This window comes from Vanacampus margaritifer, chromosome 7, assembly GCF_051991255.1.
Source record: "Vanacampus margaritifer isolate UIUO_Vmar chromosome 7, RoL_Vmar_1.0, whole genome shotgun sequence".
NCBI classification, from domain to species: Eukaryota; Metazoa; Chordata; class Actinopteri; order Syngnathiformes; family Syngnathidae; genus Vanacampus; species Vanacampus margaritifer.
The window spans coordinates 8096223-8383015 of record NC_135438.1 but is presented as its reverse complement, the minus strand read 5'-3'; the positions used below and the strand labels follow the sequence as shown (position 1 = coordinate 8383015).

Sequence of the window (286793 nt, the reverse complement as noted above, 5' to 3'; positions counted from 1 at the left end):
TACTGAGGGTATTAAAGTTGTGAAATGTAAAAATAAAAAAGCCAAAATTAGGATCAAATATTAAGTATATTATTCTAGTTATTAAAGGGAAGTTTGCATTGTTAAAACGGCTTGTAAGATTTACTGTAGGCCTCCAAATAAAGCCACGCCCCTAACTAACTTGCACAAGCGCGATTCTCAAACATGGCATGCGATTATGGAAGTACATAGTGGTTATAAATACTCCAAAACACATACAACAAAATAGCAGCACTACCAATGCTAAAATAACATTAGCGCTGTAAAGAAGCTGACGTTAGCCGTGGTTGCTAGCTTTGTAGCATGATTCATACGTAATGGAGTGTTAACTTAACTATAGGCTACTGGTTTTAAATTTTATTACAATTTTTTAACATACAATTAATTAAACGGTTAAAAAGAGAGGCTGCAAGGGCATGCCCGCTAAGAGGGTGCTCTGGATGCCTCGTCTCACTGATGGGTTGTTTTTCCTCCAATGCTGTGTTTTTTGGGGGGGAAATCAAATTGGGGGGCTGAGAGTAAAATTTGTAAAATTAGTAACACCGCATATTTTTCAACAAAATTCAAAGTACAACCACAATAATAAACATATTGTGAGAGGAATTGAACCTCCTTGGAAACGAAATGCTTCATCTAAAGCGGCTCAGCTAAATAAAATTCAATTGAATAACATTTGTGCAGGTGTACCAAATGTTTTATCCTGTGGAGTGTTTATTCATTTCTTCAAGTACTTTTTTTTAATACAACTTCATCCCTACCTTATCTCACGCCATAATAATACATCGTGTGTATTTATTAGGATTATTTGATGGTGTAAATTTATTTTTTATATACGTCACACCTTCTGTACGTGCCCCCCCCAAAAAAAAAAAGAGAGTGTGCGATATGATTCAAGGATGCCTTCAAGCGAGTTGATTGTGCTGTTACTAATGGATTGATTGTTCCTTTGTGCTGTTTTAGTGGATGATTAGAGACATCGTTAGACACACCGGTGACAATGTAGCACCTTTGTGACGTGTTTTCGTTTCCTTTGGAAATCCGTTCACTCTCTGTACAGAATTCGATTATATTTTCTTGTATTTTACACTCGGCGTGTCTTCCGTTACATCACGAGTGCCTTGACATTTTTACGAGTGACACATGTTTGTTGGTGGGGAGGCGCGAGACGCGAAGATGTGATTGATGTCAGAACTTCTTTTTATTCCCCCCCGATATGCAGCGACCAATGTGACGGCAAAAATTATCATCCATCCATACATTTTCTAGAGTGCTTGTCCTCGTTAGTATGAGGCGGAGCTGATCCCAGCTGACTTGCCAGCTTATCATAGGCAAAAATATCATCTGAGATCTTTTAAGAAATAGTCATTGCGTTTCACAGCATCCAAAAGTTGGGCTGTTTTGTCACGTCACATGACATGTTATTACCGTATTTCCTCAACTAGTGGGCTCTTTTTTGGGGGGAGAGCGAGGAGGCCTAAAGGTTGAGCTAGACATGCTGCTGTGCATTGATTGGTCGACGGAGAATTGTAAGTGATGGATTGTGTAGTTTATTTTTTGTATATGGGATTCCACCAGGGTCTGTTTGATTTGGATTATGTTCTATTTTGTATACTAGGAACAGTACTCGACATAATTAAATAGAATTAAATAGTTTTGTTATACTTTCTCTTGCAAAGCACATTATGCACCTTGGCCACCTGGGGGCAGTATAAGACACAAACGGATATACTGTATTGGAGATACAGCCTCTTTCTGTTTCTCAGTATGGCAGTATAGGCTCTGTGCACAAAACCACTACTTCCTAAACTCCGTACAACTCCTTGAAGGAGTGGTATTGAGTTCAGGAAGTAGTGGATTTGTGCAAAAAGCTTATTGGTCATTCTTCGCAGGGGATAAAGACTTTATGTCTGTAAGTTCTGTTATATTATCTGTGCATGCGTTGCTACACCACTGCATAGATGCTATTAGCATCTAATAGTTAGCGCCTGTGCCTATTGTGTTTCCCATTGTATAATAGTTGAAGTTATCTGGTTGTTGTGGCAGTAAACATCCTTCTTTATGATCAAGAAAGTAAATTACAGTTCATATGCTTTTTACTTGGTGAGCCTAAAAAAAACAACCAAATATTTTGGTCGCAAGCCAATGTTTAAGTGAGCCATAGCCTAACCCAGCTGACTTTGAGCGAGCAGGGTGAATCTTTGATTGGTGACCAATTGCTAAATGTGAGCAAAGGCCACTATTTGAGGACATACGGTACATCGATCTTTATTGAAAATGTTTAGAGAAGATGTAATCACGCTCATTTTTCATCCCCACACATGGACCTTGTGTACGTGCGGTCGTGGTTCTTTGTGGTAGCGGCCGATGCTGCCTTGTACTGTATGTACATGTGGATCACATCTCTGTGCGAGTAGCATCACCATTTCGGGAAACAACGTCCAGAATCTGTCTGCACTTTATATTTTTGTAGATAATATATATTTATTTTTTATTTATTACTGTTGAATAAATTATTGTATCACTCTGAAAAGGTGTCACGTTTTCTCTGTGTTCCTTTTTGAGCTCAAGACCCAAATCAGGGATTTTTACGCTCAGTACTCGATGCCAGTTAGCGAACTGTTTATCTGAGAGTGTTGCGCACAATCATGTTGTTTACGTCTCATTATCGGGTTTTTGTATCTCATACTGCTGTCATGCTCAGTGGCGAGTCAAGCTTCAGTGACGTCCTCTTCAAGACCCCCTCTGGTTCCCCTCCACCATACTCAAACACGTATTGTATGTATGTATGTATGATTTATTTACCCGTTGTGGTTTTTGTTTAATTGTGCTGTTTTGCCGTGGGTGTGGGTGGTCTTTTATGTAGTGATGTCACATCCTTTTCTTCAGCTAGCTAAAAGTGCCCCTAACTAATTGTCTATGTATGACTGAATGTTGTTGCGGCGGCCATGACAGTCCCGGTCTCTTTTTACCAACAACAAACTGTCATAACGGAATTATTTAATTATTTTTTTAATGACGGCGATGAGCTAAATATGTCTCTGATGACTTAAACATGACAGGACAAATTCTAAGGTAAGTTGCAAGTCATCTTATCATATACATAATTGTCACTCAATAACAGGCTTGTGATAAATTTCAAAGTCCACTTAAAAGGGTAGGGTTAAAATGGGCTACTAGCTAGCGTCAGGCTAAAGTTAGCTTTGTTGTGCTAATGTCAATTCCTTAGCTTGTGTGTTAGCTTATGTGTAGAACATGCAGGAATTTTTGCGTGTAGTGTAGTGTTGTCATATTGAACCATGTTTGAGTGACTGTCTTTAATATGGAGGGAAATGTAGTAGGGCCCATTTTAAATATGTTGCTGTTCCCTCCTTTCTAAATGAACAGTATACTTGGCTATAATGTTAGCATCATGGCCGCTAAGCTATCAAAATGTATTTTTCTTTTTGCTCATTTGATAGTTAAGGCTATTCTATTTTCTTAACTTGGTACGGGTAGTATTTTGTCAAAAACAAATATATGGATCTTACAACATTTTATGACAGAACAAAAAAATAGTCTGCCACACATTTTTGGGCGTGTTTGTTTTATGTAAAGTTAATACCAACAAGAAGAGTGTGCTATCGTATATGTATTATTTATTATGGTCAAGTCAAAATCCAGTGCAAATATTTGGGAGGGAGGGGGTACATACCCGAGGCATGACACACAGTGCACTTAATACAGGTTATCAGGCATACAGTAAATCACACTATACAGTCTGTAACCCCCTCACAAGGTTGCATAAACCTAAGCCCGCTTGAAAATCCTTTTAGCATCCACGCCTTCGTAGTTGTAGCTCTGTGGGCAGAAGACAAAAATGCCACCTCAATAGATTCAGACTGTGAAGGGTGTGTGTTTGTGTGTGTGTTTAAGTTGCCCCACCTGTATGAGCTCATCTCCTTGCACAATTCTTGTGGTCGTAAGCTGCTTGCCGTTGTCTTTCCTGGTGAAGGTGCCCTTCATCATCTCACCCTCCAGCCCCCATGAGCCCTGAAATCAGGTTTGACTTTCATTATTTTCAGACTGGAAAACCGACATGAAAGCGGGTTTGTAATTGCTTTTATATGTACTTTTATTTCCAGTTAAATGAAGCATATTGAGTTACATTGAGTATGAAATCTGTGATTATATTATTATTATTGTCATTTCATAAGCCCTCTGTATGATAAAAATACAAATATTTAATTATTATATAATTTTTAAATTAAAATAAATTTGATGTTAAATCTACAATTTTATTTTTATTTTTTTATTTAATTAATTACAATAAACCATTTAACCAATTAGTATGCACTGATTCTTCAAAATGCCTATAGAAGAGGTCCACCGGAAATAAAAATGACATCTTAAATGCCCTTCCTAGAAATCCTTTGGAGCATTTCTGGCAATGTCGAGCAAATTTTCCTGCTTTTTGCAACTATTGAGGATGATTAACTCATTCACTGCCATTGACGACTATAGGCGTCCAAAATTCATTTGAGCTATTTCTATTAGTTTAACATATTTTCCACTTTTGTTAACAAGAGTATGAAAACCTTTTTTATTGTACATTTAGAACAGATATTACATTTGTGATTAATCGTGAGTCTATTGAAGTCATGCGATTAATTACAATAAAAAAAATTAATTGCCTGATGCAATTTTTTCAAGAAAAGATTATTCAAAATTAGGGGCGTCAGGTGATTAAAAATTTTTATCGTAATCAATCGCATGACTTCACTGGTTAACTCACAGTTAATCACAAATTTGATATCTGTTCTAAATGTTTTCTAGGTTTTCATACTCTTGTTAACAAAAGTGGGAAAAAAATGTTAAACTACAAGAAATAGTTCAAATGAATTTTTGACGTCTATAGCCGTCAATGGCAGTGAATGAGTTAAAAGCAGCTATGCCCAAAGGATGATTAAAGTACAGGCCATTACTTTGTGTTGCCGTTTACGTTCTTCTGCAAACAAGTCAAATCTTGGAGCCTCCAAGGCTCAAAGTCTGGAGTGATTGATTTGGAGCACAATCAGCAACATAAAGGTCCTTTGTAGCATTTGGCGTCTGTTTACTCACAGTTACTTCCGTGCCGTCGGCCAGGCTGTAATCGAAGTTGACCCCCAGGGTAAGGTCGAGTTCCAGGGTGCGGAAATTGCTGCTCTCCTTCACGTGGAACTTGTCTCCGTTCTGCTCGATGGTGATTTTTAGATTGTCGTGGACGGCCAGCTTCCTCTTCACCATGTTGACACCTGTCAACACACAAATCACGTGCTAGTGGTGTGGCACCGGACTGACGCTGCAGGTCCATGCAGGTGTGTTCACTTTACATCATTGCTCTAATATTTACTCTAGCTAGCATTCATATTCATGTGGCTTCTTTAAACGTGATGTGAGATTACTTGGCGCACCTGGTGGTTGTCAAAGTTATTGCAATAAGTACCACCTCAAAAAAAATATATTATTAAGCAATTATACACAAGGGTGTAGAGCCGGGAAGAAAAATAAAACAGTAAAAAAAATCTAATGTAACATTAAAAAATGCACACATTTGAATAAACAATTATTAATTAAAATATTACAATATTAGTCATTATTTTTAGTCAAATGGAGCACTCACTGAAAGAGTCGTGTTATGTATGTATGTATTGTTTTGAATAGTTCTGATTTTGTTTTCCAAATAATTCATGATAATTGTAATAAATTATAACAGCATATTATATAAATAATGTCACGTTTTATAAATGTTAATTGTATGTACAGTATATGTATGTTATGCCTGATTCTTTCACCAAAATACAGCATTCCTCGATCAAATCCAATTCATTGCAAGAATCCCGGCAGTATCCTTCAGTTTGCTCACATACCCATTTGCTCCATAAACTTGTCGTAGTTGTCATTGCGGTCCACTTTCCAGTTGCCGTTGAACGTCATGGTGGTGCTGGTGGTGATGTGGTGAGCCGGGCAGGCGGGGGGGTGAGGGTTCTGACTCTGCAGCAAAGCAAAAGAGTGCCGTAAGCGTGCCTCCTTTTTAAAGCACTCTTATCTGCTCATCTATTTGAGTGCTGATGTGGCTGTGTAAAGCTCACACTTTCTCAGGTGAGTACCACCCTGCGGCCGCTTCCCATTGGACACCTTTTCCTAGCAGAAAAAAAAAAGTGAGCGAAGCAGTTCAAACATAAAGGGGGCTTTTCCCATCACAATGGCATTTCCATTCATTTCAATGAGTAATGATGATTTGAGATACAAGTGTTTGGAGTTACGAGTTGTATCTTTTTTTCCCCCTTCTTTTTCCTTTTTTGCAACAAAAAAAGTAACTGTATTCCATTACAGACAGAGATAGAGAGGGGAGAGAGAGGGGGGGGGGGAGGGAGAGAGAGAGAGAGAACGAACGAACGGACTAGTCGTGTGCTCCTCACGCGGGCAGTTTGAAAAAGCTTCACGGACGGGAGGAGGAAATGACGCGATGTAGCTTCTTGCTAGCTAGCCCGCTAGCCTACACCCATAATGTGAGTTACACCTTCCAAACAAATCTTCCTCCCACCAATTCACTATTTAAACATCATACACAACATATACACGGCTAAACTTGTGACTAGGGTAAAAGTTAATTTTGCAGTTGATGTCACACATTGAAAACAGCATATGGCCTTCAATCAATAGCCTACATGCTTTTTAATTACACAAGGATTTTTACTATTTGTCGGCTGCCCAGGTCCCTATCACCCGCAAATAGCAGGGGCACATTGTATAGAATATATATTGTGGTGATATTTATTTTCATTTTGTCTTCATGAGCATACTCAATATTGGAGTAATCCAAATTTAATCCAGTTACATTACTTGAGTATTATGGTACTCAAGCGGCCGAAATGAGTTTCCTCCGCAGGGTAGCCGGGCTCTCCCTTAGAGATAGGGTGAGAAGCTCGGTCATCCGAGGGGGGCTCAGCGTCGAGTCGCTGCTCCTCCACGTTGAGAGGAACCAGTTGAGGTGGCTCGGGCATCTGGTTCGGATGCCTCCTGGACGCCTCCCTGGGGAGGTGTTCCGGGCATGTCCTACCGGCAGGAGGCCCCGGGGACGACCCAGGACACGCTGGAGAGACTATGTCTCTCGGCTGTCCTGGGAACGCCTTGGGGTCCCGTCGGATGAGCTGGCTGAAGTGGCTGGGGACAGGGAAGTCTGGGCTTCCCTGCTAAAGCTGCTGCCCCCGCGACCCGACCCCGGATAAGCGGAAGAAGACGGACGGACGGACGGAGATTACGTTACTAACTAAAAAAAAAAAAAGCAGGTAACTTGTAACTGGAATGGATTACATTTTAAAAGTAACCCTCCCAACCCTGCCTTCTGAGCCTTCAATCTCTGAATTTTCAGAAATTTTTAGTGGGAGGAGAAGCCTGTTGTCAGTCATGGGTGCGGCCATCTTGCAAAGGTGAGTTGGGACCGTGTTGCGTTGATGAATCAGGCAGGGTGCTGAACTAAACCGTGATTTATACCAGACAGTCGTCATCTGAAACATTTCTTTTCATTCATTTCTACGCTTCACTTGTAAATGACAAACTGGAGTTTGCCTACTCAAATTCTTAGTGGTTATAAGAGTGTCCTCACGTGAACCACTTTTGCTGCGATTAACATGTAGGGGAGGGGGGTCAATGGTGGGACAGTACCGCTTATCACTCCGTAAAGATATGATGACACGATGGCCTGTGATTGCAGTCACGGTGATAACGACACTCCACTGATACTGGCTTCGACCTTCATCTTCTCGTATAGGAGACCTTTGTATAGGACACAGTCCAGCCATTGTGTGCCAATAAGAACTGAGGAAGGTGTCCAAGATAAACACCGCATTGCAGTTTGCATGACTGGGTAAAAATAACCCAGCACTGGCTTTTGGACCCAGTGCTGGGTTATCTGTTCCACCCTTAGGTTACTTTTGAGCCAGCAGTTTGAAAAGAGCACAGTACGACAATATTCATGTTGACCTATTGGCACCTCAATGTTTTTCTCTGTTATCGCTCTCGTCAGACCTTTCTACTGTCACCTCATTGACAAATCAAGCGAGATAATCTTTAACACAATAACACACCCGTACAATCTAAAGAGATGCTCGTTGTTATCTTTGGAAAGTAGGAGATGGCGCTTTCATATTGGCTCTACATATTGAACAGGTGTTCTTAATGTAGTGGCCTGTTAGTGTGTATGTAAATCCCAATATACTACTTTTTTTCCCTTTATTATAATTTGTGGGTTAGCATAAAAAAGATTCAGAGAATATGGAGAAATCTTTTCATGTAAGCTGCAAAGCCGAAAACCAACATTGAATGCCCATTTTTTTGGATCCCCGTTGCAAACATAGTAAAGTTTATCAGTTTGAACGTTACATATCTTTTCTTTGTAGCATATTCGACTGGTTGAAATTGATTTTCTAATCACTGTGTTCTGTTTTTATATATTTTATGCACACAATTTTTATTATATAATTTCTGCAAACTTCCACCTCCCCTATTTTTCTTAAATCACAGCACACTTGGCTCTCTACCTTTTTGTTTTACGTACGTATCATTTCGGTACTTTTGCATTCTTCACCTCATTCACTTTGCCATCTTTTTCAGTCAATAAAGTGTATTTTATTACCATGTAGTGTGTGTCTCTAGTACACAATCAGAATATGTCATCGTGACTGCGATAACAAACATTTAAAGTACTTGGTAATTATGATAAACTAGGCAGCTAAAAATGGAAATAATGCTGACATGTTCCTTCCTATTGATGTTACCTTTGACCAGAGATACCTTCAAATCAATACATGGTTTGCTTGGGGAAACTAATTCCATATTATTATTATTATTGTTGTTGTTATAGATTTTAAGTGTTAAGATCATTGAGCAATTTCCCGGGTTGTATTCTTTTTTACAGACACTAGAGGGAGCCCGTGACACATTATATAACCACAATTACTGTTTCAACTAAAGCTACACATACACACAGCTCGACATACGACGTTGACTTACGAACAGCGTGCAAAGGACTAGTTTGCCAGGAATGCATCGAATTATACAAATATTTAATGTTTCTATGGCGTTTTACAACGGTAATTTAAAGTTTCTCATAGACTAACGGGGTTTAATCATAACTTGTTAATAACACAATTTGCACTTGAGATGAGTTGAAAATATTTTTATTTGGAGCGTTTTCCAAACGTTACAATAGTACAGCAGAGAAGTAGGGTACAACCTAGATTGTTCACCAGCCAATTACAGGCACATGTATATCATCATATTCACACTTATGGCTAATTTAGAGTCTTCAACGAACTTACATGCATGTTTTTGGAATGTGTGAGGAATACATGATGACAACTCAAAACAAAGCACTGGGAGAACAAGCAAACTCCACACAGCCGAGATTCGAACCACGCGCTGCCCACTTCCCCACCGTGCTGCCACATTATGATTTCAAAAGCCTTCATTAGAGACTTGATTATTGTAACCAATTGGATTTCATGTGCTTAAAATTTTGGTGAGCATATAAACAAATCCAACCCAAATACTGTACATAGTGGAAGTGCTTAAAAAGTGCTAACTGACACGTGCATCATATTTTGCACATAAAAAAAACCATCAATTATAAAATGTCCACTTAGAATGAGTCAAGTCATCTTTGACCAAAGTATATATATTAAGACTTGAATACTTCACACTAACCTATGAAAAAAACACTTCAGCCTACTTAGACTGAATTTTTATAATATAGAGCTTTTTTACTTAGCATTAAAAAAAAAAAAAAGTTAAATCTAAATTTCATTCTGATTCCACCGTGGGTGCGTTTGGCCTGTGAAAAGTACTTGACAAATACAATACAGCTGTTATCACTCGCGCTAATCTACATTTGTATACTAAAATAGATGCAGTAAATACTGGACTGTATATTATTAGTGTGGCGAAGCACAATGGCACAATTTTATCTAAACAACCTTTGCATTATATCAAAACCTTGCTATTTCATCCTACTCAATCCATGTGATGTATTAGTGTTGAATATCAAGGAGGGCGTGTCAGTGGACTTCCTGTCTGGACAGGAACCACACCTTCATGGGCTCCTTCTTCCCCTTCATGGTAACGGGGCCTCGATAGGCCAAGTGGAACTGAGGGTCCGCGTTCTCTGCGGACTGCAAGCACCTGGGACAACAGCAGAGGTTTGTTTTTGGCTTGTTCAATTCTTTGCCATCAACAATGAGCATATATATATTTTTTTTTTAAACTATTTTCACAGAGCACTGGCTAGGTAAATAATTAGCCATCCACTAGCCACTACGAGCCATCCATCATCAATCAAGGGAATTTCAGAACAAACAGGACTGGGCCTTTTCTCACCTGTAAGTATACTCTGAAACATTGATTTTGCCCTTTTCACCGGTGGTTTCCGTGCGGCTGGTGAGGTTGACCGTATTGCCAAAGAGGCAGTATCGAGGCATCCTCTGGCCAATCACCCCGGTCACCACCTCTCCCGTGTGGATCCCGATTGTAATCTGAAAAAAAACAAAAAAACAACAACATTGTTTCCATAACAGCTCCAGAAGAGGCAATCTACAGACTATTTCCCTGTCAAGCAGTTGGCACTGTGGCGGTCTTCTGAGCGTGAAAGCGCTCTTGTGTGCGAGTTGAATGAGAATCTATTTTTAGCTCGGGGAGAGTGAGATGATTTGAGTGTGTTTTTGCTCTGAAACTCCTCTCCTCCTGTGTGGCCAAAATAAACAAGCCTTTCTTAAAGCAGGTATGTTCTGCAGTCCGTAGAATAACGACACAGAAAGTCTGCAAATGTTCAATGAATCCCTTTTCTATGATTATTAACTAAAGCACTCTGCTTGCTAGCAAATCATTGTGTATCTTAGCCTTTTCGCATACAGCACTGTTTATGTTCACCAACCAAAATGGCCACCACGTCCCATACTGCAATGGGGTGTGGCGGCCATTTTGGGCTACGGGTATCCAACGTAAACAATGCTGTGAAGTCGGATGAGTGAAAGACAACGTGTTAAAATGCAAGAAATGAAGTCGAGCTACAGGGAAATATTAGAATACTGTTGTTGAAGGTGGAACATGGCAACCTTTCACCTCTCTGAGTATGGTTAACTTTTGCTAGCTGGGACCAGCTTCAAGATGCTAGCTAGATTTTGCGGAGGGATTGTTTCGCCGCCCCCCCACTACAACAAGGTTTGTTTTTGTTACCTGACCTGTCTTTTTGTGTGCACCTATGTTAATAACGTTCACTGTTAATTGCCAAAGACATTTGATTTGTTGGTGTTTTTATCACTATAGTAGTACAGTTGATATTGACACATCAAACATTGACAAAATTCTCATGTTGAGCTATTTCTTCTTCTTTACAATAATTTTAAACAGTAATACATTTAGGGTTCTTAATTACATTATCGCTAGCAGCCATACCAAGGGCTAATCATGATTTTAAAAAAAAATATATATATATATATATATAAAAGACTGTCATTATTTATTTATTTTTTACTTCACAAATTGCTCATAAATCAGGTCATTCGTAAACTGAAGATCCACTGTATTATATAGTTTCACTACATACAAAGTGAAATTAGACATGTAAAAAAATAAAAAATATAATTTTGATGGTTATTATAGCTTACAAAAAATGTGAATACTACACAAGAAGCAACCACAACATAATAATATTCAAATTAGATAAGAATTGGTCATTTAAAGGTATTTTACTGTGTTTCAAGTGGAGATCAAGTCAAAATTTTTACTTTGCATTAAGCCTAACCCTTGATGTCAAAATACCCTTGTGCTCACAGTGCGAAGGTCACGTGATGCCCCCCCCCCCCCCCAAAAAAAAACTACACAAAGCTAAAGCTAACCCAAGGGCACTCTAACGTCAATTTCAATTGACAGCAGGGGGCGGTGCAGCATAAAATGTCAGCCTCCTTGGATTGCAGAAAACGGGTGGATTTATATGATTAATTTTTATTCCACCAACTCCAATATTAATCAAAATATCGTGTTTAGACTAGTGGGGGCACATAGAACATATTACATGTTTTTTTGTTTTTTTTTTAAGTTGACTTCCACTTTAGAACCAATAAATGAAATCAAACTTTTCTACAATATTGAAATGTATTGCAATAAAAGTGTTGAAATCCCACCTGTACGGGCTCGTCGTCCACTTTGACTTGTCCGGCGATCTCCAGCATGTCGAGCGCCAGGTGGCAGATGGACTTGGCGTGGTGCGTGCACGGCTCAGGCAGGCCGCTCACCGTCATGTATTTGTCGCCCACCGTCTCCACCTGCGTTGAAAAGATTGCATAGCTTCCAGTGAGACCATTTTCTTTAAGTGCACTGTGTGAACCCACTGAAGGAGTTTAATGTCTTTAAATACACAGAGCAGCCAAAAATAAACCCGCTGATAAACACTTACATCAGCTTTGAGACATTGCGGTGGGGGCCAGCTCAAGCGGTGGGACCACCAAGCCATTCAGATGGTAGAGTAAATATTACTTCTTTTGGTGACCCAGTGCCTGAAGCCAACGGAGGCTTAGCTGGTAGTGGCTGGGGTCTGCTTGACTCCTTCAAGTGCATTCTTGTCTGAAAGCCTGCAATGTAAATCTGTCACGAGAGGCCCATAAAGCGCTGCGCTCACTCTCGAAAAAGCTGCTCTGTGTTGTTTAGAAATCCGTACTACTGGTCCACTGGTGAAAAATTCTAGTCGACACCTATAAATAGTCGTTTGCCAGGACGCAATCAGGGTCGTTACGTCACGTTTTTGCACCAGAGGGTCGCTGCTGCTTTCAAATATATTTTAAAAAAAGAAGCAATAGGGCCACACTGAAGAAGAAAAAAAACATAACATTGAGAAAAGTCGTAATCTTATGATAATAAATTTGAATTTTCTTTAGAAAAAGATGCAATTACATTAAAGTGGGATTTTTTTTCCCCCAAACAAAAGTCAATTTTCTCTTTTTCTATATATATATATACACCATTTTACGTGATTTATTTTTATTTTTTAATAAAAAAGGGATGTAATATTTCAAAAATAAAGTTGCATGTTTTGGTACAAAATAACTTCTAATCAAATGACAATAATTTTTTTTGTTTCCAAGAATAAAGTAAAAAAAAAAATAATAATAATTCAATAAAAGTAATTAAAAAAAGTCAATCATGAGAATAAAGTGCACCAAAAAAAGTTAGAATAGCCCAAGAATAAAAATGAATGAAAAAAAATATTTATATAATTTGGCAAAGAAAAGAAATCATAATATTACAATAATACGTCAATTTTACTGGGAAACGGTCTAAATCTTGCTCATTAAGATTTTTGTACAAGAATAAAGTTATTTCCGTTTTAAAAAGTCGTAATCTCTCAAAAATATTTTTAAAAAAAAGTTGGAATTTTATAACACTCCAGGTTTTTCACAAATAAAAAACAATTTACAAGAAACAAGTCATAGGGTTTTTTTCACATAAAGTAATTTTATGTAAATTTTTTACAAGTGTAAGCCCCCCCCTCCCCGCGATTTTAAGAGAATAAAGTCGGATTATTTTGAGAAAAAAAATTCAAACCCTTAAAGAATAAAATCTAGAGAATAAAGTATTTTTCCTGACCTGAGACATTCATATTTTTTCAAGAAACACAAAATCCTATTTCAACGAGTGAATTTCCAACCTTGTAGACGTAAGGGTTCTTTCGCGAGTCGGTCAAGATGTCGAATCGGGTGTAAACGTCGTTGAGCAGGTTGACGATCTTGATGGCGCCCTCGGCGGAGGCGTGCTTGCTACAGAAGGCGTTGAAGCCTACGATGCCGCTGAAAAGAATGGTGACGTTGTCGTAGCGCTTGGCCGGGACGGGCCGCTTGTGTCTCAGTTCGTTGGCAACAGACGGCGGCAGGACGGAGTACAGCAATCTGAAAAAAAAAAAAAGTAGAGTGCGGAGGGCAAGTGAATATGATTGAAGATTGGACGCCGTCTGTCTTTTTGGATGGGCGCTTTAATCCGCTCACCCACCATCTTTTGGTCAGTTCCACATGCTGGTTGCATTTGGATGAAAGGGTGCTGTTTCTATGGCAACCACTTAGATCATGGAGGCTTGTTCAAAGCTTTCGGGCATGCGAAAAAATCTTTACGGTGGAGCCTTCAAAGTCTAATTTGTCATTGTTTGTTTTGAGTGGATCCATTCTAATTGAATTCATCTCTTTAATCTGTTGCCATCATAAAATATTTAGCTATACAGGCAATGATTTAAGCAACATTTGAAGTGTAAAATAAAAACTATTGGGACAAAACAAAACTGGAACATTTCATTTGTTTCTCAATATCACATAATACACGTTTTGTGAATACATCCAGCACCTACAAGTATTTAGTTCTCTTAAAGTCAATAAGTGCTGCTCACCACCTGCCAAATGAATAACGCCGAGCCGTGAGCGGAAGGTCAGACTCGCTGAGAAATCAATAGATTCTCACCTTGCTGGCACTTCAGCATGACTGAGTGTCATGGATTTGTGTTTAAAAGATGTTCTTTGGACAAAATAACAGTTAAAAAGGCTGAACAAACACAAAAATGTTATATTAAAAGCATGTAATACCTCCACTAAGGAGTTTTTTTGTTTCCTCATAAAATATGTTTTTATTTGTAACTAAGGCTAACAAACATACACAAGCATACCTTGTTCCTATTTTCCTAGTGATTAAAGCATTACTATCAAAATTCATATTTTTGTGACAATGTAGCTGATTTTAGGATAGTTGGGCCTTTACTCATGTGCTCTAGTGTTTGTGAGTGTCTAGTGAGATCCAGTGAATCATTTTAAGGACAAATAATAACATTTCCCTTTTGTGTCATGCTAAAGGCAGTTCTTATTTTTCTAGCGTCACAGCTATCAAATATTTATAGCTTAGGATTATTATTATACCAATTATCAAATCAATGAATTGACCTAAACTTGATGTGAATGTGAGGTGCAGGTGTTATTTGTGTTTAATTAAGGCCACTATTCTCTTGTTCTACTGTAGTATCTGTGATCTGGTCTGGTGAGTGATATGGGTGTCAAAGAATGACCGTGTAGAGTTTGGCTGGCTGTTAATACTCTTCATGTGTTGAGTGACTTTACATTAGTTCTGGCCATTGATAGCTTCTTTATGAATGTGCAAAAAACGTATTATTTACACATTTAATAAAAAAAAACTAGTCCAACCTGTCCGTTTTCTTCTTCTCGTCCTCCAGGGCTCGGAGTGTGTGCTGCAGGCGGTCGGTGAGGATCTCCAGCTCCTGGGTCAGCTTGTACTCCTCGCGAAACTGCTCGCCCAGCAGCACCAGGTCACGCGTGGCGTCGTGCAGCGGGATGTCGCTCAGGTACAAGCCCCTTCGCGTCAGGTCGTCCAGGTTCATTACACTTTTGAGAAAAGGACACACAATGCGGGGATGGTTGTGTTCAATTGTTGTTGTTTAGGGGGGGGGGGGGGCACATAATTCTTGGGGTATTTTATAAGGGCCCCCCCCAAAAAAAGACCCTGTTAGGGGTAAGGTACTTTAGAGTACTGGATCTTCTGTTAGGCTCTGATGCTATTTTTTTGCAGGACCTGAGCGAGTGTGAGTGTTTTAGTCTCATATTATCGTTATTTGATGCTGCTTGTTCTCTGCTTTAAAAACGTCTTCGATCTGCGAGGACGAGCTCTCTTGATCCCTGCTCTCCTCTTTCCAATATTTCCAATAAATTGCTTACAAAAAAGGCCGGCAAGAGGTGACGAGAATTTGCAGGTTTCATTATGTGGACGTGTGCTTGCACACATTTTGAATGTTTGGGGGGGGGGAATCAATGACAAATATAGGAAAGCAAGAATGAGCTGTGGACGGCGATATACAGTGTAAACTTACCTGGGCGAGCAAAGAAAGAGGATGTTCTCAGCTTCGGGCAAATAAATCATTTGTCCTTTTAATCGCAGACAGCTGATCTCCACCCCAGTCAGCTCGTCCTCGTTCTCCACCGTCTCCACATTTAGCAGACCCTCCTGCCAGGGTTACACCACCTTTATGAATATTTTATTGAATGTTCCTCCACAAAACGGGGCGCAACTTCACCTCGTGTTTTATTTCTGAATTTAAAAGCGTCTTTTTTTTTGGAATGCACTGCCAGCCTTCTTAAGCTAGGCTTTAAATTTAGATTTTTCATTTCTGATAATTTGGGTGAAGATTGGATCTCAAATTTGGAGCGTCTGTGGAATGTTGTCAATCATCCCAAATTGGGTCTATAACAAACCTTTTGTTGTTAAATTGTAGAAGGTGAATTTAATTCTGTCTACTTTCATCTCTGAACAGGCTGACAAAAATGTTTAGTGCATCAACAAATTGAGTTGGCTGTTGTGAGCTCAGGGTTGAGGCTGGCTGTTAACTGGTCAACAGTTTTTGTTTTGTTTGTTTTTGGGGGTGCTGTTTGCCAGTATAGGCGTCAGTTGTGATCATGTGTGAATGTTTATCGTGTTTGTTTATTTTTTTTACCGTTTGTTCATTAAACCATTTGAAAGTACACCAGTGGCTATGCTCGAGCCTTGACTGCTTGTGGGGGAATTAAAATGCACGTAAAAAAGAAAAAGAAAAAAGTAGTAGTTACTTGAAAAAACTTACTGGTAGTAAAAAAAATAATAATAAAGTAACATTTACAAGGAGAGTTTTGAGTGCATTTTACAAGTTATATATATATATATAAAGCTATGTAAGCGTTGAGGAACGAACTCATGACCTTCAACTTGGGTGACAGCCACTCTACCACCTGAGCCATGCCACTCTTTCTGTATGTTAGTATATTGCTGGAGTAGAACCCTCGTACCTCCAAGAGACCGGTTTTGGTCCCATTTTGGGCTCACCAGCAATGCAGTATCGTGGCAAACAGCAAGAGTGGCATGGCTCATGTGGTAGCATGTCTGTCTCCCAAGATGAAGGTCATGAGTTTGTTCCTCAAGGCTTTCACAGTTGTTGTTTTTTTTAACTTAACTATTTAAATGTACTCAAAACCACCCTTGTAAAATTTACTCCAAATTTTTGAGTGAAAAAAACTTTACTAGTGTTATTCAAGTAAATATGACCCTTTTTTTTTTTACAGTGTATGATACAAGTTGTTGGCGATATTAAGTTAGCTTATGCGCTGGTTTACGCCAGTTCTGCTTAGCAGTAGACATGTTGCACTTTATCTCCCTTTTAAGTGTTCAAGTTATTTGATTAATCTGATGAAAAACTGTTGCAACAATGACAGTTGTTACACATGACCGTACCTTGCTTCGAAGGACGAAAACCGTGTTGATGTGGGAAAGAATGCCATGGTAGCTGAAGTCGATGTGTGGGCGGACCAGGGAGAAAACCGATGGGAGGATGCAGGCGCCAGGTTGGAGCTAAGAGGCAGGGGGAAATTAAAACATGCATAATTCAGACGCTTCAGATTAAAAATGATTATGTACAGAATCCGTCTGTCCAAAAAGGTCAGCTCTATACCAGCTGATCGCCTCAAGATGAATGATTACGTATTAATGGCAAGCAGACCTGAGGCAGCACTCGGTAAATGGCGTTGCCGCACTGCGTGAGCATCAGGTCTTTGTCGAACATCAGGTGAAAGGGGAAGGCCTTGCAAAAAGTGTACGGGCTGATGCGCGTCTCCTGCGTGCCGTTCTCCTCGAAGCCGTCCAGGTCCTCGTAGAAGGCCTCTTCCTCCGAGTCCTTTTCCTCAATCAGGAACTTGATGTGGTCGCACTCCTCGCTTTTGGGCTGGATCATCTGAAGTGAAAGTTGAAGATAAAACTTCTTCGTATTGATACAAAATTGAGTGAGCCTCATATGCGCCAATTTAGTTCCGTACAAATGTTATTGCGTTTCCACTGTAAAAGATAGCAAAATATCCAATATCTCGAACCGACCCACTTTTCTGTATCCCTTTGTGTGGATCGCAGTGGTACGCTTCAGTACTCAGGAGGAGCTACTCCATTGGCGGGTTCCATTTTTTAATATGGCCCACTGAGCGTTTACATAATTAAGAATCCTGCAATATTTGCTACATTAATTTAGCCGTGTTAATTAAAATGTTTGTTTTTTTCATTTTCATCCAATTTCACTTATACAAAACATTTTTAACAATATTATATTTAAAAAAAAATTAAATCGATTTTATTACATAATTGGATGATTCATCCATTCATCCATTATCTGAACTGCTTGTATTATAACAAAATTAGGATAAGCGGTTCAGATAATGGATGGATAATTATAAATAATGAAATAAAAAAAAAATATTTTTTTAATTATTAAATTAAGTAGTTAATTTTTTTACTTAGACATTTGAGCTTTTTCTCCTCTACAAATGAGGGTCACCAACAGGCACTAGGTATCTCCCTAGTCACCCGCAGAACTGCTCTAAAAATAGCTCACCAGTGCCATGCGTCTATTTTGTGTGTGTGTGTGTGTGTGTGTGTGTGTGTGCGTGCGTGTGTGTGTGTGTGTGTGTGTGTGTGTGTGTGTGTGTGCTCCTAAAAAAAATAATAGTGTCACTTACTGTGGCATGTAACTTTTGTTGTTGTTGTTTAAATCATACTTGCAGTGGTGTAAATTTGGAAATGGCAGTATTTTAAGAAAACTTAAAGTTCAAAGGTCAGAACTAAGACCACACCACATCACTCATGATGCAAAGCTGGCGGTCGCAACCTTTACCTCCAGTTTTATATAATTAGCTACAGGCGGGCCGAAACCTCGTATGTCACAATTTGGTGGATTTAATATTTTTTCACAAATCTATACTATTGGGTCTATTTATTTATTTTTTAACAAATGATTGAACATTTTAAAGCATTGAAAATGGCTGCTCACGTTGATGATGTAATGATGCAAAGGTGAAGTAAGTTTTTCTCCTGAAACTTATCATCTTTTAGTCTTACCAAGTTCATGAATATCAGGCGTCTGATTAGCAGCCAATTTCATAATATCATTAGTGCAACAGAAGTGACTTTTGTTGAAAAATTGCAGCTAATATGTTCCCTAAGTTTGACACTTTTCAGTAATCGTCCCCACGGGCTGGTTATGGCCGGTTCGGGCCCACGTGCCATGCATTTGACACCAGTGGTAAAAAGTGATGACTGATCTAAACTATAATGTGGTTCTAAGTACATTATCAAAAAACGTGGCTTTGTTGTCCTTGCCATCCTTAAATAAATAAATAATATTAGCGCAATATGCATTGATCTCAAGTCTATGATCGTAGAATTAGGAGCGCCGACGATGACATTAATCAGTGTTGGCATAAGCTACACTGACGTCACGCTGCCGTCTCTGCGCCCTGTTTCCACGGCAACCGTGGCTAATATTTCCCCAGATTGGGTCTCGCATTAGGAGCTTCTGCCTTTTTTTTTTCTTTTCTCCCTGTGCTTTCATTACACTCACACACACACACAATGCTGAAAAATATATGATCTCGTCTGTATAAAATGATTAGGGGGCAGCAGTTAGAGAGCATGGTGGCGATGAATGTTCCCATCATGTTATGATTGTTGACTTATTAGCATATATATGGGTAAAATGATGGATGAAAATAGTTGAAATAAAAGGAGATATAATGTATGGATGGATCTTGAAAACACTCCGAGCGAGAGAGACTATTTCTTAGATCTAAAAATATCTCCCTTGTTGCAGACATTTTTTCCAAAAACCAGATCCACTCTCTCCTCTGCACTTGTCAATTAGACAAGATCCAGGAAAAAACACACACAAAAAAATTACATGCGGACCTTCATCTCGATCTCCGTGCCATGGATTTGCTGTGCAACAGTTTTAATGATGCCAATCACGATGTCCTGCAGGCCTTCTCGCTCTGAGTAGTAGTGGAGGATGAGATTGTTGCCCTTCTCCGCATCCGTGCAACGGAACGAGGGAGCCCTCATACCGGGATAGATGGTGCCCAGGTGGTCGTGGAGGGCGTCCAAATTCTGAGAGGGAAAAAAACAAACAAACAAAAAAATCAGTGGTCATCAAATATTCTGGAACGGCAAAGTTATTCAGCGATTATATTCATGGATTAACTGGACAGCACTGTGTGATTGACAGGTGACAAAGTCAGTGAGGATAGGTTAAAAAACATTATTTTGTTACTGTCGCAAAAAAAAAAAATAGATCTTTTTTTTTACCGCCTCAGACAGCCGCCACTAGCTTTTGGCAGGCTTTCTAACACATTTTTACCTGAAGGAATTCGCGAACGTTTGATCCCAGCACCCGCAAGATGGTGTCGTATCCCGACTCTTGGCAAAATTCAAAGAACATCTTTCCGAACATCTGCAGGATGTCTCCTGCATCAATCTCTGAAATGCAAAAAAAAAAAAAGGATTGAGACCTCAGGAGAGCGGTCGCTTGTGATATACAACAGTCTAATTCTGACTCGGTTCATGTGATGAATTTACACAAAAGTGTAAAGGTTGGCGGGAATAATATTTCACAGATATCATACAGAAAATACAGTTGATGCACTCTAAATGATAACATTATTATTATGTCCTCATAGGACACACTTTCAGGCACACAGTGTAATGAGACCCACTTCGAGGGCTGTATTTACTTTACAAACCTAATTAAAAATGTCTAATAACAAACAATCAGATCATGTCCCACTAGGCATCGTCCAATTGATTGTCACTGTAAAAATACGCATCATAAAGCATATACTTTAATGTAATGTAATCAACCCGGCTCTCTCATCTCTCTCAACTGCTAACAGGGGTTAGGGTTCGGGGTTGGCTGACGGGGGCTATGGTGTTATTGGTTATTTATAATTGTATTATTATTTTATTTTTTTGTTTTGTGCATGTGTTTTGTTTCAAGTCCAGTTTGTGTGCACCACATTGTACAGTTTGCTGTAGTGGTGTGCATCACTCACCAAGAAAGATAATTTTATATTATATGAATCTTGTTACATGAGATGTGATCCAATTCGACTTTCAAGGACGGTTCATTTTAATGGAATGATTTGATTTGGTGGGATTTGGATTCAGTTTGAGAAAGTATGATCCAATGAGTTTCTTGTTGTCAGCGTAAATGGGGCATTTCTTTTAAATACCGTATACAGCCACGGAAGAAATTAAGAAAATGCCCTTGTTTTGTCAGCCTAATGTTCATTTTAAATGCCTATAGTACAACCAAGGGTACATTTGTTTTGCCTGATATATCAACAAAAACGGTTACATTTAAGAGCTGATCGAGACATTTCCATATCCAAAGGTTTACTTGATAATGAGCAAAATCACTTTATAAGTTCTTACATAAATAGCTATGGCGTTGTACTGCCCAAAATTGTTTTAAACTTATCTTACGACTTTACTTTTAAAAATCAATCAAAGATGCTTTGATTTTAAAAAATGCACCAGAAGTAAACTAACCATCGAGGCTAAACTTTATTCCTCCCAGACATAAAAATATTTTCGTCCCTCAGTCGAAATCTATCACATCAACTCCATCCTTGACACAAACTATCGCATTCCTATTAGGCAGGACTTTGGCACCATCTTGTGGCAGCTTTGGGTCTTACAGAAAGCGCGCAGAAAGCACGAATCAGTGAGTTTTCAGCAAATTGCTCAGAGGATAAGTAAATGTAAAAGTCAATCAAACTATGGAAAACATCATTATCTTTGTAAAGGCAGAGTTTTTAACACATACCTCAATAGATTGTAAATCACGAGTCCATTTAATAATCCACAAATGATTCATCTAATTTGCTTGCATATTGAACCAGAACTGTCATTGTGACATTTGCATAGTTGACTGTGCCACAACAAATGCGAAAAACAAACTTACTGAGAACTTTGCTGGCAGCGGCAACAAGATCGTAGGTTTTGGTGTCATCGTAAATGATTCGAACCAGGAACTGACCCTCGATGTCGAGTTGTGCTTCCCTCCTGGGGAGGAAATTCATGTCATACCAGACGTCCGCATGTCTTCATTTATTTTACTCATAAAAATGTGATTGCACTTGCTCGCTAAACTGTAAATCAGTTTTAAATTAGAAGTCACTCATGCGTATCGCTGTGCACTACAGCATCATTATCGAACAGAAAACGTAATGAATGAGGTTGTAATTAGTTTTGCTTGGACTGAGGAAACAAACCTGATTTATGAGCACTATTGGCAAGTTCATTAGAACCCGTAGCAGGTGAAAAAAACATACCATAAAAGGTTTTCCATGGAAAATACGGATTATTTTGTCAATTATTCAACTGATCCAAGTTAAAAACAGGAGAAGAAGCAAGGTGATAAATTGGATATGAGATATGCTGTACCGAGGAGAATAACAACTTTGGAAACATTTACACAAGGCAGCTGCTACTCTTAACTTTTTTTTTTTTCTCTCTTAGGGTTGCAGCGGGTTCAGACAGCAATGTAGAGAGCGTGCTAAAAAATGTCATGTTGACATTATACTGCGATAGAAAAGGAGGCGCTCAAGAGCAACACATTTAAATGCCACTTGTAGCACATTCTTTGTAGCAACCCTCAGGGTTTTCCCACAGCCTTTTTTTTTTTAACATTTACAATAACTTAACCCAAAATAAGACACATTGTTTTTTTCTGAGGCAAGGACCTGCAAATTTCACAAATTAAAATAATTTAGTTTATTAGTTTAAATGCAAAAGCATCTGCATTTTATATAATAAGCAATAGAGGCTTTGGGGGGGGGGAGGGGCAATTTCATTGTCAAATCAGGCAAAATATTAATCGTTTAGTTCAAAAACAGACAAGTCCAAAATGCCTAAAACTATAATTTTACACTGAAATTATGCGTATCAAGCTTGGTCAATCAAAATTAATAACATGTAAGTAAATCTACTACAAATACAATCTCTTGATCAAACCTTAACTTTTTCAACTTTTTAAATCTAAAGTTAGTAATGGGAATTTTGTCTCTTTTTCGAGAGCTTGGCTCTCTATAAAGAGGCGGCTCCCAAGTGGCACCTCAATTTTTTGTTGCTTCAAATTATTTATGACCAAATGATGTTCAAATGAATTGAATATCCATTATTTATATTGACTTTAATAATTTATCTACTCGGAATGCTAAAAAGAAATAGTAAAATACAACTCTATTTATAGAGCTATTTAAAAATATAACTGCAGCTTTAACAAAGTGCTGTGCATAAGATCAAACATAAAGCACATTATATATATAAAATAAAAGCTAAATACGTATATGAAATAAACCACCCTCCATCAAAGGTTCCGTGTGCAAGATCCTACTATTTCACTGTTTTTTATTTATTTTATTTTATTAATAATTAAATTAATAATAACACCACAATATTTTGTCTGTCGTAAAAAGTTGGCGTAATTCCACTTTCGACCACTAGTTGAGCAGACGGCACTGTATTTTAGCACAGCCTAGTTTTTACGAACATTATTGAATGTCATCTCTCGTTTTTCTATTTCACAGATTTCACGTATAGGGATTACTGTATTGATATTAGTATCCAAAATTAAATACAATCATGAAATTCAAAAACAAATATACAAGAGCTCCCTTCACAATGCCTTACAGGAAGTCCAGAGTTTTATTCCCTCTCGTTGTGACGCTATTTGTTAAATGAGAGGAAGAACACAAAAAAAGTCACAAATGCAGTTATTTGAAGTTGTCTGCCATGGAGACGGATGGGTGAGCACTGGCTCATTTGCATGAGCACTGCCCCTTCAAAACAGCTTGATTTCAACAGGGCTGTTTGGAAAGGAGGATGTTGGGATTTTAAAATCAACCCTTGGGAAATTTTAGGTGAATCCAATGAGACCATTTCTTAAGACACCTGGAAACTTCTCATTTGTGAACCCTCGTGAGGATAAGCGGTTCCAATATTGGATGGATGGATGCTTTCAATGTAGTTTAGATTTACGGCGGGTGTTTCATCACATCAAAAATCATTTAACCAAACTAAAAGGCGTGTGATTTAATACCTTTCATTGTTCATTTTTAACAAATATATGACATTATTAGGAGTCACCTATGAATTTGTTAGACACGTTTTTGTGTTTCGTTATTGGTATTTTTCCTGGTGTGAGCCTGCGGTTTGATCTTGTTTGTTAATCATTAAAAGCAAGCGTCCAGAGGGCCTGTATCACGTCTGAGCACACTGCCTGCTTCCACTCAAACATTTTTATATGCCAACCCGAGCGAATAATAAGCATAACAATCATAAAAAAAAGCATGACAATAAACACTCACTTGATGTCTTCCCACACTTCCGGTCCGTAATTCCTCAAAACGAGCAGCTCCAAGGCGTGATTCACAAAGCCGTACTGTAAATACATGACAAACAATAACAGCACGCTTGACCGCTTTCCTGACGCATTCCTTTCAGCTTCACATGCTTGTTTGGACACATTAGTCCCGCAAAGTGGATGTTTTAAAGGGTGCCATGTCGGATTGTATTCACCTGTTAATATGCCCAGTAATAATGTATCAACCCGAGTAAGAAACGTTAAGCGAATACATCGCCGCTTTGCCAGACTTAAAACACAAAATATACGTACCATAGTGCCGGCTGCTCTTTCTGGCAGCTCCTTTATTTTTTTTTAAGCAGAAAGCGTCGCTCCGGACAGAAACGTCATCGTTAGGTTCCAGATGCTGATAGTTGTGGCTGCGTACATATCTCCTCGCACCATCAGTTTGTGATTGGCAAGACACTCGTCCAATCAAGCGTCAGAACGGTCGTTACGTAACAGCACAGTGGGCCAATAAAAAGGCAGATTCGTTTGTTTAGAATGATGATGATGCTAAACGCCAGCCCCTGCACAGTTTGAGCTCCGCTGTTTCACAGGATACAACACTGTTATATAAAGTCTACACACCCTTGTTCAAATGTCTGGTTTTTGATTTAAATATTCCTACTTAAATCACCAAATCGAATTACCATAATGATGCCAATTTATATTAGCTTATTCCATCTTATATTGGTGTTTGTGGTGCAAAATATACGCTTCGGACTCATGGGTTCATTTTATGTTATATTTATTGCACTCTTGTTTGCACTACAGTAACAATTAAAGCACATCCTTATGAGTGATTGAAGGACATTCATTGTATTCTTGTTTTATATGCTCTTTGTGCTATGAAAACAACGTAATAAATAGAGTAAAAATGTGTACAGTGAAAACAGTAAAAATACTTTACTAGGAAACTGCAGTACTGGAATGTATAATGAATGTATTTCAAATATATACTTTGATGGAAGATTTTGTGGCTTGCATTCATATTGGAAAAAAACAAAAGTGATCAACTTTTATTTACACAAAAATGTGCGCTCCTGCTTCCATAAGGCACCTGAGTCTGCTCTGTCAATCTTGATTCTAGATACAGTGTAAACTTTTAAAATCTTTAGAAAGCTATCGCCATGTTTTTGTCTCTTAACCAAAATATAGACACAGCCAATTCAGTGTTTTTGTTAACGTTTCCCGGTCATATCAAGGTGCAGGCAGGAAGACAGAAAATTACAAAAGGGGGTAAATGTTGCTTAAATATTTACCGGAAAAATATTTATAGAATTTATTTCTCATTCTAGCAAAACATCAGATCATTCAAACAAAGCACTGGATCAAACCAAATTTCACATTTTTATATTATCCAATGATGTCACTAATACGTTTTGACAGCATTTCTTTCCGTATTGCAATCTTTACAATGAAATGAACAAAAAACAAAACAGTCTTGAGAAAGAAAAAATCAGTGCCTTAAATTAGGGTTTGAAATGATCGAATTGACTCAACCTGCAGTGCTCGTACAGATGGACAATAGCACAAGACTCATGTGTGATCATAAACTCATATCCTAATATTTCAATACAAATAAAATTGCACTGTTGTGTCCCATCTAGTAAGATGCCATTTTTTCCTTTCAAATTTAGTTTACTATACTCAAGAATTTTTTTTTTCGACTGCCCCCTATTGGTCTGGAAAATTAATTCAGGGCTAGCTTGCAGAAATTGGTATAAATGCTGCATTCAACACTGCTGGGAAGGTGGAGATATCTTACATGGACCCTTAAAAGGTCTGATTGCAAAGCAGTAATAAAAATGACAACCGCGATAAGCTACTTATTGCATTGTTGGGGTTGTGTTAAATTGCTACTATAACCTATACCGAACATTGCCTCTATTGTGGAACCTCTTAATTAAGTTGAATGCTCCAAAATGGGTACCATTTAGAGCTGAATATGCAAACCTGGAAAAATACTGTCTTTTTTGAAAGTTAACCAAAACTTTGAATTGAAATCATGTGTGATGTCACACTTAAGTGAGTACTGTATGTGTCAATAGTGTTGTTCATTAAAACATTGCCTGTGCAGTACAGTTAATAAAAGTTTTATGGTGGCATAACTATGACCATGGAATGAATTGATTGCCATGGGAAATGTTGTTTTTGAATGACAACAACTTGGAATTGAACTAATGTCACAGGGCAGATTGTGTAGAACTTTGATAATTCCCCTGTGTATTCTATTTTAAATTGTCTCTGTGAATTTTGGGTTGAATTGATGGTTGGGGTGGATTTATAACCGTGAACTCTCAGATGGGAACTCAGATGTTGAGGGTCAAGTCATGTTTCCAAGTGGGAATTTTGTCATGTCTGGCTTCCCAGTTTTCTTCAATGCCTCATAATTTTCTACATATTGGAAGTTTGCTTTTGATAACTTCACCTATTTGTTTTTAACCTTTCTTCTATTATTTGCTGGAAAAGTCACCTATTTGTTTCTTAGCAAAATACTGTATGAAAGATATTCTTATTGTATTGTCAGACATAAATGCGCCCAAAAACATCAAAGTAGTTGTCTGCTTAAACAAACTTCCAACTCAGCGAAACAGCTGAAGGCAGAAGGTTGTTTTTGTTTTTCGGTGGAAGTTTCGCCCCCACACGCTCACTCACTCTGCTCCCAGGCCCCGACTCGCCCATCAACCAATCACAAATCTAACAGCAGCTGCCTTAGCGGAAGATGATGGCTAGGATAGCAGCACTCATATCTGCTTTGATTCTTGATTGTTTTTCACCAAACTAGGACTAAAGCATCAAAATCAGTGGAATCACCGCCATTTTTTTTTGTGGTCAATGTGTAGATCTAGAAGTTTTGGTCAGTAAATAACAAAGAACTAATTTAATGTCGGCCAGCACAGGCCATCCCAGCTTTACTGTACTGTAGTTTTGGGGGTACTTTTAGGTCAATTATACCCGGAAATTAGCCATCGGAGGTCGTGCTCTGTCCATATCCCTCACAAATAACGGGGGGGGGCCCCCAGTATTTTGAAATGACCGCAAGCGAAACAAACACTTAGCGACATCAATATCTGAACAACTGTAATATAGAAGCACTGATGAGCGTTCGTAAGGAAGAGTCAGGAGCTTCTCTGCAGCAGCTGGACTTCATTTCCACGTCAGTTGTGAAGTTTTGAAGGAAGCCTCTAAAAAGTAACAAACACCAGGAATGTCCTCTGGGAAGTTGGCCGGAAGCTCCTGCCTGCTCCTGGGAATGAAAACAAACTCTGGAAGATCCTTCAGCAATCTAGGATGAAAAGTACACAAATAAAACATGAATCAATGTGGCAACTGACTGGACACCCGAGGAAACACAGCGCTCATCTTCACTTTTTCCGCTTCCTGTCTAGTACGTGCGTTCGTTCCCTTTGGTAACCTTGGAAATGGATGATGGTGTACAGAATGAAATGTGACATAAATACGAGCGGGGATGTCACCTGTGCGTTGTCGGGCTGATGTTGATTTTTCGAGGTTGGCTGCACGACTCAAACTTGTTGGCCAGGGTGACGTTATTTCCGAAAAGGCAATAACGTGGCATCCTTACTCCGACTACACCGGCCAGCACTGAGCCGGTGTGCAGGCCGATGCGCATCTGCAAAAAATTTTACATACAGTATCTGACATGACTCTACCTGCTTTTTAATTTCACTTTTCAACAATGTCCTCAATAAAAAATTAAATAGGAAGAAAAACGGCACACATATAAATCGAGATTTAAAAATTATGAATAAAGAAGCCTTATCATAGCGTGACCTCTGAATGCATTCAACCACACCCCGCGGGAATATTGCTACTACTTCGTCTAGCTAGCATCTTTTTTTATCTGGTTTATTTTGTTTGATTGCAGCGTTATCCAAAAGCTACTTTAACAGATTTCTTTGTATTTCTGATTTTGGCGTCTGTGCCAACAGAGAAACGGAGAGCATGTTACAGTCCACATGCATTGGGTCCAATAGAACAGTGATCAAATTTAATTTTGGATTTGGGGTTTTGCACTCTACTACCATTGTAGTTTTCATGTTTCCAAATGGAAGTGGATCTTTCCTGGTAACCATATATGGAAACTTTAACAGATTTCTTTGTATTTCTGATTTTGGCGTCTGGGCCAACAGAGAAACGGAGAGCATGTTACAGTCCACATGCATTGGGTCCAATAGAACAATGATCAAATTTAATTTTGGATTTTGGGGTTTTGTACTCTACTACCATTGTAGTTTTCATGTTTCCAAATGGAAGTGGATCTTTCCTGGTAACCATATATGGAAACTGGTTCCTCACCTGTATTGGTTCTCCGGTTGGAGTCTTGACTTCGTCAGAAAGCTCCATCATCTTTAAGGCCATGAGTGCAATCTGGACTGCATGAGTGTCACTCTCTTTATGTAGGCCACCAGCTACACAATACGCATCCCCAATGGTCTCCACCTGGAGACAGCATAGTACAAAAGCATGTCTTCTTACACGGCAACGATGACTACAGTTGCTTGTATAACTAAAATTCTTGGAATTTGGCAACACGTATACCTACAGTAGTTAGTCTTTTGCTCGCCTGCGTCAACGTCAACAGGCGGATTGAAAATATATAGTGTCATTAATTTAAAAAAGAAAATAAATTATCAACAGAATGAGGAGTGCAGAAGTGGAAGGCAGTCTGTCTGTCCGTCTTCCATCCTTCAGTGCAAGACAAGAGCATACTGAAAGCCAACAGCCATAAAATTGCAATTCTACTTCATCCTTTGCCGTTTTAAAGTAGTCGTCTTCTTTCATGTAACGTGAGAGCGCTCGACAACTATGTGACACAGACAAAGTGGAACTATTTTTAGACATACACGTGGAGTGGAACAGGGTCTTGAGGGATCTTCCTCGCATCTTTACGATGTATTTGTCAAACGTGGCTATATCTCTGTTAAGGCTTCGCTGACATGTTTATAACATCCAGCTTTTGGCAGGCGTTGCTGTTGCCTGATACACACACTCAGCGTCAGTCTGCAGATATTTGATGCAAATCACTTCAGCATGCAAATCTGACACTACTATCTGCTATATTCAATTATGAATCTGCAGTCAAAACAAAGAGGGAATGGTGCTTTTTAATTTGGAGCGTGTTAAATATAGATGAGTGTTTGACCTGCCAAGACAGAGAAACTTGGTTCTTGAGACTATACAGTCCAAAAACAAGCAAAGATGATGATGTAAAAGTAAATTAGCACATAAGCCCAATTAAATAATTATTTTATGATTATTAATAATAATAAAAAATAACCACCAAGCATTTCAGTTCAATTTTTGTGTTTCCATTTTTTTTTTAAAAAGTCCTTTTACAGCTTACGTCACAAAAGTGTACACCGCAACAAAAGGTGTTAGCCACCAGCTAGCTCATGAGCTAGCAGGCTGGGTTTTCTCTTGTCTGGCAGACGAGCCCTGGGTCAATCTGCACCGTCAACTCCTCGTTAATTCAAATACCGACATAGAGTTCTTTATTTATGGCACCCAGGGAAGATGAATTTTCGGGGTGTAGGCTTAGCTAGCTAGCTAGCTAGCTAGCTGCACACTGAAATGACTGGTTGACGAGTCAACTAGTCGACATCTACTTTACCACTCCGCAATGATGGGTATAGTTTGATGTCGATTCATAACAACACGTAACACAGACGTCTTGCCGAAATCAACAGGTGGCGCGCACACATCTGAAAAGGCACCCGGTAGTGCGTGGACGAACGATTCGATGAACGAATCTATTGAACGGTTCTTTTTAATGAACTGATTGTAAAAATTCAGTTCACTTAAAAGAACGGTCACGCCTATCACTAAGTGGAGTAGTAGTAGTGGAGGCAGGCATTATTTAGTCATTGATTTGATTCGTTTTTCATCAACATGTCTGTTTTGATGTAAAGTATCTCAAATTGAACATCTTCAACAGTATGAATAAAATAGACGTTCCCCATTGAGGTGAACTGAAATGCAATTAATCTATTCCCGTCCCTCAGATTTGTCTCTGTGTGTAAAAAAAGAAAAGAAAAAGAAAACAAGCACAGTTCAAGTTGTGCTTTTTTTTTATAAAGTGTAATTGTAATTTGGTTTGTTTGTTGTGTACCTTTAAGGAGTGATGTCAGAAGCAAGTCTTATTTTGTATTGGAAGCTGACTCGTGACTCAAATTTGGGGCAGATGTGCCACTAGGTAGAAACATGACGGCATACAAACCTACCTTGTAAACATCGAGCTCCCCACAATGGTGGTCGAACCTGGTGTACAGCTCGTTGAGCATGGTGATCACTTGCATCGGCGTGCAGAGCGAGCAAACAGCGGTGAAGCCCACCAGGTCCGAAAACAGCAAGGTGACCCGCTCAAAATTCTTGGCTTGGACCGTCTGGCCCTGCCACAGTTGCTGAGCGACAGTGCCGGGGAAGATGGAGAAGAGGAGGTCCACGGTCTTCTTCTTCTCTTCCTCAAGCGCCTGGTGGGCCTGCTCCAATGCCGCTTTGGCCTTGCCGAGACGTTTCTTCAGGCCGTCCTGCGCTTTGGCCTGCTCGCCGACCAGGACGACGTCACGTAGTGCGTTATGAATGGGGATGTCGGACAGGTAAAGGCCGCGGCCCGTTAGCTCCTCCAGCTTATCCACACACGGCGAGCCGAGGAACAAGATCACGTTGGACTCGGCAACGTAGATCATTTGGCCCTTGAGGTCCATGAGCTGAAAAGACAAATCAGTCCGATTTTTTGTCGTCTACAGTTTTTCCCGTGTCCTTTAAGACAACAGAACGCACAAATCAATAAACTTTCTCAGGACATACTGTATGACTAAGAACACAAAGTATTGGCAGCTCTGTGCAACTGCGTCAGCCATGCCAGAGTAGAATATTTATTTATATTGCGGCGGAATGCTATTTCTAAACATGACAAATGCCATCCAACATAAGTCCACTTTGTCTTTTAACCGCACGATTCTGACTTCCAGTTGCAGTTAGCACATTCAGATAATCACAGTACATTCATGCCAGTGTCTGAGACAGTGACAGTTGCCTTCAGAATAAGGGACTGCCAATGAAAATTAGCTTTACTTAGCTAACTTGGGCACATTTAGATTGTAAAATGTTGATTAATGTGCATTGTCCCTTTCAAATAAATAAATTCAATTCAAGCCGGCAAATTAGCAAGATGACTTGAACTCATTTTATATCAGTGTCATACACACAGGATAGAAAGCTTGAAAAAAGCTAAATTGAGCAGCATGAAAGGGGCTTTTGATTGCTTTTCATTCAATTCACTATTCAGCATTGTTCTTGTTCTTACAAAACAAAAACGTTTAAGATGAAAAATGTAAACTGGTGTGAAGGTGTCTATCTGCTTCCACTACATTGACCTTAGCTACTTTCTGAAAGTATTCATATCTGAACTCAGTTATCCTGATCATCTCGGTTGGAATACGATTTAAAAATCACTCGTCCTTTCTGTAACCAAGGCATCAAACTTAAAAGTTGGAACTGAGACTTCTTTCCAGTCTGTTCTTAGTTTTGCTGTTATTGCCAAGTATGGCAGCACTTGGGCGACAGAAAAAAAGCTCTCTTTGTCAAGGTGGCTTGCAAACTCATCTGTGCCCCACAGACTCCTCTGACAGCTATTTTTCAAAAGCAAGTCTTCAAAAAGGTCAAAGTCATTCTGTACATTGAAGGACATTCTCTTCTTGCTTTGATGTCTTTCCCTCAGGCCAGAGATTAGAACCCCCATATGTGCGACAAATTGGACCAGAGACTCCTTGTCCCCAGAACAATCAAATTTGCTAAATTTGCACAATGCTACAAATAGCTGAACTGTAATCGATGCTTGTGTCTTTGATTATGCAGTATGTGTCAGCTCTCTTATCTCTACAGTGTGTCTTTCCTTAAAAAGTCACGACTAAATTGTAATAACTGATTCTAAATTGTCTTAACTTAATTTTAATCCTGTCCCTTTGGGACAAAAAAAGTACATTGTAATACGCTGACAAGAATCTGAAGATGGATTAAGGCCAAACTGCGTGTAGTCCCTTCACTTTACACACACTGTGGAGCAGATGCACCTTAATATATAATAAAACATGAAGAACCTCCCGTTGCAACTCAGTCATGGGTTACCCTGAGAATTATGGCCGTTGTCTGGAGAAAAATACACCTTCTGGGCTTGACTGCTTACTTATGTTGGATGGATGACATCCGCTTTCCAAAATTTTCTAGCGCTAGCAGATTCGTTGTGAAGGCCCTGTCTCGTAGATCATCTCCAGCATGATTTGTATGCTTTTGCAGTCAATGTGAATACATGGGAAAATGTTGTTGCTAAAAGAGCATCCTGGCGCTCTGCCGCGGCTGTTGCAAAGAACTCATACCGTAATTCTCTGGTGGAGAGATGCTGGTCATTACCCGTGACGTAAAAGACCTTTTGTATTACGGGTCAATGGATGCATGGAAGTATAAGAGCAGTGACGTTTACATCGTGTTAGCTTTGACATGCGCAGTTAAACCTATTTGGAATGACAGCTTTATTTACAGTAGAGTAAAGGGCCCTCGCGAATAGTGGAGAAAAAAATGCATCCCCAAAGGATTATCGTTGGTTGTAGATGTCACAAGATGGCGCCAAATATTACAAAATTACAAATTCTTCTCCTTGATTCAACATTCACTGCTAACTTGACTTCCAAGTCGACAAACAACACAAGTTTTCTGACTTGCAAGGCATCAACTATTTTTGCAAGACCAAATTTGGTGTATGAAAATGCTACAAATACACCGCTGCTAGATGGCGCCAAAGCACTACTTTTTTTTATTGTTCTTTGTGATTTTTTTGTGGAGCCTATCCTCCGTCGCGTGCTGCAAAACTTTCCTATTCACAGTTTTGAACTTTTTGACATTGTAAGATGCCACCTGATAATATAGGAATTGGTCTCAAGGAAGTACTGTATGTCAAATTGATAGTTATTTACTGAGATGTATGTATGTACTGTATATTGTATGTCAGGCTAAATTAAGCCTGTTAGTGGAAATTACAGAGAGTCTTCATCGTGTATGTAAATATGCACTTCCAACATATTTAAAAAAAAAAATCGAATAATATGTCAGCCATTTATGGGTACTGTTCTAAAATGAGTTTGAAATGATACTGATTGGGATACTACTAATATAGATAGTCATAAATATTTCTGGAGCGTCCGTTGCTTTTTATGGTAGGCTAGCACTTTTGAATAGTGGGGGATGTATTTTACTATTGCCTGACTGAATGCCTCTCCTGCTACTGTGAGAATATTCAAACAAATACAGTAGGTATCAGTGTTTACTCAGAGACTTCTCAGTTCTTGTCATGGCGACCAGTTGCACCCGTCCATAAATAGCGCGAGGCCGACTGAGCCTTTGATGGAGAAAAGGGCCTCTGACATTTGCCTGTGATGTCGGTTGGTGGCAGAATGTTGATCTCCACCTCGGGCCCAGTGGTGCCGCTAATAAGCTCGACTGAAACCAACAAAGGGACACCTCATTGGTGCGGTTCTGGTCCTGGACGTACCTTTCCTGTGTTGTCAGCTCCGGAGACCCCGTGCTTGATCCGAAGGACAAACTGGGTGTTGAGCATGGTCAGGATGCCTTGAAAGGTGCATTTGATCTGAGGGCACACGATGGAAAAGTGTTCTTGGAAAGTTGACGCTCGTCTGATGCCCTCCTTCCTGCTCAGTCTCTTCCTGAGCCCGTGTCCAATTTGCACCAGAGCCAGGTCGTGGTCCAGGATAAGATGGAAGGGGAAGATAGTGGAAAAGAGAGAGGTAGGAAGGGTCCCAGCTGAGGTCGCCCGCAGAGGACTGGGGCTCAGGTTTTTGTCCCCCTTAACAACCACAGTGTATAAAAGACTGTGCTGAGGATTGGATTGGAGGATGCTGTCTTTGGCACAGGGGGGGTCCATCAGCACATCCACGGTGGTGTGGTAAAGCAGACGGGCGGCTGCCTTGATGACCCCAGGGAAGAAGAGCTCGGTAGTGGGGTGAGGGTTGAAGAAGTAGACAGTAAGCAGACCCGGATCTTTGTCTAAGCACAGCACGGATGCTTCGTTTAAACAACCCCCTCCGTCTGCTCGGGGCGCGCTGCTCTGCTTCAGCAGCACGTTGAAGCTGTTGAGGAAGTCGTGAAGCGCGCCTCCAACCACCCGCAAAATGTGGCCGTCCTCCTCGTAGCACGTGTGGAAGAGCTCCTCGCCGAGAGACACTCTCAAGGCTTCGATTGGGATGGCTGTGGGATGGAAGTAGAAACTATGAGAAGATGGAATACAATAAATTAACAGCCCTTACATTATTGTGAATATTTGATCATATCGTTTCCTGTTGGCAACAAAAGTGAGTACACCCCTACGTGAAAATGTCCAAATTGGGCCCATTCCCCAGTATCACGTGACTTGGTCTCAGATGTGAGTAGGGAGCAAATGTGTTACATTTTTTTGTTCAATATTGTATCTCATGACAAAGAACTCTTTGAGAATCGGTTAAAGATTTCTAAAGATGGCTTAAACTAAAAGAAGACTGACCTTGTGGTACAAACTCAAACATCCACCAGTTCCGTGATGTCACGTTAAGCTCTGGTGAACTCCATGCCCAAGAAAGTTTTAAGGGCAGTGCAGAAAAATAATGGTGGCCACACAAAATTTTGACACTTCAAGAAAAAATTTCACTAAGGGGTGTACACACATTTGTTGCCAACGGTTCAAATGTAGTATCTGTGTGTGGAGTTATTTTGACAGTAATTTTAGACTGTTACACATTCAATATACTTATGTTTACATTCCATTAAAGGGTCATTTATTCAGGGTTGTCTCATGGTAATAGAAAATATTTATAATAACATGAGGAGTGTACTCACTTTTGTGACATACTCTGCATTACTGTGCAAACATCTAGCTTTGTTATTTTAACAACTTTTTTCAAGAATCATTTTGACATCCATCCATTTATTTTCTATAGTCCTTGTCCTCATTAGGACCCCCGGAGCTGGAGCCAGCTGGATACTCCTTTTACATTGCGCCCCTAGTGTTCAAACTGAGACATTACAGTCAAATAAGCAAGTGCCTGAAGTCAGAACGAGCTGACAAACTTGCGTTCCATAACCATAGGCAAACTTGAAGCGCATTGTTATTATATTTACTGTCATTATTTGCACTTAATTGCATTCCTTGAAAACTGGAGGTGCTACCAGATACTTGGAATGATATTTACTTGACCTCTCGGTATTTGTGTTTTATTTCATGAAATCTTGTTGTTTTTTGTTGTTGTTGTTTTTTTACTGGAGAAAAGATAGGCGTGAAATTATATATTTAATGTAATTTTAAGAAATCATACTTTACTGGGAATTATCATTTTTTTGAGATATAAAAATGACCTATATCAATATAAGAATCACTACAATATACAGAAAAATAAGAATTCACACCTATGGACAATTTAGAGTCTTCAAATCAACTTTTGGGGAGAACCTTCCCACTATTCCACTACACTTTATTTCCTTTTTTTTTTTTTTTTTTTTACATTGTAGACAGTAGATAGCATGACAGGTATAATTAGCAGCACTAAAATGTAATTTCCACAGAATGAATAGAACAAAAAAAACTGTTCGAACTAGTAAGCAGTTTCACAACTAACTAGCAGATGGACAAAAAACACAACTTTAATCCTACTGTAATTGGCATTCTGGTTATGGTGATCATTAGTATTACTAAAACAACAAGACCTACCTTAAGCTGTACAGCATCATGCCAAAGTGTAGATTCATGTTCTCATGATAGTTCTGTCCAAACATTGACTGGTAGTGTACTTTATTGGTATCCAATTGAAGCATACCTGTTGTGGTTGAGTGAGTGTTCATCATCTCCATTAAATGCTCTGGTTCTTCTCTACAGTCTGTGCAACAGACTACAACACTGCAAACATAAAGATAAAGTTCCATCAATCAGCAATGGATTTCACAGAAAAACCTGATAAGAATTGCTTATAAGAATGCTACAGACAAATACAGAATAACGAGCTGTTTAACAATTGATTCATACAAACACTTGACTCTGTTTTGTCTGCGTGATAGATCAAAATGCAAAAAATGTGCGAAAAGCGACACTTCTGCATTTATTCGGCCGATCCGACCAAAACAAACACACAGACATAACAAATTACTGTTGTGATTGTTCGGATATAAACAGTGGATATGAAAACGTTTTTTTTTGTGGTATATAAATCCTCTCTTAACTTTCACACCCTCTTATAGTTGGAATGTGGCTGACGGAACTAAAGCTTTAACTCAAATGCGAGTCAGAGTGTACCTAATGTTGTGCCCAGTAACCCCTCCCTCCATCAGGGGGGTTACGTTCCAGACCACCCCAGCAATATGTGAAATCTCACAATATGGAAATGCGCACTATAGGCATGTTGTTATAGCATTTATGGCGCTTACTTTTTTTAAAGGTTAAACACAGTTATAAAATATTACAAACACATTTCCACACTTATATTGAGGCAGAGCAAGAGGAGTGCATGATAACACAATAATATTGTACAGTATGATCCCAGTGTGTTTACAATGAACAAATCCATTTTTTTCTAAATTCACAAACTTATCATCACACAACGTACATCAATCATGACCGAAGATTCGCTTTATAAAATGAACATATAGGATACGATAGTTGCCATTTTGAAGTATTCAAAAATGTAAATTGGTTGTGTATAAAATGTGGTAAACTAAAGAGGGGGGGGGGGGTGAAACACCAGTTTAATCATGCACAACCGTGAATTAAGTAAATTAAACCTGAAGGACTTTTTTTCAGAAGGCTATTGCTGACAGTGGAATTACACCCAAAATTGAAACTGTAAACTCTTAAAAATAAATAACTAAATACAAATAAAACAAATCTGTGAAATAGCAGGACCACGAACCCAGAGCCTGTAATGGAGACGGATTTAGTCATAGTTTTTTATTTTTTTAGCATCCAACATCAACCTTCTTTCAGCTCTTGTCCATCAGCATTACTAATCTGCTTGTTTGGATGGAGCATTTATGCTATACTTGTGATTGTTTGTCGATTTGTGCTATGCTTTTCTGTCCTGTCAAAGCACTTAGTAGGCTAAACATGTTTTTAAGGCGCTAATGACAATAAAAAATTGTTGTTGTTGTTAATGTTATTACCGTACTGTAAGGTCCTTGTTGGATTTTATTTCAATGTGAACCTGCTCCTGTTGTTCTCCACCCTTGTCTTGAGTGGGCTTTCATTGAAATGAGATACCTTGATGGAAGTTCTACCAAATGTAAAATATTATACCTTTCCGATTCCTTGCTTTGTCTCATCATTCTTTGGAGGGCAGCGTGCAGCCTCTCAAACTGTAAAGTTAAAGAGAGAGGCGTCTTTAATTAGGAGGGGGTTGGGGTGATAAAATAGAACAATCCTAAAATGGCAGCCAATTTTTATTTTTTTAAAAAAAAAGGCTCCTTCTATTTAGCGCGCGCTCGCACCCACCTGGGGACACGCCAGTTTGCGAATGCTGTCTCCGAGGGTATGTAGGTTGACTTTGGCTCTGCTGCTCCTCTGCGCGGGTTCGTGCGCACTTCTCCCGCTGCGCGCCGCCGAGCTCTCCCCGGGATCTCCACGCCGCTCATCCTCTTCCTTCTTCTCATCCTCCTTCTGCTGCTGCTGCTGCTGCTGCTGGTTGCTTTTGGAGAAAGGACACTCTCCGGATATCTTCAGCTCCTTGAGCCTGGCGCAGAACATCTTCACCGGTGCTGCGATGTCCTCACCTCACCATGCAGGCGCTGAGCTCATTGTGCATGCAGACAGACGCGCCAGAATGCCATCTGATTCTGGTGCGCGCGTGTTATTGTTTTCTTTGCATCCCCTTCCTCGCTAAATCCTCAACCGCCTCCTCCAAGGCGTGATGCGATGTTCTCCTGTACTCTGCTTGTGTGGACTGATGGTGTAAGAGCGATCAGCGCCAAAAGGGGGAGAAAAAAAAGCCAATGAGCAGCAGCAGAAGGAAGGGGGGGGGGGGGGGGTTGAAGAGCTGCAGGCCAATCCATGTTCAAGCACGGCTGGTGGAGCTGAGCGACCTATCAGCAAGGAGACGTTATTTCCAGACGACTTCTCACATGCAGTACACTTTTTTTCTTTCTCTTTAAATGCATTTGGCTGCAGAATGGTGGACGAGTGGTTATGCCTGCTTCACAGTTCTAATGTCCCGGTTCGAAATCCCAGCTCCGGCCTACATAAGTGGAGTTTGCATGTTCTCTTCGGGTTTCCTCCCACATCCTAACCCACTTGCTGGGTAAATGTCCATTTTCAGCAGATTGGTTTACTTACTTTTACCCAAAGTTGGTTTGAAAATTGGATTTGGCCGGGTTGAGGTCGCCATTTTGGACATGTACTAAAATTGGAGTACATTTAATGGAACATTAGACTTTGAACACAGGGGTTGTAGTTTAAATCCCAGTTAGGGCGAACAATCCACAAACAGAAAATTGGTTGCATCATGGGCATCTGGTGTAAAAACAGCTGTGTCGGAATGTCTAACCTACTACCTCTATGGCAGGGGTGGCCAAGTTCGGTCCTCGAGAGCTACTATCCAGCCTGTTTTCCATGTCTTCCTCCTTCAGCGCAGCTGATTCTAATGATCAGCTCATCAGCAAGCTTTGCAGAAGCCTGACAACGATCCTGATCATGAATCAGGTGTGTTAGTGGAGAGAAACATGGAAAACAGACTGGATAGTGGCTCTCGAGGACCGAACTTGGCCACCCCTGCTCTATGGGGTGTATGCCACAGGGAAACTTCCAACTTCCTGGTTTTCACACATCAGCTCTGTTTCCATTTCCTGTTTACGAGGTGTGGGCCGCGTCCCAGTTCTTACGCCTCCGCCTTTGTGCCCCTCGGTTGCACGTTCCCGTCAACGGGTGCGAGTGTGTAGTGTGTCTGTTTAAGTTGTCCGAAGCATTTCAGAGCGTTGAGACGGCCGGCGTGCTCCCGCCCGTGGTTGGCGGGCGCAGGGGTAGGGGTGCGATTGTTGGAACGCGGCCATCAGTGGCCGGAAACGATGCTGATGTGTGAAACCCGGAAGTTGAAAATCCCGTTGTGCCCTATTGAGGGGTCACGCCATTTAGGGCTGTCCGAATGTCCAGGGAGCGAAAATGTAGGGCACTCAAAATTACTCACAATGAAAAGTAGTGAACGATGCTCACTCAATGCACAATGCATTGCGAGTATGAAAAAACATGGCGTGAACGACAGTGCAAGCGTGAGGATCAAAGTGATGCATTAAATATATACTAGGGAAATAATGAATTTGTTTTAGTTGAAAATATTTACAACAAAGAAAATAAAGTACAGTTTAAACGCATTTTCATTCACAATAAATAGTCGGAGATTTATGCGCCGACGCGTCATGACGGGTACGGTGGCTACGTGACATGCGACGAAGAGAAAGTAGTGAGCTGCCTATAGGTTCATTTTATAAAGTGTCTCCAAACTTTTTTCTTTTTTTTTCTGGAGAGCTCAGTATTGTTCATTCGGTAATTTTACCAATTTGACATGTCATCATCATTGCGCTCTCTTTTTTTTTTTTTTTTTTTTCTGTATGTGGGTGAGTATGTGTATGTGCATGTGCGTGTGAATATGTATTCATTAGTTCACCTAAAACCTATTAAAAAAATACCGTTCACCTAAACCGAACACTTCAGAACTTCAGCCAGAGCCGTGAGGCCGTCAGGAGACCCGAGGAAGGACCAAAGAAAAGAAAGGAAAGTGAAATCCAGCACCGACCAGACTCCAAACTTCTGATGAGTGCTGTATGGGACTTCTAATCTGGTGATATTTATTCTTTTTTTCTCTGAAACTTTATTAATAAAAATATACATTACATAGTGTCTCAGAAATTCTCAATCTGAGAAATAACACATGTTCACAATGTTTACATCTTTCCAGCTAAGTGTCATCACACACAAGCATAAGATGTATGCGATGCTTATGTCTAAGACTCCTTCTGGATGTATTGTGTATGTGCGCCATGTCGTTCCTCTTCACAGTATGATTCTTATTCTGTATATTCAAGGCAGGGCACAGATCCTGTTTACAAAAACGCAGAGAAGATAGCAACGGCCCCGTTGCAAATCATGGTCTACTTGGTGAGATTTCACCAGAGATAAACAAAAGATAGCAATAGATTCCAGCGAGGTCGATGTCAAGCAAAACTGGTTCCTCGTATAATGCGGCATTTATACGGTGGTCCTCAAGATATATTTTCAATAAATGCTCCACTGTATGGTTGTTTTTCAGTTGAGCAACATTATGTTGAAGAACAAAACGTAAATCCTCAAATAGTGGCCTTCGCTGCAATGAATTATGTCCACTTGAAGAAATGAATACGTTTCAAATAGAAGCATCATTTTTAGAATTTGAATTTGAATTACCAACACCATCATGTGTCATAATATCACAACACACACTGCCTACAAAGTAGCATTACAATAGTTTTTTTTAATGATATTTTATTTTTGACTAATGTGTTTTTAAATTCAGTTTGTTTTAATTAGTTTATAGAGTGGGTTTGTTTGTTTTTATTAGTTTTTAGTATTTACTAATATTAGTTTAGTTTTTTTTTTCATTATTTCATTACTGTAGTTTGCGTCCGTGTGCATGCAAAATGGTGTCAATTAACTAGCATGTGTCAGTTGACGCACGCCTACGGGGGCTCAGTTGCATGGGGTAGGGTTGGTTACTCCCTAAATCAGGGGTCACCAACTCCAGTCCTCAAGGGCACCTTGACAGCATGTTTCCCTCCTCCAATGCACCAGATTCAAACAATCAGGATCATTATCAGGCTTCTGCAGAGCTTGCTAATCATATTAAACGTTTATCATATGAATCAGGTGTGTTGGAAAATGGAAACATCCAAAATGTGCTGGATAGGTGCCCTCGAGGACTGGAGTTGGTTGGCCTAAATTACTAAAAGCTACATCTTAGGAACTTGTAAATTTCCTGGGCTGCCTCTTCACTTAAACTCCGCCTCTACAGGTGTTTAGAATTTAAATAGCTACTCCCACCACTTCTACCCCAATGTAGTGTCTATAACGCTTTGGGGGGTTTGTTTTTTGCTTTGTTTTCCTCACAGCCAATCTTAACTTGTTTTTGTCTCTGTCTGCTTTTTGGCAAATAATGACCAGTTCTTCTAAAAAAGTGGCTTCAAGCTGTTGCTACTCCCAGTGGAAATTTACTGTCAAACTGAAAATAAAACTGGGGGACATTGTTTATTTAGATTACAACATAGTTTAGGCTTAGTCCACTAGCTTAATGCTAACGCTAACATATAATGGCAAACCGTACACCACATATACCCACCCATCTTCTATACTGCATACATACATACATACAGTACATAAGCAACTCATATTCCGACAAAAGAGGTGTAGGAACGCATAACAGAATTCAGTCATAAATTCTTATCCTCTGCGAGGAGCTGAGAAGCGCTACAGGTCTGTCTTATAGTGCCCCCTTGTGGTCAAGGTGGGCACACCAGAAAGAGCAGCAAAATGGCCATTCAGTTGTGAAAATAAAAGAATGGCCTGCCCCTGATCAATTTCTGGTCATCCTGCAGTTTATTAGATAAATAATTCTGGCCACTTTGTGACCAAATGTCTATAAGGCAAATAATTGGCAAAACACATTCCTCAAATTCACTCTTATCCAGTAGAAATGGGAAATAATTGTAATTGTAGTGAAATTGTGTTGATGGATTTAGAGCTCCTACTTTTACATGCAGTGCTGCTATCCAGTTTCTCCAATGCTGTGTCCACTCAATCTGCCTGGTCTTGCATGCATGGCTGCAGTGTCGTCGCCCGAGGCAAACAGGCGAAGCACTAAGAAAGACTTCCACTCTTCTCTGTTATAGTGACGAGCGTGCTACTACTAATGTTGGTTTTGCGCTACTAATAGACAGTAAAGGAAATATTGTAAATGTCAGTGAAAAAAAAAGAAAAGCAAATGCCAATGCATGTTTCCCCATGTTGCATAAGAAGGGTGACATGGGCATTGATGCTGGAATGATTAGATATTGTATGCCTCACTCCATCCTAGATGCTGACCCACCAGTAGAGACACGCATGTATACAATAGATGTATAGCCTCCCCGCTGTTGAATTGGAATATATACACAATATGGCAGCCTATTGCAACCCCCTAGGTTCTGTGGTCAGAACACATTATTGTTGTTGATACTATCGATACATTATTCGTGTTTATGCGACTTGACAAGACAAGAACTCTAGTCGGCCTACCACTGAATTGTTTCTACTTTCATAACACTCTGAACTCTTCAGCCGATCGATCATAGGGCACATTCAGTCATGCCCATAAATATTGGGACATGGACACAACTCTCATCTTTTTGGCTGTGAACACCACCAGAATTGATTTGAAATGTAACGAACAAGATGTGCGTTTACAGACTGCAGACATCCAAAACAGGTGAACGGTGTAGGAAGTGACAGTTGGAATATACAGAATGCCTCCCATTTTTTTTATGGAATTAAAAGTAATGGAACAAATCAACAACAACAAAATCAAGCTTCCACGTTTTGACACTTGTTTGTAAATATTTAGCAGTCAATTACAACCTGAATAATTAATCACCAGACGCTGGATTTCATCCCAGGTGATGCTCTGCCAGGCCTCTACTTATTGTTGAAATGTATGACTTTCTGTTTTAGTTAGGAGCTATATTTTTTGGTCAAATGTGAAAAGAGCTTCAAATATCGACAATGTTTACATTTGAAGCTATTCTATTGTTATGGGAAATTTTAGATGAACGAAATGAAAGTTTGCGTTTTTCCCAAAATTACGAGTTACCATGAATGCAACACCGGTGGGCGGGGATAATGAGGCCCAATCAAATGTCACGGAAAGGGACACGTTGAAAACTGTCAAACAGACATGGCAGCTTCCTGTGAATAAACAACTCGGCTTTGCTTTTCTACTTTTCCCCAACAAAACCTGACTATGGTGGGCATGGCAATGATTTAAGAGCTCTCATGTTACTGTGATCATGTTAACCCAGCTTTTTATTGTCTCGTAGACAGTCGTCAACGGGCAGTACGTTGTCGCTTGCTGTCCACATTGTGAATGTAAAACTTCCACCCTCGGCTGCTGATTTGTTTTGTTCTATTTCAGATTGGTGATTCAAATAGCTTCGAGCCAGGAGACTTCCTCCGTGTGAGAGGACCTCTTGAGCTCAAATGTCTCCTGGACAGCACTGATGGTATGATGGAACGTAATTTTGAGTTAATTAAAGGTTCAATTTATCTCAAATAGTGTTATCCACTGAATTACGGAAGCCTGTGAGGATAAACTAATATTACGTATGTCTCTGGCCTTCTCCCACTTTTATGGTCGAGCCGTGACCCTAATGAGGACATGCGCTACAGAAAATAGATGAAAACAGTTCAAGTAGTTGAAGAAATTGTCATTTTCATCATCCAGTTATGTCTCAAATACAGTAAAGTATGTAACAGAAAGTCACGTTTTTTCCCCTTCTTTTTTTCAGTGACGCTCATGCACAAGTCAATTTCAAGAACGTTTGAAAATCTACGCTCTCACGTCAACTCAGAATCCATCGTCCTTAGAGTCCAGGACAGCCCAGTTTTTATTTGGCCAAACAAACATGTTTGTGTGACTCCAAAAGAAATAAATGCATGCACACTGTGTGAAGAGCTACATAAATGGATACAGTAAGTTGTTTCTGTTGTTATCTTAAATGCATTCCATTTGTTCCTAATTCTATATTATATTCTATACATTTCAGGACAGATGAACAGGAGTTGGCTGGCAAAAGGTCTGCGAAGAAGAAGGGCAAAAAGAACTCTGTAGCTGTATGTGAACATTTTGTCATTGTCTTTGCTTCTCTATTAGAAGAATAACAGTTTGAAAAAATAGATTTGATTCAAATTTGTCATTATATGTCATATGGACCACTAACAAATACAGCGTGTAAGGCATGAGATGATGTATAAATATGTCAACTTGAGTGTCTATTGAAGAATTTACAGACTATTACTTTGATTTGAGTACTGGTAATAATGTATGATAGCTAATTATACAGTATGACAATCGCAGCATTAATTTGCTTTCCGTTCAGAGAGTGATCAGCTTAAACCTCATGATGGAGATAACAAAGCCAGGTCCCCTCCCTGCACCCATCTTCTGCAGAACCATCCAGAAGTCCCACTTCCTATCCACAACCCTTCCCATGGATTGTGTTGTCCACATTTGCTCCACTGACACCATCAAAGAGTAATCATCACAATTAAAACTTTTACTTTGTTTTTGTTTCAGAAAACAGGTCAGAACTTACATTTTAAAGTTATCTCATTATGCAGTGCCTGTGAGCGCCTGTTGGAGGCGCTAACACATCAGCTACATGAGATGGAGCGAGAGACGCTGCGCCACATGAAAGGAACTACGCTATTGGTCCCGGAGCCTTTTCACTTTCTGTTTCCGGAGCCCAAGGGACTAGTGACGGTGGTCTATCCAGCTGGGGTGCCCGACAGCCAACTAGAGAACCAGCGTAAGGTACATCAATGAGAGTGACCCAGTGCCACACGTAAGCCAGTTGATTACATTTTGGACCTAACTTGCCTTTACACTACAGTCATGTACTGTTGTATTTATGTGTACAATCTAATCTGTTGCGGATGGAAGAACATTTCTAAACAATCAGAAACACCCCAAAGTACGTCATCTTTTTAATATGGAGTCTTCCTTTCATTTTTGCACTCAATCCCTGCTTGGCTAGGAGCTGCACGAGCGCTTTGAACTACCAGAAGACAGGCCCTATTTTAGAAGAGCCAACGCTTATCACTTCCCCAATGAACCCTACAAAGACGGTTACCTCCGAAACCCTCACCTGGCCCTCGCACATCCTACCTTGGACGACGGAAAGGTGAAGCTATTTAAGTATTGACTCCGATACTCTGGAATGGCAGTCCTGATTATGTTGTGTGTGTTTCAGGTGTACTTGGTGCAGGGGCTGTACAGTTACCACCACTACATGCAGGACCGCATGGACGACAACGGCTGGGGCTGTGCTTATCGCTCCCTGCAGACCATCTGCTCCTGGTTCCAGCAGCAAGGCTACGTGGAGCGGTCCGTGCCTGCTCACAAGGAGATCCAGCAGGTAACTTGAATGGGACGAAATTTTTTTAATGGCTTCACAATAGGAAAATTAATTTTGCATTAATTTTTATTTTATTTTTTTATAAAACCACAATTACTGGACAACAATCTAGTAATATATATATATATATGATATTGATATGTAACACAAAATTATGCTGTTGAATTCATTAATTTTCTAGTTTTGTGAAAAAAAATATTTTGAAAATGTCTTGACTGTTGCTGTTGATCAGGGGCAGATATTACAAGTTTTATTTCTTTTTGCCCCCCTTTCATTTTTATTTTATTTGAATAAGAGTGGGTGAAAAAACATGCTTTTGACAAACTTTTGACTGATAGTGTGATTTGTATGGTTATTAAATAATGAAGGATTCAGATTTGATGCTAGGCCTTCACGGCAGTCATTGTAGTGCCATTGTAGTTACTTTCACCAAGTGTGAGGCAAGGTTGTTATAGTTAACGAAAACTAACGGGAAAAAAATGGTTCTGAACTTTTTATGTGGAGTCTCTTATCAATGATGTCAAGTGTATGCTGACTCGTTTAACATGAGTTTGATTGTGATGGCGTAGTTCTGAACACAGCCACATCACCCGTTCTTAGAGGGTGTGCACACTTGTGCAACCACATTAGCGCAGCTATTTATTTTCACTTAAAAACTGACAGCTTTCCAAAAGAAATCCCCAGTTCTCTTGTACAGGTTTTAGATCACAAACTGATTCATTTTGTTATATTATATAACCCTAATATTTCAGTAGGGGTGTGTAGACTTTTTATATCCAGTGTAGCATATGTTTTTTGTGATAGTCTACAGGGTTCAGTAGATGATAACAAAGTGACTAGCATCAAAAACACTAAAATGTGTTTGCCATTATGTGGCTAGATGCCATTTCATGTCATTTGCGGCCATCTTGTGAGACATTCCTGTATTCCTGAATATTAATTTTTTAGGCTTTAGTGGATGTTGGTGACAAGCAGGGGTCTTTTGTGGGGTCACGTCAGTGGATTGGATCCTTCGAGGTTCACGCTGTCCTCAACCAACTCCTTGGGGTCACGTCCAAGATCTTGTTTGTGAGGTTTGTCTGCCTTGCACTCTGTCTGATGGATTTATATTATAGATTCATAATAATGAGTACTCGTCATTTCAGTCAGGGCTCTGATATGCCTTCAAAAGGAAGAGAACTGGCCAACCACTTCCTCTCTGAGGGCACTCCCGTGATGATTGGTGAGCTCTTCCCTGAGGTTTTACCATGTTTTAAAGAAATTTTCTTGACATAGTAAATTGAGGGTTTTCATTAGCTATAAGTGTTACCAATCCAAATTATAATTGAAATATTTTTTTTCTCTTTTTGAATTGACTATTGAAATGAATAAATTGTTCACATTATACAAAAATAATGGGATGCACCTGTATGATGAGAATATCTTGACGTTTGTCATGTAAATGTTCTTTGTCCTTTGCAGGTGGTGGGGTTTTAGCTCACACCATCCTGGGCGTTGCTTGGAGTGAGACCACCGGGCAGATCCGCTTCCTCATCTTGGACCCTCATTACACGGGCGCAGAGGACTTGCAGGTCATCACAGAGAAGGTGGGCCTCCAAAGTCTTTAGTGCTTCTCCACATGTCTCGGTTACAGACATTTGTGATTTATGTCTCTCGTGTTTTCCTCAGGGTTGGTGTGGCTGGAAAGGACCGGAGTTTTGGGATCAAACTGCATATTATAATATGTGTCTCCCTCAGAGGCCAAAAGTAATCTGATGGACAGCCATGATGATATAAAATGAAACATAACAAAAAAAAGTTGTTTTTATTTTGTGGCAAAATATTTCTACAATATATTTATTATTGTCAGCGCTCATGTTTGCTATAGCCGCTTTGGCTCATGATAGTTTTGCCAAACTAGGACTAAACAAGGCATCAAAAACAGTTCTTACAATTCTCATTCATCATCAGAATTGTACATAATATCTGTAAAGACAGCAAATTTTGAAGATATTTGAAATGCAATTATGTTTTTTTGGGGGGGTGGGGGGGGGTCATAGTTTGTGCTATATTTATCGTTTAAAACATTAATTACCAACCATTGTACCATGATGCAAGTGTGCAAAATGATCATTTTTCACTTAACTATTTAGAACAAAAATTTAAAAACATATATTTTAACAAATATAAAAAAAATATTATTATTTTTTATCTATGCCTGGAACTCCTAGTGACAAACAGAAAATAAAATCTTAGTATCTTAGAGCTACGGGGCAATTTATGATTGTAATTTGCTTGGCTCAAATACAACAGTGCAACTTCTACAGAATATTTTCGAGAAACACTATTTTATTAATCCTGCCTCGGTTCAGACTGGACCTCTCACAATTTATGTTACTCAATGCACAAAAAAACGTTTTTTTGTGGTGTGTTTGTTTCACGTGGTGTACTCTAATGTAACGCACAAGCTTAATTTGGTGGGCGGGCACGCCCCGCTTGCCAGCCAATTGGAATGGGTCTGTAGCACAACTATATTTGCATTTAACGTTTTAGAACAGTTTTAAAACGTTTGAGTGCAATTATTATAATTAATTATTTAATGCTGGTGGTGACTCGTGAGCAATTGTTACAGACCATGTCGCGACTCCAACGTTGACATCCATGTTCAATAAATGTAAAAAATAACAATAATAATAATAATACATCCTGTGTTTTGACTACGAGTGACATCTAGTGAACAAATAGTGCAATTACACAGACACGTCATCCGCGTCAGGGGCTGACATTAGCCTTTAAATCGGCTGACAACACTTAAGGCCTTTGATCGGTGTAATGACACGCTGATGTAATTGTAGGCCGTCATCAGTGTGCAGCTTTGAATAAAACTGTTGTGTCACTTTTTACAACATGCGTGAGAGTGATGATGCGATTTTTAAATCAGAGGTCGAGCTCCCTTCGAGGTTTGTTCGGCCTAGCTCGTAGTGTGAAATGTGTCTCGAGGAGGCCCCCATCTGGCAACCACGATCCACGGCAACCGTTGCCAGGAAGTGACGTCACCCAGCTACTCTCGTCCCTCGTCTTCCTGGATTTAAACCCCGCGCTCGAGCGTCGCCGGGACTGCCATGTTCAACCCAAGTGATTTGGAGGGTGACGTCGACCACTCCTTTTTTGACAGCGACCGCGACGAGGACAGAGACCGGGGAGGAGGAGGCAGGAGCGAGGAAAATGAAGTGGAAGAGGAAATTCCCAGCGGCTCGTTCGAGGCGTTAGAAGACGACGAGGGCAGCGACTGCAGCACGGACGACACCCGGGCTCAACCCGTGGCTTCGCACTCTGCGTCGGAGGTAGTCAGCGAGCGGTCCTCCCGAGCTAAACGGCCGCCTTCTTGCTCCACCGTCTCCAGCCGCTACAGTTCGCCGGGAGGCTCGAGGAGCAGAGGCCGACAACCGTCCGCCAGCAGGGCATCCAACAGGCTGTCCCTGGCCGAAAGGACGGGAAGTCCAGCCTCCTCACATTTCCAGCACCTACAGTTTGTGGAGCCCGGTATGGGCAGCGTCAAGGGGAAGCGTCGGGATAGCGCGCACCCGACACGAGCCAGCAGCGTCCTCCGTCAACAGGGAGGTGCAGGTGCAGTACGACTGTCAATGATGCTCCTTGTTGGATCGACTACAGACTAGTACAGTCAAATAGTACAGTGAACCTCAATAAATAAGCGTTTTCTGTTATTTGGATTAATTGACGATTCCGAACATCCGGGTATTTCTGTTATCTCCACAATGCAATGCAAAGCTTGATTTCCATGGCGTAATGTATTGATTTTGCCAGTGACTAGCATACTAACTATTATAGTAGTCAAACAACATTTTATCACATTTTCAAATAAAAATGATCCTCACAAATCAAATTACAACAGTCCAAAGCCCAATGCTTTTCAATGAGCGGAGAGCGTCCTTTCACCGAGGATAAATGCTGCATTTGAGGAAGGTGGGAAATCGGATTTATGCACTCTGTGTTAGTTCCAACCTCAAAAGTGTTCGAGGCAAATGTAAATAGTAACATGTTCACGTTAGACAACGTGATTTGGAATGTCTGCGTTAACCAGAACAACGAAGAATTTATCGGAATCAGCCATCTTTGTTGTTTACATTTGCCTCAAATGCAAGACCGCCATTTTGACTTTTAATATCTCGCAATTGTCCATTGACATGACATATTCAGTTAACGTCTTTAAAGAGATACTTGACTCAACAGTAAGAAGATAATATTTTGTCTCTAATGTAATAACAAATGTTGCCACTTGCTGAAGATGACATCACCTGTGCTGAGGAAACGGACAACCAATCATGGCTCAGTTTGTTCACCAAACGCAGAAAACAAGTGAGCCATGATTGGTCGTTACCTTTTTCATCAGAACAGGTGATGTCATCTTCAGTCAACAACGAGTGGCAAAATTTGTTTTTAAAGGTAAATTGTACATGAAAAATAATGAAGTTAACAAATGAATCCTAGATAAAATATTACCTTTTTCCTGCTGAAAAAGGCTCAACGAGTTGAGTATCCCTTTATTGCATGTAAAATAAAATGAAGTGAATTTCCATTTAGGATTAATAATTCTTTCAATGTTCCAGACATGGATTCCTTAACCAGCGGAAGCCTCATACAGGACAACCTCATCCTTCACTGCAGAGGACGGCCGAGCAGGAAAAACTTCACCTTCAACAACAACGAGGTCCGACGCATCGACCACGAGAATCAGCGACTCCTCCGAGTGCTCTCCCGCATCTCCTTAGCGCCCGGCGCCATCGTAAACCAGTTCACTCGCAAGAGCACCGCCCCGCACGTCCCTCACAGTTCTGTCAATCGCCTGCGGGAGCAGAAACGCATCGATATGGACAACCAGGTGAGTTAGCTTCTTTGTTCTCAATTGTCATAGTTTCTTGTAGCATTGCAAATATTGATATCATAGGCGGATGCACGTGCGACAAAGTTGATATTGCAACGTATCATACTATGATCAAATATGGATACGGAAGTATCAATTATTCATCCAATAGCTTTTTGACATTCAAATATGCACACTTAAGGACAGATTTTGACCTATTGATATTCCTGTTAAATAAAAAATATATATATTATAAAGTGTTAAAAATGGCTTGCTGTCTTTGATGTTGGGACGTTAATGGCTCAACAAACGTTGCCTTTTTTTCTTTTTTTTTGAAAGCGTTCTGCCGACGCCAGCAAATTATCTTATACTAAATCAGGGCCTGACTCACTGCCACTGAATGGTATATTTCTGTAAACAATGCCGGAATAAGTCCACTGATGACTTTGAGTGTTAAGTGTTTGCTCAGCTGAGTTCTTGTGAGTGTGGGCACATTGAAAGAAGACACTGGACAGACATGGACATTGGACAGATGGCAACAGGTGGAGCGGGTGGCGGCGATGTGACATCACAGGAAAGTCCAACCTTTGCAGTTCTTCTGACTCTTCCCATATAAACTGCACATATGCTACTAAAGTAGTGTCAATCGGACGCACTAGCACACGTCAACAAAATGCTTGGATCCTTATTTGTGGTCATGTCACACTTGCGAGGTCGCTTGTTGCCGGGCAGAGTTTGTTGTGCTTGATCGTAACTGCCACATAGGACAATGATTTTGTTACCTTATACTGGCCACGCCCACAAAGTAAGAAGCTTTTAAGGATAGTCATTGTGAAGTTATTTCATACATGTTGATATTGCATGAACTTCTGTAAAAAATAAAAATAAAAAAAAAGTGTATGTATGTAGCATTATAATTATAACTAATGGTGAGAATTGTTTCAAGATGTACTTTAGTTTTTCGTATGATTGATTGAAATGATGATATGATTAGTAAAAGTCATTTATGCGGTGCATGGTGTCCACTCTTTCACCTCATTGTCACACTGTCTATTCCTGGAGTGCAGTAATTGAATATGTATATCACATGTTAATTTCTCAAGTCACTCACATCTTAACAAGTAACATTAGTTCAGTCATCCAGACACTTTTCACTCTTGTTGTTTTCACCAACTGACACAGGAAGATAAGTCATGTCGACGTGTTGATTGTGAGAAGGTTCCGTGAGGGTTTCAACTTAATGCGTAACTGTCGTTGCTTTCTTCTCAGGCCCTCCTGAAGCGGTTGGAGTTCGTCAAGTCCACGCCGGCACTCAAGCGTTCCAACCAGCTGTCCGACTACCAGCGCCAAGCCAGGTTTCAGGCCACGCCGTGTGAAGTGTGCGACAACGCCACCAACATACTTCCATCCAGCGGTATGACCTCAGAGCACACGCGCACACACTCAACAAATTTGTCAGTCAAAATTTCTTGAATCTTTTATATGGCAGCAGCAACAAGCAGGATGAAATAATGCGTGAATTTGAGGTGTAGATTGTTCACATGCAAGATTTGCCGTGTTTATTTCCTCCGCAGTGGCCGCCGGCATGAGCTCCATACGGGGAAGCACCTCCCAGTTGGCAACACGAGTCACCTCGGCAAGTTCCAACGCAACCAGGGCCAAAGCGCTCCTTGCGGCCCGCCCACCTTTTTGTTGTTAGTCTTATGTAGTGTACAGCATGCATGTGTCTTTAAGTTCCTGAATGTCTATTTTTGTCTTCAAGTTCCTGAATAAATGTCTATTTTGACTTAATGGTGAAGTGATTTCAAACAAGAGAAAAATTGGCCACAAAGATAGTTTTGACGGTAAATAATAGATGGTCATTAAAAAAAAAAAAAGCATTTACATTTTTAACTATGAAAATTTAAATAAATTTTGATGAAATTTTAAATATATTTTTATACCAATTTGTATTCATTTGAAAGTAAGTCAAGTAAAAAAGTAATGTAGTAATGCATGCAGTCATTTAATATACAGTATGTGTGTATATATGTGTGTGTGTATGCATAATCTACAATTAGAATTAAATGTTAGTTGAATTTATAAGTTAGATTTAAAAAATGGCAGTTTTACTTTTTTAATGACAATTTAAACTTGCTATCAAATGCATTCAGTGGTATGTTTTTTAAATACATAATTAAATTGTTTTATATATTTAAAAAAAATGTAAATACCACCCACCATATTTGATAACAAGTTAAAAGTAATTGTCATATTTGATAAGTATTGCTGCCATATTTAAATATTTAAAAAAAAAATCATTAAATTACATGTAATATCTGTAGATTCAGTACATTAAATCATAAATAACATTTGAATTGAATTTTGAAAAAGGTCTACCAATTTTTAAAGTAGCGAAAGTAATATTGTCTGAAAACTAAAATGAATTCAATTATTTATAATAAAAAATGTTAATACAACTTTATATTCATTTGACAGCAGGTTGTCATGGCAACGAATGGTGAGAAACTGTCAATCTTTATTCTTAGACAGTTGCTGGTTACAGTTGGCCTTAACTTGGCACTCTTTATTAGGTGCACTGTGCAGGTGTACCTAACGTGGCTGCTGAGTGTATGTACAGAATCTTTTTGGTGGCTGCCACGTGTGTAAAAAGCATAATTAAGACTAGCGAGCATCCCAGAGGGTTTCCATGGTGACGCGGGGTGGCCTATGTGTACTTCTTGATCTCGTCGTACAGCACCAGCACGAAAGCTCCGCCCATCCCTCTGATCACATTGGACCAAGCGCCCTTGAAGAAGGCTTTGGAGCCTTCGTCCTTGAGGATCTTCCTCCAGCATTCGATTGTGCCCTTGTACATGATGTCAGCTGCACGACATAAAATAACAGGAGTCATGTGCATTATAATCGAAAGCAGGGCTGGGTGATAAGGTCTTGAAACAGTGGCGACTGGCTGCTCATGGATGGATGGATGGATGGATGGATGGATAGATAGGGAAGGAAGGAAGGATTCTATCTAGACACCGATCTATCCTATCGGATAGCTAAAATAGATTGGATAGATAGATTAGCTAGCTAAAATAGATTAGCTTGCTAAAATAGATAGTGTTGACATTGTTAACATTTTTTTGTTTTATTTTACATTTTACCTGTTTTCGATTTCTTTATAGATGTGTTGATGAAGGTGTAATTATGTTGACCTAATATAACCTGATGAGTAATAATTTTAACATTCTTGCTATATTTTCTACTGTTTTCCCAGACATGAGAAAGTTAATATGTTTCTATGTTTATCTAAGAAGTCTGGTTGCTGTTCGTTAGAAATCCGGTTTTTAAAAGTTCAAGGACGATCTAGTTTACTGGGAAAATGCAAACTCATTCTGTACCTCACGGGATGACAGAGGCATTTCCTCATGGTTTGAATAAAGAGGCTGTGTGGGCAAAAGAGGACACACACATTGGATGACACTGCTTAGGTGATATGCAATTGTGTGACCAGAGATCTCTGTAATAAATCAACCTTGCAAGGACCCTCTTCACCAGAATCTCATCTTGGAATTATTTGAACACGCAAAAGATTACAATTAATGTTAATTCCTTCAATAGGTAGATATCTTAGCTAGCTACGATAGCTTGATAGCTTAGCTAGCTTAGCTAGCTACGATAGCTGGATGGATGGATGGATATAGATAGATAGATAGATAGATAGATAGACAGATAGATAGCGGAAGAAAATGTGAAAATTCAGACCTGATCAGCCTACGTAGCTTCTGCGCATTTGCAATCCTATGCTATGACGCATCATGACTTGAATGAGAACATTCTGATTCGGTGTTTGTTTTCAACGGCCAATTTGCAACTCAATTCAAATGGCTACTGATTTGTGCACAGGATATATACATACAATGGTCGCCATGTCTTTGACAATGTTGTTCCACCGGACTAGCGACTAGCTCACCTTCTTTGCGACCAGACTGCATCATCATACGACGTCTGACTGTGTCAAAGGGGTACGAAATCAGGCCGGCCACGGCCGTCACCGTCTGGGCGATCATCCAGCTGACCACGATGTGTGTGTTCTTGGGATCGGGAAGCATTCCTGTCAGGGGGGTTATATTTGCTTAGTCATATGTCTTACTACCCTCAAAATCAAAACATTAGGCAGGCCTAAACAATCTAATGCAATCCAACATGAGATATGAATGCTGATTTTTGATTGTATCAGAGAGATATATTTTAATGGCTGTGGTTGCAGTTTGCAGTAATGTAGAAGTGAACTATTTTGAATAGCTAGCTATAGTTAGCTATTCTGACCTACGCAACTCAAGTCTCTTAAACTCACCATAACAGCACTGCCTTGTATTTTTCTGTGTTTTTAAACTGTTGTTGATGTACGTACAGTATAAGGTGTCCATAAGGGTCTCAAAAGGCCCTTACAAGTATAATGTACATCACAGTACATTATTATTATTTTATTATTTTGGCTCACATACTTAGCTAAAGGAAGGTAAAGTATGATCAAAATAACACTGAGCATCTGCTTGATAACCACAGTCGAGTTTCCAAATATGATGAGACAATGCTACACACATTTGTAATTTAACACTCCACTGCTAGATAGCACAATCATTAAGTTGTAATTCACCCTTTAGCAAACAAATAACTAGTTGCGCGACTCCGCAGTTGACTGGTACGTTAACAAATAATTAACCTACTGTGATACCTAGCATAGCAGTGAAGTGGTAAATTACAAATGTGTAGTTGCGCTACCTAGCGGAGAAGCGGTACATTAAAATTGAGTGTAGTTATGCTAGTACCTTCCATTGAAGTGGTACATTAGCATTCAGTGTAGCTGCTCTACCTGGATAGCATACCTACACAAATTGTAATTTACCTTTTGACTGCTTGGCAGCATAACTACACTATGAGTTCACCAAGTGGATTACTTAAAGTACCCCAAAGGTGTCCTGGGATAGGCTATATTGTGTGTGGGTGTTGTTTTCTAAAAGGGCTGCAGCTAGCTAATATTTCAAAAAGCAGATATTCTATCCCATCGATAAATCACTAATCGGTTAAGAATCGATTTTAGGGGGAAGACTCTTCAAGATAGAGATTTAGTCATCTATGTGAAGCACCACAAGACTGTTCGTAGTTGTCCTTGCCTTTAGCTGTGTCAAAGCAGCCGAAGTAGGCGGCCCTGTAGATGATGATTCCCTGCACGGACACGTTGAAGCCCAGGTAGAGCCCCTTGAGGCCGTCCGTCTTGAAGATCTTAGAGATACAGTTCCCCAGGCCGGTGAACTCCCTCTCGGCAGACCCCTTGCCAATGTCGGCGGCCAGTCGCGTCCTGGCGAAGTCCAGTGGGTAGACGAAGCACAGCGAGGTGGCGCCGGCTGCGCCGCCTGATGCCAGGTTGCCGGCAAAGTAGCGCCAGAACTGTGTCTTCTGGTCTACGTTGCCCAGGAAGATCTTTTTGTACTTGTCTTTGAAGGCAAAGTTGAGGGCCTGGGTGGGGAAGTATCGGATGACGTTGGCCAAGTTGCCCCTCCAGAAGGACACGAAGCCTTGTTCCTTTGGGATCCGCACCACACAGTCGATGATGCCCTTGTACTGCATCTCAGCTGTGATCTGCTTACTGGCATGTTGGACCTGCACAAACAAACGAATGATAAAGTCTCTACTAGGGCTGAACAATTAATCAAATTCAAATCGACATTGCAATTTGGGGCTGGGGAGACTCCTTAATATTGGTCAGTAAGTAGGTGCTAAAAGTCTCTTAGTTCCAAAATTGGCCGCAGTACACCACAATGCCAATAAACGGCGCTGTGGCGCCATCAACAGAACGAGACTGGACACGCCGCTGATCTCATTAGAGATAAACAGACTTACAGTCACTGATGTGAATATATGACTGAATAGCCCAGACACGCCCGTGCAAGCCATTGAAGTCACAGGGCGGCCATCTTGCTCCTCCCATCTCGCGAGCAGACTAATGTATAAACTCTACGGTATACGTACAGATGAGACATAAACAGCTCGTAGGCAGTTGGTATAAAGCCGGTGAGGGGTTGGGGGTGGGGTGGGGTTGTTTTACTAAATTAACAAATGGACGGTATGTGCTGCTTTGAAGACCCCCTTTTTCTTTTATCGTTCAGTTCCTTAGACCCCAATATTAGATTTGGCAGAGGCATCTTTTGTTGAATTACGGTTATAATTATTAAATAAAAAATATACAACTTTCCTCCTGTAGACATCATTAAGCATATAATTTATACTTGTATTTAAGGCAAGTTGTAAAATATCTCCCCCATTCCTCTGAAAAAAAGAGCATCACTGACCTCTATTTGTCACTTCCTGTAAGTTCACCGGCCGGGCGTCCCAATATTTTTGTCCGCGGAGGTAGCGTCTTCACCACTGAGCGAGGTGTCACTCGAGAAACGTACCGAGTATGAAGTTACAGCTCCCGAGTTAAATTTAGCGCTTCGCTTTCACTGCTTATATGCTTAATGTCGGGTTCTGAATTCAAGTATTAAACTTTGGCTCGCAGACACAGACGTGTAAGACGGAGCCTTCAATGGGGACGCTTGATTAATGTAACTCGACAACGTGAGCGCCAACAATGCTGTGCGTAAAAAACAGAAGTCTCAGCTTTATTTACACGTTTTACGCACAAATGACTAACTTTTCTGCATATGTTACGCGCGCAAGCGTTGGTTGATTCGTTTCATAATCTGTCCTCACTCAATTTTCGCATTTTTACGCACACACGCAGCTGCTTATTGACACGCATGACGCACGATTGGCTTGCGCAACCAACTTTTACGCACGAGATAAGATGAATTCATCAGCACACTTTATTCTGTAACTTTTACGCGTAACATTACGCACCCAAATTTGGTTGGTTCATTTCAGCACCTGCTTTTTCCCAGCTCCATACTGACAAGCATGACGCGCATTTACGTCACCGAGTTTGACGCGTTTTCACGCTTGCTCTTTTGCGCACCGCATCTTTTGATTACCTGCAGTAAGAGTTTGACTCTCTCGATGGGCGCTACGGCTGTCTTGGAGATGGCGGCGGCCACGCCACCGGCCAAGAAGTCCTTCAGGAAACTGACCACCGCGTCCGACATGGCTGCACGTTTCACGCAAACACACGCAGCAGGAAAGCCGACGTCGCAGCTCCAAGTGGACGATGCGACCCCCGCGCGTGTCCTAATATATGAGGGGAGGTCGTTTATCGCGAGAATTAGGAGTTGATGGATCTGCTGCCTGTCGAACCCGCACACGAGGCCGAATAAATATCCGAGGTTGAAGTTTACGAGGAAGCGTGCCCACACTAAGGGGACGTTTGAAGGACAGACGAGGGTATAAAAGACACGTTCGCCTAAATAGTGCAAAAAAATCTTCCGACATGCAAAATCTGCTCGAAGAGAGGCAACAATGCATTTTGGATTGTCTTTACGTTTGTACAGTTGTGAATGTATAGGTGTTTTTTAATATTTACGAAAATATTTTGTGTCGTAGCCTACTGACATTTTGATGAAGATAAATAGAAAAATAGAACATAGTCGCAAACAGTATCTGTATCCATGCCTTTTACTGAATATCAAAATATTCAGCTTTTTCTTTGCCTTTTAGTGGTACTTTTGACAATGCTAAATAGACCACAAAGTCAAAGCATGCAATTATGTTTATATATGTCGAGTTGCTTATATAGGCTACATCATCAAATGTTATAGTATAGTGTTGTTGTTTTGTTTGTTGTATAACATTGTGCAGTGCTTAGCTTAATTTTACACTTGTGTGGCAGTACAAAGTTTTCTTTGTACTTAAAAAATACTTAAAACATTGCAAGTGCACAGTAAATTAAGTTAAATCATGACAACAGAATGCTCCAGGAACAGATGATGTCATGACAATTTTGGATATGACAGTTATAATAATATATTTTTTTAAATGCACATCATACAATTATATAGAAATACAAAAAAGACAAGTTTCCCACGACCTGATCTAAAGTGACGAAAGCGGGGGCTCCACTTGAATGATGATGCAACACTCGTCACCACCACACGGTGGTGCCAGTCGACCGCACTCACAGGTCACTTTATTAGATACAGTATAACAAAAAGCTGGTGATGTTCACTTTTGATTGACACGTTCCCAACTCATATCAAGCCTTTTGGTTTATTCACATTGGAATAATAAAGTATAAGCTCTTTTAAAATGATTTTTTTTTAAATGTGAAAGTAAAACTGTACAACTAAAATGTAAATATAAAAAGATAAATTTAATATATAATTCGCCCCAAATGCTTTTCACTGGACAGCCACAAGATGACGCTGTTTACCAGCCATAGAACTTCACACACCAGCCAGTTGGTGGCGCCGAAGAGCTGAGAGGTACCTCTCAAACAAACAGCCGCTTTTACTGGGCGACACATTAATAGAAATAACATCGCACTTTATTTGGCCTCGGTATGGAGAATAAGCCCACTGCCTGAGTGCCCCCCCAACCCCACACACACAACCCAGCCCCTCCTCGAGGTCAGAGTTGAAGCTCAGCCGGCAGACACAGAAGGTTTGCTGGGGATTGAGCGTCCCTCTCACGTGAGCTCCTCACGCAGCCGGCGGGGCAGCAGGCTTGCTTGCACCTGCTTCTTGCCCCTCTTCTTGAGCCTTCACACTAAACGCGCTCCACTTGTTGTACATCCGACAATTTCAACAACTTATCCCATTAAAACGTTCTGTGTGGCTGCGTAAGTATCATCACTGGTGAGCATTCACACGTGCAGTGCAGATAAAAGTCTACACACCCCTGGACAAATTGGTGCTAGAGTTATTTTAAATGGTGACTCCCTTTTATAACCGGTTTAAATGTGCTGTATCTGAGGGGGTGCACACTTGTGCAACCACGTTATCTCAGCTTTTTCCTCACTTTAACACAGTAAGGTCACACCAAGGGTGTATAAACTTTTTATATCGATGCTAGGTCTTTATTGTATTAGGCTATTTATTACACATTATCATGTATTCTTTTAATTCTAATTAATTAACAAATTATCGAATGAAAATATTTTATATAGATTATATTACATTACTTTTGTGTTTTAAAACGTCCACAACACATTTAAACCATTCCAATGGCAAAATATTTAGGTTATTCAGGACACCAGGAAAAACATTTTTTGACATCCTCCCAAATTCCTACTTTATCTACAATTCAATATTTTTCAGGAAAACAGACCCATTTAAAAGAATGGAGATTTTTTTTCTAAATGGTACTACTCTACGTATCGATTTAATTTACATATCGCTGGTGTCGGGCTGAAACCTCGTACCTTCAAAATAGTCACTTTCAATCAATCATCAAGAGAGGAAACCATTTTCAACAGTGTGGTAAATAATTTGTAAAAAAATAACACCCACGTGTGTGGACTAACCAATATCATAGATTTTTAGAAAAAACAAATGTGAAATTTACCAAATTGTGACTTACTAGGTTTCGGCCCGACGCCAGCGATATGCCATTATTGTTCACAAAATTATTATTTTAATTATTTAATTATTATTATTATATAGTATATATATTTAATATTTTCACATTCCCAAAGTTCTCACAATTTTCAGTATTCCACATTTTCCAAATTACCGCAGAATTATTATTATGATTATTATTTTTATTTATTTTTTTAAATTATATAACCCTTCTACATTTCTACACCAATTCAAACCATCCCAATTTTAAACTGTTACGCTAATTCAGGAGATCTTTGGAGCTTTGGAGTTACATTCCGACTTCAAATTGTTTGGCTAATTCGGGACATTTGCGTTCAATTCTCAAGTTACTAATTTCCCATAGTTTGTTAGCGTACCTACTCCTAAGTGAAATACTTTTAGCAATTCTCTTCTTTTTTTTAACACTTACAATGCAGTATTTGTTAAATGTCCAATTCTTACATTCTACATTTCCTACCTTTCACTCCCTTCTACAGCATTTCAGTTTTGCATCAATCATTTAATCAGCAGTCACACGCAATTTCTATGGAAATTGCATTCACTGGTATGTACATGCACAATAACGGTCACACGGTGTGCATGTGATGAAGATTTTGGGTTTGGGGGGGGGGGTCGTTGCTTGATAAGATCTGTCAGTTTGAGGGTGGGGGATCATGGAGGGGATTTGCATTTTGAGTATGAAGAGCTGCAGGTGTCAGACAGTTAGAAAACACCCCACCACCCTCATCAACATTCGCTCAAAGCGCCGCACGTACACACACTCACTACTGTCACACACGATGTAGAAGAGAAAGTGTGTGTGTGTGTTTACTCAGCAGGATTACTGCTCACTTTTAGCTGTTAATGTGCATTTCATGACTGGAAAAACACAAATTAAAATGCGCTTTAGCGTTAAACACATCTAGAATAGCATCTAGCACAGGAGGGTGCTCAAGTTGGGTCCTCGAGAGCTCCCATCCAGCCTGTTTCTTTCCACTAACACACCTGATTCGTGATCAGGATCGTTATCAGGCTTCTGCAAAGCTTGCTGATTAGCTGATCGTTAGATTCAGCTGTGCTGCAGGAGGGAAACGCGGAAAACAGACTGGATAGAGGCTCTCGAGGACCCAACTTGATCACCTCTGATCTAGCAGATTCTGAATTTGTAAGTATTTCTAGTTTTTATACTGATGTGACTGACATTTAATTGTGGCGAGGGCTGTTATTTGTATTCCACTGCTTCTGTATTTTTTGTTCATATGTCATAAATTAATATGTATGACGACTGACGTATTTTCTCACGCACTTGTTCGCAAAGAAAACAACCTCACGCCATCTTTGCTTGCGGATGGCCGAGCAGTTCGTTATACCCAATCATGGCGCACTTGTTTCTAATTAGCGCGGTTCACCTGTGGGATGTTCCAAACAGGTGTTTGATGAGCATTCCTCAACTCGTCCCAGCTTTTTTGGAACGTCTTGCAGACATAGAATTCTAAATTAAGGATTATATGCTTGAAAACAATCAAGTTTGAACATCAAACATCTTGTCTTTGTAGTGTATTCAATTAATTGCCATTGACGACTATAGACGTCAAAAAATCATTTGAACTATTTCTATTAGTTTAACATTTTTCCCACTTTTGTTAACAAGAGTATGAAAACCTAGAAAAAAATGTATTGTGTACATTTAGAACAGATATAAAATTTGTGATTACTCTTGAGTTAACTAGTTAAGTCATGTGATTAATTACAATTAAAACATTTCATCGCCCGATGCCCCTAATTAACAGACGGGCAACAGACGATTAATTTTTTAAAATTGTAATTAATCGCATGACTTCAATAGTTAACTCACGATTCATCACACATTTTATACCTGTTCTAAATGTACGTAAAAATATTTTTTTCTAGGTTTTCATACTCTTGTTAACAAAAGTGGGAAAAAATGTGAAACTAATAGCAATAGTTCAAATGAATTTTTGACGTCTGTAGCCGTCAATGGCAGTGAATGAGTTAAATACCGGTTGAACATGATTTGCAAATCCTTGTGTTTGCTATCTTCAGCCTCACTTTGATTCCCATGTAGAATCCCTCTCCCATATTTTGACCACTCTTGTCTTGTTTCTTCCTCAACAATGCGCAATCCCTCGGCTCTTTGAAGACGCGCCTGTGGCCTCGAATTCAAGGTGCATGCGGGGAGGCCGACTGGCGCTGCAGCTCAGGGGAAAGGAGATTATTTGATTATTTTTCTTCTCTTGGCCTCTTTCCATGTAACTCCAAGCGTGTGTACCTTTGACACAAGTTGAAAACCACCGCCGTATGAGGTGCGGTGCCACGGGCAGAGCAGCTAAGGTGCCTACACTCGCACAGAAATCCCCATGACCAATCAGGAAGAGCTGGAGACTCGCAGTCAGTGGGGGGACGGATTGATGGACATGGCGCGAGAGAGGGGGAGAGTGAAAGATGGAGTTTGTGAGATGAGATAAAAAGGGAATTCGTTAGGATTTTTGGTTTTTGGCAATGATAACTATGAGCTAGATCTTGAGTTGTGGCGTTTGAGGGTGTGGGTTTGGTTTTGGTTTAATGTTGGGGTGGCAGTTTGGTTTGGGTTGGAGATTGTAATCCCAAAACTAAATTTACCTTAACCAGGTTAAGGGTTAGGGTTAGGTTTATCTTAACCCTATAATCAAAAAACATCCCTATATTGCTATTTTTGGACTACATATTACATCATCCCTACATTTATATTACATATATATAAATATTGACATGATTACCATTAGGATGGAAGAATACACTAACACTGTCACTTTATTGCCACTAGAGGCCGCACTCGAGCACCCACAAATCAATTCAATTTTATTGACTGTACTGTATTTAAAGTTTACACATGAAGCCGGTCAAGAGCCACCGCTCCTCATACATTATATACAGTGGTTTTAAAAAGTCTACACACCCCTGTTCAAATGAATGTAAACTGTGATTTAAAAAAAAAAGACCAAAATAAATCACTTTGAAACTTTTCCACCATCACATTCACTCCCAGCCATTTTCTTTGAAGCAACCCCCTTCGCTCCTGGCTGTTTTACTGGATTTTGACTGATATTGCAAGGCCCACAGAATATTGTGTTCTATTGCTATAAAAACATGGAACATACCAAAAGAAAGATTAGACTCTCTTCTTTCATCAAGAAAAAATATATATTTCTATCTGTTTTTGTTTTGTAGCAATTAGCATTAGAATATAGCTAAATTTCATAATTATTCACAAATGTATTTAAAACTGGGGAAAACAGCTTTATTGCAACATGGCCCTGGTTTATCTCTTATACTCTGCTGCCAACTGGTGGCCGTTTTTGTAATAACTACCATTGCTTCAACCGTTCTCTTCAGTTCAGAGACTGCATCAAAGCATTCTGTATGCTCTAGCATTAAAAAAAAACATAAAAACGTATAAATACCTTTTTGGGACACTGGTAATATTTAAAATAGAACGTATTTATACGTTTTTGGGAGCAAATTGGTTAATGTGACGTTTAACCTGTACAACACCATTAGGAAACAAAAATAATAAGAGGGGATTAAAAAAACAAAAACTAGATAATGTGGTTGCACAAGTGTGCACACCCTCTTATAACTGGGATGAGAGAATAATGGGCACAACGGCAGCCATATCAACAACTGTAATATTCCCAAGATGACAGCAATCACTTACCTTCAACACTCTTGTACACCCCTTCTCTTTTTATAACTTGGTGTTCTTATTAAGCATTCTTGTCATGTGATCAGTTGACTAGTCAATGTGTAATCCATAAGAACCGCTTGTCAATCAAGCCAAGGTGCAAGACGCAACTACTATATTTCAAAAGATGAACTTTTCCAAAGATGCTATCACCTAGGGAAAAAAAGAAAAGAAAGAAAACGTCTTCCAGTCCCTTTTGTGGTACAATTTGTCCGTTTGTCAGGGTTCAAATGTCTCTTTGCACAGCAGCTCTGTGTAAATGGTAAATGGACTGAGCGCTTTCTACACCAAATGGTGCTCAAAGCGCTTTACAAGCAGAAGTAGGCACGTCAACGCCACCAAATTGGATAAATGAGACAAAGTCAACGCTGCTCACAGTCCATCGTCAGGATAACAAGATCAGTCCCAACAGGAGAGAAAGTTGTGCAACAAAATGAGATGCAATAAATGAGCTCAGTGAAAAGGTCTGCCTTTTAAAAGTTACAAAATGAAATAAAATACTCACCTTTGATTGACACTCTCAAGGCCATAAAAAAAAAGTTTACTTTGCAACGATAAACAAAACAGAGCAGTACTTTAAAGAACGCTTTTAGGGTTTCTTGACTGTCACAAAAACAGTAAAGTAACTATTTCAATGGTTGTTTTTAGATTTTAAAAATGACACTCAGCATGTAATAAAAATAACAGTTGAACTCAACATAAACGTAAATACATGTTTAAGTAAGTTACTACTAAGAAACCACATTTAAATGTATTGCTTCGTGAAAAGTAACTAAAGTTACTATTCAAATGTTTTTTATGTTGCTAAAGCAACATAATACAGAAATATATATAAAACAGAATACAGCATAGTAAGCAAAACTAAATCCTTATACACATTTTTGTTAAAATGCTAAAGAAAAGAAAATATAATACTGTAAATGTATCTTTTTAAAGTTATTAAAGTAACTCAAGGTATAACCTAAATGTGTGTTTTTTAAGGTTTGCTGAAGTAACTTGACATAATAAATAATAAACAAAAAAATACTGTACATATATTGTTTTTGAAAAATTTGTAACAACAAATAAATAAAAAAGCATTGATAAAAGCATAAATGAATATATTGTTTATGAAAGAAATGCCAAATAGAAAAGATGGAAGAAAAACGTTATTCACATTATAAATGCATTTTAATAAAACACATTAAGAAAGTAAATCAAGTAATCAACATATGAATGAATAGTAACATTTTTGTTTAATTTATTAAAATAGCACAGCAAAATATTTTTTTGTTTTCTGAAAAAAGGCTACTAAAATAACTCAACTAATAATAAATGCATTAACATGTAAAAAAAAAACCAGTTAACAACTAATCCATTGGTAATGAAACATTACTCAAGTAATAAATAATGTAAAAAATATGCAGTTAAACATTTGACATTTAAAAAAGGAGTAAATAAACAAAAAAAGACAATACATAAATACATAATTTGTTACTGAAGCCATTCAACAGAATAAATGAATGTAATACTTTTTCACAAGTCAATAAAAGAAAATCAATAAATTATTTATATATATATATATATATATATATATATATATATATATATATATATATATATATATATATATATATATATATATATATATATATATATATATGTGTATATATATATATATATATATATGTGTATATATATATATATATATGTGTATATAAAATATCTAATCAATAAATAGAAAAATAAATATGCTACTTTTCATCATGTGCATGAATAAAGAGAAGCCGAACAATAAAATCAAGTGAGTGCTATTATTTATTTATGTAAAAAATACACCGACTGTACATGTCTTGAGTTTATGCAGGCGTACCTGATGTCTGCTTCACTCGTTCGAAAAAATCAAATCAAATCATTGTAATGTGCATTCTAGGTTTAAAAATGATCAATTATGCTGAAAGACTTGTGCCAAGCGACCATTTGCATGTGATTAGCAACAATTAGCGTCAAACATTAGCGGCTATGAAAGTATTAGCCCCCCTCCCCCCCACCCCGAACAAAACCTCACTTGTTCCCTGCTGACGTTTCCGTCCTCTTCACCTTGCGCACCCACGTCTATTTTCTTTTCACACAAGTATCAAGAAGAATCCTGCCGAGTAATCCGGGTGGAGTGCTCGCATATTTGCAGCCTCCTCAAGGTGATGGGCGTGATTGCGGCTTGAGTGTGTTCGGACATTCTTCAGCGGGCCTCTCCAAGGGCTCGGACCACTCAAGATGTGTGATGGACCCTCAGGACGAGGTGAAGTAATCTCGTGTGGATGGAGTTCGTAACGGGGCCACACTTGTTGAGCGTAAAAGCGACGCTGGCTTCTTTTGTGCTCGGCAGCTGCTTTGTAAATGGCCTATTTTTTTGCTTTTACTCACAAGTGACATCAAACAAGCATTTAGGATCCCATTCCCGGTTGAACTTTAAAACTCCAAATAAACAAAAATAGAAAAAAAAAGATGAAAAATAATGTGGGACAGTAGGTGCTGAATTGCTAAGCTAAGCTTGATAATGCCTTTTTCTTTGCTGTTTGTTTGCATTTTGACACTTCCTGTTTCTGATTTGCTTGCTTTACTCATTCACTGCCATTGACGGCTATAGACGTCAAAAATTCATTCAAACTATTTCGATATAAAATTTGTGATTAATTGTTAGTTAACTAGTGAAGTCATGTGATAATTACAATTCAAAATTTTGATCGCCTGACGGGCCTAATTAAAAAAGAAAAAGAAAAAAGGGGGCGTTTAATCGTAATTAATCGCATGATAATTTCATATCTGTTTTAAATGTACAATAAAAAAATTCTAGGTTTTCATAAAAAAATGTTAAACTAATAGAAATAGCTCACATGAATTTTTGACGTCTATAGTCGTCAATGGCAGTGAATGAGTTAACATGCAGCCAATCACAGTGGTCAGTTGTCATTAACAACTGACGCCATTTTGCGTGTTGAATCAGGCAAAAATTTCTCGACGATCGACGGCCCATTCGTTCAAGTCAAATCTAAGAAGCATGTTTTTCACATACACTATAATAGAACTGATAAACTTTCTCAAATAGCAGATGCTAAAGAGTTTGTAAACAGAAATGATAAACAATACAGAGCTCCTTTGTGTTCAAACATTAGTTGCTTGTAACATCTCCACATAATTGCTATTCGTTAGCCTGTCTATAACATTTTGGATTGTTTGTTAGCTTTAAGCTAAGTAGACTGTATCTGCCAAACTGCTGCTTGTATCGCAAATGTTCACTCTCAAGTCAAATAAAAAACAATAGTCTGAATAATTGCTTGTATCTCAAAAAAGTTCTCATAGCAATATAACATCATCAACATATAACATCTCCACATAATTGCTGTTCGTTAGCCTGCCTATAGCATTTTGTTTGTTTGTTTGTTAGCTTTAAGCTAAGTAGACTGTATCTGCCAAACTGCTGCTTGTATCGCAAATGTTCACTCTCAAGTCAAATAAAAAAAAATTGTCTGAATAATTGCTTGTATCTCAAAAAAGTTCTCATAGCAATATAACATCATCAACATATAACATCTCCACATAATTGCTATTCGTTAGCCTGCCTATAGCATTTTGGATTGTTTGTTAGCTTTAAGCTAAGTAGAATGTATCTGCCAAACTGCTTGTATCGCAAATGTTCACTCAAGTCAAATGTTCACTCTCAAGTCAAACAAAATTTTAAAAAAATAGTCTGAATAATTGCTTGTATCTCGGAAAAGTTCTCATAGCAACACTGCATACTATGTCTTTGAAAATATATTGTTGATTAAAATGATATTAATAATTCTGCCACTAAAATATGATTACAGAATATGAGTATGTTCAACTTTCTTCTGATTCTGCAACATCCTAATATTTTCACTGAATCTGTCACAAGATTGTGTTGCCATTCTGTGCCATGACTAATGTGACACTGCTCAATAAATGTCACGTGTGTCAAAGCACAAGGAGATGTCTTCATACACGTCCCATATGTTTATTAAAATATGCCGTGAAAACCTTAAAAGTCCATTAGCACCAATAGCCCATATAAATCAATTTGTGTCCCAGGACAATGCATCGGTGACCTTTTGATTGAGGGATCAGCCGCCGTTTGTGCGTCCAACTTGTCTTGATGGCCGGAGAGAAGGCCCGATTGACCCCGTGACCCCCTATGTGTGTTTATGTCCAGCGCTCCCGTCGGCGGCATAATGAGCACCGGCTGCTGGGGGCACGCTGGGCCTGGACTAAGCGACACGGTCTTCGCGCTAACCCTGCGGCCTCGCTAAGGACGTTGCCGTGTCCGTCCTCATTTGGACAGATGTTGCACATGCTTTGACCAAAATGTCCTTCACATAGAATCCCACGAAAAGTGTACACACCCCTCCTTCAAATGCCAGTCTTTTGGGATGTTAACAAATAATACCAAGATAAATCATTTCAAAACATTTTCCACTACTACTGAGATCTAAATAATGTGGTTGCATAAGTGTAAACACCCCCTAGTAACCGAGATGTGACTATGCTCAGAATTAACCCATCACATCTTCTTCTGATTAATCCCAAATAAAATTTAGATGTTCTACTACTACTGCTTTCTTGCCAAAGCTTGAAGATTTTGTGCTAATTCCAATTTATTTTTTTCTTCTTTTTTTTCATTTTTTTTTAGAACAGTTCATAATTCCCTCCTCCTTGAGTAAGGCCCCAATTCCAGGTGAAGATACTGCCATACTACTGACCCCTGAAGGTATGGTGTAATGGTATAATTTAATATATTAATCACAAATACGAGCAATCGCAATGCCATAGGTAAGTGATTTATGTGCACACATTTGTGTGTAATATGTCTTCATATAACTATATTCCTGTGTTATAGCACATTTATTAACAGGCAATAAAATTATTACTTGTAAATACTACATTTTTCAGTGAAGTGCTACTAGTTACTAATGGTTTATAAAGGGTGAGAGATTTTTCATTTTATGTTGAAGGGAACATCAAAGATGATTACAATTTACAAATGTAAATAATAATGGATTAATAAAAGGATAAAGATGTTTTTTAATTACCTTCAAATTATTATTATTTTTTAATATATTCTCATTTTATTATTATTGCTGTTGTTAACAATCTTATTGACAATAATAATGAGATCGTTTTGATTTATTGCATACAGAGCCCCTAAAGTGATATGGGAGAAAAAATAAATAAATATGTTTCTCGTCCGGACAAGAAACTTTCTCGACCGAACGAGAAACTTTCTCGTCCGGATATTTCTCCCATGTCACTTTAGGCGGGCTCCGTAATTACACATCATTTTACAAAGTAAATAAAACTGTAAAAGTAAACTACTGCATATTAAATAAAATATATGAATAGGCTTTTAAGTGACTAATTTATTTTTATTCAAATAAATTTGACTTAAAAGAATGCATAGTATAATGTAATTTTTTTAATTATTTTTTTTTATTTGCTTAACTCAATGTGACATTTCCCCAAGGTAACATTTTGCCTTTTCTCGGATAGCTATTCAGCAGTAACAGAAACAGCTCTCACTACGATGCAGTAGACTTCTAAAAGTCAACCTTATTATCATATCACATATGTCACTATGATAAACACTATTGATCGCTAGTAACACGTCAACTCTAAGAGCCCTTCGGTGCATCATAACGGTTTTAATACATACACGTCTTACGTTTGCATTAATTGCAATACGGCCAAGTCAGGTCAACGCGCAGCAGATACCGCGCATTCCCTTCGTCCCTCCCTCCTGTGCCAGCGTGGACGTTGGTGAACGTAAAGAGGGGTAATGAATTTTAAACTGCAAGAGTAACAGCTCTCAGACATGCGGTTTCAGTGTGCGAGCACGGGGGCGAGTGGGTGGGCGTGTGTGCGTTTGGGATTTGTGTCTATGTATCCGCGAATGTGAGTGTGTGCATGTGTGTGTGTGCACGGAGGATAAAGACCTTGCAAACGGGCCGGGCTTAGCTGACAGGTGACAAGGGTGCTAGTGAAAGGGGATTTTGTAATACCAACAGTGGGCAAGCGAGGAAGGGACGTGTGAAAGGGGAGAAAAAGAAGACTTTTCTTGAGCCGCTGAAGGAGCGGAGAAAGGAGGCCCGCAGGCTTTTGCATGGCCCTAATCAAACCGCTCCACCGTCTAGCGCGCTCATTTTTATTCAAAACGTCCAAATGCTAAAATGACGCCAATGGGATTGATCCCTGTGTCAGCGCCTGTGTGGTATTTCCTTTCTCCGCTTTTTCCGCCCTGTCCTCAACTTTGACATATCAGTCAAGCCGCGCTACAATACGCCATACAAGCCGCCATACAAGCCGCACACCGACTAATGGTTAGAAAGTGGCGCTTTAATGTGGTTTGCCGCCGTGTTTGCCATTAAGGGGACGTGCTGAAACACAACACGACCTCATGATCAATCACTCATCCAACGTACGTGAAAGCTGCTCCGTGTTTGGTAACATAAGATGGAGTTCAAAATACTCACTATGACAAAGTAGAACTGCCACAATGATGTTAATGATAAAAGGTTTAGAAAACACTCTTGAAATTGCTGTGTCTAAGTAACCCAAATTGGGCGAGGAAAAAGGGATCCATCCAGTGCTGGGTTAGTTATGCTGTCCCTGCTGGGTCAAGATTTGATCCAATAAGGGATAGAAACTACCCATGCTAATGGGTTAAAGCTACCAAGAAACAGGTGACCAAGTTATCGGTAGTCCTAAAACTTTGGTTAAAAATGATACACATTTTATGACTGACATTTGTGAGGAGGAGGATGAAGAAGAGGAGGAGGAGAAGAAGAAGAAGTACAAAAAAGAAAAGAAGACAAAAAAGTACAAAGAGGTACAAGTGGAAAAACAAGAAGAAGAATTACAAAGTAGAAGTGCAAAAAAATAAGTAGTAGTAGTAGAAGAAGAAGAGTACAAAAAAGAAAAGAAGACAAAAAGTACAAAGAAGTACAAGTAGTAGAAGAAGAAGAATTACAAAGTAGAAGTACAAAAAAGAAGAAGATTTGATTGATTTTGAAAAATGACATTTATTTGCCGCACTTATTTACATTCTTTTCAGAACACACAGCTCGGCAAGAGCAATTAAATAAATAGATTTTTTTTTTTAAATAATTGCTTTCACATCAGAACATCAAGGAGAAGAAGAAGGAGGAGAAGATTTTTGATTTTGATTTGATTTTGAAAAAATACATTTATTTGCCGCACTTATTTACATTCTTTTCAGAACACACAGCTCGGCAAGAGCAATTAAATAAATAGATTTTTTTTTTTTAAATAATTGCTTTCACATCGGAACATCGAGAAGAAGAAGAAGGAGGAGGAGGAGAAGATTTTTGATTTTGATTTGATTTTGAAAAAATACATTTATTTGCCGCTCTTATTTACATTCTTTTCATAACACACAGCTCGGCAAGAGCAATTCAATAAGAAGAAGAAGAAGAAACTTTCCCTGTCAAGGGTCACTACAGCAAGTTTTGACACTGGATGCCCTGGCTGAGGCACCAAACCTGACCAGGATTTCTCATTGGGCAACACCGCTGACTTTGGACACAGGTACACTCTAAAACAGTTAGATACAAAAATAATAATTTAAATCTTAATTTGGCTCAAAAAGGGAATGATCCAATTTTTGGGGTTATTTGACCCAATTTTTGGGATTAAATAAATAACGCCGAAGTTGTCTTAGTCTTTTTGACTCAAATTGGGTCATTTTTACCCAACTTTGTGCATATTTGTTTTCATTTATTTTTAACCACAGCTATACTGATAACCTGATAACCCCTTTCTTGATTGGTTTATCTCATGAGTATAGGTAGTTTTTAGCGCTTTTTGGATCAAAATCTTGACCCAATGTGCTAGGTCAAATCCCCAACACAGTGTGCTGGGTATAAATAACCCATCATTGGCTCAGTCCACTCTAAAAGCAGTTGGGTAAAAAAAACATCCAAATTGGGTCAAAAAGTGACCAACCAACCTTTTGGTGTATTCATTTAACCCAATGAGTAGGGTCAAATTAATAACCCACAAAGCAACCCCAAAAAATTGCTTTGTACAAAACAACCCAGAAAAATGGATTGTATTCTACAACCACCCCCAAAATTGGGTTGTTTTATGGGTTATTCATTTGACCCAAATTTTTGGGTTATTTATCCAACTTTTTGGATTAAATGAAATTTAGATAAATAGTTAAATGAATAACCCAACTTTTTGGGTTATTCATCTGACCCAACTTTTAACCCAAAAAGTTGGGTTATTGATTTAACTATTTATTTAAATTTTTGGGTCATTTAACCCACAAAAAAATCCCCAAAAAGTTTTTGTACAAAACAACCTCCAAAATTCTGCTGTATTGTGGGTTTTTCCATTTGAAAAGCTGGGTCCGTCCCTTTTCGACCCAATTTGGGTTACTTTGGACCCAGCAGTTTTAAGAGTGTATTTTTGTTTAATACAGACTAGAGCAATGAAAGAACTCAGTAACTGAGTTAACCTGGGTTAAATGGTCCAGATGTGCCCTAGTTGGTCCAACAGAGAACATTTACTCAGTCAAACTGTGATCCTCCCCTTGAACCCACCCACCACCCCCTCGGTGTAGCGTTGTCGCCCAGTGCCGGTGAAAAGGCGAGTAGCGAGTGCAGATTAATGATGGAATGACCGATGACTGTTTGTGTGGTCCTGCTATATGGAAAGATGGGGACCGACCGGGACAGGAGGGATCCGTCTCAGCGTGTCAGTGTGTGGGAACCACATAGGAAGAAATCCCCGGCTGATCCGACCAAGACACTTTGTTTTTCCTCCCTTGCAATCCCACCCCTTCTCTCCTTCTCTTTGCTATGTATCCATTTTTGGGGGTGGGAGGTGTTTTCATTTTTATTCATAGGGTAGAGGCAAAAAGCAGAGGGCAGCATATATGGGTGGATGTAGTAGGTGCGAACCCGCCCGCCAACAATAGCCGCAGTGTTGTTTGGCGACTTGCAATCCCGGACTTTCGGACATTCTTCCCATGTCAGTATAATCACTACTGGGAGGTAGCTCCATTAGGGATTACCATATCATTAATAGCAGCCATGACTTTTGTTCAAAGGCCACTTGTGTAATGTTGCCTTGCGGACGACGCCTAATCCGCTGAGCCGCAGCTGTAGGCAAGCGCACGGCCCCGTCGCCGGGGTCCTCCCGCCGTCACACGGAGAGACGCGGCGTCATCTCCATGTCCATGCCAGCCGCTCAAAGACACACACAAACAAGCGTCAAATACAAAGTTCCTCCCATAGAGGAAAGAGAAACATCCATTCGACACTTCCCAACTGATCCCTTATTCTCCTTAAAGCCAACCACCACCCCCACTGCCCATCTCCTTGCCCCCCCCCACCCTCCCCTCCCCTCCCATGAATCCCCAGCTCTCTTCTCAGATGGTGGGCCAGATTAGGACGGTGAACAATAACAGTTTTCAGTGTAAAAATGTGCATCTTGTTAGTGCTTTTTTACTTGTCGCTGCGATGTAAAGATGGCGAGAGAAAAGAGAGAGTTAGCGGCCATTCACAAAGTTATCTATGGGTGTCTTCTCCGCACCAAAGGGGGGGTGGGGGCTTGTTGTGCAGCTATAATCCTACGCAGGCTTCCCCCCCTTGCCGCAGCTGGATTGTAAAATACGGAATCTCCGGTTTACAACATCGCCGGAAAAGGTGGTTTGGGAATTGGGACCTGTGTCAGTGTTGTTGTTTGTTTGAATAGCAACAACAACAACCTTTGTTCAAACTTTTGCATTCAAGGGCCTCATTTGATTTTTACAAAGGGCAGATGGACAAGGTCACCAATGAATAAAACCGAGTTGAATCTTTCCTCTTGAAAATGTGTCGGTTTTTAATCGGATTGTACCTACTTCATGTATCGAGATACTAAGAAATGCACAATTGATAATAATAATAATAACAATAATAATAATATAACACTTAAATATATAATATTCAATCACATATTTAATTGTATTTATTAGCCTTGAGCAATTACATTTCATTTAATTGAGTTATTATGTAATCAATTTAAATGCATACTTTTTTTTTCTTGCTATATTTATTGTACTTTATATACACTAAATTTATTCACCGTTTATTTAAGACAATTGAAACAATAAAAACGAATTAATGCATTTCAGTCACAATTTTTCTTTCCTTTTTTTTTTTTAAATAAAATGAAATGCGTGCAATTAATATTGCTGGACTATTGATTATGTAAGTGAAAAAACAAAGTAGGTCATATTTGGCCCACAAGCCATACTTTGGCTGGCTTTTTAGAACATATTTCATTTCAATGTGAGTCTCCAAAATACATCTATACAGTTAATAGTGAAAACAACAAAACTCAGCGCCTAAACGTTCAACCACATCTTCAACATAGCCACAAAAGTTAAAAAACAAAACAAAACTTATCCTCCTCTCTCTGCTCTAATGCTGACTGAACTGACATTATTAATGATGATAACATACACATGTAAATAGAATTTACAGATTTTTTGTATTGCGCCCACATATTTAAGGTAAGTAGTATTAGCATAGACAATGGGCTGTGTGCTCTTTGAAATGATTCAACAGTGTTTGGCACGGTAAGAAGAAGGCGTTGCCAGGTAAAGCGTGCAGCATGTGCGCGCCTCACTACAAGCTCTTGTTCGTTTTGCTAATAGCTACCAGTGCTAGTGTAGCAAAAACAACAACACTTCTTTTGTGTAGGTGCTGGTTGTGTGCGGATGGGAGCAGCTGATCTCCTATGAGAAGGTACTAAACAAAGCTTAATACACCCCCGCCCCACCGCCACCAAAAAAAATGCAATGTCATTAGTACGAAATATGTTATTTTTGACTACACTTTAGATTTGAAGTGAGAAATAAATCATTCTGTTTTAGTTTAAGTGTAAAAAAAAAAAGGCCTAAGTTTGATATTTTCACATAGAGGTGTACTCACTTTTGTTGCCTGCCATTTAGAAATTAATGACTGGGTGTTAAGTCAGTTTAGGGGACAGTACATTTAACACTGTTATACGAGCTGTACCATGACAACTTTATATTGTAGTAAAGCAAAATGGCTAAGTGGGCCCAAGTTGGGCATTTTCACTTAGGGGTGTACTCACTTTTGTTGCACGAGGTTTAGACACAATGGCTGTGTGTTGCATTTTTATGAGAAGATATTTACACTGATGTCGAAGCTGCATATTTGTTATTTTACATTGCAGAAAAGAAAATGGCTAATGGGCATTTTTTACTTAGGGGTGTACTCACATTTGTTGCGTTTAGTTTAAAGTTATTTTGAGGTGACTGAATTTTACACTATATATGAGCTGTACAATGACTACTTTGTTGTGGCAAACAAAATGGCTAATTTTGGGCCCAATTTAGACAGTTTCACAAAGGGGCGGACTCACTTTTGTTGCCAGTGGTTTACATCAATATCTGTGTGCAATTATTTGGGGCAATAGATTTACAGTTTTACAAGTTGTGGGTCTACAGCGGCTACTTTATTTTATAGTGAAGGCTAAAAGGGCCCAAGTTGGGCATTTTCACTTAGGGGTGTACTCACTTTTGTTGCACGAGGTTTAGACACAATGGCTGTGTGTTGCATTTTTATGAGAAGATATTTACACTGATGTCGAAGCTGCATATTTGTTATTTTACATTGCAGAAAAGAAAATGGCTAATTTGTACATTTTCATTTAGGGGTGTACTCACATTTGTTGCATTTAGTTTAAAGTTATTTTGAGGTGACTGAATTTTACACTATATATGAGCTGTACAATGACTACTTTGTTGTGGCAAACAAAATGGCTAATTTTGGGCCCAATTTAGACAGTTTCACAAAGGGGCGGACTCATTTTTGTTGCCAGTGGTTTACATCAATATCTGTGTGCAATTATTTGGGGCAATAGATTTACAGTTTTACAAGTTGTGGGTCTACAGCGGCTACTTTATTTTATAGTGAAGGCTAAAAGGGCCCAAGTTGGGCATTTTCACTTAGGGGTGTACTCACTTTTGTTGCACGAGGTTTAGACACAATGGCTGTGTGTTGTATTTTTATGAGAAGATATTTACACTGATGTTGAAGCTGCACATATGTTATTTTACATTGCAGAAAAGAAAATGGCTAATTTGTACATTTTCATTTAGGGGTGTACTCACATTTGTTGCATTTAGTTTAAAGTTATTTTGAGGTGACTGAATTTTACACTATATATGAGCTGTACAATGACTACTTTGTTGTGGCAAAGAAAATGGCTAATTTGGGCCCAATTTAGACAGTTTCACAAAGGGGCGGACTCACTTTTGTTGCCAGTGGTTTACATCAATATCTGTGTGCAATTATTTGGGGCAATAGATTTACAGTTTTACAAGTTGTGGGCCTACAGTGGCTACTTTACTTAATAGTAAAGCGTCCTTTCTTCAGTTTGGTCCCATCAAGCGATAGAATCAAATATTTGAACTCATTTTTGTAAGATCCTGTTATCACAATCATGACGGGAAACCATAACGCTGATAATGAGTTTGGCACCCCTGCCGTAGACTGTTTATTGCTTGAGTGATGTGTGCGACGTTCACAGGGTCGCCCTGCATGTGTTTTGCAACATGTTGTCCGACACGGGCTCCCTGCTGAGAGGGCCGCATTAGAGGTCAGTGGGGGGCCATCCACCACTACCACCAAAATACACTATTCTGTATTTTTAATGTTACAAATGGTGTTTATCTGCTGCTCAGTAGGAACCATCTTTTTTTTGCGTCCATCCATTGCTGGGGCAAAATCCTCCCCCTCAATAAAAGCAGTCACACAGAAACATTTATAAGCTGCATCTTTCACTGGGGTTCATTCAGTCACTTGACTGCCAATCTTACTTGTCTCCCCTCCGGACCGGTTACTCACAGGGTGACCTCGTGGGGGCGACCCGCCAAGCCCCCGGGGGCACCCCCTGGACGCGGATAAATACGCGGGAGCAGCCGTCAACGGGCCGCACAAAAGAGGTGGCCGTGGCACTTTTGGCCCCTCGCGACTCCAGCCAAGCGCACGGGGAGCCCATTAGGACCCCGGGGGTTTATTTTCCCTTTGGCCAGCTCGGCCGTTGCGTTAAATATGTCAGGTGCCTGACCACATCGCACCCGCACACAAATAGGACACACGGCCATTCAGTGCAGCAAAGACTTTCAAGTTGCTTTTTCCTGATTGACGTTGTCACACTTCATATGTTCTTCTCGCCACTGAAGCGTGATGTTTTTTTTAAAGGGCGTCGACGTGAACTGGGCTTCCTAAACCTTACATCATAATCAATTAAACCACACACACACACACACACACATATATATATATATATATATATATATATATATATATATATATATATATATATATATATATATATATATATATATATATATATATATTAGGGGTGTTAAAAAAAATCTAACCCGAATAAATTTTTTTAACAGAAATTTTTTATGGGACTATTCAACAAAACGCCTTACTTAGGGTTAGGATTTAAACATTAAGCTTGGAAGAATGTTATATTAATGGAACATTAAGCCTTAATATTTTATTTAAGTGCTGTTCAAACATGAAACAGACTGCAACCTGAATTTTCAGATAAATTCATTTTCATACAAATCTTACAGTGTACATGTACAAGTTTACTGATTGGTATTTTCTAAATTTGAGTTTAAAAAAATTGCAATAATCAATTTATACATTCGTATCGGGATTAATCGGTATCGAATCGTGACCTATGAATCGTGATACGGATCGAATCGCTAGGTACTAGGCAATTCACACCCCTAATATACATACACCCCTATATATATATATATATATATATATATATATATATATATATATATATATATATATATATATATATATATATATATATATATATATATATATATATATATATATATATATATATATATATATATATATATTAGTGCTGTCAAAGTTAAAGCTCTAACTTTGACAGCACTAATATATATGTATATATATGTTTGACTCAACAAAAAGTCACCCTGTGAAAGTAGTCACAAGGCGTTGTCTTGTACTCCCCTTCTTCATCTTGTTAGATATTATTAACATTTAAATTCTTTATTTTCATATATTAACCATTGTTATACATTATTAACATCTTAATTCTTTATATTAACCATGTTGAAAGGTTTTATAGACGTGTAAAGCAAGTAGTGTTGAACTCAGTATAATTTGACCTTAAGCTGGGACATATTATTTGGTCTAGAAGTTCCTTCTCTGTGGGAAAACACATTTGGTCCTTGAGAACAGAATCTGTTTCGAACACGCACCCCTGACTCTGTTTTCGCCATCGCTCATGGAAAAGTACCCAGAGAGTATGTTTTGTCTACAAATGAAAGAGAGGCGGTCGGTTTTAACTATAAGAAGCCATTTTACACGCGGAAGAGACACATTTCGGCGCTCTGAATTCCACCTGTTAAGTGATGAATTGGAGTCTGTTACGATGTCCAGAGATCTCTGTTAGATTAAAATCATTTTTGCAAAGGTGTTTTTTCTTACATTAAATCTGTCTTCAAGTTTTGGAACACGCAAAGAGGACAAATATTTTATTCCTCTTTCAATCTCAAACGTATGTCTCTTTGTTTAAGCAGCATGCCAAATCACCTGATTTTCTTCATTATGTCACACTGTGCGTGCAGCTGACACATGTCTTATTGCACAGCATAGACATAAGCAGACATAAGCAGACGCACCCATGCAAAATTCACTTTTTCAACCTTTTGTCCCCCTAAAAACAAAAGAACGTGCTTTTGCTTGGCAAATGATGCCTTAACTGTGCATGTTAACAAGCTGGCTCTGTTTTTGCTCATGAATAACATTTTTTTTTTTTTAAATTTTTTGGGCATCTTTGTGTTGCTTTCAAAGTGGGGATTCTTCGAATGTGGCGCACCCACTGTTGGGGGGTGCGCGAACACTCAACAAGGGGTGCGTCATTACACAATTACATTGTTTGTTTGTTTTCTTTGAATAAATAATTAAATTGTTACTCATGAACAGTGTCCTATATAAAAAACGTAATTTGTAGCAAAAAAATTTTAAATAAAATTTAAAACATGTAAGGAATGTAAAAAAAAAAGTATAAAAAATGTAATTGAAATTGTAATTGATTGCTTTTAAAATCCACATTAAATTTTTTTTTTACAAAATTAAATGCAAGAAATGCCCAAAAATATAAATAAATAAATAAAATTAAGAGATTTTTTTAAATAAAACAAATGTAAAAATAACACACAAACCAAATAAATAATTAAAAATATTTTTAAAAACATGACACAAATACGTTTTGAAATGAGAAAAATACATTCAAAAATGAAAAACATAAAATAAAAACAAAACAAATGTAAGACATGTCAAAATAAGTATAGAAAAATTAATTATAACACATAAAATACAAAATCCACAAAAATGACCAAATTAAACATAAAAATATCACTCAAAATATAAATAAATAAATGTACAAAATGTATAACTATAAAATTAAGACATAAAAACACAAAAATAACACAAGAGTAAAAATAACAACCCAAAAAAACTGACTGAAAAATATTTTTAAAACATGACACAAATAAATTTTAAAATAAGAAAAATAAATAAGAAAATGAAAAACATGAAGTAATAAAAATCAACACAAAACATGATAAATAAATAAAAATGAATCTAAAAACATAAAATATGTGTAAATAAAGAAATAAATAAATGACTGCTGTTCCAAAATGTCTAAATATTATATAGATCTTAACTTTGATGTGGTGTTTCAAATAAATTAACATTTTTGGTCAGACGTTTAACATTTAAACAAAACACTTTGCTTTGACTTTTTTTTGGGGGGGGGGGTGAGAGGTGTGCCAGCTCTTGCGGGGATGTCACGGGGGTGCGCGCCTTAAAACATTTGGCAAAGACTGCTTGAAATGACGGCTCCTTGTTCCCATACAAACAAGAAAAAGGAATAAATGTGAGGGCGTGACAAAGATGTGAGTCCACAGTGGGACATTTCGTACAGTATTCAACATGTTTTCATTGACAGGAGAAGATGCCTTTGACCCCCCCCCCCCCCCCCCTTCCTGTAACACAGCACCACTTGTATGGCTCCATTCACTTCTGCCTCCGATATGTTGCTCCTAAATAGAGGTAGTGTTGAATCGGGGGCAACTCTGTGGATTTGCATAATCTGATGGCATGGCGGTGGGATTGCCAAACGCTTGCCAAGTACAAATATAGGTGACGAAGACAAACGAAGACAAAAGTCATTTCAATAGTCCGCTTGGTTCAGCTGTAGCAATACAAATGTGTTTTATGCACATAAAGCTGCATGTCAGCAAATATACAGTGAGGTGACGCGGGTTGTTGTTGTTGTTGTTGTTGTTGCCAACAGGGCCTCATTCATCCATTCATTCCTTCATTCAGTCACATCTGCACTGCTCTTACAGTGAACACGGTGCCAAGCCAAGCAAAGCTTCTCCTCTGATGGGAAAACTGTTGCTCGTGCGCCTGCCAAGTTTTGGCATTATTAGCCCAGTAAGGGGAAGGGGGGAGGGGAAGTTGGCACGAGGAGGTGTTAGGCGGGGGGAGGTGTGATAGATAGGGCTATCTAGTGTGGGAATGATCTCTATGCTCTATCCAACCCCCCCACACCCCCACTTTTTTTTTTTGCTCCCCCGTGTTAAGCCTCGGATCGGATTTTGAGGTGCGTTAAGGCGGCGATGCTGATGCGGCGATTCTATTAAATGTTGGACTTCTCACAGCTTGCTTATACGACCAAACAAAAACATCATTGTGCTCATGGCAGTCATGGCACACTGTTACTTATTGTACTTCTTTTTTTTTTTTTTTTTTCTCGAGACTACTTCTGCTTATTGTACTTCAACTAGTTTCACCTGCTGACATTTTCATTTTTTCACCAAAGAAAAAGTTGAAGTACTATAATAGCAAAGACAAACAGTGTCCGGCCGGCCGGCAATAAATGCAATTTCTTTTTTTTTTTTATCCGTGCTCACTTTATTATTATTCATGTGATGCGTGTGAAGCTTTTTCGTGTGGATGAACATGGCGAGTTCCCCGCTTCACTTTGTGTTTGCGGTCACCATTCATCCGCACGGCCACTGTCTTCTTTTCGGGTTTAAGGCGGGGCTCTGCTTAATGCCGCTTAATGTGTTTTATTCAAGCATCCAGGCGAATGATGCAGGTCGATTCATATGCGTCCGTCACTCAGCCAGCCACCCTGAAATCATTCTTGTGTACACATATCAGCATGTGTACACAATAAGCTCCTTTTATGTCTTTTATTAATATTGAATGCGTCTTGAGGTGCCACATGGGGAGACGCGGATTGTTTCATGTCAGCACAAGAAAACGTGTTTTCTTGTCGTTTTCCTTGAGAGAGAAACTTTGATTTCATGGCGGTGATGACGTTTCTTCGCAGTCACTCAAGGATGAAGCATGATTGTTCGCCTTTCAGTTTTCACTTACAATGGGGCGGCTCTCCTTTAGCTGGTTAAGCTCTGCCTTCGGAACGTCTAAACGCCACACATACAACTTTGTTAAAAGAGCTGAGAAGAAATGTGTTATTTCTCCTTTTAGGGCCTCTCGCGTATACCGACTGATGCATCAACGTTGCAAGAAATAATGTGATACAAATCATCCCTTTACAAATGTGATCGTGGTCACTTTTGAGTGTTACTGGCATGTGAATTTCAACAATAGTTGTATTTTATTGCATTGTTTTATGATTGTGTGTGTTTTAGTGTACAACTGCACTGCATCACACCTTGAGCTGTTTCTACACTGTTAACACTGCTGGGTTAAAAAACGCCCAATTTTTTTAAATAGTGCGATGTGGGTCATTATATAGTCCAATTTGGGTTCTGTCTTTTTAACCCTGGAGAACCCAAGAATCCTTTTCTTCTTTGGAAAATTATGAATTATACATTAAAGGACTGCTATAAGTTCACTGAACACCAAAATACAGTGGTACCTTGGCTCACGAACTTAATTGGTTCCCACAGAGAGTATGTGAGCCGAAAAGTTCGTCTTCCAAACAAGTATTTCCCATAGGAAACCATTGAAATGAGAATAATCCGTTCCCAGGTCCCCATAAAACACAATTTTCTACTAAAAAAGCCTTAAAACTGCACAAAATATACCTTATTTTATGTATAATAAATGTGCTATTGTATTGTAATTAAAGAAATACACTGTACTGTATAATAAAGTGTTTTTATTTGCAAAACTTGCAACTTGCCTTTGTGATGGTACAGTAGTTGAAGGCTTGATGGAATGGAGTGGGAGGAGGAGGGAGGGAGGGAGTTACTGTTTGGAAGGAGAGTCCTCCGGTGTGGCTTCTCTTCTTTGCTTCTTAGGAGACTCTTTATCCTTGTTGCTGACTAAAAACCTCTTAATTGACACCTGTTGCTTTCTGAGTTGTAAGGTCTTACGAAACTGAGGCATCACATTATCATTCATCATGTTGATGATTCTCATAGCCACAGTCTTTTCTGAATGGTACTGTTCGACAAAATCCTGCACATCACTCCACTTTGCTAACATGGTCTTGATGCTCTCACTTGATGCTGACAAACGCGCACCTTGTTCGTGTTTTTCGATGATCTCCTTCTTCTGCTCGACCGTAATTTTCTTCAATGTCTTCTTAGGCTTAACACTAGCCTTTTGTGGGGTCTTTTTGGGCCCCATGGTAGCAAAAGTACACTCCAAAATGATCCAAAATGTCTACCGAACACAAACCACGTCCGCACTCAAACAAAAGGGGGCGACGAACTGGGACGCCGTGAGCGTGCGTCAGCTTCTCGTGATTTCTCGTGTCGCGAGATTTGGTTCGTCCGCCGAAAACTAGTTCGTCAGCCGAGACAAAATGCTTGCGAATTTAATGTTCGTGAGCTGAAGCGTTCGTGAGCCGAGGTACCACTCTAAATGTTTTTTCAATGTTTTTTTTCAATTTATTCCCTAATTTAGGATTAGGGCGATATTTGACCCTATGGGATTTAGGGGTATCATTTTGAAAAATCTGAATAACAAAAACTGTCAGTAAAAAAATAAATAAATAAAATAATCAATCAAATACACAGCTACATTGAACAATATAATTTTTTTGTTTTATTTGTTGCATTTTAGCCATCTTGTCACCACCACTCTGGCTCATGTAAGTGCAATATTCATCCACTAGATGGCCCCATGCAGGGGTCAGAAGTGGCACTCTGGACTTTTGAAGTTAAATTAGTAAAAAAAAAAAAAAGGTCTTTGTTATTTGAGTAGCAGAATTTATAGGGGCCAAATTTGACCCCGTGGGTTCTCCAGGGTTAAAATAGCCCAATATGTTGTTGTTGTTGTTTTAAACTCATATCGGGTTATTTCTTAAACATTATCGCTTTATTAAAACTATTACCCATATTGAGGTTTGTTTTTCAAAATTGCTCAATATGTTTTTTGTTTTTTTACCCATATTAGGTTGTTTTTTTTAAACAGCCCAATATGTTTTGGGGGTCAACTCATATAGGTTATTTCTTAAACATAACCCCTTTATTAAAAAATACAACCCATATTGAGTTATTTTTTAAATAGCTCAATATGAGTTAATTTTGAACCCATATTATTTCTGTAATCTCCAGATAGCCAACTTTTGCTACATGTCAAAGACGATCAGCCCGCCTCGTGTGCATTTCATTTTAAAAGGGAATTAGAGGCACAATTTCAATTAGTGACAAAAAAAAGTGTTCACACCCACAACGGTGCAAAACACCCTTTTGAAAACGCAGCATGTGCTTGCATGAGTCTGTGAAAATACCAAAGCGTGGTCTAGCCTACCCCTGCGCAGATTTACACCACGCCTCGCACCAAACATCGGTCTCAATTATGCCCAAATAGAAATATGCTGGATTTCGTCCTTTCTTTCTTTCTTTCTATCTATCTATCTATCTATCTATCTATCTATCTATCTATCTATCTATCTATCTATCTATCTATCTATCTATCTATCTCTATAGCCAGATGGTCTTAATGTGTATAAAAATGCCAAAGTAACTATAACTTTTCTAAGAAAACATTTATTCACATCATGTACAGTTTACAAGCATCTTCATCCTCTGCATTCATATAAATATAAAACTATAACAAAGTAAGACGTTTGTGTATGTTACATGGCGTGCTGCGCACTGTGCAAAGCAAACGTGCTATGGTGCGCGTGGCCCAGCAAGTTGAAGTAGTGATGATGTTCGAGTCCCTGCACCGGCGACAAGTAGCCACCGTGCTGCTGCGCGTGCGCCGCACTCAACGCCACGGCGGGCGGGTACGAGATGGCCGGGCCGCGGGCCGAGCCGTGCCAGGCCAAGTGTCCCGGCGGACTCTGCTGCTGCTGGTGCTGCTGGTACACCGTGGCCTCCGTGGGGCTGTGCAGACTCTGGTGCTCCGGGGACGAGTGCAGCTGGTGACCGAGGTAGTCCGACGCCTCCGGGCCGGCGGAGCCGAACACGGGATCGGTGACCGCGCGCGATTTGGACTGCAGGAAGGCGAGGATGCGCGCGTATTTGATGTCTTTGGTTTCGGCTCGGTCCTCCGTAGTCAGATAGTGGACCAGGTTCTTCATGCACTCGTGGTAGCCGTAGTGGAAGTAGTTGGCGAACTCGCTCAGCAACTCGCCTGCAATGACGCACAAATAACTTTATTAAAACCATCACCTTTGGTATACTAATGCGTGGAACCGCCGAAGTTAAAAGACGAATCTCCCTCTAACATTTCATTTACACTTTTTAGTTCATATTACCATTTTCTTAATTATTTCTTAATTGTTTGTCTTGTGGTCTGATATTTGGTGCGTAAAAGTCGGATACCAGTAGTCCATCCTAAAAATAGTAGGTCGTTAAAATAATGGGGGGATATATCTTAAATTTTTACCCCAAACTTTAAAGAGACGACCACCCCTCTAACATATCCTTTTGTTATATATTTCCACTTTTTTCCTATAGTTTGGGTTGCGCTGCAAAATCTCTCCTCCAACAACACTAAACACTAAAGCTATGCAACTCCATGCATATACATAAAAAATAGATATTTAAAAAAATAAAAAACTTTTCGTTTGTCAGTTTTGTTACTATATATATATATATATATATATATATATATATATATATATATATATATAGTTTATTTTATTTTATTTTTATTTTTAAGTTTTGACATGCTACTGCAGCATCCTCACCCGGCCACATTATTAGGTACACCTGCCATGTTAATGTTATCCAAGATAGGCTATTAGAAAAATAGACTCGAAACGTAGAATTTTAGGCAGTTGTTTGTTTAAGATAGTTTTTTGTTGTTGTTGTTGCAGTTGCAATTTGTTCTCATTCCCAACACTAAACATATTGATCAATGAAATATCTTTCTGACAAAAATGAGCATGAACATCTGCGTAAATGTAGCCTATATATATATATATTTATTATTATTGTTCAATATTGGTTGTGTTGGTTCCGACATACAATAAAAGCAAGTCACGACAATTTGTATGCTGACTCATTTCGTCATTTTCAATCTAAAACGCCCCCACCAAGTTTCCAACTCACCCTTTTCTCTCCCTCTTGGAAAATCTGCAGAGTGGAGAGCCCTCAAATACTGAACTGTCATTTCCAATATTTCAGCCTTCTCCAGCTTCCCAGAGTTCTATTTACGGGGAAAGAAATAACATTATAACATGAGTACTATTGTAACCAGAATAATAATCAACATCATGATGATCAAATTGAAAAGCCACCAATCGATACCTGTTTGGCCAACGCCATCGGTACAGTTTTGCCCAGCTCGTTTAGGCAGCGATTGATACGATCTCGTCTTCGCTTCTCGATCACTTTGTGGGAGATGGGAGTTCTCTGCAAAGATGGAGATGAAGATGTAGTGAAAGGTGGACTTATTTTTGAAAACGGAACATCATTTCGGGAGTGGAACTCCAACCGATGCGCGCCATGGCTGAGTTACGCACAAATTGCGGCATCTTTACTACTCCATTACGTCATTACAGCATGAGTAGACTCTCGTGGGGATTTTTATAAAGTATAATCAGCACATTTCAAGGGGTTGTCCCTGAATATAGTGATTAAATTTGTAAACATGTGCGCGTGTTGTCCTAAAGACGCGATGGAGTTGCGCACAAAAGGAGCAGATGAAGCTCACCATATACGTGAAAGAAGTTCCGATATTTTTTTTAATACAAATTGTGATATTTCTTACAATTATTACAACTTTACATTACAAAGGAGAAAAGTGACATGTGCATGCTTACCTTCCGTTCCTTCATTTTGGACGCCATAGAGAAGAAAATCTTTTTAACAAGTCTTCCAAAGGTGTTAACAGAGACGCTGCCGTGGTAAGGAAACGAAATGTGAGGAGTAGAAAACCAGACAAGCACTTATAAAGGGGCTCATCCAGGGGGGATTCACGCTAAAATGTAAATTATTCCACGCAGGGATTAGATGGGGGACCATGCGTGCATGCGGGGCTAAATGCGCGTTTAGCATCAGTTGGAGTTTGGGGGAAGGAGGGAAAAAAAAGAAGAGGTGGGCTGTCAGGGGGGCTAACCTGGCTTTGTTAACCCACGTGGCTGCTTGAAAGCTACGTGATTCGTTGTGGGGTCGTTTGCATGGCAGGGGGTGAGGTGAGAAAGCGAGAGAGGGAGCGAGCGAGCGAGGGAGGGGAGGCTTCTGGCGCACACGAGCGCGCGGCCAAAAACAACCAAACAAGAAAGAGAAAGAAAAGAAAGCGAAGAAGTCGTCTGGTTTTTCCTCACACGACGGTCTGTTGAGTCGTCTTCCGTGCCCCCTGACACACACACTCACACTCTCACTGTCACGTACGGCCTGTCCACTGCCATTAGACTAATTAAGTAAGCTTTTAATAGGCTGTTCCGCCAAATTGAGGGGAGACTTTCTGAACGCCCCCCCCCCCTTTAGTGTCACACGATTTACTCTTGTGTTTTCTTTTTGTTGTTGTTGACGTTCATCTTCTTCTTCTTTTATTTTTGCAAGATTTGGTTTGTGTGGCGAGGGCAGGTGCACGCATGCGTGCCGCGGGGGCCTGCTGGCACACGAGCGTGGTCCGCGTCAAGGCGCACGCGAGGAGCCGCCACTGGAGACCCCTTTTTGGAGGGGGCTCAATTTGTATCCTATTATCCTATAAGAAAATGTCTATTCAGTGCCATGAATAGTTTCATTGGCCTAAATTTTAATAATGCTCTGCGAAGAAAGGGAGAAATAAAGAAGAATGCAGCTGGTGCGAGCGCGCATTATCCTCCGTCACCTGCAAGATGGATAGCCTGGAGACCCCTATTCATTTGCCTAATTTCGGTCAACTTAACAAACTTTGGGAGAAATTATACTGCCATTGTTGCGAGGGGTGAGGCCTTCTGATCGAATTAACAGCGTGTTTTGATCCGGTAAATGTCATTAGAAAGCGAGAAACAATCGCGTTTCAAGGCGCCCGGGGAATGCGCCAACGCGGGGACGCCGAGGCGCAAAGTGCACAAAGGCTGCTGCTTAAATGCCCTCAAAGTTTTTCCCCTCTCCAAACAAAGGGCATTATTTTATACTTGAATACATTTTGGTGCAACAATTGGCTGTTTGCTTCAAACATATATCTGCAGCAGCAAGGTTAACAACAGGTTTATTGTGTGCGTGCACCCGCACGGCTCTCATGCGCCAAAACAAGGCGGCTCGCATGCAGCTCGCCTTTTCACGGAGCTTTTCAAAAAAAAAAAGCGGCTTGCCTATATTTGATCCCGCGAGCGATGTCAAAGAATTAAAATAAAAAAAGATTGAAAAAAGAGCATGGGGAGGTTGTGAAAGAAAAGCCTCAGCAGACGTCTGAAGAGTTTTGGAGAGCGCTTCTTTTGGGCGAGCACCATGGAGAGAAAGGCGCGAGCGAGCGCGAAGAGGGCATAAAATCCAATTACTTGACTGGGCACTTGTTTAAAACTTTTTTTCCCCCCCCTTTTCTTTTTAATGTGTTTGTACTTTCCAATGTGCACTTGTTGCACTCGTGTGTGCGCCGCACAACTGGAGGTTTCTGCTCGCTCGCTTTGGTGGAAAACCAAAGCAGCCAAATAACGCGTCGCCCATTGAGTGCATGAGACGTTGTTACTGCAACACTTTGATGGGGACTTTGTGAATTATTATTTACATTTTGTATGCTTTAGAACCGTTGTCATTTCCCCAAATGTAGATTTTACAAGCTGTAAAACCATTTGGAGCTGCCATATATTTACAAATTAAGTTAGTCAAATATTGACATCACGACACCCTGGTGCAAATATACAGTAGCTGTTATTTGACACAGGTTAATTGCGACCTAATGACACATTTTTAAAAAATTACCTTCTCATCTTGCAATGCATCATTCGCCCAATGAAAGCATAAATTCATTTCTAACAGTAAAACTGACATGCAAGTGCAATGACAGATAAAGTGATGAAAATGAATCTTTATACTTTTGCATTTGTATGAAAAATTACATTTGTGTATGTACACTCTAAAAAATAGTTTTTGGTTGGGTAGTTTTTGAACAGATAGGCCTACTCTAAAAACACTATGGGTCAAAAAATACATTTGGGTCAAAAGGTCAACATTTTGGGTCATTTATTCAACCCAACGTTGTTTAAAGACTTTTGTGTTATTCATTTTACCCCAAAAAAGTTGGGTTGAATGAATCAAATTAATAACCTACAAAAAAATCAAATGTTTTTTTTCTCTCATTTTTGTGGAATGGGCTTTAAAATAGGTATTTTCTGGGAAGGTTAAATGGGTTGTTTTATAGAACTATAAATGAAATAGATTGTTTTATTGTTGTTTATAGTTTATAGTTGTTTTATAGTTTATGGTTGTTATATAGTTCTTCTATAAAACAACTCTTTTGGGGGGGGGGGGGGTTAAATGGGTTGTTATATTGAACACATTGGCACTACCCTCCAAAAACATTGGGTTGTTTTGTGGGTTATTCATTTCACCCAACTTTAACCCAAAAGTCTTTCAACAACTTTGGGTGAAATAAATAACCCAAAAAGTTGTGTATCTCCCTTTTTGACCCGATTTGGATTATTTTTAACCCAACTGTTTTCAGCATGTATACTTTTACCCAAAATTGGGTTAATTATTTTGACCCAGCAGATTGGGTTGAAGATTGCATTTGGTCGGGCTCAAGAACTGAAGATGGTCACCATTTTTGAGTATTGTGAAGTTGAAGTGAATTCAATGTAAAGGATGGGTAGATGTTAGGACTTGTCAGATGGTTGGGTCGGTCCTTTTCCGACCCAGCGCTGGGTTTGTTATTTCACTCATTTTGGGTTATTTTTGACCCAGCCGTTTAAAGAGTGAAGGCCAAGGGTGTATGTTAATATTTAGGAGTGGAGTAAACACAAGCCCCAAAAAATTAAATATTACCTTTTTTTTTTAAATATAGCATAATTGGCATTTGGGTTAAGAAATGCACAGTAGCAGGTGATTGTGTTTGAATCATGACACAAAACAAAACATGTAATGGCGGTAAAAAACAAACAAACACTTGTTGCATCATTTGTGCTTTATAAAACAGTTGCACAAACTTTTTTTGCTTGGTCATTTAGCATCTTGTATCATTCTTGTATGTATAAAGGGATTAAATTAAAAGGAAACCCGATTGCGCAATATGGTGATTGATGTAATGGTCGATTTTGTTATTACATTCATACAGGACTAAACATTTACAGGAGAAATTCAATGGAAATCTCCATGCAGGCTGACGTGTGATAGAGCAGTGTGTGTCTGTGTGTGTCTGGCGCTGCTCCGTGACCCGTGGTGACCTTTGCCCTTCACACATACACACACTCACCATTCTCTGGCTTGGTGCGCCACCCTCAGGCTGAAGTGAGTCACTTCACACAGTCCACACCACAAGACCTAAGTAGAACTTTACATGCCTCATAACTCGTTCATGATTAAGAAAATGCAGTCCAAGACACAAATACATATACCGAAGAAACAATGTCAACAAAATTAATGTCTTAATAAAGTTCATGTTACTATACTGTTTAATATACGTGCATCTCAGTAAATAATAATTGAAAATCAAATCTTTATCTATTTTAGTAGTTCAAATAAAAAAATGAAACTCATTATGGGTTGATTCAAAACAGGCAAAAACTTTTCTGACAGCAAATTGGTTTCTCTGTTGTTGTTATCCTTTTAATTTCTTGGGAGGGTGAAGTTTGGGGGTTTTCGTTAGCGTTCGGCTATCGACATAAAAAAAAAGTTTCAGTCTGTGTGCAATGAATCTACAAATCTTGAGATTTATTTTTTGGAATTGAACTATTGAAATAAAATTTCCTCAATATTCTTATTTATTGATGAGATACACCTCTCCTCACTGCAGTCATTTACAACTGCATTACATCATACTGCCGAGATGATTCTAATATTTTGACCTGTTCATATTTGCTCAACATGACATCAGTCTGGATGAACATTCTTGCTAACTACAACTATAGAGAAGCACTAAATGTTAACTAGTAGAATTTCTATAGTGCTATTAATACATTACGAAGTTGACAACAGTTTTGCCTCACTAGCCAAAAGCGGAACTTGAAAAAAAAAAACTTACCATTGTCATTGCTTGTGTGCTGAATTGTTTACCAACCAGGAGAAACTGGAGATCAAGGATATCAAACAAATGCTGAAATGACTATCCATACCTGAAGAATTATTCTGATTACTTCCTGGTTATTTCCAACATAACGTCCAACATCGAAATCTATATTTACATCACTGTGATTTTCATCTTTCAAAACAGTTCAACTTTATACAATAGTTGGTTAGCTAAAGCCACTTGAGAGTAATAATACGAGGAGCATTGGAGGATGAAGTGCTCTTCTACACTCTTACAAATACGCACAATAATAAACATTGTTACAAAAAAACCCCGGTCATTTTCAGATGTGCCCTAACATGCACATGTCAAAAATGTGTTCTAAGTCAACTTAAATGGTATTTTGCATTTAATGGTAGATAAGAAGGGTCACGTGTTTTGCTGGAGATAATGCAAACTAAAAACCACAGGGGGGAAAAACATTAAAAGTTTATGAAAATTGGGTCTTATGAGTTCGATGAATGAAGGCGTGCCGGCAAATGAAAACTATGACGAGCCCCGACAAATGGACCAATAGCAGCTTCTCTCTCAACTTTCGAGGACCCGCGTGAAGTAACGCGGCTAGTGGTTGGCTGATTCACAATTTGTGTGATTTCAACCACGTTTCGTCTTCTTTCGAGAGTGACACACTCGACGGAGCTTCGTCTGTCACGGATCAACTGGTCAGTACAAACATTTACATTACATTTACTTACTCGACTTATTTTTTACTTCAGTTACGGTGTACATGACTCTGTTTTTAACCTGCTTTGCTCAAATACCCGTTGTACCGAAACTACTATGTTCCTCTTTTCGTGTCTTGTTTGTGCTGAAACATTCTTCCATTTATTTTTCTTTCTTTTGTTTTTAAATGAAATATGAAATGGTGTTTTGTTTGTAAACGACGGTTCCGCGGAGCGACCATCACGGCTCATAAACACCGCTTGGAATTTAAGGTAGTCGAACAAGTTTGGATGTCCATGCATGCAAGACGATTCCTTCCACCCACTTGGTTTGCTCGCTGTAAATTCCACAAGTTTTGCGTTTATAAAATGATGAGCAGTTGAATTCTTTGTCGGGCGAGTAGTTGTCAGGCAACCATACAAACGAGAGAAACTTGTTTGGGGTTGCTCATGCCAGTCAACAAATTTTCCCCTTTCAGATAAGATGACAAACAGATAGATAACAATAAAACAAAATGGGATATGTTGGCAGCTAGCTAGAGTGGTCAAATTCTGTCATGAGGGGTCTGGCAAATGGAGGACGTAAATTACCTTTATTACATAGCATCTAAGGAACACTGTTTAGTGTTTACATGTATGTAAAACATGCATGCAAAACAGTAGCACATGTGAAGTTATGACCGTTGTATTCACATGGAAACCATTTATTCATTGTGATGCTAATTCCTGGTTTGTGTTTCAAGAATGAAAATGATAAATAGCAGATAAAAATAAATAATATAAAATCTACACACACTAGCAATGGAGTCGAGGATGTTGAATGTGCAAAGTAAATGATACTAAAATTACTGTGCAAATGTAGTACTCATGTTTTGTGTGTTACTGCGATAGTATGTACAAGTAGCAATAACGTAGAGTGAATGTTGGGGTTATTGGGAATTCAATGCAATTCAATGTAAGTATGTGGTAAGAATCTGTCAGTCCTGATTGTTCGGGTCCTGATGCGCCTGCTAAAGGTCAGGTGGGTGGGGTGGGCGTTGTCATCTGTGATGGATATGCCATCCTGATATTTTTATCAACGGAGACGGTCTTACTCAACTGCTTTATAAAGTAAAAATGCATTTTTACAGCCAATGATATGCTAAGATACGTGGCTAGTCACTTGATTGAAGCTGATGCTAACACATTTAGCATCCTAAGTGACTGGTCATGGTGGGATGAGGTAGATGTTCTAAACATTTTTGGATAGAGGACGTGAGAAGCATATCTTTGTTAGTTTGTCACAAATGTCCGATTTGGATCATCAGACGTTACTTTCAACAGAAGTCAAAGAGAGGAACACTTTGTGGTGGCTTGTTTCCCCAGCGGTTATCAGTAAATGCCTGCTACCTGGTTTGACACGTTATAATCATACACAGAGAGTCGCTGTGTACACAGTAACAGAAGCGGTGGCACAGTGACGAAAAGAATTTAGCCTGGAGTCAGAAAAGTAAACAAAATTGAATTTAATGGAATCATGTGACAGTGTCTCTGTGGCGACTGCATGCAGAATAAGGAAGAACGTCATCCAGGTTGCCCCAAAGCAGTTTTACACCATTGGATCATTCTGTTGTGCTTTATTCACACTATTAGATATATTAGATAAAGTTAACGCACAACATAAGCTTGACTTTGTCGTCAGTCCATGTGTTTCAGTTCTTGTTTTGAATGCTGTTTTTGTCTGTTGGGAGTTTGCACACTGCACATGCGCTCATGTCTGTTTTGCGGTCATTTGTGGGTATTACAGTTATATATGGGCTTGGCTTATAAGCGCCATCATTGTTTTAAGTGGATTTGTGTGGACATGGACAATTCTGGATGACTTTTCTTGTGTGTTTGAAGGAGTGTCGGGGAGCAGTACGGAAACAAAAACGCACTAAAGATTTAAGTCTGAATCTTTGAGAATAAGTCTTTTAAACTTGGCAAAATAAGTATGTCATATCAAGTCATATTTTTGAAATGAAAGACATTTTTTTTTTGAAGAAGGAATTTTTGTTTTGAAACAAAAATGTTGTATGGGTGTCGGGTGTTGTTTTGCTTTTTGCAACAAGGCTCAGTCCGTATCCCTTGCCGAATTTTAAGGTAGTTGAGAAATTGTGTATAATCTTGAAACTAAAGCCCTATATTTTTCAGCTTTAAAGTCATATTTTTATCAAATAATATTTTTTGTTTTGAATAAAAATATTTTTCAGATTAAAGTGGTGTACAGTGGACCTCCGCTATTTGCAAGGGATACGGCGCAGGCAAATAGCAAAAATCAGCATAAAATTGACGCTCATTATAATGGACATTAAATTTAATTCTATCTATTTTTTTTTATTTCCCTGAAAAACAAGGTGTAAAAGCATTTGAAAAATAAGCATGGGTTTCCGTTAGGGGTGCACCGATCACAACTTTCTGGCCGATCCCCGATCTTTTAAAAAGTCTGACCTGCCAATCCCAGTTTTTTGCAGATACCGATTTTTTTCATTACAAACAACATATACCTTCAGTGTTCTAATCTTGTTTTATTGGAAAAAAATTAACAATATATATATTTTGTATATATATACAGAATTTTTATTAGTGTTTTTTGAAGGTTTGGGGGGGTTCGTAGTTGTATATTTTCTCGATAAGTCATATTTCAAATGTATTTTTTAAGGAAAAAAACATTGTTGCGGGGGAAAAAAATCATTATCTTTTGATGAAAGTTTTGTATTTTCCAGGAACAAAGTCATCATTAATTTTCTAAATAACTTTGAAATTAAAGAGCTGAAAATCCAAGAATAAATTTTGTAGGGTTATTTTTTTTATTTTTTTGCCTTTTCATTTTGGCCAAAACACTCGTTTTCGTTCTCTATCGAACGTGTGTCCGGGAATCCGTCAAGCAGTTTTGAGGAATTTTCCACTGTAATCTGACTAATAGTTGTCTCTGACCTTCACAGGTCATGTACACTGATGCTGTGTTGGTAGCAAATGGCGAGTGCACGCCCTTTGGCCCAGTTAACAAATCTCGCCCTCCCCGTTCCGCCAAGTGTCTTTCTCCTCTCTGACCATGTGACTGGAGGTGTACAGTTTCATGCAGGAGGTCAAGACCCGCAGCGTGAGCATACCGCCAATGCAAACTGTTGCGGTGAGGTTACAGTAAACCGCTGCCTCGCAACTGACGTGCAGCGATACCGCTTTTTTTCCCCCCCTTTCTTCTCCACGTTGCATATGACACATGCCATATGATATGATATTTGTAGTCAATTAGCAGCACGAGGATTCAACTAAAACTGGTTTTCACCACAATTGCTTTATACAAGACTGATGAGATGACTTGGTCTGAAGTCAGAAGAAAACGGTAGCAAACAAACAATAACTATTTACCATGGGTTTGGTATATTAAAAAAAGAAGAAGCTTGTAGGCCTACTTGTAATATCAAATATTGAGTTGGAAGTTAAAATAGCTTCCAGCTAGTTGGGGCCGCATAGAATACTATGTTGTGATTGACTGCTAGCTAAGGCAGAACAACCCGGATTCTGACTAAATAAATAAATAAAACATGATGAGTTTGATCCTGTTCGGTGTTTTCCAAATATAATGGCTTACTCAGCTAAGCTTTTGGTATGTGTTATGTTAAATAGTTTTTGTATTGTTTAGCTAACTATGCGTGTATTAGCGCCTGCTAACTCCTGTAGCAGGAGTGCCTTCTATTGACATTTCCTAGCTTACGTCGCAAGTCAAAATGGCCGTCTTACTCTGCGAAATGACAGCTTTCCGCTCCATTGAAAATTTGATTTGTGAGGATTATTTTGCTTTCAAAATGTCAATGCCAGCTTTGTATGCTAATCACAGGCAAAAGCCATACAATCCGCTCCGCTGTTTGTTTTTCACCATATATAAAGGAAGCATTTTGGATGGCGTTGCATTAGGGAAATATCAGAAAATGCCTGGATGTTCGGAATTGTCAATTAGCTCATAGAGCGCCTTAGTTACCCTTTAGTATTTCTTGCGCAGAACTGAGCTAAAACAGATGCTAATGGGTGACAAGCCACACAGTGTTTGTTGGTGGCTACTGCCAGGACAGAAAGACTCTTGAATGGGCTAGCCAACATAGCCTGGAATGGCGACAACTAAATCTACCAGATATTTAGATAAATTAGACTTGACAATAAATGGGACTGATTCTTGCTGGGAGGAAAAATGGGATTTAAATTTTTTTTTTAACCAAATTATTATTTTTTTTTGTCGGGGAATTTTGAACTTCATTATCTTGTTTTTTTACGTAGCCATGGGCAAAAATGGGCCAATTATTGCCTGTTTTTCCAAAGGGCTATTGTCAACCAATTAAATGGGTTGGGCCCTTGTGCGAAATAAGTTGTACAAACGACCTCTCTATGCCGCAAGCTGCTAGAAAAATGTATGGCATGCTGCAAGTGACTCAGTACCGAAGTTTGGATACCCCCCCGGCCTGTTTGGTCTATGTAATACGACTTGTCAAACTGACCCATTACAAGTGTGTGTTTTAATGTTGCAACTTCCTGTCTGCGTTTGAGTTGAACCCGTCTTCATGTTGCGTTGTTTCCAATGACCCTGCTGTCCCCTCTCCCCCACTTTCTGCTCTGGCTCGTGTGTGTGTGTGTGTGTGTGGGTGGGTGGGTAAGTGGGCTATGGGGTGACCTGCAAAGTGGCTCTGTCATTGGCTCGCCATCCTCCCAGGCCAAGTATGGAGAGTGGAGGTGTTAGCGGCTGGCAAATTACCTTTTGCCTCCAATAACTCGCAGCCAAGTATGACACTGATGACATGTGTTTGCAACTGTAGGTCAGGGTACAAAGACACACTGACCTTACATAATGAGATTAAAAAAATAATTCCACTTTTTTTTTTTCATAAATCCCCATTATCCTTGACAAAATTCCCAAATAAATGGATACAGTTCGCATTGATTCAAATGATCAGGATTGTTATCAGGCTCCTGTAGAGCTTGCTGATGAGCTGATCATTTCAATCAGGTGTGTTGGGGGAGGGAAACATTTTAAACATGCAAGGACTTGAGGACCGGAGTTTGCAGTGCAGTAGTAGACTGTATATATTGCGGTACATGCTTTGGTGTATATAGATTTCAATATACTGTGGACACTAGTAGGAAGTCGTTTTTAACACAAAATAGCTATGAATGCTGTTTCCATAAATTCTATTGCGCAAAACTGTAATTATAGAAAAATCAATCCCACAATGAAGAAAGATGAAGCTTCTCTTTGCTATCCGACAACCAAATGAGCATTTTGATGACAATAACCTACTTGGATAGGATGGTGACCTGAATACAGGGAAAAATATAAAAACCTTATCTACTGATTTTGCTACTCAACTTACTGTAACTTTAACATTTATTATCCAAATGTGAAATTGAAGAAAACACCTGTTTTTTAACACACATTTTTATCTGGGCTTGAGACTGCTGGGAATTGGTGCGCTGACCGAAAAATCGAACCTGCCCCGAATTCCTGAAAGGCAGCAGCATGTAGCCTAGTGCTAGCATAGCACCAGTGCTAGCATACAGGCATCATTAAAACAAATGTACAGAAATAAATTGTACAAATGCTATTTTGTTTGCCTGTCTATTGTGTTTCCAATTATTTATTCACATTAGGCTAGTAAACTCTAATAACTGCCAGCCTAGTTAAAAAAAAAATATGCGTCTTTGAATCCTTTAGCTGCCAATGGCAGCAAAAGATAAATACAGCACCTGAATCACATGTTAAGGAAAAAATATGGCCAAACAATCAATGGCTACCTATCCACCACATCTACCTTGATTTTGTAACCTGTTGGCATTTAATCAATACTAGCAACTCAATGACTTCATCATCTCAGCAAAGACAAGAACAAAAAGGCCATTAAAGATGCAGATGTACAAAAAGAGAATGACGTCCATCTTGTGCTGTGCTTTGGAAGGTTGGACGGCTGTGCCGTTTGTCGCGTGTGCCTGTTTCTGTTTGGGAGGGGCGCGAAGGGGCGGGTTTGTGCTATTCATAGTGTGAGAACCTCAGAGGTCTATTAGAAGTCACCCAGTCATTCCTCAAAGAAACTACGGCACTTTTGGAAGGAGTTGCTACCTCTCGTTCACCACACCTTGCAGACATGTAAGTATGCTGATTTGACGTTCAAGTGCATTTTAGCCACTGTAGCTGTGATCAGAGTCTTGCCATCGTGGTGTTTATTTTTGAATTGTCCTAAATATAATGTGGAATTTTGGCTTTGAGGTGAATAAAGGGACGTTATTTGCGAATTAATATATGCCTGAGGTTTGAGCTGAAGGGCTATCATAACAAAATTAAAAATAAAAATCACTTTCTCCAAGCATACCGGTCGCATTGGTTATGAAAGCAGTGTTTAATTGTAGAAGTAGGTGAGAAGTCAATTGTTTTGTTTACCTGTTTGCATCTGATGTGCAGTTGGATGTCTGGAACAAGGTTATGCAAGGGTACGGTACTCTTCAAAAGTTTGTGGTTATTTCAGATATGTTCTTATTCTGGAAAGAAAAGTGCAGATCAATTAAGATAACATACAATTTATTTTATTCATTATTGTTAATGTTAATTTTTTATTTTATTTTTTCTGTTAAAGAACTGAACGTTTACCAGTGCATGCAGATAGTTGGGCATTGTTTGAATTTGGACAATCCTTCATTTGATTCCAGTTCCTAATGACTCCCAATTCCGATTCTTCAAAAACATAGATAAAATAATAAAAGTTGCATGTTTAAATGAGGGAGTTACCAGAGTTTTTTTTATTTTATTTATTTTGTTATTACAATAACTTTTTTTTGACTGTTTATGAACGTTACCAAGAGTTTCTCAAAGAACCTCAAGAAAATTCAATACAATAGAATAACACAGCAGGTACTTAAAGCATGATACCGAACACCCATTGATGAGCTAAACTAGTGCTGTTTTTTTAAAGAAAGAAAGAAAAATATGACAAACACAAAAGGTGCATTTGAGTCGACGCAAGGAAAATGTATACTGTATCTAATTGAAGCAGTCGACTGTTTGTATAGTATGTACAGTATATGCTGCGTATGCTATAAGCTAAATATTGGCTTCCTTTTGCGTGACAGTCGGAATGATTCCGGAAGAACCAGAATGTTGATCCTGGTGTCACTTGCTTCTCAGTGCCCAACCTTACAAACCCCAAACCTGCGAACTGCATTCTGTAGCTCAGGGGTGGGCACACTCGGTCCTCGAGGGCCGGAGTCCTGCAGGTTTTGGATGTTTCCCTTCTCCAACACAGCTGATATATGATCAGCTCATCAGCAAGCTCTGCATAAACTTGATAACGATCCTGTTGATTGGAATCAGCTGCGTTGGAGCAGGGTAACATAACATCCAAAACCTGTAGAACTCCGGCCCTCGAGGACTGAGTTTGCCCACCACTGCTGTAGCAGTATGTAAAAATAATAATAATAATAATAATAATTAGCAGTTGTGTAACAGGAAAGAGGAATGAAGTGTTACTTAATTTCTGCATATTCATATTGGATCATCTTTACCTCAGGCTCATCTAATTTGCATCTGGGTTGAGGCATACGTATAAAGTCCAGTTCAAATTGTAATAGTTTGAAATCTTGTTACTGTTATAATCATACAGTAAAATTGGTATTTTGTTTGAGCAAATCACTTTTTTATACATTTTGTGCAAGTGCCCGAGTTACAATTTGAACTCAAAACAAGGCAAAAGGTGAGCCTTGCTCAAGAGCAAATACTGTGACGGTAACCCAACCATACCACACATTTACATGATCTCCTCATCTTCTAACTGCAGTGCACAACAGCCATGGCTCAGGAGGTCCTGAGACAGCTGCGGCTTCCAGAGCTGGACGACCTGCGCCAGTACATACGTGGACTTCCCACCAACACGCTGTTGGGCATGGGCGCCGTCGCCGCCTTCACCACCTACTGGCTCTCCACCCGGCCACGAGCCCTCAAGCCCCCGTGCGACCTCACCATGCAGTCTGTTGACATGAAAGTATGTAGTCTCTTTTCCCAGCACGTGGGCAACTTCAAAAGCACAAATCCAGAAGTAGTCAGGTCCGGGCCGGGAAACGGCTAAAAAGTAGCCTGAAATTGGGAATATTCCCTCAACTAAGATCGTTAAGGCTGGGGGGAAAAAGTTGACCAAGTCGTATAAGTTGACTTCAATAAAATAAGGTTGACTAAAATTTTCCGCCTGGACCATGTTTGGTACATCCATGTTTTATACACGGAATCCAGTAGTGCAATGGTGACTCTGATCTAAACTTTATTTCTTCTGTTAGTGCAGCATGTAGTGGCCAAATAGAGGATGTTATTTGTCTGCTTAAAAACGTTCACTGACTTCATACTTAGTTAGTGGGTTTTTATTAAAAACAATACAGCACATTGAGCCTTTGTTATGGATTTCCTAAAGAGCACTTGGGCTTATTCCCAAATATAACCTTGCCGCTCGGTTTTAGGCGTTCCTCACTTAACCAGTAGAGGGCAGTCATGCTCTAAACGTGCCCAGAAGAAGACAGGAACAGAAAGTTATTGACCTCAAGTAGCTAACAGCTAGCTCTACCCTTGGTTACACATGGAATAATGTTGAAGCATCGCCTGTAAGTGACTTTTAACAAACTATTACTGTACATGTGTAATGTAGATATAATTATGTATGTGTGAACGAAATGGTAGTTAGTTTGTTTACCTTAAGTGGCAATCGCTAGCGCGCTAATGCTAATCGCGATTGCTAACCGTTTGGCATAGGCTAAAACTTTTTTTACTCATGGAATAATGGTGAAGCATCGTCTGTAAGTGGCTTTTGAGACACTATTACATATTTTATGTAGATATAATGATGTACGTATGAGCTAAATGGTAGTTGGTGTTGGCTTACGTAAGTGGTAAGAGCTAACGCGCAAATGCTAATCGCGATTGCTAAACGTTTGTTGGTGTTTAATAACGCATATGTGTAGAAGATAATAAATTATAAGTACTATCCACTCAATTCAACTTGAGTCCAACCTTAGTGGATTAACAAACAAAAAAATGGGGGGGGGGGGGGGGTTGTTATTCAATACTTACTAAATATTTGATTTAATAATCCATATGATAACTGATTTTTTAAAAGATTAGATAGTGACAGCACTAAAAACAGTGCTACCATGACGAAATCTTACCCAGCTGACTTTGAGCGAGACTCACCAGAAACAAAGAAAGGACCCAAATCACGAAATCAAATTTGATTCATCCACATGAGTGTTTGACAACAGTTCTGGGTTTTCTCTCTGTCAGGATGAAAAAAACGCAAGGAGGTCAGCACTCAACAACAGCGATGAACACATGAGTTACTACCACAGCGATGCAAAGACGATGTATGAAGGGTTTCTACGAGGGCTCAGAGTGTCAAGTGAGTTGCTTTATTAGCTAAACGCATTGTTCGCCGTCGTGCCCATACGTAAAGATAAACGCTACTTTCTCTCCTAGATAACGGACCATGTTTAGGAGCAAGAAAACCAAACCAGCCTTACGAGTGGCTGTCTTACAGAGAGGTGAAGTTCTCCGCAATTTGAATGGAATCGTCTGAAAACGTCACAAGCAACACTAATAACAGAAGTTTGCTTTTTGCGTGGCACAGGTTGCAGACCGGGCGGAGAACGTGGGCTCCGCCTTCCTTCACAAGGGCCACTCACAGTCGGGAGACAAGTTCATTGGGATCTTTGCTCAGAACAGACCAGAGGTAACATGAGTCCATATTGTTTTCCTTCATAGTCTGTCATTTTTAAACAACTGCTCGTGCTGTCTGTCTTTTTAGTGGTCCATTTCCGAGCTGGCTTGTTACACGTACTCCCTCGTAGCCGTCCCGCTGTACGACACGCTCGGCGCACAGGCCATCGGATTCATCTTGGATAAAGGTGCGTTCAATATCACTCTGATGCCATCAGTGCGACTTCGGAGAATGACGATGATTTATTTGTCACGTGTTCTCCAGCCACCATGAGCACGGTGATCTGTGACGTGCCCGAAAAAGCCCGGATGATTCTGGACTGTTTCAAGGAGAAAGAGCGAACGGTGAAGACCATCGTGGTGATGGAGCCGGTCGATAGTGAGCTGGTGGCCCGCGCACGAACGTGCGGAGTCGATATTGTCAGCCTGAAGGAGTTTGAGGTTTGAATATTTGACTACTACCAGTAGATTTTTTTGTTGTTGTGCCGAACAACTTCACAATGTCATTTGAGCTTGTTTACAATTTGAATTGGATTTTTTTTTTTAAAGTCATGACTTATTTTAAACATTTAGGCATTTATGTTATAAATTCTATCAAAGGCAGCAGGACTTATTTTGTTTCTATCTTCAATCGATAGAAGCTTCTTCAGTTCTAGATTTCTAGATGAGTTGTCAAATGTATGTCTCGGTTGGGAATGTGGGTGGTCACGTGGGAATCATTTATTCAATCAGCCAAGTCAATTCATTCAATTTGGTCCATTTTGTCATTGTACATTTTCACTGATTTGCAGGACTTGGGAAAAGCCAACTACCAGGACCCCATGGTGAGTAGAAGCACATGGATTGGTATGACTCATTAAAAAAAAATCACTTAAATTGCAAAGTAATTATTGGTAATCTTTATAGTAGATTTTTTTTAGTCCAGGTTTTTATCTTGTGTAACAATTACAGCCACCAAAACCTGAGGACATTGCGCTTGTCTGCTTCACATCTGGAACTACAGGTAAATACGGAACACTATTGCATCTTTAACTTTTTGAATCCTCTTATATATAGATACAGATATAGATATAGATATAGATATATATCTATTCTTTGTATTTTCAGGAAACCCAAAGGGTGCAATTCTCACCCATGGAAATATCATCTCAAACACTTCAGCATTTCTTAAAATAACCGAGGTAAACAAGTTGTTTCATTGATGTGTGGAAAAAAATGGTACCTGGTCACGTCCACCTGTCTCCTTCACCATCGAAGTAAACAATGTTGGACCAAGAATTGATCCCTGGGGAACTCCGCATATTGCTTTCATTCATTCTGATTTGATTTGACATCGCTTTAACTGCATATATGTTTTGTTTGTAAATGATAACGTATCCTCTAATTCCATATTGTTCCAATTTCCTTCTCAGTATGTTATGATTAATTGTATCCATCTGCAGCACCCCCCCCCCCCCACCCCCCCTCTTCCCTTCCCCATCCCCTTTTATCTTCACTCTTCTTCTGTGTGGCATCAGGGCAAAGTGCAGGCCACTCCCAAAGATGTGCACATCTCTTTCCTCCCTTTGGCCCATATGTTAGAGCGAGTGGTGCAGGTACGCCGCGCCCCGTCACTAATCACGACGCGCATGTGTTTTTGTGTGTCCTTCACAGGTGCACTGCATGCTGAGCCGCCGTGATGTTCTCATATCCTATCTCCCCTTAGCTCATATGTTTGAGAGATGTGTTCAGGTAACGCCCACTGGTGGTTCACTCGGACGTATTTGATCACCAAAACAAATGCCCGTTATGTCAGTCTGCTTTCTTGTCTCTTGTACAAGTTAGTGTGGTTGTTGTTTCACACTAAAATTGGTGGTTTGGATTCTTACGCTTCTGACGATGTACGCCGGAACTTCTACCAGCACAAAAATCTTTACAATTGTCCCTTACTACTTTTTCTTACACTTCATCCAAGCCCATTTAATGAGCAGCTGCCGGGCGGAACATGAATGACTTTGCCACTTACTCCGTCAGGGTGTCATCCTCATGCAAGGCGCTCGTATCGGATTCTTCCAAGGCGACATTCGGCTCTTGATGGACGACCTGAAAGAACTGCGGCCGACGTTCTTCCCTGTGGTGCCGCGTCTCCTCAATCGGATGTTTGATAAGGTCAGTCCACATTTAGGGGTTTCTTGTGGGATTTTTTTTTGACTGGATACTTGCAGTAGAAGCTCTTACGTAAAACTGTGTTACTTTCCGCAGATATTTAGCCAAGCCAACACGCCACTAAAAAGATGGATGCTTGATTTGGCTTTCCGGAGGAAGCAGTCGGAGCTGAATAGTGGCGTGATCAGGAGGGACAGTATATGGGATAAGATCATTTTCAGAAAAGTTCAGGTAAATGGCCAAATACTGTACATCAATTTCCAGAAACGTGTGAAAAGATTACAGCAGATGACATTCAAAAGTTACATACAGTATTTCCTGTTTCGTTCTTCTTTCGAATATACACCCTGTGTTGCTCTCTAGTGGTCGACATTGGAATTACACCCAATATAAACAAAAGACTAAAATAGTAGGGCTGGCGATCAATTCAAATTTCCTCAATCGATTTCGAGTCACAAGAGTTCAGTTCGATTAGATATTGATTTTTACTGATTTGATCCACATCAGTTCAATCAATGTTGATCAATTATGGAACATCAATTCTTAAAAAACAAGGGAATGAGTAAAAATGCCACAAACAAATGTTTTATTAGATCTTGCAGACGCCGTAACTGGTTAAATGGTTTAGTTTATTAATGAAAGTATCATATAATAATCACTTAAGTGTTACACAAACATTGACATCAGCAAGGATGAGATGAAAATATTTCCATAATTCTAATTCAATCATTGTAAATAAAGATTCTGAATGGTCTTAAAGTTCAATAAGTCCGGTCTTTCATAAATGTAAGAAAATACTTTAGAATTCAGGTGAACAATACATTTCAAGAAAAGAGTAAGATACAAAAAAAAAGGGCCTTTTAAATTCTATTTTCTTATGAAATTTATGGGGTGGGGGGGGGGGGGGGAGATAGTAAAACATTGATTCATGGTTTTATGAATCGATATCAGGCTCATAAAGGAAAATCGAGTCGATGGATTATTCGATTTTTTTAAATAATTTTTTTGCCCAGCCATATAAAATAGTGATATCTTTACAATAAATTTCGAGCCAAACTACAAAGAAATGCCCCATTTTCTGCATGTCGCAAGTGAGGTGTCAACATGGCCTCAAGTGTTTCCCCCATTTCCTTCCTCCGGCAGGCGAGCCTGGGCGGGCGCGTGCGGCTGATGCTGACAGGAGCTGCTCCCGTGTCGCCCACCGTTCTCACGTTCCTGCGAGTCGCGCTGGGGTGTCATGTGAGCCGCGCAACGACAGCGCCACTTTTTTTTTTTTTTTTGCATTATTGTCATTGACATTCTATGCACTTGACTTTTCTTTAGTTTTACGAAGGCTACGGGCAGACGGAATGCACAGCAGGATGCTCCATGTCAATGCCTGGCGACTGGGCAGCTGGTAACAATACCTCTTTTACAAATCCCCATCCAGGGAACAGGATGGGTTCGAGAAGCAAAGTCATTGAAGAGTGTTTTGTGTATTACTTCCAGGTCACGTGGGACCTCCTCTGCCTTGCAACGCCATCAAACTGGTGGATGTGGAAGACATGAACTATTCTGCAGCCAACAACGAAGGAGAGGTTCGGAGTTAGACGTCCGCTTTGTTCAACTTGCAAAACACTTTCTCTTGAGTTGTTGAATCCAATTGAGAGAAGGTCTTAACCCTGATCCGTTGTCAGGTTTGTGTCAAAGGACCAAATGTCTTCCTGGGCTACCTGGGAGACCCCGAGAAAACGGCGGAGGCCATCGACAGAAACGGATGGCTGCACACGGGCGACATTGGCAAATGGCTTCCAGTAAGCGCAGGATTTTTTTTAAAATTTGATTAGAATGATGACGACAAATGTTTCCTTTCATCTCATCTTTGGCAGAACGGCACCCTGAAGATCATCGACAGGAAGAAGCACATCTTCAAGCTGGCGCAAGGAGAATACATCGCCCCGGAGAAAATCGAAAACATTTACATCCGCAGCGACCCGGTGGCGCAGATATTCGTGCACGGCGACAGTTTGCAGGCGAGTGCTTCGTCGTTCTTCCGCAACGAACCAAAACGCGATTTCTTCGTTGACTTGATCGTGCTGTACTTGGAAAGGCGTGCTTGGTGGCCATCGTGGTGCCTGATCCGGACTTTTTACCCATTTGGATCAAGAAACGAGGCCTTGGGGGCTCCTATTGGGAATTGTGCGAGAGCAATGTGAGTTTATTTTGTCGACAGAATACCCAAAACGCCCCACCTCATTTTGTATGCACGCTAACGTGCGCTGTGAATGCTGGCAGGATGTTAAGAACGCCATTTTGGAGGACGTCCAAAAGCTGGGCAAAGAAGCTGGACTCAAGTCTTTTGAACAGGTGATGTTTGCCATTTTTTAATTTGTTGATTGTTTTTGGTTTAATGGATCACGGTGTCCAAATTAGAAAATGACAGAAAACCTTATTTCAGTTGCTTGATTAAAAAAATTAACTCATACAAATTTTAAACACATAAGGAACAAAATGTTTGAGCAAAGCTCATTTTTACATTCAAAATCCTCGCGTTTATTATGTAATGTTAATAAATCATGAACTATTAAATCTACAATGCATCCAGAAAGTAGTCACAGTGTTTCATTTTTTTCATGTTTTATTTTTATTTCAAAATTGAATAAATTATTTCCTCTCAAAAGTCAATGCACAACATCCTATAATGGCATCATGAAAGATTATTATTTTTTGGCTAGTAAAAAAAAGCTTAGAAATCAGTGTTGTGTAAAATTGTGAAGGGAAAAATGAAGTTATTCTATTTTTAAATAAGGCTGTATCGTAAAATGTGGAAAAAGTGAAGCACTGAATACTTTGCGGATGCATATGACTTTCGCTTACATTTTCCACAAAGTGCAACACACTCTTCAAAATTTCAATATGTAAATTAGATTCAGTGCAACTTAAGAAAAAACACCAAAAAATAAATAAATAATGAACTGCATACTTTACCCCTCTGTATTAAAATTGAAGAATGATCAAAATCATCCTCTATTATCAATATTAACTATGTGATCTTTTTTTTTTTTTTTTTGTCTCAGGTGCGAGACATTGCATTACATCCGGAGATGTTCTCCGTGCAGAACGGCCTGCTGACACCAACGCTCAAGGCCAAGAGGGCGGAGCTTCGGCGTCACTTTAGAGTGCAGATAGATCAACTTTATGCCGGCATTAAGAACTAAGTGGATGTAACTGGAATAGTTGCACTTGAATGGGAACATTGCCAGTGACAATCCGGACAGATTTTTTTATTATTTTTCCCGGTGTTCAGTTTGAAAAGCGTACCATCGTTCTTCGTAACACTAAGCTTTTCTCAACATGGCACCAAATCAAGTGGGTGATTTTATTTATCTTAGTGTAAAAGGTTTTAATGGGCAACTTTAATGTCAAATTGAGGTCTCGTTTTGTCATGTAAGTGGATATTTAAAGAAGTCATTTCAGGTGAAAACCATTTGAATCGTGCCTTATAATATAACAAAGAATTGTATTATTGAATATTGTTTGAATGTATTCGCATTCCCACGCAAGTGGGGTTTGGTTTTTGTGAGCGCTTCACTTCAGAATAGCGACGCTTTTAATCCTGCCTTTGTCACATTGCTCATTTTAAAGGCGACTTGTGATATTTGGAATTGAGACTTCAAACCATATTGTGTTTGTATAAAAATGTATAAAATACTTTTTGTTCTTGTTGCAGTTTTGTGCTTGACTTAAGAGTTCAATAAAGCGCATCAGTAACTTCTTTTAGACTCTTCGTCTTCTACTGCGAATGCAAATCTTGCTCACAGCCGAGCAGCAGCTCATCTGAGATTTCGTTGCTGGTCAGCTCAAAGTTGTCGAGGCAGTCCGAGAATTCCCGGTCGTCCTCTGCGCCGCCTTCCCACGCGTTCGCGGATTCCTGATCCCGAGCCGCCTGCTTCGGTGTGTGGCTGGGTTCGATGTTGCCCGCCTCGTCCATTATGTAGGCCTGGTCCTCATCGTCCTGTCAGGGGGGCACAGGACAAAAAAGGAACGTCCAAAATGCTGGTAAATAAGTTGTTGCTTTGAGATACAAGTTTAATTCATAACGTGACAATGCTTGTAACTCAACTCAAGTTTCCCCATTGAAATGAAGGGAACATCCCCCCTTTTTTTTTTTTTTTAATGAAAACAAGGCCGTTTCAATATTGTACTTTGCATCAAGTAGTAATATAAATAATTATATGGGAAGTCAAGTGAAATATTTTCTTTACAATAATATGTTCTGTATGCCCCCAACTAGTCTAGACAGCTAAGATGCAAAATCCACCCATAATCCATCTCGGGTTGGCTATTTCGTCGTCAGCTGACTACAAATATGTCATTTTGTAATTCAGTTGACTTTTAATTAACAATGAATGGCTATTGGAATTTGTCTTGCCGATGCCAAAATGGAGCATTTACTCACCAGCATCATGATGTAACTGATGCAAATCTCCTGTGGCAGTGGATAACCTGTGACGTAAATACAATGTTATTGTACTAAAAATGTATACGGATTCTAAATAATATTACTATTGTGATAGCGGGATAATAATGTCTTGCATTCCAACCTACTTGAGGATCTGAAGTTCCTGCATTCGGGATCGTGACACTTCTGGTACCACACTTCCTCTTTGAGATCCACCACAATCCTGCGCACCAAAAAAAAAAAAAAGACTCAAATCAAAATGGCGGCTCACAGGCAGACGATTAGCAGGGGATGATACCGACTTAACGCACATGATGTTGTTGCTTTTGTGAAAGCGGCCCACGTTGTCACACCAGCGGTAATTGGCGATGTCGTAGACCAGCAGCTGTTCGGCGGCAAAGTAGTTCCACCGTCTGATACCTGTGAAGAAATTAGGAAAAAAATAGACCACAGTAGAGGTGCATCTTAAAGAGATAGTTTCAGTTGTTCAATTAAAAAAAAATGAAACTCAGGGATTTATTAAACACATTAACAAATAATATTTTTATAAGGTCAAATTCTATGTTTAAATTAAATATTTGCGATATTCAAATTTCTTGAGATGGTGAAAAAAACTTTTTATTGCCTTATAAACTAAAATCGAAAGTATCAACACAATAAAATCTATATTTTACTTTGGGTAGAATGAATGTACGAGTTTCACTTTTTGAATTAAACATCTGAAATTGTCAGAGGACTCCTCATGATATGTAGGCTCCCTCTAGTGGCAGGTGCAAGAATCATTGCCTGAGTATAGTTCAGTTTTACTTATACGTTGCATTTAATCTTGAAGAACTGCTTGTTTTTAAACTTTGAATCTAGATTAGGTTATTTTAATTGAATCATTATTTAAGTAGTACATTTCCCTATATTCAAGCACAATGTTAATGTTCAAACTGCAACTTTACTGCAATAATATTAGATATACTTTTTAAAAACACACGTGTTTCGTCTTTATCTACGGTGACCCTGAAGTGCAAAAACAAAAAACTGACATGACTGCAAATCAAAAAACACAAACCAAATTTTAAAAACACAAAAAAACAACACAGCAAATCAAAAATCACACAAATGAAAATGTAAACACAAATCAGAAAAGAAAAAAGAAAAAAAAAGGTAATCGCAACACAAAAAACGGAAAACAACAAAAAGTAATTGCAATTACAAATCAAAAAACACAAACATAAAACGAAAAACAAAAAAGTAATGGCAAACAAATAAAATCACAAACAAAAAACAATATAAAAAATAAAAATGTAATGTAAACAAATAAAAAAACACAAACACAAAAACGGGAACAAAACAACAAAAAGGCTACTGCAAACACAAAACGAACGTTTCATTTGTGTTTGTAATTTTTGATTTGTAATTGCAATTACTTTTTGTTGTTTTGTCCCGTTTTTTTGTGTTTTTTATTTGTTTGCGATGACCTTTTTGCAGTTTTTTTGTTTTGTTTTCTGATTTGTGTTTGTGATGACCTTTCCATTTGTGTGATTTTTTGATTTGCTGTGGTGTTTTGTTTTTGTGTTTTTTGATTTGAATTCGTGTCAGTTTTTTTGTTTTTGCGTTTTGCACTTCAGGGCCACCGTATCTATCCAACGTAGAGCGTTACATTTTACTGTCACGCAAGTGTAAAAAGCAGCAAGTGTGCAAAATGAGATCGCCATGCATGAAAAAAAAAATAGTAAAGTATCATCAAGATCAAAATGGTGATTTATCTATACTAGCTCAACACTTACTTCCTTGTATGGCATCCCTCCGAACCACTGTTAAAACAAAGTCGTCCACTTCTCTGTGAGGAGACGCCAGGCAGCCCGAGAGCGAGCCTGGCAAAACAAAAATGCACCATTTTGAGTCAATGAAAGAAAAAAAATTGCAACGAAATTTGTGACTCACCCGGATCGGATGGTAAACCCTGCTGGTTTTGAACAACCCTGGCGGTCCTACACGCCTGAGCATCTGTGACGTCCCACGTTCGAATCCTCTGGCCTGTGAAGCTGATCGGATCCGGCAATAAGAATGGCCGTCGAGTTGCTTTACAGTCAAACGGATTTCCAACATACCTCACGTTGCACACTAGAGATGCTAAGAACACACTTTCGTCTGCAGAAACACCCTTGGTGGGTTTGGAGATGAATTTGTTGTCATCCGCTAAACAGAAGGCAATGTTCTTCCCCACCTTGGATGACTTGTAAAGCCGGAAATTTCTGTTCTTGGTGTACACGCCTGTTGGGTATCAATGAAAGAAAGTCACATCGTCAACTTAGGAGTTGCTCGGTTGATTTAAAAAAATAAAATGATGTTATGTTATGACAAGTGCGTAGTGGACTTCATAATAAGAAGCAATTCTTCAAAAAATCAGTTTGTTGCCACTCCAAGTTGAGATTTATCTTAAAAAGTAAACATAATCCAAAAGAGAAATAAAAGTGTAGTTAACCTAGCCACATAATTTTGTCTGATGGACGTCTGCTAGCTTAACTCATTCACTGCCATTGACGGCTATAAACGTCAAAAATTCATTTGAACCATTTCTATTAGTTTAACATTTTTTCCCCACTTTTGTTAACAAGAATATGAAAACCTAGAATGTTATTGTACATTTAGAACAGATATGAAATTTGTGATTAATCGTGAGTGAAGTCATGTGATTAATTACGATAAAAAAAATGTAATCGCCTGACACTCCTAGTTTTTAATAATCTTTTCTTAAAAATTGATTATTAAAAAAATAACAACAAAATAATTACAATTATTTAAAAAGAAAAAAAACGATTATTAAAAATTAGGGGCGCTTAAAATAATTTTTTTTAATCATAATTAATCACATGACTTTACTAGTTAACTCACGATAATCACAAATTACATATCTGTTCTAAACGTACAAAAAAAAAATAATCGCCTGTTGCTCCTAATTTTTTATAGTCTTTTTGTTTGTTTTTAATGAATTTATGGCAGTGAATTCTAACAAATGATGCAAAATACCTTAGACGGCCTAACGAAAGTAGCATCTAATTCACTGTGTTATTAGCAACAATGATGATTAACATGACGGAAGCTGAGCAGCTGTGACTGTCTTCTTCGTGTATAATATACGTATGCATGCGTTACACTGCCTCTGGAGGCCAAGGCGTGTACACCACAAGGGGCCGCACAATGAATGCATGTGTCTATACGCATATACGTGACAAAGAAAGACAGATATATGGTGTGTCTTACCGAGATCAACAAACAGAGCATGGTGGCCATCCTTGTTTTTCACACGAAGGAAGCTGAGATCGGTCTCTTCAGTTTTCTGTCTTTTGGTCGGTGTACTTTCGCTTGTCAGCTCAGTGTGCGTTCTGTTGCGATAAATGACACCGTGGTGACCGCATACATGCACTGACATTATGACTTTACTCCGGAAGAGAACTATGTCGTAAAGCAAACTGAAATACAAACCCTTCGCCATTGCATCCATCCAGGACGGGTTGAAGAATGGAATGAACGAAGGCACCTAAAAGCAACGGTCACATGATTTCATGTTCACAAGCCGTGACGAGAGCCCGCGTACGGCGGCAAAACGCACCGACGTGAAGGTTGTCTTTGAAAGCCGCATTTTGGAGATTGAAGATGAGATGACGACTGAATTTGTCGTCTGTGCTGGAGTCGAGATTGAGGATGTTTGCTGCGCGGCATTCCACTCCATAAACCTCCTTCAGCTTTTGGCAAACATACTGTCAACAAAAGAAAAGAAAAAGACAAGGTCTGAAGCTAAATGAAGAAATCCGCCCAATAGATATATTTATGGAAGAAACAATGACGCAACATAACTACACTAATATAATTACAAAATAAATACATGTATGAACAGAAATAGCCAACCTGGATCAGCAAGGCCACCATCTTTTTCCCATCGGCCTCAGTGTTTGAGGGCTTGTGGAACTCTAAGTCAAAGTACAGTTTGCAAACAGCGCCCTCTGGTATCACCTCGTAGCAGTGCATCAAGGACCGCGTGTAGGTCCTACGGGTGAAATATAAACAAAATCGAGCATTCAAATGCCCTAAAACTCATATAATTTATACCAAATAAAACGTATGTTTTGCTTTTTCACAACACAGGGGTCGCGGTGATGGAAAAGAGGAAAAATAAATATGATGATCAACTTATTGTGACAAAACAGTAGCGTAGCTGTACACTGTCTGTCTTGACTGCTCAACACAAAATTATTATTTATAACAACCACATGCCTTTGCCTTACAAAGTCTGTTTAGCTTAATGCTAACAAAAATGCTAAACACTATCGAAGGTGTCAAATTGTAAATGGACTGCTTTTTATGTGAAACTCTTTCTAGTTGTTCCCCTGTTGCTGTATTATACTGCCCCCTGGTGGCCAAAGGCCTGCACACCAGAAGGAGCAAAATTTAAGGAATTTTTTTGGGGGGCAAAACTGGTTTAAATCTTTACATTCTATTTAATTGTGTCATTACTGTACAGTTTTATAAAATACAATAACTTTTATTGAAATATAATTTTTGGAGGGGTACATTTTCTGTGTTTATTGAATTGAAATAATAACCCTATTTTTATTTAATTTTTTTAACTACTGAAATGAACAAACCTTTCCACCATGTTCATATTTATTGAAAAGCATGTGTACATCTTTACCTGTAGTAGTGCCACAGTTCACTGTAACTGGTCGCCAGAAAAATCCTTTGACCCTGGAGAGCCTTCTCTTTTTCCAATGCAAATACATGGACAGGCTGAGAAACAAATAAACAATATGAACGTTAGACAAAACCTCCTGTTTATAGTGGCTAAGACCAACAGGCTTATTGTATAAGGTACCTCCTTGCAACTCTGAGCGAAGCCGATAGCCGCGCTTTGACGATTGAAGAGTTTCCAGACAGAGGAAGGCTGACACGGCCAAAGTCGAGGCTTGTAGCGCGGGATCACGGGATTGTGATGGAAGGTACCGGCCAGCTGTTCCACCTTCTTTAGACGCTCGCTCCACTTCTTCATCCTCGCTGGCGTATTTGTCCAACTCTATGCGTGCTGCAGTCCCATCTAAAGAAGCAAGTCTGGGTGGGGACAATTTAGTGAAACTTCTTCAACCTGCAATCAGAAATCAGTGGTTCTTCCAATAATACATATATACATAAAACATTGCACAACTTAAAACCAATACGGGTTAAGACTAAAAACTACATTTAAAATTATGTACAAAAATTTTAACAAAAGCAAATATGTACAGTACATTCATTTTTTTAAGTTGTGTTTAAAAAAATAGATTCTGCACTGCATCATGCTAGTGTGTGTTTTCTGGATTTTTGAGGTAACTTACTTTCACAAATAACAAACAGACTGTTAATACATCTTCGAGCATGACGTTATACCCGAATGTAAAATTTAATTCTTAGCAATAATAATGCTATGGCGACCTCACATACAAAAAAAGGCGTCTGTAAATAACACGTGACGGCCAACAGCAGCCGCCGTCTTTTAGATTTGAGATTTGGCAAACAATCTTCCTGACTTTAACTCACCATTAATTTCGGTCCACTTGACAATCTTATAGTTCAAAAAGTGATATTAAGAACTGCACGTGTCGAAAAACTCTGCTAGATCTTAGTCGTTGTGACATGAATTTTGGAAAGTGAAAAGAAAAAAATAATGCACCACCAAAGAAATGTCAACAAACGCCGACCATTTTTGTTTTAGATTTGGCGCGCCTGTAAGAGGAAATACGTCAGCTTTTAGACGGGAAAAGTCTTAGCAAATAAAAGCATTACCTACAAAATAAGAGAGTGCTTCAATTTATGACATTCCTCAAATAAAACAAGGTGTGCATTTTGTTGACATAAAATCAAGCAATTTAGTTAGCTTTTTTACACGAGACCTGAAATGTAGACAATATCTATTAAGAGGGAGGTAATACATTTATTTACTTGGTTATAAAAAAACTATTAGTACATATTAAAAACGACAAAAATATATTTTATTAACACATTCATTTAAAATGTAAATACTACAATGATGTATAATACAAAAATAGACAAGAAATATTTTCAATTTAGTTCGTTTAAATTTAGTTGAAATGAGGTAGATGCCACGGACTTTCGACTTCCGGGTTTCACACTTCAGCGTCGTTTCCGACTACTCATGGCCGTGTTCCAACACTTGCACCCCACCCCTGCTGGAAATAATATTTAAAAAAACAGTATATAATATAATAATATAATAAAATAACACAATTGGACATGTATAAGATAATGTATAAGTTAATGCTAAACAACAAATAGTATTTGGTTGAAAATACAATGAGGTAATGAAGTAGGACACCTCAGTTAATGGAACTAGTCACTACAATGTAAATCTAATGTATATATAGATTTTTTTTTTTAATATCTCTAATTGGATAATATTATACATTATTGCCAGTATTAGCAATGATTTAATGTAACTGTGTATATTTTCAAATAATTGAATCATCATGATTCTATTAACATGCTCATAATTAACCTATAACCTATAGAGGCCAAAAGAATAATGGACTGTTGGATCGATGGGTTGTTCAGTCCAGCCGTGAACCCGCTCCTCCCACACACAATGAAAAGTTGGGCGTCAAAGTGCACAAAATATGAAACTCAGCAGGCCTGTACTGTGCTGTGGTAGCGACAAAGAAAGGAAGTGAGCAGAAGGTCAGGAGAAGAAAACTCGCAAAACGAGGAATCGTGCCGTAACTTGTCAGGCTTCATCTCAAGGGAAACGCTGACAAAATAGCAATCAACAACAATCCCATCAGGTGAGTGCAAAGAGTTCCAGTTTGTTTATTTTTGCGATGATTGCTAATGCTTTATGGACAGTAGGTGCAATTTAATGAAATGTACATTAAGTCAAAGGTATATCTGGAAAGGCAAGACAGAAATATGGAAATAGTATTTTCAAATCTGCAGCAAATTTTCAACTACAGCGCAGGTTGCCATTGTTTGCATAAGCCAGTAGCTGCAGCAATAGAGACATAACTGCTCCAAATGGCATGTTATTTCCTTCCACAGGAAAGGAAAAAGGAGTTGCCTCGGGTGATAATTTTTTTTCACTTCCCAAACTGTTTTTGTAAAGAAGCCCCCCCCCCAACTCACACACACACACACACACACACACACACTCACACACACCACCACCACCACCTCTTCTAGGCTAATTTGTCTCTACATGGACTTGATTTTGTGATTTTGTACCTTTGTGTTATCATCGAGGTGAGCTTCTTTGAACATTTCTACCCATCCCTGAGGTAAATGGGTGTGATGCTAAACTGGCCTGATAAGAGTCGCCTGAGCTCACTTTGAAAGAATTTGAACGAAATGCCAAGTCTTGCGGATGATCACATTTTCCAAAAATACTCTTGTCTTCTTTTGTGCAGATACTAAAAAGAAGAGAAAATGAGAAACGTGAAGAAAGAATTGCTGGTGGTCTTTATGGTGCTCTACTGCACGGTAAGTTGCAAAAGAGGACATTCCTTCATTTTTATTTTGACAAAGTGTACAAAATAATCACTCATTCTCACCTCATGCAAGTTAAGCAGATCATTAAAAATAAGTAGCGTTATTCAATTTACAACAGAAAATACGTTGTGCTAGTAAACGAAAATGCAGTGAAATGTGTACTGTATATTGAAAGCATACTAATATCAGTTTCCTGGTTTAATCATTCTGTTAGTAGTATTAAACTTAATATGCTATAATTCATTATGTTATACAAATATGCTACCAAAATCGGAAAGGTGAGTGTACAAATTCATTGAAAAGCTCAAGTTAACATTTCATTACCATTATTTGTAATATTGTAATTTCCCCCCCATGAATGTCTTTGTAAATTGAAAACGCAATTTTATTTTCATTAAAAAACAAAAAAACAAACTTGTTTTTGGTAATATGACAACTTTATTCTATGACACTTACTTGTAAAACAGCATTACAGCTCCCCCCGCCCTAGTAATAATACATACTTTTATTATCAAACCATTAGTTTAATACAAGTAACATTTTTTGTTCCCACAACGCTTTGTTTTTATAAGAGATATTTTTAAATCTTGTAAAACAGGCTTTTCCCCCCGCTACGATCAACATCAACCAAATTACATTGCCTTAAAAACGGTCTGCTATCTTAACGCTAGCATATAATGGAAAATTCCATTGACATGCTAACAGTTAGCATTTCACAACCCTTTAAGTAACGGTATACAGAATGTATACAGATACTTACAGGAATTTTTATACAGTATTATTAATCATCTATGAAAAATTACCATTTTACAATAAGTTACTGAAAAGTAGTAGAAGAAGAAGTCTATTCTGCTTAAGACTGTATTATACAGTAGTGCCCCCTGGTGGTCAAGACGGGCACACCAGAGGGAGCAGCACAATGAACAAAATATACGTTCTTATTTTCACTTTCCCTGCCAGGTGAGTGCCATTAAACGACTGGACATGGCCCCGAACGCCGTGGACAACTTGTATGAGAACTGTCGCAAAGACACCATGGAGAAATTAATCCGCTCCGATGTGCTACAACAAGAGCTGAACCAAGACGTCGGCTTCCATGCAGCATGGAGCGACAAATGTTCAACGCTGCTCCCGGGAGGCGCGAAGGAACACACCGCCGCTCTCTTGGCCTTCGCTAACGGCAACCAGGCGTTTAAGAAAGCCTTCAACGACGCGGTGGAGACCATGGGCTTCAACACCAGCACCTACGAGGACCACTTCCACTACAAGTCCCTTCACTTCCTGCTCATGGACGCCATGAACCTGGTAAAGCCGAAGACGTGTCAGAATGTTTACCGAGTGTCCGAAACGGATTACCGAGTGGATAAGGACGCCCGGGTGAGATTCGGACGATTCACCACGGTCCAGTCGGACGTGTCAATGAAGGAGGACGTGGAGGGCGGAGTCTACTTCAACATCACCACGTGCTTCTTTGTCAACCTGGAGGGCTTCTGCGGCCTCACCGAGGACATCGCCATCTTGTCCCCCACTGAGGAGTTCATGGTGGAGGACGTCAGGCCAGGAGGCAATGGCGACTACACCGAGATCATTCTCAAACACTCCAAACTGAAGGCTACTCATGACTGTTACACATCACGGTAAGGCCACGGGAACATTGACATTTTTCAGAGAAAATTGTTAAGCGTACTATGTTTGTATGTAGTACACTGCCTCCTGGTGGCAGATGTGTGCATACCAGAATGATCAAAACAATGAATTGAAGCGTGAAATAATGATGTATAAACTTTTTAACTACGTGCAATCTGTTTTTGTAAAGTACAATACTATCTTTTGTGTTTACAGGGCCTCAGCAGTCAGCGCCCCCCAGTGGTTGGTGATGTTGCTTGCATCCCTTTTCCTATTTGAGATACTCCGCCATTAGTATTTTAGGAATGCAATGTGGCGTGTGACAAATGTCACAAGCTCATAAATAGTTGAATCACTGTTTGCATTTGAGAACGAATATGTTTTCTTTTTCTAAAATGTATGATTGATCTTAAGAAGTAAATATATATAAATATAACATAAATGTAACTGACATGCGTGAAAAATAAAGTTGCTGATCACTAACAGTGTGATGTTTTAGAGGATTTCATGTGGGATAAACTTTTTTTTTTTTTATCAATTTTGTGGTTGTGATTTAATATGCAATTTTTTTTTAAGGTCCTTGACCTCTTCTAATTTTTTTTAATGAGTACAAGAAATAAAAAATGTTGTGCTACAATAAACAATATTGGAATTATTATATATAAATATTTTTGGCCTTGGAGGCATATGCTAGAATAAAAGCAAATGAACCCTGAATTAATATAAATGACAATTTATTTATGTACTTCAGTCAGAGTTAATTTACTAAACGACTTGCAGTCTTTTAGGCATTCACAAAAACTTCACAAAATTGAAAACAAGCAAACAAGTGTGGCATTAACATAGGTCCCATTCCAACAATAATGCAAACAAATCTGTGTGGCTTTAATACTTCAACTTTTCACGAAACAATATTTAAATACCATATGTGGACTGCAGTTCTTTAACACTAAACCTATCTAGACACCATGCAAATAAATAAAACAAATGTACATATACAAATTTATGCATGCTTTTCCTAATACTAAATGTGTTTTGGAGTAATTTACACAATATATAAACACTAAATAGACAAAACTGTAAACTTCCTCATAACTTGCAGTTTGGAATTCATCCTCTGTTGCAAAAAGTCTTTTCTATCTGCTTTACAGCATTTGGGTTTAGGACAAAGCAGTGAATTATTACTTTGGCGCCATCTAGTGGAAACTTGGTGTTTCTCTGAGGTTAGTAGCTTGAGAAGTCTCCTTTGCTTTTACTTTTATCATGTGTAATGCCAAAAGGTGAGGTAAATGACTTAATACAGTTTGTGAAAACTGCTCGTTCAAATATTTGTGTCATCTTGTCAAGTAATGCAGTTTATGCTAGCGTGTTAGTTAGCTAATACTATTGATGAGCCTCGTGGGAAGATGTGTTGTATTGAATAAATTAACTGCTAAAAAGAATCATATACTGTATGAAATATGGGTTAATGACTGGATACATGCAAGATGTATCATGTATGGTTGGTATTAATTATTGATGATCTCGCTCAAAACACAGGCAATTCCTAGTGCTACAATCTGCTTTTAAGTGCTTTGGTTCCATCTTGTGGAATTTAGACGCAATTACAGTTAGGTCAGTGTTAATTTTCGAGGGTTGACATGATTTGATTATTTGGTATAAATTATGTCTTAAATCTTAATCCAATTGTTGTAAATAAGAATATATATACTGTAGCGCTATTTTTCGAGTGAGAAGGCATGTTTTACAAATTCCCAAAAATATTGGACGTTTGTATCTCAATAAAAAGCATCATTTTTCTCAAGATTGGAACTTTTTTTTCTTGGAAAAAATCCAACGTTATTCTTACATCATTACAACTTTAGATATGTATAGATTTTTAAAAAAAAATTTAACTGTAAAAGAACATATTTTTCCTTGTCATTTAGGCAGTGATGCTAGTTGGCGTAAAGAGTATGAGGGGTGCCTTGGCAAACATTTCTTCCCTGGACCCCAAAAGTTTGACACACAGACAGATGACAATAACACTAACCCCCTTTATCATCAGGCTGCGCTTTACACTTGGACCTATGTGTATTTCCCTGCGAGCACACACTCGTGTCCTTGCTGAGGATGCTGGTGTCGACGCGTGACAGCGTGCACATGCTGCTCTGGCGACCCGGCCGGCGCCGCCTGTTCTGAAGCTCCAGCTCGTCGTAGCTGGTCACCCGGATGAACGGACACCAGCTGAAAACACGCTTGAAGCCAGCTCGGAACCTGATCCGAGGTCCACCCACCCCCACCCCCGATCCGTTTTAGTCGGATACTAACGCGGGTTTGTAAAATTGTGGGGTTTGGGCGCTCACCTGCTATTGAGGCAGCAGTAGATGATAGGATTGTACATGGTGGAGCTCATGGCCAGCCACAGGACTGCCAGGTAGACCTGCTGGATGGACTTCCACTTGCTCAGACGTTTGTTGAGACCCGTCACCATGAAGTAGACGTGATAAGGCAGCCAGCAGAGGGCGAAGGTCACCACCACAATCATCATCATCTTCACAATCTGCAGTGAGGACAGAAGGGACATCAAATCAGTCCCGCTACAATCCCAAAGGGGGACGTTCCTGTCATCTCCACCACAAATGGAAGGCCGACACATTATGCCAGCTTTGTCTCGTCCCAAAACACTTTTATCTTCAACGGCTCAATTTTGCCAGCTAATTGCGCCTTTGATGTTTTTTTGTGTCCAGTGATGAGCTTTAAACTATTGCACCTGTCTCCATCTCTTTGTGGGTTCTGATTCGTTTAAACTATTGCACCTGTCTCCATCTCTTTGTGGGTTCTGATTCGTTTGTGTCAATTAGTCTGAATTTTATGTTCCTACCAGCATTAACTCATTCACTGCCATTGACGGCTATAGACGTCAAAAATTCATTTGAACTATTTCTATTAGTTTAACATTTTTTCCACTTTTGCTAACAAGAGTATGAAAACCTAGAAAAAAATATATTGTAAATTTAGAACAGATACAAAATTTGTGATTGATCGTTATTTAACAAGCGAAGTCATGTGATTAATTACAATAAAAAAATGTAATCGCCTGACGGGCCTAATTAAAAATAAGGGACATTTAATGATAATTAATCACATGATAATTTTATATCTGTTATAAATGTACAATAAAAAAATCTAGGTTTTCATAAAAAAATTAAATGAAATGAAAAAAAGTTCAACTAATAGCAATAGTTCACATGAATTTTTGACGTCTATAGTCGTCAATGGCAGTGAATGAGTTAAAGATGAGCTACCTTCAAATAGATGTAAAAAAAAATGCATTCGTTTTCCAGTGAATATTTCTGTAACTCAACTGCCTGTCACGTGACCCTGCGGCATTTTCCATGATTTATCAATAAAATGTTCTCTTTTGAGATTAATCCCGCCGCTGTCTAGAGAGAGTCTTACATCATGGCACCTGTGATTGCCCTTAATCCTCATATCAGACTCACTCAGCGCATTTCCAATGCAGGGATGTCAACCACACGAGTGCACTCATATTGTTGCAGACCGGATTGACTTTCAGCGTCAAAGATTTTCCATCGCATCTGTTTGTTGTCATCGAGCAGAATATTTAAGAATTGCCACAAAACTTTGAACAAGGCAGAGACATGGGTCAAGGAAGGTGCAGACCCATTAGTTTTTATTTGTGCTAACATGTTTTTATTTTGAATAATACAAATGCAACCCTCTACCTTCAAATTTCTGACATTTTTGGCAATTTTATAGAGATATAATGGCAATTTTATGTCTCTCTTCTTCTTTGTTTGGACATGTTATGGCCATTCCCCCCCCCCCCTGCCTTTTTTTTGCTATCAATCTCTGACATTTTTTTGTAAATTTGGAACATTTTATGGCAATTAGTTGGATTTTTTCTTTTTCTTCTTTTGTTTTCTTACATTTTATAGTTACTTTTTAAATGTTTTATATTCTAATAATTTAAATTCCATTTTCTGACATTTTTGGTAAATTTTCATGGTATTTTTTTAAATAATTTTCTGCTTTTCCTCTTCCTTTTGTACATTTTCCGGTCACTTTTTGGACATTTTTAGGTCATTTTAAAAGCTTTTTTTGTCTACCTTTTTCTATTGTTTTCTGACAACTTAAAATTTGGATTCAGACTTTTTTTTTTAAAATGTTTTAATTATTATTATTTTTTATCTAAATAATTAACTCATTTAAATAATTGTATCTAAAAAATACAACAACAAAAAAAACTATTACAAAATATATATATTTTTAACTTTATTATTATTTTTACTATTTTATCATAACACAAGCAAAGGAGTCGGAGTAATGCTTTTACCTTCCTTTTCGCCCGTAGCTGACCGTGATAGTTATCCGATGTGTCTCCGGGGATCTCTCCACCCCACAGGGTCACGCCAATGATGGAATAAGTGACGGCCATCACCACTAAAGGCACCACATAGACCAGGACAGTCACGATGATGTGGTACCTGAGTTGCAGACACAAATACAATGTCAGATGAATCCTGTCTGTGGACAGAAATTTCTTCTAGAATTCTTTGGCTCACATGAAAGGGTCGTCCGCCATACGGGGCCAAGCTACGTAGCACAGCGTCCTGTGGGGCAGGGTTCGAATTGTGGAGAAGTAGCCGAGGGGGAAGGCCAGGGCTACCGCCAGACTCCAGATGGTCACAATGACGGCCAGAGTGGCTTTGGCTGACAGACGAGGCTTTAGAGGATGGATGATGGCCATGTACCTGCGCATAAGCAGAAACTAATGACATTATTCCACTTTTAGGTTGTCATTTAGGATTTTCTAACCTGGCACCAAACATACATGCACCTTTTCCAATACGGAAAAGTCTTAATGAGAATTAGCCGTATAGAAAATTGATGTCGATAGTATTTCCAAATAATTTGGATTACAACTTGGACTTTTTTTTTTTTTTTATGTTTTGGACTGAGGTGAAAGCTGTTTCACGACATATTCAGCAACGTTAGCTACACCCACAAAAAAAAGTACAATCCTAAAAAAATTAATAAATGGCCAAAATTAATTTAAAAGTACCCAAAAAAATTTGATTTTGCTTCCTTTTTCCAATAAGAAACTGCTGTAAAAATAATTATTAGTAGCTTATAATGAGGGGGAAAAAAAACATTCAGATATTACTGTACAATGAACAGCAGAAGTTGGCAAACGTTTTCGTTCAAAGGTTATTTTTCACATAAACTAAAGTTAAAACAGATGTAAAATAGATAACAAAAAGTTGCATGTTAAGTTTTATTGTATTATCTATAACAAAGTCATAATTAACCATTTATGTAATTTAAACATAAATGTTTATAGTAAAACTGTGTTAGATTAACTCATTCACTGCCATTGACGGCTACAGACGTCAAAAATTGATTTGAACTATTTCTATTAGTTAAAAAAAAAAATTTCTTCCACTTTTGCCAACAAGAGTGTGAAAACCTAGGGGAAAAATATTGTACATTTAGAACAGATATAGAATTTGTGATTAATCGTTAGTTAACTAGTGAAGTCATGTGATTAATTACAATTAAAATTAATCACCTGACGGGCCTAATTTAAAAAATAATAATAATAGTAAGGGGTGTTTCATCATAATTAATCGCATGATAATTTTATGTTATTAATGTACAATAAAAAATATAGGTTTTCATAAAAAAATGAAATGAAATGAAAAATGGTTTAACTAATAGAAATAGTTCACATGAACTTTTGACGTCTATAGTCGTCAATGGCAGTGAATGAGTTAATGGATAAAAACATTCAAATTAACCAGTTAGGGATGAAAGATATTTAAACAACAATATTTCACCAATAATCCAACAATTATACAGCTTTTATTGTAGCCTTATTATTCTGTGGGCCAGATTAAAGAAGGATGCATAAACCGTAGTTTGACCCACTTACTTCAAAGGGTCAAATAAATAAATAAATAAATGATGTGGTTAAATGCAACATAGTTCTTCTTGAAACCATATATGAAGGTGCGGGTGCCGTCTATGTTGCCGTACCTGTCAATAGCGATGGCGGTCATGGTGTAAATGCTGGCGAACACCGCCGTGACCGGGAACAAGTTGTGGAAGGTGCAGTAGGGCGCCCCGAAGTACCACTCGCCGTGGGCCGCGTAGATGAAGTTGACGAGCGTGTTGAAGGCGGCCGTGGACGCGTCGCACAGCGCCAAGTTGAGCAGGAAGTAGTTGGTGACGGTCCTCATCCGCTTGTGCGCCAAGATGATCCACGCGACCACCGCGTTGCCCAGCAGAGCCACGCCGAGGACGGCGCAGTAAGCCACGGCCCACAGAGCCACTCGCCACGTCGGCTGCACGAACGGGTTAACCGGGGGGCTTCGGCTGGAGACGTTCGCGGCGGAGGACATTCCCGCTACGGGGTGCGCGCACATCCTGATGCGCGTACGCGTCCTGATGCGGCCACTTAAATCACAATACGCGACCCCTCCCTTCCCTTGGGGATTGGATGGGTGGCGAGGTGGAGCGCGAACTGACTGTAGGCTATATCCATAATATACTGTTGGCACCAAACATTTTACATTTCGGCTGTACAGTAGCCACTTTTGGCTAATAAATAAAACCCAGGAAAGCAAACTACGTTTTTGAATTCCTTGCTGGTTACTGGATCAAATCACACAATTTGGGCGAAATGGGTTTCATTCTCTTCACTTCATTTTTATTTTATTTTATTCATTTATTGTTATTTTTTATTCATTAATTTTTTCCTTTTTTGTGCTATTTTGGGGGGAGAATAAACAATTTCATGTCAACTTTATTTATTTTTACATTTTCTACCAGATGGTGCTTTTTTGGGGGGGAGGGGCGTTCATGTCAGTTCAAATTGTGACAATTTGATGGTTGAGATGTTGTAGCACACTGTTCAATTTTTTTTTTAAATAAAAATAAAATTAATAATTTTTTTTAATTTCTTGGGGGGGGGGGGGGTTCGACTGATCCACAATTTGACCAGTATTTTTGGATTGGAAAAATGGAACAATTGGGTCACAGTTTGTAAAAAAAAAAAAAGAAGAAGGGTGAAATCTGTGTCAAATTTACCTAAGTAATGAATCTGTCTTTAAAAAAAAATATATAATTTTAAACCCAAAATGTGTTATTTTTGACCCAGCTGATTCATACACTCTAGAAATACTCTATGGTAATGCCAAAAATAACCTAAATTGTGTCAAAGAGTGACCGACGCAACTTTTTGCTCCAAAAATCTGGGTAAAATGAATAACCACTCTCCAACCACCACAAATAGGTTGTTTTTTTTGGGGCTGACCAAACTTTTTGTGTTAAATAAATAACCCCAAAAGTTGGGTCAGGAATAACCCAAATTCAGTCTATGAGGCCTAACTTTTTGGATTATTTAACTTTTTGGGTTAAATAACCAAAGATGTTAAATAACCCCAAAAGTTGGGTCACTCTTCCTGTAGGTTTTCCCGGCTGCGTTAGTTTAGCACGTCAGGTGCATACAGTTAAAAAAAAAAAAAAGTGAATATGAGGCTTGGCAAAGCCCTTTTGACGGCATATGATGTAGATAAGTGCACACCATTTAACAATTACCGTTATTATCAAATTGGATGTTTCTTTTTTCCGACTATGATTTTGACGGATTTGGGCTATGATCGAGTCAAAGTTGTATCCGAGCCTAGTGAGGATCAGCAGAAAATGAACGTGCTGCATGTTCACGTCACACTGGTTGAAAATAAAAAAGGTCAAAAAGGTCAAAAAGTGTGTTTTCCTCCCAGCAAGACCTCATTAGGTCTTTTGGGCAACTCCCCAACTCAAATGTCACCGTTCTGTTTCCCTCCCCGCATCTCCTGCACCCATAAGCTAAAAAGGTTACGGCCTCTGAAGTTCATTCACGCCATTCCTAATTCTTCCTCTATGTCACATGAATAAGTCAGGTGCTGTTTAATCTCAAGGGGGGCCGCAGAGGGCGGAGGTTTTAACAGTGCTGCGTCATACAGAGAGCTATTTCTAATATAAAGGGCGAAAACAAAACGAGTTACAACATACAACCCCAAAAATGAACAAATTCATTTGATCATTCGTTGACAGTCAATTGCTATTCTGTAAAGGCAGAATCTTTTGGAAAACGAAGGTGTTTCTGGTGCACTCTGCTGGTCAAATTGTGTGTGTGCGCCTTTAACTAAGTGTGCACATGTGACAAGAATTGGCAACGAAGACTATAAAATCATGTCACATTTTTTGAACACTGTGCGCTACAACATCTCAACGATCAAATTGTTACAATTTGAACTGACATGAAAGGAATAGCTTCATTTTGTTTGTTGTCACATTATAAAGTGGAACTTCTCACATTAAAAATTGAAACTTTTTAAAACATGAAATTTACCACATTAAACCTCCAAAATGTTCACTTTAAAATATGAAAAACTTAAAACGCTGAGACATGAAATTGCAATATTGCTTCACAACTTGAACCATAGCACGTTAAAAAATTGTATTTCTTAGGTTAAAATGTGACATTGATAAAGTTATAGCCAGAAATTAATCACATTAGAACATGAAATTAATAACATACAACGCAAGGCTTCAAATACTGTAAAAAAAATATTTTTTTTTGTGCAAATCACTGCCTTCATTTGTCGAGTAATTTTGAGGAGCAATTTCTTTCATGTGGTCGAAGACGGGAATTTTGGATGGGAAGTCACTTAACTCATTGACGGCTATAGACGTCAAAAATTCATTTGAACAATTTCTATTAGTTTAACATTTTTTCGACTTTTTGTTAACAAGTGTATGAAAACCTATATTTTTTTATTGTCCATTTAGAACAGATATAACATTTGTGATTAATTGTGAGTTAACTAGAAAAGTCATGCGATAATTACGATAAAAAATTTTAATCGCCTGACGCCCCAAATTTTTTATAATCTTTAAGTCGCGTCAGGCGATTAAAATTTTTCATTAATCACACATTTTATATCTGTATTTCAAAAAAAAAAAAAATCTAGGGTTTCATACTCTTGTTAACAAAAGTGGGAAAAATGTTAAACTAATAGAAATAGTTCAAATGAATTTTTGACGTCTATAGCCGCCAATGGCAGTGAATGAGTTAATGCTTCAATTCAAGCAGTAAACACTGGTTGTTTGCCGCGTGTCTTTATCAAGGAATGGACTCTTCTGCTGTATTTCAATACTTGTTAATTATTAATTTTGTTCCATGTACTGGTGTGAGGGACTGAAAAAAAAATCTAACCAGTAAACTATTTGTCACTTTGCATAGTCAGATGACTTCACCGTTAGTCGTTACTGAAAAAAAAAAAAAAAAAAAAGGCTATTTCTTTGTACTTATTACTCAATGGAGTTATATTTACCCCAATGTTAAGTCATATCCGTAGTTTATTAACAGAATGTTTGCACATCCCAAGCAGTCCACTTTGCATGAAGTGTACGAGTGACTTGAGGGAACACCCGCAGCGAGCAGACAGTGAGCATGTACTTCCTCTTACATCACAAAGTGAAATGTGATCTGCGAGAGGAGGGCCTTCCATAAGGCACAAATGGGAGGACCGGATCAGAGAACTGTAACCGGGGCTGAGCCGCTGCTTGCGTTTTACCACCAAATACTTCCCAGCTCCTGCGAGACGCGACTTGGCGGAGATTACGCTCGAGGTTGGTACGTAAAACACTGCCATTGGTTACAAAGCTGGGTGTTGGCAGGCAGGTAAGGGAAATATGGTGCAGGATTTGAAGTAGGTGACAGGGTGACATAATTCCAGTGTGCGGCGTTGTACTAAAGTGTTCAAAACACTCAAACAATTACAGCTGTTGTTGGGAAGCAATATATCATCCCTAAGATGTGCGATTATTATGAGAAGTGGGGGAAAAAGTACATTTCTTCTCATACTGAGCTTTCTCAAGAGCAACAGTATGTTTTGCTGGGGTGCATTGTTGATTTTGGAACAGCGAGCAGAGTGACGTTCGCAACAGCAGTTTGTTAAGGCACGAGAAAGACCATTTCAATATGTCTTGTGTCTTCATTTCAATGCAAGGCACGCAATAACGATGTTGTGCTCATGGGATGGCATTTATGAATGTTTTTTTTTTTTTTTAAATCTCATAGCAAATACAAAACCAGGTGAGTTCTCAGGTCCACTTGATTGTAAATGTTACATGAAAATTAGATATAAATCCATTTTTAACTCATTCACTGCCATTGACGGCTATAGACGTCAAAAATTCATTTGAACTATTTCTATTAGTTTAACATTTTTTCCCAGTTTTGTTAACAAGAGTATGAAAACCTAGAAATGTTTTTTTATTGTACATTTAGAACAGATATAAAATTTGTGATTAATTGTGAGTTAACTAGGGAAGTCATGCGATTAATTATGATTAAAACTTTTAATCGCCTGACGGCCCTAATTTTTAAAAATGTTTTCTTAAAAAAGAAAAAAAAAAGATTATTAAAAATGGTTTAAAAAATAATTTAAAATACTTTTTAAAAAACAAGAAGAATAGATAATAAAAAATTAGGGCCGTCAGGCGATTAAATTTTTCATAATTAATGGCATGACTTCACTAGTTAACTCACAATTAATCATACATTTTATATCTGTTCTAAATGTACAATATTTTTTTTTCTAGATTTTCATACTCAACAAAAACTGGACTGCTCATGAGGTCACTTCTCGGTCAAATCTGCACTATGCAAATGATGTGACAAAGAGTGCTCTTTGATCAACTAGTTGCGCTAACGTCCTCAAATATCACATGTAAATTTGCAAGGGAGTGCAAGTTTAAAAAGAGGGCTGTTTTGTTTATTCTGACACCAAGAATGGTTAAATATGCAAGTTGCACTCTCTTCAAAAAAAGCGCCTGGAGGAACAAGTATTAGTGTATGACAATCTTCTCTTGTATAAAAAATCATATCTCAGCATTATCTAACTAAAAGTCTCAACTGTACGATCTCTCTCTTCACAATGAGACAAAAAAGATGAGAGTCTGGAGTTTAACCTTCAACCTCGTTCCCTGGGTCACTCATTAAAGTCAAATGGCTCACTGCTAATGACACCTCTCGGTAGCAGCACTCACCTTTTTTCTAAATTTGGTCATGTGACGTTGGCTAGCTGGGCCATGATTGGTTGTTACCTGAGAAACTGTGATGTCATTTTTAGTCGGCAAAATGGATGGATAAAAAATGGTGGATTTTGCTGCTTCATTCATTCACCTGTTTTCTAAATTTGGTCATGTGACATTTACTAGCTTAGCCATGATTGGTTGTTACCTGAGTCCCTGAGCAACTGTGATGTCGTTTTCAGTCTAAAGCAAGTGGCAAAATGGCCGCCCCAAGATGGATAAAAATTGGTGGATTTTGCTGCTTCATTCATTCACCTGTTTTCTAAATTTGATCATGTGACATTCACTAGCTTAGCTATGATTGGTTGTTACCTGAGTCCCTGAGCAACTGTGATGTCATTTTCAGTCAACAGCAAGTGACAAAATGGCCGCCCACATGAGATGCATAAAAAATAGTGGATTTTGCTGCTTCATTCATTCACCTGTTTTCTAAATTTAATCACTAGCTTAGCTATGATTGGTTGTTGACCGAGTCCCTGAGCAACTGTGATGTTGTTTTCAGTCGAAAGCAAGGGGCAAAATGGCCGCCCCCTGAGTTGTATAAAAAATTGGTGGATTTTACTGCTTCATTCATATACCACAAATGCAATATTAATTAGAATACCATTTAGGCTAGTGGGATCGCAAAGAACATATTGTAAAGATAATTTTCGGGTTGATTGATCCCTTAAAATTTTTGAATCTGTATCAGAATGATTCAATTTAAGTTGATTTGATGAACAACTGGACCCTGATAATCTCTCAGGGGCGCACAAGTGAAGTGAGCACATCCTGGTCTTTGCCCTCAATAGATGGAGCGCCTCTCTTTGCCGCCGATGTCCCGCGTCGCCATTTGCGGCGGCACGCACGGCAATGAGCTGACGGGGGTGTACGTGGTGCGGGAGATGGAGAAAAAGAAGGTGGACAAGATCGGCTCTGTGTCTGTAACGACGGTCCTTTCCAATCCGGAGGCCGTTAAAGTGTGTAGACGGTACACGGACAAAGATCTCAATCGCTGCTTCACAGACGCTTTGCTGAGGTATGCGCAAAAAAAAAAAAAGCTAAAATGCTACCGTAACAGTTTGACTCTGTTAAAAAACACTTGCGTTTTTGGGACTTCCAGTGCGCCGCTAACGGCCTCCTCACCGCACGAGATGAAGCGAGCTCACGAGCTGAATGCTCTGCTTGGCCCCAAAGGAAGTCCACAGGCCGTGGACTTCCTGTGCGACATCCACAACACCACCTCCAACATGGGCGTGTGCTTCATCTTTTACCGCTTTGACTGGATCGCCCTGCACCTTTTTAAATACGTACAGGTAAGCTAAGCTAGCAATGTTGTTTGTTCAGCCTCGGTTTCATCGGACCGTAATACATTTTCCTACATGAGTTCTGGAGATTTAAAGTGTGTCACCCAACCGGGGGGGTTGTTGTCACATTTACTTGCCAGAAATTCCTTCAGCTTCTTTAATGTTGCTTTCGGCCTCTTATAAGCCTCCCTAACCAATTTTCCGCTCGGCTTGTCATCAGTTTTGGAGGGAGTTCTTGTGTAATGTGGTTGTGGACTGTGGTCATGCCATTTTCTGACTGTCTTTATTGTGTTTTGTACACTTCTATGAGATCTCACTGTTGCTGTGGGAACTCCATGTGGGCTAATTATTGTTGAGATGTGACTAAAAATGCGCTCACTAGATTATCTGAACTTTATTCCGGGTTGAAAAGAGGCACTTAAAATGGTGGCAGGGGTGAGCAGACTCCCATTCAACATGAGTCTAAATGTGATTGGTTAATTTGATGATTTGTTTTTCTCAGAGTAAAGCATCATTTGGGCCTGTGAGAGCAATCCAGTTTGACACAACACCCGCAGAGGCCTACTCACTTGACGCTGTGGCCAAACATGGCTTTGGTGAGTTTGCATGCTTTAATGTGTTACATTGTCCGTGTCGCTTAAGAGCCATAATTCCGTAATTCATTATCAAGTAACAACTTCGGTGGTTCAAAATTCCTTTTAGGGAAATGTATTATTTTTCTAGAGATGACAATTAGAATTTCATGTTTTTCAATTCCTGCCTTATAACGGTTTCAAACAACAATTGGTTCTTTTTCTCTTGACATGTACAGCGTTGGAGGTCGGACCTCAACCCAACGGGGTGATCAGAGCAGACATTTACAACATGGTGACGGAAACGCTGGACCTCATCATGGATTGGCTTGAACAATTTCATTCCGGTGAGCTCACCAAATGTATTTATACCAAAAAAAAAAAAAAAACACTATTAAAATGAAAACCGGAACTTCAAATAATAGAATTATGACAATTACAAGAATAAAGTTGTAACATGAAGGGATAAATATGTAAATGTTGCAAAAGCAAAAAAGTAATATCATAAAAAATAATGTGAAAAAAAATGTAACTGAGAAAAAAAATGTAACTGAGAAAAAAAGTTACGACAAGTCAAAGCAATAAAGTTAAGAGAAAGTATTTGCAAAGTTATAAAATTCAAGTTATTATAGTAAAATAATTTATTGTTTATGAGAATAAATTGACGATTGACTGAAGCGCACACTTTGTGATTTCAGTGTGTGTGGTTCATCGCGTTATTCCTGACTGAAACGCAGCTACGAATTTAAGCTTGTAATGATTTTTATTTTTTTTTTAAAGGGAGAAATGTGTTCTCAAAACATTTTTACTTCATTCCTATTAACCTTATTTTCCAATGAAATATTACCAATTAATTGTCTCACAGATTATATATCGTTAGCCTATAGCATAATTAATTATGTTAACTGTATCCAAAAAAAAAAAAAAAACCAATGTTCTCGCTAAAAATATATATTTATTCTTCAAGTTAATGTAGATTCTCAGTCATCGAGGCACCCGGACTCCTTGTTTGTTGAATTTGTTATGTTTTTCGAAAATATTCAAAAATGATTCAAACAACCGCGCTATTAGGCTAACGACATCAAACTCCGCGCAAAGCCAAAGTGGTGAGGATGTCGTCAATTTGACAGGAAGTACGTTCCAGGGCGGTGAAGTAGAGACCTTTTGTCAGACCGAAGTCCTCGACTACCCGAGAGATCCGACCACTAACGAGGTCACAGCTGCTGTCCATCCCCAGCTGCAGGTACAACACAGCACATGTGGTTCTGCAGCTACCTGCTTTGTAGCTATTAAGTGCTCGTTTCCATTTTCCACGGCGCAGGACAACGACTTCAAGCTTCTCCTTCCCGGGGATCCCATCTTCCAGTCGTTCAATGGGGAGGTAGTGAAGTACGAGGGAGAGGAAGCCTACCCTTTATTTGTCAACGAATGTGCCTACTACGAGAAGAAGATTGCCTTCCACTTAGCTCGGAAAATCAGCATTAGCATCCCATCCGTCACCTTGAAGAAAGACTGAGCACCAAGGTTATTTTAGTTAACTAAAACTAACGGAAAAACGAAAACAAAAATTCAAAAAAAAAAATTGCTTAAAAAAATAAAAGAAAACTAACTGAAACTACATTTTATGTTTAAAAAGCTAACTAAAACTATAGTTATAGCACAAATGTCCTTTGTTTTAGTCTTTGGTAATCAACTTAATGCATGATGAGCCTTTGGGGATGATTTATTTTGATAGCAGCCAATAGAAAAAAAAGATGACGTTGCTCCCATGGTGTTTTTTAAATACTGCGCACAAGTAATACAATTTTTTTTTTAACTAAAACTAATACTGAAACAAACTAAAACCAAGCATTTATGAAATAACTAAAACTAAGAAAAAACTAACAGAACCGCCCTGAAAACGAATTAAAACTACCTAAATTTAAAAGACAAAACTCCAAAACGAAATAAAAACTAACTAAAATGAAAAAGTCCAATACTATAATAACCCTGCTGAACCCTCGTTGAAGTCGCCGATTTCAAATTGTAATTGCAGGAAGAAAATATTTTTATTAATCGCACATGATTCCTTTAAAGAAGTGGTGAATGAGTTTCTTCAAAAAAACAGAATAAACTAGGCTGACTGTTTAGCTAATCTAGCAGCTACTTCTCCTTGTTTGTTGTGGTGAATGACTAACGTGAGACACTCTTAGCACAAACCTCATCACAACATCATCTGCGTTTCCATTACAGTTTTTCGCAAAAATAAAAGCGATATTTCGATCAAGTACAATTTCGACTTGCCGGTGTTTCCATTGACGAGCGTTTCGCTTCTGAAGCGCAATTCTCGTCACGTCACGTCTCGCGGGATCTCGCAGTTCTGTGGGAGGTGCTCATGATGTTTACGGAAGACAGACGCCCGGAGTTGTTAATATTACTTTAAAAACATCTACCTCCCCTCATCGGGCGGGCTCGGCCATTTGGTGTTGGTGTGTGCGCGCGCACTTATAACTCGTGTTATGGTGCGGACGGATGGATTTCAACAACGACGTGCGCCGTATGTCGCTCGTTGCCATGGTGATAGAGGCTAATTATTTATCCTCTTTTGCGTGTTGCAAATCATTGAAGATAGACTTCTTGTGAGAAAAACTCCTTGCAAAGATGATTTATTACAGAGAATTTCCGGTCACACAACACTGAACATCACGTAAAAGGTGGAATTCCAGGGTGCGTGTGTGTCCTCTTTTGCGGAACACAGCTTTTAAAGAATCCAAATCAGTAAGAGAACACCTATTCCTCCTCCCATCATGAATAAGTAAAACAGATTGGTTCTCACACAATATGTTACATAATATTATTTTCGTACACAGTCCGCAGCTGTGTTGATCTTTTTAGACAAAATATACTCTCAGGGTACTTTTCGTACTTTTTCCCAAAAACAATATCTCACAAACAAATTGAACTGGATTTAGAGTGGCCGTGAGTGATGGTGCTCTCAGGGTATGTGTGTGGCAAAATCTGTTCTCACGAACAGAATGTGTGTGCGCAAAACACTGAGAAGGAATTTTTAGACAAAAACAAGGTTAAGGTCAAATTATACTGAGTTCAACACTATTTCACCTACTCTACACATCTATAAAACATTTCAACATGGTTAATATATGAAATAAAGAATTAAAAATGTTAATAATGTATATCAATGGGCAACGGCCATTTCTCATAATATGAGACGTGCGTTGAACGCCGGCATATAGGCTCCATAACCGAATCGCTTCGTGCTTGGAAAGATTTGTTATCCCCTCCTGAGGCGAGCTCCGACACGAACTTCCTACTTCCTTTCCTCCGTGACCGGGCGGGGGTCACATGACTACAGGTGGTAAAATATGCTAACAAATAAAAGGTCACTACTTGTAGTCTGTAGACTATGAAGTTTTTGTTTAGGGGCATTTGTGCTCAGTCGTTCTCAGTTCACGTTTACTAAGAAGTAGGAGTTATCGGTGCATAAGTCTAGAGTGCCCTCTTGTGGCTGTGTGTGAAATTATATACCCATCGGTTTATTTTTTTCATGTACGCTCCGGAGTGTAAGTCGCAGAAACAGACAAACAAGTGTGACTTATAGTCTGGAAAATACGATAGTGGAACCACAACTTTCAAAACAATGTAAGGTCACTAAGTATCACACACACAACATTGGCCCAGTACGACCCCACCGCCCCCCGAAACTTAACTTGACAAACAAGATGTCCCGCTAACAAGAGCCGTTAGAACCTATTTGGATGCAGGCCAATATTTCAAATGAGGTGAAACTTGAACCACAATAAGACTACACTACAATTAATTTGCAGCTGCTGTTTTTTGTGTTCAGCTGCCTCCGGATACTTGAACGGGATATGTTATAGGTGTCATTTTCACGAAGGTGCCCATTTATTTTTCTTTCTTTTTTTACTGCAATCAAATACAGCAAAGGGCTGCAGTTTTTCTGCTTTATAAGCTGTCCTGCGTGATGGTCCAATGATTTTCCACTCACCGATGAGCCTTTTAAAACCTGGAGCTTGAATCGACATACTGTGTGTATTAAAGTTGTTTGATGTTTTTAAAGTCGCTGTTGCAATTTAAAAAAAAAAGTGAAAGTAAATTGTGCTTTTATTTATACCACCTGATTCAAATAAAACTATATATCTACTAATTGTGATGATTTCGATGACAATGATTTTTTTTGTGTGTGTGTGTTTGTCAAAAGTCTATTTTATTTGAGCTGAAGTGGTGTGTGTGTGAATATAATTTAATAAAACACTGTCATATTCAATTGCTTAGTCAACATTTATTTTGGACCCAAAAAGTACACCGACGTCACACTTTTTTCCCCCAATATACAAAATTCAAGCCTTTTTAAAAGACTTTTACAGAAATAACTACAGTTGGGAACTCCACATTTCAAGTTTTTTTTTTTTTTTTAAATCAAAAGTGAATCATCGTGAGAACCGCAAATCACATCAAGCGCAACAGAAGTGGTTACAATTCAAGTGAGTGACAATTTGTCAACACGACAAGCTAAATAAACGTCTGAGATGTGCAATTACGTGTTAAAAAAAAAATAATAATAATAATGGCAAAGTGAAGAGCAGCAGTGAAAGTGATGGCAACTAAAAGAAGGCAATCAATCTCCACAGCAACACCACAAGTGATAAATAATTCAGCATGCGCTTTTAGAGGAACGGCTACACAAACGCAATCAGGTAAAGAAGCGATACAACAAAATGGATATTGCGTAACGGCTAACATCAGCACTTTTTGATGATCTCTCCGCTTTTAAAATTTCATCTCTCAGCCGCCAACTTAGGCCACCCTGTAGGCGATCATACGCGTGTAGTTCTTGCGGTGGCTGCGGGCCGCCCAGAGGAACAAGGCGGACGCCATCATCTGCAGCGGGAAGGAGATGAGGGCGAGGTAGAGGGACCAGCCCAGCGATGACTCCACCCCCTCGGGCGGTCTGGCGTACTGGTGGAGGAGATCCACGCCGGCCAGGAAGCAGCACACGCTGCCCAGAGAGCACAGAGCTGACAGGGAAGAGGAGGGGACGTCAGCGATGGGGACGCCGACATGTTGGCGGACCAAATGTGGACCTCCAATGGGGGCGAAGGGGGAGCGGGTGCTCGCACACAGGATAGGTCAGTGTTGTTCTTCGCACTTCCTTTTATGAAGCTGTGCTGTCCACTTCCGTACGGAAAGCCATTTGAAATCCTTGAGATTCATCTTCGTACTCTCTTTGCCCAAACTATGCACGAGTAGGATGACTGGAATGTCCATATTGAATGCAGATAGCAAAGTGAAATAGGGATAGACTATCGCCGCCGATATTCAGCATTTTGACGAATATCGGCATCGGCCATTTTGAAGAATCATATGTCGTATAATAAATCCATTTAAAAAAAGAAAGTGTTAACTTCAGAGAATTCATTTAAATTCTTTTTTTTTTTTTCTTCCAGAGATGCTGCTGACCAAGCAAACATTTAATACTGTACTTCAGATATTTTGACATTTTTGAATACTTTATTTACTGTAGAAAGCAATTGTTTACGTTTTTATTTAACTTTTGAAAACATGCTACTGCCCGTGGGAGATCCTGGAACTTTTTGTTAGATCTTTTAAACAATTGACTAAGATTTTTTTTTAAACTCTACTAACCCTATAAGTTGCTCAATAAACATATGCTTTAAAAATCCCAAATAATTACGAGCTGGAGTTTGTATTTTCCCCAAATTTTGATGCCAGTATTTTCCCTTTTAATGAAAATGAATATCGGCTCCAAAAATCTGTTATCAGCCTCCTTGACTACTAATAATGGGTATCGTATCAGCACTGAAACAACCATATCAGTCTATTTCTAAACTGAAACCTCGTCAAATACATCAGTGGCAGAACTTCAAGTTAGGCAAGTCAAAATATGCCAGGGCTGATTTGTTTGTGCCAGTCCAGCCTTGGGAGTCACCAACCATTTTGAAAGAATCGATATTGGACTATGAAAAGAAATATCGATTCGATATCGATACATCGATTTTTTAAACCCAACCCTATTCCTGGACAACAAGCCGCTAATTTTTCCCACGCTAGTTTAATCACTGCAGCTTTAAATGTGACGCGGGTAATTGATGGATTTTTACAAACAAAAATAAAATATAAATATACGGGTGACCAAAGTGCAAAGCTGGCAACACTGCGACTCTTTTCGCAGCCATGTTGTTAGTGTAAGCAGGGATGACAACTACAATCCAATGAATCCATTAATAAACAAAACCAAATTAGCTGACAGCGACTTCCCCATGCGTCTGTCGGCGTTCTTACCTGCGAGAAGATGCAGCACTCCCACGGCCAGGGTGGGCGTGAAACTGCGGCACAGGCAAGCGCAGACGCCGATGAGGCCGCTGAGGAACACCAGGGCCAGAGACACCAGGGGCAGGAGAAACTGGCACCTCCACAAGTCTGCGGCAACATTGAAAAAAATTACTCCAACTGGAAAAGATGCAGCATTAACTACCAAGGAAGATGAGGCAGAGAAGGTCCCCAACCAAGCTCCATGACTAATCATTTTTCCCCAAAGAGCAGAGAGAATTGTTTGCATGTGTTTCTGTGCCGCGCTGAATAGCAGTTGCGGGAAGGTTCGAAATGAAGTAACATCTATGCTATATTCTGTTAGCACATCTATGGCGTATCATACAGTACGGTATGTTAGCATTAAGCTAGAAGCCTTTCGTTAACTCATTTACTGCCATTGACAGCTATAGACGTCAAAAATTCATATAAACTATTAACATTTTTTTCAATTTTTAACAAGAGCATGAAAACCTAGAATTTAGACATTTAGAACAGATATAAAATTTGTGATTAATCGTGAGTTAAGTAGTGAAGTCATGCGATTAATTACAATTACAAATTTTAATCGCCGGATGCCCCTACTTTTTAATAATCTTTTTTTTTTAATATATATATATTTTTTATAATCTTTTTTTCTTTTAAAGAAAAGATTATTAAAAATTAGTGGCGTCCGGCGATGACTTCACTAGTTAACTCATGATTAATCACAAATTTTATATCTGTTCTAATACAATAAAAAAAAAAAATCTAGGTTGTCACACTCTTGTTTACAAAAGTAGGAAAAAATGTTAAACTAATAGAAATAGGTCAAATTATTTTTTGGACGTCTATAGCCGTCAATGGCACTGAATGAGTCAATAATGTCTTTTTGTGAGGAAACTTTGTGGAAGTTTATCCCATTTTTTTTTCAAGGATTATTATGTCAACTCAAAATAATGCTCAAATTGCGGACATGCGAGCCCGAGGCACATCATTTCCAGTCGACAACAAAGTGTGGCGCTGGAGCTGGATAAAATGGCAGCCTCCTAACATGGATGAAAACTGTTGGAATAAACTTTTTAATTGTTATGCCACAAAGATAATATTGATCAGAAAACTGTGTTTGGACTAGTGGACAAACATAGAAATGATTTGTGCATATACAATTTTTGCTTGGAAGTTCAAAGCAAAAATATAAAGTGACAGGTTGTATTTTGAAAACCTGTATTGATCACTTGTAAGTCAAGGCACCACCGCATTCATTATAACATGTATTCATTCTTTTATATACTGACGAGGAGCCGTGTCTGTGTGGCACATTGTTAAAAATTAATTTTTCTGCTTTACTCATTTGAAAAAAAAAGACCACAAAAGACAATCTGAGCTAAAAAAAATAAAAATTAAAAATTCCATTACAGAAATTCCAAAACAGAATTTACAGTATGAATAAATTGCATTAGCAGTTAGCATTTAAGGCCAGAAACCGAGTTCCAAAATATTTAACACAAAACACAATCTTTTTTACAGGACATTGGTTAAAGGCTTACATGTCCTTAGCAGGTCCTCCTCGTTGTCGTGGTTTCTAAGGTATTTGTACTTTGGCAAGAACTGTTGCGGAAGAGTGAAGTGCTCACACTGCCTCTTAAACTTGGGATCTAAAGAAAAAAAACAACAAAAACAGTTGAGACATAAAATCAACAACATCAGATATTGGATGACAGTTAAATGACACACACAGATCGGGACGAGATTCCTCAGTCAGCAATGAACACATCAAAAAAACAACTTCGATCTCAAATTATATTATTAATTCAAGTCGTTTTAACCCTAACACTGTCACCAATTATAAATAAAGAACATATTTCTACTGATCGCTACCTGGCTCCTTGAACCAGTGGGACTGGCTGGGCACGAAAATGCACCACCACCACAGTCCCATGGTGCCGTTGAGGCGGTACAAGGTCTCGCTGGAGGCCTTCTCGTCGAACTCGCCATCGACGGAGTCGTCTCTCAACAACGAGGCGTTGCTTCCATCGTGTGCGCCCGGTGGGCTGCTGTACTGGTACCAGTGCTGGGTTCCCACCGCCACCGACAGGTACACGGCGGCCAGCAGGCTCAGCACGGAGCCGATGACCAAGGCTGTGGCGTAGCGGTTATCAACCATGGTATCAGCTCATTGGTTGAACTGCTTCCTGGTGGAAAACACTAGTGGAGTTTGAAGAAAGAAGAAAGCAACATTTTTATTTGGGTGTATTTTTATTCTTCTGCATATCATCTTTTAGAATTTTACTCAGTACTATTAGGGCAACTACGAGTGAGGCAAAACTGGGTGCCACTTATGAGTGGCATTATAATATTTTAACACGAATTGGTTACAATCTTGCATCACAACTAGTAGACTGGTAGAGCGAAGATATCAACAACTGCAATTTTGCCTGACTGGTAACATGTTAGACACTAGTCGTCCTGCTACTTGCTCTAGTTCGCTTAAAGCAAACTAGTACTTGGACTTTAAAACTGGATATCGAAAAAAATGCTCAACTGTGGTTGGTTAGCAATTTTTATCAATCGCTAATCGCGGATACTTAGATAACAATTTTTTTCATTAACTCACAACATAAGCGTTGGATCCCCTTCAATGATTTTTTTTCTTTGTTGACGTAAAAAGAAAACATAATTTGTATCGTATTTACCTCATTTCTAGGCAAAAGGGCGGTTTCTCCCGTACTGGAAACCAGCCAGGCCGACCTTTCTTCTTCTATGCCGTCTTCTTCATCTTCGCCTATAACAACCAACGTGAAAGCTAACATTGCCATCTAGTGGAGAAAATGGGATTACCCCAGAGAGCGCCCATTGACAGGTGTATCTAAATACATTTGAATAAGGTTTGGTTCCGTTATTTCAGCAGTTAAACGCATATGTTGTAACGCAGTAGATTAATTAAACACATGGGAAAATACTTTTCAAATGGCCAATTCCTATCTATAGCTTCTTTATGTAAAATATATATTTTTAAATCGTTTGAAGAGCAAGTTGTTAGCGTTTCCATTGCGAAAACAATTGTTATCTTTTATGGTGAAGTAACCACAGTTGTTCCACATTCCTTACAAAACAAAAGTTAAAAACATTCTGCAGTATAATCCTTCATTTTTATTAAACATCAGTGCGTTAAATATGAGTCTGTGTATTTAAAATTAAAACATTAAAAAAATAAATTTAAAAAAACATAGGCCATTGGAATATAACATGTATATAACAAGTGTCTACTTCCCTGATGTGCATTTGGCATTAAAAACTATTAATTTGCCAACATGTTGATAATACTTTAAACTGTCATTATGTGATCAAGTATTTTAGCACTTTTCCAGAAGACACTTTGAATCATTAAAAGTCATAAATATTTCTACAATCAGTCACAAATCAAGTGATGCTATTCAGTATGATGGACTTGGCACAAATCGTCCAACAGAAACTTCCCTTTTTGTTAAAGCAAATCCTTTTTAAACATCGGCCAATGCTGCCTATGGTCGCCCTGCACCGTCGCGTTCAGGATGGGCGTCGTCGTGAACTCCACCGTGCACGGCCCCGGGAGGCAGGGAGCCGCCTCCAGCTCCAGGACTGTCACGTTATTGGGGGCGTCGGTGCTGAGGATACTGGCTGGGACGAAAAGTGTCAACTGGGGACCTCGCGTTGGCCAGTAGCGTCCCAAATTGAAACCATTGATCCAAACCTGCCCCTGAGGAGCAAAACAGAATACCGATTGAGTGAGACTGAAAGTTAGGATCAAGAACCACACTTGGACAATCAGTCACATAGTGTAGATGACAATTGAAGTCTTATAAGTAAGTATACCTTGCGCCATTTGGGCATGCTGATGTAAGTGTCTTGAGGTAGATCTGGGATTCCGCTAGGAATGATAAAAGTTCCCCCGTAGAATGCCGGAAGTGCCAAGGTAGCAGCAGTGAGCGGGTCAGCCGACGTGGGCTTGGTTTCCCAGAAGAGGCCCTGGCTGACCGCTTCGTCGATACTGAGGCTGTACATGGTCCATCCTTTGAGCGTGATATTGCTCAACATCAGGTCGCTCACGAGGCCCTGCGCAAAGAACGCACATGCACGGAGTCTCATGTGGGTCTGTTTATACTTTCACATTAGCACAATCGCTCCTATAGATGCTAAAGGCATTAGCTCTGACAAACTCAGTTTGTTGACATGGTCGTAACTTCACCAAGGTTATTATACTTGACAAAAACATACAAAATAATTAAAAGTAAAATTGAAAGAAACATTTTCGTTAACAAAATAAACTAAGAATAACTGAAACTACATTTTACAAGTAACTTATTGTGACTAAAAAAAAAATCACACCCAAAAGAAAACAAAAAAACTAATACAACAAAAAAAAAAGCCAAGGCAATTGTTTTTAATTATATTCAATTATGTCAATATTTATAATGTTTAATTATTACATTACTTTTAGCACAATATTATTCTGTACATTTTTTTCCATTAAAAACACATTGCAACATTTTTTCTTATTTTGTTTCGAGGAAGAAAAAAATTATGACATTTTATAAACATTGCCAAACCTTGAAGTCATTGATGCCTTTTCCATAGTTGATCCGGCCCATGTTCTCCACCAGGATGTCCAGCTGACTGCCAGCGTTGCCTGTCACGTTAATGCTTAGGACTTTGTTTCTCTCCAGAATCCCCGCAGCCACCTTGAAATAAAATCATCATGAATATGTCTGCATATTAAAGGATAACATTTAAACCCAACGGAAGTACAGTGGAACCTCTGAAATCCCATTCCAAGAGTTCTAATTCTTCAATTTGCAAATAATTAACAACTTGAGAGAGAGAAGTATTTTTGAGTTGAATAGTTTAACCACTGAATAAATGGTTTTATGATGATTTACATGCTAGAGATGCTGCTCTGTTTTCAGTGCTTTGTCGCCATCTTGTGGCCTTAATATGCAATTAATACCCCTTTTAAAGGCACTTAACTGTATATAATTTGCAAATTTTCCAAATTTACACAATCAGTTGTTGACTCACCCCATCCACAGACACGTACGCTCGGTCATGGACGCCGTTCAGCGGCGACAACAGCGGCGTGGGCGTGCTGCAGTTCACCGGCAGCTTAGTCCTGTAGAGCACGTAGCCAAATGCCTGCAGGACAGGACAGACAGGACAAATTTAAAGCAAAAACAAAAGTATATTTCCGTCCCTTTGTTCTCATAAGTATCATGTGTAACTGGTGTCTTTCGAGTTTGTTGCTCAGACGTAAAAAAAAAATATCTATTTTGGAAGCAGCTTCTGTCGTTGAAAGCGTGTCCTCATTGAGTTGCTCTACTTACACAATAACATAGCTGCAAAAAAAGGTTATTTTAGCTAACGAAAACTAACGAAAAAACTAAAATTCAAAAAACTATTTTGTTGACAAAATAAAATAAAAACAAAAATGTGTTAAAAAAAACGCAAACTAACTGAAACTATATTTTATGTTTACAAAACTAACTAAAACCATAATTATAGCAAAAATGTATTTTGTTTTAGTCTTTGGTAATTCATTTAATGCATGAGCCTTTGTGGAGGATTTTAAATGTGAATTTAAGTATATTTATTTACCCGGAATAAGGACGTTTGAAAGTGTCACACAGAAGTGACATCATCAAGTAGAAGCCAATAGAAAAGCACCTTCAAATGCCGTCACTCCACAACGACAATGACAACGAAATGCAACGCTAGGTAAGAAATGTTCTACTTTTCTCATGATTTACCTTGGTGTTTATTAAATATTGCACACAAGCAGAGGTGGCAAAACCAGGTCCAGAAAGTAAAAACCCTGTCAAAGTTTGGCTTTAACCTCAGGTGCTAGCTAGCTAAGCTAACTAGCTCCCTGGCTAGCTCCCATGGTACTCGTTTACCTGATAGGGAGCTAGCTAGCTAGCATCAATGGCTAAAGCCAAACTGGCAGGGTTTTTACTTTCTGGATCTGGATTTTGCCATCTCTGCGCACAAGTAATACACTAACTGAAATAAAAATTCCAAAACTATAATAACCCTGCTACAAACCGAGCATGGATTTTTCCTGAGACTTGTGAATGCCATTGAAATCCATTAGAAAAATATTATATATAATATTAAAATAGACAGATTAAAGTATGAAGAGATACCTGGTTGAGGTCAATGAACGTCTGAGGGAAGATGCTCTCCACTGGACCCGAGAAGGAGATTGTTTCTAAGGCTTCTGACACCGTTTGGAGCTGTCATAAAATAAGTAACATTCACTTCAGTAAAAGTAAAGAATAAAGTAAAATAAAAATAAAGTAGCACAGTTTAATTTGCGGATACACGCATGGCACAAATTGCACTTTAGATGTTCCATTTCTTGTGCCTACCTGCTGCATTTTAACAGTACCATATGCAAATTTGGAACTTGATGGCGGGATGAGCCCTTCAGGTACTTTGCGGTACTGTAAGAAAAAAATATGTGAGTTGCAGAATAATGCAATGGAATTTCTATTCACCGTACATACCATTTTGATCACCTCCCGGATCGCAAAGTATTTCTCGGTCAGGTCTCCGGCCTCAGTGAGTGGAGCGTTGTAGTCGTAACTGGTGGGTTGTGCGGCATAAGGCGAATTGGCACCTTCGGAGGTTCAATCGTGATCAGATGTAAGAAAATGCGTTATTAACCAAAAATATATATATACTGACCATTCCAGTATCCAAAGTTGGTCCCACCAATAAACAAGTACCTGTCAGGAGACAAAAGATGATTTTCAAAACTACAAAGACTCCAGACTATACTTGAGATTAGGCATTTACTGTATACTAATGTCGTCATACTTTTCTCAAATTGCATCTTTGCTCTGCTAATATTATGACATTTATTTCTCATAATATCGTGTCCTTACTTTTTGCAAGAATTTTACTTTTGGATGATTAGAATTTTTTTTTTATGACTTTTCAAAGAATTATTACTATATTTTCATATTGTTTTGACCGTCTAAAAAAAGAAGTTGTGGAGTGTCACTAGGAGTGTCAGGCGATTACAATTTTTAATCGGAATTAATCACATGACTTCACTCATGATTAATCACAAATTTGAAAAAAATTCTAGGTTTTCATACTCTTGTTAACAAAAGTGGGGAAAAAAACACACAGGTTGACGTTTGCACCCATGGCCAGGATCTCGTTGAGTGTCACAGCCACATTTTTTGTCGAAACGGCGGAGTGAGGCTCGCCCCAGTGGTCCAGCCAGCCCGTGTAGTACTCAGAGTTCACCTGGTGGTGCAGACGAGGGAAGGAAAGAAAGACGGCGAGTGAACTGGTTGAGACAAAATAAAAAATCTGCCTTGATACTTAACTATAATAAAAATAAAAATAAACATTAAACAGCAAATGGTGGTGTTTTGGTGAGCCTGGAATGGATTTCAATTCATTACAATGGGGACATTTGATTTCATACCCATGTAGATTGAGACACCAACTTGGTCACAGAACATAATATGACTCATAAAAATGCTTGCCAAAGGTCCATGAGGTTCTGCGTGTCGTTGCGCTGCAAACGCTGCGGACACATTGGAACCTGAAAGAAAATAACAAAACACACCATCAAGTCACTATAGTGGGATCGCTCGCTATCCGGACGCGGACCAACCTGGGCCGAAGTCCACGGTGGCGTAGACGCCTTGGATGGCGCCGCACTTGAGGAAACCGACTGAAGCGCCATCGGTGGTGAACAGCACCACCTCCTCGCCCAGGTAGGACCGCATCAACTTGTAGAGGTGGCGCATGTAGTTGTAGTCGCACGCAAAGTAGCTGCCGTATTCATTTTCCACCTGAACAGCAAAGTGTTAAAGATGCTGCCATTTTGATGTGGTACTACTCAACTATGGAATTATAGTGGTAAAAAGTTTTTCAGTTTTCCTGATTTTTAGCGGGCGAGCTTTGCACGGTGTGGCCACTTTATAGTGCCTTGTTGTTACAGCGTGAAAAAGACCCGTAATTCATTCTTCCAGGATGTAGAAATAATATTTAATTGGCATTATAATTGGGTGTGCCCAAAAAATCTATTCTCATTTAGTACGATTTAGAATCGGGTTTAAATGTCCCAAAATCGATTTAATTTAAATTATTTTATACTGTCTTGCCTTTATTTGGAGCGCTGTTCATGTTGTACCCGGTTTGGCCACTGAGGGGCAGTGTGGTTCCACGCGGTCTAATACACTGTTAAGTTGTAGCCACATTAGAGAGTACAAGGAAAAAGTCACGATCACGTTATTCCAATAAAAGTTTTTTTTTTCAGCGTGGAGCCCTTCTTTTGAGTGATAAAAGTGCCGCGAGTAGCGCGCTAATTAGCATTAGCGAGTCAGACTAGAGTAGATCATTACAATTCCTTGCACAACTATCGATTGAAGCAAAAATCATTGTCGATCAAATCACTTTGAATCAAAAATCAGTTTGAATCGAAAATCGAATCGCAGGCCCAAAAATCGGAATTGAATCGAATCGTGAGACATTCAAAAATTCCCACCCCTACATTATAACAAGTTGACCTTTAATAGTTGCAGCCTAGTAGTGCACTAGACGCAATTCATGAATTCCACACATCCGCTTACTCTTTCCAATCCACTAATCAATTATGACGCAGATCCCTATTTAGCGCTCCAGCGTTCATAGAAGCAAACAACGACAAGAGCCCAAAGCACCTGCACGCTGATGATGGGGCCACCATTCTGATAGAGGAAAGGCTTCATCATGGGTAGCAACTTGCCCATCCAGCTATCCACCGCTGCTATGTAATCTGAAAAAAAAAACAAAACTGTTTTATAGTGTGATTACTGCTGTGTGATTCAAACAAATATATTAGCTATATATGCGACTGCTATGCTAGGATTTTCACCTGGATCTGAAGAGCGCAGCACGATGTCTTTCTTGTGGAGAAGCCAGGCAGGCAGTCCTCCCTGGCGGACACATATTGTATATTTGTTTTTTGTTATTGTTTTAGTCACTGGCCACAAGGTACAGTAATAAATGAAGAGATCCAATAAAAAAAGTAACAAGTAATATGTCTCAATTTGTTACTGTCAAATAGGTATATATTTAACGATGTGAGCATTATGACGATAGTTAATATTAAAGGGGAAATCAACATTAAACATTTCTTGACAATTTGTTGAATGTGACCTCACTAAACTAAACATGACATTCTGATTAATGCCACATTTGTGGAGTATGAGTTATGAAGCAAAATCCAGCTGTTTCTCTCCATCTCACGGGGCGGCCATTTTGCCACTTGCTGTCGGCTGAAAATGACATCAGTGTTGGTCAGGGCTCAGGCAACAACCAATCACAGCTCACCTGATTTCTGAAGCTGAGCTGTGATTGGTTGTTACCTGATACCCGAGCAACTGTGATGTGATTTTCACTTGACAAGTGTCAAAACTGCCGCCATCTGATATTGATAAAAACTACTGGATTTTGCTGCTTAACTCATATTCCACTAACGCAATATTAATCATAATACCTTATTTAGACTAGTTGGGCTGTATAGAACATACTATTGTCAAGATTTTTTTTGTGGGGTTGACTTTCCCTTTAACTCATTCGCTGCCATTGACGGCAATAGACGTCAAAAATTAATTTGAATTATTTCTATTTAACATTTTCCCCCCAAAAGTATCAAAACATAGAATTTTTTTATTGCATGACTTCACTAGTTAACTCACGATTAATCACAAATTTTATATCTGTTCTAAATATACAATAACAAAAATTCTAGGGTTTCATACTCTTGTTAACAAAAATAGGGAAAAAAATGTTAAACTAATAGAAATAGTTCAAATGAATTTTTAACGTCTATTGCCGTCAATGGCAATGAATGACTTAAATTCACAGATCTTTTTTTCTTGTAACCTAACCTCTGCGTTTTTATTCTCAGGCCAATGCAATTCAAAAAAAAATTGCGCAATAAAAAAAAAAAGTGTTACTTTGGCAGGGTTCGACCCCAATGAGGAGAAGGACCGCATAAAATGGACGGATGGATGGAATTTCTCTCACCATGTCCCACTCGGCACAAATATAAGGCCCCGGTCGAAGGATGACCAGTAAGCCGACATCCTGAGCCAGTTGAAGGAAATGTTCCAAATCTCTATCCCCGCCGAAGTCATATCTACCTGGAGAGTCCTCATGAAAGTTCCATGGAATGTACCTGTGACGGGAAACAAGTGCATCGGAATCAACAAAAATAGACAATTCCATTCTTGAGTGGCACATAAATACCACGGAAATAGGTTGTGTCGTTTTTACGGCATTTCCACCGACACTTCCCGACAACATATGGCACGGTTACGTACGTCTGGATGGCATTCAGGCCCGCCATGTACATCTTGAGCAGCCGGTCCTTCCAGTAGGCCCTGGGGATCCTGCTGTAGTGGATGCTGCCCGAGATGTAGCGGAACTTCGCGCCATCTTTGCGGAAGCAGTCGTTCTGGTAGTCCACGCTGAAGGACGGAGGCGCGGCCAGCTGCGAATAGACAAACACCTTTTATACATGCTTTATTGCCACGCACGTGCTCGCTGGAGGAAAGACGACTTGTTTGGATAAACAGTTTTTTTAATGGCTTGTCAGATGACTTTAAGGATGTGTCAGCCTAGTCAGACAGTCAACAGGTCAGTGTGGCCTCATTTTATTTAAATAATAATAATGCATCAGATTTGTATAGCGCTTTTCTGGAGCATCAAAATGCTGTGACTCCATTCTAGCGCCACCATAATGCTATTTTTTTTTAGCTCATGACCCAAGAAAAACAAAAAACATCCGAAAAAATTCAAACAGAGAAAATTGTCATGTTGAATGTTAATGAGAAAGCCTGATAAAAAGGGAGATCAAATATTTTTTTTAAAGTGTGGCTTTGGACCTGATTTTTTTTAGGGCCTATAAATGCTTTTAAAAAGGCTAGCGATTGTCTATAGTGCGTTTTCAGTATACGTACAGATTCAGGTTACGTCGTCACCACAGGAGCGAAACTACGTCGTAAAAAGAAGAACCCTGTTCGTTGCTCCTCTCGTGTAAATACACAAAACGGTTCCAAATAGTAGTGACTGAATGCGTGTACATTTAGCCAAATTCTTAAGTGATGTGTTCTAATCTCAATTTTATTCGAAAAAGCAGAAGTTATTTACCGACAATCCGACGAGAAGTAGCAGGAAGCTTGCAAGACCCAGCAGCGGCATGACAAATCCTTGCCCAAAACTTCTCCAGGTACTTTTCAAACAACATAAAAGCGTACGTTTTTTTCTTTGTTAGGGGGCTTCAATTTTATGTGTAAACTAAGAGGAGGTGTCATTATGCAGCATCTCGTGGTGCGGAAGTTCTAATCATGTGATACCATATTTGATATGCTGTAATGACGCTTTTTGACCAAAAGATGGCAACATTGGGGTGACGACTAAATATGGCGCCGCGTTTTGAAAGCGACAAAGAAAAACTTGTTTTTTTTTTAAATTATGTTTATTAAAAAGAATTGTCTCTGAGATAGCTTCGAGCTATTGTATTATTAAGTGGAGACATTTCTCTGTAAGTAGTTTTTTAAAAGTGTTCATTTATTATCTAAAGAGTTTATTTATTCCTTCATGTAGTGTTGCAGTTCACCCTCCGACCGAAATGTGGCGCTAGTGAAAAGGCGTTGTTTACAATAACACGGAAGCACGTAACCACTACCGAGTCAACGCAGTGTTCACACGTGGGAAGAGAGAAGTGATAGCTGAGTAGGAAAACATGTCGAAAAGCAATAATGTGAACAACGCTTCGAAAGTGGTACACTTAGCGGAGGACGACCAGGACCCACCGCCAATGACCACGCGAACCCGCAGCGGCCGCGTAGTGCGTCGCCCCTCTGGATTCCTGAGCTCTGAAACCCCGACGAGGACACCCAGTAGGAGGACCAGGAGGTCCGTCATACCGGAAAAGAAAGAACCGGAGGAGCAGGCGCCGGAGCCGGTCGAAGAGAACCCCACAGTGTGTGTCGTACAGGGAACACAGGAGGAGGAGACGCCCGCAGTGAGTGTCGTACCGGAGACGCAGGAGGAGAAGCCCGCAGTATGCGTCGACGCGGAGCCGGAGGAGCCTCGCACAGACGCCGCAGCAGACGCCGCAGCAGACGTGGACATAACCGGTCAAGTGTCCAAGCAGGCCCCGGTAGAAATCGCGCCAGCGACCCCGAAGACTGAGTCGCAACCCCCCAAGAAGAAGCCTCGTCTGGGGCCTAATGTCAAAGCGACTGTGGTTATTCCTCTGGGGAAGCCAAAGTCAGGGCGAGTGTGGAAGGACCGCAACAAACAGAGGTGACGTTGTATTTATTATTATTAATTAAATTATAATGCATCTGTTTACAATATATCAGTGTTTCAAAAACGGCATGCGAGCCCAAATTAAGAAATGAAGGTGTGGTGCTTCTTTCTGCAGAAAAAAAAATGCAACTAAATAAATGTATAGCATTCTTAAACTGGGGTCTCAAACTTGCAGGATGGTAAATAAAATCAAAAGCGGCCTCCACGGTTTTTGTTGTTTTGCTGACCTGGGTGTCTTTAAAAAAAAAAACACGAAAACATTTAATCACTTATAACTTAGGCGCATGACAGCTTTTTGAGAAATTGAATTCTGAAGTGACACAGTGTGAAAGGGAAAGATATCCTGTCATCCAGTCATGTTATTTTCAAAGTGTGCGTGAAAAGAAAGGTACCAAAAAAAGGTCACAAGTATTGTAATAAAGGATACTACAATTTATAAGCAACTATTTGACCTTTATTGTTCTTTATGGCCGCACTGTAAAACATTTTTATAAAATTGACAAAGATGAAAATGGACATTTCCACAATAATTAGGCTATAGTCAGTTTAGATTCATAAACGTAAAGTGTGGTTGAAGTTTCTTTTTTTTCTTCTTTTTTTTAAAACTACAGTTTTTTATGAACTTGCTTTTTTTTTTTTTTTTAATTATTGTGTTCTTTTCTGTTAACTATGATAACCACGGTGTGCCTGTGTAGGTTCTCTGCATTAGTACGAGACACGTCACTGTGCACCTCCTGGGAGAAGAAGATGCAGGCCAAGCGAGAGAAGCAGCTGGTGCAGAAGTACACGTTGCAACTGAAAGAGCAGAAAGCCAAAGCCAAAGAGGTATATATATAAAATTAAAAAAAAAAACGGCAACGACAAAGCATTTTCGCTCCATTTTATTAATTCCCTTGTGCCCCACCGTCTCCACAGGACAAGCGGAAACGGCGAGAGGAGAACTTGAAGCGACGTGCGGAAAACGAACGCAAAGCGGAGGTCGTGCAAGTGGTACGTAGTCGCGTGACCCTATTTGTTGCAACCCCTCAAAAAAAATTTTTTTAATGTTTGTAATGTAATATATTTTTTTTTAAATTAATATAGCACACCAGTATCGTACTTTATAATACATATACAGTAAAAATATAATTTAAGAGTTTGTGCGTTGCTTGCTTCTCATGTAGCCAAATGAATTCCAGATGACACTGCATGTGACTGTAAGGTTATTTATTGCAGTTTGCAGCGGTGTAGAACTGAGCTGCATCATATAGTAAAGCTGTTCCTTAGGTGAAGATAAATAAATTAGCCAAAATATTAGGATCGCCTCTCACTGTGATAAAGTCCAGTTACGGAACGGGTGAGGTGGTGTACCTAATGAAGTGTCCATTGAGTTATAAGCAAAGCTTCATGTTTTACAGCATTACAAGCATATCACATTTATTTTTTTGATGGCTTTTCTTTTTTTTTTTAAATTTTCTGTTGTTGTTTTCGTCAGATCCGGAACACGGCAAAGCTCAAGAGGATGAAGAAGAAGAATCTGAGGAAAATCGAGAAGCGCGACACGCTCGTATTGCTGGAAAAGTCCAACAAAAACAACCAGAAGAACCAGAACCACAACAAAGCTCAGCAAGCAAAGAAAAACAAGAGTGAAATTTTGACTTAAAGACTTATTTGCCTTATTGTTGTTGCTCTCATGCAGTTGCTTCACAGAGGATTTACTTTATGTACGTACACAAGAGCTTCAAAACGTTCTTGCTAAGAGTCGGAAGCAAAACGTTTCAAGTGTTCTTAATGAACATTACGATTGTTGCTGTACACGTCCCTCAAGTTGCTTTCAGCCTGTGATTTTTCCACTTGCAGGACTTTCTATTAAATAAAGTATTCCCTGAAGATGCTTGGATGTTTTTCCATTTACCAGAGAACATCATACACACGGACTTAATTTAGCAATAACCAGTGATTGTGAAACGTATTACAAGGAGTACCACCTCAAAAAATACTTATTAGCTCTCCATGCGCCAACATTAGGACCAACATTAAATTGCTGTAGCATTTTATGCCCATATCAAAAACGAAATTGATGTTTTATTTGTAAAATGTATATTTATTATTTTTGTAATATTGTGCATGGTTTAAACATTCAGTGTTAAATTATGAAACTACAGAATGATCCACTCAAGTTTACTCATTCACTGCCATTGACGGCTATAGATGTCAAAAATTCATTTGAACTATTTCTATTAGTTTCACATTTTTTTCCACTTTTGTTAACAAGTATGAAAACCTAGAAAAAATGTATTGTACATTTAGAATAGATACAAAATTTGTGATTACTCTTGAGTTAACTAGTGAAGTCATATGATTAATTACAATTAAAAATGTTAATCGCCTGATGTCCCTAACTAAAAACAAAACAAATATTTAAAAATTAGGGTCGTCAGACGATTATTTTTTTTAAATTGCATGACTTCAATAGTTAACTCATGATTAATCACAAATTTTAGATCTGTTCTAAATGTACAATATTTTTTTTTCTTGGTTTTCATACTCTTAACAAAAGTGGAAAAAAATGTGAAATTGAATGAATTTTTGACGTCTATTGCCGTCAATGGCAGTTAATGAGTTAAAAAATTGCACCTAAATGTTTGAAAACAGTTCTAAAAGATTATTATAAAACACATTATGGTGAAAAGTTAAATACAACAGCGGGCGGCCATTTTGTCACTTCTGTCAACTCAAAATGGCACTACAGTTGCTCAGGGCTCAGGTAACGATCAATCACGACTTACCTGTTTTTCAGAAGCTGAGCGTGATTGGTTGTTACCTGTGAGCCCTGAGAAATCGCAATGTCATTTTCAGTCGACATCAATTGGCAAAATGACCCTGAGATGGATGGATACAAACGGGTGGATTTTGCTGCTTAATTCATTTTCCACAAACGTAATAGTGATAAGAATGCCGTGTTTAGACTAGTCGGGTTCCATTCATCATACTGTGAAGAATTTTTTGGGGTTGACTTCCTCTTAAGTCACTGTAACAACCTTGGTTGGCCAAAGTAAGCTTGGCTAAATAAGTGAACAATTACTTTTGATATGCTGAAATGTGATGATTTGGACTATTTTACTTAAAAAAAAAAAAGAGGCTCCAAACGATTACTGGATTATTAAAATAGTTGTCAATTAATTTGACAATCGATGACTTTTGACAGACACATCACTTGGTTCGACTCTACTGGCGTACCTAATGCAGTGTCCAATGATGTACACTTGATCACCTAACTAAAGTCAAAAAAAATCTCACGCCAGCGTGCGTTATATCTCAATCGAATCTAAATCTAAGTTAAATGTGTTTTTCTTTTGCTTTGTGGGAATTTACGTCAGCAGCATAAAAAAAGATTTGCTCTGACAAGAAGAAGAAGAATGTATACAGGAAGTTCCATTAAATCAACAGACTTGCATCCTGCATCACCAGATGAATCGTTATCAGTTGAAATGAGACCTATTATTGTTTTCAAGATTTGCATACCAGTACAATGGTAAGACGTTTTTGCACCCGAGTCGAGTCACCTCATTTTTAGGATCTGCCGATACCGAGTTCCAATCCGATACCTTGGCAATGTATAAAGGAGAAGAAAAGTACCTCATTTTTTGTTTTGTTTTTTATATTTGAACAAAACTATCCCAACATGACACAATTTGATTCATTTGGTGAGTACAGCAGTTAGTAGAGAGGTTTAGCACCCACAACCTCGCCAGCAAGATGAATTCTCGCGGTATTTATGAGGTCACAAACTCCAGAGAATACATCTTGTATCGCCCCCGCTGATCGGACCAATCGGGCGTTGTTTAGGCAGGACGAAAAGCAATAAGCACCGATGGCAGGGGGAAACAAACAAACCTAACAGATGAATGGATGCTGCAATTAATTATTTAATTATGTCCTCTCAGAATTACTAACTGTTTCCTTGTTGGATTTGAACAGCGAGAGGAGTTTCGTGCATTTTTTATCTGATAAAGATGTTCCTGCACCCCCCCCCCCCATCCACTCCCTAAAATGAGACGGAAGACGAGATTGTCAAAGATGCCGCATCGTCCAATCAGCTCGAAGTATTGTACAGCAAGCCCCGCCTTTCCCAAACGGGTCTGCCGAGTAAAGTACCAGATTGATAATGTGAAGAACTCATACAAATGAATGCATCCTAAGACACAAGTGAGATCACACTTTATATATAAAATAGGCAGGTCATTTTCAAAAATGGCCGCCAGTCCGTCAGAAATACTCTAGCGTCCTTGTCTTTGGTTATCGCTAAATTTGCTGTCAAAGTTTAAAATTTGGGGTCAAGAAATCCAATCAAGTGGGTTGAGCCCAAATAAAATAAACAAGACGTGAAAGCTGTCCTGTTAAGCCACACTGCATCCATTGATGTCATAGCCGCGGACTTACATATGAATGGACCGTCAATGGGCTCCTTGCGTCTGAAGCCAGAGGGCAGCCATCTTACGTTGCCACTTTTACTGACAACTTCAATGCGTTTTTATTTTTTATTTTTAACAAAACACTGTTATCAGTGCGTTTGTATCAACCATTCAGAGTTTATTAAGTCATATCGAAGTTATATAATAATAATAATAATAATAATAATAATGAAAAACATGATCTTGTCCTCCCAATTCCGATCAGCTAGCAATGACGTGATAGGGGTGATTTTTGATCAGGTGGTCGGGATTGAGACATCCCTACCGGCACATAATTTTGGCCCGTCTCACACTGTTTTGCAATTACTGTGCTTTATTATCCACAAGCTATTTTACAAATGAGTAACTTTGATCATGTATAATCTATTTACATAATTAGATTGAACATTTTCCACATGTCCCTGAAATTACAAATTAATTTCTACCCTGTCATATATATATATATATATATATATATATATATATATAAAATTTAAGACTTTTCCCCCATATAATAAAAAAAACAAGAAAAAAATACCCTATGTTTCTACACAAATGGCTTAATAAAGTAATCCTAAACTTGAAGCATCATGAACCGGTTTCACAAAAATGAAACAAAACCAACTGACGTTAGTGCCAGTATTTGTTTTTCTTCAATGGAATCTAAAACAGTGGATACTCATAGTCTAGATTAGAATAAATGTTAAAACATATCTTTTGTGATGAGATAACCCTTATCAGCTCATCCAAGGTTTCGAGTTGTTTAATGCCACTCCCAATTGAATTTGACTGCCAGACCAGAAGGAGCAGCACAATGAATTGGATTGCGATATTAAATGATCATGCACAAGCTGTTAAATTCTCCAATTTAATTATATTACTCTTTGTTTTAAGTACATCATAAAGTAGTATTTAAAAAAAAAAACGTGTGTGGTGAGGTTAGAATACAAGTGTCATTGTTTGTGGTGTTTATTGTTTTAGTGCTTAATGTGGTGGTTGATGTTGAAAAAAAAAATCCAATACCAAAGAAGTCATGGGAAGAAAAAAAAAGAGGAAAACATCCCCTGACCTCAACCCAATTGAGAACCATCCAAACAGTAACTCTGAGGGACAGAATTTATGATTTTTAAATTATTTTTTTTATATCTCAAATGCTTTGACAAAACTGCATCAGAACACAGCGCAGATGTGTTTTCACTCGGAACCGTGGACAGCGACACGTCTCTACCTTTTTGCTCATTCCACAGTTGTCCTCTTGTGTGGACAAACTTGTCAGCGGCGCGTTGGTGCATAGTGACGTCTTCGTCCACGCTTGTTTGCTTTGCAAGCGGTCCACGACACAGCGATGCCAAGATGACCTTGGAATGAAAAGCACAAAGGTGAGCAAGGTGATAGGAATGATCCACATACGCCTTCTTATGGTGGTCACAAGGTCTATAAAAAGGTCAAATTATTCAGTCACACACGCACACACACTCGAGACCTCAAGTGATCAAGGACCCAAAAGCACAATCAAGCCAACACTTTGTAAGTATAACAGCTACAAAAAGTATAAATACTTTAAGTGACTTAATTCTAACTGTATGTGTATGTATATGTATATATATATGCAATTATTATTATTATTATATGTGTAATATTACAATTTATTTTAATGCCTGTTCTTATATTGTAAAATATGTTTTTCCCTTAATACTGTACAGTATAGTAATAGAACTGCATTCCAAATGATGTCAATTTTTTTTTTTTTTACAACTTAATTATTGTATGCCCTTTCCCTTCATAATAATTTATTCTAAAATAATTTAGTTTATTTTTCTCATAATATGGCTTCTTTTTTTTAAGGGGGGGGGGGGTCAACATTTTTTCAAAAGTTTTCTTTCCCCCCTCAAATGGTTACGACAAATTTTTTATCTTGAGCTACATATTAAATATAAATTTCAAGTTGCCCTCCTGTTATATTCTGTATAAGTCTCACATATTGTTTTCAGTTTTTTAATATTGAAATGTTATTGGTTTTTAATGTTTGAAAAAAAGAATACCAGCTTGTGATATAACTATTCCTCTTGAATGTTTTTCTTGTAATGTTTATTAAAAAATAAAATGCATTTATTTTCTTTTTATATTACAAGGTACATCTCATATAATTGTGTTTTTCCCATGATCATTTTCTTCCAATATTATGATTTCATTCTTTTTTTTCTGTTACAAAGCAAATTGCATTGCAACGGTACAACATTATTTGTATTGAAGTTTGCTGTCGTAGTATTTTCCTTTCTTTTTAGTATTTAAGTACTATTAAAACTAATAAACTTCATTTTTGTTGTTTTTTAGATATTTGTGAGGTTTGTTTTCTCGGGGGAAAAAAATGCTCTGGCTAATCCTGCTCCAACTCCTGATCATCGGTGAGCACCTCTGTCTTATTTCTGTACTTCACATCTATTGAGGACAACGTCCAAGCTCATGCTTTCCTTCTTTTTTTTGTTCCATAGCATCAGTAAATGCTCAGAACACCGGAACCACAGACGGCAACACCGCAACCCCAGACGGCAACACCGCAACCCCAGACGGCAACACCGCAACCCCAGACGGCAACACCGCAACCCCAGACGGCAACACCGCAACCCCAGACGGCAACACCGCAACCCCAGACGGCAACACCGCAACCCCAGACGGCAACACCGGAACCACAGACAGCAACACTGCCACAACCGACACTGCAACCACACCTGTCATGACCACAACAACCGCAGCTGCCACCACCACAACCGCAGCTGCCACCACAACAACCGCAGCTGCCACCACAACAACCGCAGCTGCCACCACAACAACCGCAGCTGCCACCACCACAACCGCAGCTGCCACCACAACAACCGAAGCTGCCACCACAACCGCAGCTGCCACCACAACAAGCGCGAGAGCCACAATGACGACAAGCGCCGCTGCCACGTCCGCCCGCGTCAGCGGCATACCGTTTCTCTTATGTCACCTTAGCGTGGCACTCAAACTTGCTTTTGATTAATCACTTAATAAAAAAGTCTTTTTTTTAATCAAACATTTTTTTGTCCCGCCAAATTTGAAGCGCACCGTTTGTGTTAATTCTTTTGACATTTAATGTTACGAGGACGTCTTCAACATTTTTTGATCCACTGCATGCTCTCATCCTCCTCTTTTTCTAATCAGGTAATTACTTCATAATTTAACGCTGGAGAACCCACGGGGTCAAATTCGGCCCCTATAAATTCTGCTACTCAAATAACAAATGCCTTTTATTTATTTTATTTTTTTTACAAATTTAACTTCAAAAGTCCAGAGTGCCACTTCTGATCCCTGCATGGTGCCATCTAGTGGATGAATATTGCACTTACATGAGCCAGAGTGGTGGTGACAAGATGGCTGGCAAGATGCTGTTTTGTTGAGCTGGAAATCAATCCAAACAAAACCATCTTCTCAGAAAACCATCAGATGGTAAAATTGTATTTTTTTTGCCAATCTATTTCATATCATGTTGCAGAATGCCTAGGAGTATGTTTTATATATATATTTTTGATAAATTAGCAACTCTGAGCTAGTTTTTTTAAAAAAAAGGGTTAAAATTGAAAAAAACATATATTTTGGTGTTCAGTGAATTTATAGCAGTCATTTAATGTATAATTCATAATTTTCCAAAGAAGAAAAGGGTTCTTGGGTTCTCCAGGGTTAAAATGATTTTAAAAAATGACCCCAATTGTTTGGCATGAACAAATATTTTGAGTGTCATATGGAAAAAATTATTAAAAATTTTAACTTGAATGCATGTAGTCATGTTTTGTGAAGTTGCTTAAAACAGTAGTCTTAACATTATGTGTATTTTAAAGAATATCCTGTATATATTTTTATGTTTTTATATTATCAACTGTCGTTTAGAGGCGCCGCTCAACTTTCTCTAATGTTTTGTATTTTTCCATGACGTATGAAACGAAACTGAAACTTAACTGTAATAAAAGCGACGAGGTGGCCGGGGGAGGACAGGAGAGAGTCGGAAGGAGCCGAGCGTGAGTTAAGGTCTCGCGCCTCCTCTCCTCTCCCAGCCGCGGTTGCAATAAAACAAAGCAACAGCTTCTGCCTCCTTTTTCCTTGGTGCACGGTCAGTAACTAAGGGGATCTGTAATATCAGACCCAACATGTTTATTGCTCAAACACAACCTGTACTACCTTTAACATAACCATAATCCACTGTCAAAATCAAGGATTATCTGTGGTCAAAATTAATAGTACGATTAATCTGCGTTAATACATGATTAATGCGATAACTTTTTGTGATTCATTAATAAGTTAATGCTTTAACTTTGACAGTACTACATCACCATGGTGTGCTTGTGTACGTTCTCTGCATTAGTAGCATGCCTGTCAACTTGTACGTTTTATACGTATTTTATACGTTTTTTTACCATTTCAAATCATGTACGCCGTACACCGACTTTTGTACGGGGAAAAAAAATGCGCTGACATGCGCATGCGTAGATATACATAGAGTAAATATCGTGGAAGCAAGCATGGAGGAGCCACCTAGTAAGAAACGAAGAACTCAAGGATCGGGTCGACACCAGAAAGAATGGGAGTTACTTCAAGGTGAATATGCTGGCTGGATTAAAGCATCGTTAAGAGGCACTCAATTCTCATTCTGTGTCCCTTGCAATAAAGACGTGAAAGTTGCTGCGAGTGGATTTTACGATCTGAAGAGCCACTTTAAAACTGCCGGACACGTGGAGAATGTGAAAAAAAACAATTCACATGTCCCATTAACCAAGCACTTCGTCTCTACCGCAAATCCTGCAGCATCCCACAAAACGACAAATGCGGAAATTCTCTTCTGCCATTTTCTTGCTGAGCACAACATTGCTTTCAACAGCTGCGTACCACTTCTCGGATTTGGTGAAAGTTATGTTTCCGGATTCACAGACAGCTAAGGTAATTTATTATTATTATTATTATTAGTATCATTCATATCTACAATGAATCAGCATTTATGGCACCGTGTCAAAAATTAAAATTTTATATTTTAATATTATATTTTTTGCAGGAGTTTGCATGTCGGAGGACCAAGGCTACGATGATTGTTAAGGAGAGCCTTGCACGTGGCTACACCCAAGACGTCATTCAGTACTGCAGAGCTCACCCATTTACCCTCATGATTGATGAAAGCAATGATCGTACTACCAAAAAGCGACTTGTTGTGTTAGCTCACTTCTTTGATGGGGAGAACACAAATACCAGACTCCTCGATTTACCAGAGTTGGCATCAGGCACAGCAGCATCAATCTTTGCCGTTATTGACAACATTTTACAAGAAAATGACATTCCATGGAGTAAGGTTGTGGGATTTGCAAGCGACAATTGCAACACCATGGTTGGAAAGAAAAACTCTGTCTTGTCTAGGATAAAAGAAAAAAATGGGGCTGTTTTTAGTGTTGGATGCATTTGTCATCTTGGCAATCTGTGTGTCAAAGATGGACTGAAGACATTGCCAGTAAACATAGATGACTTGCTGGTGGATATATTTTATTTTTTTTAAAAATAGTTCCAAACGAATTGAGGATTTTAAAGAGTTTCAGGACTTTACAAATTCCGAGCAAGAAAAAATCCTAAAGCATCGTCCGACACGATGGTTGTCTCTGCAAAAAGTGGTTGAAAGAACATTGTCTCAGTACGAAGCACTCAAAAGCTACTTCGCTAGCCATGCGGATGTTGAAAGGGCAGGTAAAGTGAAAAGCATCCATGATCGACTTCAAGACCCTGTTACTCTCCTCACACTCCACTTCCTCAGCTTCATCCTGCCTCAAATAAATCAATTCAATATTGTGTTCCAAACAGAGGCATGTATGATTGGAGATTTGCTACCAGAAATGGAAAGACTCTTAAAGAAACTCTTGGTGAAATTTGTGCAAATGGAACATGTCAAATCTGCTGATAGCCTGCTGGCAGCCACAAACAGATGCCTGCAGCATGAAGATAGCAGGCTTGCTGTTGGCTTTGGCACCAGGGCCCTCTTTCAAGACACCAATGAGGAGGATGAAATCAGGCAAAGCATCACACCAGCCATGCAAGCAACTTTTTTTTTCCTCTGTTCGCTCCTTCTACGAGGCTGTTGTAACTAAAATGATACAAAAATTTCCATTTGAGAATACAATACTGAGTGACTTGGTGGTGTTGGACCCAAGAAAGAGAGAGATGTTGGTTTACACAAGTATTGTTAAGCTTGCAAACAAGTTTACACCAGACTTTGATCAGGAACAATTAAAAGATGAATGGGAAGACTATCAACTAATACCTGATGATCTTCTCCCTCAGAAAAGTCAGGATGGACAACCAATTCGTCCGGAGACATTTTGGCCTCATGTGTTCAAAATGAAAACTGGTTTGGGGCTGGATCGCTTTCCACTGATGAGAAAGATGTATCTAATTTTACTCAGCCTTCCTCACAGTAATGCTGATAGCGAGCGGCTTTTCAGCCATGTGAGGAAAATTCATACAGAGTACAGAAAGACAATGGGAACAGACACTCTTACTTCTTTATTACAGATGAAATTGAACTGTGACAAGTGTTGCTCACAAGTGAGACCCTCATTAGAGCAGATAAAGTCTGCTAAATCATGCACATTGGCTTACAATAGGAAGCACTGAAGGCACAGTTTATTGCATTGTAAACTTTTTAAATTGAATAAAAGACTTTGTATGCAAATTACCTTTGTTATTTCTATTACACTGTCTGGTTACCGCGAGTAAACATGCGTCGTACGGTGTTTGTAAGTTTTTTTTAGGATTTGTAAGGGGAATCATAATCATTTATAAGGGCAGTTATCGGCAGAGGTTGACAGGTATGTAGTAGTCACTGTGCACCAAATAATATAGAACGCAACAATATTGTACTTTATAAGACATATACAGTAATAACATAATTCAATGGAATTTAACAGTTTGTGTGTCATGATTTGATTTCCTGCTTCGATGCCTGTTGATATTGTGCTGTTGCTGTTGTGTGTTCCATGGCCACCAGAGGGCAGTATGCCAAGTCATGGCTGTCCATCAACTGCGCGTTCGGTCATTGTTTAGTTTTTACTTTATTGCACTGCAGTACTGTACAATGGTTGCCGTTGTGAAAGCTGTTCCTATTGTGGCCCTCAAGTCTAGTTAAATAAACTAAACGACAACATTAGGAACACCTCTCACTACGATGAGCTTAAACAAAGCTTCATGTTATACAGCATTACAAGCTTCTTTTTTTCTTTCTTTTTTTAAGGTCAGCTCTGAAACACGGCAAAACTCAAGGGGATTGTGACACGCTTGCACTGCTGGAAAAGTCCAACAAAAACAACCAGAAGAACCAGAACCACAGCAAAGCTAAGCGAGCAAAGAAAAACAAAAGTGAATATTCGAGCTGAAGACTTCTTTGCCTTCATGTTGTTTCACAGAGGATTTACTATATACACAAGAGATTCAAAGTTGGAAGCAAAACGTTTCTAGTATTGTTCACAAATAATACAATTGTTGCGGTTTGGTGTACCTAATAAAGTGTCCAGTGACGTACACTTGATCATGTGTTTTGCTTTTTGGGGGATTTACGTGAGCAGCTTCAACAACGGTTGCTTGGACAAAAAGAAGAATGCATATGGGGAGTTCCGTCAAGTAAGCATTCACTCATTCAAAGCAGTAAGAATCCTGCGTCACCACATAAATGATTGTTATCAAAGTTAAGATAAAGCCTCTTACTGTTCTGCCTGTTGATAGGCGGCAGATACAACCACTATCACAATAACGGCAAATGAGATAAATGGTAGATGGGTCGGTATCACTATGAAGTCCCTTTTGGTGACCTCATCAGAATCAATCAGTCATGAAAAGATTTCCATACCAGTGCAATGATAAGACACTTAAAATGTGTTTTTGAAATTGTATGTTTAATTTTGGCATGTCTCACACTGCTTTTAAATCCAGGTTAAAAAAACAACGAACCCCCCCCCCCCCCCACACACACACACATACCTTTGAATAAGGTATTTCAAACTTTTTAAATCATGTTTGTTTCCCCTTTTAGAAAACCTCTTACTCTAAATGTTTTAAAGTGTGCTGTCTAATGTTAACATTGTCATTGTACGTTGTTTTAGTCAATTTTGTAAGCAACTTTATTTGTTTTCTCCGCTTTGCTTTTTGAATGTTAACTGCTGTGTTTGCTGATGCTTATAGATGTTGTCTTTCCTCGTGTAAAGCACACCGAGTTGCCTTGTGTATGAAATGTGCCATAGAAATAAAGTTGCCACTACAGTGTGCGCAATGAGTGTTTTAATATTAAGTTGATCTGATAAAATGAATAACTTTGACAATGTATAATCTGTTTACATAATCGTATTAAGCATTTCCACGTGTCTCTGAAATAGCGTTCCACCCTGTCATTAAACCGTTTCCCAAAAAACAACAACCTTTGTTTTCAGTCATTAACGGCCAATATTTTGTCTTTCTTCAATGGAATATGAAACAGTAGTTTTACAGAATAAATGTTTACATTTGTTTTTTTTGTGACATGTTAACCCTTAATCAGCGCATCAAAACAACAAAAGGCTTTAAGCTGTTTAATGCCCCTCCCAATTAAATATGAGTAAACTCACCTCAATACATCATAATACTTAATAAACTCAAATGAGATTGTGTTTTTTTTAATTTTTTTTTTTATTATTGTTTTAGTGTTTAATGTAAAGGTTAATGTTGAAAAAAAAAAAGCAAAAAAGCAAAAAAGTTGTGGCCTAAATGGGCTCAAAAGGAGGAAAGTTTGCCATTCATCCCCTGACCTTAACCCAATTGAGAACCGCCAAACAGCAACTCTGAGGGGCAGAAACTATTAATTTACAATTCCAAATGTTAGGTAGGTTTTTGCTCCGACCCGTGGACAGCGACACTGTGACGGGCGTGTGAACCCATCACGAAGTGTGGATGAATGAATGGACAGTCTTGTGAAATAATAACTGACAGGTATAGACAAAAGCGTCCCCACCTTTTTGCTCATTCCGCAGATGTCTTTTTCTGTGGACAAGCGCCCTGAGAATGTGATGACGGGATTGTCAGCGGTGTATTGGTGCACAGTGACGTCTTTGTGCACGCCTGTTTGTTTTGCACGCCGGCCACACAATAATGCAATGACCCTGAAAAGAAAAGCACAAAGGTGAGCACGGTGGAAGGAATGATCTCCATACGTCTTCCCGCGGCTGTCACGGGGCCTTATAAAGAGGCAAAAGTCACACAGACACAACGAGACACCCGAGACCTCAAGTGATTGAAGACGCAGAAACACAATCAAGTCAACACTTGGTAAGTGCAAGTTCTTCTGTCTACTGATGCTGATATTGTACTTGAACATTTCTGCGTAACATTTATTAAACATGTTGTTAAGAATGATTGTAACAATATAGAAGCGATGTGGATAAAAATAAAAACTGAAGCTATGAAAAATTCAGAAGTATAATTCTTGTATGTATGCTTAATGTTAAAGCTTTATTGTTATATTATGTATGTTTTATTTTTGTTCTTATATTGTAAAATATTTTTCCCCTTATAGTAATATAACTGAATTCTCAAATAATCTTGATTTATTTGTCAAATTTATTCTTGTACATTATTTCTCTTCATAATATTACATATAAACTTATATTATTTATTCAAAAAATAATTATTTTCTACTCCTCATAATATGACTTTTGATTTAGGGGAAGGAGGGGAGATTTGTCCCCCCCCCCCCCGCCTTAAAGGTTATGACAACTTTTTATTATTATTATTATCACGATCTACATAATAAATATAAACTTCAAGTTGCTCTCCTGTTATATCCGATATAGTCTCACTTTTTTTTCTTGTAATATTGAAACTATACTGGGTTATAATTTGTATTTCTTTGAGCATTATTGCAATGTCAATGTCATTGAAATGCACATCACAAAGCAATACAAAGTCCATATAAAACAAATAAGAACATTGCAATAAGACAACAGAATGTCACAGTAAGACGACAAGATAAAAACATAACAATGTAAAAAGAGTTAATGGTCGCAGTTCCGCTTGTCCTTCAGCCAACATTTAAGTTCATTTCTTTGAAGGATGAGTACGGGAGACATTTTTGTGACGGTACAACGTTATTCATTACAATTTTTTTCTATCATAGTATTTTCTTTTCTTAAAAATTATTAAAATGAATAAACTTCTTTCTTTTTTGTTTTTAGATATTTGTGAGGTTTGTTTTCTTGGGGGAAAAATGCGCTGGCTAATATTGCTTCAACTCCTGTTCATCGGTAAGCACCTCTGTCTTATTTCAGCACTTCACATCTATTGAGGACGATGCCCAAGCTCACGCTTTCTTTCTTTTTGTTCCATAGCATCCGTTATTGCTCAGTCGCCTGCAACCACACCTGACAACATAGCAACTGGCAACACTGCAACCACGGCTGACATCACAGCAACTGGCAACACTGTAACAACACCTGGCAACACAGCAACTGGCAACACCGCAACCACAGCTAGCAACGGTGAGACGGGCAACACCGCAACCACAGCAGGCAACACAGCAACGGGCAACACCGCAACCACAGCTGGCAACACTGCAACCACACCTGGCAACACAGCAACTGGCAACACTGCAACCACACCTGGCAACACAGTAACTGGCAACACCGCAACCACACCTAGCAACACAGCAACTGGCAACACCGCAACCACAGCTGGAAACACAGCAACTGGTAACACCGCAACCACAGCTGGTAACACTGCGACGGGCACCACCGCAACCACAGCTGGCAACACTGCAACCACACCTGGCAGCACAGCAACTGGCAACACTGCAACCACACCTAGCAACACAGCAACTGGCAACACCGCAACCACAGCAGGCAACACAGCAACTGGCAACGCCGCACCCACAGCTGGAAACACAGCAACTGGTAACACCGCAACCACAGCTGGCAACACTGTGACGGGCACCACCGCAACCACAGCTGGCAACACGGCAACCACACCTGGCAGCACAGCAACTGGCAACACTGCAACCACACCTGGCAACACAGCAACTGGCAACACAGCAACCGGCAACACCGCAACCACACTTAGCAACACAGCAACCGGCAACACCGCAACCGCACTTAGCAACACAGCAACCGGCAACACCGCAACCACACCTAGCAACACAGCAACCGGCAACACCGCAACCACAGCTGGAAACACAGCAACTGGTAACACCGCAACCACAGCTGGCAACACTGCGACGGGCACCATCGTAACCACAGCTGGCAACACTGCAACCACACCTGGCAACACAGCAACTGGCAACACCGCAACCGCAACCACACCTAGCAACACAGCAACTGGCAACACCGCAACCGCAACCACACCTAGCAACACAGCAACTGGCAACACCGCAACCACACCTGGAAACACAGCAACTGGCAACACTGCAACCGCATCTGGCAACACAGCAACTGGCAACACCGCAACCACAGGTGGAAACACAGCAACTGGTAACACCGCAACCACAGCTGGAAACACAGCAACTGGTAACACCGCAACCACAGCTGGCAACACTGCAACGGGCACCACTGCAACCACAGCTGTCAACACCGCAACCACAGCTGGCAACACAGCAACTGGCAACACAGCAACCACACCTAGCAACACAGCAACTGGCAACACCGCAACCACACCTGGAAACACAGCAACTGGCAACACCGCAACCACACCTAGCAACACAGCAACTGGCAACACCGCAACCACAGCTGGAAACACAGCAACTGGTAACACCGCAACCACAGCTGGTAACACTGCGACGGGCACCACCGCAACCACAGCTGGCAACACTGCAACCACACCTGGCAGCACAGCAACTGGCAACACTGCAACCACACCTAGCAACACAGTAACTGGCAACACCGCAACCACACCTGGAAACACAGCAACTGGCAACCCCACAACCACACCTGGAAACGCAGCAACTGGCAACACCGCAACCACAGCAAGCGGCAACACTGGAGCTGCAATGACGACAAGCGCCGCTGCCATGTCCAACCACGTCAGCAGTGCACTTTTATGTCACCTTAGCGTGGCACTCCTTAAACTCTACACAATATAAACCAGTTGATATCGTTGATTTTATTTAAAATGTCACCGAACACGCGTTGATGATACAGTGTGTTTTACTGTTGTCATTTAAGAAAAGTCTTATAATTTTGACAACCTATTATTTAATGTTCATTATGATTGTGTGTCAGTATTAAGTATGTTATTTTTTTATTTTATTTCAACTCTCATTTTATTTCAACTCTCATTTATAAATATATAAATATGAATGTGTGATTGTGAAAGTATGAAATGGCAATATTGCACAGATATTGTAATTTATTTAAATTGAATTTATCGAAGTAAATGAATAAATCTTTTTAAATGTGTGCTGATTTACATGACATGTATTGAACGTGTCCGTTTCATCATCTGCATTATTTTGACTAATGAAGATTGCGCATTTTCCACATTTTGACATTTCATAGCAATAAAAACAGCATACATTTTTTGGTTTATGTTGAAATAATGATTTTTCCAAAAGTGACCCAAAATACACCAAAATAAACTTATTATAAAAAAGTCATTCTTTTATACAGAACCTTTAAAGGTCCATTGTGCAGTTTAAAAATGTAATATTCAAGCTTTTTTTACATCATACATGCTCCACCAATGCCCAGATGAGTACGAAGAGCCCTGACTGTTTTACCCCGACTGCACCTATCAGCTTTTATCTTCCCTCTACAGTAGAGTGTGTGGACCCGCACACTCCGCAGTTTCTTTGGGGAGGGTAGGGGCAAAGTTTTTCTGACGTCATTTGAAGTCATGCTGCAGTTACACTTTGGGCCAGAGGTGGCAGTCATGAGTAACAAAACGCACAAAGATCCTTTGTGTGCTTTGAGGCCTTTTTCAAGCCCAATTTCTACAAAAAATTATATTTGATTTGCCAGTGTGTTTAATCAAATTAAATGTTGGTAAATGGAGGGTTGAACCTGAAAAACGACTGATGTATTTCATACATATGTATATTTTTTAAATGGCATTCAAGACAGAGCGTGTGCTGACCGCAAACGGGATTATGTGGGGATGCTGAAACAGTGAAAGTGTAATACAGCCAGGGTTGGCGAATCCAGGTCCAGAAAGCAAAAACCCTGAAAGAGTTTGGCTTTAGCCACAGGTGCTTCTACTCAACAGGTGAAGACAAGCTCGTACTTGCCAGTGGAAGTAGAAGCACCTGTGGCGAAAGCCAATCTGTGGCAGGGTTTTTGCTTTTTAATCCCCAACCCTGAATACAGCATAAGAATGATACTGAACATACAAAGGTAGCCAAATGTGAGATTTGTGACTCCAAAACAAAGTACCTGCAATGTAGCAAATAAAAATCCACTTTCCATTTCCTCTAAAACATCGATTAAGGCTTAATTAACTATTTATGAATCCCTGTTTGAAAAGATCTTCAAGAAACCTCAAAGCATCTTTGCTTACCTTTTTGATTTGATGGGACAGCGGTCCACCTTTGGGAGACATGGGCGTTTCTGTCTCGTTCCCTTTGCATTAGTGATTGCTCCCCTGTTGCTTGAAAGGGGCTCTGGATTATCTCCTAGCCTAGCACATTATGCCATAGGTGGAGAAATCATGTACGAGTATACGAGGACAGACAGCAAAAGGGGGTTAGAAGTGAAGAAGGGCTGACTGAAAGACACACTTTCAGAAAAGGGAATTCTAGACACCCTACTAAGTTACTAACTGTAAGAAACCAATGTCAATTTTCCTTAATCTGTCCTTTTACTAACAGATCGTCTACGATGTGATGAAGCGGCAAGTGAGTAACGTAGCACTCTCTTCAGAACGCCATGTTTTTATTTTCATATTTTACAACACAATCCGTTTTTTTTTTGTTTGTTTTTTAAACAAAACAACAAATCTGTTGTGAACGAACGTTAATCATTGTTAATACGATGACCTGGAAACGATTACTCACCCAACCAGAAAATGGAGTTTGGAAGACCAGCCTCGTCACAAATATTGTCGCTTTAACTGTATTATCGGCTACTGAGCAACCTGGACCAGGTCAGAGATGTGACGTCTAAAGTCACATTAAGTTTAGATTCCAGTTCCTGTTCTTAAATCTTTACCCTTTGGTTGCATCGCCCCCAGCCCCCCCCAAAAAAAAAATTCCCCACACATCTCAGAAGATCAAGCAAAGTACACAAAACGTCGCAGGTTGAAACCTCTTTTGAGTTGCAATTATGCTGTATGGCCACACGATGGGGCTATAAGACAAAATGGCAGCAGTCTAAATTTTGGTCATTTTGAGGACAAACCAAAAACCCCTGACTGGTCGGTAAACCTCTAAACTGTGAGCTAACGTCCCAACCAGTAGTTCGCTGCGCTGCCATTGTTTTCTGACACACAAAGGCTCGTAAATATTAGCAATCAGGTTTGTCAGACACAAAAAGAGAACGATTCAACTCTTGGAAACTTTATTACAGTTCAAGTCAGTCACATGCAATTGTTTTCCTTCTAAAACGAATAACCATGAAATTAGCCAAATAAAAACATGAAGAAAAAAAAAAATTCTCTTAAAATAGCAATATACAAAAATAGAGCTTACAAATACTGTACAGCTATTATTATTATCTCCAAAAATATTCTGCTGCAATTCTTAGTTTACAAACAATGTCTGTAAAAGTCCACAAACAGAACATGTGTTAACAACAAAGTCAAGATTGTTATAATGGATATTGTATTTTTTGGGGGGGATGAGCGGTGTTTGTATAGGAGGGTCACAACAAAGCTACAGAGGAATAAATAACTAGTGTGCTTGTCCTTGAAGCATCCACAAAAGATTCAAATGAAACTGATTTGATTGATTAAGTATTCTGATCTTAACACTTGTCCAGTACTCATGGCTACATCACTTTGCTCCCTTCTATCACTTTTGTTCTTTTAATTCCTTTGGCACATAGACTGGAGTGAGGATGTTTGTGATATTTACAATATAAGATGATCGCTTAAATTGGGGTACACACATACTGAAAATTGGGTCTAATTTGAATGGTTTTTACTTGATTTTTTTTAAACACTCTTTCTGATCAAAGTCATAAAAGGCCCAACTGTTTATCTTTTTTAGATAATCCTATGGTATGGGGTCCATTAAGTGTTTTTTTTTTCCCTTCCCAATTTGCTCAGAAAACAGTTAACATATTGGATCTAATTTGAGCCATTTCGTTCTCTTACGATTGTAAAGTCAAAAAAAAGCCAAATTGTCAAATGTCTCTTAAGATATTAAAAAATGGTATGCGTGTACCCTGTTTAAAGATCATTTTTTGGCATCAACGCTACCAATGCGAACATGTTACAGTGGTGATGATTTGTACGCAGAGTTAGCGTGCGTTTACGTTGAACCAAGCAGGATACATTCAAGGACGTAAGACTTGTGTGGCTAGCAGTGAATGACCAATACTGTGCAACACTAAATGACGTAACATTTGTTAAGTGATGAAGCCTTTAAATAAAATAAAAAAAAGAAAAGAAAGAGATTAAAGCACAGCATGGCAAAAATGGCCATTTTGTTGCTCATTTTGTTCTTTCAATATTGCCATTTGGTTGAGGTTCCCCATCTATGGGTCTACGGCCAAAAAGGGTCGCTAACAGTCAAAATAAAATGTTGCAAGCTATTTTATTGATCGTTAATTAGGCACACATTTATTTGGCTTTTTGATTCATATTCATAAGGAAAACTTGATCGAAAAGCAACAGTGCAGTAACCAATAAATGCGGTTTTTGTTCCCCCGCCCAAAAAAAAGCTTATGTAGAGAAGTACTTGTTCCCAATTTTGTTAGACGTGCAACAAAGTTGTAGCCTTGTAAGATGGCACTTTGTATATGTAACAACGCATTGTAACGAGTGTAAGCGTATTGTGTGCGTAACTTGTGCAGCCCGACTGTTAAACAGTTTTGCTAAAGGCACAATCAGTCACTTGCCCAGTGCAATTCAAGCACCTCAGATTAGCCATTTGGTCCAATTAGAGTGGTGCCTTGAGATCTGGAGTTCAAATCATCTTTCTCCATTGAAATGAATGCAATTTAGATTAATTGGAACCTGTTCCAGCTTTGGCTTGTCTATGGTGGGGCAGTGTAATGCAGTCATACACACACAAACGCTGATGAGTTTCACCACTACTCCGCCACATAGATGCTGTAGGTTAGCCTGTTTAAGACATATTCCATTACATGTTAGCATTAATTAAGCCAGTGGACTTTAAGATAAAGCTATGCCATTGTTTTAAACACGAAACACAATTCTCTATATTTGACGTTTAGTTCGACAGTAAACTTCAAGTGGGAGTGGCAATAAACAGCTTGAAGCTTCTTTTTTGATAAACAACAGCTGCTTGTTGTGACGCGAGTTGATTAAGCACACTGCCACAGTACAGAATCTCTGCTCCCAAGTCAAAGCATAAAATCGGCCAAACAGCAGCTTGTATCTCGAAAAAACTCAGAAGTCGGATTACTGAAAAAACAACAACTGTCATGGTGGACCAATTACAAAGCCATTTATGGTGTTTTCTATATAAATTTGAATGAGATTTCTGTGCTTCGCATTTAAATTAAAATCTTGTAAAATTTTATTCACGTACATTCACTAATTAGAATTTTTTTATTTTGTAAAACTTGAATTGCATTTCACCTGGGCAGCACGGTGGATGACTGGTTAGCACGTCCGCCTCTCGGTGCAGAGGACGTTAGATCGAGTCTGGGCTTCGGCCTTCCTGGGTGGAGTTTGCATGTTCTCCCCCTGCCTGCGTGGGTTTTCTCCGGGTACTCCGGTTTCCTCCCCCACATTCCAAAGACATGCATGGCAGGTTAATTGAACACTCCAAAATTGTCCATAGGTGTGATTGTGAGTGTGGGTGGTTGTTCGTCTCTGTGTGCCCTGCGATTGGCTGGCAACCAGTTCAGGGTGTACCCCCACCTACTGCCCAAAGTCCCAGCTGGGATAGGCTCCAGCACCCCAGCGACCCTTGTGAGGCCAAGCGGTTAAGAAAATGGATGGATGGATTTCACCTTTTGGAATGTGACTGATTGTGCCTTTAAATTTTTTTTTTCTACCTCTAAAGTGATCAGCACTTTTAGCGGGAGCAGCTCCCAACCGGGGCGACACACAAAAAAACCTAAACAAAAAGGAGGGCTCAGAGCTCCAAACAAAACAAAAAAGTACCATACAGAAAGAGAGTGAGAAGCGAAAGCTCGAGAAAGTGAATGTGTGTGTGCGTGAGTGTGTGTGTCTGTGTGTGAATGGAAATGCTGCTTCATTACATCCAGTGGGCGCTGACTCTAGCAGGGGGGGGGGGGGGGGCAACTCCCTCTCAACCATAACATTTCCGATGCATTTTAGTGCTGCTTTAACACATTTAGGTGAATGACCGACAATAAGTGTCATTCATGCTAGTAACATTTTTTTTTTTTTAATCCCAATACTTCCTAATACTGCTTTAAGTTTTCACAATGTGGTTAGGGTTAGGTATTTCTTCAAATAATGACCTTCGCGCTGATTGACGCCACGCCCTAATTCATGACGGCACTTATCATTTCTGCATATTACACTGCATACATGGATAAGCCCATCGTTCTATACACCGTCTCAATCATGGCTATTAGAATCTGTGAAAAATAGCTTGGCGAGATGATGTAACAGAGTCATACAAATAAGTCTCATCATGTCTTACCGCTAATAGCCGTCCAGTACTCTCTGCAGTTTACTAAATGAGTGCCCCCACCTCCATCTCACAGCCATTATATGAAGAAAGACGGTCATTTATTTTGTGGAAAACTGCTAAACTGGCAGAATACAAAACCATTAAAACAGTCACATTATAATAATAATAATAATAATAATAATAAAAGTAGATGGCACTAAGTTTGGCATGTGTATTCCTTTCATTTAAAATGAATAGACTCAAGCTTCTTTTGAGCTTCTTTCAAAGCATGTATGTGTGCAAAAGTAATGAAACTGTACGAGTATTTTCCTACCATTTACCAAACGTTATTATTCCGTCCCTTTAAGAATTGTGATTCTAGTCAAAGTTTACAAAAAATGAAAACCTGTGAGGCTTTATGCTGAACATGGAAGTGATGGTCACAAATCCAATATAAAACATATCCTTGCTGCCACAATTGCAAGCAATTGGGCTTCTTGTAAAGTGCTTGTTAAATTAAAAAAATATAATAATTAAAAAAAACAAAATAATAACAGTAGAGTATTTAGTGTATTGTAGATCTTGGCTGCTGTGTTTGTTGTCATCCTGCTTCAGCTGATGTCCACAGAAAAAAAAAATATGCTTTGGTTAGAAACCACATCAATGTTCTTTCCGTGCCCATGAAGAAAGAAAAAAAGGTTAATCCAGTTGATGATCAATCCAAGCGATCTGAGGAAAATACCTTTTAATGACTCGACGTGAAAACACTGCGTGTCTTTTATCACCAGAAAGGTCCGCAAGAATTGCAACAAATTGGACCTGTATAGGCGACTGTTATATCTGTGTAGAATCGTCCATCCATCCATAAAGATATAACATAGTGTCACCATATGTTGGCTTCAGGTCCACTAAACCAGGTTCTCAACACCGGGCAGAGGCTGCTGGATCGGCACTGGAGGTTCCGTAGTGCCGGCCTGCTGGGCCAGCTGTAAGACGGGCATGTTGCACAGCGGGCACACTTTCCTCACCTCCAGCCACTTGATGAGGCATCTGGCACATAGGGAGGGAAAAAAAAAACACTTAATACTATAAAGCTATTAAAAAAAAAATAAAAAATAAAACGAAGCAGTTTCTCTAACATAAAAACAAAAAGATGAAAGAAAATCTATAATGAAGAATCCCAAACTATTATAATCCTGGACATGAGTTGACCTCTTAATTCTTCAGGGGGGAAAAAAACAACCCATAGAAATTAGGAATTTGTTTTTTATAGAAGAAAATGGAAAGGGATTCTTCGTGTCGCCTTCATACATGTTGAGTTTGAATATTTTCAACTGTCATACAAATGCAAAAATAAGTTGTTTTTTTTCTTACAGTATTTTACGATTATTGTGACAGCACAATGGGAGAGTGGTTAACATGTCTGCCTCCCAATTATGAGGTTCTGGGTTTGAATCTCAGCTCCCCGGCCCTCCTGTGAATTTGCATGTTCTCCCTGTGCTTACTTCACACTCCGAGAACATACATGTCAGTGAAGCCTCTAAACTGTCCATTTGGAGTTTCATCTCTTAAGATATGAAAAGCCAAAGCAAATGCAAAACATACTTGTTGAGTTCAGGTGCTCACTGAAGCCTCATTCGATTTGCTAGCTTTCTGAGGCTACTTTAGAAGCGCGCGCGCGCACACACACGCGCTTACAGTAAGTGGCGGACTGGCGGAAGCTAGTCATTTGCATCATGAGGAGAAAGTAGACTGAGGGAGGTGTCATGCTGATATAAACAACTCAGTTGAAAGGGCGCAGGCTGTGTTTGTGAATGTGTGTGCGTGTGTGTGTGTGTGTATAGTATGTGGGGCAAAGTTAGCTCGGTCAAGTGGTCATGTCCTCAGCAGTGTTCCCTTACACATTTATCCGTGAAAGTTAAAAATTGCAGGAGAGACTAACATAATCATTCACTTGTTTATGCACCCAAGCTGTGTGTTTTTTTTTTTTTTTTTTTAAAGGAGGCAGTTCACTCATTTTTTTGTCTCTCTTTAACTTCATGCCAGAATCGGATAGATCCATGTGTTCTTCCCCGCGTGTGGCTGCATGAAAAATCAACAAAGCTTTGTACTTACTTCCTATGAAACGCGTGTTTGCACGGACAAATCCCCAGCTCGTCTTTCTGCTTGAACTCCTCCAAGCACACCGCACATATCTGCAAGAGAGGCGATTTATTATTATTATTTTTTTGGAGACACTTTCTTTTCCAGAGGACATCAAACAGCTTTTTGCACCCTCCCGTTTGGCTGGAGGAAATGATAAGTGGAAAGAAAGCCTCCCAAGGCCCAATGAAAACAGACGGGATAGATCTGGGAAACGGTCGGGGGGCTCACACCGTTTGGCACATGTTCGGTTAGCTGTGAGAGAGGTCACTGCGGTGTCCAAATTGTGGAGTTCGAAGGACTGAAATATCTTCAGACAACAATAAAAACACGCTTGCAGGTCATCTGGCCCCTGCGGTATCATACGTGCTGTGAAATCAGTCAGCCATGACTCATTTCTTGTCTTTTTGGCTCTTCCTTCAAAAGAGCCCCTTGCCTACAAGCACACTGAAAACTCCAAAGTGGAGTGCATATAATGCAGTACTCCTCCCTGAGAGAAATTTAAGGATAAAACCCAGCTTTTATTAATATGGACTGAACACATTTTATACCTCTAAGGAGCTTTGGAACAAAGTGTGTTCGAAACGACATGGCAGGTACTAATGGCACTAGGACACGATTAGGCACACAATAGGCGCTACTTATTAAAAAGCTTTTAAAAGAGGTCATCCTTTTCTATTCAATTCTTGATATTCCGTCATGTAGAATGAGGCTGAAATGTCAAAATTATGCCATATGTTTAAAATAATTGTCGAAGTCATTTATTTGCAAAAAAAGTACTTTTTTGGCTAAATCATCTCCTCATGCAAATGACACATTTCTTTTGTGTTTCCTGAAAAATCAAAAAAAACTACAGACGATTATTTGCTACTGCTACGTTAATGCTAGTTAAAAAAAACAAACAACATAGAAAAGAAAATCAGATGAGCTTTGGCTCATATCTAGAAAAACTTTGAATGTAATGCAAATGGGCTTATTTGTAAGTCCAGGTGTCCTTGTATTTACAGCTGGGTAACGGATGGCAACCGTTCTTAAGTGACAGAGTTAAAAAAAAAAAAAAAAACACGGGGACAAATGTATTGAGGCACCTAGAGTAAGTGAAAATGTAAGAATATAAGATGAGAATTTAAAATGTGCCAGTCAAACTGACAACAAAGTGTAGAAGTAGCTTACAGACGGGCGATGGAGGATCACATTTTATTTCCGCTGAAGGAAAGTTACCAGTTAAATAAATACATCTTGTCACAATATAACAAGGTAGTCCCGGTGGATTATTGTTATTTCATAAGAGGCAACGGGGAAGTGGTTTTTGAAATTTATGAATGGGTTGTAGTACTGTAATGCCATATCGTGTGACATGAAACCTATACGGCTAATTGATCAGATAATGCTATTGTATAAATGTGTATAAAAGTAAACAGATTCTCTTGCGTCACCATTTTCAAACCAATCAAATGAAAAATACAAAGACTTGAATGCACTGCACTTTCCCAGTGTGGGACTCAAAAAGTAGGTTGTCTATCACCAGGGTCCGTGTGTCTACGTGTGTGCGTACGTGCAACATTGTCTACGATTGTTGTATCTGCCACTGAGGTGACTCACATGACGCTGTCATATGCCTTCTCCCGGTTTGCAATAACAGAAACGAGAAACTCCTGATGCTTGTGAGTCGTGACAGTTAAGGCACAACAAGGCAGTAAATATAAATCCACAACACCACAAGTGCAGAAAAACACAAAAATGCCTTAAGGAACGACACTCGTTGCTGCATTTAACACCGTATTTTCACAAAAGTCATTCCTATTGTAAATAGATTCTGTCTCTAAAAAAATGCCACACCTTAGCAACATCCACAAATAAATTGGGTGACTCCCTTTTCTCAATTCGGGGGGGGGATGGTGTAATTATCTCAGTCCAATGAATAAAGGCCTCCACCTATCGACAACTGACTTCCAGTAAATAAACTTGTGAAAACATAGTAAATAAATCATCATACAAAGGTTGCTTTGACATAGATCACCGTTTGACAATTAGGATCAGTGGAGCACTAAAGAGAAGATGCACTTGTATGATATTAATGGATAACTAATTTGGTGCAACATAATTGTCATACGTCAACATTGCTAACTGAGCAGTTGTTTTTTGCTGCGGTGTTGTGCAACTCAAATGCCACTATGTGCTTCAAGGCACAGCTATTTTTTTCTTAACCCCCCCCCCCCATTATAAATGATTTTTTGTCCAATTTTAAAGTGCATCATACAGTCGTTTGCATGAAGCCCTTAGTTAAAAATCGAAAAATGAACTTGTGACATTACAGGATGTTTTGTCGACAAGACAACTCCTTGATAAAAATAGAACATCTTTGATCGCATGACTGTGTCGTCAAGCGATCAAACATGAATAAGAAAGGTCAGAACTCACCTCATGCAAATTTAACTCTTTCACCTTTTCCTTCTGAATGACCTGAAAGGGATATCAGAGAAAGAAAAAAAACATTAGTCACTGGAGCATTGTATAAGGAGGAGGAAATGAATTAAAGGCTCAATATTGAGGGACAAATATGTGGTTTATATCAATGGTTGCTGCAACTCGGTGAGCTTTACCTCCGCCAAGGAAGAGATGCTGTTTTTAGGGCTGTCACTAACAATCAAATCGACTATCCAATCAATTGATGACTCGGGTAATTGCTCAAACATGGTTCTGGGCACCACAAATATGGTTGTAAATGTATTAGTTATAATTTTGAGGTATCGACCAATTTTTGTGATTTTCTTCTCCCAACGCTATAAGAAAAATATTTTAACTTTGGGAGTGCTAGAAGACTAGATTTTCGTGAGAATCTGTATAAAAATCAGTTTGATTGAGTGAACACGACATTTTGCACCTGCTATTTGGGATCTTTGAAAGTCAGGCCCTTTTTTTTTGGCTTCAAACTGAAAGCCATTTACTGCCTCGTTCATGTCAGAGCACGTGATGGTTGCAGAATCTCTCTCTTGCTTGCCACATTTTTTTGTCAGACACTCGATTACTAACTATTTCTTATTATTCTGTTAAAATACCAGTTCAACTCTGGTGCGGTTTGACCGTCACTCAGCACTATTTGCTTTCTATTTATTTCTCTTAGCCGTGTGTACCGTTTGCAAGTGACCTCAATACTTACTTGTTTGTACGCATAGAGCTCTTTGTGCGCCTGGTGCCGTAACCTGGGGAGACGTAAAGACAAAACAGCTTTCTGATTAGTGAGTTCCCTCCATATTCTCCACATCATTACCACACAGATCATTCAGAGAACCTGGGAGGGGAAAAATAACAGAAAAAAACAAACAAACTCAAATGCCCTCTCCTCGTCAAGTACTTGCCTCATGACACCAATTTTAAATGTGCCACAGCGGTACCAGGGAGTAGCGAAATATAAACGGCAATCACAATGATGCTACATTTTGCGCAAGATCGCAAAACTATGAGAGGGTGGTTGACAAAGTTGTCCGGCATGACCGCGTTTGCGGTCATGAGACTCATCACTTAGTCATTGGCACACCACTGGATTAACCAATTACAGGTTAAGTAAAAACTTAACTCTACTGTTCTCTGTTTGTGCTCAGAAAATGCATTTCAACCAGTACTATTCTATTTCTTATACTTGCAAATAGATTTTTTTTTTTAAACCCAACTATTAAAAAGATAAGGAGCAGAACCCAGTTTGCAATTCTCAATGAGTGAAGAGAGAACAAGCACAGCACTGAAAAGGAACGTCTAGGCTACGAGTGACAACAAACATGGACGACAAGGGGGAAGGATGAGCAAGAGAAATAAAGAGGAATTCGTAGGTTTGTAAGATTTACCTCCATTACAAGTAACCTTAACCTCTCGCAGCAGAGTGAGAGGGATCTGTAAAACAAGCAGCACAGTCTAGGAGAGAAACTGACATAAAAAAAAAAGGTGTGTGGGGGGGGGGTCAGCAGATAAAGATGCAGACACTCCCAAGTGTCTCGGACGGGATTGAGGGTGACATTCCCATGGGTCTTCTAGATGCACATCTTTAAATGAGACTTCCAAACGTATCACAAATCCTTTGCCACCAATGTTATGTTTAGTTCAGTTTTTTTCACCGACTAAAACAACTGATAAATAAGGCTTTTTAAAAATATACATAATGGTCCATTCAGTTGCACCAACCAAAAGTGTGGAATTAGATTGACTCCTATCTACTGATTGGCTAACAGTGAATTATAACTCAACAATATATTTTTTTAAAATCCAAATTATTTGCTGTTTTATATCAAGGAAAGAGTGTTAACGTTAATTTATGATGTCATGTATTGATAAGGTTACACTCCATCACACTATTTTTTTTTTTTCAAATTAAATTCAACACACAGTAGTATGAAGAACTGAACCACACTGCTTGGTAAACTCTAAAAAGTGAACATCTTCTTGCAATTCTAAACGTACTTTGCGTGCATAATCTCCGCTCCATCAATTCATCTCCGTGGAATTAAAAGGTAATGAGAGAAGCAAGTTGGCTGTGTTCACGCCCACAACGGCGCAAGTGCACATTTCTAACTGCACAAAAACTACAACCATCATATAAGCACAGCTAGACTACACTTTGTGCTAGACTTGTGCTGGGCTCGAAAATAGGGCCCTTTGACTTGCGTGAGCGGAATTCCGTAAGAAAAACAATAAATGTGTTAAATCTACAAAAGAGCGCTGATGGAATGTCTGCTATATCCGTCAAAATGGTTACAGGTAATCAAAAGATGCTGTAATACTAGAAATAGGAAAATCTGTAGATTACACAAAGTTTGTTCAGAGCATCTGTTCAGGGTTGGTAACTTTGGGAGACTGCATCTTTAGATGATTTTAAATGAGCAAAAATGCTATTTTTTTTTCCTTATAAAAAACTAAAGTTTATATATTTTGGGATAAAATCATGGTAATGCATCAAAGTCACACTGTATCCTCTTTGGGGTTGAATTAGAACGTGAACACTAAACCTACTTATCATTTGTGCTGCAAGGTACAGGACAGTGATACCCAACGGTCTGTGTGTGTGTTTTTTTTTTTTTCTTTTAGCAGAGTATTAGGCACAAAATGTACGTCATCACCCAGGCAGAAATGCTCGTCAGCACCTCCACACATTTTTTTGGATCACCCCCAGGAAACTAACCCAATGAAGCATACATAGGTAGACTCCACACCTAAAGGTCTGTAGGATTAAATGTCTAATAACAAACATTGATTGATTCAACCTTTGTGGACATGCATGAGTACCTTGTGTAATTTGGGTGCAACTGATTTTGCCAAGGGAAAAAAATCACCAAAAACGAGTTGCGCCATGTCAAGTGGAGTACGAACCAGGCATAGTGGAAAAGTGGCAGCATGTAAAAAAATAATAATAAAAAAAAAGGGGGGGGGGATTAAGACTTAATTATTTGGCGGAAAGAACCATGATTATCATAATGTCGGCCAGAGATGTTCAAATCAAGTCCTCAAGAGGAATCCGGCCAGTTTTTCATGTTTCCCTCCTCCAACACAACTGAATCAAATAATCAGGAGGGAGACGTAAAAAAAAAAAAAAAAAGTCTGGATAGAGGGGCTCATCGTGAGCAAGGACCAGATTTGGGCACCCCTGATGTCGACAATAAATTGGGTTGTTAACTTAATATTACTTTCGATTCTGATACAAATCTTATTACTGTTGGAAAAAAACTTCTCCAAACTGTGCTGTTGAAATAATTGACACCTACAAAATCAATGAATACAACACCATTTTTTTTTTAAAGGAAAAAAATTGATGAAATCATATAGCTGATACATGATTCCAAGCCTGTTTGCAGCATGGATGCTGCTCTGGCTAATATTGTCCTTGTTCTCCTGCGAATTACAAAATCGACAAAATTTCCATTGAACATAAAAGGCCAGTGAAACCTGGATCCCTCCAAGAAAAACTAACAGCGCTGTGTTATATGTTGCAATATTTGTGGAGGTGGCCAACCTTGCGGTTGCCAAGGTTCTGTTTTGCAATGTTTGTTTTTCCCAAAATACATTTAGGGCTTAATTTTCGTAGACAGGCGCTCAGCTTAAAAACAAGCGCATCTTCCTTTTCGTGCTGGGGCAGTTGAGTTTAGTTTCCAGTGTTCGGAATCTTGCCAGACCCGTGCTGCGCCTTGCAGGGTGTTTCCGGCGGACTGAGGGCGTTTTCCATTGCACGTCCCCCAAAGCACCGGACAATTTGGTCACAGCAAGTAGACTAGATCTTAGACCAGCTAAAGGCAGGCCTAAGTCGTGGTGCAGGTGTAACGCGATGTTGGTGGATTTGGTCGAAGAGCAGGCAAACTGATTCTGTGCTCCGCTGATCATGTGTGATAGATGTCATCGTATTTCATTTATAAATATGACAAATGTGTGAATCATTATAGAAATCAAATCACTGAATGCATCATTATCATAATCACCTAAAATATATTTTAAAACACCACCTTGAGAGCAAGTTCTTCTTGCAGTTCTTTAAACGTACTTTGCACTTATCTATCTCTCGCATTGGACTCCAGCAAGTCTGTTATGCTTCCACCATGTAAACAGTGTGTCTCTCCTGCGCTGAATTTAACGAGAATTAGAGGACCCGCTTTGACTGGCAGGAAATCAAGTAGGTATAAACGTCTATTCCTACCTGCGCTGGCCTACAAAACTACAACAAAAAAAAAGAAGATAAAACTGCCCTGGGCACAAAAAAAGGGCCCTTCAGAGCTTTTGTGTATTTCATTGTGCATAGGAATTATGCCATGCGGCATAGAATCCACAACGTCCAGTTCAGCTGATCAAGCTAAAAATGTGTAATGTAATAGTGCTTACCTTATTAAGTAGCAGCAGAAGAGGAGGCTGAGGATGAAGACGAAGATAGCTGTCCCAAACACAACAATGTATATATTAAGGGGCAGGTTCTGGAACCCTATATTTGGCATCCTGAAACTGTAGTGTGGAAAATCGGAGCTCATGGATATTCTGGAAAGTAAGAGAGACCACGATCAGACAGCTCACAACACATACCGTGTACACGCAGACCAAGAAACTAAAAGTGAACCACCAGCAAAAACAAAAAGCGGAACTACAGTAAAAAGTCATTGAAGTAAGTTTCACTTTCAACATGAGTTTCATTAATCATCAACACAGGGTGTTTTGTACAGGTCTGTAAGCAGCAATTTTTTTCAGTATTCATTTTCTAGTGACCAGACAAAGAGTCCAAACATTAATATCCAATTCATCAATCCACTTTCTAGTCTTGTCCTCATTGATGGAGCGTGTAACTGGTACTCATTACGGCTGAATTTGGTTTAGAATCAAGAAAACTTATTGCAGCTGAATTTAGTCTAGACAGCAGGATACAGATTGGATCGGTCACTAGTCAATCACAGGGCATGTGTCGAGTCGATTGACAAACGACCAATTTACAATTACATTGACAGCAATGGCCAATTAAGAGCCCCGCACTCCTGACCGCGAAGCAGACATCCTTACCACAATTCCGCCGTGCTGCTTAAATCAATATGTTCAATAAACTGACTCCATAAAGAATGCCTGGATGTGGAAAAAAAAAAATACTGCTAACTGTATATGTCAACAGAAACGGCATGCTACAGGCAAAAATATCTTAGTAAGGATGTTAACAGATGCTTAGTGTCGTCATTCCCCACACATGAGCACGTTACGATGTAATCCATTAAGGACGGACATAACAAAAGTGGTTGTAGTCAAGGGGCACTTCCAGGATCTAGTAAAGGGACATGACTGGACATGTCTACTCCTCCTGAAGACGGAAGAGCACAGCCTAGGAATAAATAACATTCACTCTTTGTGGAAGAGAGTGAAGACCCTCCCTATTTTGTAAACATCATGACAGAAGGAGGTTTTGTGAAGCTTAAGCCATGAAATGTGAGCCGGAGTTATGTGTTGGAACTCCAAATGATGCAGCTTTATGATGATTTCACTTCCACCCACTGCAGTGTGATGAGGATGTTTTACATCTCTGGGGGCAACTTCATTATGGCCCAGAATAAACACAATTTTGACACCACTAATTTTATCTTTGACATTACTGTTCTCAATTTTTGTTTTTTTTTTGTGCCAAAATTTATACACATTCTCAATGACATAAAAGCTCAAAGGAGATTGGACTGCTCATGGACTGGTCACTTTAGTTAAAGCACAAGAGAACCGAAAGTACAAAGCTCATTCAAAACATTTGCATGTATCCTTCAGGAAGTGTAATGCCAAATGTAGGAACTCAAGACTTAGACGATTGCTGCCACTACTGTGGCGCGAGTGAACGGGTAGTGTAAACATTCATGACATTCTAGAGATGCACCACTGTGACTGTGGTCAAATTACTTGGACCAGAATCTTATATAAAATGTCTAAGGCAAGCTATGCCTATGAAAACCAGGTCAGTCTGCTCAGAGGGCAAAACAGAGTAATAGTGGGCAAACTCTTTTGCTATAAAATTGAGCCAAGGGGCACTTTTTAAAGAGTCTGAGACCAGCAAGTGCACTAAAATAAATATTCCTGGTCATCGCCTTTACGCTTAACATCTGGATTGAATAATATAGCGTAAAGAGAAGGGAGAGGACTTTCAAGGGCCTTGAATCTCTTTAGCTTGTTTGCGCAGGCTTTGCCACATTTAGAAAGACTCCATGACAAATTGAACGCCTGTTTCACTTTTCTGAACAGAGCCATCTCGCTCTTATCTAAATGCAGTCAGAGGTAGCTATAGATTTTTGTGAGCTCAAACACCGCACCAGGGAGGCCCATATTCTGTCTCAAAGAAAGAACACAGTCTCACAAACACAAGTATTGACTCTGTTACAACCGCCATAATCGGCTAATTGTCCATTTCTCTGTGTAATACAACAGGCAAAATAGAAACAACATTCCTGGATGAGTGAGCTGGAAAAGTGGGGTAATTATTATTTTTTTCAACCAAAGGTCACATGTATTACTGTAAGAAGTATGGGTCAGTAGGGCAGCGCCGGTGATCATACTTCGAAGAGTGGCAATAAATCTTTGCTGGTCGGCTTATCATTTGCCAGGTAAGCCACCAGTGAAGGAAGCCTTTTGGGACTTTGTAGTATAAGCGTGCAACAGGGATGTGATTTGACCAAAGTGAAATTATCTGAAAATTTAGCCGGGGGTCTGGGGGCCGCTGGCACCCAGCTAGGTCCAGGGCAGTGCCCTGGTGGGGGGACAAGGGGCCCCGGAGCTCATGGGTTTTCCGTGTTTTTAAGTACTTTCAATGCACTCACATGACAAAGAAATAGACAAAACAACAGCATAAATTTTCAATGTATATTGAACTATCCCATATAAAATGGCAGTTTTAGTCAACTCAAAATCAGTCACATTCAAAAACATTGGACTGCCTTTGCTTTTAAAAACTATCACTGAGAATATCATCATATCTAACTAATGTGATTACTAAGTTAACACATAAATAATGTTGAAGAGTTCAAATTTCATGAACAAATAATTGTATCATGACCAAATGAAAAGTAACTCATATTAGAGCATACCACAAATGTCTTTGTTATAGCAGAAGATGTTATCTGTCGGAGTCATGTGCATACACAATGAACTACTATTAAAAAAATAAAAATAAAAAAATCGGAATTTTTTTTGGGGGGGGGGGGTAAAAAAAAGTGGAATTCCGCGAATTAGCGGAAAAATCACATCCCTGGTGCAACTGTACTAAACTTGAAGACAGACCGCTAACCCTTGCCGTAAACGATTCAGGTGTCAGTTAACACTGGCAAAATCATACCTCATTTCTATCTAACTTTCTGTTACAATTAGATAGGTTGCAGGAATTATTAAAAAAAATAATAATAAAAAATGGAACAAAATTTTTTGGACATACTCGACGGAGATCCAATGTTTTCTTAGTGTTATGAGGCTTTAACACCACACTTGTTTTGGGCGATATCCACCATGGGGTAGGGTGCCAGCTCAAGCTTGCCTATTGTCGCCGGTTGCTAAGCAACTGAACAGGAAGTGGCCTGATGTCTCTTCCCCGTATATTCATCCAATTGCCCCTTTCAGAGATTTTAAGATTTTAGCTATACTCAACAAAACATTTGGTTTAGCCAGCCACACTGAGATTGTGTCTGTAAATGCTGTCACTGGATATGTGGGTAAATTGCTTCCATCTGTCCATTATCTACACCGCTTATGCTGCACGGGGGATGTTCAGTTCAGGCCGATTAAGGAGACGGATGATTGTAGGGGGAAACTGGGCTAACTGGAGAGAACCCAAACACAACAATAAGATAAACCTACCGTACAGAGAGCACCGTTGAATTGCAGATTTGATCACTCAGTACTGCAGCACTACTGCAATGCCTGTTAGTTTCTTCTGACCATGAATTAAGCCATACATTATACTTTTACTCCTGCAACAGAGTAATCATCCCTAAGCTTGACTTGACAGTATCCAAGTGTCGCGTGATTGGTGATGGTTCTCGCCGGATTCTATCTACTATCATCTTACCATCGTTTCTACCACCTTCGGTTTCTCTCACTCCAAAAGTTTCACATTATTACACAACCACGCTTGCGCATCGCATTCATTGGCATGAGCAAGTGCATGCACAAGACTCCACAGTCATCCTACACCCTCACCCCTTCCTAGGATATGACAGAGTCAACGATTATAAGGCACCTCTGCCAAGGTTTTATTGTCCTGAACTCCTCATTCGTTTCCACCGACTGTCCGAATATAGCAACACAAGATTGAATTACTGAATTGTATCAAACTTGATAATGATTCCAGGATGTAACTCGAGACCCACCCTTGTGTTACTCAGGATGATGACTGATCAGGCCTCAACACAATCAACACGTCACTTTCCCATCAGGAAACGTCTTAAAGGCTCCCTTAAGACTCTGATCATGACCCATTGCTACAAAAAACAACAAGGATCAGTTAGATCCTATGGATATAACATTGTCAATATGGAATAAGGAACTGCACAGTAACGTGGTCTGAATTAGTCATTTTCCAAAACTCCAAACATAGATTTGTAGGACTATCCTCCAAAAACAGAAGTGTAGTTTCCAGTCACCTACCTCCACAGCATTTCATTCACAAGTAGCAGCTCCAAGGAGAAGTGGAAATTTCCACAAGCAGCTACGAGCACCATGAGATATGCACATCTGAAACCTAATATGCTTTAGGGCTGGACCAAAGACCAGGGCCTCAGAGGCAGAACAAGGAAATATGCAGCAGGTCCCAATGTTTATTTGACATGTCCACACTTAAAAGCATTATGTGGTTTATTGTGGATGGCGATACAAACAATGATAGCCAATTTATAATTTAAAACACAGTTAGGTCGAGCGTTGACTGATACGTCCTAAATGCCGTTAAAAGTTTTAAAAGTGTGGCTGTTAAGTCACAGCATTAGTAGCTTGAGATGAGATGAACAATTAATTTATTGCTAATAAATTAAATCAACACATGTCACAAAGAAATTAGGCAAAAATTAGGCTGCGAGATGCAATTATTTATATATTTCAGTCAGATTCTCTGTAACTCTTCTTATGCACATTTTTATTGGAAGAGTTTAAAGTCAAAAGCCATCAAGTGCCATTTCGACAAAAATACAGCCACGCCTACTAACTGGCTGTTATTCAATGGTGCATTTCCTAAAAATGAAACACAAACAACTTCAATAAAAGTAAGATTTTTTTCCCCAAATTAGCATCTTAATTGCTTAATACATGAAAGAAAAATATATTAACAAAAAAAATGGAGTTGTCTTGCTTCTGCATCAGAACTCATCATTTATTATTTATATTCTTTGTTAGAATAACAGACACCCAACAAAAGGTTGTTAAATGGACAGATGATGTTAGGGTGTTCTGACCTATATTCTTATTTAACACCATTTCGATTTACGCCATTGTTTACAGGAGAAAAAAAAACTAATAATATGGCATCACCCAAACTAAATATTTTCATGGTTGTTTTTCGATCAACTGAAAGCTAATTAAAACGCTCCTTTAAAATCGAAATATTTGAACCAACTATAGCTTAAGCTTCATGTATGTGTGAAAATATGAAGTATAAAGCAAAAAGAGGCTGGCGGATATCTAAATAGAACAACCGCTAAAAAAGAAGCTATGACCTTTTCTAAATTTGCTCTTCTGTTCCCCCATCCCCCTTCTCAAAGCAACCCCCCATTCCAGCATGGCCTCCGATAGAAACACAAGCTGACACAAACAAGAGCAACTGACAGACACAGCTGTCTCTCAGCTATTCATTTTTTTTTTTTAATCATTTTCTATTTTATTTTTACTTTTTTCCTGTAGTGGTCACCATGCCACAAATCAGGTTCTTTATCTTTTGTCATCAATTAAGTGGATGGTTGAATATTTTACCGCTAATTGTACGGCTGTGGGACATTTGCAGTTGGACTACATTCCCTCTTGCATCAACAACGCAAGCTTATGTCCGTTCCGGCAGTTGCGGGGTTATCTGAAATGTACAAACTTGACCACTTGGCTCAATGAGCCTAATTTGATCTGTAGTAGTACGCTACTTCCACCTCCAGCGTTGTGCTCGTGATCAACCTAACAAGGAATCACAGTAAATACCTTCTGTCAAGATAAAGGGGGCGTATTGATCCGCACACATTTTTGCATGTTCCTTCCTGTATACGCACAGCTATTGCAATAGTAGAGGGACACCGATTATTCAACATACTGTATATTTCGCAATATGTACGTGTAAGGTTAGGCAATGCAACTGATTTCTTGAGCTATGCAATTTAGGATCAAACCATATTGGCTAACAATTACTCAATTACAATTACTCTGGTACAACTTCATAGAGGTACAGACGCTCCCCTACTTACGAACATTCGAGTTACGAACAACGGTACATACGAACATGTCTGCGCGCATGCGCGCATGTCAAAAAATGTTCGGAAAGAGATGCTGTAAGTTCGATTTTTTATTGCGCACCTTTTTCCGATTACCGTAGTGCTTCTTTCCGCCGCTAATACCGACGCTTGGCGCTGTGAGAGCTCACCCAGCATTGGAGGCTCAGCAACGTGTCGAGGAGGAGGAAGAAGAAGAAACGCCTGTCGCTCATAGATAAAGCCATCGCACTCTTCGAGCAGCAAGACCCAAATATTGAACGTTGCACAAAGGTTGCAAATCAATTGAATGATGCCATACAGTGCTACCGCATCATTTATGATGAAAAAAGAAGAAAACTGTGCAATCGTCGTTAGATTGCTTCTTTCGGCCAGTTTCTAGTAAATCCTCCAAGGAAGATACTCATCAACCCTCATCTTCTTCTCCTCGACCCTCAACTTCTTCCTACATTGAAGTTACGGAGGAGGAAGTAACTTTTGAAGCCCATTCCAGCGACGACGAAGAACCTCTCATGATATAAAATCCTCCTCTTCCTCCTCCTCCATCAAATCCTTAAGCATCGAGTACATCTTCCAAAAGTAAGTTAAACTTCATTTTATTTATCTTATTACGTACATGTACATACTGTGTGTGTCTCTCGCGCTCTCTCTCTAACATACGTAGTACAGTACTGTACGTATTCTCTTTAAACATAAATTATAATACAAAATATAGCACTGAAGCAACTTACGAACAAATTCACCTTACGAACGATCGCTCGGAACGTAACTCGTTCGTAAGTTGGGGAGCGTCTGTACGCTGTATCATTTCTGTTATGACACTGAAATACCCAATCCTATAAAAATCCATCGTGTCGCCACATCATTGCGATAATTAAAGTACCTTAAACAAGACAGCATGCAAGGAAGCATGATGTTAGAGTTTAGGGCACTCTCATAATGTTTATAACTCAGCTACTGTATAGTCAGCAAACACCGCAACCTCACCTCAATACTGTTTTTTGGAATATTAAGCAGAGACGATATAAAATCCTCCCACTGGTGTGATTGCAGAAACAGTACTTTTACTTGTAGTACGTAAGTAACCAAAAGAATGCCTCTCTCGGTCCGAAAGTAGAGCACAATTACATGAGATGCCATAACATAAACAAATCAACAGCTATAAAGTATTCCTGGCAAGTAAGTTGGCCAGTCACTTGGTAAAGAAACAATTATCCAGTAGCAATATTGTAAATGTATACTTTGGTGAAGCGCGATCATTGTTATGTAAAGTACTCGTAAATGCCCAGACATTTTACAAGCATGCTTAAATGGAGATAATAAAATTGTCATTTTCTTTTGGCACGTATTTTGTTTTCATGCTCCAAAAGCATCTGTCCTGTAAACAAATGTTCAAAACCACAAATTTTATTTACCAATTTTCTGTTGATGCCAATAATGAGAAAACATATTTCCCTAGGTAGACTTTAGGTCAAAGTTAGCTCTAAAATGCAACCACTAACTTTTAATACAGACCAGCACCTCATGGAACCGAAATATTAAATATACTAGAGGTGCAGCAATGGATCGATTAAATCCACAACTAATTGATTATCAAATTAATTGACAACTATTTTGATAACAGAATGATTACTTGTCCAAAATCCTGTAGTCCTCCAAGAAAGCAGACTGATTATTTTAGTGTTTAAGTCAGTTGGGAGAGGCTCCAACTCAATAAGGAAATGTGAAACAAAAATAGATGGATGGAATTATTTATTGAGTAGCACAGCACGAAACACTTTACGGGAACCCTCAACATACCAGAGCAACATTTGCAGTAGTCTGCTAGAAACAGTCTGTGCTCCAAGAAACAGCAGCACCTTACTGAGACATTATATGGCACCTACATGATTCCTTCCCAAAACTCCCCCATTCGACTAAATCATTGCAAAGGTACGAGATAAATGATTTAATTAGTGTTATTGTGTCAAGCAATCCAAGTGCCACCAATTTCCACTACTATACATGACGTTTCGTCATACGGCCAAACCTGCTGCCTTGTTGAAAAATGATACCATGTCTGTCTTAAAGCTCTAATTCATATCAAGGAACACAAGGTGCAAACATTATGCAATAGTAAGTTGATATTGTTAATATCATGTCTTATGTGCAACGATACACCCATCAGCAGCTGTGAGATGTTAGGTTATGTAATTTTGTCGCCCTCTGTCCACTAAGATCACAAGAAAGCACTAGCGTCTTGTCTATATGAGACCTGTGATTGACTTGCGACCGTTCCAGGGTGGTCTGTCTTTCACACAAAGTCAGCTGGGATAAGTTCCAGCTCACCCACGACCCTAATAAGGACAAGTGGTATGAAAATGGATGGATAAATACTCAATGCGGTAAAGATTACTGTCTGACTCACAATAGAAGGGTTCTTGGTTCAAATCTTAGCTCGGGCCAGCCAGCCTGTGTGGAGTTTGCATATTCCTATCATTTCCTGGTTTTCCTCTCACATCCCAGAAACATACAGGTTAGGTTTGATGAAGACAATAGATGTGAAACACAAGTCCAAAGTCACGTTTCAAACCCCCCTAATATCAGAACTGTGAGGAAAACGTGCTAACCACAAGTCCACTGTGCTTTTTTTTTTTTTAAGTTTAACATCACCAATAACGATTACAAAAAAATGTTAATACATCTCATGCATTGTACTCCACTACGATGTGCAAGTGTACCTAATGTTGTGTCCAGTTTATGATGATGAGCTTCAGTCACGTAGACAAGAACGGACACGAAATCGTTTGACATTTGATCACCGGGACGATGGCCACACAGAGGGATATTACACTCAAGGTCGAGTCCGTCAATGCAAGCTGACATCTTTAATTATCACCCGAGTGTGACAGAATCTTGTCGCAAAGGACTTGAGAGCCCCCGGGGCGTAGGCTCGCTTGCTAGCTCAAATAAGCCCCTTGTGGTCAGCTGCACCTCGTAAAAGCAAAAGCAAAAGTGTCGTGTTTGTTTCTCAGCGTCAATAAAAAAAACACTCGAATCATACGCAAAGTAATTTATAGAGATGAATAGGTGAGCGTTTTAACGACGCTTAGTGTCCTCTTTCTAATCAGCTCGGTAGCATCGCTGCTTGTTGCCAAGTGACGTTAGCTAGCTAGGAGTCATAATTATTATGTAAGTGGATGGGGACGAGAAGAAGCCAGCGTCCACTCACTCACCAAGCAAGCAGGTTCCAAAACCTCGCTGCAGCCTTCTTCTTCTTCTTTCAGTTTCTCCGAAGTCTGGAAGTTGAAGTGGAACGCTGACGCTAAAAATAAAAAAAATAAGAATCCTTAATTGAAATTGACGTCGCTCGATGCCGCGGCTAGGTGGGACTTCATCACGTTACGTCCGCGTGTGGTGGTTGCTGTTAAAACGGTGGAGAAAAAAACCCACACACACACAAAAACAGGGGTCTGAAAAAAAACGCGTGGAACTAGAGGATGCGTTGTCCTGTTTTATGTGTCGCTTTCTTCAAATCCACTTGAGGACCGAAAAGGCAGATTTAGATGAGCAGCACGCTCCGCAAGTAAACGTGTGTATGTTTTTTTTTTGGTTTTTTTTAAACAGCGTCCAAGATAACTACGAGTGGCTCGATTCGCACGCCCTCCTCCCACTCAGACTAGTTGACAAGAGGAGAACTGGGCGAGTGAATCTGTTGGCTCGTTTTGAGGACGGCGTGTTGGCTGGGAACGATGCCAACGCTGGAGAATAGATTGAGGGAGGGGACACGCTTTTTAAGAAGCGAAGTAGCCAACACTACTGGCCTGGCGTCTATCGACCGGAAGGGGGCGAGCCTGTAGTTTGGAACCAATGCTGCGTTCACATTTCCTGGGAAATATCAGATTTCAGGAAGTATGGGAAATGTTAACAGTGATACTAGTGTGTCGTGATTGATAAGGGAGACTGTGTAAAATAATTGAATGTGCAGCAGATAACAACATTTTCCTTCCGCAAAAAAAAGAAAATAAATAAAAATGGCAGCATCCCATAAAGACGCATAATATATGCTGATATATGTCAAAAATATGTTGCAAAATACTGTATTTTTTTACTAGGGATGTTCAATATAGATTTCAGACCGATACCAGTAGTACTTTTGATACAATTTCCCACCAAAAACGACAGATAATTTAAAGAAAGACCTATATTTCCCAATTTAGTATTTTTCCTTAAAATTGCATGAAATTAATGGCAATTTTCTATTCTTCTAATTTCTAGTTCTGATCGTAAAACGGCCACAAGAGGGTGACCGATGCTGGTATCGGCTGACGTTGCAAGTGCCAATACCTTGAAATAAAACCTATCAACCTGATACTGATAACTGGTATTGATATTGATACTCGCCCATCGCTATTAGTACCACTGAAAAAATACTTAGCACTCCAAGTACCATCATCAGGACTAACATAAAAATGCAGTAGCATAATAGAAATCAGTGTTTATCACAATCAGTTGTTAAACATTGAATGAAAATGTATTGAACTCACAAGTTAATATAAGTGAACTGTTCCTAAGCAGTGTTTCATTTCCGTACAACTAGGAAGCAACTATTATTTCCTTTTCAATGTGGCTCTAATACCCTTTTCATCTATAGGAGTGTACGTCACATGAACTGCCAGTTGAAGGTGTCGACCGACCCCCACTTTACCCACTCCCAACACCTCTCCACTTCCTCCTCCAAAAATATGAATGCGGTATCCAGGAAGCCACACTTTGGCCACCCAGTGGAGGAGCGTGCCCACTGCCCAATGAACGTCACTGTGAGCGCATGTCAATGAGGTGCAAGTGACAGGGCCGCTTTGTGAGATGTGTGCGCAGTGGGAGTGCCATGTGACACTCTTGAATGGGTTGCCAGGGGTTGGCCAGGGGGGAAGGATGGCAGCGTCCACAAAGCCCCATTGAAGAAACGTAGACCGCCTCTGCTCTTCCTTCCCCTCTGTGGAGGAGGTTGCTGCTTGGTACCTACTCAAAGGATGGATTCTCTGCAAAGAATTGGAGAGAGGAGCACTATTATCACCATCTTACACTTCCTGACTGTTCTGTCTAATAGTTTGATGACAAGTTTCATGTTAATCATCTAAGATTACTTATGCGATTAGCTAATATTGACTCACTTATGCCTGGAGGGAACTGAGCTTCCTTTGGTAAACAGATAAACGACAAAAACATTTTCCTTTCAGCAAAGTGAAGACTGAATTATTGGTTAGACTCAGCATTTTATTGATTCAGGTGATTCAGATGAAGGTGGAACCCGTGGTGGCTGGTCAATACAGGGTGCAAGGGCACTACACTATCATGCACAGTGGTCACAACATGACTTTCCTTTAATAATAATATAAAAAAAAAAAAGGAAATAATTTTTTTTAATATTTCCAAATACATCAATTTAACCCGTTTATTCCTCACAAGGGTCACAGGGTTGCTGGAGCCTATCCCAGCCCGGCCTTGGCCAGTAGGCAGGGTACACCCTGAACTGGTTGCTAACCAATCGCAGGGCACACGGAGATGAACAACCATCCACAATCTCAATCACGCCCAGGGACAATTTAGAGTGTTCAATTAACTTGCCATGCGTGTCTTTGGAGAAAACCATTTCCAAATAACAGAAAAGCACTCCAAGTACCATCACCCCCCCGTAAATTCTGTTGTGTTTGTCCTGAGACTGCATGCTTTTCATTGTGCAATGATGGTACTATTATGAGTAGGCAGGGCGAGTTTCATGTACATAGTGCTTTCCTAGCCAGAGTTAGCTAAGGGGTGCTTTTTCAGGCAACCCAATTTCATGGAAGTGCACCCCCAACCCCTAATACATATTAAGGAGGTATTTCAATGAGGAGAGTGGAATTGAGTTGAACTCATACAGTCAATTAAGGCACCTCTGTACTTCTATCTATTCATCAATTGCGTACAGAAAGAAGCCTCTCCTAGCTGGATAAGAATCAGTCGACACCCTGAACTGGTCACATGACAAGATTGACAAGTTGATGACCCTAATTGTGGTTGCAATTCAAAATGTGGACCCACTTGGGCCTCCAAACTTTTGTCTATTTGCTTTCATCTAGTGGTTAATAATAATATTACATGTCCAGATATCGACTTGTATTTTACCGGTTTATGCTTTTCCTTAAAATTTAGTTTTTATGATTTTCATACAGCACCACAAAAAGAAAAAGAAAAAAAGAATCCAAATGTGAGTTTTCACAAAAATAGGGCATTAGTAATTGAGCTATTTTATCTAATACTGGACGCACTTCAATTTTCAAGAGCCCTAAAATATTAATGGCCACCAGACTTTAAAAACGTATTAACTTCAAAGGATTTTCATCTAAGTAATTAAAATAATGTTTTTATTTCAACGTTCACATGCTTCCGACATATAACAATAACAAATAAAAATAAAACAATAACATTTCAAATAACTTAATCTTGACACCATTCAATTTTTTGTAATTACATTCTCCATAAAATTGGGTCTTACAAACAAGAGGGATGTTGTCAACATTGGACAGCAACATTTGTGTTTGCAGTAAAATGCCATTATTGTAAGGGATGGTATATAAAGACTGGGAATAAAAGCAGAGCTAAAGTTCACAGAGGACTGCATTGACACAGTGGCTGCAGAAAACAAATGAGGTTTATATGCAAGCGTTGAGCTAGACAAAATGCAGTCAGTAAAAAAAAAACACTACACATCATTGTACAATGTCGTACAATTGAAGTAGGAAACAATGGAAATAGAAACATTTAACCACTGCGTAATTAGTGTTGGTGAAATTATACTACCATGCATGTTTTTGGAAAGTGGGAAGGAACCGGAGTGACCGGATAACCTGGAGAAACCAGCGCAGGCATGGGGAGAACATGCAAATTCCGCACAGGGAGGCCAGATTTGAACCCACAACCTCACCAGAACTGTGAAGTGGATTTGCGTGTGTGTGTGTGTGTTTTTTTTTTTTTTTTTGCTACATAGCCAAGTCCATATTTCAGGATTTTACAGACTTGTGGTGCCCACTTGGCCTTGCTTGGAGGGCCCCACAATTTTAGACCTATTTTTGAGGGTCAAGACTTGGTTTTGGAGTTTAGGTTTGAATTGGGTTATGGTTGGGCTTTGGTTAAGGGTTGTGGTTAAGCAATCATTTGTGATGGTTGGGGTCAAGGGAAGGGGCTAGGAAATCTATTATGTCAACGGGATGGCCTCACAAAGATAGTACCACAAACTTGTGTGTGTGTGCGTGTGCTTGTTTAATGCAAAGGTGAAATATATGGTAAGTGATACGACGAGGTGGCCTGTAGAGGGCAGTGTTGCTTTTTTAGCCGTGAGAAATTAAGCATCCAAGCCCGTTTCTGTTCAAATGACACTTTTTGTGACATAAAAAAATGAGACCAAGATGAATCCTTAAATAAATAAATCCACTATTAATGTGCACAACTCAATTTAAAGAAAAAAAATCTATATTTTTAAAAGGGTAAATACAAATAAAGAACTGATATGCCATTGCACAAGTATGCACACCCTCTTGGGATGTGTCTGTGTTCATTGGTGAAAGAACTCAAGTTCACGTTGGGTCCAGTTCGACGAGGGCATGAGTAATCACTGCGGTATGACTGGTACGAGACATCTTTGGCTCAAGGATGACTGCCAGCCTCAAGAGTGACTGCTGCCTGTCTCTAGGGTAATGGCCATCCTTGTACATGAGATAAGATACCTAAGTAAGATGTCATTATAATATATAAACTGTGCTTTTAGTAAACGTTTTGCATCTCCATTTTACAGTCTAACTCGTCCAACTTTATAAGTGTGTGCACTCTTGTGCAACCACATTATCAAAGTTGTTAATTTTTACTTCCCTTCTAGGTGCAATTTTTCTTCTAAGCTTCTGACATATCCACTGTGGTGAACCTGGGAATTTGTATGCAACCACCAAAGAGTCATGGCTGAAGTCTGAGGCTGGCGGTAAATCATGGAGCATTTATTTTTCAGTTGCTTGTGAAAGTCATAAAAATCCATTAAAAAATTATATATATATATAAAAAAAGTCCAAACTATTTTCTCATCCACACTGTGAATGCAGTTTTTTTTTTGGACAGTTTAGGAATCGTACAAGGCATCCACGGCAATCACAGCCTGTCACATTTGCCCATATTGTTCTGCAACGCGACTATAGTGGCTGATGAACATCATGTAAACAGAGCCTAATCATCCACGGGTACGAAATGCCTGCCGGTTTGCAAATAAAAACATGCAACATGAACAGTCAGTGAGACAGTTCAAATCAACAAGTTAGTGCAGCTGCACTGTATGTTGTGTAACAGGAGACGTGCATGTGCGCATAACTGGGCCAGCTCCCCCGCGGAGACACATGGCGAAGTGGCGAGGAACACGGTGGCTTATCGGATGACAAACACGGGCGACGAAAGAAGAGCTGCCGACCTTACTGGAGCAAAATATGGCGCTGTGCCGTAGTCACAACGTACAGTTACACGTGAACGTTCAAAGTAGAAAGAAAATACAGTGGAAAATCAATCATCATTTAAAAGGCTTTTTTCCACGTCGTTTGCTTTTTACTTGACTTTGATACACTTATGATACAAGTGATGCAAAGGATCGAGTCGCCTCAAAGGCTTTCGATACCAGCTAGCGATACTTAACTCATTTACTGCCATTGACGGCTATAGACGTAAAAAAAAATCATTTTAACCATTTCTATTAGTTTAAATTTTTCCCCCCACTTTTGTTAACAAGATAACGAAAACCAATTTTTTTTGTGAGATTTGTGATTAATTGTGAGCTAACTAGTGAAGTCATGCGATTAATTACAATTAAAAATTTTAATCAACGTCCCTAATTTTTAATAATCTTTTTTTTCTAATTGCATCAGGCGATTAAATTTTTGAATTGTAATTAATTACATGACTTCAATAGTTAACTCACAATTAATCACACATTTTATATCTGTTCTAAATGTACAATATAAACTTTTTTCTAGGTTTTCATACTCTTGTTAAAAAAAGTGCAAACATTTTTAAACTAATAGAAATGGTTCAAATGAATCTATAGCCGCCAATGGCAGTGAGTGTAAGTCAACCTTTAACATTTTTTGACAATAATATGGTATATGTGACCTCACTAGTCTAAACATGACATTCTGGTTAATATTACATTTGTGAAATATGAATTATGACGCAAAAATACAGCCATTTGTATCCATCTTAGGGGGCGGCCATTTTGCCACTTGCTGTCGACTGAAGAGGACATCAGTGTTGCTCAGGGCTCAGGCAATGACCAATCACAGCTCACCTGTTTTCTGAAGCTGAGCTGTGATTGGTTGTTACCTGAGACCTGAGCAACACTGATGTCATCTTCAGTTAACAGCAAGTGGCAAAATGGCCGCCCCCTGAGATGGATAAAAACGGCTGGATTTTTCTGCTTAACTCATATTCCACTAACACAATATTAACCACAATGCCATATTTAGACTAGTGGGGCTGCACAGACCATATTATTGTCCACCAAACCCCCCCCCCCCCCCCTTTTCATTCGGGATGTCTGTGTAGCCTACACCGCTTCTTCAAGTTTTTTTCTTTGTCATTTTTACTACCAAAAGGGTTTTTTTCCCATTATGTCATTACAGAGTGTCATTTGTAATTTGGAAATTTTTCTAGTTTGTACAATTTTATTTAATACGTTTTGGAAAGACTGTAACAACAAAATGTGGAAAAAGTGAAGAACCGTGACTGCTTTTCAGAATCATTTTTCCTGCCTCTCATGCCAGTTAAGAATGTTGAAAGTCACGAGTCATCATATTTTATTTTTGTTTTCCATTCATCTATTTCCTGAACCGCTTATTACATGCTTTTATTAGACGGTGGTTAACATTTAAGACATGGATGACAGTTATTAATGTTAAAATGTTACTTGAAACATTGCTTGTTGTCTAAAGGTTTTGTGATGATGGAAGTTTTGACCCTCGTACACGTTGGCACAAAAAGTAATACAATTTGTGTTAATTGGATAAATGCTTCTGGGCAATAAATTTATTACCACGGAACGCTTTTTTAAATGGTTCCACATTTGTGAGGAACACGCATTTACGGGATGAGCAGCAGAGCTGAGATATGGATTGAAAGAATTGCCCAATCTTCTCTGCCAATGGCTACAGCTCACACTGTAAAAAAAAAAAAAAAAAAAGGGAATATATAAAATTTTACTTTTTAACATTTTTTTCCCCTGTATTTTAAAAAAATCATTTAATTTACAAAAATGAGCTCAGATTTTACATGTCAAATATAAAATACCATGAAATCTCTGTCACTGTAAAAACACACAATATTTCTGTTCTTTTACAAAAAAACTATAACTAAATACGTTCACAAATGAATCGTAATTTAGCAAATTTTTGTCTGTTATTTAATGGAATAAAATGTAAAATTAAACCCCTAAAAAATGAAAAAAAAAAAGTATATTTACTGAGAAATTAACAGTAAAATGTTTTAATTTTACCATAATTACTTTGTGAACTGACTTTTTTTTTTTTTAAGTGAAAATAACTACCATTTCTGTAATGTCCTATACATGGTAGCATTCATTGTATTTACATTTATTTTGAAAGGACATCTAATGAGATGTTTGCTGTTGGATGATTTCAGTTTGAAGAAAGATTAGATTATTATTACTATTATAGAAGATTATTAGTTGAGTCTCAGTATTTCACCTCTTTTGGCCTGCTGAAGATTGTTAATATCTACATTTCATCCAGATTCATCGGTTCTGTATATTCAATCATGACTTGTATTGTCTGCAGCTGGGCGGAGGCCACTCATCCCTTTCCTGGACTTCTAAAACAATCTACTGTACAGACGCAGCAGGCACCAAAGTCCTCTTTTATTTCCACATCTCCACTGTCGCACCACCGGATGACACAATACAGTAGGCTAGGACATATTGTGCCGGGGTTTTTTTTTCCGCCTGTTTGCGGCCAAAGTTAAGGCAGGAAGCTATATTTATTATTGCATCCTCCCTTTTCATGTCTATCTGTGTCTGCATGCTACCTATTGAATCCGCCGCATCCATTATGTCGCTTCCTTTTTCCTTTGCTTCGTCCCATCTCACTCATTTAGCTTTTGCGGACTCCAAAAATAAACTTGTTTTATTCTGTACTCTTCTGCTGCAAGTGCCTTTTTTTTTTTTTAAGCACAGAGGAATAACGTGATTTCGGCTGTAAGAGGTTTTGTACATGAAGGTTTAGACACAATTTCTTGTTAAAATTCACAACAGATCTAATAACTATGAGATATGTGTTGCGCAATCGGTGGCCCGGCCTTGAGCACAAAATGGGTTTGCGGCAAGCAAAAAGGGTGAATAAGGCGATGATATGAGTCGGTGATAACATCTCAGCATTATGTAGAGTATATGCTTGGCCTGCTTTACGATTATAATGTTGATCTCGTTGCAGATATCATGTCGAGGTATGTGTAATGTATTTGTGTTGTGTTGTGTTGCAGCTGGTGGTGAGGTCATGTTTTTTTTTTTTCCCCAGTAAAGGAAGCAACAATCTAGTTCAGAGAGGTCGTCTTCAATGTCGCACAAAAAGACATACAGTATGAAGCACAGGAAACGGCTGTCATTTAGATTTACAGAATGGAATGAATTAAACCCAAATTAAAATACAGTGGTGCCTTGAGATGCGAGTTTTTTGAGATGCCATCTGGTGGCAGTGAACCTAAATCACTTCACAGTAAGCAACACTTTTGCAAATACAATTCTTAAAAAAAAAAAGAAAAAAAAAAAAGAGGTCCTGTTTTGACATGTCCACTTTTCAGATCCTTATAAATTCATGATTTTTATTTTTTTAAATCATGAAAATTGGTCTTACATGGGACCATTAGCATGTGTTGAATTCTACTGATGTTTTATGTTTTTTTTTCTTCTTAAATAAAATAGTCATGGTAGTCACCTTACGTAACTCACTTCCTAAGCATTCAAATAAGGAATCTTAGCTTATTGGTGGCGCTCTGCGCTCCCAAACCGGAGACGTGATTGCAGCGTGGGTTCTATCCCCGTCCATGAAAAAAGGTAGGTTGGTTGCTTAAAAAGGTTGGACTTCAAACATGATGTCATCATTTATTCATTTGCCAAGTCAGGCTGTTACTATGGAAGATTTGTCATTGACCAAGCGGGAGAACCAATTCTCCACACAGATGGGTTTTCTCAAAGTATAGACTAGGGAGGGGATGTCATCGTTTTTTTGTGAACTGTGGACCAGAAACCCTTTGAGCCTCGTTTGTCATTCAGAGATGAATAAATAAACATACAGATTCAAATGAAGATTTATATAGGGTAAATAAAAGTTTGCTACGTACACGCTGTAAAACACATTTGAGGTGTTTTGAAAAGTACACAGTATGCAGCCCTCGGACATCTCATCCCACACATCGCAAACAGACTCCTCCAAAGTACTTTGACCCCCGAACAGAATCTCCCAACAATGAAAACTTCAACTGCAATAAAACCAGCTTTATAGTTTACTGGCAGTTTACTGGCAGTGCACTTAACGTTGCGCTCTAGAGCTTCCATGCAAGTTGCTGGTTGCTGGGGAATGGCTGGAGGTCATGAAAGGCACTCGGAGCCAGCTGACTGACTTCCCCTCTCCTCTCGGCAAACCCAAAACATCAATGAAAAGCTACTTTCTTCCTCGCCTGCTGTGTGGTGCGACAGGGAGGTGGGAACGCGTGGACAATACCGTCAGCCAACACTGGGCGGACTCACAATGTGAAAGTCTCAGTCAAGCCACAAAACAGAGAAGCCTTTCTCACCATCCAAGTGTTGCACCAATCAGGCGTCTGCATTTCTCTCTACTCTAATTATGCGGAGAACACATGCAAATTCACGTGCTGGCCTCGTCACATTGGATTGAACTAATGGAACGAAGAAGCATGTGGTCGCTCTCATTAAAACAGGGACAATACAGGGTTATGATTACGCAATTCAAAAGTCTTTGAATAATTGCTGACTGTATGAATAGTGAGTAGACTCAACCTTTTGGATGTAGCCTGAAGGTTGAGTAAACTGTAAATAAGTATGTATGCTCATTACCTCCACCAGGGTTATGTCTATTTGCACAAAAGACCAAAAAACAAAAATATAAAAATAATATTTGATGGATGTCACAATGAAAATGAAAAAAATGAAAATATTTTAGGCCTACTGTATGGACGTAAAGCATATATAAAATATCAGCTATCCTAAAAAAAAAAATCTGCTTTGTATAGTTGCAGCAGTATTATAAATGAACTGAAATATCTTGTCCCAAGGCGGTTCCAGCAAATTCGACATATTGAATCGGCGTCAGGCTTTGATCACTGCGATTGGCTGTTAGCTAGCGAGTCAGCGCACGGGGTCAAGCAGAGGAAGTGACGAACGCGGATAAACAGTACAGATGAAAAGGATTTTTACCCATTTTATGCGGTTTCTCCTTATCTTGCATCTTTGCTACCTTAACCTTCGTACAATCGCAAGAGCGAGGGTTGACAATGACGGCATTATACGATACTGTGCAAAAAGCCGGACGATCTCATTCACGTGGGAGGACATCATGAGAGAAAAAGTAACCGGTATGCATTGTTTACGTTTTTATATCCTGCCCCCGTAAAGAGGTTTCCGGTTGCCTTTAGGAAAAATGCCTACCGCCGCCGATGGTATGGAAGGGAATTACTTCTCGCGCATGCGCTGAAGTAATAGTCGGGGTCGGTGACATGCCGACATCTAGGCCGACGCCTACCACCTGGGACGCATTTGGCCGACGTCAGATTGGTGTATCTAGGCTTTTGGGCATGTTTTTGTTCCGGTCCAACCCAACTGCCACTGATGTTTATTAATGATGTTTCAGTTTGCTATCTATATTCAAAATGGATTTACGGACTGGTCCTTCTAAATTGTGAGCCCGTCGCTTGGGGTAAAATGTAGTAAAATGTAATCATTAAAAAAGCACTGCATCGGCCCCAAAAGAGGCCGGCCCACCGGGCATCTGCCCTGTATGACAGATGGCCAGTCCAGCCCTGATGTGTAAGCAAAAAAAGTTATTTAAAAACCGCAAAGACTGAGAACTACGTAGCCTTCAGTAGTAGTCTCCTGATTATTTTTTTTTTGGGGGGGGGGGGGTAATCAGGGCTGAGTGAAGAACCTGGGTGTCTGGCATGATTGCCCCCCCCCACACACACACACACACACACTATATCTGTCCGCATCAGCAGGTATCCGATGCGGATTGTGACACGCAGTTAGCTATTTAGCCTACACCCCGAAAATGCGTCTTAGCTGGCGTGGCTTTTTTTAGAGTGCCTCGTCGTCAAACGTGAGTGCATGCAACCCGTGATGAGAAAGGTGGGAAAAACAGGAGGGCATCCAAAGGTGGGGAGGGGGAGAGAGCTGAAATTGACAGCCGCATTGCTATGGTTGCTTGAGAGTGCCTCGGGGGGGGGGGGGGGGGGGACACGACCATGTGGTGGGATGATCCAGCCACAAAAGTTTTAAGAGGACTTCTTTTTGTGATTCAAACATGTAGTTAAGAACACTGTCAACTCAAGGGTAAACAAAAGTTAACCGCTAAATGCATCAATTAGCAGCTGGCCGATTTAGCTTGAAACCAAATTCTTTGGACTTTTGCCGCCCTTATCAGACTAATTTGCATTAGGCACACTGATGATACAAAAAACAAATAGCCTGATACAATCATCCCCAAAAACTATTGTTTCACCTGGAGAGTTGGCAATCAGAGCCTTTTGTTTTCTGGATCACTGTGTGTCCTTGTAACAAAGGCCAAACTATTTCCAAGGACAGGATGGGAGGCAACCCACCGAGATAAACTTTTATTGAGTCACACCCAGACCAACTCCGATGACATTTTGAGAGGTGCAAAGCTCCAATCATGGCCCCCTTGTTGATTGGTGGCTCTGAACCTGTTTAGACAAAACAACATGGCCTTTAGGAACAGTTTAAAGAGTCCAAATACAAAAAAGCCTGTGCTTCCTGGAGGATTTCCTGCTCAACCACACACAAAAAAAAAAAAAAAAAACGGCGCCTCATGCAAGCAGTGTGAATTCAACAAAGATCTTTGTTAAAGTGTGTTTCATTACGATCATCTGTCTGTGCAGTTTATGTGTTGGTTGTCAGTGAACATGTTTTAGATCTGTTTGAGCAAGTCGCACACCCAGTTGACACGATTCCAACTTTGTAGGCCAGGTTTAGAATGAAGCCTATTATTTTGTTTGCTGTTAAGGACGGCATTCGCAAAGGTCACATCAGGATACACATATGCAGCACACTGCATTCATTAAAATAGAGCAGAACAAACACATTCTGGGGCACCCTTCAACTTCAAATTTGCTCCAATTACAAGTGACTAAAAAACCTTTGAAACATTGTAAAGCGCAAGAAACTGGCAAAAGCATTTACTCGATAGTATTCTTAACTCCTGTCTTGCCGCGTACACTATTTCTACCTATTTCAAGCATGTGATTGTCAACCTGAATGCAAAACTGATTCTCTAAACTGCCATTTATCTTCCTGTAAGTGGTGCTTTTGGCATGACTAGACCATAGTACACTATTGGGTCATTGGGTGAACTGTGGGTTGGCATCAAGGATATTGCTCTTGATTGGCTTCACTACTACTTCCTACTTCCACCAAAGATCATTTTAAGTATCTAAACGTCAGTACATTTCATTTCTTGCGCCTGTCTTATGGTGTCCCACAGGGATATATTCTCCATACGTTTTTTTTTTATTATTTTTTATTTTGATGTCATTCTTAGTTTTAAATCTCTGATTATCTATTATTTTTTTAAATTTGATCTTTAACAATTACTCATACTCTTGTTTGGTGATACTGTGTTTATGAAGAGATGATAAAGTCAGGCAACACACGTAACAGTGGTTTGACTTTAGAGACTCATTTTCCCTCAGAAACCTTGTTTGAACCCCAAATTCCTTAGGGAAATTCAAATTTATGTGATAGTTCATAGACTATAAAATGTTGCAAATCTAGTTAGGAAAACTTTCCATAACGACATTGCTGCTGCTGCCCTGCAGGTTTTAAATTTTATTAACAGTTTTAGTTTACATAAGTTCTCTTAGTAAATGAGTTGGATTATACTAGATACATATACAGTCCCTGACAAAAGTCTTGTCGCTTATCCATTTTGTAGAAACACCAGCTTATAACCTGACTTTTAATTAACCCATTGGTTTTGGAAATGGCTCATACAAAAGCTAAAACCCTCCCAAATGATGTTTAATATACAAAAATAAATGTGCTTCACTGAAGAAATCTGGATCATTTAATGAACACAGAAAGGTCAGATTTTGACCTACAAAAAGTCATGTGAAAATGGAACAAAAAATTGACTTCAAATACAAAAAAAGGTTACATAACATCAGAGAATGAAGTAGTGGTGCTGTGAGATCCATATCTAATATCTTGTATGACTTCCATGAGCTTGAAGGACTGCATCCATGCGGTTCGGCAATGATTCATACAAGTAATCAGGAAGAGCAAAGAAAGCAGTCTTACATGCCTCCCAGAGTTCATCAAGATTCTTTGGTTTGCTCTTCCATGTTTCCTCTTTCATTCTACCCCAGACATGCTCAATGATGTTCATGTCTGGCCAGTCTTGGAGCACCTTGATCTTCTTCGCCTTGAGGAACTTTGATGCAGAGATGGAAGTATGCGATGGAGCGCCATCCTGCTGCAAAATTTGACCCCTTTTATGGTTGGGAATGTAAGAGGTAGCCAATACGTCTTGATATTTTAGGCTATTGATATTGCCTTCCACCCTGCAAATATCTTGAAGGCCCCTTACTGGATGTAACCCCAAACCATGATTTTTCCGCCACCAAACTTAACTGTTTTCTGGGCAGAAGGTGGATTTCTCTTATGAATCTTCGGTTGAATGACATCACAGCCACCGCAAATATTGCAGAAGACCTACTGGATCCCGCATGGATCCGAGATACACCCAGAAAACAGTTAAGTTTGGTGGCGGAAAAATCATGGTCTGGGGTTAATTAAAAGTCAGGTTATAAGCTGGTGTTTCTACAAAATGGATAAGCGACAAGACTTTTGTCAGGGACTGTACATAGATAGATAGATAGATAGATAGATATGTGCCCCCATCCCTGTCTTAACCTGAAAATTGCATGGGCCCTAGATATCAACTGAATGTACCCAGCAGTAGGAAGTAATGAAGTACAAATACTTGGTTACTGCACTTCAGTAGATCTTTCATGTGTTTGGAGTGCCTGGCCACCTAGAAAGTGTCAAGTTAAACTTATCTAGTAACTATTTTGCTATCTGACTATTTAACAGTTTTTGCCCAGAATTTAGAGTTACAATGTTTATTTCACGTTTCCAGTCCATTCCTGCTGTGTGGCTCAACATTTAGCAGATTTTATGGTTAAAAAATTCTCCCATTTCCCAAGCTAGATAAAGTTCTTGAAAGCCTTTTACTGCATTCGCTCTGCTGTAGTTTCTATAGATCTCCAAGCGGAGGTTTGTTTATGTTCGCTGGGAGCACATGGGTGTGCGCTCGGTGGGCGTGGCCGTGACGTAAATGCGCGCTCATGTATAACCAATGAGGAGGCAGCGGCTCCGCACGAAACTGGCTGCTTCTGGTTTGCAGTTTGCACGCATACATACAAAAGCGGAGCGGGTGCGGAGGAGGCAAACCATTGGCACAAAAGCGAGCCGGCGGTGCCACAGCGCGACGTTTTAGCGGCGTTAAGACGACGAGACACTCGGGTAAGTCCGGCTTGAAACACCTCCCGAGCGCTCGTCTTTTTTTTTTCTTTTCGAGACCAGCGTGTGTCACTTGACAGAAACAAAAACAGAACCGCTCGTTTTGTTTACAGCTGCTATCGTTCGTCCAAGTACACTTTGCGCACAAAAAGACTTCTGAGTAGAAAACAGACGCAACTCTCTCGTTTGCTTGCTTTTTCAAATTAGTTATTGAAGTGTTTGGTTCAACGTGCACGCGCGTTCTATTTCTCTCATTGTCTGTCCGCTTTCTTTTCTTTTAACAAAATGCTCTTTGTGTGCTGATGATGTGAAAACTCAGTGCACTTGTTGTGTTGCTGTTCCACTGCCACTGTGGCATTGCAGCTTCTACGTGGCACACACACACACCCCTCGACTTGTCTGTCACCTTTTCTACTAATGTGTGTGTATTGGTCCCTGGAGAAATGGGTTTACTCTCAACTTTCACCTTTTTATTTTTTTTATTTTATTTTTTTAAGTAGTCCAAAAAAATTCATCTTTTAGAAACAGTGACATGTAAGAATTAAAAATCCGTCATTTGCACTTGCTCACAATAATAAAATTATCATGACTTGCTAAAAACAGTTTGGTAACACAAGCAGCCTGAAATAATATACTATGTATTTATCATGAGGCAAAGTATACGTTATAAAACAAATTATAATATTTAGTGAACAATGAATAAAAATAGTGGAAAACAGTCTGGTTAGATAGACTTCAGTATGTAGCTACTATAAAACTTAACTAGAGCATGTAGCTAGTGTGTAACCGGCATCATCGTAACGGGAATCGAACCCACGTCATAATTAAGTATCCTGTGTACGAGGGCAAATCAATTCACCTGAACCTACCGGAAATGTATGAGTCACCATTGTGGCTTGGGGAAGTATTTGAAGGATTGTTTTCCTCAACATGGCCCGCCCTACTCTGCCTCCAATTGGCTTATCAGTCCTGATGCCAAAAGTTAGCCAATCTAATCAGCCAATTAGAGGCAGCGGAGGGCAGGCCATGGCTGACTGAAAAAGTGTGTATACCCACGTACACCCTGGACTACACCACTGACTAATACCAACTATTTGCAGTCTATATGAACCACAAATACAATTGAGTTTATTTATTTTTTATTTAAATGTGGTTGTAGTCAACTTGGCGTCGAATTACAACAACAATCCTTCAAATGTTCCCCCAAGCCACAATGGTGACCCATAAATTTACAGTAGGCTCAAGTGAATTGATTTTCCCTCGTACACAGGATACTTGATCGTGACGTGGGTTCGATTCCCGGGGGGTATGATGCCGGCCGGTTACACACTAGCTTACATGCTCTAGTTAAGTTATATAGTAGCTGTCGGCTGGTATTTTTAAGTACTGGTGAAAAAAAAATCCTCAAATGCCCCTAGTGACGCTCTTACGCTAATTTCATCATGTATTGATCTTCCTGTTGTCTGTCTTTATGCGCCACTCTTTTAATGTTGTGGTCCATCCTCAGTTAATGTGCAGTGATGAAGTATGTTTGTGTTTACGATACATGACATTCCATCATCCCTGGGGCAAAAGTGTGGAATGTCTAACCTTTAACACAAAGCCGCCGAGATTAAGCTGCCTTTTTTTTTTTTTTGGTTCTTGTTTGATGCAGGGAGGGACATGTTTGTTGTTGTTCAAGCGGGTTCTGCAAAATGACTGCAGATGTGACTGTGGATGCAGCTGGAATGAAAAAGGGGGGAGAGACGGAGGAAAGCGTTGAAGTTGTAAGACGTTGTGCTCTTTTGAAAATCAAAAGGCCACTGGCAGATGTATTGTAGATTGCCATTTCTAGGTCAGTGGTGGCCCCCCTCCCTCCTTACGCCGCCTCACCCTGAGCTGCCGATCCACCCAAGGCCAGCCCACACATTAATCTGCCGTGATGGTGTAACGAGTGTGGCGCCTGCATAAACCGGCCACAAAATTACAATTGAGAGGATGTTTTTTTCTTTCTCAGTCAGCCTCATTCATTCATAAATGTACATTTCTTAAACAGATCAGCTGATCAACAGATCAGATCGTTTAATCACTCAAATAAATTATCTAGATAGAAATGTAAGCTTAACCAGGCTAAAGAAGATTAAAGAAAACCTATTAAATGTATTATGTACACTTAAAAAATATATATATATTTTTTTAAAAGACACTATTTAGTTTTTGGTGGACAATTGGTGAAAATATTGCATATTAGATCTACAGAGTCCATCAACACTATTTAATTTAAAATCACTGTCTTATCTTATAGTTATTAATTGTAATGTGTTGCGATAAGGCCTTATATTGCGATTTTAAAACCTGCAAAAAAAAAATTTTGTGCTTATTTTTTTTAATTTAATTTATTTTTATTTTTTTTACACATGAACATTAACAACATAAGGCAAAAACAATGACATTCAAACTTTACATTCTGCAAAAAAAAGGCTGTTTTTTTCCTATCAGAGTTAAACAAATACTAAAGGAAAGTGTATTGTAAATTTGAGTTTTTCGATCATCGAAATGTTTTATTCTGCCAAATAGTATCTGCCTCAGTCTCAATTTCAATTGGGCCCTAGTGATAATACATCATTTTGGTCAGAAGTTTGAAATACAGTACAATAAACTTAAGTTTCTCTAAAATATATATACTCAACAGTAGGGATGCACGATAATATCGATGGCCGATAATTATCTGCATTTATCGACCAATTTGACGTCATACAGATAAACCAGATAATAAAGAAATCCGCCGATAATAATATACTTGCTGCGTTGGTCCATCTGTTGTGGTTGTGGCTCAAGCTGTGCCCAAGTTGACCAACTCCTCAACCCCGCCCCTCTCCTATGGTCGTGTCGCATATTTGTGATGTCATAATGCGCGCGACCTCGTGTTCACAGAAGATGCATCATGGGGCTCCGGGTGGCGAATGTTACCCTCAGTTTTTTGTTGCATTTTTAAAACATGACTGTTTTGTTTTTGTTTCAAGGCGAGTTACTGCTTGTCTTTGAAGCAGAGATATCAATACAATTCAGCTTCACGGTGCTTTACACAATGTTTCAATGTATTTGTACATGTTAGACTTACAGTTAAAGTATATTTGTATTCGCACATACACATACTCACCCACATACAAAAAATATATATATATATATATATATGTGTGTGTATATGTATATATATTTAAAAAAAAAGAAAAAACATTTATTAAATTTTTTTAATTTATTTGTTTTTTTTAAAAAAAAAAGAGAGCAATGATGATGTCAAATCAAATGAACAATACTGAGCTCTCCTGTAAAAAAAAAGAAGTATATTTGTATTCAAGTTAATTTTGCAAACAAATATCGTCTTATTTATCGGTTATCGTCATCTGCACTTTCTAAATGATTGGTTTTATCGTATCGGTTGAAAATAGCATTATCGTGCATCCCTACTGAACAGCAATTGATTATCCTGCAGTATTATTGGCACCTATTTCAGGGGTGGGCAAGCTACGGCCAGTTAGCCATAAAACAAATAGTGTGCTCCTGGCTTCTCCTGTCTTGTAGTACCAATGTGTTCCTTCAGAGGCAGTAGCAAGCCAGTACTTTGCCCAGCACAAAATTCTGAGGATTAGGGGCCTATATCTCAAAATTTGAGACTCAGATTCAGATTTTGAGACCCAGCATGAAATATCCCAATGTAGCATTTGGCGTTTGTATCTAAGATAGCAGCTACTTAACCTGCTCAAAGGCAATAGACACCTACACCATAAAAACACAATTTTCAAATGAAAAACATTAACGTGGGTGTAACCCAACGCATCAAATCAAAACTTTCAAAAATTCGAATGATGGGTTCCCTAGAAATTTTGTTTTTTTAGAGGAATTTGAAACATTTATTGCATTGATTTTTAGGAAAGTCATGCTACAACTTCAATGTCTGTTTTCACTTTCAGTTATGCCACTCAATGCTAAATGCGCAAAACAAGAACAAAATAGCTGCTCTAAGTCTTATTTCTTCCCATAGAAACGCCACCCCCCCAGTAAATCTTTGCGGAGGCTGACCCACATCCTGGAAGATGGTAACAGCGCCATGTCACATGTGTTCAGATTAGCGGGGTTAACACATGCAAGCGTGCTGGTGGCCATCTGAAAACAATGTCAAAACAGGTGCTTGTGCAGATTGACATGGCTCCGTGGTGTGACGCAGGTGTTTTTGCTTTTCTCTGGTCTGGGTGTCCGACGTCTCGAAAAAAGACGAAATGTTCACATTTCTATCTGGTTGGTTTATGGAGTGGTACGTTTTTGTAACATGCAGCTGTTCTTCATTCTTGCTTTCTGCTTTGTGCGCTGGACTAATAAGCTTTTTTTTGTGCAACGGCCGCGCAGCCGTCGTCAAAGTGCCTCTGCCATTTTGCGGTGGGAAATTGCTTCTTTTTTTTTATTTGTATCCAGTGTTGGGATCTGACTGAAATGGAATAGGACGACTTTGGGCTGTTTCAGGACTTGTAATAGAAAAATAGAAAGTTGTTGGGAAACAAACAAATGTCATATAAAGAGTTGTAAATGCGGGTTACATCATGAGGCATGCCGAGTGGCGGCACTTTTTACAGGCATCATGCATCGTTCCATTACTCAGAATTAATCAGAATCAAGCTGTACTTAATATTTTTCTGGAATGATTAACTGATGTCTTGTGAGGCGCATCTGAATCAATTAATGAATCGGTCATGGATTGGAATAGAGTCCTAATCAATTATTCAGCTTGCCGAGAAATTTTGGACAGCTATGCTAATCGTTTAGTAACAACGTGACAAGTGGCCACCATCTTTGTGGAATAAAAAAAAAAAAAAAACACAACTTTAAAAGGACAGTTCAAATGCCTCTAAAATCCTCCATTACAAATACAGTACATTCACAAACAAATAATTCACTGCTCTTCTTACCAATATCACTGGGGATCAATTTAAAAGAAAAAAAATATTTTGATCTACATTTTTATGCTCATTAAAACCAAAATTGGCACGATGATTCCAAAATTCAATTTTTGTCTAGCACGTGATGAGCTCACCCTCCAGATAAGAAAAATTCCACTGATAAGCTGTAATAAGACTGTAATAAAAAGAGCCACGCCAACCACACTCATCATTTTGACGCTTCTGGGAAATCTTGTCACGTTGCTAAATTTAGAAGGCCTGTTTTGTGGATGAGTTTAGTGGGGGGGGGGATTCTAAAACCACTTAGTAAAGTGCATTGTTGCAAAGTTTTGAATAAGTACTCCAACCTACAAAACTTTTCATCACAGATTGCGCACATTTGTCCACAGGATGTCGTCACTGTGGACGCCATTTACCTCCTGACACCCCCTGAGTCAATGTGGCGCTTCCTTTATTGACCAACTTTCATTCATCCTTTCCAAACAGGCCAAATTGCAGAGGAGCTTGGACGGCATGCAAAGTTGTGAAATCTCCTCAGACGGAACTGATGATCCTCTTAGTAGCGGCCTGCGCACACCTCGGCAGCCTCGAGTAGTCGTGATCGGCGCTGGCTTGGCTGGCCTCTCTGCAGCCAAGGTCCTGCTGAAGAGGGGCTTCACCGATGTCACGGTCCTAGAGGCCTTAGACCGCGTCGGTGGCAGAGTTCATAGTATTAAGCACGGTGAGAACGAAAGAAAAATATGGCACCGTGTTGACAAATACAGAACTGGTCTAACCACTCAATGCTGACAGATAAAATAACCTGAGGTTGTTTTTTGATTATGACACATTGAGGGAGCATGTGATATTATCTGCTCTCGACTCCACCAATGCGACTGAACTGGACAATTTCGTAAAATATACAAACTACTGGCTCAAAAATAACCCAATTTTGGTCAAAAATTGGACTGACCCGTTACATGGGTCAACGTGACCCAAATTTGGGTTGTTTTCATACAAAAATGGATTGCTTTGTCTAAAGCAAATTTGTTTGGTCTAATTTTTGACCAAAATTGGGTTATTTTTTTTACCCAGCAATTATAAGAGTGTACTAAATTACTCCAACAGAGGCCGATTCCATATTTGTGAGAAAAAAATTCCGATAACCATTGCATCGACCGATTTAAAAAAAAAAATATATATATATATATATATATAAAAAATGAATAAAACAACTTGTTTTTTTGTTACCTTGATGCTTACAACAATTAAGATATAAATTACAGGTAGAACATTTGACCGTTTTACAACAAAACTTTGCCTTTAGTATTAGTTCAGCCTCACCAAAAAGAGAAAAAAAAACCTTTTTGAGTGGTGGGGGAGTGTTTGAAGGTCATTATGTTTGTCTTGTGTTAGAAAGTAAAAAAATAAAGAAAATAAAAATAATCAGCCCAAAAATTTTAAAAAAGTGTGCTGATTTTAAAACAGCCAATAGAGGCTAAATTAAATCATCTGCCTGATTAATCGGTCAGGCCCTCATTCTCCCCAAAATTATCTTTGAAAAAAAAAAAGCGAAATAGCGAGGTAAAACCCAAGATGTATGAATTTTGGACCCAAACACAAATTCGCAACAGGTGAAGTTTTTTTTTTTTTTTTTTTTTTACTGGTCCAATTTGATTCCTAATTTTCTTGCAGGCGAAACAGCTTTGGAGCTAGGAGCCACCTGGATACACGGCGGCAATGGGAACCCGGTGTACCACCTGGCCGAGGACAACAGGCTGCTGGAACAAAACACAGATGGCGAGACGAGCGTAGAGCGCATCAGCCTGTATAGCAAGAATGGCGTCGCTCACTACCTGACCAATGTTGGCAAGAGGATCCCCAAGGACCTGGTAGAAGAGTTCAGCGACCTCTACAATGAGGTGAGGACAGATGGTAACGCGTTATTTAAGCACTACTGCAATCATATTCTAACGTTGCGCCGCTAATTCGGCTTATGTAATCCAACCCGTTTTGTTTTTGACGACACTTCCTTTGTAACGTTGCACCCGCTGCCACATTAAAAGCATATGGTTGCAAGATGTCATTCAGTATACATCAAATATAAAATGTCAATTGATGCGTGTGGTTAAAAAAATAAAATTTTACCAAGAAAGGGAAACCATGGCTGTGCACTGAGCAGTGATTGGTTGTTACCCGAGCCCTAAGCAACTGTGATGTCATTTTCAGTCGACAGCTAAATGTGACTAAATGGCCGCCCCCTGCGATGGATAAAAATGGCTGGATTTTTCTGCTTAATTCATATTTCACAAACATAATATTAATCAAAATGTCATGACTAGTGGGGCACTAAAATTACTCAAACTTTAACCTTTAATGATGACACATTGGGAAGGCAATAAAAAAACATATACTGTATATATATATATATATATACGGACGCTCCCCTACTTACGAACATTCGAGTTGCGAACAACGGTACATACGAACATTTCTGCGCGTACAGTATGTCGAAAAATGTTCGGAAAGAAATGCTGTAAGTTAGATTTTGTATTCCGCGTAGTGCTTCTTCCCGACGCTAATACCGACGATTGGTGCTGTGAGAGCTCATTGGAGGCTGAGCAACGTGGCGAGGAGGAGGAGGAAGAAAACGCCGGTCCCCATGAAGCAGGAAATAACTTTTGAAGCCGATTCCAGCGACGACGAAGAATCTCTCATGATATAAAATCCTCCTCTTCCTCCTCCTCCATCATCTCCTTAAGCATCGAGTACATCTTCCAAAAGTAACTTCATTTTATTTATCTTATTACGTACATGTACATACTGTGTGTGTCTCTCGCTCTCTCTCTCTAACATACGTAGTACAGTACAGTACTGTACATATTCTCTCCATTTTATTAAGTTTTTTTCAGTACAAACCAATGCAGGTTACTTGTACAAGCCTTAAACATACTTATATAAACCTTCAATATACTTATATAGGCTTTAAACATAAATTATAATACAAAATATAGCACTGAAGCAACTTACGAACAAATTCACCTTACGAACGATCGTCCGGAACGTAACTCGTTCGTAAGGTGGGGAGCGTCTGTATATATATATATATAAAAAACTACTAGAGTAACAATACAGCACAGGCCAATGCTTAAATCTACAACATGAAGGTTTTGCCCCTCCCCCTTCTGATATGCTGCACACCCATCAAAACAATATAGCTATGTTTGTTTTTACCGTTACCAACCTGCCCATGTCTGTTCAACTGCTACACACACAAACGCACGCTTTGACATGTCTTCTTCCTTTTCGGAACATCTAACGAGAGCCCAATCAACCATCTTTATCCTGTTTGTGGAATAAGGCCTAAATGACAGTCCAGGCTTTGTATTTAGCAAATAATAGGGCCCATCTTTGTGCATTAAGGGCGTGTGTGTACAATGCCACATCTGGAAAAGCAGTTAAAGCAACACTAATATCACAAACAAACACACTATCCTTGTTTTGTTGCCGTTTTCCCCTGGGCTCTTGGGGATTAGTTTTTTTTTTTTCCAATATCACACACCAAACCACCAAAAGCAGATGTACCAGATTGCCAGGTTGTTGTCAACATGGGATGGCTTTGTTTTGACTTATTCCTGGAGGGTTTTTGGGCTTCAAGCTCATTAGAAAAGCCATTAAATTAAAACATGTTCATTAAAATTAATCACAGATGTCAGCACAGCAGTATTTCTTCTTCTGACTTACGATTTCCAATCTAGTCCACGAGAGTTGACAACCATTGGTGAAGGTGGCTCCATTACAGTAAGTCATATATGGAAAGCTGCATCGCCACAACATTGTTCTAAGCTTCCCTTAAGTGAAAACGTCAAGAGACCTAAATTGCCTCCATATGGGGCAGAACTACACTCTCGAACCAAAGGGTGCGATCCATGGCCGAGAATACCTCTTCAATGCGTTACATCCATAGACGTGTGTACAAGGGGGCGGATCAAGTACAAGTGGAAAACAGGAACTCACAGTTTAGCAACGGACCAAAAAACATGGCAGTAAAAAATGTCAAGGAAAGTGTAAAAGACAAAGAAGAACTCGGACTAAAAATGAGACATCTTAGCTTGCTCACTTCCCAGTCTTTACTCTTTGTTATTTTGCTCCTACGACCAAAAAGAGTTCATTAAGATGTATTGTTAAGTTTAACTGTTAACATAAACCAATTTTAAAGATGAAAATTTGATCCCTGTAACATATTGGTTCTGCTGTATTTCCATCATATCTTATGGGAAAAATATTTAAAAAAAATATGGAAGCAGTGACCCTGAGGTCGCCTTCCTCGTTTGACCTCTCTGTAAGCCTGCACATCTTTCTTCCTCTTTTCGCAGACTGATGACTCTCCGTCTCGTTCGCTTTGTTCCTCGTTTCAGGTGTACGAGCTGACTCAGGAGTTCTTCCAGCATGGGAAGCCCGTTGGCGCCGAAAGCCAGAACAGCGTTGGCGTCTTCACGCGAGATGTGGTGCGCAAGCGGATTATGATGGATCCTGACGATTCCGACAGCACCAAGAAGCTGAAATTGTCCATGCTTCAACAGTACCTCAAGGTGTGTGTGTACGGTGTTTGTAAGCATTGTTGTATATGTGCGTTACCGCCTGTGGTCTCCCACAGCTGCGGCACACTCATTAAAAATCTATTTTGAATACATTGCCATTTGTCAACTGACATTAATGAGCTTTTATCAACAAAAGTGAGAATCTCTCTCTCAAAGCTAGTCTTTCCTGCAGTTTAATTTTTTTTTATTATTATTATTATTTCCTTCCATGCGGTCGAGGGGGGGATTTGCCTCATTTAAATACATCCTTAACAAAAATTACACTTTGTGAGTTAAAATTAACTCCCAAATATTTAACCCTGGAATTTTATTTATTTATTTATTTATTTTTGCTGTGTAGATTTTTTTTCATAGGCAAGTATGTGGGCTCTATTTTTAATTCTCACTTCTAGTATGTTAGCAAATACTGAGTTTCTTATTATTTGTCAAACTTTACATTTTTCTAAGTTCCAACGCACAATTGGTGTTTAGGTAGTTCAAATCAGTTCCATGTATAAAACTAGTAGTGTGACAAGATTGACACACAAAAAAAAAAGTCTGACAAAATGCGGAGTGTGTTTATCATGGCCACTTCAATCTGAGTACAACAGACCGAGAATTTTGAAATGTCACGTTCTTAACTCATTTGCTTCCAAAAATGTATGAATACGTTCTATTTTAAATGTTTTAAATCTTGTATTTATATGTTTTTTTTTTTAATGTATTTTTAATGCTAGAGCATACAGAAGACTTTGACGGAGCCTCTGAACTGCAGAGAACGGGTGAAGCAATGATAGTAATTACAAAAACGGCCAGTAGGTGGCAGCAGAGTATAGGAGATCAACCAGGGCCATGTTGCAAACAAGTTCATTTACCCACAGTTCTAATCAGATTTGTGAATAATGATGAAACTTAGCTACATTCTAATGCCAATTGCTGCAAAACGGAAACTTTTTTTTTCCTGCTGAAAGAAGAGACTCTAATCTTTCTTTTGGTGGGTTCCGTGTTTTTATAGCAATAGAACCCAATATTCTGTGTAAAATCCAGTAAAACGAAGGGAGCGAAGGACTCAGAGCACTATATTTCTCACAAAGCTGTCACAAATATAAGAAATATTGTAAAATGATTTTTCCCTAGGTAGAGAGTTGTGAAAGCAGCTCACCCAACATGGACGAGGTGTCCCTGAGTGAGTTTGGCGAGTGGACCGCGATCCCTGGCGCGCATTACGTCGTCCCCGCAGGCTTCAATAAGATCGGGGAGCTCCTGGCCGCAGACATCCCCCCTCACGCCATATGCCTTAGCAAACCGGTCCGCTGCATCCACTGGAACTACTCGGCCCAGCACGACGAGTTGATCGGCAAGAGCGACGACGCCAACCGGGACAACAACCACAATCGAAACAACAGCGGGCGCCGGGACCCCCGCAAGGCGGGGCACCCCATTTGCGTGGAGTGCGAAGACGAGGAGTGGATCATGGCCGACCACGTGATCGTGACGGTTTCCTTAGGTTTGCTGAAGCACAACCACGAGGCCATGTTCTCGCCTTCGCTACCCGAGGACAAGGTGCTGGCCATCGAGAAGCTGGGCATCAGCACCACGGATAAGATTTTCTTAGAGTACGCCGAGCCGTTTTGGAGCCCCGAGTGCAACAGCATTCAGTTTGTGTGGGAAGACGAGGCCCAGCTCGAACAGCTGACCTACCCCGAGGAGCTGTGGTATAAGAAGATCTGCAGCTTCGACGTGCTCTACCCGCCAGAGCGCTACGGCTACATGCTGAGCGGCTGGATATGCGGCGGGGAGGCCCTCTACATGGAGCGCAGCGATGACGAAACTGTAGCCGAGACGTGCACGGAGCTGCTCAGGCGCTTTACAGGTCGGAACAACCACAAACAAAATACATTAGCGATTGCTTTATGAGCAGTATCAGCACTTATAAGCCATCTTGTAGCCACCATTTCCAAACGGAAATGTTTGGTTCAGATGGTACACATTGTCTTTGTACATGGTACTAACCCCCTCCCCCCATAAAAGTTCGCGAAACCAAGAACTAAAATGCTTTAAAAATAAATAAATAATTACAACTAACTAAAACGAAATTTTAACGTTACATTTTACAACAAAAAAAAAAACGGCGGCACGGTGGATGACTGGTTAGCACGTCCGCCTCCCAGTGCAGAGGACGTGAGATCGAGTCCGCGCTTCTGCCTTCCTGGGCGGAGTTTGCATGTTCTCCCCGTGCTTGCGTGGGTTTTCTCAGGTACTGCGGTTTCCTCCCACATTCCCCAAGACATGCACGGCATGTTGATTGGACACTCCAAATTGTCCATAGGTGTGATTGTGAGTGGTTGTCCGTCTCTGTGTGCCCTACGATTGGCTGGCAACCAGTTCAGGGTGTACCCCGCCTACTGCCCTAAGTCAGCTGGGATAGGCTCCAGCAACCCCCGTGACCCTTGTGAGGAAAAGCGGTTAAGAAAATGGATGGATGGATTTTACAAAAACAATGATAACTAACAATAATTCTACCAAAATGTCATTAATTTTTTGTCTTTGTCAATGAAAATTAATGCATGAGTCTTTGGGGTTGATTTTAAATGTATTTAATTCGACAGCACGGCCGTTAGCCGGAAGAATGTAGGTCGTCTGGGGGTTGTGCTCCTTTACTAGACCTAATATGCTCCGTTTTTGGTTCATACGTGAAGAAAATAATATTTATATATAAAAAAAAAATAGTACACCGTGACCATACAGGTTTACCGGTAATATTTCTGAATGGGAATTCAAGCCTTAAATTTGTGATGTTTCAATCTTGCACACAAGAAATACATGGAATAATAAAAAAAAAAAAAGTAATACAAACTAAACTAAAATGAAGACTTGTTGAAAAAACTAAAACTAATTTTTTTTTTTTTTTAAATTAACAAACCCACTCTGAATTCTACTGAGTTAACTTCTGGGTTACAACACCCGCTCAAAACAAAATAAAAACGGACTATTATAATATAAACTATTATAACCCTGGTCAACTTCTATGTGAAATTAGATGAAAAAAAAGGAACGGCAAACATGATTGGTTGCTTACATCAGAGACAGGAATTGATGCTATTTGTGATGGTTATTTTCAGATATCAGCACACGGAACTGTACTGACGCTATTTACATTCTTGACGGACACATCCTACCCTTACCAAAAAGAAGTTTATTTAGGCATGTTTGAAGTATACTCAAAATGAGGAGAGTATACTTCCAGTTTACTTTTCTTGTACAGTACTTATTGGAAGTAAACTGCACCAAGTAAATGTTAATTGCACTTGTAAGTATACTAAAACATATAAAAATTAGCTAAGGCTAAAGCTAAAAGTTTACATACTGTAGTATATACTTAGAAGGAACTCGCTAAAGGAACCCAAATTATAGGTTACATTTATTTATAAAGCCCTAAAGCTCATGTGGCGGGATAGCCTAGAGGTTAAGGTCGCTACTGTGCTTTTTGCTGTAACCTAAACTGTGGACATTAGCGTACCACAAAGTATACTTTCAAGTATACTTAATAGTGTACTTAAATATACTTGAATAAGTATACTTATTAATATACTTAAGTATACTTTTAAGTGTACTAAAATGTTCCAATTTAGTCCCAAGGAGTTTACTTAAAGTTTACTCGAAAAATAAACTTAGGTATACTCTATATTATGTACTTAAAGTATACTACTTTTTGGTACGGGTACTTATACAACCTGGAAACAAGCAATGATAGACATCAACATTTTTTGAAATACAAAACGCTAATCTTAACTCGGTTGTAATATTTTAAAGCATGCTTATTGAACAATTTTTCAGACTTTTCAAAATGTCGTTTATTTATTTATTTTTTTAAATCTTAGACAATATCCTTTTAAATTTCTAACTAAATGTTCAGGGAGCTCCCAAGGTTATCAGTATTTAGTACGTCTTTAAAAGTTAAATGAAAACCTAAACAAGTAAATACCATAACTCTCTATAGTTTTCTACAGTAAATATTTTTACCGAAAGTTAAAAATACATGAAATCTTAAACTTTCACATATTTTTGTTTAATGTGGAACAAAAACACATTTTCAGCATTCATCAGCATCTCTTATAACATTAAATGAAATTTAATTTAAATAAATAGGTTTCCTGAGGTTAAAATCGGCCGTCCGATTCTTAAAAAAGCCCGATACCGATATTCGTTAAAATGCCCAATAAATATCGGCGTTATCCGATTTAAGAAATAATTGTCTTGTATCCCAAAATATACACCTGGTAACTGAGCTGAGTGTGCTCAAGGGTAACATCACTTAGACGCAATCATTTTGAATCAATATTATCAAATTCACCGTGAAGATATATTTATCCCAAGGTCGCTATAAGGTCACTGTATCAGAACAATACAGCTACAGAATTTATCTACAACACTGTGTTCTGATTATGGTATGTCAATATAAGATGAGGCAGCTGTCTCTGAGGTTCCGGGTTTGAATCTTGGCTATAGTAAATTGATGGATGGACTACAACCCTGATTATTGTCATTAGCCATCTGAGATTGACTTCATAATACCATTTGTCAAATTCGTGTTGAACTGAGCTGATAATAATTCCATTTAGGCTCAGCTTGAAATCACAAAAAGGTCTGTCATCTTTGTGACTCACAGTAGCGGGAAAAGACTGCAGCATCATCAGTGACGCGAAATACAGTTGAACTATAATCTAAATGACATGAGAAATGACTCATTTCGCGTTAGTCCAGTCAGCAGTGTGTCACCATCTCGTTCAAGGTTCGACAACTAGCCATGTGTCAGATAAGATGACTTTGCTTGATGGCCGATACATTCACTAGAGTGTGTATATTTGCATTTACACACACAAACACACACATTTGAGTGATTATAAATAATGTAAATAGAAATACAGTAGTCAAACTGTCATGAAACCTTGAACTGCTCTCGCAATTTTTCAAGTAATATTTTACAATCTTTGCTGTCACAAGATCAGAACTGTGGAAAAAAAAATCAAATAACGGCTACATAATAAAAATGTATATAAAACTCAAAATACTGATATTTCAGATAATTTGTGACAATAGTTTATCTTGCTGTCGACGAGTCGATTGCGCACCACACTGTTTACGCGCCCCACGCAAATGTAAAAAGGTTCACTGCTTTAGAAAGAAACCTACAAGTACTATAGAAATGATCCCTGTAAGTATAGTCTTACGCGCACGTACGCACATGCTCACCCACATACAAAAAAAAAAAATATATATATATATATATATATATATGTGTGTGTGTGTATATGTATATATATGTATATATATTAAAAAAAAATAAAATAAAAAACTTTTTTTTTTTAATTTTTTTAAAAAAAAAAGGAGAGCAATGATGATGTCAAATCGAATGAACAATACTGAGCTCTTCTGGAAAAAAAAGAAAAAAGAAAGAAACCTACAATAGGCCTATTGTGTGTACTCGCCATTTAATTTGTTGATGCGGCGGTGAACAACGACGAGCGGAGGGGAAATTACTGCCTATGCCTCGGAGATGAGAATCCTCACATTAAGACTAAACATAGATCGCTTAAGTGTACGTTTAGCTGTGTAATAATTGATGTTGACTTGAAGCCATTGTATTAAGCAGCAAGGACAGGAAACACGTGTACAGTCGGTGGTATTTTTTTCTGGAAAATTGTGCTCTATTTACAATTCTTTTTTTTTTTTCCTGGAGAGCTCAGTATTGTTCATTCGGTAATTTTACCGATTTGACATGTCATCATCATTGCTCTCTCTCTCTCTCTCTCTTTTTTTTTTTTTTTTTTGTATGTGCGTGCGTGCGAGTGTGTATTCATTCATTCTATTTACAATTCAACGACTTATAGGACATTTGAGGTTCCTATAGATTTACATTCCCGCCTACGCTAACAAACGTTAGCGCGACTCGGACCGGGGATGTGAGCAGAAATGGAGAACGACTGCGGTTTCGACTCGGTAAGCAGCGGCAGGAATAGGTTGCTAGTGAGCGAGAGCTGAAGCGCTTCCTGTCATGGGAGTCGAATGCTGACCGTCAGCTACACATAAACTCCACAGTCAGGTCAGTGGAGTTTAATCCCGTCACCGGTGGTTTAATGGCACAATTACTCACCGGTGGCTTGTCGCCTGCAGAAGGTCAATAGTAAATGGATGCATGGATGGATAGATGGATGGATGGATGGAATGAGCAGATTGGGAGTCGTGGCGACGCAGTGGCTTGAATCTTCAGTGAGACCCTGGAATAAAAGAGCAGAGATGGGATTACGCTCACGATGCTCCCTCGCAAATTCTCTGTAAAAACCTTCACAGCAAATTTTGTGGCACAGTAAGCGGCTGAAAGTCATGGATTATAGTTTTTTGCAATTGAGTTTTACTTATTGCATTAGTTTAATAACCTTAGTCCAGATGATGACTTTTTCAATGTTTCAGTTGGCCGATGTGTTAACACTGCAGATGGGCAAAAATCTTGCTTGCTGAAGGAGCCCTCATGCTCCTCCCAGGCATAACAATAAGCATCTTTGTAATCTACAGTACTTTGAAGCAAAATTAAAGTTGCGCATCTGTAATTCTGTTTTTATCAGCCATCGTGCTTGCTTTTGTCTTGGGGCACAGATGAATGCACTGAAGGTCCATTGTCCACACTCTAAGGGCTCTACTTCAACTTCTATGTCCTGTGATGTCCTGTTTTATGGGTAAAGAGTTTGTTCCGACTAGAAATGAAACAAATGTTCACATTGAGTTTTTTAAAGACTTCTTTCACCAGCCATCATACCTTGTTGCAAAAATGTGGTAACATTTTTGCAACATGCGGTTCGTTATCCCTTTGACTGACTGAAATAATTGAAATTACATGTAGGAAGTTGACATAAGAGAACTAGCTTACAAGAAGAATCAAAGAGAAGAGCGAACCTTGTTTCTCATGTGACATCTTTTGTTTGTAGCTGCAAAAACGGCCAATACAGAAGAGATGACAGAGGCAGATAGTGACTAACGTTCTGATTGGCTGAGGACGGAGGTAGAGGAACTTCACTGCAAAGATCAATAATGTGCATAAACTAGCACCAGAAGAGGCTAAAATTACTTTTCTTCCAGGGCTGAAACAACTATTTTAATAATTGATTCATCTGTTGAGTATTTTGTCACTTAATTGGTGAATTATTATTTTTTTTAAGTTGACATTTACATTTTTTTTTTTTTTTTAAACATAACATTATTTTAAATGGACAAAATGGACAACCATAAATTATGATACAATTACTGATTTGGGTTATAAAATATCATAAAATTGGCAAAACTGTTGCTGATTGTTTTCTAAAGTAAAATTAAATGTTTTATTTTGTTTCAACACAAATACAATCAGCTTTCATGGAGGACTACAGAAATCAGATCATATTTACTGTGTGTAAACTGAAATTCCGACCATTTGGACAGTTTTTAATTTTAAAATTTTAAAAAACACCAAAAATAATTATATCGTATAATTTGATAATTGACTCATCAATTAATCGATTAATTGTTGCACCTCTAGTTAGTGGTGCTTTGGGCAGTTTGCTGCTTGTGGCCCGTTTAACATTCGTTTTCGTTCGATGCCACAACAAATCGAGAATGAAATTTGACGCCATCGCTTTTAGTGATCGATTTGATCAATTCATAGATGACGTAAAAGGTAAATACAGCTGAACTGTACTTGTACTGGAGTCAAAAAAGTTTAAGCCACTCTAACATTATGCGCAGTTTGAGCATTTAATTCAGTGATTCATGGTGACTGAAATTTTCTGTGAACACTGCGTAACAATTAAATGATGCATGACGCATGTTCTTGTACATAAGATTTGGACAGGAAGCAAAAAAAAAAAAAGAAGACTTTCAGAATAGCAAGCTTCAATGAATGAAAAATCTCAAATTAAAACAACACGGGGTAAAACACGTTGCAATTAAGTAGATGATACTTGGAAAAAATGGACAGAAAAATCAAGTGGGGAAAATCAATTTGTCAGAAAAGGTCACTCAAATTAACAGGAAGTGAAACAGTCACCACTTAAAGCAAGCAGCCACCAGAAACAGGAACTATGACGAACACTAGTGTAAGTAACAAGCCGCAATCAGACAAACTGAAAGGCACTGAAATCAAATCAGCAGAACGTCATTCACTCAACACTCTTCAAAATAATAACCTGGAGTCCGATCTAGTCTCGAGACACCGTGAAGGACACTCTGCGATTCATACATAACGATGACACTGCTAATTGTCTTTTTATCCACAGGGAACCCTGACATTCCAAAGCCCCGGCGTATCCTGCGCTCCTCCTGGGGTAGCAACCAATACTTTCGAGGGTCCTACTCTTACACCAGGGTGGGCTCCAGCGGCGGAGACTTTGAGAGGCTGGCCATGCCGCTGCCTTACGCCAACAGCACAAAGGCTCCGGTAACAGTTACATGTTTGACACCGTTACCTTGAAAAAGTGACTTAGTCATTTGACCGATTACTTCATTTTAAAAGTAACTCAATTAGAGTAGAATCTACTTTATGAATTACATTTAACAAATGCCAATATTGACAACTGCTTCTGCCAATACTTAATTGGAAATACATGAAGATTTTTTTTTTTTAATGAAATAAATATTTTTTTTTACCTAAGTAATTATTTTTATTTATAAAACGAGTCTATGGATTTCACTTAACATAAATGGGCTCCTTGTTTTTTTTTTTCAACAATTTTTCTAGACTTCACTTAAAAATATGATAAATAAATACATCTGTAAATATAAGATGGTTTTATAAGGTGAGAATAAGCCAAGTCACACACACACACACACACACACACACACACTCACACACACTCACTATAGTACATTTGGGCTAACACTGCACTAGAGAACACGTGATGGAAAAAGAAATGGGCCCAAAAATATGCCACAAATGACACAGACGGATTTCTCTCCCTCCCTTGTTTTCTTTCCTCAGACCTTGCAGCTCCTGTTCGCTGGCGAGGCCACCCACCGCAAATACTATTCCACTACCCATGGTGCATTGTTGTCCGGGCAGCGAGAAGCCTACCGCCTGGTGGAGATGTACCAGGACTGGCACAGTGCTGACACCTCAAAGCCTAATGTGTAAAAATTAGAAGAAGAAGAAAAAAAACATTTGACTCATGAGTCGTGACAAAAAACAAAACAAAAACAACAAAAAACACTTATTTTTAAAAAATAAAAATAAAATCTTACATCTTAATTTATAATCTTATTAAAAAAAATAATATATATATATATATGCATATATATGGTGGGCATTATTACTTTTGGTAATGTTTTTACTGTACTGTAGATACAAATCATGCCACATTTTATGTCAGGTGAGATGTTAAAGGTTTGCCAATGGTGCTATGTCATTTCTTGTGTTTACTACTCAAAAATGATGCTTTATAATATATTTTAAAAAAAAACAACAACTACAATTTAATGTCTTTAATAACACAGCAACTGTGATTTAACCAGTTTTTTTTTTAATGTAAGTGCCTTCTGTATCTAATGCAAAAAAAAAAAAGATGAACTTTTCTAAAAACAAATTAAAGGTTCTATTGTCATCTCACAAGTCCATTCTGTCATCATTGTCATGAACTTTTTTGGTCATGAAACAATGTGGAGGGGAAACAAGAAAAAAGGCAGGAAGCTCAATTTAATGGTGATGATGATGATGATGGTGACTGGTCAAATCTTTGATCAAAATGTAGCATTCTGTCATCAACATCTTTATATTCCACATCTGGGCAGTGGATTGATTATTTTGGCAAAGTAAAAGTGCAGACAAACATTGATTTATGAACAATATTTGAGCGATATAGGCCTTTGGGTTAACATAGAAAAGGTCTTTGACCGTTGACGTCATGAAAAATTATTAAAGGACATTTTTACATTGATTTGTCAATTAAAATACTCACAAAGTTGGGGCTCATTTATACAATTAGGGATAATAATTTCAATATTTTTTCTAATGATTCATTTATACAATAGCATTTTTGTAAAAATCAACATTTCTTGGTCACGTGGCTGTGATTTTATAGTTCATGTGCAGTTGTGGTTGTTTTTAAATGGCTTTAAAATAAATAGAGTGAGTTGAGTTCAAAATTATGGGAGGCGTAGGCTGCACCAGCAAAAAAAAAAGTCACATTGTCGCAATGTAATCAAAAGTGCACAATCCGTTAAAAGCAACTGTATGTAGAATTGCCTTGAAAATAACAGATTCAAAATTGTGAGGAGAATAGATGTTTTATCATTGCCAAGGTCACCCAAAATTGAGTAATTTACTATTTGCCCTTGATGCTCCCATAAGACAAATCATTAAATGGCTTACTTCTACTAGAATTCTGCATGGCTTTGTGGCCGAAGGTAGATGTATTGTATATTAGTAGTGGCGAAAGGAAGCCTCATGCTACACTAGCTAGCCAAACTAGCTTACTTTCGTTACATTACTACTCTGCTTTCTTTTCTTCTTTCTTCCTTCCATGGTTTCCTAGCTTATAAGGTTTGCAATAAACCAATCCGTTTGTATATCTGTCTAGTATTAGGCGTGTTACGAATATTTGAGTAAATCGTTCTCCTTACCTCCTACTACAGCAAAGCGTATCAGAGCAGTCCCCTGTCCTAAGATGGCCGACCAGTGACGTTGCTGCCGAGTCCGTCTTGAGCGATCTAGTAGCGTTCTATGGGTGGTAGTGGTACCATTGCATGATTAGAAAAAATAAAAAGAAAGAAAGAAAGAGAACGACTACTACTAATTCTACTGTCTTAGCAGTTGTCAAATACTTTTGTTGAATTACCACCAACCGAAGAAGACAGTATTGCACATAAAGTCAACATACTTACGGAATGGGGATTTCAGGTGCCAGTCCAAAATAACATTTTAATACAGTAGGTTTATACAAGTCGCAACTGAGTATAATTTTGCAGGACAAGGCAAACTATGAAAAAAGTGTGACTTACAGTATAGTTAGAAAAATCCAATACTGTACTCTGTTTATAAATATAATTTTGGTTTTCTGCCTCCGAGCTGAACTCAAATGATTCCCAGAGAAAAATCCATATTTTAAAGCAGGTTTATTGATGACAACAAATGAGATAAAACCATCTATTGCGGTCATCATTAGTTTTGGAACCTTCAACAACATTTTTATTTTTTTATTTTTTTTTGCTGTCATGGATGAAGTTCATGGATGCTGTTAGCATTTGCACACACAGGAAAAAAAAAAATGGCACACTTCGCCCGGATAAGTGTTGAGGTAATATGCAAAAAAAAAAAATACAATTCAGATAAACAGGCAGAGTACAATCGTTCATACGTGAAATACAAGTATGTACAGTTTGTACAGTCTGACGGCGATAACGTTGATGCGTGACGGTGATATTCGGTTCCTCGGTTAAACAAACAAAAGAACCGGCTGACAATTGCAGAGGCAGAACAAGAGGATTTATTTGGCACCTTTCTTCTGCTTTTTGTAGAGCATCTTCAGCAGGATTCACGCTGTAGTGTACTGTACATGTGATGCAAAATCCCCAAATAAATATCATATTTTGTAACGGTGTGCATAAGGTCATATTGGCAATGAACTGGAAAAAAGCACTTGGCGATCAATGGAAGATGCAAACTCGGGACTGTGAATCGCTTCTAAGTGGGCTGATGATCATTAAAACAAAAAGTGCATCTTATTGAGTCAAATACTAAGAAACAGCCCGACATTTAAAAACAACACTCTTCATAAACATCTGTTATATATTTGTATATATTTATACTATATGTCTATATTTTTCTCTCTCACTAGTGCAACAACAGACAGTCAACGAAAGAGAAATGTTATCTAACTGCAGGCAATTGAAGCTGTTGAACATCACATTTCTTGCCACAGTAGCAGAACATTTAAAAGGCAACTTAATGATGCTTCAACACAAACATGCCAACATTGTACACGTCGCTTTTTTTTTTTTTTTTTAATATATATATATACATATATAGAAATAAATAGTGGTGTCATCTTTATTTTTCTTTAAATAATTTCCATCTCTATGTGAATGGTGCACATTTAATATAAAGCATCTAAGACACAATTCAAACACGACCGATATACATCATAATTCTCGAATGTCTTTCAACTTGAGAACGCTCGCACAATGTAAACATCACCGTCTTCCGCCACCAAGAAATCAAATGTTGCTGCTCTCATTTCTTCCCTGTTTTTCTCTCTCTTTTTTTTAAACCAAATGAATGTACAGAGGAGCTGACAGCAAATGCAGGATTGTCTAAAATCTAAAATCATGTTTGTAAACTCATGTTTTCTCTTCTGCAGTGTGGATGATATTGCAACTAGAAAACATGGTCGATTGTATGGCTTTTGCTGGGAATCAAAAAGTGTTTACAAAAAAAACCTAACGAGTCATGTACTGGTTATATATTTGACCTTTAACAATATTACCTGTCTAGCAAGAAGGTCCTCACACTGATTAAAAAAAATAAATACTAGGGTCCGACCAATATGCATTTTTTAAGGGCAATGCCAATTCTGTTGAATGTTGGTATCTTAGTCTTATGTTGTAATGTTTTATTTAAAAAAAAAAATGGCTATTTAAAACGAGCCAATTAAATTGACCAGCCAATTAATCAGTCGGGCCCTAAACAATAATGTTATATTTCCTCAAATATTGACCACTTGCTCAAACAGATGCCTCACCTCAAATAAATGTCCTTTTTTCACCCTTCATAAAAAATATTTTTTTTTGTAAAGCCGATTGGTGCAAATACAATTTATTTCATGGTACTGATATAAATGATCACAAAATGTCTTTATTAGGGTTACGGGTGGGCCTATCCCAGTAGACTTTGGACACAAGGGCGGGTACACCCTGAGCTGGTTACCAGCTAATTGCAGAGCATTAAAATTAATTATTATATATTATGCAAGATGAGTGCATTTGTACAAATAAAATTTTGTCATTGTAATGTTAAATTAGCATAATATACTAATAAAATAATAACATATTAAAAAATAATTAAAATAAAATAAAGTTGACATTTTTATATTGAAAATATAACTATTATTTTATGTAAATATTAAACTATTTGTAATAAATAAAAATACATCGATGAATTTGTACAATGCCTTCTCGCTGCTTAGAATAAACGGCTGGTAATCATAACAGTTGGTCACTAAACATCGCTGCCCACTATTTGAGGAAATAACAAAACAAATTGAAGATACACTTAACATTGAACCCAGCAGGAAAAAAACCCAAAACAAACGCGTACAATCCCTGAAAATTTGAAGAGGACTTAAAAATAATGGAATGTGCAGCACTGAAAAGGGGACATGTCGTGATTTAGTGATGGGTTCCCCTCTGCGTGTAATAAAGCGGGCGTGCAAGATAGAAAATAAAGTAACGTGCGCTAAATGTGCCACCTGGGATTAGACGTTTCCTCATTCCACATCCCGTGTCAAACGCGTGTGCCTAAAAGCCAAAGTGAGTTGCTGTCAGAAGCTTTTGTTCCAAGGCCAGCTTCTCTGACTTCATATTGCACTTTGAGCAAATCCATGGAATACGACGGATCTAGCAGCACAAGAGAAATACTTTTTACATTTGATTCTTCGTTGGGTCCGCAAATGTCATTACGATGCAATTCTTTCTTGAACATTCATTCATAAAGGGTAAATCCAGAGTATTTTGTTTTATTTGCAGTATGGATGGACTTCAGTATTGCTAGCCTACGCAACCACCTTCTATTGCCACTTTTCCACCACCTTGTACCCGCTTGACTCAATTTTGCTGTACTTTACCATCGGCAAAAGTCGGCTTCCATTTGAAGGACCTTCAGGCACATAACTGAGCCACTGAAAACTAGAGTGGGCCAACTATCTTGCTCCATATAACTCCCTTTTCTCAATTTTAAGTGCAGAAACAAAGTGAGAAATAGCTCAAATGAAAAAATGACTGAAATTAGGTTTACTTCCAATTTGAACGCACAGAGGCTGACATCATTTCCTGTCCAGCTCTGGCTAATCTGAGTGGCTGCTGCCTTTGGCGGGAACTTGCGTCATCCAATATGGCCGCCACTAGCCCACTGATCTGACTATATGACTGGATAGCCGATACACGCCCGCCCGTGCAAGCCGTTGAAGTTACAGGGCGGCCATCTTGCTCCTCCCATGTCGTGAGCAGACTACTGTATAAACTATACGGTATACGTGGCGGGGTGATCACTATTTTTTAACAAGTAAAAAGAAGTAAAAAATAAAATAAAAATAACAAGTGGACGGTATGTGCTGCTTTGAAAACCCCCTTTTTCTTTTATAGCTTAGTTCCTTAGATCCCAATATTAGATTTGGCAGAGATGCATCTTTTGTTGAATTACAGTTATAATTCTTTAATGAAAATATTTCTTCCTATAAACATTATTAAGCATGTAATTTATACATGTATTTAAGGCATGTTGTAAAATGTCTGAAGTCATAAAACATCATAGATCATGCTGTTTCTTTCTCAAATCTTTTCCAATTTTGTAAATGTATAGGATCGTACGCTAAGAAACGTTTCTTGGGAGGAGCAATATGGCAGCTTCGTGGCGTATCGGCTATCCAGTCATATACTCAGATCAGTGCTAGCCGTAGTAGCTAGTTTTGTCTTCAAATTCAACTGAGTCAAGTCAGTTCAATTTATTTCGAGATGACAACAAGGAGCCTGGCCACAAGGATAAGAACTCAAGCTAAAGTGGATTTCCGATTTAATCATACTGTAGGTTTCTCAACAAAATTAGATCGGCTAACTCATACAGCCCTGCAATAGAACCACAGCTGTAAGAAAAATGCTGTACATAAATGATAAAAGGCAATAATTAAAACTCTAGTTCTCAGAGGCTCAATTCAGGATTACTTCTCATATACACTACTAAAATGTCCACGCGCTACTTAATTTTGTAAAGTGAAACCTTCTCACACACACAAAAGTGAAATACTGAATTACATTGTGTCCCACATGGCCCCATACACATTAAAATGCCAAGTTGACAGAAAAACTGTAACAACTGATTATTCTTGACCACAAATAACAAAAATGAACACACGTGCTAACGTTAGCTTAGCAGTGCCTTAGCGCTGTGCAATGCCGTTTTATACTACACAGTCTCCACTTGGATATTGGATCAAATGCGGCACCTAATGCTGAGAACTTAATACCAAAGACCTTCATCCTCCTCTGCATTGGAGGATACTGGATACTGGTTTTCCCAGTATTCAGAGAAAAACAAACAAATTAAAAACTGAGGTGAGTAAAGCCGAGCTAAGCTAGTGCTGTGCAGTGGAGAACTGTGCGCAGTAGCAGGGTAAAACAAGTACATTTGAAAAGGTGCTTTTCGTGTGAATGCTGTGCTGTGTGAGACAAACATTCACACATTCATATTTTTTAGTATAGAGTATACCCATTCTTAATTTTTTTTTTTCTTGTCCTCATTTTAGCTGACTTTGGGCGACTCGTCAATCACAGGATGTTATCCGCTCACGAATGCACGGTAAACGATCGACACCTTGTTAATCATACCATGTGTCTCTGATTGGTTGTTTTTCTTCGGGCTCGGTGTTAAAAAATATATAAAATAAAGTTACAAGATGAGGCAAGAAAAGTTTTTTTTTTTTCATAGAATATTTCACTCATGTGCGTTAGCAAATGTGACAAAAAGTGTTTGTTTGACCCCTCTTCATTTTGTGATTATTTTTTAAGTTTCCATTAGGCCTTTCTATATGCTGTAATGCATTAATCTGCATTTACATTCCCAAATTCTTTGGCATCTCTCAGCATTCACGTAATTTATTCGGCAATTCCGTACAGGGGCCATTTAGTTCCATTCCTACGGTGGCGACGTAACCCAAATTTGTACACAAGTCGAAACAACGCAGTAGTAAAATTGTAGGTTAATGCAAATATTTGTATGAAAATCCCTTTTGGCCATAAATAGAAAACGAGCCGATAAAACGGTAAGCACGGCGGTAATTGAGTGTTCTTTCATGCGTGGCGTGATTACATATTCTTTCGGCCTTCTGCGTTGTTCGTAACCTCAAATTCTCGTATGTAAATCGAGCACCCTTTAAATTCTTGTTCGACAGAATTGAATCCTGCCATCGAACTGTGAACGCAGTCGGAAAATCCAGCAAAGGGCGCCACAAGAATGGATTAACACTGAAACACGTTGCGAGTAGAAGGACATGAAATATTCCCACATCAATGGCACGTCGGATAAAAAAAAAAAAAAAAAAAAATCATCGCAATGAGGGCAGACACGAATGGCACCGCTTTGGAAGTTAAAATGGATCCTGCGTGCTGTTCTCTCTGTTCGCCAGATACTTTTTTTTTTTTTTTTTTACCATCAGAAAAAAACACACACTATCCATCGTGAAAGCAGAGGACGGTCGAGGAAATGCATGACTGCCAAACCAGGAAGTAGGCGCAGCACGCTTCTTGTGCAGGAACTTGAAGCCGGAAGTTTGAATTCAGTCTCAAGGCTCGGGCCTCAAATCTTATCTCAAGTGAGGGTCCACATCGAGCGGTGTGCAGGTGGTCCGATGACCCGGCTCCGAGCATTTTGACAATGAGATCCCACACCGAGAGGCAACGTGATCCAAAAAACGAGAAATCGTTTTTTTTTTTTTTTTTTTTTTTTAAGTGTCATCAGGAGCCCGCCATGAGACCACATCGAGTCACAACTATCGCAGCAGCGTAGCAGATGACTCGCCCCGCAACAAATGTCTCCTTACGCATGAATGTGCACATTGAGCCTCAGTACGGGTTCATCAAGTCCATCAAGCGGCCCGGTGTTGCACCCGGGACATGTTCGCTTACTACACACACACACACACACACACACACACACACGGAGGGAGCATTGTCTTTTTGACTTGAACGGCGCCACCGTAACGGTAATCGGCATGAAATGATGTTAGCAAAGACTGTCCGCTTTCACGTGGAGGATTTTGGAGAAGCCGGGTCTTTTCTTCAACGCCTTAAAAAAAAGAAAAGAACATCAGGAGTAACTGAATGAGGCTGTTGATTTGTCGAGCGTGTGTAACAAGCCAGCACATTAGGATGACTGCAGGGAGTGCGTTGCGCTCTGGACAGTGTGTAGCGGGGAGTAAAAATAGATGCAGCTCAACTGTTAGTCATCGTGTGTGTACAGTTGTGCAGGTGTGAGCTGAGCACAGTCAATAAATGGAAGATTTACTGTAAAGTCCCTGCAGAGTGAAAATACACGTCTTCTATATTTGACGCACCACAAAAGAAGAGTGTTGTGAAAAACGCTGTCAGTTGTGGGTATATAGTGAAACCTCGATTTAAACGTACTAAAACCTAAAAACACCCAATACAGTACGTATAAATAAAAGTCAGAAGCTAAGCAGAGCTGCATAAAGTTGTGTCGGATGCACAGGTTCACTAAATTTAGCGTTTGATTTGTAGTGGGAAGTGTACTTAAAGTCTCTGTAAAGGGAAATCATAGACTTGAGAATTGTTGAACCAATTTAAGGTTACAAATTAAATTGTTGACCAGCTTTAAAAAAATCGCTTCAAATGGTTACACGCGATTGAATTAAATGAACCCAAAGTGAATATATTAAGTTTAATCAATTATTAGTCCATTGAACCTAATATATTCACTTGAATTAAGTTAATCCAAAATGAAGTTAAATTAATCCAAAATGAAGTTAAATGAATCCAGAATTAATCCAAAGTGAATATATTAAGTTTAATGAACTCATAATTAACTAAGTTTAATGAACTCATAATTAACTAAACTTAATATATTCACTTTGGATGAATTTAATTCAATCGTACGGAAGAGGATTAGGGCCAGTGAAGAGAAAAAAAATAGGGTTGGCAGGATTCTCACTTTAACCTCAGAATTCTGACTTTAAAGTGAAAATTCTGACTTTGTTTTTTTTTTTCAGAAAGTCAGAATTCTCGCTTTAAAGTCAGAATTCTGGGAATAAAGTCAGAATCTTGCCAACCTTTTTTTCCCTCTTCACTGGCCCTAATCTTCTTCCGTACAAGCGTGTTACCAATTGAAGCATTTTTTTTTTTTAATTGGTCAACAATTAAATTTGTAATCTTAAATTGATTCAACAATTCTCATTTTAGAGTGTTCATGTTTGAGGATAATTGCTGAAAACATGCAAAGACTGAGAACTTGTTAACAACACTCTTCTCCGTGGTGCTTCAAATGAACAAGATAGAGGGTCTTTAAATAGATTTTTAGGTATCTGTACTTTATCTGAGTATTTATCTTCTTAACGGCTTTTTATTTTTACCCTTAGCAGCAGCATATGGGTTGGATGGAGACTTGCATGAGACATGGCCTCCCCCTCAAAACAGGGTCATTTCAAAGACCTAATCATGTTATGAAGACACCCGTGGACTGGTTTAAACTGTGAAAACTGCTCAATATGTCTCCTTGGAACAGGCTTATGTGCTCATCGAGTCCAGAACATTCAAATGTAATTCAGTAAATTGTTACCTGGAGCTTGTTAACCATCTCATCAAACAGTTTCCTGGCTTCGGGGCTGTTCGGGTCCTCAAAGTAGTCTTCAATACCAATCTGCACCACGATGGACTTCAGGTTGCGGCACACACCTGCATGCGATGAAATGAAAGGAATGGAGTGTGACATGTTGAATTATGGAATATATCGACAGACATCCCCATTTGAGGCAGGTGACCCACGACCCTAATTAGGACAAGCGCTATAAAAAAAGTTGCTTTCCAACTCACTGTTGAAGTGTAGCAGGGCTTTCGGGGTGACTGGCGTGGAAGTGAGCACCAGCATCTCCAGGCCCTTCAGACCCTCCCTGCAGACCTCTGCTGCCACCTCCTGGTTGATTTCACTCACGTGGTCCAATTCCAGCACTTGGAGGCGCATGCAGTTCCTCGCTGTAGAGGCAGGGGAACATCAATTTGTATGCAAATCATCCATTTTCACTCTTGACGACTTCATGGTGTATAAAATTGCACTCATATTGGAATGATTGCGTGTGGTCCCGTACAAAATAAACTTGTTTTCATCACGGGGTTAGTTATGGACGGCCTCAGGGGGCTGGTTATAACAGTGAAACCACAAGAATGTGTAATTGTCTTTGTAGCAAATGAAAGACAAGTTGGCGCAGTGTGAATAATTCCGCTATAAAAGGACAAATAATGGAATTTCTTACTGCTTTGGAGAGTCTGTTTAAATTCAACTGGAAGTTACAACCTACATTCAAAAACAGATATCTGTACTTTTTACTCATTGCTTTAACAAAATAGGCTTCGTTTCTTCAACCTCCGGGAATGATAACACAACACAAAAAAAGTCAAATAAATAAAAAAAAGATAAAAGCAATCATGGTTGAGATATTGACTGATTGAGATCTTGGGGACTTATGATGCGAAAAACAAAAAACAAAACAGACTCAAAATAGGTTTGGAAATGCCAAATATTCCCCAAGCATGACCTTTTTTTAACTGTCCTGTGTCAGTCTAAAAATCCTATAGTACGTTAGACATTTTAACTCATTCACTTCCAATCATTTTCACCGAAGCAATCCCCTTCACTCGCGGCTGTTTTACTGGATTTTGACAAGGCTCACGGTGTTCTATTGCAATAAAAACATGGAAGCTACCAAAAGAAAGATTAGAGTCTATTTCAGCAATTAGCATTAGAATATAGCTAAGTTTCATTATTATTCATAAATCTTTTTAGAATTGTGAGTAAATGAGCTTTTTTTTTCAACATGGCCCCTGGTTGATCTCTTTTGCTCTGCTACATCAAAGCCTTCTGTATTATCTAGCATATTAAAAAAAAAGTGTAAATACGTCTTTGGGACACTTAAAACATTGAAAATAGAACATATTTATACGTTTTTGGGAGCAAATGAGTATATTCTCCATCTATTCTGAAAATGTTTTCTTCATTTTATTTTCAAATAGGTTTTAATTATTTGTTATTAGCTAATTTACTATTTTTGGTTAAACGGTTCATATAGTGACTCAGCATAAAAGTTGAGCCAACACTTGTTACTGTAGTTCTTGTATTAAAAAAATATATATTAAAAAAACCAACAGCTGTTAAAGGCAAGAGTTTGCTATCTTAAGCTACTAGCATGATTTGAACGTAGCCAACACTCACAAAGGGTAAAATTCTGTATCAGATTGACAAGTACAGCAGTCAACTTCATTTAACCAATACTGAAATATGGAACGCTTATGATATATAAAATTTAACATAAAATGATGTAGCGGGCCAGATCTTGCCTTGACTTAGACACCTATGATGTAGCTAAAATGGCTACTGTAACACTCACCGAGTGAGGCCAGGCCCTGAATTCCACATCCTGCTCCCCCCACGCCGAGTGCACGGAGATGCGGCCAGCATCTCCCGATGGTCTGCAGGCATCTGTTGCTAAAACGAGCCGGCTGTTGGCTGAAAGTGAAAAAGCAACAACAATGTTACTCCGGGTCATTCCATCACGCCTTGTTCCCTTGACCCCGATTTCTCAGTGCCATAAATACCATGGGTGTAGTGGCGCCACCTGCAGGGAGATAATGTCTCTACAACCGGCTCCGAGGGCCCAGATGACTTCCTGGCCGACTGGGTCTGTGGCACTCCTGAAACACAGTAATTACACATTTTACGGAAAAATTTGTTCACCCGTGTCGTGAAGATCGCACAGCATGAAACAGGTCTTCCTCGCATGACCTTGACTAGGAAGATGTCGCCAATTTTTTAAAATGACTTTTTTTTTAATGCAGTTAACACTCATTACAGTCTTGAGTCGAAACAAAGACCCTTCACATTAATCAATACACAAGAAGTAGCACTCAGTAGTGTAAGTATTCTAACTATCTATTCACCATACTGCTTATCCTGCATACATATTTATATATATTAGGGGTGTCAGGCAATTAAATTTTGTAATCATAATTAATTGCCTGACTTCAATAGTTAACTCACGATTAATAGCAAATTTTATATCTGTTCTGAATGTACAATAAAAAAAAAAAAATGAATTTGAACTATTAGTTTCACATTTTTTTCCACTTTTGTTAACAAGAGTATGAAAACCTACAAAAAATGATTGTACATTTAAAATTTGTGATTCATCTTGAGTTAACTAAAGTCATGTGATTAATTACAATTAAAAATTGTAATCACCTGATGCCCCTAATTAAAAAAAAAGAAGAAAAGATTATAAAAAATAAGGGGCGTCAGACGATTAAATTTTTTAAATTGTAATTAATCGATGAATCACAAATTTTATATCTGTTATAAATGCACAGTAAAAAAATTATAGGTTTTCACACTCTTGTTAACATAAAAGTGAAAAAAAAGTGAAACTAATAGAAATATGACTGCATCTTTTAGTCATTGATGCAGTAATTTCATAATAATTCATAGAATTGAGCTAAAATAAAAATAAAAAGTACTGTACTGTAAAAAGTGCAATATTGATTTGTGTTGAGGTCATTTTTCTGCCACGTAAGACGTTGGCGACAGCACAAGCATTTTTCTTTTTATATTAGGAGCTAGCTAAATTTTGCACAGGTTAAAATTTGTAAAATAAAACGTGATCCCAGTCTCCACAAATATATGCATTATTATCAAATTTATTGCTGCAAAATTTTGACTTGGACGTGTCTGCTGGGTTGTGACTGGAATTCCCCCCAGTACAGGCTTTACTTTACGGTAACGATGCGAAATCATACCTGTAAGTGACGGCTTGCAGAGCCCGGCAGTAGCAGCTGGCCAGCCAGAGGGAGCGGTCGGTCAGCAGGTTGGGACAATGCGAGATCTTGAGGATGAGCAGGTTACTTCCCGTGGCCTTCAGCAGCGCCTCCAGTCCCTCCTCCAGACACCCCCTGGCATAGAGACTTCAGGTGAGCCAGCATAGCAACACAAATGCTCACAGTTTTCATTCCTTCTGGAAAAATCAGGATCTTTACTGAACAAGAAACTCTCCCAAAGTGCTCAGCTTTGAAATTCTACCTTATTCTGTCTCTGTTATTCTCCAGCTCACCGTGTGCTTTTGAGGTACTCCTCTTTGGTTTCCTTCTTTCCGCGCTGTCGCGGTTTGAGGTTCTGCAGGATGAGCGAGTGCGTCTGAGTGCACCACTGAGACAACGTTGCCAGCAACTAACAAACAGAGAAAGACCGCAATGATTTGGGATCTTTTATCTTGACACGCAAGACTGGAGGACGTGATTACCCGAAAAGTGCTTTAAAATACATACAAAAAAAACACACATATTTCTCAAATGCAGAATTTTTTTTTTTTACATTTTATACTGTCATCAAGGTTTTTAAACCCTCAGTATCTTTTCCATAAAATAGATTTCAAGGATTATTATGAACTCATTCACTGCCATTGACGGCTATAGACGTAAAAAAAATCAATTTTTTTTCCACTTTTGTTAACAAGAGTGTGAAAACCTATATATTTTTTTATTGTGCATTTATAACAGATGTAAAATTTGTGATTAATCGATTAATTACAATTTTAAAAAATTTATTGTCTAACACCCCTTATTTTTTATAATCTATTCTTTTTTTTTAAATTAGGGGCATCAGGTGATTACAATTTTTAATTGTAATTAATCACATGACTTCACCAGTTAACTCAAGATGATTCACAAATTTTATATCTGTTCTTAATGTACAATAATTTTTTTTCTAGGTTTTCATACTCTTGTTAACAAAAGTGGGAAAAAATGTGAAACTAATAGTTCAAATTCATTTTTGACGTCTATAGCCGTCAATGGCAGTGAATGAGGTAATAATGGACCTTGAGGTGGGTCAATGATTGGCAGCCACATTTATTTTCATGCATTGGTTTTTCTGCTATCCTTTACGTTAACATTTCAATATGGATTACTGGCTTTCAGTGTTATTTGTCCACCAGGTGGTGCAACCTTTCCTCATTTCAAAGCTTGCAGCAAAAGAATCACACCTTCTAATCCCTTTTCACACTGCACTTAGCAGGGTGCCATCAACAAACTCATTCATTGTGTACCATGGAATGGAGTGTTGCTAGGCGGCAAGATGAATTCTGCCGCGACGGCCAGAAAAATGTTGTACTGGAGAGCGCCTTTGCCGCGACATCAGACAAGCGCCTCCAATAGGAGAGGAGCTGGCAGGGTGATTTTGTGCTATTTTGGCAGACTTATTTATAGGAAACCTTATTATATGCGCTGTCTCAATCTGCCGAAGTTTGGGACACACTAGAGATGACAAACAATGAGGTGTTTAAGGGCCACTGCTGACATTTTTCAAGTTTCTGTTGAGCCATTAGAAGAGATGCACCATTGTCTTCAATTTCCAATTCTTTTGATTCAAAACAGCTAAAATGATTTGAGAGAAAAAAAAAACAGGATGGCACAAAATCTCCAACCAAATGTTCTTCACCTTGGAGGATATCCGTGCGTTCTCCAGCAAGACTCTGGTCCACACGGCCGGGTGGCGGGCCACAAACTTCCAGTCTCGGCAGACTTCCGCAGCTCTCAGCAGCGTTTTGGTATCCAGGTAGGTGAAGATGCAAAACAAACCGGCGCGCATCTTCAGGATCTCCGGACTGATCACCTCGTTGGATTTGGACGGGCTCTTCTCGTGGCGACACGGTTTGCTGTAGATGCCTTCACATCGACCTATGGACAGATGACAGTAACAAATCAGTAATCAAATTAAACGATAACTATTTTGATAATCGATTAACTCATTCACTGCCATTGACGGCTATAGACGTCAAAAATTTATTTGAACTATTTCCTATTAGTTTAACATTTTTCCCACTTGTGTTAACAAGCGTATGAGAACGTAGATTTTTTAAAATTGTATTAGAACAGATAGAAAATTTGTGATCAATCGTGAGTTAACCAGTGAAGTAATGGCATTAATTAAGATTAAAAATGGTAATCGCCTGACGCCCCTCATTTTTAATAATCTTTTCTTTAAAATAAGAAAAAGGAAAAAAAAGATTATTAAAAATTGGGGGGAAAAAATTATAATTATTTTATTATATTATATATATATATATATATTAAAAAAAAGATTATTAAAAATTAGGGGTGTCAGGTGATTACAATTTTTAATCGTAATTAATTGCATGACTTCACTAGTTAACTCACGATTAATCACACATTTTATATCTGTTCTAAATGTACCCCCCCCCCCCCCAAAAAAAAAGATTATAGGTTTTCATACTCTTGTTAACAAAAGTGGAAAAAAATATTAAACTAAAAGAAATAGTTCAAATTAATTTATGGCGTCTATAGCCGTCAATGGCAGTGAATGAGTTAATTGGTTAGAAAGATTAAAAATGGTAATTGCCTGACGCCCCTCATTTTTAATAATCTTTTCTTTAAAATAAGAAAAAGGAAAAAAAAGATTATTAAAAATTGGAAAAAAATAATTACAATTATTTTATTATATTATATATATATTAAAAAAAAGATTATTAAAAATTAGGGGTGTCAGGTGATTACAATTTTTAATCGGAATTAATTGCATGACTTCACTAGTTAACTCACGATTAATCACACATTTTATATCTGTTCTAAATGTACCCCCCCAAAAAATTATAGGTTTTCATACGCTTGTTAACAAAAGTGGAAAAAAATATTAAACTAATAGAAATAGTTAAAATGAATTTATGACGTCTATAGCCGTCAATGGCAGTGAATGAGTTAATTGGTTAGAAACCATGATTCATTTAAATTGTAATCTTATCTGCCTAGTTTGTTTAGCCATAAAATATTTCAACCAAAGTCACCATGACACCGATCTCTAAAGTACACAAACAACAGTGATTTTGTTTCCTCACAAGAACCGGCGACAGTTTATTTGAAGCACCTTATAATTTGCTAAATTGGCTTCCTCCAAAAACAAGAATATATGTAACACTTAATAGCATTACAAACAAGTCCTGGAACCTTCCTGACACACCTCATATTTTAAGTCCAGGCCCGTAATCATACAGTTGACATATTTGATTTGATGAATGTAATTGGCCAGTGTGTTGCTTGCACCAGATTGAGCTGCATTTGTAACGGATGTACAGACACTGTAGCTGTATATAGGTGTGAAGGTATTCATTTGAAGAGCGATTCTAACAGCTTTGTGTGTGTGTGCAGCCTGAGAAGAGGAGCGAAAATAAGCATCAGCGTTGATGGGAGATCGCTCGGAGGTGACTCATCTCCATCTTTGCCGTCCAAGGCCGTCTGCTCCAAACCATCAGGCCTGTGAACCACCGCTGACACTTTCGCTTCCTCACATACACACACACCGCCTACACTTACGGTTGCCAAATGAACTAAAAAAAAAACAAAACTGCACGTTATATGCTAGAAAAAAACATGGGAATATAGATAGCATCCAATTAAGCCATCACTCAGTGAGGGACTACGTCAGAGGAATGCCAAAACCATGACAAGTGTGACAAGGCGTCGTACAAGTTTGTCATATAGGGTTCCTTTCCATGTGGTAGCACATTTTGAGTCATGATATTAAAAGGAGTTGTAAAACTCAACCCAACCTGACACTCTTCCCTCAGTTTAGATGTATTATGCTGGGAAAAAAACACTAGGTGTCACTGTGTATTTAAATGAGATACCAATTCATTCCTCCTCGAAGCAGGAAGTCATTATTTATTTATTTATATTTTTTTAAATCAAGTCATTCTTAGGAATTTGATACAATAAAAAAAGTGTCCTTATGGTCAGAGAGATATATCAGTGGATACTGTATATGCCGGACTGGTACAATAGCCAATCGCAAGGGCACATATTGAAAGACAACCACACACACACTTATGGACAATTCAGTCTTGAATAAACCTAACATGTTTGGGATGTTTTAGGAATGTGGGAAGAAGCAGGAATAGCCGGCGAAAAGAACAACACAGGAAAGCTTACACCGAGATTCAAACTCAGAACTGTGACATTCAATGATGGTCATTAAAATTGAAAAGAAGTAGAATACAACTCGCTCAGTCATTACTGATGATTAATAATGTAAGATCAACAAAAAATGAATAAGGAAGGACAGAAAAATTGAAATAATTGTTTTAAATGTCACATTTTTATACTGCTAAGTAGTGTTGCCACTTCCTGTTTTGTTCCCGTTCCATTAGCTTTTTGTGAACAAAGGACTTTGATTTGATTCTTCTGACTGCCGTGCATTTTTTTTGACAGGGAGCGCCGAGTGTACAGAATGTACGTTAGCATGCTAGGTTAGCTTCTCGTGCTGGCGTGTTTTTTCGGTTTAACATTCCATTAATGCAGGGATTCACAGATAGATGAACAAAGATACATTATTTTGAGTAAATAAATTATTGGATAATTTCCCACAGCACAAGGGTTGGGAATTACTGCAATAATGAGAATTTTATAATAGTTTTGAATTCTTCATTAGATTTTATTTCATTTTGACTTTTGTTTTTTACATTCAGTTAGTCAATTCGTTTTTAGAGTGGTTTGTTATTATTATTATTATTATTATTTTACATGTTTCATTTTATTTTAGTATCTATTAATTTTAGCATTAGTTTTTTTATTGAGTATTTGTCGAGTACAACAACAGGTAAATACGTACGTACAGCAATACAAAATTAAATACATTTAAAATGAACACTGCAATCTCATTTTGCTACAATTAGCCTATACTTCATTTTAGTTAGTTTAATGAGCGTCACTGTAGTTGGTGTTTAACTTTTGTTTCAGCTTTTCTATAATTTTTTTTGAATAATTTTTTTTTCTTATTTTGTGAACAAAATTTAATTTCAATTTTTTCAACTTTAGATTGAGTTATTTTGAGTTAACCTTTAGTTAGTTAACTACAATTAGCTGGACCTGGACCTTGTTACCTGCATTAGGTCGATACCCGGCCCTGCCGTGGTAAGGATACGGTGCGCTTGACTGCTGCACTTCCGCCACCGCTCTCCTCTCCTGCTCCCACATGTCCACTTCGGACTCGGTTGTCCGAGAGCCCACGTCGGACACGTCTCCCTCCTCGCCCTCGGTGCTGTTCCTGTAAGGCCGCCGCTGCCAGTTCTGGATGGCCTGTTTACGAAGACCCCAGTTGCTCCCCCCTCCGCCGCATCCAGGTGAGCGCTCGTAAGCCACTTCGTTCAGGCGGCACTGCATGTGGTAGTACTGAGCCTCGGGGCACTCCTCCATGGGGTGCATCTCCACACTGTCGCTGTCGTACCCGCCGGAACCCTGTGAGACCGATTTGATCCGACCTGATGCGCTGGAACGACAACGTGATAATGATAATCCTTCATGTAATGAAAGACTTCTGTTTTAGTTAGCAAAAGAGCTCAAATGGGATAATTAGTTAACTCTATAAAGTTGCGTGAAAAATAACATCTGTGAACTGTGATTACCACTACCTGTTTGTTTTCTGATGGGAAAAAAGGTGTCGATTTTCTTAAGTGGCACTATCGATCAATGGGTACTATTTGAGGAAATACAGAAATGTCCACTGTGCACAGCTTGATGGGGAACAACAAAAAAAAAGCAATCACTTGTGGTGTTAAATTGACGCAAGACAGGCTTATGTTGGCTGTATAAATATCTGCTGAGGTCACAGAACAGTTGCCCAGTTAATCCAAGACGAGGAGCTCATCACTGAGACAGAAGGCTGTCGGACCAACGCGTGTCGTCGTGACTAACCCGTGGCTGGGAAGTGTGTGACGTCTCGACAGGAAACATTTGCACCCCAACTGGCGGCGCAGTCGGACCTCATGCAGAGACTGGATGTCAATGTGTGAAATAACACAGTATATTCCCAAGATATCTATTTGTACAGTCGCACTCTTAGCTAACAGAAGAAGACAGCTAGGTGTTACTGAGACAGATCGAGTGTAGCATGTCTTCGGAAATGACAGATTGGCTTTCAATCGGTAGGAGAAAGTGACGTGCACTCAGTCTGATGTCACATTTTCTCTAGGCAAAAAGAAGACATTGAGCTCTATAGCCACTCTATTAATGTTATATTTTTTGCTGCTTATCACTTAAAATGCCCGGAAGTAGTTTTGGGAACATTTGGTCGGCTAGTGCCTCGCTGTTGGCAGGCGCTAACACCTCAGTGTTGGCTGGCTAATGCTGTGCTAGCAGCAAACAAACAATTTTGCCATCTTGGACAGCAGACCTGAGAGACAAACTAGCTTAGCGCTAGCTAGGATAATGCTAGTAGCAACATACATTGATTTATATAGGGACCAACGATGCACTTGGGAAGGTAGCGTGTAAATGTAAGTTATTTTAAAGTAAAAAGGTTAACCTTCCCATTTGTTGATACGCTGCGAATGCGCGGGTATAGGCCACAATGATACATTTGAATGAGATACGTGAACTGTGAATATGATCATGATGAAGTGCTGTAAAAGTGCACTATTGAGTGAATATTAATTAAATCACATTTTCTCTAGGCAAAAAGACAACATTGAGCACTAACCACTTTATTAATGTTATTTTTTTTCCTTCTGCTTATCACTTAAAATGCCCAGAAGTAGTTATGGGAATATTTGGCCAGCTAGTGCCTCGCTGTTGGCAGGCTATAGCTAACGCCTCAGTGTTGGCTAACGCTGCGTTAGCAACAAACAAAATTAATTTTGTCATCTTGGTCAACAGACCTGAGAGACAAATTAGATTAGCGCTAGCTAGGATGACGCTAGTAGCAACATAAATGTATTTAGGCCTGGGACCAACGATGCAGTTGTGAAGGTAGCGTGGGATCCAGAAGGTTAAAGTAAGTTATTTTAAAGTAAAAAGGTTAACCTTTATTTTTGTTGATACACTGTGTGAATGCGCTGGTATAGGCCACACTCTAATACGTTTGAATGAGATAAGTGAATATGATAAAAGTGCACTAAGTGAATTTCGATTCAATTGGATTTTTCATTTGTTGGACTATGACATTTTTTTCCCGGCAAAAGTACATTGAGAATCTATTTGAGTTGATTCGGTCATTCGAGGGCTAATGTCAACATGAATAGCGAATGCGGATCTTTAGTGTTAGTCCGAGCTCTCAAATATGAAAATCTGTGTTTTTTGAAAATAGCAAACTCCCCTTTAAGAAAAATAGAAGGAAAAGCTGCACCTTACCCCGTACTGGGGGAAGAGCGTCTTTCGGATGCTTGGTAGATGCCTCTTGTGCTTCCAGAGATGCTTGAGTTTCTCTGTAGACAAACATCAAGACGTCGATTATTCAGAAAACATAAAAGTCCGAAGGAAAAAAGTTGTATTAATACTGTGGCAAAGTGTATTTTACCGCGACCTATGCTCATGCATGCTGGGCTGCATGTGGGCGGGAGACACCTTTTATGCTCCCGCTGTGTCTTTAATTGCTTCCCCAGTGGCTCGAAGGCTTTAAATACAACTAAACATAAATTCATACTGCTGCATGATAATGAACAGCAGCCTCATTTGCAGTTTCATCACATAACATAATGCAGGCTGTGATAGCTCATGTCCTGTATTGCAGCAGTTATTGCAAACAAATATGTACAATTGCATAATAGCCATAGCAAATAGCTACTAGTGTGAAACGAATTCTTTAGATGAGAATTGACCTGGAGATGGCGCTACAGGAACATGAGCACAGTCTTGAGAAGGCTTCATCGTGACTATTTTTACAGCGTGAGCACAAGCTGACCTTCACTCTCGCTTGCCCGAAGCTGTTTGTTTGCTACCGGAGCTTTTGGATCCGGATCTACTGTACAGTACGCGAACGTGAACCGCTGCCAACTGAAACAACGTGCGAGCACAAAAAAAAATGAAAAAAGAAGACCTTTTCAAATGTAAAAAAACCTTCCCAGTATGAGATCGACGAGGCTGACTCCAGGTCAGCCAGCAGTCACTGCAGAGCAGGTCAAAGCTTTTATTAGGTGGCTGATTCTCAAACTTTTAACATCAAGTACTATTTCAAAAAAAATACTTTGCTGTCCCAGTACCACTAATATGAGCAACATTAAAATAAATAAGTGTATTAGGTAGGTGTTATTCAAAAATGAGGAGGTTTTTACTCCTAAAAGCTATATTTAAAAGTAATGTAACATTATGCACAGTTTAAAAGTTAAAACTGCGCTTAAATATAGGACAGGGATGTGATTTGAGCAAAGCGAAATTATCTGAAAATTTAGCCGGGGGTCTGGGGGGTCTCCGTGTTTTTAAGTACTTTCAATGCACTCACATGACAAAGAAATAGACAAAACAACAGCATAAATTTTCAATGTATATTGAACTATCCCATATAAAATGGCAGTTTTAGTCAACTCAAAATCAGTCACATTCAAAAACATTGGACTGCCTTTGCTTTTAAAAACTATCACTGAGAATATCATCATATCCAACTAATGTGATTACTAAGTTAACACATAAATAATGTTGAAGAGTTCAAATTTCATGAACAAATAATTGTATCATAACCAAATGAAAAGTAACTCATATTAGAGCATACCACAAATGTCTTTGTTATAGCAGAAGATGTTATCTGTCGGAGTGTCATGTGCATACACAATGAACTACTACTAAAAAAAAATAAAAAATAAAAAATAAAAAAAATCAGATTTTTTTTTTTTTGGGGGGGGGGGACATAAAAAAAAGCGGAATTCCGCGAATTAGCGGAAAAATCACATCCCTGATAGGAGGAAAAAACTGTACCTAAAGTGTTTCTAAAGAAATATTAGAAAACATTTAATTCAGTGATTCTTTTGCGTGCCACTCCTCAACCTGCATACCACATCTTGAAAAGTTTCTCATTCGACATTCTGGTAATAAAAAAAAAAAGTTATAATATTAGAATTTTGCTCTTGTAAAAATATGCAACCCTGGATTGGCTGGCAACCAGTTCAGGGTGTACCTCGCCCACTGCCCGAAGCTAGCTGGGATAGGCTCCAGTGCCACCGCGACCCCTGTGAGGACAAGCGGTTAAGGAAAAAATATGCAATTATTTCCTGTAAATATATGTACAGTATTTTCTGGACTATAAGGCGCTACTTTTTTCACTTGCATTCGACGCTGAGGCTAAGGTGCGGCTTATGCATCAGATCACAAGGGGGCGCATTTTAAAGGAAGCGCAAGAGCGTCAGGCAGAGCAAAGACAAACCAAGGTGAGCCCAAATACAGTAGGAGAGAAAACGACAGTTAGGCAATTTGCGCCCTCATTATGGAAAAGAAATGAGCGGGAACTCTTATATACCGGTGCGGCTTATATGTGTAACAAACTCGAGTATTACCCAAATTTAGCTAGCAAGGCTTTTAGTCAGGTGTGCCTTGTAATCCAGAAATTACTGTACTTTTTCCCTTGTGAAATTAAGAATTTATTCTGAAAGATTTCGATTTTTCTCTTAAAAGTACCACTTTAACCTTATCAAAAAACAACTTTATTGTAATAACATGGCCACTTTTTCATATTGTGGTGTATTCCGGCAATTTGCGCCCTCATTATGGAAAATAAATGAGCGGGAACTCTTATATACCGGTGCGGCTTATATGTGTAACAAACTCGAGTATTACCCAAATTTAGCTAGCAAGGCTTATAGTCAGGTGTGCCTTGTAATCCAGAAATTACTGTACTTTTTCCCTTGTGAAATTAAGAATTTATTCTGAAAGATTTAGATTTTTCTCTTAAAAGTACCACTTTAACCTTATCAAAAAAAAACTTTATTGTAATAAATTGTGTGGGTTTTAAAATAAAATTATATATATTTGTATGTGTACAAATTTATATTATATAAATAAATATATATAATATACTATATTAAATAAATATAAAAAATTAATTATAAAATTATATAATATTTAAAATAAAATTACACATTGTTAAAAAAAAAAAAAGATTTATTGCGGTTGACTTTAAGTCTCTGATGAGATAGGCGGCACTGTTGTTGTATGCGACATTTCGAGTGCTCGCTGATGCTGTGTGTGGGTGTGTGTGGCTGGGTGACTTCTCTGGGCTTTCCTTCACGCAGCAACAAGTTACCAAGCATCCTATGACTCAATTCTTTTGACTTTACATCGAAAGTCTATATTTAGGATGTAATGCTTGAGGTACATCTAAGGTTAGACCAGAGTCGAGCGCACATTAGACAGCAAAACCTTAACGGCTCACATGCGGTATTACATAAGAATAGCCACTTTGTTTCCTGTGACTCAATTGAACGAGCTGTGGCTATTCAGTTACCTGAATCCCTTTTACGCCGCCTGTAAAAACCTGCTTTGTGTGTTTTTGCCGGTGTAAACAGCACCGAAAGGGAACGCCTAAAAACTTGAATAAATAAATCCCGCTTGGTATTGATTTGATATGACAATTAATGTGGAATCTCTGGCTAAAAGAGGCACAGGATGGACAAGCTGTTTAGCGGATGGCAGATCTGTAGCATGTTACATCACATCGAAAATCATATCGCAAAGTTGAATGAGAAGCAAGAAGCGGTTTCCACGGAAACGCATCCATCTGTGCAATTGAGCAGGTGGCCTCTCTCTCTGTCTCTCGAGCCTCCTCTTCGGAGATTCTGGATGATGATCTAAATAAGTGACACGCTCGGCTGTTGCGTTTTAATCAATGTGGGATGAGATAAACAAGGTTGTTTTATTGATCTTATGTATCTCGGCTAGTATTTCATCTTCATTCTGACCTTTTTTTTTTTTTTTTTGAATAATACATCTTCATTCTAGTTATGAGTGTATTCCGGTGGATTTATGTCATTTACAAGTACATGCAATGACCCAACCCCCCACCCACCCACCCCTGTTTTTTAAATCTCATATTTGTAAAAAATAAAAAAAAAATTGGTGTCAACTTTTTTTTTATAATTACAATTGTATTCATGTAAAATTCAACCTTTCTTTCTTGTAATATGTATTATATCTTCACTTTCAAAAAATATGATTTAGTCTGTTTGGCCTCTCTAGTAAGTACAGTAAAGTACAGACTTGTTTTCTTGTTAGATTATGACTTGTAAATAGATAGATGGATAAACATTGTTTTTTGGATTATCATTATAATTTTATTAATGGAAATAAAATAAAAATGATAGACTGGTAAACTTTGGGGGTTGTTCTGGTAATATTACAATTTTAATATTTAATTAATTTAATTTAATTTCCTTTTATATTTTTATTATTATTTATATTTTTTATATGCACAAATTGGATCCAGGTGGCATTGGTTTAAGATGGTAGCTTCTCACCCCCATACAATTTAACATCCAAACAGGATATCACTGTGACATAGTATTTCATTTTTGCCCATAACATTTTAGGTAAGGTCACTTTTATGACTTCATAAGTTCATTAGATCAAAATCTAATGGGGAACATGCCTGGCAAAATAATGGTTTATTTTAATTTTTTTAAAATCAACGTTGGTGTTAACACAAGATGTAAAATACAAAAATAGAAATATAATAATAAAATTAACAGTAAATAAAATAATGAAAATTACAATTGTGTTGAGCTAAATTGTATCTAATAACACAAAGTGGGACAAAACATTAGTACACCCTAGACCAGTGGTGTCCAAACTCGGTCCTCGAGAGCCGGAGTCATGCAGGTTTTGGATGTTTCTCTTCTCCAACACACCTGAAGCTCATCAGCAAGCTCTGCATAAGCCTGATAAGGATCCTGTTCACTGGAACAGGTGCATTGGAGCAGGGACACATCCAAAACCCGCAGGCGCTCAAGGACCGAGTCAACCGCAAGGCACAAACAACTATTTACACACCAATAGAGAATGGAATCCTTTGGAAAACTCATGAATCTTTTCTTACCTGGCGTCCATTGCCCTTGCCCTGCAGACTGCAGCGTCCCAGGCTTCCGTTGGGCGTGGTGCCGCAGCTGCTGATGATTTGCAGCTGCTTCTCGGCGCGGTCGGCTCGGTCCAGCAGCTCCTCAATGAACTGCTGCAGGCGAACTTTGGCGTTGGCCTCGCGCGCCGCAGTCTCCTGCAGGAACTGGTCGATCTGGGCCACCTCTCTGAGAACAGAGAAGATGTCATGTTTAGTTCCTGTCACGTTTAGCTTCTGTTTGCCTTGTGTGTTCCCCTTGTCTTGTCATTTCCTGTTTTAGTTTGAAAATCTCGTTTCTGGTCACTTGCCCTTCCTCGTGTGGTGTGTGTGTCAACCCTGATCCCTGATTGTTTCCTCATTACCCTCATGTGTCATCCAATCAGTGCCCTCAGCCACTTGTGTCTGGTCCAGGTTTGTCTTGTTGTGTCATTAGTGTTGGTGTATTTAGTCTTCTGTCTGTGTCAGTTCATTGTGTTATGTACGTCTTTCCTCATGTCATGCTGCCTGTTATTTGTTCCCTCCCAAGTTATAGTTCAAGTTCAAGTTTTGTTGTTGTTGTTGTTGTTGTTGTTGTAAGTCTTTCTCCACGTCACGCTGACCTTTTTTGCCTTGTCAGGAACCCTGTCATGCTGTTAGTTTTGCCTAAGTTGTTTAGCCATGTTTAGATTCATGTTTTGTTAGTTCAATTTATTTTGTACTTTGAAGAGAGCTTTTTTTGATTAGAAATTAAAACCTTTTTTTCTTGGACTACACCTGGGCCTCCTTGCTCTGCCTTCCCGCATCTGGGTCCTAAAGCCCCCCCTTCCTGACAGAAGAGGATTAAAAAAAATAAAAATAAATTTGCATTTACGTTTGACTTGCTGAAGACAAAATGTTCTAAGAAAAAGCAAAATTCTTATCTTTATGGAATCTATTATCCTACCTATATTGATTATTCCAACACACAATATTGTATTTTAATTTTGAGGTATTTATGCTTTTTTTTTTTTTGGTCATTAAACACCACTGTATAAAACCAAAACAAACATGACATTGACAACTGTTATGTATGTTTACAACCGGCCTTTGACGCACCTCCTCTTCCCGAGTGGCTCCAAAAAGAGAAAATCAGCCTCTTGGTATGGCCCAGCCTGAATGGAGTTTGCTCTTACGCAAGAGTCGCGTTAATATTTCTTGAAATTGGGACGCTCTGGGCTAAAAATAATGCGCCATCGGGCACAGATAACTTCTCTTTTGGCGCTCGAAAATGAGTACTGGAGAGACGCTGAAAAAAAATGTAAGATTAAAAAGTGAAGGAAGCAACAAGTGAAACTGTCAATAATTGCTCAATTGGCTTGAACCCGCCTGCACAAAGCAATAAGATCAGCATGCATGTCAGCTATTTGTGCCCAATGATAGAACAACGTGATTCATATCTACGTGCAACACTTTTGACACGGCAACAATTGCTGATTATAATCTCTGATTTTGAGACGATGTGACCGCCTGTGTGTGTGCGTGTGCGCGTGTAATACAAAGACCATTTTATCCATCTCAACTGTCTCCGCCATCTGCTGTGAGCGGCTGACACTCTGATTCAGAGCTCTCTCAAACCGTTTTTTTTTTTTTTTGTAAAAAGACTGGCCATATTATTAGGCACACTATAACGAGATCCGTATCACAAATTCGGTCCGTTTTGATTGATCGGCTGTATTGCAGCACGCATCTTCAAGGTAATTCGTACCTCGTTAGTTGTGGGAGTCTGCTGTCCATGTTTGCAGAAAGTCGTAGATAGAATTTTTTAACCTAATTCTGGTTACTTAATTCTGTCTGTTAGCGAGAGCCACTATATCGTGATAACTTACATTGATGTTTCTGCATTTGGCAATTTATTATTATATTATATTATTAGCATGGGATTTTTTTTAATGGGCTTTAGGTGAACTGATGAATACACGCACGCACGCACGCACACACACGCACGCACATACACATACTCACCCACATACAAAAAAAAACATATATATGTGTGTGTATATATATATATACTGTATGTATATATATTTAAAAAAAAATTAAAAATAAAATAAAGCGAAAAAAAAACATTTATTTTTTATTTTTTTTAAAAAGGAGAGCAATGATGATGTCAAATCGAATGAACAATACTGAGCTCTAAAAAAAAAAAGTTGTGGGAGTCTGCAGAGCGTTAAGCATTCATCCATCCCTCGGGGGCATGCTTGCATGTTATATACACACATTGCTATGATATTCAGTAATGTAAATTGTAGTACGCTGCAACATTTCATCTTATTGACAGTAAATTTACATAATTTCTTGTTTCCTTATGATAGCTGCAAGAGGATCAGTAAATATGTGGTCCCTTCATTTTATAAGTTAAACTTTGAGGATTTTTCATGGGAGAATATGACAAGATAAATTCATAACAATATTGTCTTGCATAAATGCCTTTATATCCAGTTTTTTTTTTTAAGAAAAAAGAACAATGCCCCCCCCCCCCCAACACACACACCATTCCTTTGGTTAAGGTCTTTAAGGCATTATTAAAATCAATTTCATTCTGTGGTATTTTAGTAATTTCAGAAAGCTACTTTTTCATTCTTTCCTTTGCTATTTTAATTTCTTTAAATATTTTGGTTGTAAATGTGCTTAAATGTCCTCCGTTCTTTTATTTATTTTAATAAGCTACGTTCTCTTTGCTTTGCAGTCTCATGTTCTATTTGTTGTGCTTTTGTTTGTGTGAAGCACATTTAGTTACCTTGTGGATGAAATAAGCAATATAAATAAAGTTGCCTTGCCTTGAATTAAATTACATTTAGGATGGTGCCCTTAATGATGAGTGTCAAGTAATAATAATAATAATAATAATAATAATAAATAATAAATAAATAATAAATAAATAATGATAATAATAATAATAATAATAATAATTCCTATTAATGTCCCCTTGGAACATATACAACATTTCCAACTAAAAATTACCCTGGAGAGAAAAGCCACCCAAGCACGGGAAGAATTTACAATTTTGCAGAACTTTGATTTGAACCCAGAACTTCCTCATGGTAAGGCAGACATGCTATCCGCTAGCCACAATGCTGTCCAGGATAAGGTCATATTGTCCCCAATTAAAATGAATGTTCATCAACAGTCGTGGTTCAAAACTGAACTTCCCAAGAGGCCAATATTTACAATTCAATATTTCTGTCATGAGAATCTGTATTGATTATGAAAAGCATCCAGTTCTAACTTCTCCCATGTTATTTATATTACTGCTTACTAGCTTTTTGTTTTCTGTCCGTCCTCTTGTCAGAATAAGCTCGTCCGGTACAGTGAGACACCTCGCTGTAACAAGCCTGATTAATAAAGCATGCGATCTTCTGAAGGACTGATTCTCTTTGAATGCTAATTAAGATCCTTTCACAGGTGTCGCCGACGCTTTGCGCAAATTCACCACGACGCCTCATTAATATTTCAAGAGTGCGGATGATTGACTGAAAGGGCCTGAATGAGAGATGAAACAGTGTGAAAAGGAGCTTCAAGCGCAGTAACGCTAAGGCCCGCCGCACACCGATTGCATTGCGTTGTTTTAGCGTTAAGCTAGCAGACTGTTTTGTGAATGCTGCAAGCTAAAATGCATGTGTCGATACTACCATGCTTTTATTCCCACTTCCTCTGACCATAGGATCATTAATTTGCCTTTAGCCTATTTGTCACATTTCTGAATACCGCCACTCACTGGTAGGACTTTGCACGAGTGTCCTGTTGTCGCCTAGCAACTCGCATTGTTCTAGTTCTCACCTCCGATGGTCCAACGTGATTCTGTTAAAGCCCCAAGACATGCAGCGACTTCTAAAAGGCCGTGTGTCCGTTAAGGAATGCTTAGTCATGGTCTCAGTCCAACGCGCAACCGACGGTGATGCTCTTTTTCCATCTTTGCTTAGCTGTTCTGTACTTTAGAGTGTGAATGATCTCGCTGTTTGACTGCCAGCTTCTCCCCACAGAGAACAGACAGAATAATAATAATAATAATGGGAGAAAAAAAAAAGCTTGCCTGCTTTTCCCCGGCTTTAAATGCTTTGGAGCTCATTGGAGTATGAAGGTGTACCTAATAAACTGTCCAACTTAGATTAAATCATTAGCGTAGATTTAAGTAAACAGCAGCTGATAAAAAGATATGCACATTCAAAATATACCAGTTATGTCATCTTTTGTTTTTGTTCACCTTTAATCTACCTCTACATGTCATATGAAAATGGGCATTAATAACTCTACCATACACTCTTGTTTAATTATTAACTAATAGAATTTGGGCAACAAGGTAAATGTTTCTTGGGATGTAATTCAGTTTTTTTTAAATCCTCAAAAATAGTCCTGGTCATACTTAGTCCATAGCCATGCTCAGTGGGAGAACTTCAAACATGTTCATCAGATTCATGTCCAAAAATGACATCCATCAGCAAACTGTGTGATTCATGTCCAACCAAGCCTTCTATTTACAGAAGCTGAAAAATGAGCCAGCTCATGAAGCAGGCCAGTGGAAAGGACAATCAGACAAATACCATATGGACAAAAGTATCAAAACACACCTGGCCACAATATAGAGCTTCCGTTCCAATTTTGAACCTTGTGTCAAACATAAAAAAAAAAAAAAAGACTGACATCAGCATACTGTATCTCACTCAACTTCAGCTCAGTAAGCCTCAGAAGGATTCATTTCACTGGATTGTTTTTGTGAAATGTCACGATGATCATAGAACACCAAATGTAACTGTTTTTGCAGGCATAGGAGATTGTTTTGTTTTTTTTGCCGTGGAGATTAGCTTGGATGCAAAAGTTTGCTTGCTAATAATCCGTTCCATCCTCCCGAAATAAAACGAAAAAATTTGCAATTTATTTTTTAAAGGAAAATAGCATGTAATATTATATAAAAAATTGAGTAAGAATTAAACACATTTTGTGTCCACCTTGGCCACTGGGGGCAGTATAATAGTCATACAGACAAATGAAGAAGAGTAACTCTTGACACATTGATATTGTCACTATTCTCAGTGACTCAATAAAATGCAGAGGACAAAGAATATATACCTAAAAGTGTTATTTGAATGTTTTGTTCAAATATACGTTGCTTAAAAGGTTATTCAGGGTTACTATAGAAGCTAATTGTTAGCGATGATGTTTTCCATTGTACACTAGCATTAAGCTCACAGGACCATTTTCTAGGCAGTTGTTTGTTTGTTTTGAACACATGTAATTCTCTTCGTTTTATGTTTTTTTTATGTTTACCCTCTTAGTTAACTTCAACTAGGAGTGTCATTAAGCTTCTTTTTCTGAAAAAATTGTTTCCTATTTTCCAAAGTTTGTTATTGCAAGTCTAAGCAAAAAATAAAAAATAAATCATCTCAACGACGCTCATATCTCAAATCTTGTAAGTCAAGTCACTTGTAACTTCACAATCACAATCACCACCGTACAATATTTGAAATCTTTTCCCTGCGCAATGTATGTTAACTAGGTTAGCTGCGCAACAGTACATTAGCAGACCTGTTTCCCTGACACCTTTAGATTATGCGTTGGCAACACCTGCTCACCTACAAATGTAATATTTTATTAAAAGTAGTGCTGTCTTCCAAGTTGTTTTCTGTCTACAGCAAGAATAAAGGAATTGGCCTCACTCTTCCAATACTTTGGTCTGCAAATGGGATTTTTGATGGATTCTCATTTCCCACGGTGAAAGAGGACAACATCTAGGGCTGCAGAAAATCAATCTGCTAATGAAGGCTGATAGAAAAAGATTGGGACAATGTTGAGACAGTAATACAAAAAGCAACACTGTTCACATTACCCAGAGACGAATTACGATTTGGCATTAAACCCCTTCTGTGATATGTTGAAAACACCTCGCAATGAGGTTTTAAAGGGTGGTCCAATTGAGATGATTTTTGTAGTACTATTTTTAAATGAGCCTTTAAATGTTAAATGGGGTTTACAAAGGTGCAGTCAAGGTGTTTTACTGGCCATGATCAAGCAACTTACTGCTGCTTGTGGCTGAGCTCCGCCTCCTTGTTCACCAGGTCCTGTTTGAGGTTGGCCAGCATTTCCACCGAGACGTCCACCTGCCGGGAGAGCTCCAAAGCCTTGTCCTCGAGCTCTTGTTTCTCCTGGCTGAGCAGCTCGCTCTCGTGTTTGGCCCGCTCCAGCTCGGAGCTTTTTCTCTCCAGCTCGGCCTGCAGACGGCCTACACGGGCCGCTATTTTCTGCTCCACCTACAAGACGACAGATGTTTGAGTCGCGTTCTTGTATAAGAAACCAATGCAAAGTCCAATGTTAGCGTTGGGCGTTAGAAATGAAAGGTAAGCATTCAAAGTACATTTTATAGTGATCTAAGCCAGGCATTATAAAAGTGTGTCCATAATCTTATATGCAATGGCATTTTAAAATGTTATGTTAACTTATTTCATTTACTAAATTGGAACACATTAACAGTCATTATGTGACTTGGGTTTCCAGTTAAGGAAAACTGTACCATAATCGATTCTAAAATAATTTGATGGTTACAGCCCTACTCTTTTAGTTGTTGTCGGGGAGTACAAAACCAAAAAACAAAACAATACTCCATAGGGTTTAATTATGGAGATTAACTTGGAGGACGTTAGAGTTTGGAGATGTCTTCAGGTCACAGGCTTTATGCAATTATTGCAAGGAAATAATATGCAACTAAATATTTATATATATATATATATATATATATATTTATGTATTTAAATATTAAATATTTATTAAATATTTAGTTTATTTGTGGTCTGTGCTGTTTCAATTCGATTTAAAGCATTTATTTTTGCTTTAGTCTCAAATTCACATGCGTAAAAACTACAGTAGCGGTGTCAGGCGATATTTTTATTTTATTTTTTTTAATTAATCGCATGAGTTAGGAAGTTATTAATGCACGATTAATCGATATTTTATATCTGCTCTAAATGTACAATAAAATGTACAATAAAATATTTTTTCCCAAGTTTTCATACTCTTGTTAACATAAAAGTGGAAAAAATGTTAAACTGAGAGAAATATGCCTGCATCTTTTAGTCATTGATAGTCATTTCATAATAATTCATAAAAGTGAGTTAAAATGAAAGAAAATTACCTTACTGTAAAAAAACGAGTGCGATATTGATTTGTGTTGGTCATTTTTCTACCACTAGATGGCATAATTTCATGTGTAAGACGGTGACAGCTCAGTGCATTTTTCTTTTCATATTAACGACTGTCTAATCTTTAACATGAAGTAACTTGTGAAATTCTTCACAATTTTAAAATTGTAACATACAGCTTGACCCCAGTCTCCACAAATATATGCATTATTAATACATTTTTTACTGCTAAATGTTTACGTGGACGTGTCTGCAGGCTTTTTAAGTATGGGGCGGTCAATAATCGCGCACTAAAAAAAAAAGGGTGGCATTAAAGGAACTTTAAATTAACTCACAAATTAACACTGGGACACCTAATGTAGCCTACTTGACGGAAACAGCCAAATGTTCTTCTTGCCAGTTGCACTGGAGACTAAAATGAGTGATGCTTTTCATCCCGAAGATGTAATTAATAAAGCAATCAAAATGGTAAACCATAATGAAAGTTGATTTATGTTCTTCTCAATTACAGTAAAAGGCTTAGAGTGATTCACTTGTTTGATAATCATCACGAAGGATTATTTATCTCGTTGATGTCAGATAAACGTTAATATTCAAGATCTTGAATAGACTGGAGGGCCCCATGAATAGGTTTGCGTTCCCAAATTAGTACATTGGACGTACCCTGTCCCTATCATCAAAACGGCCTTAGTGGAATAAAAAGGAAATGAAAGCTGTTTACCTCTTCAGAAAGCTTCTCCATCCTCTCATCCAGCTCCAGACGTTCAAACGCGCGTGCCTTCAACCTGGCCAGGCCTTCTTCATAAGCCGCCTCCACTGCACTGGCGGCCACGTTAGCTGCTACGGCCACGGCTGTACTGGGGTTCCCATAGGGCCCGGGGTCTGTGGATGTCATGGCCGTCTTCATCAAAATCTCCCCCAGAGGAAACTCCACATTGGGGATGTACCTGGCGGAAGTGTTGGAGCTCGCCGGCGTCAAACTCAGGTCGTCCACGCACGGAAGCTCGCGGCAGGGGAAGCGGCGCTCTTTCAAAGCCGACGGCTGCAGCGGCTCAAAGGGCTCGTTATTGTTGGGAGGCGGCAGGAGGGCTCCCTCCGTCACGAGGGGCAGCAGGGCGGCGGCGTCGCAAACGCTGTTGGACTTGGAGAGGACGTAGAGGGTCTCGTACGTGTGGTTGTACTCCAGGTGGGCGCGAAGGGACGACAGGCTTCGGAAGCGCTTGTGCTCCCCACAGCGAGGACAGCGGTACGGCAGGTCCAGAGAGGCCATGCCGTGCGGGGGGATCTGTGGGGAGAGTTGGACGGCGCTCACGCAACCGGACGGTGCCGCCGGTGGGTCAAGAACCCGTCGGGTGCTCTCATGGTGACAACGGGTGCGGTCGATCAGCGGGGCGATGACGGATCTTAGAAGGTCACATAGTGGCAACTCTCAGTCGGTCTTGTCGTGCCATCGTCACAGCCTAGAACAGAAGAAAATACAATGATTAGCTTGAAAAATACAGTCAACTCCCAGTGGAAGTCAACCTTAAACATTTCTTGACAATAATTTGTTATATGCTACCTCACTAGTCTAAACATGACATTCTGATTCATATTAGCAAATAATAAGCAAAATCCAGCCGTATGTATCCATCTTCGGGGGCGGCCATTTTGCCACTTGCTGTCGACTGAAGATGGCATCAATGTTGCTCAGGGTTCAGGCAACGACCAATCACAGCTTACCTTTTTTGAAGCTGCGCTGTGATTGGTTGTTACCTGAGATGGATAAAAATAGTCATATTCTACTAACGTAATATTAACCAGAATGCCATATTTAGACTAGTGGGGCTGCATAGAACATATTGTCCAATTTTTTTTGGGGGGGTGGGGGGGGTTGACTTCCGCTTTAACATTTAATAACTTAATAATAACTATTTTGGGCTAACGTTCGTCTCTTTTGGCTGCATTTCCACAGTTGCCCACTAGATGGGGGCGCACTATTTAGAAAGAAGAACAAAAACAGGGAGTATTTTAGCACAGCCTAGTTTTTGTTTAAAAGTATTTTGTCATTCGCTGTAATCCTGCTTTTTATGACTACAGAAAATGACAGCTAAAGGTTCATTTTGTAATATTCATCTTTAGGCATGATTAGTGATATATATTGTGATGTTTGGGGGGGGGGGGTTACATAGAGGGATCGGTACACTGTTACACTGTTTGTATAATATTTTTGGCGGGGGGGGAAACAAGCAAACATATTTTCTCTTTTATTTTTAAACCAAAAAAGAAAAGTGTTTAAAAAAAAACAATAACAAAAAAAAAAACAAGTTCAACAACACTCATATACAATCAATATACGTGGTTCGTGAAAATAGGGGAGGGGAAAAACAACACCAAAAAATCTGCTAATATCTTTTATCTATTTTAGGTGTCGAAAATGTACAGTGAACCTGCTAATTTGACAGTACATGCGCTACGATTGGTTGGCGACCAATCCAGTGTCTAACCTCGCATAAGTCAGCTGGGATAGACTCTAGCTAGCACGCAACCCAAACCCGGATAGCCATCATAGGAAAGTGATGGATGGCAATTAACATGTATCAGTACAAGCTTTACAACTCCACAATGTCTACACTCTTGCGGAGCTATCGATTTCCAAGTGAAGAGGTCAAGAAACATGAAACCCGTGTTTCACTGACCTGTACGTGCCATTATGATCTGTCATATGTGCTGAAGTACTCAAAGGACAACCAGGAGAAGCAACAGGAAATGGATCCATTACTGAGAGTGCTCACGAACACCGATAAGCCTTCCTTGTTTTTGAAAGACTTAAGGGGGCTCTATAATCAAAATGCAATCCTCTAATCAAGCACTGTGTTGATTAATAGGTCAAAGCCTGTCTTGGATGCCAAGGTACTCAAAATGATTGTTTATAGAATTAGCAGCTGTGTATTCTTCAACCCTCAATGTTATTTTTCCAACGATACAATCAATATAAAGATAAGCTAGTAGAGCTCAGACCTCCACAATGGACCATTTGAGAAACAATTGTCAGTCCGTGTTTTCAAATTAGCATAATACAAACGTTACAGATGAGAGGGCCACCATATGTTACAGTTGTGAGATCTTCTCACCACGTACCCAGAAGCCACTCTGATCGCTTTCAAAGTCTGGTGAGGCTGCAGAAAATAATGATATAAAAAAAAAAGAGTGTATGGGCAAGCTGTGCTCACTCATAAAAGAGTTTTTCCACAAGGATGGCAACCATTTCGTTTCTGCAGGCAGTTGGCATCCCCGTCTGCTTCACGGCAATATCCAATCAGGCGTTCAGTGAGGCAGGAAAATGGAAAGCCACATGTTACACCTCGACATCCTATGTGATGATTCTTTATACATTTCATTTCATACTTGTTTATTCGGTCCTAGGCTCCAGGCTGTGCAAAGGCCCTCTTGGAATTGCTGATTATTCTTAATCGCCTTGTGGAGCACCATTCATGGGAAAAGTTCAAAGACTCATACAGGAAATTAACATATCCTAGACAGACGGGTGACAGTAAACTATTTGTTAATTTTTTCAGGATGGGTAACTTAAATGATGGGTTTTTCAGCAGCACTAGTGGGAGGGGGTTGGGTCACATAGTAGAACGACAAAAATGACATTTTAAATATGGACAAATTATGTGCAGGCCCGTGAATAGCAAAAAATCCAGGTAGAATTGAACTGCAGTGGGAAAATTGGGGAGGGGGGATTTATTCTTTTTTAGTAAATACAATAAACTCTTCAGAAAACACTGATAAACTTCCAATAAGTGTTTTTTTTTTTTTTTACACAAAATTGGAGGTTGGCACCCAGGGAAAAAAACTAACACACACGCAAAAAAAAAAAGTTTAAAGAATTTTTGGTCGGGAATGAAAAAAAATCTATGAATGGGTGAATCCCCCCAAAAACTTTATTAATTATTTTTTTTAATTATCCAAGATTCTAGAAAAGTTAGAGGGAAAAAACACCTGACACCAAATTCACCGAGTTGAAATTGGGTGGACATGTCTATCATAACAGGATGCCGAGGAAAAAAAACAAGCCCTGCATTGAACAGGACGACGGCCATTTTGGTTTAAAGATGCCATTAAGATCGAATTCCAGATAGTGTGGATATTTTGAGAGGCTTTTTGGTGATCGTCCCAGTCAACCTTTCATTAGTTGCCGACAGTTGTGTGATTCTCAAATAGGAAGCTTTTTTGCTAACGTCATTAAATGTGGGAGGAGCATGGCGTCAACATTTGATGATCATTTCCAGGATTTGTCACGAAAAAGCGGGTTTATTGTTGCTTGTAACTTATAGACTGTTTTCTACCAAAACAAGACAAGTAGAATACAAACAATCTTAATTTTGACCCATCTGATATTAAGGAGCCATTCTTTTTTTTTTCTTTTCTCATCTGATATTAAGGAGCCATTCTAATACACTGCATTTATCCAGTCGGTCTACACCTCAACATTGAAGCTCCATAACTAACTAACTTATAAACCAACAGCTCTGAAAACCTAAGCTCCTTTTCATTCTTTTCTCAGATGGCACAACAATCAGCCATGGCCTTGAGTCTCCCTTTTCCAAAGGCAGTCGGTGTGTGCCAGCAAGTGTCACCTTCGTCAGGCACAAATAAATAGCAAAAGCACGGAAGCGTTCCGAGCTTGAACGCTTGAGAGGAGTCTCCTGCGGGGGAAGATTCAGCTCTCGCAGCGGGATTGCGACATGTCTCGTACACCAAAATAAAAAGGGGGGGGGGGGTCCCTGCTTTCAACATGTCAGTCATCAACCTTCAAACTCCATGTCAGGAAATGATAGGAACATAACAGCTACAGGGGATATATATTACTTGAGTAATTGATGGACTAATCGATAGGCTAATCGATTACAAAAAGATTCCTTTGTGACAGCCCTACATGGTAGTGGGATTATTTTAATTCCGGACAACTTGAAAGTCAACCAGCGTCACAAAATGTTTTGTTGTTCCACTTTGTAGTGTAATTTTGTTGGAGGCAATCTACCGTGACGGGCAGTCAAATATACTGCGCCACTCTAATGGAGACAAGTAGTCTTGCGCGTCTTATTGTCAACTAAAGCTGCTTTTTAAAAGGCTATTTCCTGGCTGGTAAACATTCTCAGCACAACACCGTTGCAAATTACCAGCACAGAAATAAACACGTTGTTAAATTAATACCTCAAAACTGAACATTATTATCTTTATAAAGAGCTAATTGCTGCACAGCTCTTGTATTGGATCTAATTAGAAGTGCAGGTAATTACCAGTGAAAGTAAAGTGGGAAAGGTACTTAATGGGGGAGAATTGAATCAATCAGGGAAGGCCAGATTATCAGATGGCTTTGAAAAATTACACTTAATAATGATGTTTCGTCAGAAAATGGTAGAGGTAGACTAAACCTGTTCAATATTCCTTTAAGTGTTTGGTCAACTCGAAGTTGGGCCGAGCCAAGGAAGCCATTATTATGACGAGAAACAAAACAATAGCCAATTGATAAGCTTTCTGGCGCTTGTGCTGTTGCTGAAGTTTGTAAAAATGAAAACAAGAAGAGTTTGTGATAACAATGTAGCCTATAAATAAACTACAGAAGCTGCTATACCAGTTAGCATCTTTTTCTAAAACGCTTTCTTCTTCTTTGCATTTTCAGGTGGTCATGGTCTGTCGTTGTGATGCTTCTGCCTCTCACAGGTCAATCTTGGTACTACGCCAGAGAGATGATATGTGGTACATGCTGTATTTAGTAGTGATGGCAAAATGAAGCTTCATGAAGCACTTGCGATACTTTTTGACTCCTCTAGATGGTGCTTTTGGTTTAACGATAAAGGTGAGTGCAATGAAAACTGATTTTTGACATTTCCATTGAATCTTGGAACCATGAGTGCCATCTAGAGGAGTCAAAAATTATCACAAGTGCTTCATGAAGCTTCATTTTCCCATCACTAGTATTTAGTACATATTTGCAGGCTTTGTGCTCTTTCTGAAATGCCCTAAAACACCACAAGATTCCCAACAAAGCCCTGTCTAAATAGGAAAGTAGAGATAGATCGATTATCGTCCCGGTCGATTATTAGTTTTTTTTTAAGCATATCGACCTCAGCTTTATTTTTACAAATCTGACGGCCGATAAGAGTACACTTTAAAGTTATTTTGGCGCTGCATCAGACACAAAAAGCTGGGAACTTACTGCACACATAAAACAAAGATAAGTGAAATATTAACATTTGTGTTATATTGAAATTTTGGAAAACCTTTGTTAACTTTTTAAGATATGCTGCAGAGCCTCTCACCGCTGTTCAGTCAGCCATGTTTGGTCCCTATCTATGTTAAAGTTTAAGTTACAAATTGTTAATTGTCGACCTCACTTAAAGTCAGCAAAAGCAATAGTTTATTCATTTGTCTGATGCACATTTGTTTTCCTTGACTGTGTGAAAAAGGGGAGCGAGTCATGCCTTTTTTTCTTTCTTACCCAAGCGATATTGCAACATCACGCTCAAACAAGAAGTGTGCTACCGTGCACAAAATAAAAGGTGCCAAGACTTGTGTTGTAAGAGGTGTGACACGAGCATCAGCCCACACTTAAGAAATCTTTCCACCGCACTCCCGCCCGTATATTCACAGTCCAGGCTGACATGGATCTGCATGTGAGTAAACAGTAACACTTAATATCCACTTCCAAGTATTTTGACAGCACAAGCCTTTGACATGGTGCCGCTCTCAAGTGAAAGAGACATACAGTAAAAGCTACACAGGAGGTTAGCTAAGAACTCCGCGAGGCTCCTGCGTGAGCATGTCAAAGTGTTTTAGCCCCGCTGAACGCAACGGGACTCCCGTGACAGGACAAGTTCACTACCTGAGGCTCCTCAACTGACAGCCAAGGGCACAGCAAAAGCACGTGTGATGAATTTGATTACACACAGCTTGTTACTCCGCTTTCTCGCATCATTTTTGGAACATAAATATTGTAAAGCACCACAAATAAAGGTTGACAAGAGGAATTTTCTAGTACAGTGCTAACGTGTAAAACATTTAACATGATGGTTTATTTAACCGCTAAATATGTTTACATGTATTTCCTGCATTAAAATTAATGTGGTTTAGTTGAATGAAAATATACTACAAACAGCTTGATATAATTTAATTTCAACTGAGGTCGTTTTCGCTAACAACCAAGGCTAAAGTTAGCTCCTACACGACATACAACTCTTGTCTCTCAGTCAAGATTCTTCATTCCAACTTAAAAGTTTATTGACACCAATGTATTATTTGCCTATTGGACTTTTATGGTTTAGTCGAATGAAAACATACTACAAACAGTTTGATATCATTTGATTTCAACTGAGGTCGTTTTTGCTAGCAACCAAGGCTAATGTTAGCTCCTACACGACATACAACTCTTGTCTCTCAGTCAAGATTCTTCATTCCAACTTAAAAGTTTCTTGACACCAATGTATTATTTGCCTATTGGACTTTTGTGGTTTAGTTGAATGAAAATATACTGCAAACAGTTTGATATAATTTAATTTCAACTGAGGTCGTTTTCGCTAACAACCAAGGCTAAAGTTAGCTCCTACACGACTTACAACTCTTGTCTCTCAGTCAAGATTCCTCATTCCAACATAAAAGTTTCCTGACACCAATGTATTATTTGCCTATTGGTCAGGGCTTCTTGTGAAGTATAGCATGAAGCTAGCATACTTTCGGAAGAGAAAGTTATGTGGTTTGGTGAAATACAATCACATTACTATTCAAAATGATCCTTCGTAGTTCGTACAGTACCTTTCCAAATTTGCTAGTCGCAATTTGTAGACTGAGGTCCCACTGTAAAATGCTCTTTGTTCCATGCTGACTTTTACTATAACCTTTGACCTTTTTCTTTTAAGAACTGCTCAATATTTGCCAAACTGCAGATGGCGCACCATTATGACGGGAAGACATCATAGTTTGAAAAACCCTCACTAGACTCAAAAGTCAAATTTTTGTTTGCAACATATAGCTAAACAAATTTACCAAACAACGGCTTTTAACTTGAAAAGCTCGTAGGACAAGGTACCTTTGTAATTTTATACAGCGGACACAATTAAAACGACAATTTATCATAACGTGCCCCCATTAAAACTAATACTCATAAAATCATACAGCGTATGGCCAGCTTAAGCAACGCTCCGAGACCAAACCGATAAACGCATAATTGCCTACTTAAATGTAAACACACCCAAAGATGTTTGTAAAATGGAACTGGCTCTTGTGTTTTATTGATCTGCCATACAACCAGTTTGAGTGAATCAGATTTTATGACCTCGCTCTGGGCATTGTTCTGCAACGCAACAAGAATACATATTGTCTTTCAGTCTACTATTTCCATTTGTTAAGAGTTTTTGGCATCGATGAAGACACACGAGGTCAAGAGAAACCATTGCTTGGCTGACAGCTTTGCTTTTAACTTTAGCATTCTTACGTTACAGGTAGGAGTCTTTCCTGAACGCTTTCTTCCTCTTCTTGATTTGTTTTGACGGTCAGAAACAGTTTGACAACGCGCTACCGAGACCTCCAGGACTCAGCGGAACAGTGTCACTTTTCTGCAACACAATAAGAATGCTAAAGTAGCATTTACTCCGGCTCGACTGGATCGTTATTGGCAGCGAGGTCAGGGAGAGGATGGGGCAGCGAGACTGAATGACTTCCTCCGATGAAAACTGACGGACACACTCATAACAACCAACGCCTGCCACTGTCTACTATTGATCCAGACAAGGGTCCAACTAAACAATTATACCCTCGCATGCAGACATCAACAAGGCATACGTAACATGGGGTAGCTCACAGATACTGCACTCTATACTATTGTACTTTATGAAAATATAGTTTCAATATATTAAACTATATGATGACATTTCTGAAGAAATTGTGTGTGAATGGTGAAAAGCTGAATGGGGGGAAAAAAATTGTGCTAACCCCTAGCTCGGACCTATAACACTAGTTGTTTCCATTGGAAATGGATGGGGAATTTTGAGGTGTAAATGTGAAATTGTGGGAAAACTGATTTTTTTATTTTTTTTTTTAATGGAGAGCTCAGTATTGTTCATTCGATTTGACATGTCATCATTGCTCTCCTTTTTTATTTTTTATTTAAAAAAAATTATATATATATATATATATATATATTTTTTTTTTTAAATAAAAATAAATAAATAAATAGGCCGAAAGGTGGGAATTTTTTAAATATGTTGAAATTGGAATGATGTAAATCGGATGAATTGGGTTGTAGTAGATGCATGACAAAATAACGGGGAAAACAAACAAAACAATAACACGTATAATAATAATAAAATAATATATGAAAAGAACACGTGATGTCAGGTTTGTTAATGTCTGTGTCAAAATATATTATGACAATGCAAAAAAAAAACTTATATATGATCAAATGTGCAGTCGTCCCCCGTGTACTCACAGTTCTGCACCTGCAGATTCACCTATTTGCAGATAAAAAATAAATAAATAAATCTTTGGGGGCTGTTTTTTTCGAGTGGGCGTTAACTCCCGTCTCATGGAAAATGCTATTGGGGTAAAAAATAAAAAATAAATTGGATTCTTTTTTTTTTCGTTTATAATGGGCATCAATTATGCACAGCTTTTCACTATTCACGCCAGTCCAGTCCCTATTCCCACTGCACATAAATAATTTTGAGGAAAATATTTTTCTGATGACTGCACCAATTGGGTCGAATGACCCATATATGGCTATGGAACACTTTGGGACACGAACAGGAGGCATCCAGTAAGAAAAAACAACATGCCAGTTGTAGGTCATTTTTTCCCCCTCCTGCTTCACAAAAGGGAAGGAAGGCTATTTAATACGTTGCATAAGTGACATTTCCATATTAGCGTCAGTATTTTTCTTCGCACGGACACTTTTGGACTGTGAGAAAAGTTGACGGGCCCAAAGGCCAGAATCATGAGCCACATCTTTTGTATGGGACGCTTGAATGAACAACATTGCACATTGCAGCACCAACAATATTCCAACTGCTATGAGGCAACATGCACATTAAAACAATTAAACTTTGAACATTATGACATGGGAAGAATCAGTATGACGTATTTTGCCTATAAAAAAAACTCCATCAAACATTGAAGGTGGCATACCATCAATTTCGCTAAATATTGTTGTGTTTATATAAATATATCTATTGTGTATCTGTGTCACGGTCCTTCTCTGTCAAGCTGTAAAGATGATGGACTCTTCATCTTAATGTCACACACACACACACACACACACACACCACGTAATGGATTCTCCCATACCACACACACACTCAACTAGCACATCACCGCAAGGAGGGTGCAATTGATTACCTGTGAGTATGGAATATAAAGTTTACACTGTCAGGATTTTTGGGGCCTATCACCGATCAGTGCATTTAAAAAAAAAATATATATATATTTTTTAACTCATTCACTGCCAATGACGGCTATAGACGTCAAAAATTCATTTGAACTCTTTCTATTAGTTTCACATTTTTTCTCTCCACTTTTGTTAACAAGAGTATGAAAACCTAGAAAAAATGTATTGTACATTTAGAACAGATATGAAATGTGATTAGTCATGAGTTAACTATTTAAGTCATGCGATTAATTACAATTAAAAAAATTAATCATCTGACGCCTCTAATTTTTTAATATTTTCTTTTTTGTTTAATTACTTAATTATTTAAACTCAAGATTAATCACAAATTTTATATCTGTTCTAAATGTTCAATACATTTTTTCTAGGTTTTTATACTCTTGCTAACAAAAGTGGAAAAAAATGTGAAACTAATAGAAATAGTTCAAATGAATTTTTGACGTCTATAGCCGTCAATGGCAGTAAATGAGTTAATGGGAAAATGGGGACCGTTTTTTGAGGGAGGAATTTATTTATCCAAGGCAGATGATGCACTTAGCCACTAATTGGGGCACGGTGTCTATCAAATGTACAGTGATCCGGCAAAATGGTGATCAAATCCTCAAAAAAGAAGCTTCAAGCTGTTTAATGCCACTCCCCAATTAGAATTTACAGTCACAGTAAACATGAAACTAAAAGAAATGTGTGTTGTTTATTTACAACAACCAAACATGACCTGAATAGCCTCTACTAGCTTAACGCTAACATATAATGGAAATCCCCATTGACATGCTAACGCTTACCATCGATAGTAATAACAATACTCCAAATCTACTCAAAACACCTGCAGGATATTTAGAGTACAGATTCTACTCCAGTCACATGGACAAACATCTGCTGTCCGTCAAAAAGTAAGTGATGGGGAGTCAGGTGGACGGATGGAATATTATACTCCATGGATCAATGCAACAGTAAACAAACTCTCTCTTCTTGTCTGTCTTGCAATTCCCTGACTGCCGACATGAAAACACCTTCACAATATTGCTTCTCACGCGTAGGCTCCATTCATGCGTCCATTTTCTACAGCGCTCGTCCTCATTAGGCTTGCTGGTGAGCTGCAGCCTATCCCAGCTGACTTTGGGCGAGCGGCGTGTTACGTCCGTAATAGCGCATAGCAGTTGAGTAAATAAACAGCTGTGGGCCACTATTTACAGAAACACATGGGAAATCAAAGGTATAGACTACACAAAAGACTGAATTCATTCATCATTGTGATTTAATTAATTCATTTCTATAGTAATTTTCACTATAGTTTTGCTGAGTCATTACTTCGCATGATGGCCTGCATCCATTTGTGATAAAAATCAAAAGCTGAATTCATCACTTGGTGGCTTTTTTGCACATTTTTCCCATTTTGCAAAATTCCGTTGTAAAGTTAAATAAATATGCTAAAGCACAAAGTTTTGTAAAACATTCAAATGTTCTGCCACTAATTGATTCATTAATTGTAGGGCCCGACCGATTAATCGGCCGTCAATTATAATCGGCCGATGATTGCCCTTCAAACATCAGCCAAAACAATCGACCAATGGCCGATTATTTCCCCCTTTACGACTAGCAACTAGCAAGTGTGTAGCATATGTTATTCTGTTGTCCCTAAGTGTCTTTTAAGCTATTTATTGACATCCCAGTTGGGGTTAACTGTTAAACTAAACACATAACGTTAAGAATTACATCCACTGTATATTTAAATACAAAAAAACGTTGCTAGCCTAGCGCTAATGCTAAAAGAGAAGGGAGGATCCCTTTCAAATGCTAACAGGAAGTTAGCATCGACTTCTGGAGTGTTTTTCCTTCAAATGACAAATATTCACACATAAATGCTGTGGGAACACCAGAGGCGAGATAACGCAAAGGCACAAATTCTTCCCAATGTGTGAAAAATGAGTTATTCTGTACTCACTTTGGAGGCATTAAATGTGTCTTTTTTAATAAACTTAAAATGAATCAGCAATCTGTATTTTTTTCTGCCTAAAATCGGTATAGGCTTCGGTCTCAAAAAAATGCATATCGGTCGGGCCCTAATTAATTGTTGTTGTATCATGAGACCAAAAAATAAGTTATTTTAAATAATCGGCCGATTAATTGGTTATTGGAAATTTTTCTGCCAAAATTTGGGATCGGCCTCAAACAATCCACATGGGTCGGGCCCTAATTTTCACAACACCTGTCACACTGTGCCTGTTTCGAGCTACAACGCTGCACTGCAGATAAGTGAACTCACAAATGTGTTCACACAACCAAACCGGAGTGAGTACGTCCCATCCCATCTCAGTGTGCTGACAGCATCTGTTTTGTTGTTTCTCCCTTTTCTACAACAGCAGCAGCACAGCATGCACATGAGAGCGCCGGCCCAATTTGTCACGCCTTGTAGTCGCACGAGTTTGCCCAACTCTTGCCGCCTCAGAGTCAGGAGTTACATTTTTCAAGTGTCAACGGGGTTACGAGATTACAAATAATTTCACAAACGAAAGCTTTTTCGATGAGATTTTAAGAGGATAATATGAGTAAACAGGAATTGGGGTTGGCTCTACAAATGGATTTTAAATGTTTATATTTCGTCATAATCAGCTAAAACAATTGCATTTTATGCATACCTTCCCATGGGAACTTCCTATTTACAGTAAAAAAAAATGTAACCCCTAACTTGGCCCCTCGTGGAAAATTTCTAGAAACTTCCGCTTTGCCACCTTTTTTTTGTAACAGATCTGTGCGTAATTCAGCGGCATACAGAAAAAAACATGTGCGAACCCCAGCAGATTTTACTGTACGTGTGTGCGTACTAGCCTTCCATGCAGGCCAAGCACAGGCTGCCCCACTGATCAGCACCACACATGGCAGCCAGCCCGGCAGCCAGGCAGGTAGACGCAGGCTGCATAACATCTTGTGGGCGTGGACCAGCCCGAACGAGCAGCACATGACATTCTTGTAGCGTAAACGGTCGAGGGCCCTGCTAAGGTGCGCGGACATGGGCGCAGCTGCAGAAAAGAGCCACGCTTAGTTAAACACCCTCCCTCCATCTCCTCCTCCTTTTAGCTTCCAGCCGCTAATCTGGGGACGTCAATTAGCCGCACGGGAAGCGCCCATGTCGCGATGGATTGACGGCGCGCGCACTACTCATCACGCATTGAGCATTTTTCTTTTGATTTGAAAAGAATGAAAAGACTCACCTCGCAATGTCAATCTTCTCGTGCTCATTTTCCCTCCCTTTTTGCCGCTACGGAGCAAGGAGGAAGCGCTCCAGCCTTCCTTGACGTCACAAGGCTGCAGCACAGAGAGAGAGAGAGCGCGGGAGAGAGAGAGAGCGGGAGAGAGAGAGGAAGCCTGAAGAGGGGGCAAAATAAAAAGAAAAATAATACCCCCCTCCCATCCTCTGAAAGTGTGTAAAGCGAGATGCACACAGGGGTTCTCAAACTAGGGTCTGTGGACCCAAAGGGGTCCACAAAGCCGAGCTTCAGCAAAATTACAATAAATGATGCTGTGTTATATTCATCACGCCATTCCCTATTGACATAAATGAAAATGCCATTCAACTTTTTAAATCAAAGAATGACTCCATGAATACATTGAATTACCGCGGTTCGAGGGTGACTCAAATCCAACATCTCACAAGTTATTATTCTGGTCCGTATAGTCTATTTGTTACTGAGATGGCAGAGATTCTGTTTGATGACGTTAGCGTCTGTAATTGTCTGATGGCTACAGGTGGCATATCTGGACTTTCAAAAATGATAACACAAATAATCATTTTCTTTAAAGTTGCTTAATTTCTATTCCTATGTTGTTCCACATTGAGCATGGCTGCCTAAACCAGAACATGATTTTTGCTGTTCTTTGCCGAATATATGAATAGATACGATGCCCCTCTTGAGATGTGTGCCTACGGCTACGCTAAGCTAATGCTTTTCATTTCCTTTGAAGGGGACATCGTCCCTGCCAACATGGCCGCCATTGCATCCTCCTAACTAACACCAACTGCTCTCATGTCTTCTGATATGATAGATTCTGATAAATAAGATTGAACACTGCAGGGAAGGTATCGGCGCTCGTCTTATTGAACCTAAAGCATTTGAGACAGCTGATCATATTGGACAGGCTGGGAATTTGGGCGGGATTAAATGTGACAGTACTAAAATGGTTCAGGTTCTACTTGAAGGAAAGGAGTTACTTTGTGACCACTTTGAATCTGATTGAATGGCCATGACAAGTGGCGTCCCTCAAGGGTCAGTCCTAGAACCCCTTCTGTTCAGTCTGTTTATGTTACCTTTGGGTCAAATGTTTCAGTGTGGTTATGCAGATGACACAACCGTATTGGAGCAAAAAAAAAAAAGAGCATTGCTGTTAGAAAACACCTCAAGTCACTGTTTTTAGAAACCAAAGTTCAAGTTCAAAATCTTGGCGTAGTGAAAGACTCAGACCTCAAATCAGTCACTAAAACAGGCTAGCAATGTTATTGTATGTTTCTGCTATAATGTACAAAATCTATCTGTTATTAACATAGCATTCTTATCATTGTAAAGCTAGAATTCACATACTGAGTTCCATTAGACAGTTCAATATTAACCAGTAATCCGGTTAACGAGGCTGCTGAAAGCCAAACACACCATTTAAGGAGAATAAATAATTCATGCAAATGGAAGAAGACGATTTCCTTCAAGGCCACAAGTCCACTAGTCTCTTTGCTTAGCAAATTCTCACCATTTATGTTCAGCGCCACGCACTCAGTAAGCGATAAATCCAAAAGAGAAGTACTGTACAGTACCGGACAGGTCCTACTCAGATTGTATAAAAGTGGCCAGCAGAGGGCGACAGCGCCGTTTAAAAAGAGTGACAAAGGAATGGCGGCACGTTACATCACCTCGAACAGGTTGTCGCCTCAGCCACAAACTCAAAAAGATAGATAGATAGATAGATAGATAGATAGATAGATAGATAGATAGATAGATAGATAGATAGATAGATAGATAGATAGATAGATAGATAGATAGATAGATAGATAGATAGATAGATAGATAGATAGATTGGACGCAAGGACAGATGGCAGGACGGACAGACCAACAGACAACAGCCGATGGATGATAGATGGCTACATAACAGCATGTTTTTGTTACACTTTACTTACTGTTAATATTCAAACGCACTTGCAGTGCGTTTTTAATCAATTCATTTCCACCTTTCTCCAGTCCAAGTGATTGCGAGCAGCTGTATGGAGCATTAAGGTGTCAAACGGGCCCTAATTCATCACACCGCCGCGACTGTCAAATTATTCATGCCAAAATGTCAACATTCCCCCTCGCTCCTTTTCCTTTCGCCAGAACCCGCTTCCTAATTTTCCAGGTTAGAAAAAAAGTGTTCTTTAAAACCGACACACGGGTGGCAGGACGACAAGTGATGAAAACAATAACAATAATAAGTTACTCCGCTTAAATAAGGAAAATAAAAAAAAACGGCTTAAATAATGATTCAATCAAAATTTATTGCACATAAAAGTTAAGTAAAGAAGATTATACATAAATACATTTAAAAAAAAAATGTTCTTGACGATATAATGCAAATACATTGTACTTGAACATTATATAAAAAAAAATTTAATTAAGAAAACTGTGTAAGCATTACAACATTATGCGCAGTTTGAAAAAATAATTCAGTGATTCTTTCATATGCCACTAGAGGGAGCCACACTTTGAAAATCACTGTTTCATTGGTAGAACCTGTATTAGGGAGAAAGCCTTTTCTTGAATGAATATTTGGAATATTACAATATAATAATGATACTCTTTTTTTCCTGCGAAAAAATGGCGTGAATTAATCTTTTGGAAATGGGAGAAGGACCTTTGTTTCCACAAACACAATAATAAACAATGTAATGTACTCTATAGAATATAAGATGAAATAAAAAGATGCGTGAGAAAAAAAGAGACATCAAGAATCGATGCACGGGCACACAACATTGTGGCGTAATCACAAATCAGTCAGCTAGAACATTAAGATGGCATCCCCGCATAACTTAAGATCATCTTTAATACTCAGCAAGAAACTTGCGGTTTCATCATCTGAGAGACTGTTGACTGTTAACATGTTTACAAAAGTGCTGCTGTTTTGGTGAGCAACACAGTTTAAATGGGCTCAGAGTTGGCAGTGAAATCTCAAGTGTGGAAAAATAGCATCCATCAATTGAAGTGATTACACTTACTACCCTTTTTTCTCCTGTTGGGAAAAAGACTTAATTTGAGAAAATGTGGCAAATTAAATAAATAAATTCTCTTCTATTGATTAACGCTGAAATGGTAACCCCAACTTCATTTTTTACAGATGCCACGTCTGCTGTGCAGGCAGTTAGTTGCATGTTGCAGTGCATAGTGTGATAATTATTACCACCTGTTGTTTATTCTATTTGAGATATGGTGTCTATTAAAGTGGATGATTCCCCCGGGGCTTAATTAGAGCATGGCGTTTATTAGCTCGAGGGCCACTATTAGAGGAAATTAGCAAGCAAGACTCATTTTGACTGTTGTGGTATCATTATTTTAGGTAAATGTGGCATTTCCATATATATAGATATATATATATATATATATGGTGCTTGTATATTCAAGTGTGCGATAGCATTAGACAGACATTGTAAAGGATGCCCTAATCACCTTTTTCCATTCAATTTGTGCAAAGGTCCCCAAAAAAATCAACTTGGGTGACACTGAAAGCTCTTTTGATGGATGCTAATGAATCGTTTACTTGAAACCCAAGCATATTCTCTGATACATTTCCATTATTTCAGAGTAACAGCTGACACGGAACGAGCCTTTAAAAAAGCAATATCCATCTTGAAATTAAAAAAGTTGAAAAAAAAAATAATCCAAAGTTTCTCCATCAACGTGCACTCCGTCGCCGCCCTCCGCCAGCTGCACTCATGCAGTCGTGACAGCACAAGAGTGACACACAAAAGCTTTAAAAACTCTTTCCCTCAGGAGGTTTTGATAGGATGAATATGACGCAGGGCCACGTCCCCAAAAAAAAAAAAAGGAAAAAAAGGGAGCAAATTTAGACTCAACACCTTCCCTCCTTCCCTCCCTCCTCATTCATATTTATGAGCGGTGACTGGCAAAGTCATTGTTGGCTAATTACAGTGTGGTGAACCTTCATTGTCTTTAGATTGGTGGAGACTGAGACATGCTGTGCTTTGCTTCGCTGCACTTGTGCAAACCACTTGATTCCATGCACATATTAGTGTTAGTGCTTGTGTGCTAGACTACAATACAGTACACTGTACAGTACATGTGATGCATTTTATACACCATAATGGCGGAAGGTTTTGATATTTACTCAGAATCATTACTCATTACATACAATAGAATCACAATTGTTAAGGCAAGGGCAGTACCACGACCAACAGTGAGATATATTAAATAGTAGGCCAAATTATTTAACAAAACACACACACTGGTTATATTACTAAAATTGCCATATTACTGTACGAAAAAGATATAATTTTCCAAGAATAAACTCGTCCAGTTTTTATGTGATAAACCTGATATCACAAATTAAATAAAGTCATAACATTATAAGGGAAAAAAACACATTTATGACAAAGCGGTGATATGGGAAAAGCAGTCAAAATATTCAGAGAAAAAAATATATGAGATGAAAGATTGAACACTAAACTAAATGTCAAACATTTTTACATTTTTTTTTTAAATAAAATGCAAAGAAGTTGCTAATAGTACATGAAAAAATGTCATTTATGACAATAAAGTCAAAATATAGTAAGAAAGTCATAAATCATACAAAATGAATAACTCACCAAAGCCTCCTCAAAATTGGGTTGTTTTGTGGGTTATATCATTAAAAATAAATAAATATATATTAAATAATATACTGTATAAAGTAACACAATATATACAAAATAACCTCAAAAAGTTGAGTTTTTTACCTTTTTGACACATATTGGGATATTTTTTCAGCCCAACTGTCTTTTAGAGTGGCATATGTTTTTTAGGGTTGCTGGGTTGTTGTTTTTTAACCCATAATTTGGGTTTAAAGGAATAAGACAAAAAGTTGTGTCGGACCTTTTTGACCTCATTTGGGTTATTTTTGACCCAACCATTATTAGAGTAGGGGAGCCAGATAACCTGCAGAAAACCCACGCAGGCACACCCGGATCCCAAAAAACTTGGTCAAAAATAACTAAATTTTGGTTAAAAAAAAAAAAAAAATATATATATATATATATATATATATATATATATATATATATATATATATATAAATAATTAAAAAATAAATAAATAAATAAATACATTTAAAACATTAAATACATAATAATAAATAAATGTAAAAAAATAAATAAATACATTTGACCTGACTTTGGGTTTGTTTTGTATCACAGAAACCCAAATTTTGGGGTTATTTTGTAACCCAGAAAGTTGAATCAAGTAACGGGTTAGTCCAAATTTGGATTCTTTTTGACCCAGCAGTTTTAAGAGTGCATGATTGTATCTGCAGGTACTTAACTACTTTACTTTTAGTATTGCATCACCAAGTCAAGATGCAAAGCAGTGATGGCTATTAACAGCAGGGGGCACTAGAATTATGCAAGGATCACATGACTAAAGAAGGAAAAAGTCAGTGGGAGAAATGTTTCTTTTAATCACGACAAGCAGCCCAAACCCCCAAATTTGAAATGTGAATCACTGAAATTACATATACTGCAGTTTGCACCCCATTGAAAATAATTGCAAGCACATATTTCCTATTCAAAAAGGACGCAGATGACACTTGACGTTTGATTCTGCACTGATGCTGGAAAGGAGTCATTAAACCAAATATGTTCACTATGAATATATTTAAATGACTGAAATCCTCAAAAATCCTCACAATAAGAGAAAACAGACAAAATGTCATCTCCGGTATTCTCATTAAGAGGATAACATGTGGCACAATTAAGGCTAAAAAATCCTGAAAATCCTCATTCAGTGTCCAACAAATCCAAGTGCCGCTGACACTCCAAACCTTCTAAAACCTACAAAAGCATTTGTGTCATTACGGCACTTGACAGCGTTACAAGTGATGAATTGTATTATTATTATTTAACCCAGCGAAGAGAATTGCATGTGTGCATTTTTTTTTCTTCTCAGTATGGTCCAAGCGCTGCTGACTGAACGCGCCAGCTTTTATTTTCACTCAGGCAGCACAGTTGGAAGTAGATGTTGTGTTGGCCGGGTCTTTTTTTTTTTTTTTTTTTTTAAATGTACTTGTGAAATTAAAATGCAATAACAAAAAGCAAAAATGGGTTTAGTTGGATGCCAGTGCCTCTCAGGGCAAATTGTGTTTTTTATTTTTATTATCATAGTAATAATTAGCGCAAGAAATCATTTTTATTTTATTTTTTTACCATGTGCTCAGGTTGTATTATAAAGAAAGCAGATGATGGATGGATGGGGAGCTTTTGTATTGCACACTGCTCAGCATATGCATTTAAAAGCTATTGTTGACATTACCACTGAATGTAGCCATTAATGTGCCAGAGTAGTATAATAACTCCATGCACGCCTGTTAGCAAAACCCACGTTTAAAAAAATTAATAAAAAAATACAAACATGACAACATTTCTCTCTGCATTCTTAGCTAGAGCCACGGATGTTGCCATAGTAACACAAGTATGTCTTATCAAGTACAGCCCTTGTGATTTTTTCCCCACTGTTCACTGTAGGTATGACAACACACAGGCCGTGGAGCTGTTGCATTTATTTCCATGTTTAATGGCGCACGCAGCCTTCGCGCGTTGCCTTAACCTTCGAACCCGACCCGTCGCATGGCTATTAGCTCATGTTAAATTAGCCTGGTGGTAGCACCCTCCAGGCTTTCTGTGATCTATTAATAGGCACGAAGATGAGAGTTTGTGTGATGATGAAGCCATATATCGTTGAGAATTCCAGACAAGCTGATAAACAAAACATCATTACAGTTTATATACACTCAACAGATAATTGAACACTAACGGTGGAGCAACAGTAGACAGACCATGTAACAACACTCACAGGCATTATTTCTTTCACTCAAGGCACCGATGAAGTAAAAATTCCCCTTATTGAGTTGAACTACAAAAAGTTTTCCATGATATTCATTTTTTAAAACAACTTTATACACACATTAATATTTAAATAATGTGCTGTGCTGGGCGTGATCATTATTGCCCAATACATTGCCCCTATTTAACTTTTGTTTTTTTAAAGCTGATTTTGTTGTTTCCTTGGCAACGTGCCTCACACAGCAGAATAAGGACAGACAGAGTATACTGTCTAGCATTTGTAACTTTTGCAAAATAACCCATAAAGTTGGGTTGATCCTTTTTTTTTTTTTCTTACCTACATTGGGTTCATTTGTGACCCAACCGTTTTTATAGTGGCACATTTTTGGAACGTGGCATGCGTTTTGGGTTGTTTTATGGGTTATTTATAATAACCCAATGTTTGGGTTAAAAAAAAAAAACTAACCGAAAAAGTTGGGTCAGTCTCTTTTTGACTCAATGGGGGTTATTTTTTTACCCAACTGCTTCCCGGGAAGCCAGAGTACCTGCAGAAAACCAACGCATGCACACTATTTCCATTAAAACTGCTGGGTCAAGAATACACCCCCCCCGCCCCTTCCAAAAAAACAACCCCATTTTTGGGTACAAAAAATTTGCTTTACACCACCTGCACCCCAATTTAGACCTTGTTTCACCTGGTCTAAAGTCTAGTCTACTTTCTGTCACCAAATTGTCAGGTGCACTGGTGGCGTGTAATAGAAAACGCCTTCTGAAACAAACACCATTGTCTACCAAATTCCCAAACACGGTAAACTAGATTTGCGGCAGTACAAAAATGAAGATGTGCCAGTTTTGTCTACAAAAATAGAGCCCATGGTTTTGTCACTCATAGTAACAGTCTAGCCACACTGAATGTTTTTTTTTTTTTAATGGGGAAAAAGAAAAGAAGGAATCTATTTGCAGTTTGACTCTAGTAATTCATGTGGATGACACACCTGGCGATAATTAGCACTTAATTGAAGAAATACGCTAATTCTGCCTTTGCGCCGTTTGATTAGAAAGCAAAGCGCTGATTTATTATTTTTTTTTCCCGCGACTTGTTTATTCGCTGGGTAATTCGCTTGCTCGCTCTTGTCGGAATTAATGAAGCTGTTTGATGTGAGGCCACCGTGAGCCCAAACGAGAGGAGTGGACCATCCAGGACACATGAAACCCCTTCAGTGCGTTTGGGCCTGGACGCCATGGGGGGCTGCTCAGGACATTTAATGAAGGAAGCAACAGATACATACTGTACCCATGCATCCATTTATTTTCCATCCTTTCATTAGGAATGTGGGTGAGCTAGAGGCAGAGTACGCCCTGTGCTGGCCACCAACCAATCGCGCGAGAGAATGCAATTAAAAAGTCATCCGTTTTCTGTAAGTGCTTGTGAACGTGACTGATTGTACATCGACTGATGAGCTGAAATGGAAAAACTGCGACCCTTTAGAGAGATTTGAGGTTCCACATATACAGTAATATACTGTACAGTATTACTTTTTTGTTGAACCATAAAAACATGGTGCGATTGCCAAGGAATAAGCTGATAGATACAAAAACAGGTGGATGTGTGGATGTTTTGAGAAGCTGTTGACGATGATTGATCGCCACATTTACTGAACTCATTCACGTATTTCAGTAAGTTTCTGTCTCCACACTTGACCTTCTCGCCATAGGTACAGAATTTTTTTCATTTTTTAAATTGTTATTGCTTTTGTAAAATACAAAGGCTTAGTTTCGCCTGCACTAAACAAATATTTTTTTTTCTGAATGCTCATTATGGTTATAACAGTTTTAAGTTGTTCATTATAGTTACTTTTTATTTATTTTTGCCTATTGTTTTTTTTTTATTCAATTTGTTTTAATTAGTTATTATAACAGGTTTGTTAGTATTTAGTTTTTGAAATGCTTTATTTTTTGTTTAGTTTTTATTAGTTTATTTTTTTATAGTATATGTGGAGTGCAAGATAATGATAAAAAAAGGTCGCTGAGTATTGTGTAGTAAATACAATTACCAAACGACTGTTTGACCCTCTTTCTTCTGAATGACCGTTAAGTCATATAGAAATTAATACATGTCAAATCAACCCCAATAGTTCATATATGACATCAATTAACAAAAACGAAAACAAAGGTCATTTTCCGTGCAATTACAAATGCAAAAGCTTTTGACGTCAAAGCACAAACACTGCTTCTAATAAGTATCAAAGTACATCTCGTAAATTGTCAATCCATTAATTGTCAAAAATATCAACATCTCAAAAGGTAGAGCCAATTGAAAGAAACGGATGACGTTTTTGGAAGTGGAAGTCAACCTCAAACATTTCTTGACAATAATATGTCATATGTAACCTCATTAGTCTGAAAATAACATTCTGATTAATATTAAATTTGTGGAAAACGAGCAAAGCCATTTTATCCATCTCAGGGGGCGGCCATTTTGCCACTTGCTATCGACTGAAGATTACATCAATGTTGTTCAGGGTTCACCAATCACAGCTCACCTGTTTTCTGAAGCTGAGCTGTGATTGGTTGTTACCTAAGACCTGAGCAACATTGATGTAATCTTCAGTTGACAGCCAAGTCGCAAAATGGCCGCCCCCTGAGATTGATAAAAACGGCTGGATTTTGCCGCTTAACTCTTATTTCACTAACAAAATATTAACCAGAATACTATATTTAGACCAGTGGGTCTGCATAGAACATATTGTCCAAAAAAAATTGGCGGATTGACATCTTGACATCTCAACTGTTAGCGGCAAAACGACGAGCCCGTGAATTCTTTTTTTCTCATCCAGGGGCAGGAAGCAGCGCATCTTGCACTCATCATATCAATCTCTCTTCTCCTTTTTACAAGTCGCCAGCGTCAGCGGTGCCAAGAGAGACACAAACGGCGAGCGGATGGATGAGTAGGAGGAAGGAGGAGCGCCCGGTGATGGAAGGATCGGCAGCTCTTCATTTATCCGTGGGACGATAAGAGGAAGAGCCCCAGCTGGGATGGGGTTAATATTTCCCCAGCCTGAAATCATGGAAGGGAGGGTTTCCGCAAGTGAGCCACCACTGGCACGACTCGACTAGTTAATGGTTACAACGCTGCATCCTGTCACTCAGACGCCATTTTGACTGGGTGACAAAAGAAGGCCTTGCCTCAATGTCCGAACCCCGTCGCCATCCATCCCAAGGGGCGACAGGGAGCACAAATGCACAAATACGCAGACGGCGGGAGGCCAACGCTGATGCTGTAAACATGTCTTGTTTACAGGAAGTAGACCCGATGCCACCGCCGCCGCCTTGACTGACAGGAAGCCCGAGCGCATTTTTCCCCTTCTCTAAATTGTCACTAAATTGTCTTTTTTCGCACCCCCTGAATAAGCAAGTGTACTGCTGACTCTCCCAAGCTGAAATACACACATTGCTTAACACATTTCTTAAGACCACCTGTTCCTATTTGTCTCAGTGAACATCCAGAAGCGTGCTTTAAGGCGGACTAGCATAACCATTCAACCAAAATCATTTTTATTTTTTTTTTATTTTTTTACTTTTCAGGAATTCTTACAAACAGCTAGAATTTACGGAAACGTATTGAAAAAAAAAACCTCCTGTTTTTCTGACTAATTTTTTGGAGGAGCTTTGCTTTTTGTGTGTGTATTTTTTTTGTAGTTTATGTTTTTTATATATGTTTTTTTCTCTGTCATAAAAAAATATTCCGGAATTTTTTTTTTGAATTTAGAAAATCACTCAGAAAAACAGAAGTTGGTCCTCTGGTAATAATTCGGATTTTTTTTTTTTTCAGTTTTTTAAAATAATTTATTTTTCGTTTTTTTCGGAGTAATTTTTCCTCCAGTTTTTCTGAAAAAGAAAAAATCTGAAAAAGAGAAAATAAATAATACACAAAAAAAACAAAGCTCCCCCAGAAAATTTTCTTCAAGTGAATGCAATACACTTCCGCAAGAATTGGCATGGATTAATAATTAATAATAATTAAACCTCTGTAGGCGGCGCTACAGACCCATTTTTTTTTATTTCTTTTTTTTGACTTGTTTATGAAAACCTTATGCCAGGCCCAATGTTTGTGCAGTTGGTGAGTTTTTTTTTTTATTTACTCCCTAAAAAATTCAAATCATGTAAACATAATAATAATAATAATAATAATAATAATAATAATAATAATAATAATTAAAGCTGCGAGTAGCAATGAACGCCTATCCTCAAAATGGTCATCAAATATAAAAAATGTCTGACTTCCTGTTCAATAACTAGCCTGGCAAGCCACGCCCACTTTCTTCAAAAAGAGAGTGGGTCTGGACAGGCGGCCATAGACAGCGATTCGGCTCCATACGAAAACAGGACGGCCCAATCAAATTTGTCTATTTGCGTGACGTTGTCTTTTCCCGCAACAACGACCTGCAACAACGACGTCATTCACTCCTGTCTCTCTTTGGCAAGTAACGATGTTGGATTTTTACGCCGTCTCCGCAATAAATAAATAAATAAATAAAATACTTCAACGAATTGCTTTTCTAATGTCACGTCCACTCTTCGCTCATTGGTTCAGTCCACTGTCTGTTAGGCCAGGTTTGCCCCGCCTCAGAAATGCGAATGATAGGGCGGTTGACTGTCGGAGAGTTAGTCTGGATTTCGAGGCTATTCAATAACAAACATGGGTTCGAACCCTGAGACTTTTTCATGCGTCCTGTTATAATAGACATGCCTACTGATTTTGTTGTTGTTGATTGGTTAAACTGATGTTGAGGGCAATTTTTTTTTTCAAACTTTCCAGTGAATTTTGGTGGGTTGCGTTTGTAATCACTAAAACAGAGTCTATATAAAAAGTCTGCACACCCCTGTTCAAACGCCAGCTTTTTATGATATCCCCCCCACACACACACACACACACACACACACATTCTCGTGATCTATAACCTGTACAAAGTTGTGTATTGCCTAATGTCTGACCCTAATAACACTTTTTGAATTTAACGTCACCTAAGTGACAAAAGCACCACACACACAGACACACATCCAAAAACATTTAAGTGTTATTTCATACAGTGCTGCCAAGACAAGGGAATTAGGCAGCCTAGAGAAAGTGTTTTGATTTTGAAATGTGTGCTGCTGATGTGACTCATGCATATGAAAGGCCCATTTAAAGAAGGGCTGGTGGGGGGTTTGAAACGCGTCTCTTTAGGCTTCCAACACTCTACAGGTTTGAGATCAGAGGCAGGCCTCGTCTGATCGACGAGCGGAGCTTTTAGACCTGCCAAACGCACTCGCTGCTAAACATCCTCGCCTGACCCCCGCATGGCTCCCATAAACTCCACAGGGAGGGGGGGGGGCGTGGGGGACGTCACTCGGTGCGTTCCCCACTGTGACGGCGACAGGTGGGGAGGGGGAGATGGTGGCCAACCACAAGCGCTACAGAAAATCGAACAATTGAATTATGTGTGGATTGATTGATTGATTGATCAATTGAACAATGTAGTCTGATAAGCTTTTAGTTGAGTGTGAGGCTGCAGGAAGGCAAGGAAATGCAAGCCGACCTCCACAGGTGGATGTTTTAGAGACTCCATCCCAATTATTTGTGTCCGTGTGTGACATATAATTAGAAGCCATTTTGAGTTTTTATTTAGTTTCTTTTATTTGATTAATGTATAATTCTGCCATGACTAACTAACTGAAGACCTGATTAAATGTCAAGATTTAACAGCGCATTTTCCTGACGCGCCGAGCGTCTAAAGGGCCATTCAGCATAATGTCAGGGTTAACGCTGTTCACCCCGTATACATTTTTGCCCTTAATACGCATGTGCTTTAATTATAGTGGCCTGCCTTTTTAAAAATGCTCCTTTTACCACCGAAGAAAGGAAAAATGTTTCTCCAGCCGCCAGCATAGACAAGTAAGAGCAATAGATCATCACACAACATACATACAGTACATTACACAGGTAGTCGTTTTCAAGGCTAACGTATAGCTTCCAGGTGCGTGTCCATTAAAGTGTTACAGACACAACGGTTAGCATTCTGCCGCTTTTTCGAATTCATGCGTGGGGCTAATATTCAAGTGGCCTCATTTTGCATACATTTCATGGCGAGGCTGTACTTGATTTTGATGCTTAATTTAGATGCGCCATTTGCATGAAGCTAGTTGAGCGCATGCAAATGGCTGGCCTGGCGCACTCTGTGAGCTGGATGTGTGCAAGCCCACTCACTTTTGGACGACGGCAGAACCTCGAAAGTCAAACGGCCCGCAGGTCCAACTCGTTGGATTTTGGAGCGTTTATGTATTGCTTTATGTTAGGCTTTTGGTGTTTTTGTGCAGTTCTGATTCCAAAAGATGGTGTGACGGCAAGATATCAACAACCTTGTGAGATCAGATCAGAAAGCTAAATTTTAGCCAGTATGTGCCTGGATTATTCTTTGGCTTACATTTACACCAAAAGATGCCAGACGTCAGCAAAATGTGTTACACTCTAGGTTAAGGATTCCATGTCCAGAAAGTGTGTGTGTGTGTGTGTGGGGGGGGGATAATGTAAAAAAAAATAAAAATTTAAACACCCCAAAAATCTTCACAAAATTCTGATACAAATTCATTACTGTTTTCCACGAAAAATTGGGGGAAATGAAGGTAAAAACAAAATAAAATACAAAAAAAGGGTGGGGGAAATAATGTAAAAAAAAAAAAATACATTTTTAACACCAAAAAAATCCACACAAAATTCTGACACAGATTCATTACTGTTTTCCACAAAAAATGGGGGGAGATAAAAGTAAAAACAAAATAACAAAAAAAAGGGTGGGGGAAATAATGTAAAAAAAAAATACATTTTTAACACCAAAAAAATCTACACAAAATTCTGACACAGATTCATTACTGTTTTCCACAAAAAATGGGGGGAGATGAAAGTAAAAACAAAATAACAAAAAAAAAGGGTGGGGGAAATAATGTAAAAAAAAAAAATACATTTTTAACACCAAAAAAATCTACACAAAATTCTGACACAGATTCATTACTGTTTTCCACAAAAAATGGGGGGAGATGAAAGTAAAAACAAAATAACAAAAAAAAGGCTGGGGGAAATAATGTAAAAAAAAAATACATTTTTAACACCAAAAAAATCTACACAAAATTCTGACACAGATTCATTACTGTTTTCCACAAAAAATGGGGGGAGATGAAAGTAAAAACAAAATAACAAAAAAAAGGGTGGGAGAAATAATGTAAAAAAAAATACATTTTTAACACCAAAAAAATCTACACAAAATTCTGACACAGATTCATTACTGTTTTCCACAAAAAATGGGGGGAGATGAAAGTAAAAACAAAATAACAAAAAAAAGGGGGGGGGGAAAATAATGTAAAAAAAAAAAAAATTAACACCCCAAAAATCTACAGAAAATTCTGATACTAATTCATTACTGTTTTTCGCGAAAAATGGGGGGAAATGAAGGTAAAAACAAAATAACAAAAAAAATAATAATTTAACTTAAAGACCCAGTGTGTAGTCCCTCGCACCATCTAGTGGTCAAAGAATAGCATTAGAAGCACGCAGGAAGCACGCATACTAACTACGGTGGCTCAGTAGTCCACCACCAATACTTATTTTGCGTTAGCAAACGAGCATCTCGGCGAGCGACGGCGACTTGGCAGCCGTTGCGAAGGACGCCGAAAGACTTGAATAGCGGGAGGAGCTAGTAAAAAATAAAAAAAGCTAGTAAAAGATTAGGAGAGCAAAGCAGAAAGTGACAAGCAACGGGCCCAAATCACGGCAGTTAGTGCCGACCACCTGCAGGTTGTTTTTAAACCAAGTAGCTCCCCGAACGCGCTAGCTGCTACTGCTAGCATGTTAAAACAAAAACAACAATAACATTGTTGATTCATCACTTATTTTTGTACACTTTAACAACAATTTCAACTTTTGGGCTGCTGGGAAAGGAAAATACTCTAGAAACCTTAAGGTGGTTATTTGTAGAGATCTGAAAATCGAACATCTTGACCACAAATCTATTTTTAGCCTGAGCTAGCCACGGCTAACGGCTCACATATATCACGATCGCATTATGGTAAAAACATTTTTACCATCTTACAATGACACTTACCTTAATGAAAATGGTCAGAACACACTTTGGTAGACTTTGTCGCTTGGAAATCCTTTCGATGTATCTTTGTAATTCCCGATACTTCTTTGTCGTTCCCATTCGACATCCCACGGACCGGCACACAATGTGGGGCAAAAGACGGCTAGAAGCTTCATTTCGCATCTTTGTTGGCCCCATTCTGCACCTGTGAACACCATTGTGAAGCGGTTCGTAAAAATCCGGAATCAATGAACAAATGAATGAATCAAAATAACTTGTAGTAAGCAACACGAGCGCTCCTCAGCATTTGGTTGCGTTGTCTTGCTGCTCGATAGGTGGGGGTCGGTGACGTCATTAGAATAATATGTATACTGTAAATATTCATAAATATTAATTTTAAATGTTAGGGCTATTCATATTTATCATCAACTAAAAAGTAGTTAGTTCCTGAGCTAGATAAAGTCATTCTTGAGTATCGTCATTGTGTTGGTGAAAATCAGGGGGTCACCTCTGTCATCAGCAACATTTAGCAACATTTAGCAACATTTACTAACCTTCAGTGATGCTTAAAGACAACGCGCCAATATTTGGGAAAGTGCAAAAGACAGATGTCGACTTTTAGCGACTATTTGGGACAGTTTTGCGAAGATTAGCAACTATTTTCCACTCCTTTGCCACTGGGCCCCAATATTGGGTTGCGTCCATAGATTTGCCTGCTACTCCAAGAGTCGGCTAACGGTCCCAAAGGTTCCCAAACAGTGGAAAAGGAGTGGCAAATAGCTGCTAATTTCCGCAATCCTGTCCTAAATAATCACTAAAGCCAATATTTTTTTCCTGTGTGGAGAAGGCTAGCGAGGATGTGCGCACGTAGCGAACTTTGTTTTTCTGTCAAGGTTCGTTCAAGGTCGCCATCCATAGCCAAGATAATCGTCAACAGTTTTTAATGCCGACAAGAAAAAATGTTTTTGTATCGGGTTGCGAGCTTGAACGAACCCTCACTAAAAAAAAACAGCATTCGCTACGTGCGCACAACCTTCGCCACTCAGTCTTTCAACAGCCCTTTCCCAAACATTTGCGCGTCGTCTCCAAACATCGCTAAATGTCGTTACTGACAGAGGTGTGAAGGCATTATTTGATTACTTTATTAAGTGTAATCTTTTGCGTGTTCAAATAAATTGCAGAATTGAGATCGTATGAAAAAGTTCCTTTAAGGAGTTTATTTAAGAGCTCTTAAAGACGCAGGAGAATTGCTTACATTCGAAGGTGATGTTAAGCATCCAGTGTGACGAATATGATAACACACAGTTGCTTTATACTTGAAAAAAGAATACTCCCGCCCTTAGACTTGACAAAGAATTAGTGTTCTTAATAAGCAGACATGATGATACTGATACGTATTATATAGACAGGCTTTGACCTTGGACCTTCAGTTTTTACGACCAAATGACTAATGACATGAGAACTTGACCACTTTTAAAACATACACATTCTTATCTCAAGAGCTGGAAGGTGAGTGAGAGATTCCAATATATTTCACAAAAACATTATCACAGTGTTATTCATTTCACTACACAGTTATATGGCATCTATATACTTATAAGTAAATTCAAAAACAGTAAACATATAAATTGAAAATGTTAAATGTCAACAGGTGACGCCCTGATTTTTGCCAGCATTCGTCAGAAAAGTTAGCAAATCCAACATTAGCTAAATTCTCAAGAATTTGCTGCTCACCTTTACATGATACACATTTCATTAAACGTTAAACCATCAAACATGAAATTGTTTTTCTCCATTGCAGTTTTCCTGATTTTTTTGGTCGTGGATACAACGGTCTGTTTAGAGTGCCTCGTTGTTGTGGCGAGAAAAAGTCCTACGGTGGGATATAGTCCAGCATTTAAGTGTATATAGTGAAGGCCTAAGAACGATGCTAGACAAAGTAGCATCCATGATGACAAATGAGCTAGCATGTCAACGCGAGAGCGGAGACTTTTTCCATCCACTGTATACAGTAAACTAACGCATTCAAAAAACAACCTCAATCAGGCACTCTCTGCCAGTCCTTTCCGGGCACTAAAACACACATTCACAGTTCCCTCAGACTTGTCAGCCTCGCTACAGGTGAGCCGTGATTATGGAGGGAGAGACAGAGAAAGCGAGTGTGGCTGTGTTTGGCCACACCGAGCCTCCCTTCCCGATGGCGGAGTGAGCCGCCAGTGAGAGACACAGGCGGCGGCGGCTGCTGCCAGTGACACGGCTGTCACAGGCACGCGCCTCATTACCGCCGCCGCAAATGTCAAAGCACTAAAGTAATCACTCACTGCTAGGCCGGACACGCGGTCACGCCGCCAGGTGTTTTTACAGGGAGAGGGTTAACAACGGTGCACGGAGAAAGACGTCCCTTTCAGTCGTCTTTGGTGTAAAGGCAACGTGCGGGATGGCCGCGTGCTGGTGTGACAGCAGGCAACAGGTTTTTGCTGCCAACTCCCTTCAGAGTCATTACTGTCAATCCAGGATGCTTTTAGCCACATGTCACCCAGTGTGCTATACGACGTATGCACTCAAAGAAGTTGCCCTCATTATATGTTAAAGCTGTGAGGGGAAACTTCATTGAAATGGGTTATATTTCTACTCTAAACAACCAAATGAGGCGTATTTTTGGACACAGCAGCTATCTACTATTAAAAATATTCTGTCAGCATCAGTTATATACCGGTACCTTCAAATAATGAATATTCCCCTATTTAAATATTAACATAAGCTCAAATGTAAAGAGTGAAACGGATTGTACATCTTGATTATCACAAAATCCCATGAATAACACGCAACCGTATATAATACGAAATTGTTTTAGGTACATTGCCAGCTTAATGCTAGCATTCAATAGAAAACCCTATTCACCGGCTAGTAAAAATAAGCATTAAATGTTACAGGTAGGTTTTACCTTCAAATAACGATCATTCACACACAAACATTGTAATAATAATTATATATACGTAGTATAACAATACCCAGGATAATATGTTCTTCCTAATCTGTGAAAAACGAATCACAATAATGAAGTTTGCCATTTTCTTCCTCTGCTCTTTTTAGAATTGTGTAAATGTGTCCTACTCCATTCACAAATGGCACCACACTGCCCCTGTAGGCCAAAGTGTGCATTGTAGGAACAGCAGTTTTGTTTTTAATTGCTATAATTTTAATATATCATTACTATTATACTTGTTGTTCTTTGAGGTCATATTTAAAGTCAATTTTTGTAGTAATTTTGAAATAAATAAATAATCAATATGATTCAAAATAATCGTGATTATCATTATTTTTTCCATCATTGCCCAAAGATGAATTTAGTTTTTCTTAATGTTACGAATAATTTTATAGGTGCGCACCCTTTTTATGGCTTGAGCATCAGGCTGTTATCGGACTGGAGCGCAGGAAGAGCATGCTAGCAGGCAGCAGGCTAGCTGATCCATACAGAATGGAACATTTGATGACATTGTGCTACATTACAGCCTGATTTCACGTCACTTCCAAGACAAGCACGTGTTTCATCGCTGGCTCTTGTGCGCGTCACTTCAAAAAATAGAAAATAAATAAAAATGTCCGTACACAACTTCCCCACCGACCATCCCCAGCTTAAGGCGGTATGTGGATGTTGATGATGTTCCAAGGGCATCTGTAAATTGTCCAAAGTAATTGGATGCCAAAGAAGTCATTCAGCGAGCAAGACGTACACGGCTTCCCATTCACTCGGGATGCGGCTTATACAGCATGTCCTTTGACGTGGTTGCCATAGCGATGGACTTCCCGACCTCATGGTTGACTTGGAAGGAAAGCGAAGACGAGAAAGTACTTTGTTGTGCTCGGTCTCATCGCCAACACAAATGAAGAAATGGGAAAGCAGAACAACCAGAGATGAGGAATTAAGCACTTTGAAAATGTTTGCATAACGAGCTCCTTGGCCATGCAGCGCCTTCTCCGAGTTTTAATCACCTGCGCTCTTCAGACCACCTACACCCTTCTTCATGGTCCGAAGCGGGACCGGCGGCCTGATACGCCATCCGAGGAAAATTAATTCGCCCAGCCTGATTGCCATTAGCGCCGTGCGATTATACACCTTGATTACTGCGCCCACCCCGAGGACCATGACGGGGCCCCCGGTGCACGTTTGGAAAAGGTGCGCATAACATTATGTGATTGCCCCGCAACAGATCCATCCAGAAGCGCCCCGAGACCATATAGACTGTCTCAAGTAGGACTGTGATTATTAATTGGCACTTGAGGTGACCTGATATCCGGAGCTCCAAACAC

At 39.0% G+C, this 286793-nt stretch overlaps 20 protein-coding genes and 3 long non-coding RNA genes across 41 annotated transcripts in view; 12 read left to right on the top strand and 11 right to left on the bottom strand.

Moving 5' to 3' along the window:
* Nucleotides 1–2629, top strand: part of usp53b (ubiquitin specific peptidase 53b) — a 26359-nt gene extending 23730 nt beyond the window's left edge. Inside the window, exon 16 of one of the 2 annotated variants that reach the window (XM_077570300.1) lies at nt 1–2629. This exon is cut by the window's left edge and continues 3174 nt beyond it. The gene's annotated coding sequence lies outside the window, so the exon portion shown is untranslated. The other variant, XM_077570299.1, reaches the window with a different exon arrangement.
* A 1038-nt stretch (nt 2630–3667) lies between these two features.
* Nucleotides 3668–6358, bottom strand: fabp2 (fatty acid binding protein 2, intestinal). Its single transcript, XM_077571065.1, has 5 exons — nt 6126–6358; nt 5904–6027; nt 5116–5288; nt 3940–4047; nt 3668–3855 (listed from the first exon to the last, which is right to left on the bottom strand). Exons 2-5 carry the CDS (start codon nt 5968–5970, stop codon nt 3805–3807), a joined length of 399 nt encoding a protein of 132 aa, XP_077427191.1. The 5' UTR covers nt 5971–6027; nt 6126–6358; the 3' UTR covers nt 3668–3804.
* A 2841-nt stretch (nt 6359–9199) lies between these two features.
* Nucleotides 9200–24727, bottom strand: gucy1b1 (guanylate cyclase 1 soluble subunit beta 1). Its single transcript, XM_077571473.1, has 13 exons — nt 24593–24727; nt 24285–24358; nt 21878–21978; nt 20273–20391; nt 19825–20022; nt 17597–17827; nt 17332–17448; nt 15941–16074; nt 15261–15458; nt 13733–13970; nt 12213–12353; nt 10411–10565; nt 9200–10215 (listed from the first exon to the last, which is right to left on the bottom strand). The coding sequence occupies exons 1-13, from the start codon at nt 24593–24595 to the stop codon at nt 10092–10094; spliced, it is 1833 nt and encodes a 610-aa protein (XP_077427599.1). The 5' UTR covers nt 24596–24727; the 3' UTR covers nt 9200–10091.
* On the top strand, nt 10043–15442 carry LOC144055480 (uncharacterized). Its single transcript, XR_013294890.1, has 3 exons — nt 10043–10232; nt 10310–10412; nt 15290–15442. It is a non-coding gene; the product is annotated as an uncharacterized LOC144055480 (long non-coding RNA).
* A 326-nt stretch (nt 24728–25053) lies between the features above and the next one.
* gucy1a1 (guanylate cyclase 1 soluble subunit alpha 1) lies at nt 25054–38298 on the bottom strand. The gene is made up of 8 exons (XM_077571987.1): nt 37866–38298; nt 37671–37729; nt 36202–36281; nt 33891–34603; nt 30568–31053; nt 28643–28786; nt 27802–27956; nt 25054–27611 (listed from the first exon to the last, which is right to left on the bottom strand). Exons 1-8 carry the CDS (start codon nt 38115–38117, stop codon nt 27473–27475), a joined length of 2028 nt encoding a protein of 675 aa, XP_077428113.1. The 5' UTR covers nt 38118–38298; the 3' UTR covers nt 25054–27472.
* Nucleotides 38299–43251: 4953 nt separating this feature from the next.
* ufsp2 (ufm1-specific peptidase 2) lies at nt 43252–47554 on the top strand. The gene is made up of 12 exons (XM_077571967.1): nt 43252–43389; nt 43558–43645; nt 43931–44114; nt 44189–44255; nt 44522–44676; nt 44763–44955; nt 45179–45325; nt 45395–45559; nt 46508–46632; nt 46705–46781; nt 47021–47145; nt 47228–47554. Exons 1-12 carry the CDS (start codon nt 43387–43389, stop codon nt 47312–47314), a joined length of 1416 nt encoding a protein of 471 aa, XP_077428093.1. The 5' UTR covers nt 43252–43386; the 3' UTR covers nt 47315–47554.
* Nucleotides 47555–48575: 1021 nt separating this feature from the next.
* cfap97 (cilia and flagella associated protein 97) lies at nt 48576–52211 on the top strand. Its single transcript, XM_077571968.1, has 4 exons — nt 48576–49165; nt 50167–50438; nt 51690–51834; nt 51995–52211. The coding sequence occupies exons 1-4, from the start codon at nt 48661–48663 to the stop codon at nt 52117–52119; spliced, it is 1047 nt and encodes a 348-aa protein (XP_077428094.1). The 5' UTR covers nt 48576–48660; the 3' UTR covers nt 52120–52211.
* A 707-nt stretch (nt 52212–52918) lies between these two features.
* Nucleotides 52919–57588, bottom strand: slc25a4 (solute carrier family 25 member 4). The gene is made up of 4 exons (XM_077570817.1): nt 57437–57588; nt 55580–56066; nt 54376–54516; nt 52919–53285 (listed from the first exon to the last, which is right to left on the bottom strand). Exons 1-4 carry the CDS (start codon nt 57545–57547, stop codon nt 53128–53130), a joined length of 897 nt encoding a protein of 298 aa, XP_077426943.1. The 5' UTR covers nt 57548–57588; the 3' UTR covers nt 52919–53127.
* A 10763-nt stretch (nt 57589–68351) lies between these two features.
* Nucleotides 68352–76405, top strand: LOC144054865 (uncharacterized). Its single transcript, XR_013294724.1, has 3 exons — nt 68352–68418; nt 74420–74464; nt 76278–76405. It is a non-coding gene; the product is annotated as an uncharacterized LOC144054865 (long non-coding RNA).
* Nucleotides 76406–83885: 7480 nt separating this feature from the next.
* Nucleotides 83886–86102, bottom strand: helt (helt bHLH transcription factor). The gene is made up of 4 exons (XM_077571675.1): nt 86025–86102; nt 85510–85614; nt 85312–85408; nt 83886–84388 (listed from the first exon to the last, which is right to left on the bottom strand). The coding sequence occupies exons 1-4, from the start codon at nt 86049–86051 to the stop codon at nt 83886–83888; spliced, it is 732 nt and encodes a 243-aa protein (XP_077427801.1). The 5' UTR covers nt 86052–86102.
* A 4867-nt stretch (nt 86103–90969) lies between these two features.
* Nucleotides 90970–106724, top strand: acsl1a (acyl-CoA synthetase long chain family member 1a). 4 transcript variants are annotated; one of them, XM_077570800.1, is made up of 21 exons: nt 90970–91074; nt 98907–99110; nt 100394–100508; nt 100586–100650; nt 100737–100838; nt 100914–101013; nt 101091–101266; nt 101617–101649; nt 101777–101828; nt 101933–102006; nt 102479–102556; nt 102839–102973; nt 103067–103201; nt 104114–104209; nt 104294–104366; nt 104459–104547; nt 104647–104763; nt 104839–104982; nt 105060–105161; nt 105245–105316; nt 106027–106724. In XM_077570800.1, exons 2-21 carry the CDS (start codon nt 98919–98921, stop codon nt 106165–106167), a joined length of 2091 nt encoding a protein of 696 aa, XP_077426926.1. In that variant the 5' UTR covers nt 90970–91074; nt 98907–98918; the 3' UTR covers nt 106168–106724. The 4 variants fall into 4 exon arrangements, with proteins under 4 accessions (XP_077426926.1, XP_077426928.1, XP_077426927.1 ...); XM_077570802.1 differs by lacking the exon at nt 102479–102556 and adding an exon at nt 102343–102420; XM_077570801.1 differs by lacking the exon at nt 90970–91074 and adding an exon at nt 97134–97225.
* primpol (primase and polymerase (DNA-directed)) lies at nt 106675–113154 on the bottom strand. Of its 3 annotated transcripts, none has more exons than XM_077570805.1 (14): nt 112974–113154; nt 112276–112542; nt 112096–112190; nt 111312–111450; nt 111016–111163; nt 110889–110943; nt 110667–110788; nt 109514–109676; nt 109347–109447; nt 109190–109276; nt 107714–107831; nt 107558–107634; nt 107409–107455; nt 106675–106964 (listed from the first exon to the last, which is right to left on the bottom strand). In XM_077570805.1, exons 2-14 carry the CDS (start codon nt 112447–112449, stop codon nt 106743–106745), a joined length of 1548 nt encoding a protein of 515 aa, XP_077426931.1. In that variant the 5' UTR covers nt 112450–112542; nt 112974–113154; the 3' UTR covers nt 106675–106742. The 3 variants fall into 3 exon arrangements, with proteins under 3 accessions (XP_077426931.1, XP_077426933.1, XP_077426932.1); XM_077570807.1 differs by having other exon boundaries at nt 107723–107831; XM_077570806.1 differs by having other exon boundaries at nt 112276–112508.
* Nucleotides 113155–114080: 926 nt separating this feature from the next.
* LOC144055662 (T-cell ecto-ADP-ribosyltransferase 2) lies at nt 114081–117041 on the top strand. 3 transcript variants are annotated; one of them, XM_077571840.1, is made up of 4 exons: nt 114081–114232; nt 114851–114923; nt 115893–116569; nt 116775–117041. In XM_077571840.1, the coding sequence occupies exons 2-4, from the start codon at nt 114870–114872 to the stop codon at nt 116851–116853; spliced, it is 810 nt and encodes a 269-aa protein (XP_077427966.1). In that variant the 5' UTR covers nt 114081–114232; nt 114851–114869; the 3' UTR covers nt 116854–117041. The 3 variants fall into 3 exon arrangements, with proteins under 3 accessions (XP_077427966.1, XP_077427968.1, XP_077427969.1); XM_077571842.1 differs by lacking the exon at nt 114081–114232 and adding an exon at nt 114567–114686; XM_077571843.1 differs by lacking the exon at nt 114081–114232 and adding an exon at nt 114597–114721.
* A 208-nt stretch (nt 117042–117249) lies between these two features.
* LOC144055661 (neuromedin-K receptor-like) lies at nt 117250–123139 on the bottom strand. The gene is made up of 5 exons (XM_077571839.1): nt 122601–123139; nt 121127–121315; nt 120898–121048; nt 118904–119100; nt 117250–118814 (listed from the first exon to the last, which is right to left on the bottom strand). The coding sequence occupies exons 1-5, from the start codon at nt 122987–122989 to the stop codon at nt 118586–118588; spliced, it is 1155 nt and encodes a 384-aa protein (XP_077427965.1). The 5' UTR covers nt 122990–123139; the 3' UTR covers nt 117250–118585.
* A 2952-nt stretch (nt 123140–126091) lies between these two features.
* On the top strand, nt 126092–133852 carry LOC144055575 (N-acyl-aromatic-L-amino acid amidohydrolase (carboxylate-forming) B-like). 2 transcript variants are annotated; one of them, XM_077571668.1, is made up of 7 exons: nt 126092–126242; nt 128501–128727; nt 128812–129004; nt 129498–129591; nt 129807–129914; nt 130698–130810; nt 130889–133852. In XM_077571668.1, exons 2-7 carry the CDS (start codon nt 128501–128503, stop codon nt 131081–131083), a joined length of 930 nt encoding a protein of 309 aa, XP_077427794.1. In that variant the 5' UTR covers nt 126092–126242; the 3' UTR covers nt 131084–133852. The 2 variants fall into 2 exon arrangements, with proteins under 2 accessions (XP_077427794.1, XP_077427795.1); XM_077571669.1 differs by having other exon boundaries at nt 126101–126246.
* Nucleotides 133848–138878, bottom strand: cldnd1b (claudin domain containing 1b). 2 transcript variants are annotated; one of them, XM_077571670.1, is made up of 5 exons: nt 138591–138878; nt 137776–138102; nt 137445–137552; nt 135889–136026; nt 133848–134603 (listed from the first exon to the last, which is right to left on the bottom strand). In XM_077571670.1, exons 2-5 carry the CDS (start codon nt 138059–138061, stop codon nt 134383–134385), a joined length of 753 nt encoding a protein of 250 aa, XP_077427796.1. In that variant the 5' UTR covers nt 138062–138102; nt 138591–138878; the 3' UTR covers nt 133848–134382. The 2 variants fall into 2 exon arrangements, with proteins under 2 accessions (XP_077427796.1, XP_077427797.1); XM_077571671.1 differs by having other exon boundaries at nt 138512–138652.
* Nucleotides 138879–139024: 146 nt separating this feature from the next.
* On the bottom strand, nt 139025–166901 carry glb1 (galactosidase, beta 1). 4 transcript variants are annotated; one of them, XM_077571665.1, is made up of 19 exons: nt 166738–166895; nt 166242–166361; nt 161716–161863; nt 153919–154048; nt 146262–146431; nt 145966–146116; nt 144809–144869; nt 144615–144727; nt 143564–143744; nt 143433–143491; nt 143066–143187; nt 142618–142658; nt 142437–142549; nt 142299–142373; nt 142074–142163; nt 140953–141066; nt 140484–140615; nt 139750–139989; nt 139025–139633 (listed from the first exon to the last, which is right to left on the bottom strand). In XM_077571665.1, the coding sequence occupies exons 4-19, from the start codon at nt 153928–153930 to the stop codon at nt 139382–139384; spliced, it is 1926 nt and encodes a 641-aa protein (XP_077427791.1). In that variant the 5' UTR covers nt 153931–154048; nt 161716–161863; nt 166242–166361; nt 166738–166895; the 3' UTR covers nt 139025–139381. The 4 variants fall into 4 exon arrangements, with proteins under 4 accessions (XP_077427791.1, XP_077427790.1, XP_077427788.1 ...); XM_077571664.1 differs by lacking the exon at nt 161716–161863 and having other exon boundaries at nt 166242–166901; XM_077571662.1 differs by lacking the exons at nt 153919–154048; nt 161716–161863; nt 166242–166361; nt 166738–166895 and adding an exon at nt 147091–147317.
* Nucleotides 146902–150126, top strand: ccdc86 (coiled-coil domain containing 86). The gene is made up of 5 exons (XM_077571667.1): nt 146902–147169; nt 147547–148251; nt 148953–149082; nt 149173–149247; nt 149732–150126. The coding sequence occupies exons 2-5, from the start codon at nt 147686–147688 to the stop codon at nt 149897–149899; spliced, it is 939 nt and encodes a 312-aa protein (XP_077427793.1). The 5' UTR covers nt 146902–147169; nt 147547–147685; the 3' UTR covers nt 149900–150126.
* On the top strand, nt 154065–164977 carry LOC144054776 (uncharacterized). Its single transcript, XM_077570054.1, has 5 exons — nt 154065–154217; nt 155025–155095; nt 155183–155704; nt 162935–163003; nt 163088–164977. The coding sequence occupies exons 2-5, from the start codon at nt 155059–155061 to the stop codon at nt 164827–164829; spliced, it is 2370 nt and encodes a 789-aa protein (XP_077426180.1). The 5' UTR covers nt 154065–154217; nt 155025–155058; the 3' UTR covers nt 164830–164977.
* Nucleotides 157588–159411, top strand: LOC144055577 (uncharacterized). The gene is made up of 2 exons (XR_013294903.1): nt 157588–157640; nt 157753–159411. It is a non-coding gene; the product is annotated as an uncharacterized LOC144055577 (long non-coding RNA).
* A 321-nt stretch (nt 166902–167222) lies between the features above and the next one.
* Nucleotides 167223–223612, bottom strand: rnf24 (ring finger protein 24). 6 transcript variants are annotated; one of them, XM_077570216.1, is made up of 9 exons: nt 223496–223612; nt 219006–219129; nt 188747–190552; nt 187939–188024; nt 179455–179604; nt 175760–175802; nt 175021–175062; nt 172573–172652; nt 167223–171507 (listed from the first exon to the last, which is right to left on the bottom strand). In XM_077570216.1, exons 5-9 carry the CDS (start codon nt 179595–179597, stop codon nt 171366–171368), a joined length of 450 nt encoding a protein of 149 aa, XP_077426342.1. In that variant the 5' UTR covers nt 179598–179604; nt 187939–188024; nt 188747–190552; nt 219006–219129; nt 223496–223612; the 3' UTR covers nt 167223–171365. The 6 variants fall into 6 exon arrangements, with proteins under 6 accessions (XP_077426342.1, XP_077426339.1, XP_077426338.1 ...); XM_077570213.1 differs by lacking the exon at nt 187939–188024 and adding an exon at nt 221952–222000 and having other exon boundaries at nt 223496–223539; XM_077570212.1 differs by lacking the exon at nt 187939–188024 and adding an exon at nt 221861–222000 and having other exon boundaries at nt 223496–223517.
* smox (spermine oxidase) lies at nt 203250–222485 on the top strand. Its single transcript, XM_077570209.1, has 7 exons — nt 203250–203364; nt 208779–209013; nt 209967–210193; nt 212690–212863; nt 213989–214724; nt 221158–221318; nt 221859–222485. Exons 2-7 carry the CDS (start codon nt 208806–208808, stop codon nt 222009–222011), a joined length of 1659 nt encoding a protein of 552 aa, XP_077426335.1. The 5' UTR covers nt 203250–203364; nt 208779–208805; the 3' UTR covers nt 222012–222485.
* Nucleotides 223613–223968: 356 nt separating the features above from the next.
* Nucleotides 223969–285538, bottom strand: fbxo41 (F-box protein 41). The gene is made up of 16 exons (XM_077571341.1): nt 285494–285538; nt 282504–282687; nt 267515–267608; nt 254601–255339; nt 252765–252994; nt 246717–246921; nt 242051–242124; nt 239806–240191; nt 236352–236590; nt 234967–235082; nt 234656–234808; nt 233462–233557; nt 233254–233372; nt 231686–231844; nt 231432–231547; nt 223969–229925 (listed from the first exon to the last, which is right to left on the bottom strand). Exons 4-16 carry the CDS (start codon nt 255147–255149, stop codon nt 229863–229865), a joined length of 2505 nt encoding a protein of 834 aa, XP_077427467.1. The 5' UTR covers nt 255150–255339; nt 267515–267608; nt 282504–282687; nt 285494–285538; the 3' UTR covers nt 223969–229862.
* Between the last annotated feature and the right edge of the window lie 1255 nt (nt 285539–286793).

Excerpts from the sequence above, each read along its gene's own strand:
- ufsp2 (XM_077571967.1), top strand. Across the intron at positions 44,956-45,178 it reads AACTAGAGAACCAGCGTAAG|GAGCTGCACGAGCGCTTTGA; the intron begins GTACATCAATGA and ends CTGCTTGGCTAG. Across the intron at positions 46,782-47,020 it reads GGGCACTCCCGTGATGATTG|GTGGTGGGGTTTTAGCTCAC; the intron begins GTGAGCTCTTCC and ends TGTCCTTTGCAG.
- gucy1b1 (XM_077571473.1), bottom strand. Across the intron at positions 17,449-17,596 it reads TTTACCGAGTGCTGCCTCAG|CTCCAACCTGGCGCCTGCAT; the intron begins GTCTGCTTGCCA and ends CCTGCCTCTTAG. Across the intron at positions 10,216-10,410 it reads GTTTCAGAGTATACTTACAG|GTGCTTGCAGTCCGCAGAGA; the intron begins GTGAGAAAAGGC and ends CTGTTGTCCCAG.
- ccdc86 (XM_077571667.1), top strand. The coding sequence starts at position 147,686 with ATGTCGAAAAGCAATAATGTGAACAACGCTTCGAAAGTGGTACACTTA. Across the intron at positions 148,252-148,952 it reads AAGGACCGCAACAAACAGAG|GTTCTCTGCATTAGTACGAG; the intron begins GTGACGTTGTAT and ends GTGCCTGTGTAG. Across the intron at positions 149,083-149,172 it reads AGAAAGCCAAAGCCAAAGAG|GACAAGCGGAAACGGCGAGA; the intron begins GTATATATATAA and ends CCGTCTCCACAG.
- smox (XM_077570209.1), top strand. The coding sequence starts at position 208,806 with ATGCAAAGTTGTGAAATCTCCTCAGACGGAACTGATGATCCTCTTAGT. Across the intron at positions 210,194-212,689 it reads TCAGCGACCTCTACAATGAG|GTGTACGAGCTGACTCAGGA; the intron begins GTGAGGACAGAT and ends TCCTCGTTTCAG. Across the intron at positions 221,319-221,858 it reads CCAACAGCACAAAGGCTCCG|ACCTTGCAGCTCCTGTTCGC; the intron begins GTAACAGTTACA and ends TTCTTTCCTCAG.
- LOC144054776 (XM_077570054.1), top strand. The coding sequence starts at position 155,059 with ATGCTCTGGCTAATCCTGCTCCAACTCCTGATCATCG. Across the intron at positions 155,705-162,934 it reads CGTGGCACTCAAACTTGCTT|ATATTTGTGAGGTTTGTTTT; the intron begins TTGATTAATCAC and ends TTTTGTTTTTAG. Across the intron at positions 163,004-163,087 it reads GCTTCAACTCCTGTTCATCG|CATCCGTTATTGCTCAGTCG; the intron begins GTAAGCACCTCT and ends TTTGTTCCATAG.
- LOC144055661 (XM_077571839.1), bottom strand. The coding sequence starts at position 122,989 with ATGTGCGCGCACCCCGTAGCGGGAATGTCCTCCGCCGCGAACGTCTCC. Across the intron at positions 121,049-121,126 it reads ATGGCGGACGACCCTTTCAT|GTACCACATCATCGTGACTG; the intron begins GTGAGCCAAAGA and ends TCTGCAACTCAG. Across the intron at positions 119,101-120,897 it reads AGCTACGGGCGAAAAGGAAG|ATTGTGAAGATGATGATGAT; the intron begins GTAAAAGCATTA and ends TCCTCACTGCAG.
- cfap97 (XM_077571968.1), top strand. The coding sequence starts at position 48,661 with ATGTTCAACCCAAGTGATTTGGAGGGTGACGTCGACCACTCCTTTTTT. Across the intron at positions 50,439-51,689 it reads GCATCGATATGGACAACCAG|GCCCTCCTGAAGCGGTTGGA; the intron begins GTGAGTTAGCTT and ends CTTTCTTCTCAG. Across the intron at positions 51,835-51,994 it reads CAACATACTTCCATCCAGCG|TGGCCGCCGGCATGAGCTCC; the intron begins GTATGACCTCAG and ends TTTCCTCCGCAG.
- acsl1a (XM_077570800.1), top strand. The coding sequence starts at position 98,919 with ATGGCTCAGGAGGTCCTGAGACAGCTGCGGCTTCCAGAGCTGGACGAC. Across the intron at positions 104,983-105,059 it reads TGCACGGCGACAGTTTGCAG|GCGTGCTTGGTGGCCATCGT; the intron begins GCGAGTGCTTCG and ends GTACTTGGAAAG. Across the intron at positions 105,162-105,244 it reads GGGAATTGTGCGAGAGCAAT|GATGTTAAGAACGCCATTTT; the intron begins GTGAGTTTATTT and ends GAATGCTGGCAG.
- helt (XM_077571675.1), bottom strand. The coding sequence starts at position 86,051 with ATGGCGTCCAAAATGAAGGAACGGAAG. Across the intron at positions 85,409-85,509 it reads CGATGGCGTTGGCCAAACAG|AACTCTGGGAAGCTGGAGAA; the intron begins GTATCGATTGGT and ends CCCCGTAAATAG. Across the intron at positions 84,389-85,311 it reads TCCAAGAGGGAGAGAAAAGG|GCGAGTTGCTGAGCGAGTTC; the intron begins GTGAGTTGGAAA and ends GCGTCATTGCAG.
- cldnd1b (XM_077571670.1), bottom strand. The coding sequence starts at position 138,061 with ATGGTTGATAACCGCTACGCCACAGCCTTGGTCATCGGCTCCGTGCTG. Across the intron at positions 137,553-137,775 it reads CCACTGGTTCAAGGAGCCAG|ATCCCAAGTTTAAGAGGCAG; the intron begins GTAGCGATCAGT and ends TTTTTTCTTTAG. Across the intron at positions 134,604-135,888 it reads AGTGCTGCATCTTCTCGCAG|CTCTGTGCTCTCTGGGCAGC; the intron begins GTAAGAACGCCG and ends CTTCCCTGTCAG.
- LOC144055575 (XM_077571668.1), top strand. The coding sequence starts at position 128,501 with ATGGAGCGCCTCTCTTTGCCGCCGATGTCCCGCGTCGCCATTTGCGGC. Across the intron at positions 129,005-129,497 it reads ACCTTTTTAAATACGTACAG|AGTAAAGCATCATTTGGGCC; the intron begins GTAAGCTAAGCT and ends TGTTTTTCTCAG. Across the intron at positions 130,811-130,888 it reads CTGTCCATCCCCAGCTGCAG|GACAACGACTTCAAGCTTCT; the intron begins GTACAACACAGC and ends TCCACGGCGCAG.
- LOC144055662 (XM_077571840.1), top strand. The coding sequence starts at position 114,870 with ATGAGAAACGTGAAGAAAGAATTGCTGGTGGTCTTTATGGTGCTCTAC. Across the intron at positions 114,924-115,892 it reads TTATGGTGCTCTACTGCACG|GTGAGTGCCATTAAACGACT; the intron begins GTAAGTTGCAAA and ends TTTCCCTGCCAG. Across the intron at positions 116,570-116,774 it reads CATGACTGTTACACATCACG|GGCCTCAGCAGTCAGCGCCC; the intron begins GTAAGGCCACGG and ends TTGTGTTTACAG.
- glb1 (XM_077571662.1), bottom strand. The coding sequence starts at position 147,141 with ATGCCGCTGCTGGGTCTTGCAAGCTTCCTGCTACTTCTCGTCGGATTG. Across the intron at positions 142,550-142,617 it reads CAACTTTGGATACTGGAATG|GTGCCAATTCGCCTTATGCC; the intron begins GTCAGTATATAT and ends GAACCTCCGAAG. Across the intron at positions 141,067-142,073 it reads CGTTCATTGACCTCAACCAG|GCATTTGGCTACGTGCTCTA; the intron begins GTATCTCTTCAT and ends CCTGTCCTGCAG.
- primpol (XM_077570805.1), bottom strand. The coding sequence starts at position 112,449 with ATGAAGAAGTGGAGCGAGCGTCTAAAGAAGGTGGAACAGCTGGCCGGT. Across the intron at positions 110,789-110,888 it reads GATGGATGCAATGGCGAAGG|AACGCACACTGAGCTGACAA; the intron begins GTTTGTATTTCA and ends TTATCGCAACAG. Across the intron at positions 107,832-109,189 it reads GAGGGATGCCATACAAGGAA|GTATCAGACGGTGGAACTAC; the intron begins GTAAGTGTTGAG and ends ATTTCTTCACAG.
- slc25a4 (XM_077570817.1), bottom strand. The coding sequence starts at position 57,547 with ATGTCGGACGCGGTGGTCAGTTTCCTGAAGGACTTCTTGGCCGGTGGC. Across the intron at positions 56,067-57,436 it reads GAGTCAAACTCTTACTGCAG|GTCCAACATGCCAGTAAGCA; the intron begins GTAATCAAAAGA and ends TTGTTTGTGCAG. Across the intron at positions 53,286-54,375 it reads GCAGTCTGGTCGCAAAGAAG|CTGACATCATGTACAAGGGC; the intron begins GTGAGCTAGTCG and ends TATGTCGTGCAG.
- fabp2 (XM_077571065.1), bottom strand. The coding sequence starts at position 5,970 with ATGACGTTCAACGGCAACTGGAAAGTGGACCGCAATGACAACTACGAC. Across the intron at positions 4,048-5,115 it reads CCGACGGCACGGAAGTAACT|GGCTCATGGGGGCTGGAGGG; the intron begins GTGAGTAAACAG and ends ACCTGATTTCAG. Across the intron at positions 3,856-3,939 it reads AAGGAGATGAGCTCATACAG|AGCTACAACTACGAAGGCGT; the intron begins GTGGGGCAACTT and ends TTCTGCCCACAG.
- rnf24 (XM_077570216.1), bottom strand. The coding sequence starts at position 179,597 with ATGAGCTCCGATTTTCCACACTACAGTTTCAGGATGCCAAATATAGGG. Across the intron at positions 175,803-179,454 it reads TTCTGCTGCTACTTAATAAG|GTTACGGCACCAGGCGCACA; the intron begins GTAAGCACTATT and ends ACGTCTCCCCAG. Across the intron at positions 171,508-172,572 it reads AAACACGCGTTTCATAGGAA|ATGCCTCATCAAGTGGCTGG; the intron begins GTAAGTACAAAG and ends CCTATGTGCCAG.
- fbxo41 (XM_077571341.1), bottom strand. The coding sequence starts at position 255,149 with ATGGCCTCTCTGGACCTGCCGTACCGCTGTCCTCGCTGTGGGGAGCAC. Across the intron at positions 252,995-254,600 it reads TGGAGAAGCTTTCTGAAGAG|GTGGAGCAGAAAATAGCGGC; the intron begins GTAAACAGCTTT and ends GTCGTCTTGTAG. Across the intron at positions 242,125-246,716 it reads GCAAGGGCAATGGACGCCAG|AGAAACTCAAGCATCTCTGG; the intron begins GTAAGAAAAGAT and ends GTTTGTCTACAG.
- gucy1a1 (XM_077571987.1), bottom strand. The coding sequence starts at position 38,117 with ATGTTCTGCGCCAGGCTCAAGGAGCTGAAGATATCCGGAGAGTGTCCT. Across the intron at positions 34,604-36,201 it reads CACTCACTCAACCACAACAG|CCATCCCAATCGAAGCCTTG; the intron begins GTATGCTTCAAT and ends TCCATCCCACAG. Across the intron at positions 27,612-27,801 it reads ATCAGCCCGACAACGCACAG|ATTGCTGAAGGATCTTCCAG; the intron begins GTGACATCCCCG and ends TTTTCATCCTAG.